This window comes from Anomaloglossus baeobatrachus, chromosome 5, assembly GCF_048569485.1.
Source record: "Anomaloglossus baeobatrachus isolate aAnoBae1 chromosome 5, aAnoBae1.hap1, whole genome shotgun sequence".
Taxonomy (NCBI): domain Eukaryota; kingdom Metazoa; phylum Chordata; class Amphibia; order Anura; family Aromobatidae; genus Anomaloglossus; species Anomaloglossus baeobatrachus.
Window position 1 is genome coordinate 353,908,831 of NC_134357.1, and position 288,358 is coordinate 354,197,188.

The 288,358-nt window shown below is 43.6% G+C and overlaps 1 protein-coding gene across 4 annotated transcripts; it reads left to right on the forward strand.

Moving 5' to 3' along the window:
• Nucleotides 1-45,359: 45,359 nt before the first annotated feature.
• Nucleotides 45,360-209,271, forward strand: TOX2 (TOX high mobility group box family member 2). 4 transcript variants are annotated; one of them, XM_075349919.1, is made up of 9 exons: nucleotides 45,360-45,636; nucleotides 91,147-91,212; nucleotides 145,270-145,515; nucleotides 186,545-186,784; nucleotides 188,311-188,538; nucleotides 203,669-203,749; nucleotides 204,121-204,516; nucleotides 205,822-205,952; nucleotides 208,301-209,271. In XM_075349919.1, the coding sequence occupies exons 1-9, from the start codon at nucleotides 45,538-45,540 to the stop codon at nucleotides 208,335-208,337; spliced, it is 1,524 nt and encodes a 507-aa protein (XP_075206034.1). In that variant the 5' UTR covers nucleotides 45,360-45,537; the 3' UTR covers nucleotides 208,338-209,271. The 4 variants fall into 4 exon arrangements, with proteins under 4 accessions (XP_075206034.1, XP_075206035.1, XP_075206037.1 ...); XM_075349922.1 differs by lacking the exon at nucleotides 45,360-45,636 and adding an exon at nucleotides 47,233-47,416; XM_075349920.1 differs by lacking the exon at nucleotides 91,147-91,212.
• The last annotated feature ends 79,087 nt before the right edge of the window (nucleotides 209,272-288,358 follow it).

Sequence of the window (288,358 nt, forward strand, 5' to 3'; positions counted from 1 at the left end):
GGCGATCGCCATTTTTTTTTTCCTTGTCATCCTTCCCTAAGCGCGCGCGTGTAGTGGGGCGGGCCAGCATATCAGCCAATCCCAGACACACACACAGCTAAGTGGACTTTTAGCCAGAGAAGCAACGGCATGTGTGATAGGATGTCCATGTCACATGTCCCTGCAATATAAAAACGGACATTTTCCTCCAGCACGCCATTATCTGCCTTCTGCGTCTTGGTGTAAGTTACCGCTGGCGTAGCTCCTGTCTCCGATACTGCTGTGTACGCTCTATACACAGCGCTATACAGAATAGGGATAGAAGTTTCTTTCAGCTCTTGTAAGGGCTAATACCGGCAGGGTCAGAGCCATAGGTGACAGTCAGGTCCGTGAAAACAGATTTTAACAGCTACACAAGATGACAGCGTCTGTGTAGCTAAGGTAAGGGATTTCCTCGCTGCATTTCCCCATTAGGAGGGATAGAAAGGGAGGCTTCCTTTCCTCTACCCAGACCCACAACCCTGCCACTGTACCCTCCTGCACTTTGCACACTCAAACTCATTGTTACTAAGCCATTATACTAGCAAACACTGAGGAAACTTAGTGGCATCCTAAAAGTGGCTGTTGGACTTCATTATTGTCCCACTAGTGCAAAGATATTTGCAGCACGTCTGCCTGCATTGCACTCTCAAAATCATTGTTACTAAGCCATTATACTAGCAAACACTGAGGAAACTTAGTGGCATCCTAAAAGTGGCTGTTGGACTTCATTATTGTCCCACTAGTGCAAAGATATTTGCAGCACGTCTGCCTGCATTGCACACTCAAACTCATTGTTACTAAGCCATTATACTAGTAAACACTGAGGAAACTTAGTGGCATCCTAAAAGTGTCTGTTGGACTTCATTATTGTCCCACTAGTGCAAAGATATTTGCAGCACGTCTGACTGCATTGCACACTCAAGCTCATTGTTACTAAGCCATTATACTAGCAAACACTGAGGAAACTTAGTGGCATCCTAAAAGTGGCTGTTGGACTTCATTATTGTCCCACTAGTGCAAAGATATTTGCAGCACGTCTGCCTGCATTGCACTCTCAAAATCATTGTTACTAAGCCATTATACTAGCAAACACTGAGGAAACTTAGTGGCATCCTAAAAGTGGCTGTTGGACTTCATTATTGTCCCACTAGTGCAAAGATATTTGCAGCACGTCTGCCTGCATTGCACACTCAAACTCATTGTTACTAAGCCATTATACTAGTAAACACTGAGGAAACTTAGTGGCATCCTAAAAGTGTCTGTTGGACTTCATTATTGTCCCACTAGTGCAAAGATATTTGCAGCACGTCTGACTGCATTGCACACTCAAGCTCATTGTTACTAAGCCATTATACTAGCAAACACTGAGGAAACTTAGTGGCATCCTAAAAGTGGCTGTTGGACTTCATTATTGTCCCACTAGTGCAAAGATATTTGCAGCACGTCTGCCTGCATTGCACTCTCAAAATCATTGTTACTAAGCCATTATACTAGCAAACACTGAGGAAACTTAGTGGCATCCTAAAAGTGGCTGTTGGACTTCATTATTGTCCCACTAGTGCAAAGATATTTGCAGCACGTCTGCCTGCATTGCACACTCAAACTCATTGTTACTAAGCCATTATACTAGTAAACACTGAGGAAACTTAGTGGCATCCTAAAAGTGTCTGTTGGACTTCATTATTGTCCCACTAGTGCAAAGATATTTGCAGCACGTCTGACTGCATTGCACACTCAAGCTCATTGTTACTAAGCCATTATACTAGCAAACACTGAGGAAACTTAGTGGCATCCTAAAAGTGGCTGTTGGACTTCATTATTGTCCCACTAGTGCAAAGATATTTGCAGCACGTCTGCCTGCATTGCACACTCAAACTCATTGTTACTAAGCCATTATACTAGTAAACACTGAGGAAACTTAGTGGCATCCTAAAAGTGGCTGTTGGACTTCATTATTGTCCCACTAGTGCAAAGATATTTGCAGCACATCTGCCTGCATTGCACACTCAAACTCATTGTTACTAAGCCATTATACTAGCAAACACTGAGGAAACTTAGTGGCATCCAAAAAGTGGCTGTTGGACTTCATTATTCTCCCACTAGTGTAAAGATATTTGCAGCATGTCTGCCTGCATTGCACACTCAAACTCATTGTTACTAAGCCATTATACTAGCAAACACTGAGTGAACTTAGTGGCATCCTAAAAGTGGCTGTTGGACTTCCATTAGTGTCCCACTAGTGCAAATCTATTTGCCGAACATCTGCATTGCACACTCAAACTCATTGTTACTAAGCCATTATACTAGCAAACACTGAGGAAACTTAGTGGCATCCTAAAAGTGGCTGTTGGACTTCATTATTGTCCCACTAGTGCAAAGATATTTGCAGCACGTCTGCCTGCATTGCACACTCAAGCTTATTGTTACTAAGCCATTATACTAGCAAACTATGCTGCCAGTTTAAGGGCCGTAGTTGCATTGTCAGGGATAATTATTGTAGTTTATTCTGCTGTTAATAAAGCTAGACGACCATTGAAATCTACACCACCTCTCAATTTTTACTACCAAATTTTAAGTGCACAATCTTGTCGCAATCAAAATGAGTGGCAAAATGACAGATGCTGGTGGAAAGGGGAAGAGGCATGTTGGAAAAGGAAAAAAAGGGTTTGTCCGTGGGGAAGGTGGCAAAGCTCCATTAACATCTGCTGAAGATAGACCATCTTCCAGCAAAAGTAAGATGTCTACTACTTACCGTGGACAATCCGATGTGCTCCCTTTTTTACGGACACGAACAACTGGAACAAAGGTAGATGATGGCCAAAAAAGGAAAATGCTTCAATGGATCTCAAGTGGTCCAACAAGTGCCCTTTCCGCCACCTCAACTACCGCATCCAAAAAACACCAGTCCTCTGAGTTGTCAGCCCAATCACACTTGCATTCTCCCAGATCTGAAGTCTCCATCCGCCCTGCACAGTATGGTGGAACTGAGATGGCTTAGTCTGCAGAGCTGTTCAGTCACACTATAGCCTGGGAATCAGAAGTCTGCTCCCAATCTACAGTGAGTACAGACCAGGAAATGGTCTGCAGTGATGCCCAGAACCTTTGTGACTCTGATTCAGGCCGTGAGGACCAAGTTTCTGAGCATAATGTTGACCCTTTTTCACAAACTGTAACACCTGTTGTTATAGACAATGAGGAACATACTGATGACGATGAGACGCAGATACCAGATTGGGATGACAACTTAAATTTTCGGTCAGGGCAAGAAGAGGCTCGGTCTGAGGGTGAGGGGAGTGCAAACACAACAATTGATGAGGAAGTTCTAGATCCCACCTACTGTCAACCCACAGTCAGGCACTCGAGGAGGTCAACAGAGGCGGTGGAGGAGGATGCAACCGACGACGAAGTTACCTTGCGCCTTCCTGGACAGAGACGGAGCACTGGTTGCACATCTACAACTGCATCCTCAGCCACCACTCTGCCTCTGAGCACTAGTTGGGGGGGCTCAGCAGGTCGCATGCCCTCTAAGCCTTGCCTAGCCTGGTCCTTTTTTGACATAGCAAAAGATCGGCCAAATTATGTGATCTGTAAAATTTGTCGTGATTCTGTTAGTAGAGGGCAAAACCTCAGCAGTTTGACAACTTCATCCATGAATCGTCACATGAATAAATATCATATGTCCCAGTGGGAAGCTCACCGTGCTGCAATGCGGCCTAGCAGAGCGAACCATCCACCGCCTGCCCCTTCCAGTGCATCCGCGCGCTCTTCATCTTCTAGGACTGTGGGGACAGCTGTCACACCTGGTTTTCACGCACAACTTCCACCACTGTAACCGCAACAGGTAGTTTGCTTGGTAGGTCATCAGTTGGTTTGGAAGGGGAAACAACATGTGTACAGCTCTCTCAGACATCAATAGCACCAATGGTGGATGAAGGCAACATCATGTCTACGCCTGCACTTTCCTCACAAAGCTGCATTTTTCCAGGGACACCCTACTCAACACCGTCTACACACAGCAGCCAGATCTCTGTCCCTCAGATGAGGACAAATAAAAGGCCATTTCCTGCGACCCATGACAAAGCTAAGAGGTTGACTTTATCCCTCTGTAAGCTCTTGGCTACCGAAATGCTGCCTTTCCGCCTGGTGGACACACAGGATTTTAGAGACCTTATGTCTGTCGATGTGCCCCAGTACCAGATGCCCAGTCGCCACTACTTCTCTAAGAAAGGTGTGCCTGCGCTACACCAGCATGTCGCACACAACATCACCGCTTCCTTGAGAAACTCTGTGTGTGAACGGGTGCATTTCACCACCGATACTTGGACCAGTAAGCATGGACAGGGACATTACATGTCGCTGACTGGGCACTGGGTAACTATGGTGATAGATGGTGAAGGGTCTGCTGCACAAGTCTTGCCGTCCCCAGGACTTGTGTGTCAATCCTCTGTCTGTCCAAGTTCCGCCACTGCTTCTGCCTCCTCCACCTCATCTGGGTCCTCCACCTCCGCCCCAAGCATGCCTGGCCAGGCCACCAGCGTTCTCACTGCGCAGAAGGAATCACGCACCCCTCATTACTATGCTGGCAGCAGAGCGCAATGGCATCAGGCGGTCTTTAGCTTGACATGTCTTGGAAATAGGAGTCACACAGCAGCTGAGTTGTGGGCAGCTCTGGAGACTGAGTTTAATAAATGGTTGTCTCCACTCAACCTGCAGCCTGGTAAGGCCGTGTGCGACAATGCTGCAAACCTGGGTGCGGCCCTTCACCTGGGCAAGGTGACACACGTGCCTTTTATGGCTCACGTGTTGAACCTTGTTGTCCAGCAATTTTTAACACACTATCCCGGCCTAGATGGCCTTCTGACCAGGGCACGAAAACTGTCTGCTCACTTCCACCGTTCAACCGCCGCAGCTGAGCGACTTGCATCGCTCCAGAAGTCTTTCGGCCTGCCGTTTCATCGCCTGAAATGCGATGTGGCGACACGCTGGAATTCAACTCTCCACATGTTACAGCGACTGCGGCAGCACTGCCGAGCCCTGGTGCAATACGTCATGACGTATAGCCTGGGCCAACGAGATGCAGAGGTGGGGCAGATCACCCTGATGGAGTGGTCTCAGATCAAGGACCTATGCACCCTTCTGCACAGTTTCGACATGGCGACGAATATGTTTAGCGCTGACAATGCCATTATCAGCATGACAATTACAGTCATTTACATGCAGGAGCACACGCTAAACACTATTCGGAGTCAGGGGGTGGGACAACAGGAAGGGGAGGAACTACAGGAGGATTCATATGTGCAAGACACAACAACATCACCAAGGTCCAGACGTTCATCATCACCAACGCGGCAGGCATGGGACCATGGGGGACAGGGATCAACAAGGGCACATGGTAGCAGGTGAAATGTTGAGGAAGGTGCAGGAGAACATGAAGAAATGGAGGACGAACTGTCCATGGACATGGAAGACTCAGCGGATGAGGGAGACCTTGGTCAAATTTCAGTTGAAAGAGGTTGGGGGGAGATGTCAGAGGAAGAAAGAACGGTTAGCACCTCTATGCCACAAACACAGCGTGGACTTGGTCCGCATGGCTGCGCAAGACACATGAGCGCCTTCTTGCTGCATTACCTCCAACATGACCCTCGTATTGTCAAAATTAGAAGTGATGATGACTACTGGCTTGCCACACTATTAGATCCCCGGTACAAGTCCAAATTTTGTGACATAATTCCAGCCATAGAAAGGGACGCACGTATGCAGGAGTATCAGCAGAAGCTGTTACTCGATCTTAGCTCGGCTTTTCCACCAAACAACCGTGCAGCTGCAGGGAGTGAATCTCCCAGTTGTAACTTGACAAACATGGGACGGTCTCGTCATCTTCAACAGTTTACCCGTACCAGTAGCACCGTATCTGGTGCTGGTAATAGCAATTTTATTGAATCTTTTCATAATTTTTTTAGACCGTCCTTTGCATGGCCACCAGAGACAACAAGTCTGACACATAGTCAACGGCTGGAGAGGATGATACAGGAGTATCTCCAAATGAACATCGATGCCATGACTTTGCAAATGGAGCCTTGCTCATTTTGGGCTTCAAATCTTGAAAAGTGGCCAGAGCTCTCTACTTACGCCTTGGAGATTTTGTCGTGTACAGCTGCCAGCGTTATCTCTGAACGTGTCTTCAGTGCTGCTGGGTGTGTGCTGACAGAAAAGCGCACGCGTCTGTCCAGTGACAATGTGGACAGACTAACGTTCATCAAAATGAACAAGTCATGGATCCACAAGGAATTTACTACCCCTGTGTCATCCTGGGGAGAGTAAATGCTTGTGGATTTGGAATGTGCTTGATGCAAATCAAAACATCCTGTTTGCAACTAGGGCACAAGTGCTGCCACTGATGGGGTGTCTGTGTGGCCCAATTTTTGGAAAAAAGGGAGACTCCGCTTGGAGTAACCCTTGCTTACATTGTTTTTAAAAATGATCCAAGATGAACAGATCTGGGATCAGGAAAGACTTTGCTACCTACCCCGGTGTCATCCTGGGGACGGTTAAGTATGGCGTATTTTTGAATGTGCTTGATGCAAATCTACCTGTGAAGTGTACATCTGGGGCACAAGTGCTGCCACTGAAGGGGTGAGTGCCTGTGTGGCCCAATTTTTGGAAAAAAGGGAGACTCCGCTTGGAGTAACCCTTGCTTACATTGTTTTTAAAAATGATCCAAGATGAACAGATCTGGGATCAAGAAACACTTTGCTATTTAACCCGGGGTCATCTTGGAAATGGTTAAGTATGGCGTATTTTTGATTGTGTTTGATGCAAATCTAGCTGTGAAGTGTACAACTGGGGCACAAGTGCTGCCACTGAAGGGGTGAGTGTCTGTGTGGCCCAATTTTTGGAAAAAAGGGACACTCCGCTTGGAGTAACCCTTGCTTACATTGTTTTTAAAAATGATCCAAGATGAACAGAGCTGGGATCAGGAAAGACTTTGCTACCTACCCCGGTGTCATCCTGGGGACGGTTAAGTATGGCGTATTTTTGAATGTGCTTGATGCAAATCTACCTGTGAAGTGTAAATCTGGGGCACAAGTGCTGCCACTGAAGGGGTGAGTGCCTGTGTGGCCCAATTTTTGTAAAAAAGGGAGACTCCGCTTGGAGTAACCCTTGCTTACATTGTTTTTAAAAATGATCCAAGATGAACAGATCTGGGATCAGGAAACACTTTGCTATTTAACCCGGGGTCATCTTGGAAATGGTTAAGTATGGCGTATTTTTGATTGTGTTTGATGCAAATCTAGCTGTGAAGTGTACAACTGGGGCACAAGTGCTGCCACTGAAGGGGTGAGTGTCTGTGTGGCCCAATTTTTGGAAAAAAAGGGACACTCCGCTTGGAGTAACCCTTGCTTACATTGTTTTTAAAAATGATCCAAGATGAACAGATCTGGGATCAGGAAAGACTTTGCTACCTACCCCGGGGTCATCCTGAAAACGGTTAAGTATGGCGAATTTTTTAATGTGCTTGATGCAAATCTACCTGTGAAGTGTACAACTGGGGCACAAGTGCTGCCACTGAAGGGGTGAGTGTGTGTGTGGCCCAATTTTTGGAAAAAAAGAGAGACTCCGCTTGGAGTAACCCTTGCTTACATTGTTTTTAAAAATAATCCAAGATGAACAGATCTGGGATCAGGAAAGACTTTGCTACCTACCCCGGGGTCATCCTGGAAACGGTTAAGTATGGCGTATTTTTGAATGTGCTTGATGCAAATCTAGCTGTGAAGTGTACAACTGGGGCACAAGTGCTGCCACTGAAGGGGTGAGTGTCTGTGTGGCCCAATTTTTGGAAAAAAGGGAGGCTCCGCTTGGAGTAACCCTTGCTTACATTGTTTTTAAATATGATCCAAGATGAACAGATCTGGGATCAGGAAAGACTTTGCTACCTACCCCGGGGTCATCCTGGAAACAGTTAAGTATGGCGTATTTTTGATTGTGCTTGATGCAAATCTAGTTGTGAAGTGTACAACTGGGGCACAAGTGCTGCCACTGAAGGGGTGAGTGCCTGTGTGTCCCAATTTTTGGAAAAAAGGGAGACTACGCTTGGAGTAACCATTGCTTGCTGTGTTTTTTAAAAGGAGCCAAGATGAACATGTCATGGTTCAGCAAAGACTTAGCTACCTACCCCGGTGTCCTCCTGGGGACGGTTAAGTATGGCATATTTTTGAATGTGCTTGATGCAAATATAGCTGTGAAGTGTACAACTGGGGCACAAGTGCTGCCACTGAAGGGGTGAGTGTCTGTGGGGCCCAATTTTTGGAAAAAAGGGAGACTCCGCTTGGAGTAACCCTTGCTTGCTGTGTTTTTTAAAAGGAGCCAAGATGAACAAGTCATGGTTCAGCAAAGACTTTGCTACCTACCCTGGTGCAATCCTGAGGACGGAAAAGGATGGCGTATTTTTGAATGTGCTTGATGCAAATCTAGCTGTGAAGTGTACAACTGGGGCACAAGTGCTGCCACTGAAGGGGTGAGTGTCTGTGTGGCCCAATTTTTGGAAAAAAGGGACACTCCGCTTGGAGTAACCCTTGCTTACATTGTTTTTAAAAATGATCCAAGATGAACAGATCTGGGATCAGGAAAGACTTTGCTACCTACCCCGGGGTCATCCTGGAAACAGTTAAGTATGGCGTATTTTTGATTGTGCTTGATGCAAATCTAGTTGTGAAGTGTACAACTGGGGCACAAGTGCTGCCACTGAAGGGGTGAGTGTCTGTGTGGCCCAATTTTTGGAAAAAAGGGATACTCCGCTTGGAGTAACCCTTGCTTGCTGTGTTTTTTAAAAGGAGCCAAGATGAACAAGTCATGGTTCAGCAAAGACTAAGGCGGGCTTTGCACACTACGACATCGCAGGCCGATGCTGCGATGCCGAGTGCGATAGTGCCCGCCCCCGTCGCAGCAGCGATATGTGGTGATAGCTGGCGTAGCGAAAGTTATCGCTACGCCAGCTTCACACACACACTCACCTGCCGTGCGACGTCCCTGTGGCCGGCGACCCGCCTCCTTGTTAAGGGGGCGGGTCGTGCGGCGTCACTGCGACGTCACACGGCAGGCGGCCAATCAGAGCGGAGGGGCGGAGATGAGCAGGATGTAAACATCCTGCCCACCTCCTTCCTTCCGCATATCCTACGGAAGCCGCAGTGAGGCCGGTAGGAGACGTTCCTCGCTCCTGCGACTTCACACACAGCGATGTGTGCGGCCGCAGGAGCGAGGAACAACATCGGACCATTGCGTCAGCGTAATTATGAATTATGCCGACGCTGTACCGATGATACGATTACGACGCTTTTGCGCTCGTTAATCGTATCATCCAGCCTTTACACACTGCGATGTCGCATGCGATGCCGGAAGTGCATCATTTTCAATTTGACCCCACCGACATCGCACCTGCGATGTCGCAGTGTGCAAAGTGCCCCTAAGGGCTACTTTGCACACACAGATAAATCTTTGGCAGATCTGTGGTTGCAGTGAAATTGTGGACATATTATTCCATTTGTACACAGCCACAAACCTGGCACTGATTGTCCACAATTTCACTGCAACCACAGATCTGCCACAGATTTATCTCTGTGTGCAAAGTACCCCTTAGCTACCTACCCCGGTGTCCTCCTGTGGACGGTTAAGTATGGCGTATTTTTGAATGTGCTTGTTGCAAATCTAGCTGTGAAGTGTACAACTGGGGCACAAGTGCTGCCACTGAAGGGGTGGGTGTGTGTGTGGCCCAATTTTTGGAAAAAAGGGAGAACTCCGCTTGGAGTCACCTTGTTGTGTTTTACATGATTTTAGAAGGGCGTGCCATGCCTATATCTGTGTCTCCTCCTCTTTTTTCTTGTCAAGCTCTTTTGTTTTCGCATGAGTATATGTCCTTGTCACTTTCCCATGTGTTTGTGTTGTGTTGTGAGTTGTTTGTCACCTTTTGGACACCTTTGAGGGTGTTTTCTAGGTGTTTTTATGTGATTGTGATTGCCTGACATTGTTTCCTATGTGGTTCGAGTTCGGTTCGTCGAATGTTCGCCAAACCGAACTCGAACGGGACCCCCGTTCGACGAACCGAACTCGAGCCGAACCACGGCCGGTTCGCTCATCTCTAATACACAGTCAGAAGTGACCAGGACCCCTGTACGACACAAGTGACATAGACCTGAGATTTCCCATGTGATGACTATGCAATTTACCTAACTTGACCCTCTGCCTAGTTTAGCAGCCAAAAGTTTAATTTATAAGGAACAGTGTAAGTCAATGAGTGCACTAGCTAGCCCTTCGATGGTGGAGCATAAAGGTTTAGAAACTGATTTTGTCTCTATCCCACCCTTTTACCCCTACCCAAGGAGTCACTTCAAACAGAGATTTGATTGAGAGAGGAGGTGAATAAAGTATCTTTTACTATGAGCACTTTGCTTGTGGAAACAAAGTTCTCTCCTCTTAGACTCTAGACCTAACTGACTGCTCTTGGTGCCAAATTCTAGGTCCGTGTACACGTACCCACTGAGATGTCTGTGTCAGGTCCTGAGCTCACGACTTACCAACCGTAACTTTGTTGCTTGAAGGGTTGCAGTAGTAGTATTAAGTTAGCTGGCTAAAGTAGGAAGTGGTGATGAGTCTGGCACTCGGAGCGCAGATTGTAGGTCAAGGCTTCCTTGTGGGTTACTCAGGGAATCTTCTAGGGAATTCAACTATGCATCCAACCATAGTTGTCTCCAAAAAGGCATTTTTTTTCTTAGGCAAATATCTCTGTAACTGGAACAGGCCTCTGTGGAGACATGGGGGTCAGTGGGTGCTCTCGTCCGCTGAAACAGCCGCCTTTAGAAAGACAGCATGGCCCAGGGCTCATCCCAACTGAACACCCAACCTCCTTAACCATGGGCAGAACACTACTCAGACAACACAGGGAGAGGGAATCACAATATTAAGACTTTATTGGATCCCCAAACAACTAACGGCACATAGCACAGAACCAGCAAAACACACAAATGTAACAGGCAACAGTTTCTCACTCTTCCGCTGGCTCACCAGGGATTTAGAGTGTCCTTGCCTCAGAGCTTCCAGGACTACTTACTCCCATCCAGCAGCACCCCGCTTTCGGCGGGCAACCACCGAGAATGGAATAACGCCAGATTTAGGAAGCTGGCTGAGGTCTGCAAAGTCTGTAGTCCAGTGACTGTATTGTCCCAAGCTGGATTCCTTCCTTAGGTAGTCCTTGATAGCTCAGTCAAATCCTTGCTGAGGTCCATGTAGAGTTATAATCCAGGTTCAGCTTGCCAATTGGATCCGCAGATCCTAGATTGGTAGCCAACAGAGACCCCTGGTGGACAGAAGCTGATTCTACCAAGGTAACCTTCACCATCTCACAAGGGGAGTGAAGGGGGAAATGTATGCAGACAGAGTATGAGGAGTAAGGGAGAATGTATGTGGACACAGTATGAGAACTGAGGGGGATGGGCATTGACACAGTATGAAGAGCAGGGGGGATGTATGAGGACAGAATGTGGGTAGTGAGGGAGGGAATGCATGCAGACACGTTATGAGGAGTGAGGGGGAATCTTATGTGGGCAAAGCTTAAGGACTGAAGGAGGGATGGGCATGAACACAGTATGGGAAGCAAAGGGGGGAAAAGTGCTGAGGTAGTGAGGAGACAGTGTAGGATCAGAAAAATGTGAGAAGGCACAGAATAGAGACTGGGTAGTGGAGGTTTAGAATGGAGAGGGGGTAGCATGCTGGAGCAATATGAAGTCATAGCAAGGAGGGGTAGTGTGATGAGGGGGCACAGTATAAGAATTTGGCAGTAAATGCTGACACTGTGTAGAGGGCAGTGTGAAGAAGGGGCCCAGTAAGGAAAGAAGAGGGCAGTGTGGAGAGCATGTACTATAAGACGGACAGTGTAGAAGTCATATTTTATTCAGGGAACACAGAGAGGGTCAATTATTTATTCAGGGGCACCGCATATGGCAGATATTTTTATTCAGGGACATAATAATAATTTTTCTATTTTTAAGGGTATCGTTCCGGGATGTGCTGCAGAAGACTGAAGAAGATGGAAGTCTGCAGAGACAAGCTGTAGACATGAAAAGTCATCACGTAAGGTACGTAAGGTACCTTTACTTTCAAAGCGTCATGTCAAGGCTCGTCTACAGTTTGATCATGATCACTTGGAGGACTCTGAGACAGACTGGTTCAAGGTTCTCTGGTCTGATGAGACCAAGATCGAGATCTTTGGTGCCAACCACACACGTGACGTTTGGAGACTGGATGGCACTGCATACGACCCCAAGAATACCATCCCTACAGTCAAGCATGGTGGTGGCAGCATCATGCTGTGGGGCTGTTTCTCAGCCAAGGGGCCTGGCCATCTGGTCCGCATCCAAGGGAAGATGGATAGCACGGCCTACCTGGAGATTTTGGCCAAGAACCTCTGCTCCTCCATCAAGGATCTTAAGATGGGTCGTCATTTCATCTTCCAACAAGACAACGACCCAAAGCACATAGCCAAGAAAACCAAGGCCTGGTTCAAGAGGGAAAAAATCAAGGTGTTGCAGTAGCCTAGTCAGCCTCCTGACCTTAACCCAATTGAAAACTTGTGGAAGGAGCTCAAGATTAAAGTCCACATGAGACACCCAAAGAACCTAGATAACTTGGAGAAGATCTGCATGGAGGAGTGGGCCAAGATAACTCCAGAGACCTGTGCCGGCCTGATCAGGTCTTATAAAAGACGATTATTAGCTGTAATTGCAAACAAGGGTTATTCCACAAAATATTAAACCTAGGGGTTGAATAATAATTGACCCACACTTTTATGTTGAAAATGTATTAAAATTTAACTGAGCAACATAACTTGTTGGTTTGTAAGATTTATGCATCTGTTAATAAATCCTGCTCTTGTTTGAAGTTTGCAGGCTCTAACTTATTTGCATCTTATCAAAATCAAACCTGCTAAATCTGCAGGGGGTTGAATACTACTTGTAAGCACTGTATATATATATATATATATATATATATAAATATATATATACACTAGAAGGTGGCCCGATTCTAACGTATCGGGTAGCCTAGAATGTGTATGTAGGTTAGCAGATTGAATAAAAAGGTAATGAATGGACTAGATGGGTTGGGTTTAATTTAGTATTCTTATAATTGTTTATTGGTTTTAAAATGACAAACAACAGAAGGAACAATTTTAATACAGGAGTCTAATGTTTAATGATGTCCATGGCTTGTAATGAAAGAAGGCCATGAACGGTGTAAAGTTAAGTAAAAATATGCTGATGCTGTGATGTGGCCCAATGCTGGTATGTGCCCCCATCGTGGTGCAGCCACCATCCTGACATGTGTCCCCATCTTGCAGGGTAAGGGCGCTTTCACACTTGCGTTCAGCGCTGCACAGCAGTCATACCGGCGGCTTTCCTCTTTTGAAAATGCCGGCCGCTCATTATTCATTCTTGTATTCCCTGCTTACCCCGCCCACTGGCGCCTATGATTGGTTGCAAAATACAAAAAGACAGTTTGCACTCTGATAATGCTAAAGTATGGAGACCATGAATGTGTGAACATAGACCTGCATTACTGCTAAGGAAAATCTGAGAAAAATTAGATATTTAGCATATAGAAATGGCCATTTGTATATCTGCCCAGTTGTCCCTTCATGGCATATCTCGTAACTGGGTCCCTAACGCTATGCTGAAGCCTCTCTCTGGGTTAAAAACCTCCTGTGTATGGGCAACTAGGAACCTGCTTTATAGGATAAAACTACCTGTGGCAACTAGGGGAAGGGTGCACGGTCAGAAGGTATGACCCTCTTCATATAGACTGGGCAGATATACAAATGGCCATTTATATATGCTAAATATCTCATTTTTCTAAGATTTTCCTTAGCAGTAATGCAGGTCCATGTTCACATATTCATGGTTTCCATACTTTAGCATTATCAGAGTGCAAACTGTCTTTTTGTATTTTATGTCATGTTCAGTCATGCACCTGTTCACACGTCAGGTTGAGGAGTGCAGTCAGTCTTTTTTGTCTATATGATTGGTTGCAGTCAGACCCTCCCCCACGCTGAGTAACAGCTGTCTCACTGCAACCAATCACAGCCGCTGGTGGGCGGGTCTATATCGTGCAGTAAAATAAATAAATAAATAATTTAAAAAAACGACGTGCAGTCCCCCCCCAATTTTGATATCAGCCAAGATAAAGCCTCACAGCTGAAGGCTGGTATTCTCAGCAAGGTGAGCCCCACGTTATGGGGAGCCCCCAGCCTAACAATATCAGCCAGCAGTCGCCCGGAATTGCCACATCCATTAGATGAGACAGTCCCGTGACTCTACCCGGCTCATCCCGAATTGCCCTGGTGTGGTAGCAATCGAGGTAATAAGGAGTTAATGGCAGAAGCCCATAGCTGCCACTAAGTCCTAGGTTAATCATGGCAGGCGTCTCCCCAAGATACCTTCCATGATTAACCTGTAAGTTAAAGAAAATAAACACATTCCCCCAAAAAATCCTTTATTTGGAATAAAAGACAAAAAAAACACTTTATTAAACCCCCAAATATCCCTCCAGCTCCAACGTAATTCACAGAGGTCCCACGACAGGAGTGGCAGTAGAACACGACCGCTCTCTATCAGCTCCATGCAGCAACTGAAGTGAGCCGTGCGATCAGCTGTGCCCTCATTCAGGTGACCTGCGGACACAGCTCTCGGGTGGAGGACTGCAGCTGTGGCCACGGGTCACCTGAGTGACGGCACAGCTGATCGCGCGGCTCACTGCGGTCACTCCGGGAATTTGCGGTTACCTCTCTCTCTCTCCTCCCGACTGCAAATCTCCTTTTCCCAGCGAGATATTAAAAAAAAAAAAAAAACGCAAAACGTTCTTTTACAGGAATCCGAACGCACTGTGACGGATGCCTCACAACGCAAGTGTGAAAGCAGCCTAATGTGTGCAGGGGGCGGAGTGTGGGGTGGGTGGAGCCGAGCGGGCCCATAGCACTGAGGATGTCAGTGCCGGGGACTGCATGGCTGGGGACAGGTGACTATCCAGGTGTGTGTGTGTGTTCAGTGTACACATGCGGAGTGCGGTTGGGCAGAGCCGAGCGGGGAAGTGTCGGGAGTCATCCTGTCGGCCCATAGTTCAGGCTGTTTAGTTAGGCTCCCTGCACACGTAGCCAAGGTAAATATCGGGTAACTAAGCAAAGCGCTTTGCTTGGTTACCCGATATTTACTTTGGTTACCTGCATACACCGCATAGCGCTGGCTCCTTGCATACATAGCCAGGGTAAATATCGGTTAACTCAGCAAAGCGCTTTGCTTAGTAACCCGATGTGTACCCTGGTTACGTGTGCAGGGAGCCTTAGCTGAGCCGTTGGTCGCAGGCTCTTTAGCACACGCGCTGTGGCAACGGTTGTCACTGTAATAATGTCATTTTGGAGCAAGACAGACAGACAGGCAGACAGACAGACAGGATAAGGCAATTATATATATATACATATATATATATATATAATCTTAATACTTATCTTTTGAGACAAGTCATGGCTATAGTGTATCCATTACTGTCTTATTCATAATTAGTATTTTGGCCTTTAAGGCAGTGTTCTGTTTCTTAAGGAGCAAATTAAAAGACCTCCGAAGGCACAAATTCTCATCTGAGGAAGATGTTGAGTAGTTCCAAAAATAGGAATCAAGAGTTAGATAAAAAAACCTTCAAAATGCTATGTGATTGGGGAAATTATGCTTATGGAAATCATTATGGTATGTATAGATGGAAAATAAAAATGGATTTTATTTAAATATCACGTTCTGTTCATTTCATAGTATTTGAAGAAAGAGGTTTTCAACCTGTCCTGGTCTGGTCCATTTCTTCTTTAAAAATATCCCCATACTTGAGTTCTTCAGTCAAGTGCTACATTTCTCCATTAAAATGCAGGGTATGCCAGAAACATTTGACAGATCAATATGCGTAGGTATGCATGATGCATACAGTAATACATTCAAATTCCTATACATTGGTTTGGGTTTGACACCACTGTATATAGTATACAATTTAAAAAGTACAACAGCACACTGTTTGCACCAAGATACAGTATAGTCAACCATAGAATGTATCAATTGTAACCTTTTACCAATATCAGTCGTACATGTACGATGCAAGTCGGGAGCACATGTCCGCGCTCCATTTCCACCAGATAACAGCTACATGTCAGGATCTGCTTCTAAGAGCCATGGGTTGAAACAAATTCTTGCCACTACAATTAATCTATGAAATGCTGCTGTCAATCTCTGACAGCGGGAATAACAGCACATGTGCGGCGCCCCTGCGGCTCCAGTCGCCACAGAGTATTGCACCTCATTTAAGGTGCGGTATTCGCCTCAGGTAAGGAGGGGGTTAATCACCGGTGTTCCACATTCACACGTTACATATAGCTTAGGAGCCTTCTCACTGGGGAGCTGGACTAGGGTGGTGGCCATCACAAAGCATGGGAATTTTCCGGTCACTAGGACAACCACCTGGGGGGGCGGGTTCCACTTGGGATAGAAGTAGAAGCAACTTCACACAATCTTCAGTCAGTCTACCTGGGACTTCAGTTGTGGCGACACGACACCATCACCTTTTTCCTTTTTCTTCTTTCACGGGGCCTGTGACTTGAAGCTGAATGCTCAGCACAGGTTCCTCACTACTGAAGGGGAACTCTTAGGACATTTTCCAAACACCGGTGGCTTCTTCCAACTTATCCGAGGTCAATGGGGCCCATCACAGAGGGTGACCGGTACTACCTGGGCGTGCGGCATAACAGTGAGTAAAACAACCTGGAACCGCAGCAGCCGACTCAGACTCTTGTTACCGGCGATGCTGCCTCATGCCCCGGCGCCAACAGCCCCAGCCACCACTACTACAGAACTCATCATCCTCCCCAGGGCTCACTCCACCTGTGGGGAGCAAAACCATCTTTGCTACTACCACCATCCGCCCCGGAGGACAGCGATAGCAGCGGCGGCTAATTCCCTGGCTGCATACCGCAGGTGGCGTCACAACAGCCTCCATCACCCCTTATCCACCCATCTCCCTCCGTGTACACCTCAAGGTCACGAGACCGGGCACGGCCACCCGTGACATCCCCTTACCCTTATGAGTATCTTCCCCTGACCCTCTGAGGCATTACACATGGAGATGGGGGTACATCATTCTATGTACAGTTAGGTCCAGAAATATTTGGACAGTGACACAAGTTTTGTTATTTTAGCTGTTTACAAAAACATGTTCAGAAATACAATTATATATATAATATGGGCTGAAAGTGCACACTCCCAGCTGCAATATGAGAGTTTTCACATCCAAATCGGAGAAAGAGTTTAGGAATCATAGCTCTGTAATGCATAGCCTCCTCTTTTTCAAGGGACCAAAAGTAATTGGACAAGGGACTCTAAGGGCTGCAATTAACTCTGAAGGCATCTCCCTCGTTAACCTCTAATCAATGAAGTAGTTAAAAGGTCTGGGGTTGATTACAGGTGTGTGGTTTTGCATTTGGAAGCTGTTGTTGTGACCAGACAACATGCGGTCTAAGGAACTCTCAATTGAGGTGAAGCAGAACATCCTGAGGCTGAAAAAAAAGAAAAAATCCATCATAGAAATAGCAGACATGCTTGGAGTAGCAAAATCAACAGTCGGGTACATTCTGAGAAAAAAGGAATTGACTGGTGAGCTTGGGAACTCAAAAAGGCCTGGGCGTCCACTTTCTTTGGTGAAGAAGAACCCGTTCACAACATCAACTGAAGTCCAGAACACTCTCAGTGAAGTAGGTGTATCTGTCTCTAAGTCAACAGTAAAGCGAAGACTCCATGAAAGTAAATACCAAGGGTTCACATCTAGATGCAAACCATTCATCAATTCCAAAAATAGACAGGCCAGAGTTAAATTTGCTGAAAAACACCTCATGAAGCCAGCTCAGTTCTGGAAAAGTATTCTATGGACAGATGAGACCAAGATCAACCTGTACCAGAATGTTTGGAAGAAAAAAGTTTGGAGAAGAAAGGGAAAGGCACACCACATCCTCTGTAAAACATGGTGGAGGCAACGTGATGGCATGGGCATGCATGGCTTTCAATGGCACTGGGTCACTTGTGTTTATTGATGACATAACAGCAGACAAAAGTAGCCGGATGAATTCTGAAGTGTACCGGGATATACTTTCAGCCCAGATTCAGCCAAATGCCGCAAAGTTGATCGGACGGCGCTTCATAGTACAGATGGACAATGACCCCAAGCATACAGCCAAAGCTACCCAGGAGTACAATGTTGTTCCTCGTTCCTGTGGCAGCACACATCGCAGTGTGTGAAGCCACAGGAGCGAGGAACATCTCCTTCCTGCGTCCTGCGGCTCACGCCGGCTATGCGGAAGGAAGGAGGTGGGCGGGATGTTTACGTCCCGCTCATCTCCGCCCCTCCGCTTCTATTGGCCGCCTGCTGTGTGACGTCACTGTGACGCCGCACGACCAGCCCCCTTAGGAAGGAGGCGAGTCGCCGGCCAGAGCGACGTCGCAGGGCAGGTAAGTCCATGTGAAGCTGCCGTAGCGATAATGTTTGCTATGGCAGCTATCACAAGAGATTGCAGCTGCAACGGGGGCGGGGACTATTGTGCTCGGCATCGCAAGCATCGGCTTGCGATGTCGTAGTGTGCAAAGTACCCCTTACAGACCTTGCTGCTGCTACCTAAAAAAAACTATTCTATCCTTTAATAATACTGCTCTTTGCGGCATTTAGTGTAGGGGAAGCTGCTGGAGTAGGGATAGTGCACTAGGGGCCTATAGACAGGGTTTCTAACCTTAAAGATTGTGCTGCTGCTGCTATGTAAAAACCTTATCTAATAATACCACTCTTATCTGAATTTAGTGTAGGGCAAGCTGCAGGAGGAGGGATACTGTATTAGAAGACAGTGAGCAAGGATTCTAGCCTTAGAGATTGCGCTGCTGCTACCTAAAAAAATCTATGCTATTGTGGCGCCCCTGAGGCTTCAGTCGCCACAGAGGTACTGCATCTCAGCCAGAGATGTGGTGCCCCATCCCTGGGTAAGGAAGATGTCATCCACCTGTATACACAAAATACAGACACTCTCAGTTATCAACACTGCATCAGACTAGGGTAATGTCGGCCGCTAGGAGGTGGAGTCTAGTTGGTGGGAGCAGCCTGTAGAAAGTTAGTCAGTCGAGAAGGAGCAGTGGAGGAGTGAAGACCTGTGATCTGGAGCTGGTGCAGCTCGGCACAAGCACAAGAGAGAAGGGGTCCTAGAGCCCACAGGAAGTGCGCCATACACCTGTGATCTCGTTCCACATACGACATATCGGAGTGGAGGGACTTGGCTACAGACGGGGATCTGATCCCTAGACTAGAGGAGAAGAACCAACGTGCTCATCTAGTAACACCGGAAGCTAAAAATACAGCTAGTACCGAAGCCAACTCCACTCACGAATCCTCTGGAAGGTGACCTTAGAGGGCCAGGGGGCATAGCTTCAAAGCACCCCGTGGGGTCCATGGACACCCGCTCAGGGCACTGTGTGCGTAAGCACGGGACAGGCAGACGAGAAGTTGGTTGGTTGGTTGGTTACCCGATATTTACCTTAGTTACCAAGCGCAGCATTCTTCCACGTGTAGCGACGCTCCAGCGATCCCTGCCAGGTCAGGTTACTGGTGGGATCGCTGGAGCGTCGCTTAGTGTGACATCTCACCAGCGACCTCCTAGCAACTTACCAGCGATCCCTATCAGGTTGTATCATTGTTGGGATCGCTGGTAAGTTGTTTAGTGTGACTGGGCCTTAAGTCTGCAATTAGAGTCGGGTGAGGTTCTGGAGTAAGGATATGTATTAGAGACAAGTAGGCACGGATTCTGCCTGTTCAGACTGTGTTGCTGCAACCTAAACCAAAAGACCAAATGACTCTGTTTATATGGTGAAGGAGGAGGACAAGAAAAATAATAAACTATGAGCTGTATACCCTTTTTTGGGTGGGAAGGCATGCATGAGAATTCGCAAACATTATCGCTACGGCAGCATCACACGCACATACCTGCTCTGCGACGTCTCTGTGACCAGCGAACCGCCTCCTTTCTAAGGGGGCGCTTCGTTCAGCGTCACAGCGACGTCACAGCAGCGTCACTGAACCGCCGCACAATAGAAAAGGAGGGGCAGAGATGAGCGGCCGGAACATTCCACCCACCACCTTCCTTCCTCCTTTTCCGGTGGACGCAAGTAAGTTTTACGCTCACCGAGGAGCGGCGAGCATCCGGAGGTGGACCCACTGGACTGTGCACTGGACTCCCCTGAGAAGGCGACCAGCAGCGAACCCCTATACAGGGACTGTGCGGTGCCTCCCCAGAAGGTCTAAATGCACGGCAGCCAGGAACCGGTAGTTGGAGTCTCTGTAAGGCCAGGTGTAGCAAGGTTGTGACGTCCGCAGCCGGCAGAACACGGGAATGGCACCGGAGATGTTCACAGCAGGTGGCGTCCACAGTAGGTACGGCACAGATAATGTCCACGGCAGGTAGGGCACGGTGACGTCCACTGTAGGTATGAGCAGTGACGTCCACAGCTGGAATGGTATGGATGGCACTACGGTGAGACAAGGGATTAGAACCAGGTATCAAATGCACAGATAACAGATAACAGCACAAAAGGGTCTGGACACTGGCAAAGCTCAAATGGAAGCGTTGCTCGGGCGTCTGCTACCGCGGGAGGTGAACCTAAATACCCATTAGGTAACAGGTGACCTCTGAGGTCACTTCCAGAAAATGGGGCATACCGCTTTAAGAAAGGGGGCGTGGCCTCCCGCGCAGCCTAGAGTCACTTACTGCAATTCTATGTGAGGATGGGAGACAGGAAGAGGCTGCAGCAGGCCTGGGAGCAGGACGTACAGCAGGACCCGGACCAGGGGCAGCGCCTGCAGAGCCATGGGACCGGTAAGAGGAAGGCCGTCGCTGCCTGGGGCTCGGACCGGGAGTGCATGTGGGAGCCATGCTGGGTCTGGGCAAATGTGAGGGAGCGCGTCCCCCACGGGGTCTGGTGGGACCAGGCGCTACAGTAAGGAGATGTTTGTCGTTCCAGCGCGTCACACATATCGATGTGTGCTGCCTCAGGAACGACAAACAACATCGTTACTGCAGCAGCAACGATAATTGGGAAGAGGGGGGCATGTCACCGATGAGCGATTTTGAACGTTTTTGCGATGATTCAAAATCGCTCATAGGTGTCACACACAACGACATCGCTAAAGCGGCCGGATGTGCGTCACAAATTCCGTGACCCCAACGAGATCGCTTTAGCGATCTCGTAGCGTGTAAAGCCACCTTTACACTGGGAAATTGCCGTGTTTGGGTGGTCTGTGGAACTTAGTACAGGTCGGTTGTTGACCCTATAAAAATTATGAGTGCGTGATAGATGCTAGCCCTCTAAAAATTTTGAGTGAGGGCCGGCTGCTAGCCCTATAAAAATTATACAGTAAATGATGACAAAGAGTATGAGGACGGGCTGACTGCTGGCCCTATAAAAATGATGAGTACAGGCCAACTGTTGGCCCTCTAAAAATTACGAGTGAGATCCGGTTGCTGACCCTCTAAAAATTATGAGTACAGACCAACAGCTGGCCCTATAAAACTTATTAGTGAAGGATGGCTGCTGGCGCTATAAAAATTATTAGTACAGGCCAGCTGCTGGCCCTCTAAAATTATGAGTGAGGGCCAGCTGCAGGCCGTGTAAAAATTATGAGTATGGACCAGCTGTTGGCCCTCTAAAAATTATGAGTGCGGGTAACATGCTGTCCCTCTAAAAATTATGAGTAAGGATCAGCTATTAGCCCTTTAATATTATGAGAACAGTCCGGCTGCTGTCCCTATAAAATTGTAAGAATGGACTGGCTGCTGACCCTATAAAAATTAAGAGACTGAGCCAGCTGCTGGCCATCTACAAAATTATGAGGGAGGACCGGCTGCTGTCCCTATAAAATTGTAAGAATGGGCTGGTTGCTGGCCCTATAAAAATTAAGAGACTGGGCCGGCTGCTGGCCCTATAAAAAGTATAAGTGAGGGTTGACTGCTGGACTTCTAAAAGTTATGAATATGGGCTGGCTGTTGACCCTTTAAAATTATTAGTACGGGACCTCTGTTGGCCCTCTAAAAGTTATGAGTGAGTCCAGCTGCTAGCCTTCTAAAAATATGATTACGGGCAGGCTGCTGATCCTCTAACATTTATCAGTGAGAGACAGCTGCTGGCCCTCTAAAGATTATGAGTGTAACGCCCCTGCAACCGGGTCGTTACAGGGTATTAAATATTACCCCCATTTTTACCGGGATGAGTGCAGGACAGAACTGCATGAGGAGTAAAGTCCACACACACACGCACATCACACTGGCAAGAAGGCGTTAATAGGTTTTGCAGCCTGTAGTTTGAGCCTCATGACTCATCCTGTCTCCTTAATGAGCAGGTGTGCAGGTCTCCATGACAACCCAAGGGGAGTGGGGCCCTGAATGAGTGAGTTCAGTGCAGAGCAGACAGAAGTTTTAGACAGAACGTCAGAGGCTGCGAGAGAGTGCAGACCTCCAGAGAACAGCTCCTGTCGAGGAGATGCCACGAGACCAGGGCTGATAGCATCTAGAGGAAGGGAATGGAGCTGAGGACTGGTGAGTCCCCAAGATGCTCCATGCCACAGGGACAGCACTAACGCAGCCTGTAGAAAGTTAGTCAGTCGAGAAGGAGCAGTGGAGGAGTGAAGACCTGTGATCTGGAGCTGGTGCAGCTCGGCACAAGCACAAGAGAGAAGGGGTCCTAGAGCCCACAGGAAGTGCGCCATACACCTGTGATCTCGTTCCACATACGACATATCGGAGTGGAGGGACTTGGCTACAGACGGGGATCTGATCCCTAGACTAGAGGAGAAGAACCAACGTGCTCATCTAGTAACACCGGAAGCTAAAAATACAGCTAGTACCGAAGCCAACTCCACTCACGAATCCTCTGGAAGGTGACCTTAGAGGGCCAGGGGGCATAGCTTCAAAGCACCCCGTGGGGTCCATGGACACCCGCTCAGGGCACTGTGTGCGTAAGCACGGGACAGGCAGACGAGAAGTTGGTTGGTTGGTTGGTTACCCGATATTTACCTTAGTTACCAAGCGCAGCATTCTTCCACGTGTAGCGACGCTCCAGCGATCCCTGCCAGGTCAGGTTACTGGTGGGATCGCTGGAGCGTCGCTTAGTGTGACATCTCACCAGCGACCTCCTAGCAACTTACCAGCGATCCCTATCAGGTTGTATCATTGTTGGGATCGCTGGTAAGTTGTTTAGTGTGACTGGGCCTTAAGTCTGCAATTAGAGTCGGGTGAGGTTCTGGAGTAAGGATATGTATTAGAGACAAGTAGGCACGGATTCTGCCTGTTCAGACTGTGTTGCTGCAACCTAAACCAAAAGACCAAATGACTCTGTTTATATGGTGAAGGAGGAGGACAAGAAAAATAATAAACTATGAGCTGTATACCCTTTTTTGGGTGGGAAGGCATGCATGAGAATTCGCAAACATTATCGCTACGGCAGCATCACACGCACATACCTGCTCTGCGACGTCTCTGTGACCAGCGAACCGCCTCCTTTCTAAGGGGGCGCTTCGTTCAGCGTCACAGCGACGTCACAGCAGCGTCACTGAACCGCCGCACAATAGAAAAGGAGGGGCAGAGATGAGCGGCCGGAACATTCCACCCACCACCTTCCTTCCTCCTTTTCCGGTGGACGCAAGTAAGTTTTACGCTCACCGAGGAGCGGCGAGCATCCGGAGGTGGACCCACTGGACTGTGCACCGGACTCCCCTGAGAAGGCGACCAGCAGCGAACCCCTATACAGGGACTGTGCGGTGCCTCCCCAGAAGGTCTAAATGCACGGCAGCCAGGAACCGGTAGTAGGAGTCTCTGTAAGGACAGGTGTAGCAAGGTTGTGACGTCCGCAGCCGGCAGAACACGGGAATGGCACCGGAGATGTTCACAGCAGGTGGCGTCCACAGTAGGTACGGCACAGATAATGTCCACGGCAGGTAGGGCACGGTGACGTCCACTGTAGGTATGAGCAGTGACGTCCACAGCTGGAATGGTATGGATGGCACTACGGTGAGACAAGGGATTAGAACCAGGTATCAAATGCACAGATAACAGATAACAGCACAAAAGGGTCTGGACACTGGCAAAGCTCAAATGGAAGCGTTGCTCGGGCGCCTGCTACCGCGGGAGGTGAACCTAAATACCCATTAGGTAACAGGTGACCTCTGAGGTCACTTCCAGAAAATGGGGCATACCGCTTTAAGAAAGGGGGCGTGGCCTCCCGCGCAGCCTAGAGTCACTTACTGCAATTCTATGTGAGGATGGGAGACAGGAAGAGGCTGCAGCAGGCCTGGGAGCAGGACGTACAGCAGGACCCGGACCAGGGGCAGCGCCTGCAGAGCCATGGGACCGGTAAGAGGAAGGCCGTCGCTGCCTGGGGCTCGGACCGGGAGTGCATGTGGGAGCCATGCTGGGTCTGGGCAAATGTGAGGGAGCGCGTCCCCCACGGGGTCTGGTGGGACCAGGCGCTACAGTAAGGAGATGTTTGTCGTTCCAGCGCGTCACACATATCGATGTGTGCTGCCTCAGGAACGACAAACAACATCGTTACTGCAGCAGCAACGATAATTGGGAAGAGGGGGGCATGTCACCGATGAGCGATTTTGAACGTTTTTGCGATGATTCAAAATCGCTCATAGGTGTCACACACAACGACATCGCTAAAGCGGCCGGATGTGCGTCACAAATTCCGTGACCCCAACGAGATCGCTTTAGCGATCTCGTAGCGTGTAAAGCCACCTTTACACTGGGAAATTGCCGTGTTTGGGTGGTCTGTGGAACTTAGTACAGGTCGGTTGTTGACCCTATAAAAATTATGAGTGCGTGATAGATGCTAGCCCTCTAAAAATTTTGAGTGAGGGCCGGCTGCTAGCCCTATAAAAATTATACAGTAAATGATGACAAAGAGTATGAGGACGGGCTGACTGCTGGCCCTATAAAAATGATGAGTACAGGCCAACTGTTGGCCCTCTAAAAATTACGAGTGAGATCCGGTTGCTGACCCTCTAAAAATTATGAGTACAGACCAACAGCTGGCCCTATAAAACTTATTAGTGAAGGATGGCTGCTGGCGCTATAAAAATTATTAGTACAGGCCAGCTGCTGGCCCTCTAAAATTATGAGTGAGGGCCAGCTGCAGGCCGTGTAAAAATTATGAGTATGGACCAGCTGTTGGCCCTCTAAAAATTATGAGTGCGGGTAACATGCTGTCCCTCTAAAAATTATGAGTAAGGATCAGCTATTAGCCCTTTAATATTATGAGAACAGTCCGGCTGCTGTCCCTATAAAATTGTAAGAATGGACTGGCTGCTGACCCTATAAAAATTAAGAGACTGAGCCAGCTGCTGGCCATCTACAAAATTATGAGGGAGGACCGGCTGCTGTCCCTATAAAATTGTAAGAATGGGCTGGTTGCTGGCCCTATAAAAATTAAGAGACTGGGCCGGCTGCTGGCCCTATAAAAAGTATAAGTGAGGGTTGACTGCTGGACTTCTAAAAGTTATGAATATGGGCTGGCTGTTGACCCTTTAAAATTATTAGTACGGGACCTCTGTTGGCCCTCTAAAAGTTATGAGTGAGTCCAGCTGCTAGCCTTCTAAAAATATGATTACGGGCAGGCTGCTGATCCTCTAACATTTATCAGTGAGAGACAGCTGCTGGCCCTCTAAAGATTATGAGTGTAACGCCCCTGCAACCGGGTCGTTACAGGGTATTAAATATTACCCCCATTTTTACCGGGATGAGTGCAGGACAGAACTGCATGAGGAGTAAAGTCCACACACACACGCACATCACACTGGCAAGAAGGCGTTAATAGGTTTTGCAGCCTGTAGTTTGAGCCTCATGACTCATCCTGTCTCCTTAATGAGCAGGTGTGCAGGTCTCCATGACAACCCAAGGGGAGTGGGGCCCTGAATGAGTGAGTTCAGTGCAGAGCAGACAGAAGTTTTAGACAGAACGTCAGAGGCTGCGAGAGAGTGCAGACCTCCAGAGAACAGCTCCTGTCGAGGAGATGCCACGAGACCAGGGCTGATAGCATCTAGAGGAAGGGAATGGAGCTGAGGACTGGTGAGTCCCCAAGATGCTCCATGCCACAGGGACAGCACTAACGCAGCCTGTAGAAAGTTAGTCAGTCGAGAAGGAGCAGTGGAGGAGTGAAGACCTGTGATCTGGAGCTGGTGCAGCTCGGCACAAGCACAAGAGAGAAGGGGTCCTAGAGCCCACAGGAAGTGCGCCATACACCTGTGATCTCGTTCCACATACGACATATCGGAGTGGAGGGACTTGGCTACAGACGGGGATCTGATCCCTAGACTAGAGGAGAAGAACCAACGTGCTCATCTAGTAACACCGGAAGCTAAAAATACAGCTAGTACCGAAGCCAACTCCACTCACGAATCCTCTGGAAGGTGACCTTAGAGGGCCAGGGGGCATAGCTTCAAAGCACCCCGTGGGGTCCATGGACACCCGCTCAGGGCACTGTGTGCGTAAGCACGGGACAGGCAGACGAGAAGTTGGTTGGTTGGTTGGTTACCCGATATTTACCTTAGTTACCAAGCGCAGCATTCTTCCACGTGTAGCGACGCTCCAGCGATCCCTGCCAGGTCAGGTTACTGGTGGGATCGCTGGAGCGTCGCTTAGTGTGACATCTCACCAGCGACCTCCTAGCAACTTACCAGCGATCCCTATCAGGTTGTATCATTGTTGGGATCGCTGGTAAGTTGTTTAGTGTGACTGGGCCTTAAGTCTGCAATTAGAGTCGGGTGAGGTTCTGGAGTAAGGATATGTATTAGAGACAAGTAGGCACGGATTCTGCCTGTTCAGACTGTGTTGCTGCAACCTAAACCAAAAGACCAAATGACTCTGTTTATATGGTGAAGGAGGAGGACAAGAAAAATAATAAACTATGAGCTGTATACCCTTTTTTGGGTGGGAAGGCATGCATGAGAATTCGCAAACATTATCGCTACGGCAGCATCACACGCACATACCTGCTCTGCGACGTCTCTGTGACCAGCGAACCGCCTCCTTTCTAAGGGGGCGCTTCGTTCAGCGTCACAGCGACGTCACAGCAGCGTCACTGAACCGCCGCACAATAGAAAAGGAGGGGCAGAGATGAGCGGCCGGAACATTCCACCCACCACCTTCCTTCCTCCTTTTCCGGTGGACGCAAGTAAGTTTTACGCTCACCGAGGAGCGGCGAGCATCCGGAGGTGGACCCACTGGACTGTGCACCGGACTCCCCTGAGAAGGCGACCAGCAGCGAACCCCTATACAGGGACTGTGCGGTGCCTCCCCAGAAGGTCTAAATGCACGGCAGCCAGGAACCGGTAGTAGGAGTCTCTGTAAGGACAGGTGTAGCAAGGTTGTGACGTCCGCAGCCGGCAGAACACGGGAATGGCACCGGAGATGTTCACAGCAGGTGGCGTCCACAGTAGGTACGGCACAGATAATGTCCACGGCAGGTAGGGCACGGTGACGTCCACTGTAGGTATGAGCAGTGACGTCCACAGCTGGAATGGTATGGATGGCACTACGGTGAGACAAGGGATTAGAACCAGGTATCAAATGCACAGATAACAGATAACAGCACAAAAGGGTCTGGACACTGGCAAAGCTCAAATGGAAGCGTTGCTCGGGCGCCTGCTACCGCGGGAGGTGAACCTAAATACCCATTAGGTAACAGGTGACCTCTGAGGTCACTTCCAGAAAATGGGGCATACCGCTTTAAGAAAGGGGGCGTGGCCTCCCGCGCAGCCTAGAGTCACTTACTGCAATTCTATGTGAGGATGGGAGACAGGAAGAGGCTGCAGCAGGCCTGGGAGCAGGACGTACAGCAGGACCCGGACCAGGGGCAGCGCCTGCAGAGCCATGGGACCGGTAAGAGGAAGGCCGTCGCTGCCTGGGGCTCGGACCGGGAGTGCATGTGGGAGCCATGCTGGGTCTGGGCAAATGTGAGGGAGCGCGTCCCCCACGGGGTCTGGTGGGACCAGGCGCTACAGTAAGGAGATGTTTGTCGTTCCAGCGCGTCACACATATCGATGTGTGCTGCCTCAGGAACGACAAACAACATCGTTACTGCAGCAGCAACGATAATTGGGAAGAGGGGGGCATGTCACCGATGAGCGATTTTGAACGTTTTTGCGATGATTCAAAATCGCTCATAGGTGTCACACACAACGACATCGCTAAAGCGGCCGGATGTGCGTCACAAATTCCGTGACCCCAACGAGATCGCTTTAGCGATCTCGTAGCGTGTAAAGCCACCTTTACACTGGGAAATTGCCGTGTTTGGGTGGTCTGTGGAACTTAGTACAGGTCGGTTGTTGACCCTATAAAAATTATGAGTGCGTGATAGATGCTAGCCCTCTAAAAATTTTGAGTGAGGGCCGGCTGCTAGCCCTATAAAAATTATACAGTAAATGATGACAAAGAGTATGAGGACGGGCTGACTGCTGGCCCTATAAAAATGATGAGTACAGGCCAACTGTTGGCCCTCTAAAAATTACGAGTGAGATCCGGTTGCTGACCCTCTAAAAATTATGAGTACAGACCAACAGCTGGCCCTATAAAACTTATTAGTGAAGGATGGCTGCTGGCGCTATAAAAATTATTAGTACAGGCCAGCTGCTGGCCCTCTAAAATTATGAGTGAGGGCCAGCTGCAGGCCGTGTAAAAATTATGAGTATGGACCAGCTGTTGGCCCTCTAAAAATTATGAGTGCGGGTAACATGCTGTCCCTCTAAAAATTATGAGTAAGGATCAGCTATTAGCCCTTTAATATTATGAGAACAGTCCGGCTGCTGTCCCTATAAAATTGTAAGAATGGACTGGCTGCTGACCCTATAAAAATTAAGAGACTGAGCCAGCTGCTGGCCATCTACAAAATTATGAGGGAGGACCGGCTGCTGTCCCTATAAAATTGTAAGAATGGGCTGGTTGCTGGCCCTATAAAAATTAAGAGACTGGGCCGGCTGCTGGCCCTATAAAAAGTATAAGTGAGGGTTGACTGCTGGACTTCTAAAAGTTATGAATATGGGCTGGCTGTTGACCCTTTAAAATTATTAGTACGGGACCTCTGTTGGCCCTCTAAAAGTTATGAGTGAGTCCAGCTGCTAGCCTTCTAAAAATATGATTACGGGCAGGCTGCTGATCCTCTAACATTTATCAGTGAGAGACAGCTGCTGGCCCTCTAAAGATTATGAGTGTAACGCCCCTGCAACCGGGTCGTTACAGGGTATTAAATATTACCCCCATTTTTACCGGGATGAGTGCAGGACAGAACTGCATGAGGAGTAAAGTCCACACACACACGCACATCACACTGGCAAGAAGGCGTTAATAGGTTTTGCAGCCTGTAGTTTGAGCCTCATGACTCATCCTGTCTCCTTAATGAGCAGGTGTGCAGGTCTCCATGACAACCCAAGGGGAGTGGGGCCCTGAATGAGTGAGTTCAGTGCAGAGCAGACAGAAGTTTTAGACAGAACGTCAGAGGCTGCGAGAGAGTGCAGACCTCCAGAGAACAGCTCCTGTCGAGGAGATGCCACGAGACCAGGGCTGATAGCATCTAGAGGAAGGGAATGGAGCTGAGGACTGGTGAGTCCCCAAGATGCTCCATGCCACAGGGACAGCACTAACGCAGCCTGTAGAAAGTTAGTCAGTCGAGAAGGAGCAGTGGAGGAGTGAAGACCTGTGATCTGGAGCTGGTGCAGCTCGGCACAAGCACAAGAGAGAAGGGGTCCTAGAGCCCACAGGAAGTGCGCCATACACCTGTGATCTCGTTCCACATACGACATATCGGAGTGGAGGGACTTGGCTACAGACGGGGATCTGATCCCTAGACTAGAGGAGAAGAACCAACGTGCTCATCTAGTAACACCGGAAGCTAAAAATACAGCTAGTACCGAAGCCAACTCCACTCACGAATCCTCTGGAAGGTGACCTTAGAGGGCCAGGGGGCATAGCTTCAAAGCACCCCGTGGGGTCCATGGACACCCGCTCAGGGCACTGTGTGCGTAAGCACGGGACAGGCAGACGAGAAGTTGGTTGGTTGGTTGGTTACCCGATATTTACCTTAGTTACCAAGCGCAGCATTCTTCCACGTGTAGCGACGCTCCAGCGATCCCTGCCAGGTCAGGTTACTGGTGGGATCGCTGGAGCGTCGCTTAGTGTGACATCTCACCAGCGACCTCCTAGCAACTTACCAGCGATCCCTATCAGGTTGTATCATTGTTGGGATCGCTGGTAAGTTGTTTAGTGTGACTGGGCCTTAAGTCTGCAATTAGAGTCGGGTGAGGTTCTGGAGTAAGGATATGTATTAGAGACAAGTAGGCACGGATTCTGCCTGTTCAGACTGTGTTGCTGCAACCTAAACCAAAAGACCAAATGACTCTGTTTATATGGTGAAGGAGGAGGACAAGAAAAATAATAAACTATGAGCTGTATACCCTTTTTTGGGTGGGAAGGCATGCATGAGAATTCGCAAACATTATCGCTACGGCAGCATCACACGCACATACCTGCTCTGCGACGTCTCTGTGACCAGCGAACCGCCTCCTTTCTAAGGGGGCGCTTCGTTCAGCGTCACAGCGACGTCACAGCAGCGTCACTGAACCGCCGCACAATAGAAAAGGAGGGGCAGAGATGAGCGGCCGGAACATTCCACCCACCACCTTCCTTCCTCCTTTTCCGGTGGACGCAAGTAAGTTTTACGCTCACCGAGGAGCGGCGAGCATCCGGAGGTGGACCCACTGGACTGTGCACCGGACTCCCCTGAGAAGGCGACCAGCAGCGAACCCCTATACAGGGACTGTGCGGTGCCTCCCCAGAAGGTCTAAATGCACGGCAGCCAGGAACCGGTAGTAGGAGTCTCTGTAAGGACAGGTGTAGCAAGGTTGTGACGTCCGCAGCCGGCAGAACACGGGAATGGCACCGGAGATGTTCACAGCAGGTGGCGTCCACAGTAGGTACGGCACAGATAATGTCCACGGCAGGTAGGGCACGGTGACGTCCACTGTAGGTATGAGCAGTGACGTCCACAGCTGGAATGGTATGGATGGCACTACGGTGAGACAAGGGATTAGAACCAGGTATCAAATGCACAGATAACAGATAACAGCACAAAAGGGTCTGGACACTGGCAAAGCTCAAATGGAAGCGTTGCTCGGGCGCCTGCTACCGCGGGAGGTGAACCTAAATACCCATTAGGTAACAGGTGACCTCTGAGGTCACTTCCAGAAAATGGGGCATACTGCTTTAAGAAAGGGGGCGTGGCCTCCCGCGCAGCCTAGAGTCACTTACTGCAATTCTATGTGAGGATGGGAGACAGGAAGAGGCTGCAGCAGGCCTGGGAGCAGGACGTACAGCAGGACCCGGACCAGGGGCAGCGCCTGCAGAGCCATGGGACCGGTAAGAGGAAGGCCGTCGCTGCCTGGGGCTCGGACCGGGAGTGCATGTGGAAGCCATGCTGGGTCTGGGCAAATGTGAGGGAGCGCGTCCCCCACGGGGTCTGGTGGGACCAGGCGCTACAGTAAGAAGATGTTTGTCGTTCCAGCGCGTCACACATATCGATGTGTGCTGCCTCAGGAACGACAAACAACATCGTTACTGCAGCAGCAACGATAATTGGGAAGAGGGGGGCATGTCACCGATGAGCGATTTTGAACGTTTTTGCGATGATTCAAAATCGCTCATAGGTGTCACACACAACGACATCGCTAAAGCGGCCGGATGTGCGTCACAAATTCCGTGACCCCAACGAGATCGCTTTAGCGATCTCGTAGCGTGTAAAGCCACCTTTACACTGGGAAATTGCCGTGTGTGGGTGGTCTGTGGAACTTAGTACAGGTCGGTTGTTGACCCTATAAAAATTATGAGTGCGTGATAGATGCTAGCCCTCTAAAAATTTTGAGTGAGGGCCGGCTGCTAGCCCTATAAAAATTATACAGTAAATGATGACAAAGAGTATGAGGACGGGCTGACTGCTGGCCCTATAAAAATGATGAGTACAGGCCAACTGTTGGCCCTCTAAAAATTACGAGTGAGATCCGGTTGCTGGCCCTCTAAAAATTATGAGTACAGACCAACAGCTGGCCCTATAAAACTTATTAGTGAAGGATGGCTGCTGGCGCTATAAAAATTATTAGTACAGGCCAGCTGCTGGCCCTCTAAAATTATGAGTGAGGGCCAGCTGCAGGCCGTGTAAAAATTATGAGTATGGACCAGCTGTTGGCCCTCTAAAAATTATGAGTGCGGGTAACATGCTGTCCCTCTAAAAATGATGAGTAAGGATCAGCTATTAGCCCTTTAATATTATGAGAACAGTCCGGCTGCTGTCCCTATAAAATTGTAAGAATGGACTGGCTGCTGACCCTATAAAAATTAAGAGACTGAGCCAGCTGCTGGCCATCTACAAAATTATGAGTGAGGACCGGCTGCTGTCCCTATAAAATTGTAAGAATGGGCTGGTTGCTGGCCCTATAAAAATTAAGAGACTGGGCCGGCTGCTGGCCCTATAAAAAGTATAAGTGAGGGTTGACTGCTGGACTTCTAAAAGTTATGAATATGGGCTGGCTGTTGACCCTTTAAAATTATTAGTACAGGACCTCTGTTGGCCCTCTAAAAGTTATGAGTGAGTCCAGCTGCTAGCCTTCTAAAAATATGATTACGGGCAGGCTGCTGATCCTCTAACATTTATCAGTGAGAGACAGCTGCTGGCCCTCTAAAGATTATGAGTGTAACGCCCCTGCAACCGGGTCGTTACAGGGTATTAAATATTACCCCCATTTTTACCGGGATGAGTGCAGGACAGAACTGCATGAGGAGTAAAGTCCACACACACACGCACATCACACTGGCAAGAAGGCGTTAATAGGTTTTGCAGCCTGTAGTTTGAGCCTCATGACTCATCCTGTCTCCTTAATGAGCAGGTGTGCAGGTCTCCATGACAACCCAAGGGGAGTGGGGCCCTGAATGAGTGAGTTCAGTGCAGAGCAGACAGAAGTTTTAGACAGAACGTCAGAGGCTGCGAGAGAGTGCAGACCTCCAGAGAACAGCTCCTGTCGAGGAGATGCCACGAGACCAGGGCTGATAGCATCTAGAGGAAGGGAATGGAGCTGAGGACTGGTGAGTCCCCAAGATGCTCCATGCCACAGGGACAGCACTAACGCACCGAAAGAGAGGGACCCCCAGATCATTCCACCAGACCCCTTGATACTACCTGCCTGGGACCGACCAGAGGCTACAGGCGGCGAAGACCAGCACCTGGGTGCGATGTGGAACAGACTGTAAATAAAGATAAACTGGAACTCATACTCCGCGACTGATGTGAGTAATGCTACCATCCCGTGCACCCGGTGTCCCTGAGGACTGTTGCCCTGGGTCTCATTAATCTCCCGGGGCTCCCCCGCTCCACCCGTGGGGAGCGATTCCATCTGGCTTCCTGTAACACCTGCCCTGGAGAGAGACTGCGCAGCGGCGGCTGAATACCTGGCCGCATACTACGGGTGGCGCTGCTAGCACCCCGTCCCCGTCCCATACCGTTTCCTGGGGGAGAGCTGCGGCAGAGGAGACCGAGACCTCACTGGCCGCTGCGATGATGGCAAGCTCCCCAGGAACTCCGTCACCCTCCTTCCATTCCCTAGTCACACCGGACTGACTGTCGGACTTTCCTTTTATTGAAACCCACCGGGGTCACGGAAGCTGGGTCGGGCCACTCACAGCCTGACCAAATACCACCGGCCCGGTGACCGGGCCGCCCCCCCTGCAGGCCCCGGCGTGGGCGTTTCATGAGTACGGCCTAACTGCTGGCCCTATAAAAATTATGAATATAGCTCGGCTGCTGGCTCTCTAAAAATTTTGAGTGAGGGCCGATTGCTAGCCTTCTAAAAATTCTGAGTATGAACCAGCTGCTGGCCCTATAAAAATTATGAGTGAGGACTGGCTGCTGTCCCTATAAAATTGTGAGAATGGGCCGACTGCTGGCCCTATAAAAATTATGAGATTGGGCTGCCTGCTGGCCCTATAAAAAGTATAAGTGAGGGTTGGTGGCTGAAATTCTAAACATTATGAGTATGGACTGGCTGTTGGCCCTTTAAAAATTATGAGAATGGGATATCTGCTGGCCCTCTAAAAGTATGAGTGAGGGCCGGCTGCTGGCCTTCTAAAAATTGAGTATGGGCCGGCTGCTGGCCCCATAAAAATTATGTGAATCAGCCAGCTTCTGCCCCTCTAAAAATTATGAGTGAGGGCTGACTGCTGGTCCTTTAAAAATGATGATTACAAGCTAACTGTTGGCCAGCTGCTGGCCATATAAAAGTTATGAGTGAAGTCCAGCTGCTTGCCTTGTAAAAATTATGAGTACAGGCTGGCTGCTGACCCTCTAAAAATTATTAAGGAGGGTTGGCTGCTAAGTTTTTAAAACTTATGTGTATAGGACAACTGCTGGTCCACTAAAAATTATAAGAAAGAGCTGGATACTGGCCCTCTAAAAATTATGAGTACGGGTTGGCTGCTGGCCATCCGAATATTATAAGTACTGGCTGGCTGCTGGCCCTACAAAGATTATGAGTGCGGGTATGCTGCTGACCATTGAAAAATTATGAATATGGGTAGGCTGGTGGCCCCCTAAGAATTATGAGGGAGGACCAAGCTGGCTCTTTAAAAATTATGAGTACAGGCCATCTTTTGGCCCTATAAAAAATTATGAGAACAGGCTGCCTGCTTGCCCTCTAAAAATTATGAGTACGGGTCGGCTGCTGGACATCCGAATATTATGAGTACTGGCTAGCTGCTGGCCCTACAAAGATTATGAGTGCGGGTACGCTGCTGGCCCTTGAAAAATTATGAATGTGGGCAGGCTGGTGGCTCTCCAAGAATTATGAGTGAGGGCCAAGCTGGCCCTTTAAAAATTATGAGAGAGGGCCAGCTGCTGGCCTAACAATTCTGAATATGGGCAAAAATTATCAATTCTGAAGTAAAATCTGTCTTCAGTGAAGACAGACTTTCCCATTACTGAGATCGGAGCTGGCAGTTGCTATTGATGAGATTCTATGGCGGCAGGAGGAGAGAGGAGCTAGAGACGGAGGAAGAAGCTAGAGGCAAAGCTCCACCCATTCCTCCCTCTTCTATCTACATAGAATCTTATCAGTAAGAACTGCCATTTTCTATCTCAGTAATGGGAAAGTCTGGCTTAACTGAATACAGATTTTACCTCAGAAATGAGAATTTTGATAATGAATCATCAATTCAGGAAAAGAAAGCAGCAAATTTTTCTGATAAAGAAGCAAATTAGTCTGCTAAGAAATATTACAAAGTTGCTTATTTTCATGACAGTAAAGGGTACTTTACACACAACGATATCGCTAACGATATATCGTCAGGGTCACCGTGTTTTGACGTACATCCAGCGCCGTTAGCGATATCGTTGTGTGTGACTAAAAGGAGCGACCATCAACGATCGCAAAAACGTCAAAAATCGTTGATCGTTGACACGTCACTCCTTTTCATAATATCGTTGGTGGTGCATGGCGCTGGTTGTTCATCATTTCTACGGCAGCACACATCGCTATGTGTGACACCGCAGGAATGACGATCATTTCCTTACCTGCGTCCACCGGCAATCAGGAAGGAGGTGGGTGGCATGTTCCGGCCGCTCAACTCCGCCCCTCCTCTGCTATTGGGCAGCCGCTTAAGTGACGCCGCTGTGACGCCGCACGAACCGCCCCCTTAATGGAGAGATTGTTCGGTGTCTCCAGAGACGTCGCTAAGCAGGTATGTGATGCTGCCGCAGCGATATTGTTCGCTACGGCAGCGATCACCCCCATGACGAAACAGCGACATGGGCGGGTGCTATCGCGCACAACATTGCTAGCTATCGCTAGCGATGTCGCAGCGTGTAAAGCACCCTTTACTTTTCAAGCAATGAAATAGCTGTGACTGTGGCCTGTGAGCCTCAAGTTTGCCTCAACTCACTGTAAAAATAAAATAAAGATGTATTCATACAAAGGGAAAAAGGCCCAATGCAACTCTTGTGAGAAGAAATGGACAAAGGACTTATGGTGTTCTTTACCTGCGATGGGTTGGAGAAGTTCATTCCACATGGTTCATGAATTTTCATTGGCAAAAGTTTCCAAAAAGCAAAAATACAGTTTGGAAACCATTGCTTCAAACTGTTTAAAGCCTCGGGATGCCTAATGCCCTGAGCCAGCACAGGAGGAGATTCTGCCCACCGTAACTTAAGTAAAATCGGAGTCGGATGCCTGAAGGTCCTTGTTGTGCCAGTTGTACTGGGAGTAGAGACATCTGGGACTCCGTGTTGATAACCAAAGAAGTCCCACTCCTTCTAAATGTAAATGTTTTCTGAGGTCTTACTCTACATGTGTTCCAGTGTCTGTTGGAGTTCTTCCTTATAATTATTTGCAGCCCTTGTACATAGTGTATATGCTTTACCAGTCTAAGACTCCCCATTTTGGGAAAAAATATTTTCTGAGGCCATCCTCTATGTCTATTCCAGGGTGTATTGCAATCCCTCCTTTCAATTTTTGACAGGCCTTGCGCTTAGTGACTAGACTTCACCAGTCTAGGAGTCCAACCCCCTACAAAAGGGAAAAAATTGTGAGAAATCTCACGCACACAATTATTTTTTCCCTCACTGAAATGGAAAAATGCTGCATTTTTTAAGCAGCATGTCAATGCTTTCAACATTTTTGCACCATTGAAAGCAATGTGAGTACAAAAACACAGCAAAAAAACATTATTTGTGAACATAGCCTTATATACAAGTCATTATATGTCACGCTCCCCGGGTCCTTGGCTTCCCTCCCCGGGTCCTCTGCTCCGCTCCCCGGGTCCTCAGCCCCGCTCCCCGGCTCACCTGCCACGCTCCCCGCTCTCCAGCCTCCGGTCCCCGTCCTTCCCAGGCCCCCTGGTCCCCGATCGCGGCGCCCGACGGCTTCCCAGGCCCTGGCCGGCTCCCCTGCGTCCTCTTCTCAGCCTCCTTCCCTGGCTTCTGGCACCCGGGCTGCGCGCATGCGCATTAGGGCGCGCGCGCGGTCACTGACCCTTTCTTAAAGGGCCAGCGTCCATTAACAGGTAATGAGGCTAATCAGGTACAGGGTATAAAGGGGTGTATTGTCCAAGGGGGCGGGGCCTGATCTTCGTGTTCCCTAAGCTAGGAGTCAGGTCTCCTGGTGTTTCAGTGCATGTACTCACCTATCTCTCTTTGTAGAGCCGTGCTTGCCTCGCCATCCAGTCTGCCGTATCCTGAACCCCGAACGCTGTCCTTCTGCCATCCTGACAGTCCGCACCATCTCGGATCCCTGCGGTGACCCGTCATCTTGCTCCCAAGGTTCCGGACCCCGCCTGACATCATCTCGGCTTCCGAACCTGAGCTGCGTCACCCGGACCACCACCCATAACTCCGTGGTCCCAGGGACTTCTCCGCTATTCCCGTGTGCAAGGACTGTTCTGCTGTTTCTAGTGTTCCAGCTGCCGGACTCTTTCCTACCATCTAGGAGTTCGGTCCAGTGGATCCACCTCCTGGGCCTGCCCGTACACCTGGCCGTGACATTATACAGAAACAAATGTTTCTTGCTTCCAGGCCTAGCATCACTCTTGCTGAAGAGGGCAACACTACTGTGGCTCCCGGACACTGAGTTGCCACAAATACCGATTGAACATTGACTATCACTGTCTATGTCAGCCTGCTTCTCACTCTGTAGAGATGCTTGTCTGTACAAAGCGATGAAGCAGAGCTGACATTGCTCTCCCTGTGGACTACGTCGGACTAAGGAGATTTTTATAATAAAGATGGAGTCTCTAAATGTTTTATGTTGTAAACCCTGATGTTACCATGAACACGGCCGAAAACAGCCGAAGACTGCCGAGTAATGAGCAGTGCAGTGAATACCGCCAGAATTTAATGATCGGACCCAGAAGCAGAAGCGGCCGGGAGACAGAGTCTGCAGGACGCAACTCAGGAACCAGTAAGTATAATTATAATGTTTTTTACTAATGTGCTTTATTTACAGCCCCTGGACCCAAACTGGACCCGAACTGTAACACGAGTTTACCATGGAAAACTCGTGTTTGCGACCGTGTGCACAAACATTATGTGTTCGTTATGGACTCTGAACTTTACAGTTTGGGCTCGCCCATCACTAAGTTGTAGCACATTCAGGCCTCTAGTCCTGGGAAGCACCAAAGGAGCCCCCACAACAATACAGATCTTTCATTATGTTTCCTTGTAGGTAGGGTGCACTTTTATTTAGAGGTTTCATTTTTCATCTAAAAACATAAAACTGGTATGCATTGCCAATGAGCACTCATTTGATTTAATCTGTGTTTTTAAAACTAAAGATTTTTTATTTATGTATGTAACTCTACGCAAAGTTCACTCGCCTATGTATGACATTCTTTATGCCATTCTCCTTGCCCTATATCAATAAAGCCCTTTTGTGATCAGGGTGTGGCAACTGGTCAGAGTGGAAATCATTGTTTCAGACATCTACAGCTCAGCCTGAAGTTGTTTTGATGTTGTATGTGGTTTCTTTGCCACGTTTCAAAATAACTTTTGGAGGATTCGCTCATCAATTTTCCTCTTTCCTCTATAAGTAGCAAACTTTTTGATAACATTTTGAGCCATTGAAACTGGGATGCCAAGGTCTTTGAGAATAATCATGTACCCTTTAGATTGCTTGGGCTGGGCGTTAATAGCATTTCTGATGTGCTAAGAGAGCTCTTTTGGCTTTGCAATTTTGAGTAAGGGACAGGAAATAAAACTGGCCATTTCAGCCTCAAAGCCACCTTTATAAGCTAATTAAACTCATGACAAGGTAGGAACACGTTAGTCTAATTTCTAATTAATCACAAGTGAGTCTGATTTTGTCCTTTGATTCAAACAAAGCAGAAGATACTATTAATCATGTCCAGGCCTTGTTTTTAATTTTGCATCTTTTTCTCTACAAGCTTTTATTTTATTATTTTTGTATATTGTGCTTTTTTTGTATTAAACTTGTGAGTTTATATAACTCCAAGCAGTTTGACTGAACATGTTCTTTCACAAGATATTTTACATGATGCAGTTAATATTCAGTCATGCCAATAATGTTGACCACAACTACTACAATACTGTATTACAGAAGTACCGTAAGTCATAGCATTGCCCTTAGAGAATCTTATACATTTTAAATTATTGGTGCATAAGGTACACAGTTTATAATTTTTAACAATTGTATGAATATACACGCACCATGTGCTATGAAAAATTGATGCTGTTATGCGCACTAACGTGCACATCTGAAAAATGACGTAACATAAGGTCTAACCATGGAGTTTTTGCCTTCCTCTGGATGAACATGTTAGGCTATGGCTTGAACTCGAAGGACATAATTCTACCTTCAGCCTTAAAAGCTATGAAACTATAACACTCAAAACTACTACACTTGACACTTCCAGTTCTGGTACAGACTAGAGGTCCCAGCTCTGTTGTCCCTAAAGGCCTCTGCACAGACAGGAACAACCCTAACTGGATGACTCAGATGACCACTTGGACCTTTGGTTCCTAAGTGGTCATTGAGGGTTCCATGTACAATACCTCCTTAAGAATCCGGGGGAGGGTGCAGACTGCAGAGTAAAAATAAGGTAAACCAAAAGTCATATTCTGCCATGAGAAACACTAGGCAAACAGGCTGTAGTTCCAATCAGGGTCCACTTCACAAATATCACCAGCGAGAAATGGAAGCCCAGGGAAACCCTAACTAGTTACACCAGTTAGACCTAATTATAACATTGGAAACACTTGTTGGCAGAAAGACAATGATCCCACAAAAAAAGTGTTCAGAACCATGACAGTGACTGAACCCGACTGTGGCTCAGCGGATAGGGGATCAAATCGGTGATATGACAAGTTTTTTCTCATGTGGCATAGGTGCTTTTGGGCCTCTCTGGCTCTAGGTCATAGTTATGACCGATATCTCTGTTCCCCTGGATAGCTTTGAAATAAGCAAACGAATGTGAGAAAGTGAAGGTGAATTCATAGTCATATGTCATTTGTGTGATACTATTTTTTTTTGTAAACCTGCCTAATACTTTTTGTATAGTATTTCATATATATATTTTAAAAAAATATGCATATACATTACCGATATAAATATATACAGCACCACAATATTCATGTATATACAGATATTAATCCTGCTCATTGGAACCTTTTGTCCCCTACGTTTTTACTGAACCAAACATAATATTGGCCCAGGCGTATATTTCCTTTGTTTCTTCTGTACATCTGTACCTGACCCCTGCATGAGTGAATTCAACTGAGCAATCACACATTAATATATGTGTAAGTGTGGGTGTATGTGTACATTTGTGTGAGTGTACATTTTCTCTCAAGGGCATGCAATATCAATATTGAAGACTTGAGTTTCTTTGGTTCTAGGTTTACTTCATCCTTTTCAGTATCTATGGCCATTGCTATCTAATTATTGGATGCCTTGCCCTTCTATACTAATTAAAGTAGACACAGAATAGAAAAGGATGCGACTGTGGGAGTGACCTGCACAAGAATGAATGACAAGCATAGACAGAGGAAAGTGGATTAACTAATCAGAGTGTATTTAAATGTCGGTGAGTGACTGAGTGACTAATGCTGCCATGATCTCCAATATGGCTGACATTTCTTGCAAAGTCCAGTTTACATTTAGAATTATAAAATTTGGAGCTTAGACATATAAAAAGGTGAAGCTTGCTATGATTAAAGTTACTCCATAGATAATTGTCGAGTGAATCATGATGTCTCTTTTGACTCCTCAATAAACATGCACACTCGGTTTGGTCGCGCATGCACATGTTTTCATTGGAGAGAATGGAATGGGCTTCTGCCAGATAATTCTGGTGGCAGCTTATCGTCTGAGAAAATAAAAGAATAAGTATTGAAATTCAAAATGTCCAATCATTTATTTCTGTCTGAACATGAATTGTCAGGGAAGAGTCAGACCCCCCATGTATTAGTTGCTCATTAATGGTTAAGTGGATTTACAAACAGTCATACAGTTGTCAAGGAGTACATGAATGTGATGGGTGACTTTGGGTTTGGGGTCTCTCCTTCTGGAGAACGCTGCTTCTCCATGCTTTAAATGGATGGCTAATTGGTTTTACTGGGCTTCTGCATAATGCATTACTGCAGGGAAAAAGATACATACCGTAATGACTAGATATGATTGTAAAATTTTATGAAATTCATAGATCCTGGCAAATTCAAACAAGTTGCAATTTGATTTGCGCAAATCATCAAAAAATCACTGCCACCATTTTACACACTGCAAAAGATTCCATCAGCCACAAAAGTGTTGCATGACCACATGATTTTCCCCACAATGCCCTGCGGCTATCACATCGCATAGCACACTGCAGCCATGAGGAGAGACTATAATAGCCTGAATAATAAACTAAGCAGGGAATGCAGCTGCCATTTTAGGGTGATTTAGGATAGTGAGAGGCGAGCACATCAGAACTCACATCTAAATAATAGAAACAGGAAGAGAAAAACCTAAGCCATTCTACAAATACTTCAGATTGTAATATCTAGTACAACTGCAGCACTGAAGAAGATGAGAGTAGTAGTCAGCAAATATTACAGACATTCCATTGATAGTTGGAAAGAGTAACAGGAGTAGTGCTAGCAGCATTGCCAGACACAGTGTTATTGATCAATAATATGGTATAGCTGACTTTTGTTCAACTGCATTTGAATCAATAATTCCATGTACTATTAAATCTTTAAAAAAATAAATCTTTATTTTTATATAGCCCTAACATATTCCACAGCGCTTTACATACTATTAAGCAGAAGCAAGGCAGTACAACACTTTTTAAAGAGAGAAAAACTAAAATCAGTGTTAGTAAGAGAGAGTGTATTTGCTTGTCACAAGTGACTTTACTAAGTTTTTGCATTTCTTCGGCAATGTGAATAATTGTCTTTTAAAAGTACTAGAGAAAATTTTTCAAATTGCAGATATTTAACTAGGACAGCTTGTGTCACAAAGTGTGCACTTTACAAACATTTTCTTTTTGAATACCTGTTTTACTAGTGAAATTATACATCCACACCTACTACACCAATACAGTGCACATTTGCAGGCCCTGGAGTTTTTGGACATGAATGTGCGTGCGGTGTGTGTGTGTGTGGGGGGGGTGTGTGTGCATGCGGTGTGTGTGTGTGTGTGTGGCGGGTGTAGGTGTGGGTGTGTGTGTGTGTGTGTGTGTGTGTGCGTGCGTGCGTGCGGGGTGTGTGTGTGTGTGTGTGTGAAGCATTCCCTTTTATATCATTTTTGGGAAGGCAAAATAATTTTAGTAAATTAATGAAAAAATGTAGATATTAAGCATGTATATATCTGTTTTCACAAACTTGTTTTCAGAATGTGGGAGCTAAAAGCAGTTTCAGAAGCATCACCACTGGCACCAGTCATCCGGTCAGAAATACTGCCAAAAGTAGGTCTTATTTGGCCTTTTTTTGCCTCCAAAAAGTGTAATAGTAAGGAGGACATGGAGAATTTTGTGGAATATATGGCACATCACTTGTCTCAGTCACAGCTGGATCATGTTATCTCTGTCAGTGACACTGTCAGTTTGACACAGAATGGTCTGCCTGTTCACAAATGACTAAGATGTAATAAAAACGGATCGTTTTTAATTTTAAAAGACATGAAAATTCTAACAGTGTGCTGTTATTAAATGGGCTGTTAGTTGCTACCAATTTACTATCTGTTACTATGGTGAAGTCACTTTGACATTACTAAGGCCTTGTGCACACGCTGCGTTTTTTTTGCTACATTTTTGCTGCATTTTTGGGTGCAGTTTGTTGTCCTAAACTGTATGTATGACTTTCCCCAGCAAAGTCTATGGGAATTCAGAAAGGCTGTGTGCACATTGCTTCTTGTTTGCCTGCAGTTTTGGTTGCAGAAAAAAGAAGCAGCATGTCATTTCTTTTCTCCATTTTGACCTGTGTTTTGCCATTGACAATGTTAAAAAAACGCAGGGGCAAAAACGTACCGAAAAACGCAGCAAAAATGCATACATTTTTTTGGATGTGTTTTTCGCTGGAGAAACAAAACTGCAGTGTGCGCACATAGCCTTAAGCCGTATGTGTGTTAAAGAACTTGAAAGGGGTTCAACACAGTTGTAGAAGACCTAAGAGTGTTAAGCCTGCTTTACACGGTACGATCTATTGTGTAATTTCACAATCGATCGTACCCGCCCCTGTAATTTGTGCATCACGGGCAATTAGTTGCCCATGGCACACAACGTCGTTAACCCCGTCACACGTACTTACCTGCTGTGCGACGTCGCTGTGGGCGGCAAACATTCTCTTTCTGAAGGGGGAGGGACGTTCGGTGTCACAGCGACGTCACACAGCAGGCCAATAGAAGTGGAGGGGCGGAGATGAGCGGGACGTAAACATCCCGCCCACCTCCTTCCATCCGCATAGCCGGCGGGTGCCGCGGGACGGAGGTAAGCTGCTGTTCATCGTGCCCGGGGTGTCACACGGAGCGGCGTCTGCTACCCCGGGAACGATGAGCAACCGGCGCCATTTTAATTAAACGAGATTATGAAACCGAGCGACGAATACATGACTCACGATTTGTGAGCGATACTGAGTCGCTTGAAGGTGTCACACAGCCCCAAGCTATGCCGGATGTGCGTCACAAAAGCCGTGACCCCGACGATCTATCGCACGATAGATCGTCTCGTGTAAAGCAGCGTTTACACAGGTCTATTCAGGACAATTGGGGCCTTTGCAGTAACGTGATTTATGGCAAAATAATTTATGAGGGACCTGGCCAATTCAACTATCAAAAGATTAATTCATATCTACCAGTGGCATACCAACCTACAATCAGGACATTTTCAGGAACTTATCAAATTCCTAGAAGTTGTTCAAAGTTCCAAGGGATTGTCCGAGGTTAGAATTTGGAACCTGCAACTTTTTGCAAAATTTCGGCATACCTTGACTAGTACATAATACCTTTTCATACGGGAAATTCTTTTAAGGGATTGTTACAGACAATTCCAGAAAGAGACAAATTGCTACAAAAAAATGCATAATTAATGTTATATTCGTAACATTACTTCTAATAATGGTAATTGCTGGAAATCTTTAATCTTTGCTGAATTGCCCAAGCGATTGCTTAATATGTAGACACAGCTAAAGCCATTGATAGATGGATGGATAGATAGATAGATAGATAGAGGGATAGATGGATATAGATAGATAATAGAGAGAGATAGATGGATAGATAGAGGGATAGATAGATAGATAGATAGAAGGATAGATAGAAGGATAGACAGATAGAAGGATAGAGAGATGGATATAGATAGATAGATAGATAGATAGATAGATAGATGGATATAGATAGAAACATAGATAGATAATAGAGAGAGATAGATAGATAGATAGATGGATACATAGATACTAGATAGATAGCTAGAAGGATAGATAGAAGGATAGAGAGATGGATAGATAGATAGATAGATACTAGATAGATAGATAAATAGATACTAGATAGATAGATAGATAGATAGATAGATAGATAGAAGGATAGATAGAAGGTTAGATAGATAGAAGGGTAGAGAGATGGATAGATAGATAGGCAATAGATAGAAGGGTAGAGAGATGGATAGATAGATAGGCAATAGATAGATAGAAGGATGGATAGATAGATAAATAGATAGAAGGATAGATAGATAGTTTCTGATTTGGGATGAGAGAGAGGGGGAAATGGTTTAGGTTGTCCTCTAAGCTATTCAGAACTGCAGGTGTTAATAGGGATAATTGTAATACACATTCCAGATAATGAACTGTAAGCTCTGTGACTAAGTATCATTAACCATTAATATGCCAATGTGCAAAGTGACGAATGTAACAGTGAAATAAAAGGATTGCAGATGTGCTGTTACAAAGGAGGTGGAAGGCTACGAAAGAGTTAATAAAAAGAAGAAGGAGGGAGAGTGAAAAGAGGGAAAGAGAGAGAGTGGGGAGAGAGGCCTGGGAAAGAACAAGAGAGAATAGAGAGAGGGGGTTGAAAATAGTGAGAGAGAGAAAGAGAGAGAGACCACAGAACGGATGTTTGAGAGAAGGAGAATAAATGATGCCCAACCCCCCCACCCCTTCCCTCTCCCTCCTCTCTCTCTCTCCCTCTCTGTCTTGTTGTTTCAAACAATAGACACAGCCTCCCTCCCTCTATCACACACACACATACACTCAGCAAGAGGCAGTGCAGCTCACACAGGAGCCTGAAGAAGAGAATTTAAAAAAAATAATCTATACACAAAACATCAAGCTGCTTTAATGCCCCTCCGGCCGACTTGTGATGGACGTTAGGTTCTACCCTCCTGCCCCCACCAGCGTGGGCACCTTATCTACAGACCCCACCTGCCTCAGCCCCCTGGACTTTTATCACTGCAACAAGGTACAGTGTTAGCACTCTGCTGCCACATCTGCTCATAGCAATTGCTCTGCTCTTATGCTTGCTCTTATTGCTTATTGAGTGGGAAAGGGTTAAGACCAGAGGTGGATGGTAACTTTGTGTCCTTAGTGGCCAGTGTGACAGTGGCGCCTGGGATGGATGCTGCCCCAGATCAGTAGAAAGAGTTTGCCAGTGAGAAGTTGGCTTACATCTGGTTCTGACTGGCCCACCACATTCTGGTCTGCTCCGTTCAGATACATCTGGGCATGGCACTGAAGGGCACGGGGCATTGCCAGGTTCTAGTTTGGTGCATGCTCTGAACTTGCAGGACAGTGGTACTTTGGGATGACAGCTACAAGGAAGCACAGGTTGTTATCAGGCAGGGATGCTTGTTTAACCCACTGATTGCAGAAATGTCCTCTGTGTGTAGACATTGTCACAAATACATGCGAAATCAGTCACATCACTCACATTTAAGACTTGCGGGGAATATCTGCCATATTTTATCTTGCTGTGGGGCGGTTGTAGGAACTATGTAGCATGAACATGGTCAATGCTTGGTCATCGGAGGGAACTGTAATAATGACCATGACATAAGAAGGCAAAAGTAGTTTTGATTATTAGTATAAATTCAGACAGGTCCAGAAAGTTAAGAATGAAAAAGGGTATGCGTAGATGTAATGCCCATTGTGAATATTAAAAAATATCAGTAACTGTGTCTCTCATGAATTAATATACATACACATACACAATACATATGTCATGAATGGATAGAGACATAGGTGGTCGTGGTGGTTACCATTTATTTATAAAGGAAGAAGTAGATGTGGTGGACATCAAAAATACATAGAGGTAGCAGTTGTCTTGAACATCTCGAATTCATAGAGGTAGAAGTAGATTTGGTGGACGTCCTGAATATGTAAGTTACAAGTAGATGTGGTGGACATCATGAATTAATAGAAGTAGATATGGTGAACATCCTCAATTAAAAAAGTAGAAGTAGATGTGGTAGAAATTAATTCTTTGACGTAGAAGTAGATGTGGTGGACATCACAAATTCATCAAGGTAAAAGTAGACATGGTGGACATCCTGATTTCATGACGTAGAAAAAGATGTGGTGGACATGAATTGATAGATGTAGAAGTAGATGTGTTGGCCACCAAGAATTCATAGAGATTTGTCACGTTAACCTTTCTGTGACTTCCAATGTGTCATTCCCTAAGCTTCGAACAGGTGACAAGTTCCTGAGACACCAGGCATGGTTGGTTGAAATCTTTCCTAAGGAACACAAACACCTTACAACTCCTTTCATTGACTGCTATTGGCTACAGTTTGTCCTTCCCACTTCCAAATCCCCCCAAAATCATTCCTAGCCTGTCCACCCTCCCCTCCCTTCTACGGCCATTAAAAATAAATGATTATAAGATCACGCCTTCATTTCCATGTGTATTGAAATGTGCTTGCTTTTAACCCCTGTAATACCAAGCATAAAATAATACTAAAAAAAAAAAGAAAAAATGAAAAGAAAATGAAATAAACCTGTCCTCCTGCATTGTATCTTCTTATACAGTTGAGGTGTGCTGACAGACAATTTGAGATGTCAGATATTATGGTGCGGCATCTAACAGGAAAATGTCCTCATTTATGTGGTAGTTGGGTTCATAGTAAACTTGCAGTGCATATAGGCAGACGTGCCAGAGGTGTTCTAAATAATAGAGGGTGTTTACTGTGCTGGATGTACTAGAACTTATCATGTTCCGGATTTTAGACAAATATCTTCGGGTGAGTATTGCTTTATTGTATTATATCTTTTAAGATTATTTTTTCTATTTTTTACAAAAGAGCTGTATTGTAGCACGTCATACTTGATGTAAGATATATTGGCATATATAGAGAGGAATGTTCAGCCTTTACTGTTTATGTATTGTTTGTATGTTTGCTTATGTATTATATTCATTGTATACTAGACTGAATTGACCATTCTTTTGTGCAACCTTATTCACTTCTGGAAAATCACCGAAACACATTGTATCAGAAAGACCTGTTCCATTGACAAGCTGAGCCTCCCTGTATATCGGAGGGGGTATATATTAGTATTTAGGGCTAAAGTCATCCAGTGTCCTTCATAGGCACAAAGCGGACTTAGAGAAACGGGGATCAACAAAGAAAAAAAAGCCGTCAGCATTTGTTGATCAGCCGCCTGATAGCGTCCAATAGACTGTAGTGACCAGTGAGGCTGTGGAAGGTGCAGGCACCACTGTCCACGCTGATCCTAAGAGTTATTCTCATGGTGACGGATCATCACAAGGCCTTTGTGTCAGAACAAAAGTTACAAGGACTGGAAATACCTCAGTTTCCACGGCTCTAAGCCCTATTTACAGTGCCAGCGCTGGGCATAAACACAGCTCACCCCTTTGTTACAAGAGAGGAAAGCAATTAATTGCTCTGTAAGGAAACAGTCCGCTGCTACAGGATAGAAGGCGCTTATTCGCTTTTTATATCTATTTTTGTATATTTTGCTCACTTATTTGTAATGGGTCATCTATTTTTCAGCATATATGTATATGTTTGTGTGCACGCATAAGCTCTTATACGCAGCTATGGACTATGCATATAGCTATGTATACGTATAGGAACATCTGATTGTAAATATACGGTAGGTATTCACATAGATCTATGTATGTCTATATGCCCATCATTTGCATATATTTACATATATAGATGTATATATGCATATGAATAATATATATATATATATATATACTTGGTTATATGTGTGCATGTATATATTCTTTTTGCTCATATGTACGCAAAAGACCATTGGACACACATGTGTATTTACATTGATAGATATAGATAGATACAGTAGATAGCTAGATAGATAGATAGAGGGATAGATAGATAGATAGAGGTATAGATAGATAGCTAGATAGAGGGATAGATAGAGGGATAGATAGATAGATAGATAGATGATAGATAGATTTCTCCAATACATACAATGCATCTGTAATGTATATCGTTGACACTTAGACATTTATCTCAGAATGAGCCACAATCTGGAACATATATCAATCTCCCTAGAGGAATGCTAAAATTGCCTCCTAAAATAACAGCAAATTATATGAGCACTATATTTAATAAAGTAATTGCGCCATTTTTCACCGATTTACCAACAGCTAAGGCCGTTTCCTGATTCTTTTGGTTCTGGTGGCATTGCAGCAGAAACATAACTGTTGGATACTTGTGATTAATGACCACTGTCTTGTAAAACTTTATGATGCCCATGGAATTGTTTCCTATGGGTGTATAATACAGTGCGTGATTGTTATATTCATGGTGTCATATGATATATCTTCCTTTCAGGAATGGGTATATACACGTTAGTATGTACGGTATCTACAGCTCTGTTTAACTTAGTACCACAGACATGGTGGTGACCAAGCTGAGGACACCAGTGGCCGGTCACACAGGTGATCAGTGCTTATTTACCAGTATGGACGTATTGTCACTGGTAACTTAGGCAAACATAGACACCTAAAGTAATGCGTTGTAATCAGTGTTCATATAGATCCACAATCTAACCATTGATATTGTTAACCTATGAAGCCAGGCCTTCACCAAGACCTCCCTGCCATCAGACTCCTTTCCCGGGCAAAGTGAGTGCCTTGATATGGTTTTTGTTGAGAACACAGAATATTATTGGAGATTGCAGATAGTCCGAGCATGACTACGACCATGACTTTCCTTTTCACACTAATGTTTCTTGCAGCTTGCCTTTTTTTACATGTTACATCCATGTTCTGGTAATAAATACTAAAGAGATGTGAGATGTTTCTGCAAGGGCTTTAGGATAGTAGCGGGTCACCAACTTACGCATGTTGGCAGCACAAGTGCATTAACAAAGAACTCTCTCCCTACGCTATTACATATGTAATCCATAATGTTGTTGTAACGGGTATGAATATATACTACTAAACCATTGTGCACATAACTATATACTAAATCATCTTGCAGAACATCCATTGACAATGTGTTATGGTAGAATCAATATTATCGTTGCAGTTCCGTGTGTGACCACTTGGTGCCAGTGTGGCCCCTGCTTCAGCTCCTCACTTTGGTAGGTCAGCGAGATAGCACATTGAGTGAAATTGGTTTGTCGTTCCTGGATTAAGAAGAAAAATTAAACCTTGTGTTCAATGTTCTGCTTTTTTGTGCTATTAGCAAGCAAATATCAAATATCTCGACCTGGGAGCTTTCGGGGAATTAAGGGGGTTTAGGATTTAGTATCCTCATCTACTCAGCAAGCTGTCTTTGCTATAATATGAGTTTAGTTAATTGGTTAATTTGGTGTTAATGAGAAAGTTTAATAAACGACTGTTGTTGGATAACTCTCTGTACCATGGATATTCTGTGACCCAGAAAACATCTGCTTGTAGGGTTTCAGGGGTATACAGATATTGTAAAGCAAATATGGCGCTCTGCCAGTTTACAGCTCCATAGCGGTTCATGTTGTGCACCTGTTGCCTATAGACAATGCTAGGAGCCATTTTATTACCCTTGCCATGAATCCAAAGAATGCAGCATGTCCATATATTAAACATCTTTGCCATGCTCAAGTGTGAAATATTGATAATTTATATAGAAATATATAATACCCTAATTTCAATGTAAGTTAAGGAGGAGGCCTATTAGCATTTTTAAAGCGGTCCTCTGAATTTAGGAAAATGCTTCCGTAAATTAATAAGCTGGGTAGTTTGTTAAATAAATAATGCTTTGGACGGAACATAGTGAGTCAAGTGTATTATGCCAACTACTGCTCACAATCAGGGGGTGGGTGTCCACTCCTGCAATAAGGCCCATCGGGAAATTCACCGGTTCTCCTGTGGGCCAGTCCGAGATTGATCATGAGTGAAAATTAATAAAACTTTATTGGTCCATCAAGGTGGCATTCAACAAAATTTGCTGTAAACCTCAATTCATTTCTGTCATTAAGACACAGGAAAGGAGAGAGTTGGAGAAATCAAGTAAATATAAGCATTGCCCACATTTACTCACTTTTGATGTAATTTTAGGGAAAATATGTTCTTTTTCATGAGGCAAAGTATGGGTATATAGGATGTGAATAGGTCACCTCTTAATGTTTCCTTAGGAATTAATAAAATCATATTGCTGTTTGTCACATGCAACTCAAATGTAATTTTCTATGGAATTTCATTTGGGAAAAAAGGCTGATAGTGTTACTGCTATGCTATGTAGTAAAGGTATGACTCACTTTAAAATAAAATAAAATTAAAAAATATATATATATACATATATATATATATACAGTATATATATATATATATATATATATATATATATATCTATATATATATATATAGATATATATATATATATATATATGAAAACAAATTGAACTTTGAAAATTTCGAAATGTCAAAGGGGGGCCCGAAGCCCAGAATAATTGCAGTAGAATAACATCAATGTTTTTTTGTAAATATTGGGAACTGCCATGGGTACAATGCATGAACCCATCATTGATAGTTTTTTCTCATCAAGTTTGGAGCTAAAAAGCAACCTCCTATATTTACTCCAAGGGGAAGTCATTAGCAATTGTGACAAAAAAAAGTCCAAAATGATTAACACATGGGGAAATGGCAATCTAGTACCCTCAAAATATGGTAAGGAGGATTACTTTGTAGTAACACCATTTCCAAGACCTAGCTCCATTTCCATCAGCAGTGAGTCTCATAGTTTTCGTGCTTTGATTGCTGTCCCAGTCTTTTCCCGTTACAGGTTTGCTACACGTAATTTAAGCAAGACACTACCATTTCACAAGACACTACTTTATAGATTTTAACTGGGGTACAATAAATCCAATAAAGAGCTAAGGATAGAACTTTTGGTAAATTTACATTTTAAGTTAGATTCCTAATGTACTATACGTATTTACAATAAAAAAAGCGGCTTGTGGCCTAGTTTAATAGCTTGAAAGCATTAGCATAGCACCAATGGGATTTTCCACCCATTGGGAACTGCCATGGCCACAATAAATGTCCCTATCACTGACAGTTTTTTGCCCTCACGTTTGGAGTTAATAAGCCACCTCCTTGGTAAAGTCAATGGTAAACTTATACTTTAAGGTAAATTTCCACTAAAGTCTATAAAACATTGACATATCATTTAAAAAACTGAAATCCAATCATTTAGTGTCATCTTGTGCTAAGTGATAGTGTATTGAATAGGTAATATCAGGCACATGGGCATTTTTGCATATTCTTTGCAATGGATTTTTGTAAATATTAGGAACCGCCATGGGTACAATGCATGCATCCATCATTGATAGTATTTTCCCATCAAGTTTGAAGCTAAAAAGCTACCTCCTATATTTATTCCAAAGTGAGGTCATACATGGCAAAATAATTTTTTGCTGGGTCATTTCCAGGTTACATTGTTGTGCTAGCTGCATTATATTGACATTTTCAATGTTTTATTATCTACTTCCACTAGACCATTGTGTTATTGTCATTGTTTATGTACCATCAGGGAAAATTATAATGCTGTATTTTCTGAATATTTAAAACAGTAACATTAGTACTTATGGGACTTATATCCATATAACAAAAAATTCTTTGGAGAAATAGGAAAAATGTGTGACTTAAATGGAAGTCCACTTTAAACAGCCTTTGGCATATCAACTTTTCATTTTACTTTAAACATATATTATTAGAAGAATATTTTTATACAGATTTTAGGTTGTCACTAAACTTAAATCATAAATTATAGTTTTCAACCTTGAAAAAATTAACATGGCCTTGTCTGGCTTTTATTGTTGACACATCACTGTGAGAAGATATCCAGAACAGCAAGCTGCCCCCTAGGCATGGACAATCAGTCTAGGTCTATTTTGCTAAATCTATTGTTCACAAGCATTAAATAAGGGATAGTTACTACATATTTAAGACAATCTCAACTGAAATCAACTTAAGAAATGTCAAAAATTTAAAAAGTCAGACATTAGTTAGTATAAAGACAAAAAAAACACCATGCAAACAAAGACCATGTTAAAGGGAATCTGTTAGGTCCATTAATGTTATTAACCTGTAGATATAGGATTCATCTGTAGGTTAATAGCATTACAAAGGTGCCAGGCTGCAATACTGAAACTTAATTTTACTCCTCCCGGGTGCTGCCAGTTTTCAGTCATGCAGGCATGCATGGAGCAGTTAGAGCACTGAGAGTGGCAGCTATAAGCACGCCTTGTTACAGCACAATAGATGCACTGCTGAGCCAGCTGTCAGTCAAAGTGCCAGGGTCTGCTTACTGCACGCACTCTCAGTGCTGTGATCGGTGACCAACATGACTGAAAGCTGATAGCTCCTGGGAGAAATAAAGATAATTTTCTACCTGGTGTATTGACATGTCAGTAGAGTACAGTTTGGATATTTTCAAAAAATGTCTGTGCAAAAATACAGTGCCTACAAGTAGTATTCAACCCCCTGCAGATTTAGCAGGTTTACACATTCGAAATTAACTTGGCATTGTGACATTTGGACTGTAGATCAGCCTGGAAGTGTGAAATGCACTGCAGCAAAAAAGAATGTTATTTCTTTTTTTATTTTTTTTTTTAAATTGTGAAAAGTTTATTCAGAGGGTCATTTATTATTCAACCCCTCAAACCACAAGAATTCTGTTTGGTTCCCCTAAAGTATTAAGAAGTATTTCAGGCACAAAGAACAATGAGCTTCACATGTTTGGATTAATTATCTCTTTTTCCAGCCTTTTCTGACTAATTAAGACCCTCCCCAAACTTGTGAACAGCACTCATACTTGGTCAACATGGGAAAGACAAAGGAGCATTCCAAGGCCATCAGAGACAAGATCGTGGAGGGTCATAAGGCTGCCAAGGTGTACAAAACCCTTTCCAAGGAGTTGGGCCTACCTGTCTCCACTGTTGGGAGCATCATCCGGAAGTGGAAGGCTTATGGAACTACTGTTAGCCTTCCATGGCCTGGACAGCCTTTGAAAGTTTCCACCCGTGCCGAGGCCAGGCTTGTCCGAAGAGTCAAGGCTAACCCAAGGACAACAGGGAAGGAGCTCCAGGAAGATCTCATGGCAGTGGGGACATTGGTTTCAGTCAATACCATAAGTAACGTACTCCACCGCAATGGTCTCCGTTCCAGACGAGCCCGTAAGGTACCTTTACTTTCAAAGCGTCATGTCAAGGCTCGTCTACAGTTTGCTCATGATCACTTGGAGGACTCTGAGACAGACTGGTTCAAGGTTCTCTGGTCTGATGAGACCAAGATCGAGATCTTTGGTGCCAACCACACACGTGACGTTTGGAGACTGGATGGCACTGCATACGACCCCAAGAATACCATCCCTACAGTCAAGCATGGTGGTGGCAGCATCATGCTGTGGGGCTGTTTCTCAGCCAAGGGGCCTGGCCATCTGGTCCGCATCCATGGGAAGATGGATAGCACGGCCTACCTGGAGATTTTGGCCAAGAACCTCCGCTCCTCCATCAAGGGTCTTAAGATGGGTCGTCATTTCATCTTCCAACAAGACAACGACCCAAAGCACACAGCCAAGAAAACCAAGGCCTGGTTCAAGAGGGAAAAAAATCAAGGTGTTGCAGTGGCCTAGTCAGTCTCCTGACCTTAACCCAATTGAAAACTTGTGGAAGGAGCTCAAGATTAAAGTCCACATGAGACACCCAAAGAACCTAGATAACATGGAGAAGATCTGCATGGAGGAGTGGGCCAAGATAACTCCAGAGACCTGTGCCGGTCTGATCAGGTCTTATAAAAGACGATTATTAGCTGTAATTGCAAACAAGGGTTATTCCACAAAATATTAAACCTAGTGGTTGAATAATAATTGACCCACACTTTTATGTTGAAAATGTATTAAAATTTAACTGAGCAACATAACTTGTTGGTTTGTAAGATTTATGCATCTGTTAATAAATCCTGCTCTTGTTTGAAGTTTGCAGGCTCTAACTTATTTGCATCTTATCAAACCTGCTAAATCTGCAGGGGGTTGAATACTACTTGTAGGCACTGTATATGCACCTTGTTATGTTTAGTGCAGGATATCAGGCTCAAGACACATGGATTTTTTCTTTGGTATTCTTTAATTTCTTGCATCATTCTGAGATATTCTCAAAGCTTCGCTGAGCAGAAAACAGTCTATAAACTTGGATAAAAATTATTCCCTTAATAGTTATGTTTCAAAATAGGATTGATATCTGTATTGGGCCTAAAAATATACTAATAGAGGTTGTCCACAATTGTTATATTGATGGCCTATCCTTAGGATAGGTATTCAGTGTCAAATCGGCCCAGGATCCGTCACCCAACATCCTATCAGCTGTTCTCGGTGCCGGTGGCGGCAGCAGGGAGCTGGAATTGCTCAGTTCCGGAGCTGCTCCATCTGCTTATAGCGGCCATTTCTGGGTACTGCATATCCACCTACTATTGATTTGAATGGGAGGTGGATGTTCAGTAACCAGCCACGGCTGCTATCAGTTGATGGGGCAGCTACGGAACTGAGCATTTCCGTCTGCCGGCTGCCGGTGCCGGCATTGAGAACAGGGTGCCAAGTGTTGTACCCTGGTAAATCAGACATTGATGACCTATCCTAAGGATAGGCCTTCAGTGTAAAAATAGTGGACAACTTCTTCAAATCTAACTTTGCTTTAGTGAAGGCTAAATTAAGAGTTGTGTTTATTCTTCAATTTTTTTTTCCATGGCAGTCAATGTTAATCAACGTACTAATAGACCAGGAATAATGCTGGAGAAATTGTATTATTATTTTGTGATACACTGTCAATATACAGTAAGTCCTCATTCAGACACCTGTTATTTAAAGTATCAATTTTTATTAGTGCTTTGGATCAGATTTTCATCAGTGTCAGATTTTACCATCAGTATTCAGTGATTTTCACCTATACAAAAAAAAATTGCAAGGCATCCCCTAACATGACAAAGCGGACAGCACACTAATTGCACATGGGTGACATCCATGGGTTTTTCTTATGGACCTATAGACTTGCATGGGTGATTTTGATCCATAACTGATCAAAAACATTTGTGCCTGCAAAAAACATGGACAGTTTCGTAGACTTTAATGCACTTGAGTGTTAAGCGGGCTTTAAACGCTGCGACATCACTAGCGATGTTGCAAGCGATAGCACCCGCCCACATCGGTTGTGCGTCACAGGCAAATCGTTGCCCGTGGCGCACAACATCGCTAACACCCGTCACACGTACTTACCTGCCTAGCGACGTCGCTGTGGCCGGCGAATCGCCTCCTTTCGAAAGGGGCGGTTCGTTCGGCGTTACAGCGGCGTCACTAAGCGGCCACCCAATAGAAGTGGAGGGGTGGAGATGAGCGGGCGAAACATCCTGCCCACCACCTTCCTTCCTCATTGCGGGTGGCTGCAGGTACGGTGATGTTCCTCGTTCCTGCAGTGTCACACATAGCGATGTGTGCTGCCGCAGGAATGACGAACAATCTGCGTCCTGCAACAGCAACGATAATCGGGATTAGAACGACATGTCAACGATCAACAATTAGGTGAGTATTTTTGATCGTTAACAGTCGTTCGTGCGTTTCACATGCAACGACGTCGCTAACGAGGCCGGATGTGCGTCACGAATTCCGTGACCCCAACGACATCTCGTTAGCGATGTCGTTGCCTGTAAAGCCCGCTTTACCCATACAATAACACAGAACACATACATGATTGACGGATGTCTGAATGAGGCCTACAGATGTGGAAATAATCAATGTTAAAATTGTATAAATCTTTTAAAAGAGGAGAAACTTTTAGTTCCCAATAAAGAATTTGTTGTCTTCATATAGGAAATGCCTGCAAGCAGAAAATAGTTGTGTAATATTTCACAGCAGGAGCAATGGTGAACTGGGTGTGTGACGCTGTGTCACCGCTTATTGGAGAGTGTCTGGCGCCCATATTGAGTCTGTAACATTTTTCATCCATGATAAAAATGTGATCTTCTTCTTCTTCCCTCCATTACAGGATTTACTCTGGGGAACTAAAAGTGATTGTATCTTCATCTGTTTACATGTTGCTTTCATGGGAAACTTAATTCAGTTTTCTGTTATCAGCTCAGTACAGAAATCAAATTTCAGCCAAGCTTTATGAAGCTTCTATTTTTTTCTATGCATAAAGAGGGTACAGGGGACTTGTAGACCCTCATTGGAGACAGACCCTCACTCCTCATGCTGGTATAGTGCCAGCTTCTGCAGTAGTCGCTCTACATTACATTCGTGCACTAGTTAGACAACCAGTGAGACTTTTCCAAGTTACTACAGAAATTTCATGCTGTGTTCAAGTAATAGAATAAAAGTCTGATTCAATAAACCACAATGGAGCTCCAGGATAGTTATATCAAATACAAAGGGAGGCAAGTTAACTTAGTAATTTCAGAATAGCCTAGAATGTAGTAACCTGTCATAGTGACAGATTTTTGATATGGTAGTGGTTACCTTTAGCTAATAAAATTGTGCTGTTTCAGGATGCTGTAATAAAGGCTGGATTTGTGGTTTATGTATGTATACGATACAATTTTGTGGGATTTTCTCTTGCAGTAATAAAGGCTGGATATGTAGTCTGTGTGTATACATAGGCTGCAATCTTATAGGATTTTCTCTCTTGGTAATAAAGGCTGGATTTGTGGTCTGTGTGTTGACATAGGCTGCAATCTTGTGGGATTTTCTCTCCCAGTAATCTGTGTTTATACATTTTCAGTAGCTAAGATATCAGCACAGCTTCTATCCTGTTTTTTTTTCTTTATGTACTTTCCTTCTGTCCTGTAGACTGCTCTTCGTGAGATACTTTTCCACAGAAATGTCATTCTGTGTTCAAGTAATAGAGAGTAGTAGAGAATGGGTTTCACAGCCGCGCCAAAAGACTACTGGATTCTTCTCAGATTAATGTTTGTTTTATTTCATAACAGGTCAAGTCTACGCGTTTCAGGAGAACACAGCTCCCTTCTTCAGGACAAACCAGCAAAGAATCATCAAATCTTATTTATTTTTTATATATATATTTTTTGTAATTATGGGCCCTAAAGGTTTTATATAATAATTTGTGGATATTGTGCCAGGTCTCGTATATTAATTATTGTTTTTAATTATATGCGTCAATTTATTCCCATTTTTAATATGTGTATGATTCGGGTAGCTTGGGTCGATTGTAGCTAGTAGGATATGTATTTTTCCTACTATGTATTTTATTGTTAATTTATTATTTTTTTATTTTTCCATGGATTCATGGATTTGTCATGGATTAATTTATTTTGCCCGTTATTATACATTATACACTATATATATATGTAATTCTTCACATATTTATGCATATATATATATATGCAGTTTTAGTATCACTCATATGTCATTGTGGAGGATAACTTTATTTCACTCTTTTCACTAGCATGGGGGTATTGAACCTGTTGTTTGAGATGCTCCCTTTCTCTAACAAGTGGAGGGATTTCTTTCCACTCCTCTATCCTGATTCTCACGGTTCTATTTTTCTCTAGTTAATTCTAGGTGTTTTTTTTCTTTAGTACATGTGCACTGCTTTTTCTTCCCACGCTCCTAAACTCCATTGACCCCGTCTTCACTTCTAAAGTTCTGATGGAGCACTAGCTCTGTATCTTCCCTTTGAGCATGCGTACTCCACATTTTTCCACGGTCCTGAACCCCATTCACCCGGTGAACTTATTTGACCTATTTGAATCTATGATCCTAAGACCCGTGAGCCATAGTTGGACTCATGTATGGTCTAAATTGTATTTATGCATGAAGTGTTGCAAATCCGGCCCGACCCTGTGTTTCACTTTCATTAGTATATCTCCTTTCACTGCACGTATCCATACCAACCCTTGTCCCAAGATTGTAAGGTTGATTATTCCCTCAGTGGCACACACACGTTGACACTAATGTCACGATTGCGTTTATATAATAACATAGATAATTATTCACATCACAACGGTCATTCTAAGATTTTGGAGACTTTTTTCTTCTTATGTCTGGGCGGTCACTATGGGACCGCTAGTAATAGACTTGCTTATATAGATATTTTATCCATTTTTGTCTCCAATCCTTCTTGGAAGGATTTAACTCCCTAAACAAGTGTTTGTATGGGTCTGATCTATATAATCACAGGTGGCACGTTCAGCTGCACGTCTTCCACACATGGTTCCTGGTTTATATGGTACTGAAAACTTTAAGCTATTTCAGTGTTCTGGGCAATACACTATACACTTCCCTGAGAGTATTATACATATATTCACATTTTATACACAATTAAATAAATCACTCAGAAACATTTTAATATAAACATAATTTTATTCGGTATTTTTAATAAAAAAAAAAAAAAAAAAAAAAAAAAAAAAAAAAAAAAAAAGAGATTTGATGATTTTTTGCTGGTTTGTCCTGAAGAAGGGAGCTGTGTTCTCCTGAAACGCGTAGACTTGACCTGTTATGAAATAAAACAAACATTAATCTGAGAAGAATCCAGTAGTCTTTTGGCGCGGCTGTGAAACCCATTCTCTACTACTCTCTGTTATCTGCCTCTTGGGGACCGCTGCCGGGACTTGGTGTTACATGCTGCTATAGGTGTTGTGACTGTCACAACCCGAATTGGTGAGTAGGATTATTCTTTGCTTCACCCTATATATATTGGGGTAAGACCCTATTGCGCTTTCTTTTTCCACAGTTTTCACTTATGTGTTCAAGTAATGGAATAAAGTCTGATTCAATAAACCACAATGGAGCTCCAGAATAGTTATATCAAATACAGAGGTAGGCAAGTTAACTTAGTGCCATTTCAGAATAGCCTAGTATGTAGTAGCCTGTCATAATGACAGGTTACTTATATGCTAGTGGTTGCCTTTAATTAGTAAAATTCTGGTAAGTTTCAAACTGCAGTATTAAAGGTTGGATTTTTGGTCTCTGTCTATGCATAGGCTGCAATCTTATGAGATTTTCTCTCCTGGTAATAAAGTCTGGATTTGTGGTCTGCATGCATGCAAAGGCTGAAAACTTATGGGATTTTCCTTTACAGTAATAAAGGCTAGATTTGTGGTCTGTGTGTATGCATAGGCTTTAATTTTGTGAGATTTTCTCTTCTAGTAATAAAGGCTGGATTTGTCATCTGTGTGTATACAAAATGTAAGGTTTTCAGTAGCTAAGATATCAGCACAGCTTCTATCCTGTTTTTATTTTTCTTCATGTACTTTCCTCCTTTTCTGTAGACTACTCTCCTTGAGATACTTTTCCTCCTGTTTATGTTGGGAAGATATGCATACAATGTTTCCCCTACCTGCTGCTATTTCTAACACTGAGAGAAGAGAGAATAAAAATTGAGAAAGCAATCAGAATGAGAAGCAGGAATATTGACAGATTTGAAAAATTTTGCAAAAGCAGTCAGCAAGATAAAGGACTTACAGGTTTCTGCAGCAGTAAAAGGGTTGATTTTTTTTTTTCCTGGAGACTTTTTAGGAGATTGCTTCATTTTGAATTTATGAAAAGTAATAAAACAATTAAAAAATATTCTGTCAGAATGTATAAGTAGCCTTTAGGTCTCTTCTTTTTCCTTGCATTTATTGCATATGAATGTGAGTTATTGTTATTTGAGTCATCCAGGTTAACCTGGAAAGAGGTCACTGTGTGCTTTTCAAGGTAATTTTGGAAGATACTGTACTCCAGAAGAAAATATTTCCACTTCTAACTACTGTACTTAATATTGCTTTTCTCTAGTTTAGAAATTGGCAATATACTTTTTTTTAACTGTTTTAACCCACTATTACTTTTCACTTTTGTAAGCTGCTTTCTTTCGGTTTAAGAGTAATATAAGTTTTTTTTACCATGATTGTGGCAGGATGTGTAAAATGTCATCTGTAGTGCATATGCATCAATGCAACGCAATAATTATATCATTTTATTACCATGCCATCGAAATATAATACATCTCTGTGGAGTGGATTTATTTTTGCTTAGTATGGTTACTAGTTATGACTTGAGCAAGCACTAAACTGTTCGAGTGCTCGTTACTCGAATTGAGCAAGCCTGACGCTTCGACAGGCTCAATCCATTACATGTGCTTTACCCCGGCTCTTCCCAATTACCCTGATGCGTTGGCAATCTGGGTAATATTTTGGGAGTTGAGGTCAGCTGTGAATCGTCAGCTGGCGTCAAGTCCAGGGGTTAGTAATGGAAAGGCATCTATCAGATACCCCCATTGCTAACCCAGTAAGAGTAAAGGGGAAAAAAACACACACACACAGGAAAAAATAGTTTATTTAAATAAAGACTCCCCCACACTATCCCTCATTCACCAATTTGTTATAAAAAATTTCCCCATGAAGTTCCGTCATAATCCACAATTCACAAATGCATGTCTGACGACTGTGAATAGCTGTAAAGTAGTAACTATAACTCCCATCAGAGCCACCGGCTGAACACTGTGCTCAGTGAGACCCGGCCACTCTGATGAGAGCTCCTATGAATAGTTGTAATTTACTGAAATTCACAGTTGCGTCGCTGTAACTGCATTTGCAGATTGTTTATTACGATGGAGATTTCGTGGGAACATTTTTGTCCACATTTATTCAAATAAACTATGTTTTCCTGTGTGTTTTTTTCACTTTACACTTAATGGGTTCATAATGGGGTGTCTGATAAATGCCTCTCCATCAATAACACCTGGACTTGATGCCAGCCAACACTACAGAGCTTACATCAACCCCATTAACCTATTACCCCGATTGCCACCAAACCAGGGCAATTGGGAAGAGCTGGGGTGAAGCGCCAGAATTGGCACAATTAATGTGATGTGCCAATTCTGGGGTGTCTGCGGGCTGGTATTTTTAAGCTGGAAATGGGGATATAGTTGGACCCCATGCCGTTATTTAATGAATTAATTTATTAGATTGTACCAGGCTAAACACTGACTCCTGTGCTTTATACCAGATGATTTCACCCCCAAAAAATATTACCTGCATTGCCACTGCACCAGGGTAATCGAGAAGAGCTGGGCCAAAGCTCCAGAATTAGTGCAACTAATGGATGCGCTATTTCTGGAGCAGCTGCGGGCTGCTATTTTTAGGCCGGGAACCATAACCATGAACCTTCCCAGCCTGATAATATCAGCTCACAGCTATCTGCTTGGCTGGTTATCAAACATAGGGGGGACCTTATGCCGGTTTTAAATTATTTATTTATGTATAAATAATTTTTAAAAAGGTCTGTGGTCCAATCTATTTTTGATAACCAGCCAAGGTAAAGCGGGCAGTTGCAGACTGCAGCTTGCAGCTGTCTGCTTACTTTGTCTGGTTAGCAAAAATATGGGGGTCTCCATGCCTGTTTTTTACTTATTTATTATGTTAAACTAGGCTAAACACCATTTAGTGGCACATGAAAGGCACTAAAGTGTGCAAGTGTATAATCCTGCCTATATGGCTGCTCTAATCTAAGTTCTGCCTCCTACATCAACTCTTCCTGAACTGCAGTGTGCGGAGAATTGCACCTCTAGGTCTCATATAAGATCCAATGGCGCTTATGTGGCTGGCCAATTACAGTAATGCCAGTAGCTGACATGGTTACGGATTGCCGTATTTGAAAGGCAATCCCCACATGTATAGTGGCTGAAAAACAGCCGCGAAATATGCACAGTAAGGACTCAAGCATGGCCCTCGCGCATCCATGATACTCGGCCGAGTAACTAGCAGTTCCAAGCATGGTCGTTCATCACTAATGAATACCTAATCCTTAAACATAGTTGATGCTTTGGACATTGTTTAGATACTTGGAGCTCTATGTATATCATAGGTAGACTGCACATTATAGGGTATGGGCCCTTTACTAGCTACCAGAGCTATTTAGTTCAAGTGACTAAATTATATTTCAGAAGTATTTATCCCTTACACTTATTTTCTACTATGGACCCTCAGGCCAAGACCTCCAAATTAGAGAATAAATGTATAGTCCACATGTAGTGTAGATTTCTTATTCAAGTACTCCAAAAGGTATATCTTGCAAATTTCCCCATTGCAAAATGTGTACCAAGGCCATTGCCCCATCATGTGCTATTTGAAAAATTCATGTTTTCTTATGTTTCATAGAGACCTTTGGGCTTTTTTGGCACTTGGGCCTAGTTATGACCACTACCTCTATACCCCTGGACAACAGCATAATGAGCAGATGGAATGTGACGAATAGAAGGCAATTTCATATTCACATGTCATTTTTGGAATATGTGATGCTAGCCCTGAATACCGACCCCAGTGCTTCCGCTGGGCCTGTAGAGGAAGTTGGCACAACCTGCTTCTACAGGTCATAAATTATTAGTAAGGGAAGTTAGAGAGACAGTCCAGGAAATGCAGGGACAGCTGATAAGAGGAGATATACATGACTGATAATTAGGACAGGGCCAGTAAGTGGGAAACCACAAAAAGAATACAAACAGTGATGGATGAAAAAGAACATCAGTCTTAAATTATTATCTGGGTCACAGTCCTGAGAATGATGAGAAGCATATATGTGTACACCACACACTACACGGGTTGGAGTTAAGAAACATGTTTTTGAAAAAAGGTAGTAGACTACATTTTTCTTACTAAATTGATTTTTACAAAAATCTAATTGAGGAAACCCCTGAGAAACAAAAAATAAGAAATGGAAGGAAGTAAGGAAAAAGAAAGAAAGAAAGAAAATATGGAAGGAAAAAAAAGAAAGAAAAAGATGAAAGAATGAAAGGAAAAAGAAAGAAAGAAAAAATAAATTTAACAAGAAAAAAGGAATGGAAAAAGAAAGAAGGAAGGAACGAAAGAAAGAGAGAAAGAAAAAGAAAATAAAAAGTTAGAAGGAAAGTCTTTATGAAAAAAATCCTTAAATACCTTTAATTATTAAATCAATTTGTTTTGTCTAGGGAGGTAATCACTAAAATACCTTACAATGGCTGCTGTCTCCTTAGACTGGCAGAAACCTGTCCTAGTATGCTAAGATTGGCATCTGTGAGCATGTGCAGTAGGAAGCGCTGCTGCTGTGGCCTGGAGAAAATCTAAACCATCTGCTGTCTAGCTACGCATTACGTCACTGCGGCAGAACTTCCTACTGCACAAGCTCACAGACCCGCATCTTAGCAAACTAGGGCAGGTTTCTGTCAGTCTAAAGCGGGCTTTACACGCTGCAACATCGCTAATGCAGAGTCGTTGGGGTCACGGAATTCGTGACGCACATCCGGCCGCATTAGCGATGCCGTTGCGTGTGACACCGATAAGCGATTTTGCATCGTTGCAAAAACGTGCAAAATCGCTAATCGGCGACATGGGGGTCCATTCTCAAATCTCGTTACTGCAGCAGTAACGAGGTTGTTCCTCGTCCCTGCGGCAGCACACATCGCTGCGTGTGATGCCGCAGGAACGAGGAAGCTCCCCTTACCTGCCTCCCGGCCGCTATGAGGAAGGAAGGAGGTGGGCGGGATGTTACGTCCCGCTCAGCTCCGCCCCTCCGCTGCTATTGGGCGGCGGTTCAGTGACGTCGCTGTGACGCCGCACGGACCGCCCCCTTAGAAAGGAGGCGGTTCGCCCATCACAGCGACGTCGCCGGACAGGTATGTATGTGTGACGGCTGTTGTGCGGCACGGGCAGCGATTTGCCCGTGTCGCGCAACAGATGGGGGCGGGTACCCACACTAGCGATATCGGGACCGATATCGCAGTGTGTAAAGTAGCCTTAAGGAGACAGCAGCCACTGTAATGTATTTTAGTGATTACCTCCCTAGGCAAAACAAATGTGGTTTGAGAATTAAAGGTATTTAAGGAATTTATTCCAAAAGACATTTTCTTTCTTTATTTTCCTTTTCTTTCTTTCTTTTTTTCTTTCTTTCTTATTTCTTTCTTTCTTGTTTTACTCTTTTTCCTTTCCTTTCTTTCTTTTTTCTTTCTTTCTTTTCCATTATTTCTTTCTTTCTTTCTTCTTTTCTTTTCCATTATTTCTTTCTTTCTTGTTTTTCTTTCTTTCTTACTTTCTTTCTTTCTTTCGATAGCCCCATTCAATGTTACCAAGGGTCTGTTCATAGCTGTGTCATTAAGAGAGTTACAGCACAGATCGCTATTGTGCCACACAATGACTTACCACAGGGTAGGTGCAGTGATCTTGATAGAAAGAATTACGCTGCATGCTTTGCTGTTTTTTATTTCAAATGTGCAGAACTACTGGTGGATATTGTGCTCATATGTCTTACTGATACAGACCAGTTTAGTTTGAAACTGGTAAAGCCTACTTCTCCAATTTCAGTCCAATAACCTTGTCTTAAACTAAAAGCCTGAAAAATCTTGAAAGGATCGGTTCCTAGGCACTTGATCACAAACCACCTTGTTATTAAGACTGGTTGCTAGGCAGTATATCCTAAAGGCCCAGTCACACACAACGACTTACCAGCGATCCCGAAAACGATGCAACCTGATAGGGATCGCAGGTAAGTCGCTGGGAGGTCGCTGGTGAGAGGTCACACAGTCAGATCTTACCAGCGATGCATGAACAATACACTTCGCAGTAGCGACCTGTATAACGATCTCAGCAGTCACTGGGACCCTGTCAGACAGTGTCAAACACAGCGATGTGTCCTTCCCAGCAGGACATCGCCTTTGAAGAAAATGGCCTGGACCATTCTGCAACGACCGGCGACCTCACAGCAGGGGCCTGATCGCTGGTAGATGTCACACATAACGAGATCACTAACGGGATCGCTACTGCGTCACAGAAACCGTGACTCAGCAGCGATCTCGCTAGCAATCTCGTTATGTGTGACAGTACCTTTAGAGACCAGGTTGTCAGACTAGACTGTAGTATTAGTCATAGTCATTATCTTTTAGTCTTTTTTTAACATTCTAAGAAAACGCTGTTTATCCCTCTCCTAACCTGTATGGAGACGTAAAGATTCACATATTTCCCTAAAAAGGTTCACATTGACCTTACTTTTAATTTACTCTATTACTTTTCTTGGGTGTCTAACAAGAACCAAAAGAACCTATACTCCATATAGGGGCCCATCGGTGGATGCACAGTGCACTAAGTATTTGTCCGTCCGTGTTCCCAAGCTGTGCTCCACTTCTCTTCTGTAAACTACATGACTAGCCATACACATACATAGAGGTAGTTTTGTGTGCAGATAGATGGGGGCATACTTGTCATTGACCCTCAGCTAGGCCACAGGTTGAGTAGCCCTGCCTTATGGCCTAGTATCATTAAGGTACTTTCTGTAATTAGTAGTACAATCCTTTGTAGGTTATGTGTAAGTTTGGGTTGTCTCACAATTATGTAACTGCCTATCGTAAAAGCCACCATTTGATTTAATGCAATTATATGTCCAGCACAAGTTACAGTCAACCATTCTGTTTATTTCCTTACTCATCTTGTACCTCAGGTCTTTATTACGTCAGTAGCTCCTGCATAATTTATAGACTGAATATTATGACAATATCTATACATGCCTGTGTGAAGACAATTGATTCGCCTACTGACTCTTTCCAGTTTTTGAAGCGCCTTTTCTGCCAGTTTAGTAAACAAGACTACGTCATGCCACCAGTAGGCCACCTTTTCTCCGCACATCGCCATGCTGCTCCCTGCCTCCACCTTTTATTGTACCGAGTTTCTAAAAATAATTGCCTGCATCTCCAACATGACTGGTGCTTCATATGTAAAATTTATGAGCTGCAGTGGAAGGAGAAAAAAAACACTTTTTTCATTGCATTATTCATGTCACTCTTATACGTTCAAGCATAGAGGTTGAAAAATAGGGCAAAGCAGACACCTTGATGCCTTAGTAAAGGTGTATTTGGTATATGGGGTTAAATGCAATCAGGATTTCACTTGTATCACAGTCAAAGAAACATAATTAGTGGAGAAGCAATTTAATTTTAGATTTCAGGACTTGTATCAATGTAATTTTGAGGATATTAAGAAGAGCTTCTTGGAGGCCAATGGAAGAGCTTTACTGATTGTACAGGAATGAAATGAGAACTCTTTGGCTTTAGATTGTTTTTTCCTAGTTTACATGGTACGATCAAATCACAATTTATTGCGAGGTATAAAACAGTTATAAAGGAAAGCCAAACCTTAGATAGACATTTTCTATGTAGGTGTAAAATATAAAGCCAAGTATCTGTATAATTTACATATAATATACTGCATAACGTCTCATCCGGTTTTGGTCCTTGCAGTGCAGAATAAAAAAAAACCCTGAAGAAGAATTTGGAAAGTTTGGGGCAGTTGTTAATTATATATATATATGTATATATATATATATATATATATATATATATATATATATATATATATATATAAATATATACACAATTTTATATATATATGTATATATATATATATATATACAGTATATATATATACATATATATGTTCACAAAGTACTATTATTGTATGAAACAAAGCGGTCTTTGCCTTTTTTTATACACACTGCACATTAACACATTAATATCCAATGCTTGTGATTTTTTTTTTACTATTTCCATGACGCAGAAGGAATATATTGGTAGATTAGTAGTAATATTAGTATTTTACTTTCCAGCGATGCGTATACAGTATATGATCTTCAAGACAAGACATATCTTGATTTTTCCAACTCTAGATAATAGCAAACAGGGTTTCATTACCATGACTTGCTTTATATGTTACATCTATCACATCATGGTATGTTCAGTAAAGACATATAAGAGTTTATAGCAAAGTGCTTGTCCATTTACAGTAGTATTCAGGGAATCTGTCAGCAGGTTTATGCTTTCTAATCAGAGGATAGTACAAATTAGGAACACAAAACCAAATTCCAGTGCTGTGAAACGTACCGGAATGCTTGCTATGGTTTTGATGATCTGCTGCAGCTCTTCTAGTCCTCTCAATGATGAGCATTGTTTAACTCCACCCACACCACTGATTGACAGTATTCTGCTTATATTGTTCATAGGCGGAAAGTAGTCAATCAATGGTAAGGGGATAACCAAAGCTCATGAATAGGAAGAAAGGTAAAAAGTATACCACCATGCATGATGAAACAGAGAGAAGTCCAATTGTTCTAGTAGTGATGCTGGTGCTCACGAGTGAAGATAAGTGTAGAAAAGATCATATCTAAGCCAGCACCAAATGTGATGTAAAAAAAAGTCCATCTTTATTGAAGAAAGTTTAAAAAAATATGTTCAAAACATCCTTAAAAACCCATAGCAATTCCATGAAATAAGTGTGGGGGGGGGGGGGGTTGGTATAGATAGACCTCACGTGTTTCGGATGAAGACGTCCTTATTCATTGGTGAGTGGAGGGTAAACGAGTAAAACCATATATACTAAAACTGAAGTTTCAGAAATTACATGTTTTACAGGGTGCCTCCCACGTAGGTGATTTTTTTAAACTTTCTTCAATAGAGATTACATTTTTTACATAACATTTGGTGCTGGATTAAAAGTGATCATTTCTACAGTCATGTAATCCTCCCTATTCATAACAGTAGCTCATCACAAAGAGGACTAGCAGAGATGTGTGATTTTTTTTTTAATATTACAGGAAGAGGCAAAGTAAGTGACACACCATGGGAATCAGAGTCTCTGTCCCTAATTTATGGGGTAGCGAAACCTGGTGACAGATTCTTTTCAGGTAACACATAGAGAGGAGTTTCATATATTGACGTAGTTTAAGGGGGCTTAAAAGTACTGATTCCACCAAGCCCTCTTACCTACAAGAAGGTTAAAGAACCTCATGGGCAAAAAGGAAATCAAATAGTAGTAAATAGCACATAGCGGATGGGGCTGCTACAAATTAGACATTGCTGGTCAGGAGTTCGTAGTTGTATTGATTGTCTCACAGGCTGTTAACAACTTTTTAATATGAAACATAGGTCACTGCACAAATTCCTAATATCACTGCACCATTTGCCTCATTTATCACGCGATTTATTAAGTTGTTCACAACATTCTTGATGAGGGGGCAAGTGGGGTCCAAAGTTCCTGATTCATTAAGAGCTTCATCTGAAAAGTGGCGTTCAACTCAGTGTGCCTCGCCACATATCTTACTCCAGTCAGGAACTGCAACTCGTCTTGAATTAAATAAGCAGGCGGTAGGGATAGCATGGCACTTCTGGTTGAGAGGTGAACAAGTAGGTTCCAAAGCCATATGTCGTATCAAGTAATACTTGGTACTTGAAGGCCCATGTATTACTTGATGCGTTAAATGAGCAGGCGACACCACACCCCATTGTGGCCCCGTCCCACCCCAGCTGTGCAACTTTTCCAGGTGTCTTATTCTGACATAAATGCTTTGCTCAATCAACCCATAATTCGAAGTATTAAACCATGGATTCCAACTTCCATAATTTTCAAGCCAAGAATCATCTTTTCACAGTCCCCATTCATATTCAAAAGTAAAGGTTGTTTTTTTTTAGTTAATATCCATCATAAAAAAATGGGTTGTTTTCCGGAATAGAGAAGAAGGAAGCTGGTGTCATGGTTTATACCAAGAATTAGTGTAGATACGTTATTTTATTCTTTGTACCTCCAAATTGTCCCAATCTGATGTAGACTCAGGACATGGTAAAGCTTACCTGTAGTGTCCTACCTTTGTAATCATTAATTTCCAATTTATGCATTCAATTTAAACAATGGTAACATACCATAATGTGTCTGTCTATGAACCAATAGATATCGTAATTCTGCGTCTCGAAGCTCAGCTCATAAGGACTCAATACCTAGAGATAGGTAAATCCACTGGTGCTACGCCATCGACAGATTATTACCCAGAAATGTGGGTCTAGAACAAGAATTCCCAATTCTTCTGTCATTTATTTAGTACGACAGTTTCCTTACCAGTGGTTTAGACCCTGTTTTATCATAGTGTCAACTCATGCAAAATGATGCACGACTTCCATTTTCAATCAATAGTAATTATTTTCTCAAAAGTAACCATAGATCAGAATTACTTAGCTTAGGTCACATTAGCAGATTTAATACAAATGTATAGGGACAGATCCATTGACAATAACAATTCTGAAAATACTTTTCATGCTGTTTTTCCCATTATATAAAAAAATGGATTATTGTGGATTATGTACATTTTCTATTTATGTTTGACCTGTTTTTACAAATTAAAGAGAATTGTAAATTGGATCATACGGATCAATTGATCTAAAGGTCCTTTGTTTGAAGAGACAAGGAAGGGAATCAAATACATCAAATACATGAATGTATGCATTGTGATCATGTCTGATTTTAATAAAAAATATATTAAAAAATCATAGGGATTAAATATATTATAGTTTCCTTTATAAGACTAGTGAAATAATGCATACGTCATATAATTGTAGGATTATAACAACTGAGCCTCAATATTTCCCTATGGAAACAAGGTTGTATGTCTGCCCTTGGTTCTGGTATGATATAGAAAATTAGGTAGTTATATGGATTTTTGCCATGTATAATGGCCCTTCAAAAACTAGGACATAAGAAAAGTTTGGGAGAAGGGTGGTGAGTGAAGGTGAGTGCCATCGCAGCAACAAAAAGCAGACAAACAGTCCACTTTGTACATATTGTAGGAAAGACTGAGGTTAACACATGGAGTTTTACTTTACTAATGGCAACTGAAGATAAGCAGTGACTAAATCTCTGAAGATGATGAGATTTTACATGTAAACCGCTAAAAGGAATTTAGAGAAAGAATGATGAAAAATGAATACTATATTACTTTTTACGTGTTTTTTAAGTGTTTTTATAATTTTTCTTTAATAAAAAAAACATCCATGCAAATTGTGAAATCAAATGGGTTGTATTGTATCTTGTTCTACAAATTGTATGAGAACTGATAGCTGCTTTCCATTGTCATAACTAGCATTTCATTCATGTGGAGTAAATACTTAGCCCTGCTCCAAAAATCCTGGTCCAGAGTGGTTTCTTAAAACCTTCATAGTACCGAAGGCACATGCCTGATCCAACACCTTCCAGCATCACCCTACAGTTGGGGTACACATGGACTGTACCATCATTCTATCCTATGGGTAGCCTACTTATTTTAAGCAGCTAAATCTTAGCATGACTTTTATCTCTACTTTTTGTGAAACAGCCAAATCGTTGAGAATGTTCTAATTAGAAAGCAATGTTTTATATTAAAGCAGTTGTCCTCTAATTTTGAAGTGGAGGCCTATCCTTAGGATAGGTCATCAATGTCTGATCAGCTGGGGTCCGACAACTCGCACCCCGATCAGCTGTTCTCAGTGTCAATGGCAGTTCCAGAGCTGCCCCCTTTTATGATAGCAGGCCTTATCAATTTAAACTGCTATTAGTTGACAGGGCAACTCCGGAACTGAACATTTCTGGGTGCCTGCTGCTGGCACCATGCTGATCGATGGGGGTGGTGGGTGTCGGACCCTGGCCGATCAGACATTGATGACCTATCATAGGATAGGTCATCAATGTCTGAGAAGCCAGGGTCCGACAAATGACATCCCCACCGATTAGCTGTGCATTGTGCACCAGGCAGCCGGAAATGCTCAGTTCTGGAGCTGCCCTATCAACTGATAGTGGCCGTGGCTGGTTCCTATACACTTGCTTCCAATTCAAATCAAGAGGAGGAGAGTGTACCGTACCCGGCCACAGCTACTATCAGAAGACAGGGCAGCTTCAGAACTGAGTATTTCTGGCTGCCTGCTGCTGGCATGACAACAGCTGATTGATGGGAGTGCCAGGTGCTACACCCTGGATAATAAGACATTGATAACCTCTCCTAAGTACAGGTCATCAATGTAAAAGTAGTGGACAATCCCTTTAAAGGGAATCTGTCATCCTTTTGCATTTTTATAGATATTAATCTGGGCAACAGATTCCCTTTAAATATTATCTAAGGTATGAGTTACCAAATATGATGACCTCTTACTTTTACGTATAACCCTGCCCAAAACACTTAGGAAAATGGTGCTTTTGAATTATCCCCGTCCAGGCAAAGTTTGGACACTACCCACATGCATTTATTTACTATAGATCCCATTGAAGTTTGCTGCTGGTATGAGAATTAATCTTTCTACACGTTATCTGCAATCCTTTATCTTAGAATGAATGAGATAGAGTATATAATTGTGAACATCGGACTCATGTATGTCTGTATGTGTTTTGCTTATTTATTGTTGCAGTGGTAATTTGTGTTATGTTCAGGTTTAAAAGTGGTTGCGGATTTAACTGTCACAGATGAAGTGATATGTATAAAACTACCACAAAGCCACACATCCTGCTACTGATCTCTGAAAGGTGTGTTCACACATACAGACATTTTGTAGATATTATACATATATATACAAGTATACTGGCTTGTATTGTTAACATAGTGTTTACATATATTCAAGTATACAAACTTGAATGATTTAGAGACTGCACATATGCAATGGATAGTATAAGTCTACAGACCCCTCCTAAAATGCCAGGGTTTTGTCATGTAAAAAAGTCACATTATTCAAAATGAATGATTTCAATATGTTTTCCAACTTTAATGTCACCCATAATTATGTACAAATCCACTGAGAAACAAACTAGAATCATTTTGAAGGGAGAAATAAAAATAACAAAATCAAAATAATGTGATTGTAGAAGTATGAACTCCTATTGTAATTGGAAGTTAGAACACAGCTGCCATCATTTAAGGTTATTCTCATGAACCCTTTATAAAGTTTAGATGAGGTGTTCTAGTAGTCTAGTAGTATTTTTCTGACATTTCTGACATTTTCTTCGTTACATTATACATCAAAAGCCATAAACAGCTTACAACACAGCAAGGGGATCTCATTGTAGAAAGATTACAAAAAGGTTTCCAAGGAGTTGTATATACCGATGAACACTATGAAACATCATGAAAAAGTGGCCTAAATTATGACGCAGCAGTGACATTACCTAGAAATAGACATCCCTCAAAAATTGATGAATAGACAAGAAGAAAATTAGTCCAGGAGGCTTCCAAATGCCCTACAGCAACATTAGAAGCTGCATACATTTCTCTCATGTATTGGTTGTGTACTGAATGTGACAACAATTGTATTCCTCCTATGTCTAGCCTGTGGAGCAGTGTGGCAAGATGGAAGCCTCTTCTTATAAAGAAAAGCATCTCAGCAACCCCATGTTTTGACAAAACCTATATCAAGTCTGCATTTTGTAAAACGCAAGATTTTATTACTAATTTTCATGCAATTCGTTTCTTAATTTCCAATGTTTTACTGCTTCATGATTTTATATAATTGTGAGGACTACTTTATTTAATGAGACACAATATAACATTGGGTGAAAATACATAGATGTCTTCTACCTCATGAGCATATGTTCTTATATGACAATGCATTAGTCTTTATTCTTATCAATGCTTTGTATCTTATCATCTACATACAGCATTCTCTGTACTCAATGTGTGAAGAGAAGTTAAAGGTGGCAGTCAGGATTGTTGATATACACATTCTAGAGATACAAAGATGATCGTAAGTCTGCAGGTGCAACCACAATGACCTCAGATCAATCTGCTCCATGGGTGCTATAGGCTTCTGTCCCAGCCTCATCTCTTTGTTTCTTGTCGATGATCTAGTATTTTGATTTAACAAGCATAAAGTTATATTGTGGGGTTTATTTTTTATAAGATTTTGTGTTATCTTCATGAGCCATTTGAGGGATAACATTATAGCAGGTTGCATATACATTCCAATTAATATGGCCATACACAACACACAAAGGTGTAACTTGATGCCCTCAGCCCCAATGCCAAATGTGAAACAAGGTCCCTAAAGTACAGTCACTTTTATAATACTGGTGTGTATTTATATGCTTTAAGGCCTTTGGGTCCATTCGTGCTCCAGGTCCTAGGTTCAACTACTATCTTACCGCCTCCATAGCTAGACTCCTGTCAAACAAATGTCTCAAAGACAGCCATTCAGTATTTGGTGAGGAAATTTTGGGTTCATCATAGGCACTTTTGGTGCCATAAGGGTTGAATTTACCTTGAAAGAATTATTCTAAAACAAAATGTTCTAAAGTCTTTTTTCCAGAACTCATTGTGACAGTCTAAGAACTTGACCCTGTTTACTTGTTATTGCACCATATAGTGCCAGATTAAATGGTTTTCTCACTCTGTAATATATTTACATTATGGTATGACAATGTAGTGTCCATAAAAATGGCATGTCTTATCTCTGAAGTGGCCAATAACGAACCTCTTTCACAATTACCAATTATCTTGTGACGGCAAATAACCGCCGTAGTCATGTAATGTCAACTACAACATAAGAACTGGAACAGCAGGAATCGACACATGCATTAACACTTTTAATTTTACAAATACTTAGAAATTTCACTACTAATTGGTTCATAAAACTTTGATAATTAGCACTTAAGTGAAACTCCATTAAAATCTCCATGCAGCTTCCCAATGTAATTATTCAGTGGAGAGTATTTACTATGCAGCTGCCCAAATACTGGTCCTGTGTAGATTTAGTAGTACTGCTTTTAGTATATAGAAATGCTAGTTAGTAGTATATAGTTGAAATCAGAATTTTACATACACTATGTAAAAAGACACACATGCATGTTTTTCTCACTAGCTGACATGAAATCAGAATAAACCTTTCCCATTTTGGGTCAATTAGGAACCAAAATTATTTATGTTTGCAAAATACCAGAATAATGAGAAAGAATGTTTTAAGGCATTTTTATTACTTTCTGCAAAGTCAAAAGTTTACATACATTGTAATTATGTAATCGCATTTGTTTTGTCTAAGGAGGTAGTACAGTAAAATGGCCATTGTCATGTTACACTGAAAGAAAGCTGTTCTAGAAGGTTAGCATGACTGGTGCTTGTGAGCATCGAGGGGTATTGACCCTATGAACAGTAGAAAGCACGTCGCCTTTAAGGCACAGTGGTCCCATGTTTCCTATGTACCTTGGACTGGCCGGTTCAGCCAGCGCCTCCTCTCTGAATTGAGAGCTTTTGGACTAACCAAGCTCAAAAATTGTAGGAAAGGGAGAAGAAAAGACAGAAAGCTTAGAGTGGGAACAGGAAAAGTTGGGCCTGTGTGTGTGCAGAGAGAGAGAGACACTGCCTTTGTGGAGTCTGAGAACCATGGTGTCGGAAGAGGTACGGTGCTGGCTGTGAGAGACTGTCTGTGAGAGTCCCCTGGTCACTCTTGGGTGAGTACCGAACCAAGGAGAAGCCAGCAAATCTGAACCGAGGAGAAGACGTTGTCCGGTGGGGTCCAGAGATTCCAGGTCTGTGTTAGAAAAAAGCTCCCTCCTGCCCTCCTGGAAGAAGTGTGCACCCACAAACATCACGGGACTGAACTCCTGAGAGTGGACTGATTCCCCTTCAGCGGTACCGTGACTCTCTACCATTTTGCACACTTAGTAGACTGTAGCATATGCCTCAGTAGCCAGAGCACAGCATCTGCATGACCCTGATAGTGAAGGCCAGGTAGATCGCAGTGCAGCGCAATTGCTAAGATACTTTGCCTGTCTGGTATGCTGCCTACTAGTGTTTGTAATAGTTGAGGTGATGCACTATTGGAACACTTCAGCTAGAATCTGAAGCTTGTTAAATGTTACTGTTACCACATTGCATACCTCTGTTTGATTGCATAACTGCTTATCCTGTGCTTGTAAATAAAGCTGCACCCCTGTTTTTACAATCTCGTCTTCTATACCGTAGTTGTACTCTGCACCGAGGTGGTCCTTCGGCCACAGCTTCAAGTATGTGCAGCATGAAGCACCGCTGCTGTGACCCAGAGAGAGTTTGACAGTGCATGGTATATGTTATCTCCAGGTCACAGCAGCGAAGCTTCCTTCTGCACATGCTCACTAGCACCAGTCCTATTAACATTCTAGCTTTCTGTTAGTGTAAAAAGGTAGCGACCATTTTAATGTTCTACACTGATTACCTCCCTAGACAAAACAAATGTGATTTGCTAATTAAAGATATTTAGGAATTTATTCATAATGACATTTTCCTTCTTTATTGTTTTCTATTCCCGGAGAACCCCTTTAATATACAGTTTCATCAAGCAGCTCAGTAATATGGCATAAAAACAGGCTTATTTCTAAGTAATTTGCAGCAAGTGCCATGAACCGTATTAATGTCTTTCTAATTGTCTCTCGCATTGACATTAGTGACAAAACCATCACAGCCTAAATTATAAAGTCACCCAGAATGGAGCAGTGGATGCTCACGTTAAGGATAATGAACTTTACATAGGTTGTTCGTTCACGGTTGTGAATGATGTTTTATTGCTTCTGTTTGTTCTCTGCCGGAAGTAAAGATTTATAGAGATAACTAATTATATTCTGGAGGAAACCAGAAGTATTTTTTTCCATGTGTCTTATCAGATGGTGTGGTGACAGGAGGAAATTCAAAGTACCTGACAAGCTAAGCGTTGTTAGTCTCGTTGTTATCGCTGGATCTCTGTTCTCCAGATTCAGTTAAATTGGTTTGATTTTTGAGAGCTTTCACTGACGGTAAAACCGTATTTGCTCATGTAAATCTCTTAGCGTCTTCTGAACAGTGGTATTGTTTTGTGGCGTGTTGTCCAGGTTCATGTTAAGGACCTACCGGTGAACTGCTATTAACACATTTCAGCTTTCAATCACTCATTGCACAGCCCTGTATTTGTAGAACACGTCGACTTGTAATCTGAAAAACTTTTTTACGCACATAAAGAATTTGACAACTATTTTGGAATAACTTCAATGCTGACAAGAGAGAATATGATGGCAACTTGCCTCTTTCTGATTTCTATCATTGTTCTCATAAATACCTTGCTTTGAATCACTAAAACTTGCCTTCAAAAGTAAATAGATGTAGAGACATCAATATATTTAATAGATTGGGTCGACACAAGGTCTGACAGATACCAGCAAGCGTTGTCATCACAATATTTCTTCAGGCTTCCAGAATGTAGATTGAGATGAAATTGTTAACTGAGCTTGTCATGTTTGGGGTCTTGAGTTTGATGGCCATGGAATTAGATGGTGACCACTTCTGGGAACTATGTAGATCATTGACTGTGGATAGATTCTCACTTTGGATTCCATGGTGGAGATTTTGGAAGTCAATTTTCTTAGAAGCTGTTTTGCCTGTATGTGTGCCAAATTTATCAAAGTATCACACAATATTTGATACATTTACTGTATATTTCAATTATGCCCTTCTTCAGAAATGGTTTTTATCAGTTTTAACACTACCCTCCTATTAAAATAATAATTTACACTTTTTAGTAACTTTTTTAAAAAGTTGCATATCCTAATCCTAGCATACACCCACTTACCAGGCTAACCACATCCACTTTTCAAAAGTGTCAAGAGTAGTGGAAAAATTGCACATTTTCTGGCCAAAAGAATAGCAAGATTGGCAACTTTTCTTGGCAAATTCTACATATAAGCTTCTAGGAGAAAATTCCTCCATATACAAAATTGGATAGCATGGCACATTTTTTTTATATTGGATTCCAATAGAAAATTACAGCAGAACCTCTAATTGCCTTCATATGAAATTGGAAGTCAGCAAAGATACTGCACTCGCAGGGGGTTGGACCCGATGGCCATTGAAATCCCTTCTAACTCTATGGTTCTTTGATTCTATAAACTTTCTGACAGTGAGGGCAATCACAGAGTGGAACAGGCTGTCGTGGGAGTTAGTGAGCTCTCCATCAATAAATCTTCAAGCGGAAACTGGATAAACATATAGCTGGGATGATTTAAGAAAGCCTGCATTCTCAGGGGGTTGGACCCAATGGCCCATGAGGTCCTTTCCAACTCTACCATTCTACGAATCTATGAAAAAGATAGAGGCCTAGTTCACCTCTACAGTCTCCATATTTTAGCTCTTAACTAATTGGAATTATAATGTAGCCATGTGCATGAGTCCTTAGGCATAGAATTGTGTTCTTGGGAATTTTAACCAAAGCCTTCAGTATTTTTTTTTATATGATCAAGTGTTTCTTGCTATTTATCAAATATATTGCATTTTTATTTCAAGGAATGATTGATTCTTTGTTGCCTTTTTCATTCTTTTTATTGTGTTTTGTTCAGTCTTGTATATTATGTTTGTGTAAAGTGAAATACATTTTCCTCCATATCTCTATGAGACAGTCGGTAAGGCTTCTCTTTCATCTTTCATGTCTAGTTTCTTTTCACATAGTCCTCTATAGTCTCAGTAAATCTGGAATCCATAAGCATAAAATAGAATTCTGGACCTTTGTGCACAATACCATTTATATCTGATCTTGGCTTATAACAAGACTCCTATTTAGCTCTCTTTCCAGTGAACTGTCTTCCAGTAACTTTATTCTAAAACATAAAAAAAAATGAAAAATTGAGTAGTATGAGAAATGAATTGTAAAGCTGAACTAAAATATCCATTATTCATTTTTTCTCATGTCACAATAGCGCCATGGCCGTTTGCCTTTGTGCCATAATGCTAACAATTGATTTAATTGGCTCTGTGCTAATAAATGGAGGAACATGCTAGCTGCTGCCGTACCATGTGTCTGACCTGTGCTAGAGTTTATCACTTGCACAACACTGTATTTCCACTTTTACTTCGAGTATCTCACTGTAATAAGAGATATTTACATCAAAACGACAATGTAGAAATTGTGAAATGTGGTTTTGGTCATGAGCACCAGAAAAAAGTAACAGGAATTGATATAGATCATTATTTATACAGAGGTTATTTTTATATGAGGTATCACTGTAACCTCATGGCCTAGTCTCTGGTTATTGCTCATCATCTGTATTGTATGCATGCACAGTTTGACTAATATTTCATCGCCTTGTTACTGTAGAACCTCATTTTTTTTTCTTCCCAACAAACGCATGACTTTCTGTCTGGGTAACCACCATTTATGTTCATAAATTTACAAGTGAAAAAGTCTTAGTTTTCTATTCCATACATTTTCCCTCTGAGCTATGCAGACTGTCTAGCCATTAGCGTTATCTGGAGGGTATGAGGGCTCGTGTGGCTTAGTAGCCTCATGGATTTTTGTCTGTGTGACTACCATTTCTACTGTATACATGTAGTCACTGAAAGGTTTGTCTTCCTTAGGAGACTGTTCCATGTTTGTTAGTCATTCCCACACAAAGGCAACATACATGATGGCACAAGGAATAGTACAACTTCGGGATTGCAAGAAAAGTACAGAAACAAGAAAAAAATTGCAATTTATGTGTTATCTATATGTAGATGTTATGTGCAGAGATAAGCGGTTCCGTTGAGATTTGGTTTGTCGGCAGCAAATAAGCCTAGCTCCACAGGCTCGACCTTGACCCAAACCCTGGATCAAGTCACTGATTGGCAGTTTGAGTCTCCGCCCACATACAGCCAGCCATAAGCAGATCACTTCCTGGGGAAGGTCGGCTTTTTGGAAGGAACTTTTTTTGTGTTGCACACTACATGTGATCACGCTGTTGTTACCCCCAGTGTGCACCGTTCAAACACTGTAAGTGGCTGTTCGCACAGGGTTCAGCACCAAGTGTACCTGAGCACAGCGTCGCTTGCATGAGTTTTGTTCGCACGTACAGCATCAGATACACAAACCCGAAGTTTGATTTTTAAATTTGATGATCGGTTCAAAAACCAAACCTCAGATTCGCTCATCTCCAGTTATGTTGCATGTGGAGATAGTCTTTAAATGGGTCAAGCCATTATTTATACATATTTCCAGACAGAAAAGCTTCTGGTCTCCACTTTCAAATTTGTAACAGGGTTCTCCAACTAGTATGTAACATGTGGGGTACTGAGCTCCTTATACTGGGAAGAGGGAACAATTTGCCTCCTTCAGCCTTCATGGCCTTTCACTCTGTATAGTTTCCCCAACTTTTCAACAAGTCCATCCAGAACTTTAGAACTTGATGGAGTAATTTTATTCCTAATAGAGTAAAGGGATTGGCCGGTCTAAAGTGATAAGTCTCCAGTCACTCTATGTGACTGCAGACTTATGAATCCTCTCAGTGCACACAGTGTGCGTTGCGTGGATTTGCCGGATTCTGAGCCAGGAACAGTAGTGACGTGACCACAGTTGTGTGATTTGCATGTTCCCAGTCAGAACCCAACTTTGGGCGCAGCCTTACACCATACAAATGTATTGAGCAAGGCCGCACCCACTAGATTGCCACGCAAACTAGTTGGATGTGCCAATTCCATACACTTGTATTCAGTGAGGCTGCACCCACGAGTGAGGATGCGTACCTACTAGTCGGATGCGCCCATTCCATACATTTGTATTGACTGAGGCCCCGCTCACTAGGTAGGTTCTGGCTTGGAACATGCATATTACACAGAAACTGGTGAAGCCTTGCAGCACACAGAATGTGGACTGGGAGGATTCATAAGTCTAGAGTCACGTAGAGAGACTTAAAAATTATCACTTAAGATCAGACAACCCCTTTAATTATCAGATTTACTAATCAAGACGTACCAGACATTGTGCCCATATATTTCATATGTACTATTTATTGTGCTTATACAAATTAATATTTTCCCCTCTAGATGTTCTTCTTAAGACTAAATAAAGTTAATTATTTTCATAACTAGTATCCTTTATGGCCCTTAACAGCTTTGTGGCTCTTCTTTGTACTTTTTCTATCTTCAGGGCATCCTTTCTGTGAACTGGTGCGTATTGCAGATAAGGTCATTCTAACACTCTGTAAAATGGTTATACTACGTCTCTGCCTTGTGAGCGCATGCCTGTTTTAATACAGTACGATATTGTTTTGGCTTTAAAAGATGCTGATTGACATTGTATTTCATTATTTAGTGCACCCAGATCCTTCTCGTTTAGTGACTCTCCTTGTTTTACTACCCTAGAAAATATTGTGCCCACAGAATTAGTCTCAGATACACAATTTAAAGCTGTCATTTTAATTTTTATTTCATAAATCAATAGTACACATGAAAATAATCAACTTTGTGATATATCTTATCAGAGAAATCTGCTTCTTTCTCTGCCAGAATTGATCAGTCATTATGAACAGTCTCAATTCTAAGGTAAAATCTGTATTCAGTGAAGACTTTCCAATTACTGAGATAGGAGATGGCGGTTATTACTGATGACATTTTATGTAGCTAGAAGGAGCAGGGGGTGGGGCTCTGTCTCTAGCTCCTTCCTCTGCTTATAGCTCCTCCCTCCTACCGTCATCATAGAATCTCATCAGGAACAACACATCTCCTATCTCAGTAATGGGAAAGTCTTCACTGAATACAGATTTTACCTCAGAATTGAGAATTTTGATAATGACTGATTAATTCTGGCAGAGAAAGAATAGATTTGTCTCATAAGATATATTACAAAGTTTCTCATTGTTATATTTATTTATTAAACAAAAACTACGGTTACGCTTTAAATTTTTCTAGATTGAGCCTCATCTGCCGATTGGATGCCGAAACACACTCCATTTGTCCAGGTCAGCTTGTACCTTATGAACAGCTTCCATAGACTGCATTATAGTATATAGCTTGGTATCGTCTACAAAAATAGAGGCAACACTATTAATCCAGCTTTGATATTATTTAACCCCTTCATGACCTTTACCATTTTCCCTGGGTTCGTTTTTTCCTTCCTTCCTTCCGAGAGCCATAACGTTTTTACTTCTCCATCAATATAGCCGTATTAGAGCTTGTTTTTGCGGGCTGAGTTTGACTTTTGAATTAAACCATTAATTTTACCGTACTGGAAAATGGGGGGAAAAAAACATGTGCAGTGAAATTGCAAAAAAAGTGCAATTCCACAATTGTTTTTTAAGCTTTTTATTTACTATGTTCATTATAAAACTGACCTGACATAATGATTCTCCAGGTCAGTACGATTAGATACCAAACATGTATAGTTTTCTTTTAATATAAGTGGTACAAAATAATCCAAAAGTTTCTAAAAACAAATTCACTTTTGGCACTATTTTGCGAGAACTGTAACGTTTTCATTTTTTGGGATCTGGGGCTAAGCGGTGGCTTATTTTGTGGAACCAAAGCTGATATTTTTACTTATCAATTTTCGGGTAGATGCAATCTTTTAATATTTTATCATTGCATCTTATTGCTGCAAAAAAATGTAATTCTTGAGTTGTAATTTTGTTTTCCCATTACGCTGTTTACCAATCAGATTAATTTATTTTATATTTTGATAGATCAGACATTTCTGAACTCCAAATATGTGTCTTTTTTCATTGTTTTATTTTCAACGCGGCAAAAGGGAGGTGATTAGAACTTGTATTTTTTATTTTTTTCATGTTTTTTTAAACATTTTTTTCACTTCTTATTATATTTACTAGTCCACTTAGGGAACTTGAAGCTTCGATCGTCTGATCGCTTGAGTTGTACAGAGCAGTGCATCAGCATGAGCACCGCTTTGTACAGCAGAAATCATGATCTATGAATGCTGGCTCACAGCTGGCATTCTCAGGATATTCATCATGACAGATGCAGAGGTCATCAGCTGACCCCTGGTTGTCATCATAACCCATCCACGCCCCGCTATCACGCCATGGGCGCACCAGTGGGAGCGGGCAATACATGTTAACTCCCACTGTCAGAGATTAACACCAATATTTAACAGCCGAGCACAGATCTTTGATCCTCCTGTGACTGTTTGAGGATCATGCCAGTTGACATGTCCAGGAAAAGATGCCGGCTCAGCGTGTGACCCCACATCAAAGGCAGGGCATGACCTTTGATATAAATATATGTCAAAGGTCAAAGGTTGGGAAAGGGGTTAATAAATGAATAGTCCCAACATTGCACCTTAACACCACTTATAACTGAAGACCACTCATTGTAGCAGTTATTCACCACAACTCTCTGGTTGCAATCTATGAGCCAGTTGTCGATCTAGAAAACCTAGAGCCCTTTTTGAAAATGGGTATCAAATTAACTTTGAGCCATTCATTCAGCACAGTACCAGTCACTAGAAAGTTTCTAAAAGATCTGTACAGGGGCACAGTGATATTTGAAATGACTTGTATAGGGGCACAGCAATCCCTGCACTGAATTCTTTAAGAACTCTAGGATGAAGTCCATCTGGACTCGGGGCCTTGTTCTTATTGATTTTATCTAACTTAGCTTGGACCACATCTGTGTTTAACCCCTTCACAACTTTTGATGTATATAGATTCCAAAGGTCTTGTCTCTACCTTTGATGCTGGCTCACACACTGAACCTGCATTTTTTCTTGCCTCTAACAGCTTTGGGTTGGTAATTAGTTAAATCCCACTGTTGATTTCTGACAGCAGGATTTAACACGCGCTGGCGGGGAGCACATCATGCCCCGCCAATGCCCCGTAACATGACCACAGGGCGCCGATGTGTTATTATAACAGGCAGGGGTCAGCCATCACTTAGCTCCCGATCCCAAACAGAAAAAAGTTATGGTTCTAGGAAAATGGCGCAAAAGGCGCCATTTTTATTTTTTAAACAAACTTCAGATTTTTTTTTTTCACCACTAAATTTAAAAGAAAACTATACATGTTTGGTATCTACATACTCATAATTTCCTGGGGAAGCATACTGCCAGGTCAGTTTTGCCATAAAGAGAACATGGTAAATTAAAAAAAACTATTATGGAATTGCACTTTTTTTGCAATATCATTGCACTTTTTTTTCCTGTTTTCCAGTACATAATATGGTAAAATTAATAGTTTCATTAAAAAAAAAAAACTTTTCCCGCAAAAAACAAGCCCTCATTTGACAATATTGACAAAAAGTCAAAAAGTTACAGCCCTTGGAAAAAGGGGAAGAAAAAAGTAAAACAAAAAACGGAACATTTTAAGGTGATGACGGGGTTAACTAACTGATGCTACATTAAGATCACTGGCATCGACTACATCAGCCGACATAAAGGGATTCACATTTTCTGTATATTGGAAAGCACAGCTTCCGTCTCCCCACTCCCTGCTTGTCAAGGGGCAGTGAACGCCTAAATATTAATAGTTCAGCCAACAGCTTGGATAAGCCAATGGTGCAAACTGCGCACTCTCCAGTGCAGCTAACAGGGGAACAGGGCCACTAGCTGTCCAGATATAATGATCCAGCCAATTTCAGTGCAGCACTTGCAATCTCTACAGCAAACAGCTTACAAGCATCTGTTCCTTGCTTAGGCAACTGGCCACCTTTCATATATTGCAGAGATGGCTGGTAACCTAGGTAACTGGTGTAAACTAGAATTAAAAGTCCCTACGATCTTGAGAATGCAGAGGTGAATTGCAAATTTGCTTTTTTTTACAAGTATTTACCAATTTTATTAGTTTATGATCACAAGAAAAGCCCTTTAGGATGCACCACATTGGGCCAAAATGTTGCTTCCAAATTGGTCTACCGTACACTATATAAGAGGTGGTGTATACTTAGGCTGCTTTCACACATCCGGTTTGAGCCGTGCGGCTCAATCCGGCTGTGAAACCTATGCAACGGATGCGGTGAAAACACAGCATCCTTTGCATAATTTTTTTTACATGCGGTCCGTCCGGTTTTTGCCGTTTGCGGCATGCTACTGAGCATGCGCAGTTGCAAAAACCGCATGCGGCGACCGGATGCGGTTTTTGCCGCATCGCGCCGCATCCGACATCCATAGGGATGCATTGGGAAAAGCGTCGCATCGGACGGATGTGGCGCGGTGCGTTTTTTTTTGCCGCACAAAAAAAACGTGCCAGGCAACGTTCTATCCGGCCCCTGCATCGGCTAAATCTGCCACATGCGGCAAAAAACGGACGGAATGCAAGCCCATGCAGCACAATGCGGCACTAATTAAAGTCTATGCAGGAAAAACGCAACCGGCAGCAAAAAAACGGTTGCATTTTTCCTGCAAAGTGCCGGATTGTGCAGCATAGCACAAACCAGAGGTGTGAAAGCAGCGTTAGGGAAGCATCGTGTGATTTATCACCCATGCATGAGTCATTGTGATAAATTTGGCGTATCAAAGCATTCTAAATATGACCCTCACTGTAAATTTGGCTTTTTAGTCTCCTGAAACCGTTGCCCACTATCACCACTGACTTTACTATGGATATCACCCTTGAGCTAACAATGTACATATAGCTACTTCATATGCTGTACCCTAGCGGACAAGCCAGACTGATCAATACTGAGTCCACCCTCCTTCCATTACTACGTTCCCCTCACGTGTCTGTAAATTGAAATTAGTTTTTGCCTGTACTATTTAATGAGGCTGAGCAATTACAGAGAACAGCTTCCAAACGAGAATGTTTGTGGAAAACAACATGTGCATAATTAGTCCTTAATGAGCCATTGTGTGTGTGGTATTTTTTTCCCTGTTAAACGTGCAATTAAATTTATAATGGTTTATAAGATGTAAAATAGCGTGAAAAGGGAGCAAGTGGATGGAGTCTGTACTTTTTAACCCATTCCACAATAGTTTTAAAAAAATTGTATTTTCTTCATTATGTTTTCACTGTTAGATTAAAAAATCAACACTTCAACGTGAGCTTGTTAGACGAATTACCGACTCTGATGTTACGCATCAAGAAAAAGAAATGACATTGCAAGGAAATTCCCAAAATCATTACATCTGTTTGAATTTGTATCTTCCTTTTACATTTGTACAAAGAATAAACTGCAGAACTGAAAAAAATACCGAAATCTCTGGTCCTAAACACAGATTGGCTAAAGATTACCTCCAGTCTCCAGGTCAGGATATCCTTAGGACAAAAAGGACAACTGTCAAGGGGCTTCTACCAGAGCACGCAGATCCAGCCAGCCCTAGAGATGAGGGGTTTGTTATACAAAATTCCAATATGCTAATTCTTGGTTTTCCAAAAGGGGGACAGAGGCTTCCCAATATACATTAGATTGAATTTGTGCCCTTTCAATGTCGGAAGAATTGGCATATAAGTGTTAGGTTAGCCACATATAGTGTTACTTGGGAGCCCATGAAATAATATACTTAGATCTCTCACTTTTTTAAATCGTAAAGGTAGTATATAACTCAGTCCAGGATTACTGTGGAGGTGGCTATAGCACACAGTGTGGCCACTCCTCCCCACCAACAATGGGATCTTCCCACACACATATGCCCTGATTCAATACTGCATTTTCACAGCTTTTTTTTTTTTTTAAGGGAAATACCTCTATTAGTGACTTTTAATTTGCGACACAATAATTTGCACCTTCTTTAATGTTTTCCTTCGCAGTTTAGGTAGTTTTATGATATTTTTACATCAGTGCTGCTTTTACAGATGTTTTGATAACTGATTTATGATATGTGATTTTTTTTTTAAAAACTCTCAAAATTTGGCACAAATATTCTCCAGGCCTTTCTCCCCCCTTCCCCTGGAGTGATTTTATGTATGCCATTTATTTGGCACAATTTTTGAGCCACTTTGTGAAATGTAGAGTCGCAATAAGAATCAAGGATAGGAAAAAAGTACATTTTTTATTGCACCCATAATTCATAACCCACATGCACCTTTTTGAAAAATTTTGGTGCAAAAATCAGCCATGAAAACCACAAGTCAAAAAAAGAAAAGTGACTTAAAAATTGAAAATGATGAATCAGGACAATAATTCTTTCAAACTGTAATACTTGTAATAATAAGTGATGGCCGAGCGTGCTCACCAATACTCGTTACTCGATCGAGCATCTGGTTTCTTCGAATTGAATATAATGGAAGTCCATGGAAATTAAAGCATTTTCAAATTCAGATGCTGGAGGTAACGAACTGTGCCGAACACGTTTATTCATCTCTTGTAATAAACTAAACAACAAATACAAATTAGCATTTATCCGGCAGTGAGGGAATTCCCTACACTGCCACACTGTAATACATTTTCCAAATACAGTGCAATGCAGGGCTGCCACCATTTGCTGTAAATATAAATACTGTACAGTATTTAGCCCCTGAATATACAGTATGTACCATGCGGTGCTCAAAAATACCACCATAAAATAAGTTTTGTTGGGTTTTTTTCATATACATTGCTTTGCTACAGGCTTAATGTAAACTTAGAACTTAGAAGTGATGAGCAAATCTCAAATGAGGAACATTTGGTCAAATTATACCAAGAATTTTGATTTGCATCAAACTTATTAAATGCAAATCAAATGTTCCTTACTATGCTCTGACATCTCTCCAAACCCCAAAGTATAATAAATGTTTGGTTTACAAAAAAAAAAAGTTATACTCACCTCTCCCCAGCACTCACATGTCCCTCCATGCAACTTCCTGCCCAGTCCTCCAGTTATCTTTTAGGTTCCTCTGGCGCTAACTAGGCCTCACAACATCAGGACCTCAAATTAGGCCTAATTACTGTAGATCACTGGTAACGTAGACCACAGTGAAGATGGAAAAGAATCAAAAGCACCTATAAGAGAACTGTATGATCAGGTGGGAAGCTTCAAGGAGGGGTAGGTGAGGTCCAGTAGTGGTGAGTATTATGTGTTTTGTTTTTTTACCCCTACCAGGCCCTTTTTAATTTAGAAAACTGGAGGACAACTTCAATTTTGCTTGATTTGCCTAAAAAAAATTGGAAAAATTTAGATTCTGGTAAACCAAATTTTTTCTAAACTTAAAAGAGAATTCGATCTACTTATCTTTAAAGCTTAGTTTATCATAGCAGCACTGATATGAAAAAAAACCACCTTACAAAATTGTCAAAATTTACATTTAACATATAATAGGCCTGAGGAAGGAGGTCCAAAAGCCTCCGGCAGCCAAAAAAGACACCAGTAACAGAAATGGCGCAAAGTAGGTGGGGTCCTCTTATTAATACAAGCATTGCAGATTTGTCCTGAAATAATTGAGAACATTATAAGGAAGAATCAAACAGCCATTTGTAAACCACATTTATAAAAATAGCCATAGTATATGGATTAGTCAACTGAGCCAGAACGTAACCCATATTTATGGACTTGGACACCAGTAGTGCTTGTTTGGGAATGTGTAATATTTCAGTTATAAATATACATAATATTTTTTTCACAAGGAACATGAAAAATCCAACAAGTCAATGTAGATAGGGGGTTTGCTTTGTGAATCTAAAGTACGTTTCAAATACATCGCAATTTTAATGAAAAGTTGACCATAACCAATTAATTACAAATGACAAATGTTTAGAAGTCTTGGATATATAAAAATATGGAAAATGGGGAAATAGATTATTGGATCAATTTAGTTCTCTAAAATTCCAGTACATGTAAATTCTGATTATTCTTGAATTCCACTTTAAAAAATCTTAAAGTATTGTACAATAACATAAAGAACAGTTTTCAACAATTATATTTGAATAATATGGACTCAAATGTGATATTTGCTAAGCAAGAAACACAGGAGGTAGGACAAGTTGTATCACGGAGCAGGGGTGGCCTGGGTGGGTGCTTTGCCTTGGCCTGACATGTGGATAAAGGGCTAAGGCTGTGATCTGGATCATTGCCCAATGTTAATGAAAGCTTAGCTGTGACTGAAAGATGGAGTCCTAAACAATCAGTTATTTGAAGGCTTAAAGAATATGATCTACAATAAAAAGGTGCCTCTTACATTGCAACAGATCACTTTAAAATTACAGAAACTCTCCAGCCATGTCATATTAGTGTCTAATGCAACCCTTCTGACACTTTGCTAAATATGGCCATCATGATACTTTGATAACAATGTCATGCTGCTTTGCTAATATCCACTACTTTGATAACCCCTTTTAAATGAAATTGTTTCCCTTGTAAAATAAAAATGACATATTCATCTCTTAGACCAGCGCCATTCCAGAGTTGTAGGAGCATGTTGTCCTGGGGCTCATGTGACATTGTTATGCCATGTGAGCCCCATGTACCCTGCAGACAATCAGTGGTTGCTATTAGCCTGCTGTGCTCTCAATTATACCAGTTGTATGAGGTTCATCCAAACCAAGTGAGTGGGCAGCAGCCTAATAGTGGCTGTGGGGCTCATGCGCCATACCAATGTCACATTTTCCCCAGGAGACCATCACTAAACAGTGCTGGTGTGAGAGGTGAGTAACTGTTATCATTATGTTACAAAGGTGACTAATTAATTAATTTTAAAAGGGATTGTCCATGTAGTAGACACGCACTTTAACTTTTCAACATAACAAGATAAGTGGGACCTCTCATTCATGAAGATAGACCAACCCAATGGACAATAGGCCTCCTACTCTTCTTGGTTTCCCACATGGAAGCTAATCCCTACTAAAAAGGTCAAATAGGCCAGAGTTGTTATCTGGAAATAAGCCATGAAATTCCATGAATATCCTACGTCTACCGTATAAACGCTGTCCTAGCTAATTTGTAAACTAGAAATACTAGACATTTTGTAGCAACAAGAGATTTATGCTCACTAAGCCATGTTCAGTAATACAAGCACCTGTTGCTTGGAGGGTGGTCTTATAATTGTCAGGATTATAAGCCTAGATATTAATGTCCCTCATCTAGAACTCCCGAAGACTATTAATGTTATTTTCAGCCTGTAATTCTTGTAACAAAATTGATTAAAGTCACAGCCTTGGCTTCTCCAGTTTGTGATTCAAGGAATCTGAAGAATTTCTTCTGAAGTTAAAGCTTGATACAAAGTATTCCCTTCTATAATAATTTGCTTCATCTGCCCATTTCACAAGGATGTTAATAATGGATTCTATTCAATACTGGCCAAGTGTAATATCTAACCTTGGATTGGACAAGAAACCATTTATCTACTCCCTATCTACCATGCTACATATGTCACTCCCAAAAATGTATTTCACTGATTTAAAATGAGCGATTGATCATTCTTATCCTTCGTATTATTTTAGTTTTTTATATGTTTACATTTGTGTTCTAGCTAATTGTATAGATTTATTATTTATTGTGTTAACTTTTAAAGCTAATACGTTGACCCGGGATAAATTGGAACAAATAGTTGCCAATAACAGAAAAATTCAAGGACTTGTTTAGCACTCTGTTATAAAAAAGATGATATCCTTAGTCATGTTAAAGAGACACTTTTAACCTAGAGATACACACTTCATTGTCTTTCGAGTCAAAAAGTTAAAGCAATTTATTGAAAGGACAGGGATTGATGAAGTGATGCCTTTACAGTAAATTCCAACCATTAAAGGGAATCTGTCAGCAGGTTTTTGTTATGTAATCTGAAGACAGCATGTCGTAGGGGTTAAAAAAAATTAATGATGCCTCTTTTATCAGGCTGGGTGCTGTTGTTTACTTAAACTAAAGGTTTTACCACCTAGCGATTATCATTGCTGGACTACTACAAAGTTACTTGCAAGGAAGTCCGGCACACCCCCTCCTGTGATTGACCTCACTGTCACTGTATAATCTCTATTTAGAGCCTGGTGTAGGAGGGACAGCTCTCTCAACTGCTTTGCTAGGTATACAATCTTTGATTGTGTCAGAACGGCTGCACCGAGTAATCTAAGTGATACATCATTGGAATCAGGCAGTAGTATAAAAAACACCAGCTCACCCACTTGGAGTTCCATAAGAATCTGACCGGTGCACGGACATCAGCAGGACCCACTGAAGTGTGAATATGATTCCAATGAATATATCATTGGAATCAGGGTCTCTGTCTCTACAACATGCTGCTCCCAGATGAGGTAGCAAAAACCTGGTGACAGATTCCCTTTAATGTACCAAGCTGAGATCATTTTGAAACGTTGAAGAAATCTAAACTTGTCAATAGAATCCCAAGGTGCTCCCTGTAGTGATGGACAGAAAACAGTGATCTCATACATACAGAACTGCAGTTATGGCCTTGTTCACATCACATTTATGGCATCTATTTAATTTATATCGAAGGAAAAACTCCTGACATGTACGTCCGAGAGAAGCCGGACGGGGCATTCTTCACTTAAAAGGCTCTCATGTTAACAAAGCATTTACAGCATGTTGCACAGTATTTCTTGGATACCATACTATTTTGTAGTATACCAATGAGCACTCTATGGCGATGATCTGAGTAATGGATCAATATCATTCACTGATTAATGTGTACACCTCGAGCTTTATCAGCTGCACAGGCTAAAAAATGAAGGAGAATGACGTGATATGAACCCTGCTAAAACCTCCAATCCTATCATCGTAGAAAACTGAGCTATAACATGACCACAAGCATGGGGCCTGACGCATTGGCAAATCCACTGCTCACATGATGGCAAAGTTAGACAACGATTTGAGAACTGAAACGGTGGCCATATTAGTTTTCACCCATCTTTCCTGCAAACATATGAATAAAGCGTTTACTATCTCAAGGAACAACCATCGAAAAATGTGACCTTATTTTTTATATTTTTGGGGTGTAATGTTTTTTACAAAGCAGCAAATACATTATGAAGGGCAAGCAATAGCCAAACTTCTAGGCCACGTCTCCTCTACACCTATGTTACTGAGAATACATAAATCTTAGCTTCTGACCTCTTTGTCCATGAACATGAGAAAAAGATTTTTAATTCATATTTTTGTCTTGTAGTTTGATGGGGAGAACATGTATATGAGTATGAATGAAAGTAACCAGGACTTCCTTTCAACAAATCAGGTAGGTTCCGCTCTGCTTCCCTTGTCACACTTGTGGTATAGTGGTTAAAGCTTATGGTAGATGTCAAGGTCCTCCTGGCTTCTTATGTTAACGGGAAAGATGGGTGAAGCTGATGAAAATCATCTTATTGCAGTTCTACACTGGCAATCAAAATTAGAGAACAACAGGCAATATCCTAAACGTTCAGGTCATTGTGTAGTCCTATGTGATTATATCCTAACATGAGTAAACTCGCTGTATTTTAAGCTTATTTCATAAATATAATTTTTTCAAAAGCAGTCTATAAAAATGTAAATAAGATAAATGAAAAAGAACAGTGATCAAAATTAGAGAACACTTTTAGATACATGCAAGTTATTGGTGTTAATCTGGTACCTGATGCTAATTTCCTTAAATTACTGTATCTGACAAACACTATTTAACTGGCAGCCTAAATTTCCAGTTACCACTGACTTTGCAAAAATGGCGTGCCGTTCCAAAGTGACTGAAACCCTCCAGCAGAAGTTTGTCCACATGAAGGCCAAAGGGGTGACCCTATCAGCCATAGCAAGAGAAGATGGTCATTCCAAGTCTGTGATTTTGAGAATATTGCGTCTTTACAACATCAAAAACTCTTTTAAGTTCCCTAAGAAGGCTGGTCGCCGTCGAAAGACAAATGCAAGCAAGGACAGGATAATGCGTAGAATCTCCATGGGTAATCATTTCAACACTGGAGCAAGAATTGCTCGCCAGTTCAGCACTCAACAGGGTAAGTATCAGTCTCATCATACAGTGTCACAACATTTAACAGCATTTGGACTGAAATCTCACTCTGCAGTGACCAAAACTCTCATTAGCAGAAAGAATCAAAAGGCTAGACTCACCTTTGGTGAGGAGCATGTTGTGTGGACAGAAGAGAAGTGGTCCACAGTTCATTTTCGTGATGAAAGCAAGTTTAATTTATTTGGGTCTGATGGGAAACATTATGTTCATCGACAAACTGGGGAAAGACTGAACCCAAAGTCTGTTAAGAAGTCAGTGAAAGACTGTGGAGGAAGGGTCATGGTTTGGGTAGTGTTTTCTGCAGCAGGAGTTGGACCTCTCATACAGCTACATGGCAGAGTAAATGCAAGTTTGCATAAGAACCTCCTTCAACAACATGTGGTTCCTTACTTGCATTCATCACTCAATCAGGCAACAATTTTCATGCAGTACAATGTCCCCTGTCACTCAGCAAAAGAGGTAAAGCAGTTCCTTAAAACAGAAAACATTGAAACAATGAAATGGCCAGCCCAGAGTCCTGATCTAAACCCAAAAGAAAACCCCTGGAAAATCCTTGGTGACAAAGTTATGTCCAAGAAACCCAGAACAGTCAAAGAACTGTGGAAGAGACTGGAAGAAGAGTGGCCCAGAATCCCACCAGAGCAATGTGAGAGACTAGTGATGTCTTGTGGCCGCAGATGTGCTGAAGTCATTCCAAGCAAAGTTCGATACACTTCCTACTAATTGGTTACCTTCACAAAATGTAGTTATAATCTTTCTCTGTGCTACAGTCATTGTTGTTCTCTAATTATGATCATCACATTTTGGGCAAAATAAAAGTTTTATGTTGATAAACTTTGGGTCTTTTGTAAACCACTGTTCTAGAGGTATGATGTACTCCTTACAAAAAAAAAAGCACCTTCAAATGTTGATCAGTGTAGATTGCATTATTTCTGAAAAGAGCAAGTGATCATACATTTCTCTCTAATTTTGATCTCCAGTGTATAGCCAAGGTAACATCTTTGACATTGTGTATGCAGAAGCCACTGGTCCAAATATAATTCTCCTAATGAGCAGACTTATATGGAGGACAAAACAAATAGTTATATCACTTCTATTTATGAAACTATGTGAAAAAATTGTCATACCCGGTTGTAATTTATGTTTCGAGACTCCAATTAGTATCCTGGGTTTTAATACAATCCATTCGATAAAGAGATTGTAAAGAATTAGAAAACATTGCAACTTAACTCCAAAAATAGTGCCACTCCGGGCGGTGTAGGTTATTGCAGTTCATTCCCATTCAATTATACCCCTTAAAGAGGACCTGTCAGCAGGTAAAAAGTGACCGGCTTTAGCTCTTATTTTATTCTTGGTGCTCCCATAAGAATGTTGTTTTTGTATTTTTAACATTGTGCCGTACGTTTTTATTTAGAGCTAAATTTTATAATCTTTACAATGATATGTGGCTCTGGTAGCATGTCTTTAGGCTTCTCTGTATTATTATCTAGTTACATCGTAAAAAGTAGCAATAAATAAAAAGGGCCATATCTCTAAATCCCTATGGCAGATGTGAAAACAAAAAAGCAACATACTAAGGAGAGCAGTGAGAATAAAATAAGAGCTAAAACTGGTCACTTTTTCCTTGTTGACAGGTCCCCTTTTTCGAGAGTTTTCCTCTGAAAAGATAGCTCTGCAAGTCACTCTACTGTATGTGTCTTAGGCCTGTTTCACACATCAGTGATTCTGGTACGTTTGTGCTTTTTTTATATACGTACCAGAATCACTGATATACGCAGACCCATTAAAATCAATGGGTCTGCGCACACATCAGTGATTTTTCACTGACCGTGTCTCTGTGCGGCGTATATGCACATCCGTGATTGCCGCATGGAGACATGTCCGTTTTTTTCTGGCATCACTGATGTCCCACAGACCACATTATGGTGTGATCCGTGTGTGATCCGTGAAACACGTACCAGAAAAAAACGTACATATAAAATAAAAAACATTTTCAACTCACCTTTCCAACGATGCTCTGTGCAGCCTCTGCTCTCTGCAGCTTCCTGGCCGACTCTTGCATATTCATGAATGCAGCCACAGCTGACCCGGAAGTAGCTGCAGAGAGCGGTGGATGGATGCTGCAGAGCTGAGCAGTTCAGCACCATGGAGAGCAGGAACGTGACAAGCAGGTTATCTTCATGTGCAATCACAGATCACTGATTGCACATGGACAATCACCATGTGCCGTGTATCACGGCACACGGAGGGACATAGGCGTTTTTTACACGTCAGTAAAGAACGTCTGTGTTTTTTACTGGCGTGTGAAACAGGCCTTATCCACATGTAGGCGGTCACGCGTTGAGTAGCGTCACAGTCGCTTACTTCAATGGTCAATGAAAGAAATGTATAAGAATCTAATCATCCCGTTATTACAAGTATGCAGATTATATACATGCGGCCATGTGACCAGTCCACCCACTCTCGCTCCGAATACAGGTGCATAATAGCACAAAGAAAAATAAAGGAGTGTATTCAGCTCACATAATTCAGGAGACCAACCAACCAGACTGTGCAAGGACAAAAAAGTTGGCAATGCTTTAATCCCAGGTTAGAAAAATCAGCAACAAAGTCCAGAAGTATGGTATAAAAAATACAAAATCTTTTATTGTGGCATAGTTAAAAAGTCCATCATGTGAAAATAATGTCCATAATAACGGCAAAGGAAGCGTTTAGGATGCTAGCGCTAGAGTAAGGACGCAAACATCCGAAACGCATCCTCTGCCGTTATTATGGGCATTATTTTTACATGATGGACTTTTTAACTATATCACAATAAAGGTTTTTGTATTTTTTATACCATACTTCTGGATTTTGTTGCTGGATTTTTCTAACCTGAGGTGCATAGTGGCAGTATGTGCATTGCGCACTGTCACAATTTTGAAGTCCGCAATCACATAGACTGAATGCAGACTATTCTCTTCAGTCTGGAAAATCCCTTTTAGTGATGAAGCCAATTTTCAGATTTGTATTTTCATTTTTTCCCTCCATTTCTTCCAAAAACCATGTTGTATTTTACCTTTTCATCAAAAATAGCCATACAAGGAATTGTTTCTTTATAAGATAAGTTGAAGTTCTGAATTACATCATTCACATTTCCACATAGTTTACTAGAAAAACATTTCTACATAGTTTACTAGAAAATAGGGAAAAAAATCTGAATGAGTTAAAAAAATGAAACTCTGCGTTGTTTTTTTTCCTTTTGATTTACTTCCACATTTAATAGAAATAATCTCCCCCCTCCCCCCGTAAAGGCCAGTCATTGACTGACAGTGGCTATAACACATCAGCCCTGTGTGGAGCAGGCTCAGCTCCTGAGCCTGCTCTATACACTCCAACCCACTGCATGGTAAATATATATATGACAAAAACCAAAGCCAAAGCAGGGGATACCACAGGGTATATAATCAGTGAAACCAAAGGGGAAAAACCCTGTTAAAAATTAACTTTTAATAGATTAGTTTAAAAGGCCCAAGACAAACAATACATACAGAGTATAAAATATAAAGCAGAACAAGGTACCACAATAGGTCAGGGGGGCAATGATAGTCACATATAGGATCTCACAGATATAGTATGTAATACACTCATGCTAGGTAGGTGAAGCAGGGAATAATCCCTTCCAGTCAATAAATACAAAAATTCAGGGCAGATGACCCTATTAAGCCCTAGAAATCCCTACCTAGCAATGGAGGGTGTGACACCATAAATGTTTTGGGCGCCCCCATTCACCGTCGGGATGCCCTAGGCCAACCCTAACAGTGACCCTGTCCAGAAATGACACACCAAAGGTAAAATACTTATCTGGTTATCCAACAGAAGCGTCCCTAAGCGTTTCTCCCTGGTATTCAATACGCCAGGGTTCATCGGGGGAGCAGAGATGATGACCAAGAGTCCCAAATCAGAGGACCCACGAAAAAAAGAGACAGCTGTGTGCCAAGAGGATCACCTACCTAGCATGAGTGTATTACATGCTATATCTGTGAGATTCTATATGTGACAATCATTGCCCCCCTGACCTATTGTGGTACCTTGTTCTGCTTTATATTTTATACTCTATATGTATTGTTTGTCTTGGGCCTTTTAACCTAATCTATTAAAAGTTAATTTTTAACAGGGTTTTTCCCCCTTTGGTTTCACTAAATATATATATGCTATGGAGCAGGAAGGGGATAATACAGCTCAGCTGCAGCCATGGACAAGTGTGGTGCTGGTTAGTAATGCTGTACAAACCCCTAATTTTGTGGATTATGTTAATGATTTTTGACGACTGGAGTAAAAATGAAAAAGTGCAGCCTGGATTTTCCAAAATAATGTGACAGTATAGCTTAATAAGTTGTGACATATAGATATGTTTTCACAGTCTAGGTAACCTAATCTGGGGCAGGTACATACAAGAGCCGCCATCTTGGTAAACAATTCATTGTATTTACAGTTAGAACCTATAGCTCTGAACGCCATCATTACTATCACTGTATTGATTATGTAATTTGTCGAATTTATTGCAGTATTAAAATGAGAGACATAAAATATGGTTAGTGTCACTTTAAACCTTCTACCCTCGTCTTAACACCAGCTCAATTGCAGGGACATGTCTTGTTTTTCCCATTCAGATAAGTCACGGAGACAGCTCCCCCTTTCTCAGTGTACATTATGGCAGCTTTTAGGGCTGTCTGTGCCTGAAGGAGAAACACAAATTATGTAATTTTACCTATTTAAATCAAATCATGGTGACTGCAACGTAGAGTGAGATTTTCCGTTCCAAGCAGACGCCGGCGGTAATGAAAGATGACATGCAGTCATTGAGCAGTGACCTATTGACCCCCTTACAGAGCAGAGTGGGGGGGACACAGGGGGATATAATTTGTGTGTGACTGGGATTGTATACGGAAGCCTGCTATTGTTTGGGCCGCACAAAGAGGGGCCTTTTCTGAAGAGTTAAAGGATGAATGGAGTGTGCAAATAATTGTGTCACTCTGGGCTCTCAGCCATTGGAGGATTCCTGATGACAAAGCTTTAATGGTTTCATACAGTGTTCCCACTAAGGACCAAAGGTGCGGCCATCGTTTTATAGAGTTAAATGCCTATTTACTCTTAACTAACTCCACTAGAACTACACAACTTCATTAGTAATGGCCACTTCTGTATTTCTGACATTAGCAAAAATATGCACAGAGCAATTTGCCCTACAAGTGGTTGCTGGAAAACACTTTTTGTGGCGTTTCCCTGTAGGCCCCTGCTCACCTCCTAGTCTGTATATTCTTTGTAGTGTTTTGTGTATTACTATAGACTTCTGTATTGTGTCTGTTACCCTACATTCTGCATCTTGTTGTGTTCCCTTGCCACCTTGTCCCGCACCCCTTCCTCCCCGATACGAGACAGGAATTTTGTTCTTGTCAGTTCCATACCCAAGTCCATATAAACCTAACATATAAAACCATGTAATAATGTAGAGTCTTATGCTTTTCCTCCATTACTAATTAGTTAGTGTACCTTTATCAGCACAATAAAGGCCGCTTTACACACAACGACATCGCTAACGAGATGTCGCTGGGGTCATGGAATTCGTGACACACATCCGGCCTTGTTAGTGACGTCATTGCGTGTAACACGTATGAGCGACCGCTTACAATCCAAAATACTCCCCACATCGTTGATCGTTGACACGTCGTTCATTTTCAAAATGTCGTTGATCTTCTGGGACGCAGGTTGTTCATCGTTCCTGAGGCAGCACACATCGCTACATGTGACACCCCGGGAACGACGAACAACAGCGTTCCTGCGTCCTCCAGCAACGAGGTGGGAGTGACCTTCATGCGGCTGCTCTTCGCCCCTCCGTTTCTATTGGTTGCCTGCTGTGTGACGTCGTTTTGACGCCGCACGAACCGCCCCCCTTAGAAAAGAGGTTGTTTGCTGCCCACAGCGACGTCATTAGGCAGGTAAGTTCGTGTGACACGCATTACCGATTTTGTCTGCCACGGGCAGCGATTTGCCCGTGACGCACAAACGACAGGGCGGGTGCGATTGCTAGCGACATCGCTAGCAATGTCGCAGCGTGTAAAGCGCCCTTTAGGCTATGTGAGCTCATTGGGTATTTGGTTTCTGCACCATTTCTGCATCTCTTGGCAGTAAAAACGCAGTGCAAAAATGCACATTTTTGCCTTGTTGTTAGCTCGTTTTTTTGCTTGCATTTTCATTGCTTTCAGTGGTGAAAAACACAGGTAAAAACACTGAAAGAATTGACATTCTGTACTAAATCTGCAAGGAGAAAATCCTGACTGTGCACTACACTTCAGGATTCTCATTGACTTTTCTGGCATCAGAATTTGCTTGCAGTTTTGTGATAAAACTGCACTAAAAACTCATAAAAAAGTGAATAAAATGCACACAGCTTTAGGGTATGCGCACTCGTTGAGTATTTGGTTGTATATATTTCTCCGCAATTTCTCTTGGCAGGAAAAATACAGCTCAAAAGTTTTGCAGTGCTTTTGATGCGTTTTTCGGCGTTTCGACACATTTTTGCAGTGTTATTTAATTGAATTCAATGGGTGGAAAAAACGCAGTAAAAAAGTTGAAAGAACTGAAATGCTGTACATCATCTTCTGCACCAAATCTGCAAGAAAAAATAAGCAACGTGTGTACAGCACTTCAGGATGCTCATTGACTTTGATGGCATAAGGATTTGCTTACAGTTTTGTGACAAAACTGCAGTCAAAAAAGCATAAAAAAGCACGATAAAAAGGCACTGTGTGCACAGCCATAATAATCAAGATTGACAATGCTCTCCTTACAAAACTCCCGGAGCCATGATACATTTGGGTTGCATTAATAAGTGTGCTCTTGAATGCCCTGAACTAAAGTTTTGTGATTGCTGTTACTGAGAATAAAAGCGCAAGCACCCCCAGGAATTGGGTTAGTGCCCAAATAACCATAAAGTCTCCTTCACACATCCGTGTCTCCGATACATGTGGTGTCCGTTTTTACACGTACCATAGACATGGACACATGTAAACCCACTAAAATCACTAGGCCTGTGTTTTAGCATGGACCGTGTGTCCGTGTGCTCCACACGGCGACATGTCCGTTTTCTGCCGGCATCACAGATGTTACACGGACCACTCATTGATGTGATCTGTGTGACATCAGAGTGACCCATACCGGAGGAAATACATGTCACTAAGAAATAAATGGATTTTTATACTTACCTATCTCTGGCGCTGATGTCACACTTGCTTCCGGGCCCGCCTATTATGCTCAAGAATATTCCCTGCACTGACTGCAGACCCGGAAGCAAGTGTGACAGCAGCACCGGAGACAGGTAAGTATACAAGTTCATGCTGTCCGTGTACAATCTGGAAGTCACATAAATAGCACAGGGACAGCACACGGAACACACATTCGTTTATTGACGTGTGTATGGGGCCTAAGAGCAGTCTGTGCCCCCTGGTTCTACACAAAGAAATATTGCTATAGTTATTAATATTTTTCCTTATCAAAAGTATCTTATAAAATCATTTCTAAGTCATTATAAGACTTTACCCCACATACATTTCTCATGCTATCTTGAATATTTACTTTGCTAATTGACCTGTTCTATTACCTGTTTTATTCTTACACCCACATTGTATACACCAAGACGGTCTAATATGTGATTTACAGAATTTCTAATTGAAAACCCATATAATAATAGCTTTAGGAAAAAAAAATTCTATTGTATATTTATCACTGTTTCACCTTACAGGGATTTTTCAGTCTTTGTGACTACAGACTGCTTAATCGTGACAGGGTGTGATGTGCACACTGTCACAATTTCCCTGTATTCCCTGTGCAGGTGGGCAGTCATGATATTGTATATATGAAATTTGCATACTTCTGCTCACATGTGACTACCTCTCCTCCATTTCTCAATGTGCTAGCGGAGATGAGTCAAATTGTATACATGTGTTTATGTGATTGCCAACCTGCACAGGAAATACAGGAGAATTTTGATATTGCTGAATCATGACAGTGTGCAATGTGCACGGTCGTCAGTTACATAGAGTAACCTCAGACCAGTGTTTTTTTCTAAGACTGGACAACCGTTGATAATACCAACATCAATAATATGACCAACCAAGAAGCTTGTACAAGACATGGACCCACCTTATAAGAGACCAGTATGTAAAAAGTCTTATTTCCCATATAAAGCAAGAAATGGTTTCTTAATGTGTGAAGAATCGAACTAATACATTTCATAGGTCAAAATTACTGCTGAATTGTTATTGAGATACCAAGACCTTGCCACATCTGCCGGCTACCCAATACATAGCAACAAAGATGAATTATGATGGACCTGTGCGTAAGGTTCCTTATGGGCGGTGCATGTTGTTAGTGCATTATTCACGCCATAGACCTCACATTATATTAATATGTAACCCCAGGTACTTCACAATAGTAAGAATATGTGGCTGATGGGAAGAGCAAATGATTATGTGAGTTACTTAGTAGCTATATGGCTACTATTGGGTTTCGAGAGGCATAATAAAATAAAGGGCCTCTCCAGTAAATAAATAAAATGTAACATTTTCTGCACAAAAAAAATAACTATTTGGCTTCTTGGGAGAACCAAGTGCAGGCGACTGAAGAGGTGAGTATTCAGTAGTTGGGTTTTTTTTGTTATTTTTTTGAGCATTTGCAACTTTTTTTTTATTTATGCTACAGAAGCCGGACAACAGCGTGCACCTCACATGTGTCTTACATTACTGTAGCTAATAAGAGCCACATGGAGGTACCAAATTACTATTAATATTAGTATAAATTACTAACCCTGTGCCTGACATTAGTAATTCGATGGAGGAGGTTATCATGTTACTTTTAAAATATGACAGCCAGTGAAAGCTAAAATAAGAGGAATCACACCACTTACATCAATTGCCGGGTACAGTGGCCCATTCCCACCATGACAGTGCCACTCTCCACCTACAGCTCCATCTTCTTGCATCTCATCTTCCATTGTCACAAAGGCAGACTATGACATTGGCTTCAAAAAGCCGCTACAAGGCCAACATTATGTTTTTGTTTGTTAATAATATACCCGAGTAAAATTAAATCTTAATCTATAGCTATACTCTATTTACTTGGAAACTCTTTTATCTGTATGATTACCTATTGATAAGGGCTAGAATATCTATCTATTTATATAATCTATCTATTCACCTATTTACCTATTTATCTCAGGGGTGGACACATCATGGTGCAGCCGCTGCAGCCAGTGCAGCTGCACAGGGGCCTAGAAGGTTAGGAGGTCCATTTCTACCTCCAAAGCAGGTGGAATTGTGGATTTTTATCTATCTATCTATCTATCTATCTATCTATCTATCTATCTATCTGTACATCTATCTATTATTTATCTATCTATCTATCTATATATATATATATATATACATAGATAAGAATATATATATATATATATATATACATCTATCTATTATCCATATCTATCTAACTAGCTATCATCTGTATATATAGTGTATATCCACATATGCTGTATCTATCTACATCTATCTATTATCCATAACTATCTACCATCTATATATATAGTGTATATCTTTATCCATCTATCTAAATCTATCTATTATCCATATCTAGCTATCTATGATATATATATATATATATATATATATATATATATATATAGTGTACTAGAAGGTGGCCCGATTCTACGCATCGGGTATTCTAGAATTTACGTATTGTGTAGTTCATGTATGATTTTTGTTATATATATATATATATAGAGAGAGATGTTGTTGTGTGTAGTTACCAAGTGTTTGTGTAGGCGCTGTACATGTTCTGGGTGTTGTCTGGGTGTGACGGGGGGTGAGAGCGGTGTTGTATGTGTGTTGCGTGTGTTGCGTTGTTTGTGGAGCGCTGTGTGTCTGTAGTGTTGTGTGTGTGTTGCGCGGTTTGTGTGTGTGTGGTGTGTTTTGGGGGGAGGTATGTTTTGAGCAATGTGTGTGTTGTGCGGTATGTGCGTATATTTGTGTGTGCCGCGGTGTTTGTGTGTGCAGCGTTGTCTGTGTGTGCAGCGTTGTCTGTATGTGTGGGTGTCTGTGTAGGGCAGTTGTTTGTGGTTCCCAGTGTGTGTGTGTGTGTGTGTGTGGTGTGTTGTGCAGTGCGCGCGCGCGCGCGTGTGTGTGTGTGTGTGTGTGTGTGTGTGTGTGTGTGTGTGCATCAGCCTCTCTTCTCTCAGCCTACCTCTCCCAGCCTCCCTCCTCCCAGCCTCTCTCAGCATCAGCCTCCCTCTCCCAGCCTCCCCAGCATCAGCGTCCGCCAGCATCAGCCTCTCTCCTTCCAGCCTCCTCCAGCATCAGCCTCCCTCTCCCAGCCTTCCCAGGATCAGCCTCTCTCCTCCCAGCCTCCGTCCTCCCAGCCTTCCCCAGCATCAGCTTTCCCCTCCCAGCCTCCCTCAGCATCAGCCTTCCCCAGCATCAGCCTCTCTCCTCCCAGCCTCAGCCTCTCTCCTTCCAGCCTCCCCCAGCATCAGCCTCTCTCCTTCCAGCTTCCCTCAGCATCAGCCTCCCCTTCCCAGCCTTCCCCAGGATCAGCCTCTCTCCTCCCAGCCTCCTTCCTCCCAGCCTCCCTCAGCATCAGCCTTCTGCTCCCAGTCTCCCCCAGCATCAGCCTCTCCATGCATCAGCCTCCACCAGCATCAGCCTCTCTCCTTCCAGCCTCCCCCAGCATCAGCCTCCCCTTCCCAGCCTTCCCCAGGTTCAGCCTCTCTCCTCCCAGCCTCCTTCCTCCCAGCCTCCCTCTCCCAGCCTCCCTCAGCATCAGCCTTCCGCTCCCAGTCTCCCCCAGCATCAGCCTCCCCAAGCATCAGCCTCCACCAGCATCAGCCTCTCTCCTTCCAGCCTCCCCCAGCATCAGCCTCTCTCCTTCCAGCCTCCCTCAGCATCAGCCTCCCGTTCCCAGTCTTCCCCAGGATCAGCCTCTCTCCTCCCAGCCTCCTTCCTCCCAGCCTCCCTCAGCATCAGCCTTCCCCTCCCAGTCTCCCCCAGCATCAGCCTCCCCAAGCATCAGCCTCCACCAGCATTAGCCTCTCTCCTTCCAGCCTCCCCCAGCATCAGCCTCCCCATGCATCAGCCTCTCTCCTTCCAGCCTCTCTCCTTCCAGCCTCCCCCAGCATCAGCCTCCCCTTCCCAGCCTTCCCCAGGATCAGCCTCTCTCCTCTCAGCCTCCTTCCTCCCAGCGTCCCTCTCCCAGCCTCCCTCAGCATCAGCCTTCCGCTCCCAGCCTCCCCAAGCATCAGCCTCCACCAGCATCAGCCTCCCTCGTCCCAGCCTCCCCCACCATCAGCCTCTCTCCTCCCAGCCTTCCCCATGATCAGCCTCTCTGCTCCCAGCCTCCTCCAGCACGCCGTGCTCCTCTGCCGACACTCACACACCCGATCGCATCCACTCACACACACCCGATCGCATCCACTCACACACACCCGATCGCATCCACTCACACACACCCGATCGCATCCACTCACACACACCCGATGGCATCCACTCACACACACCCGATGGCATCCACTCACACACACCCGATCGCATACACTCACACACACCCGATCGCATCCACTCACACACACAGACACTGACGATATCGCACATACGCGCTTATACTCACAACATCCGGGGATATCACATGCTTCTGGCCATGTGATCCTCCCGCAGGTCCTGGAAGATCACAACAGCACAGTATCGAGGCCGAGAAGCAAGCGATATCCCAGGATGTTGTGAGTATGTGGATGCGATGTGATGTGTGTGTGTGTGTGAGTGTGATCTGATTTGTGTGTGTGTATGTGTGTGCTGTTATGTGTGTGTGCTGTTATGTGTCTGTATTTTCCGGCGCTGCAGGACCTTGATGTGTGGATGTGATGTGTGTGTGAGGTGTGTGTGAGAGTGAGTGTGAGCCGCTGTACACTGTTAACTATGATACACATCGGGTAACTAAGGGACCTTAGTTACCCGATGTGTATAATGGTTACCAGCTTTCACGGCCTCCGTGAAGATCCCAGCATCGCAAGGTTATGTCTGGCGCTGCCGGGATCCTGACGGAGCCGGTGTAGAAGCAAGAGATATCCCAGCATGTTGTGATGTGTGGATGTGAGTGTGAGAGTGAGTGTAATCTGATGTGTGTGTGTGAGAGTGAGTGTGATCTGATGTGTGTGTGTACTCACCTGGGAATCGGGGCTCCGTGTCAGTTGGGCCAGAGCGAGCGTGGATTGCGTGAGGGGGGCGGGGCCTGCAGAGAGCCGGGGCGAGAGGCCAATCCGTGTGGGGGGGCGGGGCCATGGCGAGCCCAGCGGCCAATCAGCTTTGTGTCACCGTAAGGACACAATTTCGGAGCATGACAGACAGACAGACAGATAGACAGACAGATAGACAGACAGACAGACAGAATAAGGCAATTATATATATAGATATCTATATATATCTATCTACATCTATCGTTTATACTGTATATCTATATCTATCTCTATCTATCTACATCTATCGTTTATCCATATCTATGTATCTATTATCCATATCTATCTTTCTATCTATCTATATATATAGGAATCCAAAAATTGGAGCAGCACTTAACCATTTTGGTGCAAAGTCCTTCCAACCAATCTCACCCGATTCCAATATTCAGAATTAATTGAAGACAGCACTCAGTAAAGTCACTTGTGACTGAAACGTTGCTGTATCCTATAGGCCAATAAAAGGCGTTTTTTTCCATCTTATGCTGAGTGCTGCCTTCAATTACTTTTATATATATATATATATATATATATATATATATATATATATATATATTCCAACATCTATTATCCATCACATCTACATGTCGATCTGTCTATCCATCCATCTATCCATTCGTCCATCCCATAAATTAATTTAACAAGTGAAATAGAAAAGGCTATGAAAAAGAACTCACAATCTACAAACCGATCGCTCCCCCTACGCCCCCCACAACTTGCCCAAAGCGGAGCGCGAGACTAGCTTATAGACACAATGCTGCCGTGTTTACAACAGACAAATCTGCTTCCTTCCAACAATTCTCAAAGAGTTTGAATCTCAGGAAATGTCGCTTTCTCTTGATGAACAATAACGGAACATTTATTAGAAGACCAAAATACACTGTGGGTTTAACTGCAGAAATCTCAAGGAGTGGGGGTATGGGTACAAGTAAGTCAATTCCTGCTGCAAGCTTTACTTCTTGAGGAGTTAGGCTTTGACTAGAGACCTCGATACCATCCGTGAATCACAATTCTACAAATACATAAGGGAGGGGGACGTGAGTGTTAACTCTTTAAGTCTAGACTGGCTGGTTGGTTGGTTTTTTGGTGTGATAAGGATAAGGAGTAGCATTGACCATTATAAGAAACTCTTCACATTGGCCTTGTGTGTGGCCTTATTTGCTTAAAGCCATAATATCAGTGATAGCTACATCTAGTTATACACTCAGATAGTCTGCAGGCACCATCTAGTGGCCACCAACACAGAAGAATAGACCATGCAGAGGGGAATGAGAACAAATTGTCACATTTACCAGGATACGGTAACATGAAATATTATCTTTTGGGGCTTTCTGTCTAAAGAAAGGTCAGAGTACTTTGTCCTTAAAAAAATTTTTTTTAGCAAATAGTCAGTCTTTTCCAATATCTTCTTTGATTTGTTTTTATGAGCTAGTCTGATGGAGAAGCCTTATTATTGATAGTCTAAATCTTTCTTTTGGACATAAGCGCTGCAATATGTTAAGCTTGGCCAGACAAAAAGTGGACAGGGTCATCCCAACATATTTTATCTCCTGAAAGACTAATTCAGAGCCATACTACCAACACAGATCTTGCAAAATGAAATACAAGATACATTTGTAGAGCTCACATGTGATATCATTCAATACAATCAGGGATGTAGTTATTGGGGTGCAGAGGTAACAGGTGCACCTGGTCTGGGAGGACACAACACATAAGAATACCCCACTATTATTAATGAAACATGTTAGATTGGGGGTGGGAACATACCCATCACACTCCATTAGGCATGTGATTCGAGTGTACAGGTTTAAGACATTTTTGGTGTCCTACGGATGTCCTATAATATTGTGGCAGATTTGGATAAGCAATCATTTCTCAATAGTATTACAAATCCAAGTGTCAATAAACCATTGACCATCAGTGACTGTGAACGAAACAAAGAGTATAAATATATAACACTAAAATTTTAGTGGATGGTTATTGACATTCCAAAATTTGTCACTAGATTTTACAGTAGAAACTACATACATTACTAAAGCTGTCGCGTTGACTAGATGAAGCTGGTGTACTTACTTTGAAAATCAACAGGCACGTATACAAGAGCCACATAGGACGGGAAATGGTCAAAGTGCCAAGTTTTGTGAGCAGGGAGTCTTGCAAGTCTATCTTCTCAATGGCAGTAGAATTTATGTATTTTTAGTTGACTAAAAGCTTTAAAAGTTTATTGGTGAGTGCCATGCCTATTCTTTCACTTTCTCCATTTGTAGTACCTACGGTAGCTATTGAGCACTATCTATTGAATGGGGCTCATTATATCTGATGTGCATGTTGGAGGACACAGCGTCAACCCTGATATATATATATATAGATATATATATATATATATATATATATATATATGGACATTTGCTATTAAAAAGAGCATTTTATAGGTGCTGGAATCAATAAAAGGCTCATTATAATCTAAGTAATAACAGGGTTATATGGTTGTACAGCCATTCAAAACTAAAGCTGGGGTCACACTAAACGAAGGTTTCTAAGTAAGTTCACCTGCCTCATCAGGTCCAATACACCTATTTAATTGTGTATGCAGATTGTATTGTGATATCTGACGACAGATCTACTTTGACCTCTTTTTTACTGCCGCAGTGTAAATTCTAGGCACAATTCTGTTTGGTCTAGGGTTATCAAGAATGCAAGAGATTACCGTAGCCTTGTAGGATCATCTTGTTATATGACCGCCACTTATAAGAATTCCCCAGAGGAATCACAATATCTTTTTTTAACAAAGTTTCTATTCATCAGGGACATCTATGGAGTCCAGGCTGGCTTTCAGAGCCCAAACCTTTATATAAAATAGGCTGTATAATCTAAGGACTAATTACAATAATATTGAAAATTAAGTATGGACAACAAACATGGTGATGAGCCCATGGTAATTACCAGCAAAATAGTCAACAATACTCTTCAAAAGGACATCAGGATGCTCCGAGCTTCCCAAATTATTATCTATCCACACTCCAGAGCTCCATTCTTGGGATTTGGGGGTGCTCAGTGATCAGGAAGCAATGCATTCATGGTACAACCCCTTTACCCATTTAAATTTAAAAGTAGCAGCTGCCCCAGAAGTGGCACACTCATTAGATTATTCTTCTCGATTGCCCTGGTGTGATGGCAATTGGGATAATACTTTTGGGGTTCATGTCAGCTGTGATTTGGCAGCTGCCATCAAGCTCAATGGTTAGTAATGGAGAGGCGTCTTTCAGACACCCCCATTACTAATCCTGTAAGTGTAGAGTTAAAAATGCACACACACAGGAAAAAAATAGTATATTTGAATAAAGACTCCCCCACAGTCCCTCGTTCATCAATTTAGTAGTTAAAAAAAATATCCTGGAAGTTTTGAAATAATCCAGTGTATTATTATAGAGTTCAAAGCTTAGGACATATGACCTTCATAGACATAGGACATTAATGTTTAAACAGATTTATATAAATTACATCCATTTGCCATAACCTTGAAAAAATTGGTTATGCTGATAGGACAACACCTTTAATATCATTGATTCCCCATAAATAAGCCAGTCTTGCAATGAGCTCCTTTTAAGTACTGTTGTAAATTCCTAATTTGAGGGAAAATGTACTGTAAAATCTGTAAAGTGTCATCACCAGTTCATAGAAGCTATCTCAGAAAGACTTGGCACTAGCTACTCAGTCTAGGAAGTCCCAGAGGAACCACAGGCTTCACTCTTTAACAACTATTAGGAATCTGGACTTATAACGGGGCCCTCTCGATTGCGTCCACAGAGTAGCTGCTGGTGGGAGAAGCAAGTCTAAGGCAAGGATACTTAACGCTAATTCAGGTCAATATAAGGTGAGACAAAACCAGAGAGAAATAAAGAAGGCAAAATCACGATCTGAGGAATAGCTGAGGTATGATACCAGAAGGTCAGACCAAAGCTAAGTCAGATGGGCCAGGGTCAATTTCAAGATGGTTTACAGTCAGAAAAAGACCTAGTTAGAAAAAAGTCGGGTCAAGATCAGGATAAGCAGAACTGGGAAAGGTCATTAAAGCACAGAGATTATTCCAAGCACAATAACAAGCAAATCCCAGTATTATGATGGGTGTTCAAGTAGGCTATGCTACTTCTCCATTGGTCATAGCAGAGAGCTACTGTATTTTTAAGACTATAAAACGTACTTTTTCTTCAACACATTTGGAAGGAGTGTGGGTGTGCGTCTTATAGTCCAAATATACCTTACTCACCATGGGGACTAGGAGCAGTGGCTGTGGAGCAGGGTGTTATGAACCGGCGCCGCCATAGCCGCAAGCAGCCTGCTGCGGTTCCTGTTGCGCCCAGGCGCCGGCTGCCGTTCTTGGCCGTGCCTTGGGTCGTCCAGTTGGCTGCTCCTTCCACCACGTCTAAGTGTGGAGAGGCGGCTAGTGCGCATGCGTACGCCGATTTACCCCAGCCAGAGTCTAAGCCCGGTGGTTTGCCTAGTGAGCATGCTCAGCCTGATTGTGTTATGTCTGAGACTAAGTCCTCAGTTCAGGCTACTGAGCATGCTCCCACAATTAACCCTAACAGCCTCTTTGCACAGGTACTTGGACTTCGTGCTGTGTCTAAGTTCTGGGATGTGCCTACTGAGCATGCTCAAACTGATAGTCTGCTTTCTGAGCCTGTTGCTCAGGCTACTAAGCATGCTCAGGCACTTAGTGCATCAGAAGCTAGGTCCAGTAAGGACCTCACTGAGCATGTCCGTAAGGTGACAGGCCCTCATAGGGCAGAGGGTGTCAGGTGTCCTGATGACGAGACAACTCCGGACTGGTTCGCAGAGGCCCGCCCCTATGATCTGGCACCTCACCATTGGTCGTCAGACGATGACTGGTGAAGTGTTTGGGGCGTGGCTGCCATGAGGTCATCAATGACGTGGCGGTTCCGGATAGGACGCATGTGACGTCACTGATGACATGGCACTCTGCTATTGGACCTTGGTGATTCCACCCTGGGTTTGGGGCGGACCCAGGTTATAAAAGGGGCTGGAGACAACATGGAGGTGCGCAGTCTTCATTTAGAGTTCTTGGTGGCATAAGCCTTGTTGGAAGCGGTAGGTAGGGCTAGGTGAACGGTGCCTGTCACGCCAAGATTCGTGGCTCAGCACATGAGGGTCAGGAGCCGTGCTTCCTTGCTACCGTTCCTGTTGTGCTAAAGCAGTCCAGTGGTGTTAACTTGGCTGCGGCTGCTGCGTCACCTGTTCAGTTGTGCCTCCTACGCACACGGAGAGAATACCTGTTGCGTCACCTGTCCGAGAGTGCCCTCTACGCACATGGACAGTGTACCTGCTGCGCCACCTGTCCGGTTGTGCCCTCTATGCGCACGGACAGCGCACCCCAGAACCCCTGTGAAGTTAACAGGGTGTTCCTGGATTGGGTGTGTGAACTCAATTATCCTCCTCGGCTTCCCAGTCAAATGCTACTGGTGTGACTACCTGGTCTGACGTGTCCTTTACACACGTGGCCAGTCGAGTGGTGGCCAGAAACGCTAATCGGAGGACCACTCGGCCTGACGTGTCTTACACACGTGGCCGACAGGGCGCTGTCGCAGCGGTCTTCTCGGTCAACGCTAACTGGTTACCATCCGGCCTGACGTGTTGTTACACAAGTGGTCGGAGTAGCGTCCGCTCCACCGAAACGCTAACTGGGTTGTCGTCCGGTCTGACGTGTCCCTACACACGTGACCGGTTCCTTGAGTTATCTCAGAGCCATCCAGCTCTATAGTCTCCGCCTAACCCACAGGGTGCCAGCAGCTCCATTACCATCTGGAGCACGGTGGGCCCCAACTGGCAATTGGGATATATACCCCTGGTCCTAATCTGCCGGTTCCCTCGTAACACAGGGTAGCAAGGTCACTGCTTCAGGAAGTCGCAGGCGGCAGGAGTGGGGGGATCACTTGTGTCCACTATTAAAGAAAATGAATATGCACTGCTCCCTATGCTCATAATCCCACCCATCTCTTGAGGTCAATGACGGTAACTAACTGTGAATATGTTTTCTATCACTGATGCCGGCTCCAAGAGATGGGCAGGATTATAAGTGTGGGAAGCAGTGAATATTAATTTTGGATTAGCCGTCAGCTGAAGGCGTGTAACTGTGGGGGCATGGCAGTGATGTCAAGCGCTGCCCATCGCTTCCATGCCACAGTCACTGGCATCAGAAGAGGACGCCACGTGCCAGAGGAGTAGAGGGAAGGTGAATATAATTGTTTATTTTTTTTATGTGTTAAAAGAAGAGGTATAATGGGAGGCATATACACCAGCATGGGGAACATATATACCAGTAGGGAGATCATATATACCAGGATGGAGGACCTATACACCAGGATGAGCCCAGGATGAAGAACATGAATAACAGGATCGGGTACTTACGTACCAGGAAGGGAGACAAATATGCAAAGATGGGGGTCATATATACCAAATTGGTCCCAGGATGGGTATTATGTATACCAGGATCACAGACAGTTATACCAGGATGGGGAACATATACATCAAAATGGGGAACATTTACACCAGGATGGGGAACATTTACACCAGGATGGATCGCATATATAAAGTACCAGGATGGGGGACATATATACTGGGATGAGCCCAGGATGGGGAACATGCATATCAGTATGGGAGACAAATATACCAGGATTGGTGACATATATACCAGGATGTAGGTCATATATACCAGGATGTGGATCATATATACCAGGATGAGCAACATATGCACCAGGATGGGGGACATACATACTAGGATGGGCCCAGGATGGGTGACATATATAACAAGATGCCCCAGGATAAGGGAAATCTATATCAGGATGGGGAATATACTGTATATACCAGGATGGACCACATATATACCAGGATGGGGGACATGTATACCAGAATAGAGGACATATACACCAAGATGGGTCTCATATATACCAGGATGGGCCACAGGGGATATATATACCAGGAAGGGGAGGATATTAGTACAGAATTAGGGACATTACTCTCATAATAGTGTCAGCAGTAGATACCTCACCATAACATACCCCACATTTTTTGCGTGAAATTTTTTTCCTATTTTCCTTCTTTAAAACGTAGGTGTGTCTAATGGTCAGGTGCGTCTTATAATCTGAAAAAATACTGTAATTACTCTTCCTTTGCTGCTGAACAGCCACATACATTTGGTAGGTCTCACATTGTTGGAGCAGGTACAGGTTAGGATGTAACTATAGATTAGAGAGTTCAGCCGGACTTTAGATAAAGTCTCTAATCTATAGTTACATCCTAACCTGTACCTGCTCCGACAATCAAGTTCACGTTTGCTTATCTCCAGATGCAACGATTGCATGGGGTCCATGAAAAACTTTGGAAGTCTATTTTTTCGAACTGACACCCCAAAGTAAAAACCACTCTTAAAAAGGTTCTCCAGGAACAAAAGAAAATTAAAATAAAAGAAGGAAAATGCCAATATAAAAACATTCTTAATTATCTTTAATTAGCACTTCACATTAGTTTTACCTAGTGAAGTAATCACTATAGTAAATTAAAATGGCTACTCTCTTGTTACACTGGATGAAACATGTCCTAGAATGTTGGGATCGGGGCCTGTGAGCATGTGCAGTTCTCCGCTGCTGGATCTACAGATAGCTGAACGGCCTGTCAACAGTGAATGGTATAGGTTATCGCTAGGTCACAGCCGCGGAGCTTCATGATGCACAAGCTCAAATGTTTTATTTTAATGTACTATAGTGATTAGCGCATTAAAAAAAGAGATTTACTAATTGAAGGTATTTAAAAATGTATTCATAATAAGTTTCTTTCTTTTAATTTTCTTTCTTTTTTCAGAGAGCTCCTTTAAAGGGGTCGGCTCATGATGACAACAACTTATTGTGTAGTCAGCCCCAAATAATTTATTTATGAACCTTTGACAGTCTTAAGGGAAAATGAATGGCTGAGCATGTAACAATATATGTAAATACCAGACCTTTAATTGGGTTGTCCACTACTAGGACTACCCCTTCTGATTCCACAAGTTTCCCCCAGGTGAAATAATAAAACCTATACTCCTCTCCCATTCCGGCGCCCTTCCAGTGGTGTCTAGGCTCGCCATGTCGGGTCCCACGTGAGGATGTGATGTCATGTGAGATCTGCATCCAATCAGCACCGGCTTCCTTCTCCCTGCCTTCAGACCAATCGGGCAATCAAGAGGAAGCAAGCACAGCCGCATCACTCATTTCCTGTTGATTGCTCGTTTAGTCCAAAAGCAGGGAGAGAGAAGTTGGTGCTGATTGGATGCGAAGCTTGTGTGACATCACAACCCCACGTGAGCCCCGACATTGCAAGATCGGACATCAATGGAAGGGCACCTGTATGGGAGGGGAGTATAGACTTTATTATTTTAACTGGGGGAAACATGTTGAATCAGAATGGGCTGTCCTAGTTGAATAAGGCTTTGGGTGAGAACCGTTACTTGTCCGCTAAACCTCTGCTAATAGGATAGTGCATTTAACAAGGCTTTAGACCTACAGAGCAGAATGCATATAATGTTCTAATATGAAGCATTCACCATATCCACCACTCCCATATTCTGCATCTAATTCTCTAACCTAACAATAAAGCGTCTATGGAGCGCTACATGTCCGGCAGGGGTTAAACCTTAATGAGAATGTTCTTTAGAATCCATTTCCTCTGCTCGCCCATTGTTCCTTTAAATAACCCTGTAATGTTTTCCTGCATTACAAAGAAAATTAGCGAATTCTAATCAAAACCACCGCAAATAAATGATTGATTTTAAAGGCTGCTCTGCAGATTGTGTCGTTTTACAAACTCCAAGCCTCTTTCTGCAGATGAAATGTATTCTGCCTCTTCTTTAGAAAAAAAAAATCTTTTTTTTTCATAACGTCAGTTGCTGTATAATGCCATCGCTGAAATGATTTTACTTAATAAAAACCGTTGCCATAGAAATCCCATTTCTCTCTCTCTCTCTTTGCTGCATCTGTCTCTCCTTATTTTTATCAAATCGTTCCGCAGAAGTCTCTCTTTCTTTTTTTTTCATAAATGCAATAACCATTTCTCCGATAACACATCCCATAAAAATGATTGCAATTCTACTATACATATCTTGTTTTTCTTTCTTCCTTTTGCAAATGCAGCAATTTTCTTCTGCCTAGCGACACATCTGCAGCAATTTTATATATACATTCCCCAAATCTTGTGCTTTTATTAACATTTCTTTTTAGCTTAACTCTTTGATGGTCAGAAATTCAAGAGCCCACATCTCGTAGTATATTCATTTTACTTATAGCCAAAATAGCTTGGAAGGATAGAGGAAACCACAGCTTCTTCGGTACAAGAACACCAGGTTTACCGCTATCTTATGCAGATAGAATTAAATGGCTTGTAGAGGATTATCTTTTCTATTGATTTTTGACTGGTATTCTAGCTCAGTCCCATTGAAGTAAATAGGAGCCAGCTCCAATACCAAGTACAGCCTGTGGAAAGGAGTGGCGCAATTTTGGAAAAAAATACATTTCTAACCATGTACAGCTCCGTCTTACTACATCAAACCTGCAACTATTGTGCTGTTGACGCAGGGGCAGACATATCATTGGTGTAGCTTGTGCAGTCACACAGCAAGAGGTTAGGGAGCCCTTTTCTACCTCTAAAACAGGTGGAATTCTGGATTAGGGTTCGGTTCCACTTGTAATTTACATGAACGGGTGCAATCCGATAAAACATCGGATCGCTCTCACTCTAGTGCAAAACTATGGAGCAGTGTCCATCTGCGATTGATTACTCATGCCATAGCGGCATGTGGAATGAATCGCAGCACGCTCCATTTGGCAGCGATTCTCGGCTTACACACATCACCCATACAAGTTTATGGGAGCGCATGAAACATAGCACTGCACTCGCATGTCATTTGACTGCAGTACGTTGTACGCAGAGACAGGCAGAAGAGGAGATGGGGAGAAAATGCTCCTTCCCTCTTTTCCACAGCTTTGATACGATTGCAAGATCGCATCACAGTCGCATGACCCTCGGCTCACACTCGCAGCAGAGGGTCATTAGCATATCGCTTCCAATGCTCTCGCATCGGAAGCTATGTGCAAGTGGAACCATACCCTTATGATGAGCTCTTGGACTACAAAGGGCCCATACATTGTGAAGCCAAGTGCATGTTATTATAAGTGATCTACTGTAAACACCATTAAATCATGTTCACACCAATGTGTCCATATTGGTCACAGTTCTCATGACCTGAACTTAACAGTCTCATAGGTATATCTAAGGTTGTTGAGTTTGGGTCAGAAACCAGCACTTGGTTTGCAAGACCCAACCTGTGAGTGAAACCGGCATATGGTTAAGTGCTGAGATATGGAGTGTAGTTGACAAAATTTATTTGGGAAACACATTTCAGGCTTTGAGTTAAAGGACCTGTCTCGTGCTAAAAAAAAATGAATTTAAATACTTGTAAAAATCTCTGAGCGCCCCATTCTGCCGCTCTTTTTCATTTTGCGCTGCATCAATCCATTACAGAGATATTCATATTTGGGGATTTTTCTGGCGCGCTAGGTGAAATCTCTGCTTTGTCAACATTTGTTCAGAGTCTCCTCTGGAGTCTTACAATTTCACTCCTCCCTCTTGCCAATTATATCTCAGCTGATAATGTGGGGTAAAGGTAGGGGAACAAGATTTACCGATATATCATCGATATACCCAATGGATCCACAGGTGCACGAAAAGTGTCTGGTGTCCACACAACGTCATAATGTGATGAATGGTTCTGACACACCGATCTTCCATAAAACTGTAGCTTTATGCAAACATCCATAAAATTAATTATACATCTTGGAAATAATTACAGCTACTTGTATGTGTATTGCCAGTCTTTCTTAAACACACCGGGAGGTTCTTCCACAAATATGTAATTAATTAACTAATTGATTTAGCGTTATTCTGTTCACATGTGACAGGAGTCTAGTTTTTATATAGTGTGTACATTCATTGTATGTTTATGTGCCTATGAGTAAGGACATGTTCCGAAACGCGTAAGTAGGGGTCATGACGGCCTAAAGATCGGATGTTTTTAAAATTCAATTATCGACTTTTGAATAAAGCTAGTTTTATGGAAGATCGGTGTGCCGGTATCATTCATCACTGTACATCTCAGCTGAGCCTGAGATTGATGGACTGTTAGATCAAATGCTGAGCTGTGGTTGACAGCATCTGGGAAGGAGAAATTAAAATGCACACCTCAAGTGAAGACTCTTGATAAACACCCAGTTGGATTGCAAAGCAGAGATTTCACATAGTGCTCACCAGTAGAAACTAATATTAATATTAATATCTCTGCAATGGAGAAACTCAGCCCCAAATGGAAAAGAGCAACAGAATCAGGGGAGTTCAGGGATTTTAAGAAATTATTTGTTAAAGCTCAATTTTTTAGCAAGTGAAAGGTTTTCTTTAAATTCTACCTTAGTATAGTATGAACCTGAATGCAATTTGGAAATTGTTACCCAAATAAATGTTGTGAAGTACACCAATGGCTTTAGGAATATATCTATACACTGAAAATTTAATATTGAGGTACAAGATATAGCAGTCTCTACCTCACTATATTTTGGAGTCCTAGGCACTCTACTGTATGGTACCTCCATAAGCACTGCAATACTTCTCGCTAATATTGCACGTGATAAAATATGCTATTAAAACAAAACTGTGTACCTACACACAAAATGAGAGGTACGTTTGGCTGTAATATAGTCCAATAGGCTGTATTATCCTGTTCTACATGAACCTAATATAGTCCAATAGACTGTATCATCCTGTTCTACATGGTCCATTATTGTCCAATAGGCTGTATCATCCTGTTCAACATGGAACCAATATAGTCTAATAGGATGCATCATCTTGTTCTACATAGACCCAATATAGTCTAATAGGCTGCATCATCCTGTTCTACATGTATGCAATATAGTCTAATAGCATGTATTTATCCTGTTCTACATGGCCCCAATATAGTCCAATAGGCTCTATCAGTCTGGACTACATGGACCCAATATAGTCTAATAGGAGGCATCATCCTGCTCTACATGGACCCAATATAGTCTAATAGGCTGCATGATCCTGTTCTACATGGACCCAATATAGTCTAATAGGGTGCATCATCCGGTTCTACATGGACCCAATATAGTCCAATAGCCTGTATCATTCTGTTCTATATGGATCCAAGGTTATCCAATAGGCTGTATCAGTCTGTACTACATGGACCCAATATTATCCAATAGGTTGTATCAGTCTGTTTTACATAGACCCAATATTGTCCAATAAGCTGTATCAGCCTGTACTGCATGGACCCAATATTGTCCAATAAGCTGTATCAGTCTGTTTTACATGGACCCAATATTGTCCAATAAGCTGTATCAGCCTGTACTGCATGGACCCAATATTGTCCAATAAGCTGTATCAGTCTGTTTTACATGGACCCAATATTGTCCAATAAGCTGTATCAGCCTGTACAGCATGGACCCAATATAGTCCAATAGGCTGTATTAGTCTGTTTTACACGAACCCAATATAGTCCAATAGGCTGTAGCATCCTGTTCTACATGGAACCAATATAGTACAATAGGCTGTATCAGTCTGTTTTACATGGATGCAATATAGTCCAATAGGCTGTACCATCCTGTTCTCTATGAAACCAATATTGTCCAATAGGCTGTATCATTCTGTTCTACATAGACCCAATATAGTCCAATAATCTGCATCATCCTGTTCTACATGGACCCAATATTATCCAATTGGCTGTATCAGTTTGTTTTACATGGCCCCAATATTGTCCAACCGTCTGTATCAGTCTGTATTACATGGACCCATTATACGACTATGTGCATAAAATCTTAAAAAACATGGTTTTAATTGAAACCTCATCCCTATAAATGGATTCTACAGGTATTTGTACATCTTACTAGATTCACAAAGATTCATAAATTGCTACGAACTGCATTGGGTCATGCCAGCTTCATTCTGATTTTCACACGTGCCCCATCACCTAATTGCTCATCACATCAGAGTTCATTCTATAACTTAACATTTAATAATTCATGTCTTTCTCTCCTGCAAATGAAGACTGCTTGCAATAAAAGCAGGCAACGGGGAAGATTGTAAAGTGATCTGTCATTCCTGGAGCTATTTTATACCCCACTCCAGAGATATATGAAACAATACCTCTTGTCTGTGGCTGCAGGTGTCCTTCTCATCTGCCAAATACTTGGGACTCCATGATATATTGCTGGTAACTTTCAGGCATGACCTTGTGTTTTCTAGGCAGGGGATTTACTGATTGTTACTTGTATGTTTCTCACTCAGCAAAGAAAAAAATCATTATGAAAGGCTGCATTATATTGTATTAAAGAGAGAGCAGTGCTGATAAGGCTTAGGTTGACCTAAGGCGAGGTAGAGGTGAACCCATGCTTGCTTAATACATAGAGATTCCATAGTGTTCTTTTATTAAGACCTCTTCTATTATTAGTGGAAGACATTAGTGAATACTATGATGGCTTCATTAGTGGCCATGAGCAGTGGCTACTGTCTTTAAGGCAGCGTACATGGCAGCCTGTATTCTGCTGATGGATTTAAAGGTCATGGCAACAAGATTTTTAATCAAAACATTTCTTTGTATATAGGTTGATGATTAAAAGGGAGTCCTTTATATATCCAGACCTTTCTGTGTCTCACCAAAATAAGGACATGTGCACAATCACAATCACGCAAGGAAATATCGGAGGTTTACGTATCAAAGTCTATGGGGTACTTTGCACGCTGCGACATCGCTAGCCGATTGTAGCGATGCCGAGCATGATAGTTCTCTCCCCCGTCACAGATGCGATATCTTATAAACTGAAAAATAAGGAGCGCTGATAGTGTAATACCAACAGATCAGTGAGGTAGATCAGGAAAAATACACTCACCTGAAAAGGTTGTGAGATAGTCACAACCACTGATAGAGCATAGGATGAAGGCGTCTGCTGCAGCCCCACAAGGATGTGCATACAAATCAGAGTGAAGAGGGGGTTAATGCCGCGCATCAGCCAAAATGAAGATGTAGCATGTTGATGTTATAAACGTATTCTTTTATTCCATCGGTCTACGCGTTTCGAGGATACACCTCTTCTTCAGGACCAGTGCATCAACAAAGTATCACTTACTTTGTTGATGCACTGGTCCTGAAGAAGAGGTGTATCCTCGAAACACGTAGACCGATGGAATAAAAGAATACGTTTATAACATCAACATTCTACATCTTCATTTTGGCTGATGCGCGGCATTAACCCCCTCTTCACTCTGATTTGTATGCAGATGCGATATCTTGTGATAGCTGCCGTAGCGAACATTATCGCTACAGCAGCTTCACATGCACTTACCTGCACTGCGACGTCGCTCTGGCCAGCGACCCACCTCCTTCCTAAGGGGGCGGGTCGTACGGCGTCACAGCGACATCACACGGCAGGCGGCCAATAGAAGCAAGGAGGCGGAGATGAGCGGGACGTAAACATGCCGCTCACCTCCTTCCTTTCTCATTGCAGGTGGGACGCAGGTAAGGAGATGTTCCTCGCTCCTGCGGCTTCATACACAGCGATGTGTGCTGCCGCAGGAACGAGGAACAACATCGCACCTGTCGCTGCAGCGAAATTATGGAAATGACTGACACTACACAGATCACCGATTTTCGACGCTTTTGCGATCGTTTATCGGTGCTTCTAGGCTTTACACGTTGCAACGTCGTTACCGGCGCCAGATGTGCGTCGCTTTTGACCCTGACGATATAGCAGTAGCGATGTCGCAACGTACAAAGTACCCCTAAGCCCTATATTCCTCATAAGTCATAATATTTCAGTTTGGTTGAAAAAAAAAAAAAATCATATCAAACAGTCCATGAAAAATGGACAGTACATGATGGCATCAGTATTCTGTTCGATTTTTTTCAATGACCCATAGACTTGAATTAATTGGCCCGAGACTCAGATCAAACTCAGGCAAGTCTTGATTTGTGCGGACCACTTGGTCAGTGAAAACACACGGACGTGAACAGCGCCAGAGATTATACTAGGTATGAGTTATATCCATGAAAAACAGATGTTTGAATGAGCTCTAAGGCAAAGGGACCGGAAGAACTGCCAGAGACCCACCTCAGAGTAGTCTTCAGAGACTCCTGGACAGCTAATCAAAGTTTTCATCTGAAGCAATCCTATTTCAAAGGACATGGCTGTGATATTGCAGCCAATGTCTTAATCATGCTACCCGTGGTTCAGGCAGCATGAATTTATTGTCAGATCGTCTTTTGTGACTCGCAACAGAGTCCAGCAATAATCTCATATATGTGGCAAAGCCACATTAGGTTATACACAGCTCCAATGTCAACTGTCAAAAGAAACAGATGTATGTTCATATCTAACTTACAAGGGGTTGTCCGGCATTAGAATAAAGTGAGAATTTTCTTAGAGCCTCATTTCATTTCATTTTGGTTGAACATGGCCACCAGACCGGAGAACTGGGATCTTCTACTAAATGTTGTATCCTTGTCACCTCTACTGGTTAGTACACCAATTAGTTATTATGCTGCAGCACAGCACACACCTGACGTCCAGAGGGCTTTCTAACCAGAAAAGGCGTTGGGCAAGAAGTAGGAGGGTCAGTCTGTTCTGGCCGGAATACTGACGTAATCACTGGACCAAAGCCAACTGAATCTTTTTGCTCAACTCTCATTAAGAGGCATAATAAATCATCACATTTTCATCTATTCTAGCACCAAAAAAGCAAATTTACACCGGCTATGAGTAGGCATACTCTTGGACTACAACTTAAGCCAGGTCCTGGTGTAAATTCTGTTGGACGGCTGATGGTCCCATGCCTCCTCCTTCTTTTGTAACCTGTCGATTTCAGAGGGAAAAGGAAAAACAAGTTGCAAATTTTTGCTAAAAACTGTTGAGTGGCAAAAAGTTATTTTATTTCAACCTGAATACTAGCACAAGTTACTTAATAAACCTCCCCTAAAGGTATGTCCACCAGTAGTAACATCTTTGCTGCATCTTTCCCACCCATTTGTTTTTGTGCTTAAAAATCTCAACATTTTACATTAGGAACAAAAAGAATGAGATGTCTAAAATCTTGTGCACCTGCGGTTTATTTTCATCAAAATTCAGCATGTCAGTCCTTTCAGTATTTTTCGGCATTTTTTTACCCATTATTGATAGTACAATATTACAAAAAGATCTGGATAAGATGTCAGAATGGGCAGATACTTGGCAAATGAGATTTAATGTTGATAAATGTAAAGTAATGCACCTAGGACGGAGTAATCCTATAACTGTGTATACATTAAATGGAAGTAAACTCGGGACTACAGAACAGGAGAAGGACTTGGGTATTCATATTACAAATAAGCTGAGCAGCAGCACTCAATGTCAAGCAGCAGCTGCTAAAGCAAACAAGATGCTAGGGTGTATAAAAAGAGAGATTAGATCCCGGGATCCCAACGTATTGTTACCCCTCTATCAATCACTTGTAAGGCCACATCTAGAATATGGGACCCACTTTTGGGCTCCACATGTTAAAAAGGACATTCAGAAGTTAGAGTCAGTTCAAAGGCAGGTAACTAGACTACTACAAGGAATGGAGGGCGCACATATGATGAGAGCTTGAAAAAGTTACATTTGTTTAGCTTAGAAAAAAGAAGTCTCAGAGAAGATCTCATTTATATGTATAAATACATGTGTGGGCAATATAAAGGACTGGCACATGACTTATTTCTTCCAAAGACAGTACTAAGGACCAGGGGCATACACTGCGAATGAAAAAATCCCCGATTCCGGCAGCTAAATAGGAAAGGGTTCTTTACAGTTAGAGCAGTCAGACTGTGGAATGCCCTACCACAAGAGGTAGTAATGGCAGACACTATAACAGGTTTTTAAAAAGGGCTGGATGATTTCCTCAGTACACACAACATTGTTGGTTATACAGTGCCTACAAGTAGTATTCAACCCCCTGCAGATTTAGCAGGTTTGATAAGATGCAAATAAGTTAGAGCCTGCAAACTTCAAACAAGAGCAGGATTTATTAACAGATGCATAAATCTTACAAACCAACAAGTTATGTTGCTCAGTTAAATTTTAATAAATTTTCAACATAAAAGTGTGGGTCAATTATTATTCAACTCCTAGGTTTAATATTTTGTGGAATAACACTTGTTTGCAATTACAGCTAATAATCGTCTTTTATAGGACCTGATCAGGCCGGCACAGGTCTCTGGAGTTATCTTGGCCCACTCCTCCATGCAGATCTTCTCCAAGTTATCTAGGTTCTTTGGGTGTCTCATGTGGACTTTAATCTTAAGCTCCTTCCACAAGTTTTCAATTGGGTTAAGGTCAGGAGACTGACTAGGCCACTGCAACAGCTTGATTTTTTCCCTCTTGAACCAGGCCTTGGTTTTCTTGGCTGTGTGCTTTGGGTCGTTGTCTTGTTGGAAGATGAAATGACGACCCATTTTAAGATCCTTGATGGAGGAGCGGAGGTTCTTGGCCAAAATCTCTAGGTAGGCCGTGCTATCCATCTTCCCATGGATGCGGACCAGATGGCCAGGCCCCTTGGCTGAGAAACAGCCCCACAGCATGATGCTGCCACCACCATGCTTGACTGTAGGGATGGTATTCTTGGGGTCGTATGCAGTGCCATCCAGTCTCCAAACGTCACGTGTGTGGTTGGCACCAAAGATCTCGATCTTGGTCTCATCAGACCAGAGAACCTTGAACCAGTCTGTCTCAGAGTCCTCCAAGTGATCATGAGCAAACTGTAGACGAGCCTTGACATGACGCTTTGAAAGTAAAGGTACCTTACGGGCTCGTCTGGAACGGAGACCATTGCGGTGGAGTACGTTACTTATGGTATTGACTGAAACCAATGTCCCCACTGCCATGAGATCTTCCCGGAGCTCCTTCCTTGTTGTCCTTGGGTTAGCCTTGACTCTTCGGACAAGCCTGGCCTCGGCACGGGAGGAAACTTTCAAAGGCTGTCCAGGCCGTGGAAGGCTAACAGTAGTTCCATAAGCCTTCCACTTCCGGATGATGCTCCCAACAGTGGAGACAGGTAGGCCCAACTCCTTGGAAAGGGTTTTGTACCCCTTGCCAGCCTTGTGACCCTCCACGATCTTGTCTCTGATGGCCTTGGAATGCTCCTTTGTCTTTCCCATGTTGACCATGTATGAGTGCTGTTCACAAGTTTGGGGAGGGTCTTAATTAGTCAGAAAAGGCTGGAAAAAGAGATAATTAATCCAAACATGTGAAGCTCATTGTTCTTTGTGCCTGAAATACTTCTTAATACTTTAGGGGAACCAAACAGAATTCTGGTGGTTTGAGGGGTTGAATAATAAATGACTCTCTGAATAAACTTTTCTCAATTTAAAAAAAAAAAATAAAAAAGAAATAACATTCTTTTTTGCTGCAGTGCATTTCACACTTCCAGGCTGATCTACAGTCCAAATGTCACAATGCCAAGTTAATTCCGAATGTGTAAACCTGCTAAATCTGCAGGGGGTTGAATACTACTTGTAGGCACTGTAAGTGACTTAAGCCTGCTTTACACGTTGCAATTTCGCATACGATATCGTATGCGATTTGCAACGTCCCCATCATATGTGTGGCACGTTCAATTTGTTGACCGTGCTGCACAAACGACTAACCCCCGTCACACGTACTTACCTTCCATACGACCTCGATGTGGGCGGCGAACGTCTACTTCCTGGAGTGGGAGAAACGTTCGGCGTCACATCGACGTCACACGGCAGCCGGCCAATAGAAGCGGAGGGGCGGAGCTGAGCGGGACGTAAACATCCTGCCCACCTCCTTCCTTCCGCATTGTGGGCCGGGAGCCGCAGGACGTAGGTAAGATCTGTTCATCGTTCCCGGGGTGTCACACACTGCAATGTGTGCTACCCCGGGTACGATGAACAATCTTACATGCAATTCTAGAGAAAGGTACGATGTGCATGCGATGAATGTTTTAACGTTCAATCGCAATCGCACGTACCTGTCACACACTGCAATGTAACTTACGATGCCGGATGTGCGTCACTTACGACGTGACCCCGCCGACACATTGTAAGATACATTGCAGCGTGTAAAGCGGGCTTTAGGGACAAAATGTAGAATTGGTGGAGGGGGGTTGAACTAGATGGACCTAGGTCTTTTTTCAACCTAAGTAACTATGTAACTATGTAAAGTCAATGATCAATGAGAATTTAAAAAAAAAATGCATTTAAAATGTACACTATGTGTCAGTGATTTTCCTGCCAACAAACTACATTTTTCATAAATAAAACAACACAGCAAAAATGCTAAATGTGAACGTACTCTAAGGCCTTTTCTTAATAGAAATAGTACACTACGCTGGGCCATATGGCCGATCTTACAGGTTATCACTTCAGGTGAATGAAGGGGAACTGTGACACAGGCTATGCATAGGTTGTTTTAGAATAAATATGCATAGGCGTGACACTGATTTTAGAAAAAAAGGCAAACTCTGTCATTGTAATCTTGCTTGTCTGTATCTATATACTGTATATATATATATATATATATATATATATATATATATATATATATATATATACATTCTACAAACAGTGCACACATATATATATATATATATATATATATATATATACACATATAGGTGTGTGTAAATGTCTATGCTTCTCTTATGTATAAATATATATACCTCATTCCACATTGTGCCAAAATGCTCCATCCCACTCACAATAAAGTGGTATATATGAGGCAGTATATGAAATATTCAGCCGGAGTGATGCATTTTCTGAATACTAGATGTGCCCCTCGCAGGCCATTCCATTAGTGTATCCATTAGAACATGCTTCCAAGCTTGTCTGCTCTATTACATTCCAGCTCTCGGCTTAACCCCTTGCTGTACCAGGGAAGGGATTTACAAGCAGCAGGCACCTTCTTCTGTATTACTCAATTTATTTCATATGAAATGATGGACAACCTTCACAATATGGAATGTGCTAGAACTGGACAAATCAATACAGTATATTCTGTTCTGTAAATGTGACTATCTGCAATACAATCTAGCCAAATATTATAATTAATGATAAACTCTGCGCCTACGTAAATGGAGGGAGTGCTGTAGTCATACAAAAAAATACCATTGCTCTCTATGGCACTCAAAACCATTGGGCAAATTAAATGTAAGCATTTATTTTGTAGCACCGTGCTCTGTCCCAGGCCTTGGCATCTCTTACTTTAAGGCCACATGCACATGTTGAGCATTCGGTGAGTTTTTTACCTCAGTACTAGTAGCCAAAAACCAGGAGTGGAACAATCAGTGATAAAGTATAATAGAAACACGTCACCACTTCTGTATTTATCACCCACTCCTGGTTTTGTCTTACAAATACTGAGGTAAAAAACTCACCAAATACTCAAAGTGTGCACGTGGCCTAAATCCCATCTACTTTGATGGAAATGTAAGACTATGTGCACACAATGAGTATTTGGTGAGTTTTTACCTCATTATTTGTAAGTCAAAACCAGGAGTGGAACAATCAGAGAAAAAGTATAATAGAAACACGTCACCAGTTCGGTATTTTTTACCCACTCCTGGTTTTGTCTTACAAATACTGAGGGGAAAAACTCACAAAATACCAAACATTGCACGTGACTTAGGCTAGGTTCACATTTACGTTGTTTTAAATCCGTCAGGTCTGTCAGCAACGGATAAGTCGTTTTTTTAAATGTCAACTGACACAACGGATGTGTTTTTCACAGGATTCCTTTCTCAGTAGAGCATGACGGACTTCAGCCGGGCTGGAACAACGCAGAATGTAACATTTTTCGGGCCGTTAAAATTAACGCACCGCGCAGGAATCCGTCGCCATCCGTCAAGCTTGTAATGTATGTCTATGGTGCTGGATTCCGTCGTAAGATGGATTACGACGGAATCCAGCGCTGGATTCCATCGTAAGACGGATTACGAAGGAATCCAGCACCATAGACATACTTTACAAGCTTGATAAATGGCGACGGATTCCTGCGTGGTGCGTAAATTTTAACAGCCGAAAAACGTTACATTCTGCATTGTTCCCGCCCGGCGGTCAGTCCAAAAACGACTGACCGCGGAGCAGCGGATGCAACGCAAGGTAATCAGTCGCAATCCGTCACTAATACAAGTCTATGGGACACAACGGAATCCGCTAAACAGATTGCATTGTTTACCATAGCCACGGATTGTGACTGATACATTTTAACGGAAATGTGAACCTAGCCTTAATAGAAAGACATCACCACTTCTGTATTGTTTACACACTTCTGGTTTTGACTTAAAATACTAAGGTAAAAAACTCACCAAATACTCATGGTGTCCTTGTGGCCTAAATCCCATCCACTTTGCTGGAAATGTTAGGCCACACGCACACGTTGAGTATTTGATAGTCAAAACCAGGAGTGGAACAATCAGAGAAAGATTGTAATAGAAACACGGGCACCACTTCTGTATTTATCACCCACCCCTGGTTTAGACTTACAAATACTGAGGTAAAAAACTCATCAAATACTCAACATGTGCACATGGCCTAAGAACTTCTTAGGCATTTGGGCTCATAAGGTGTAATAAAAAATGTCCTCCTTATATGTATTTTGTTTTAAATCTGATTAATAAAGATTAGTGCCCAACCTGATTAATAAGGATTAGTGATGAGCGAGTACTAAAAAGCTCGGGTGCTCGAAGCTCGGGCCGAACCTCCCAAGATACTCGTGTACTCGGGCCGAGCAACGAGCCCAATGTTATCCTATGGGAGACCCGAGTATTTTTGTGAAATGACCCCCCGGCAGCATGGAGAAACCCTAAAAATGTCACAAAAGTCTCAGAAGAGTGCTCAAATGACATGGCAACAGCATGGGGAAGACCCCTTGAAGCATTTATCACTCAAAAGTCACAGCTGTGAACAATTTTGTCCGCGTTTCACGCCATTTTTACGGACTCACCAGAAAACCTTCCAAAATGACCCCAAAATGATTTTTCATGGCAGAAATGTTAAGGGCACATACGCAATAGTGAGATAGAGCTGGTGTATGTTACTTTTTGAGATTAATACATGAAAGATTTTACGTGAAAACATTGTGTGGCACTCCGATGTCCCTGAGAAGAGACGTACATGAAGGCCTCTTGAGTCTAATGTGCCCATTTTGAGGAAGTGAGTCTTTGTAGTATTTTCCTTTGCCAGGGCAGTCCAAAATTGTGAGGTTCACCAATGCCCCTGCATACAGACGTGCATGAGAGCCTGTAAACCTGAAGTGCCCATTGTAAGGAAGTGGGTCTATTTTAGTATAGCCCTTAGGCAGGGCAGCCAAAAATTGGGAGGCTCCACATTGTCCCTGGATAGAGACGTACATGATGGCCTGTAAACCTGAAGTGCCCATTGTAAGGAAGTGGGTCTATTTTAGTATAGCCCTTTGCCAGGGCAGCCAAAAATTGGGAGGCTCCACATTGTCCCTGGATAGAGACGTGCATGATGGCCTGTAAACCTGAAGTGCCCATTGTAAGGAAGTGGGTCTATTTTAGTATAGCCCTTTGCCAGGGCAGCCAAAAATTGGGAGGCTCCACGTTGTCCCTGGATAGAGACGTGCATGATGGCCTGTAAACCTGAAGTGCCCATTGTAAGGAAGTGGGTCTATTTTAGTATAGCCCTTAGGCAGGGCAGCCAAAAATTGGGAGGCTCCACATTGTCCCTGGATAGAGACGTGCATGATGGCCTGTAAACCTGAAGTGCCCATTGTAAGGAAGTGGGTCTATTTTAGTATAGCCCTTAGGCAGGGCAGCCAAAAATATGGAGGCTCCACATTGTCCCTGGATAGAGACGTGCATGATGGCCTGTAAACCTGAAGTGCCCATTGTAAGGAAGTGGGTCTATTTTAGTATAGCCCTTAGGCAGGGCAGCCAAAAATTGGGAGGCTCCACATTGTCCCTGGATAGAGACGTGCATGATGGCCTGTAAACCTGAAGTGCCCATTGTAAGGAAGTGGGTCTATTTTAGTATAGCCCTTTGCCAGGGCAGCCAAAAATTGGGAGGCTCCACATTGTCCCTGGATAGAGACGTGCATGATGGCCTGTAAACCTGAAGTGCCCATTGTAAGGAAGTGGGTCTATTTTAGTATAGCCCTTAGGCAGGGCAGCCAAAAATATGGAGGCTCCACATTGTCCCTGGATAGAGACGTGCATGATGGCCTGTAAACCTGAAGTGCCCATTGTAAGGAAGTGGGTCTATTTTAGTATAGCCCTTAGGCAGGGCAGCCAAAAATTGGGAGGCTCCACATTGTCCCTGGATAGAGACGTGCATGATGGCCTGTAAACCTGAAGTGCCCATTGTAAGGAAGTGGGTCTATTTTAGTATAGCCCTTAGGCAGGGCAGCCAAAAATATGGAGGCTCCACATTGTCCCTGGATAGAGACGTGCATGATGGCCTGTAAACCTGAAGTGCCCATTGTAAGGAAGTGGGTCTATTTTAGTATAGCCCTTAGGCAGGGCAGCCAAAAATTGGGAGGCTCCACATTGTCCCTGGATAGAGACGTGCATGATGGCCTGTAAACCTGAAGTGCCCATTGTAAGGAAGTGGGTCTATTTTAGTATAGCCCTTTGCCAGGGCAGCCAAAAATTGGGAGGCTCCACGTTGTCCCTGGATAGAGACGTGCATGATGGCCTGTAAACCTGAAGTGCCCATTGTAAGGAAGTGGGTCTATTTTAGTATAGCCCTTTGCCAGGGCAGCCAAAAATTGGGAGGCTCCACGTTGTCCCTGGATAGAGACGTGCATGATGGCCTGTAAACCTGAAGTGCCCATTGTAAGGAAGTGGGTCTATTTTAGTATAGCCCTTAGGCAGGGCAGCCAAAAATTGGGAGGCTCCACATTGTCCCTGGATAGAGACGTGCATGATGGCCTGTAAACCTGAAGTGCCCATTGTAAGGAAGTGGGTCTATTTTAGTATAGCCCTTAGGCAGGGCAGCCAAAAATTGGGAGGCTCCACGTTGTCCCTGGGTAGAGACGTGCATGAGGGCCTCAAAACATTAAGTGTCCATTGTCAGGAAGTGGGTGTATTATAGTATAGCCCTTAGGCAGGGCAGCCAAAAATTGGGAGGCTCCACGTTGTCCCTGGGTAGAGACGTGCATGAGGGCCTCAAAACATTGTTCCCATTGCAAAGGAGCGGGTCTCCTGTCGTTGTAATGTCCTTTCTGCAAAGAATGGGCGAAAAAATTTACCACTGGGGGTATACCTGAAACAAAGGCCTAAGTATTGCAATTTGTAACGGTCATCATCATGGTGGCGCATGAGGAGAAGGAGGAGCAGTCCAGCGATTATCCAAAGTCCAGAAGTGTGTACCCATGGGTGAGTGGAGGTACATGGCAAACTTTAAATTCCGCTCTCATTTGCTGGTGGTGTGGTGAAGTCTGGCCCAATCCAACCCTTGTTCATCTTGATCAGAGTCAGCCTGTCAGCATTTTCAGTTGACAGGCGGGTGCGTTTATCTGTAATGATTCCACCTGCGGCACTAAAAACACGCTCTGACAAAACGCTAGCAGCAGGGCAGGCCATGACTTCCAAGGCGTAGAGAGCCAATTCATGCCACGTGTCCAGCTTGGATACCCAATAATTGTAAGGCACAGAGGAATGTCGGAGTACAGTTGTTCGATCTGCAAGGTACTCCTTCAGCATCTGGGCAAACTTAGGATTTCTTGTGGCACTACCCCGCACCTCAGGGGCTGTGGTACGTGAGGGGCTGAGAAAACTGTCCCACATCTTAAAGACTGTTCCCCTACCTCTGGCGGATTGGACTTGTGCCTCTCTCGGCTGTACGCCTCGGTTGTCCACTGATTCCTGACCTATGCCGCTAGCGTTTTGTGAGGGGAATGCTTTGCCTACTTCCGTGACTATGGCCTTCCGGAACTGCTGCATTTTGGTTGACCTCTCCTCCACGGGAATAAGAGACAAAAAGTTCTCCTTGTAGCGTGGGTCTAACAGTGTTACCAACCAGTAATGATTGTCGGCCAAGATGTTCTTAACGCGAGGGTCACGAGACAGGCAGCTTACCATAAAGTCAGCCATGTGCGCCAGACTCTTAACAGCCAGGACTTCAGTAGCCTGACCAACAAGATGACTGAACATGCTGTCCTCCTCCTCCTCCTCCTCATCTACCCTGTCCTCTGGCCAGCCACGCTGAACCGAGGATATGACTGGTGTGCATGTCATATCCTCAATTTGGCCGGAGAGTTGCTCCATGTCTTCATCCTCCTCCTCGTCATAGTCCTCCACTGCACGTTGTGATGAGACGAGGCTGGGCTGTGCATTATCACCCACACCCACTACTGTTTCTTGCTGCAACTCATCGCGCTCCGCCTGCAATGCATCATGTTTGTTTTTCAGCAGAGACCGTTTTAGAAGGCAGAGTAGCGGTATGGTGACGCTAATAATGGCGTCATCACCACTCACCATCTTGGTGGAGTCCTCAAAGTTTTGGAGGATGGTACATAGGTCTGACATCCATCTCCACTCCTCAGGTGTTATGTGTGGAGTTTGACCCATTTCCCGACGGCTTAGGTGATGCAGGTACTCAACAACTGCCCTCTTCTGCTCACATATCCTGACCAACATGTGCAGAGTTGAATTCCAACGCGTGGGGACATCACACACCAGTCTGTGAGCCGGAAGATGCAAACGGCGCTGAAAGCCGGCAAGGCCGGCTGAAGCAGTAGGTGACTTTCGAAAATGTGCAGACAGGCGGCGAACTTTTACCAGCAGATCAGACAGCTCTGGGTATGACTTTAGAAACCGCTGAACCACGAGGTTGAGCACATGGGCCACGCATGGAACATGTGTCAGCTGGCCTCGCCTCAAAGCCGCCACCAGGTTCCGGCCATTGTCACACACGACCTTTCCTGGCTTTAGGTTCAGAGGTGTGAGCCAGTGATCTGCCTGCTGTTTCAGAGCTGTCCACAGCTCTTCTGCATTGTGGGGTTTGTCACCTATGCAGATTAGCTTCAGCACAGCCTGTTGCCGCTTTGCCGAGGCAGTGCTGCAGTGCTTCCAGCTTGTGACTGGTGTGGAGGGTACAGTGGATGAGGATGCGCAGGAGGAGGAGGAGGCTGAAGAGCATGACATTCCGGAGCTGTAGAGTGTGGGTGAAACACTGACTGAGGTAGGGCCTGCAAACCTTGGTGTGGGAAGGACGTGTTCCGTCCCTCGCTCAGACTGGGTCCCAGCTTCCACAATATTAACCCAGTGTGCCGTCAACGAGATGTAGCGGCCTTGCCCACAAGCACTTGTCCACGTGTCTGTGGTTAGGTGGACCTTGGGTGAAACAGCGTTGTTCAGGGCACGTGTGATGTTTTGTGACACGTGGTTATGCAACGCGGGGACGGCACACCGGGAGAAATAGTGGCGGCTGGGGACCGAGTAACGTGGGACAGCTGCCGCCATCAGGTCACGGAATGCTTCTGTCTCCACCAGCCTAAAAGGCAACATTTCCAGCGCAAGCAGTCGCGAAATGTTAGCATTTAGAACTGTGGCATGTGGGGTGTTGGCAGTGTATTTGCGCCTGCGTTCAAAGGTTTGCTGAATGGATAACTGAACGCTGCGCTGGGACAAGGACGTGCTTGATGATGGTGTTCTTTCTGCGTAGGCAACTGCAGGTGCAGGAGTGGAGGAGGCTTGTTCGCAGGCAGCATGGACAGGGGATTGGCTCGCATGCACAACCAGCGAAGACGTAGCAGTGACATCAGCAAGCACTGCTCCTCGACTCTGTTGTACTTCCCACAAAGTCGGGTGCTTGGCTGACATGTGCCTGATCATGCTGGTGGTGGTCAGGCTGCTAGTTTTGGTACCCCTGCTGATGCTGGCACGGCAGGTGTTGCAAATGGCCTTTTTTGAATCATCTGGATCCAACTTAAAAAACTGCCAGACTCGGGAAGACCTAACATTTGTACAGGCACCTTGTGTCGTCGTGTTGTTCCGGGGAACGGTTGCCTGACTTCTGCCTGGGGCCACCACCCTGCTTCTTACTGCCTGTTGTGATGCTACGCCTCCCTCCCCCTGTGCACTGCTGTCCTCGCTCTGCATATCCTCCTGCCAGGTTGGGTCAGTTACTGGATCATCCACCACGTCGTCTTCCTCTTCCGCACCCTGCTCCTCCTCCTGACTTGCTGACAATTGTGTCTCATCATCGTCCACCACTTGTTGAGACACGTTGCCAACTTCGTGAGAACGTGGCTGCTCAAATATTTGGCCATCTGTACAGACGATCTCCTCATGACCCACTTCAATATGAGCTGGCGAGAGGCCAGAATGTGTGAATGGAAACGTTAACAGCTCTTCCGAGTGTCCAAGTGTGGGATCATTAATGTCCGAGGAGGACGTGTACTCAGCCTGGTGGTAGGAAGGAGGATCAGGTTCAGAAATGTGCGGTGCAGTATCACGGCTACTGACACTTGACCGTGTGGAAGACAGAGTGTTTGTGGTGGTGCCAATCTGACTGGAAGCATTATCTGCTATCCAACTAACAACCTGTTGACACTGGTCTTGGTTCAAGAGCGGTGTACTGCTGCGGTCCCCAAGAATTTGGGACAGGACGTGCGAGCGACTAGATGTGGCCCTTTGTTGTGGCGAAATTAGAGCTTGCCCACGACCTCGGCCTCTGCCTGCACCACCATCACGTCTACTTCCTTGTTCCTTGCCAATGCCCTTGCGCATTTTGCAATGCTGTGCACTGCTGACGTGTATATTCACTACTTGTGCGTTATATCAAAGTTTGTGGAAATTGCACACAAGTGCACCTGTACGCTGCCACCAACAGGCACACACGTGCGGTTTTAAAAACCAAGCACGGACGCAATAAGAACCTAACAGGTTTTTTTGGGGAGCGACAATTACAGACAAGTCAGACACTATCTGGACTGTTTTACACTGTGTACACCAGCCCCAGATATGATGAAGGCTGGTATACGGTCACCACTACCCTGCCTGCCTGCCTGCCTGTATACTGGTACAATAGTCCTGACAAGGACTCTTTTGGTCACTAGCCTGTATTCAGACCTGGCTATACCCTGCCTGTATATAGCAACAATAGTCCTGAGAAGGACTCTGCTACTGTACTCCGACCTGGCTATACCCTGCCTGCCTGTATACAACTAGAATAGTCCTGAGAAGGACTTTTGGTCACACTGTTTGCAGCCCTGCAAATGAAAAAGCTATAAAGGGCCGCAAAGCTTTCCCTGAATCAGCGACACTCTCCCTGCACTGACAGTCTGGATAGCTGTGAGCAGAGCACAGCGCGCCGGCCGATATAAAGGCTCGGTCACGCTGTGCAGGCCGGCCAATCACTGCAATTCCACAACTAACAGGGCTGTGGCATTGCAGTGGTCTGCCAGCCAATCCCTGCATGAGGGCTGGCTCTCAAAAGAGCGCCAACATGCAGAAATGAAGACCACGAGTACAGCACGAGTATCGCGAGATTACTCGGTCCCCGCCGAGCAGCCCGAGTACAGCGATACTCGTGCGAGTACCGAGTAGTTACAAGCATGCTCGCTCATCACTAATAAGGATTAGTGTCAAACCTTTCTGTTCTTAGTCCAATGCCAATTTCCACTTCAAATGAAGATCTGGAGAATCTGAAACCAATGAATAGCTTGGACCAGTAGCTTGTAAAAAAAAAACTGTAAAAAGCATCTATGTCACCTTTGCAGTATTAATAAGATTTTTGTAAAAGATACAAGTGAAGAACGTTAGATCCAACATAAAAGGCAATATCCATGATTTCCATGTATAGTTTACCTCCCAGCTTGTTCCACAATCTAATTCTCATATTTGATACAAGGCCATACCGTTTGTCCAATATTTTGGTATGATATAGATGCACCTGCCCACCCAACCGCGCATCCTATTAACAGTACTGACAAGGATGTATGCCATTGATCTGGTGATTGCACAGCAGTGTCTGAATACCCGGATTGTTGTGTAACCAGATTACTAAGCTCTTCTCAGTGTAATTACGCTGATTGATTATTGTACGGTCTGATTTTACTTTTATTGGAGTGTCTTCTATATTTGAAGAGTTTTTCCATCATTTGTATGTAGAGAACAGGTGTGTAGCTGGGATTCACAAGTCAGCTACATTTGCATGTTCCTGTAATGTGGACTATAAGTTACTCATCCAGCTGTTCAAATAGAGGTAGAACAATGTCACAATGGAGATCAACATGAGTTTAGTGTTACATACATGTGAGCAAGCACGGAGAAACAGGCATCCTGCCAAGCAGTCATGTCATGGGTAGGTTTACATCTAGTGGAGGTATATGAATATTATGAATGTATTGGACTATGGCTTTAATAGCAATTCCATAACTTTATTTTCAGAATATTTACCTGAATTACCTTTTAGGCAGATGTCAGATGGATTTGATTAACCTGTAAACTACTGAAGGAGTTATAGGGCAGCAGTGAACGTGTTAGACATTACCCTAATAATTTTTGTTCATGTAAAGTATGGTGTGTCTCACTTTGCCTTAATCTCTAAATATCTTTGTAAGGAAACTTTGTTTCTACAAATTGCAGAGAATATGACATTTTGGCAACCTGCAGCAACCACTAGGGGGAGCTACCTCCACATGAATGTGTGCAGCTATTAAAGAAGCCCTTACGGTTCAGGTACTGACTTTTTCAGTTTTTAGAAAGCAGTGGAAGCAGTTTAGTATTGGGAAAGCAGTGGAAGCAGAACAGTGTTGGGAAAGCAGTGGAAGCAGTTCAGTGTCGGGAAAGCAGTGAAAGCAGAAAAGTGTTAGGAGAGCAATGGAAGCAGAACAGTGTTGGGAGAGCAGTAGAGCAGTTCAGTGTCGGGAAAGCAGTGAAAGCAGAACAGTGTTGGGAGAGTAGTGGAAGCAGTTCAATATTGGGAGAGCAGTGAAAGCAGAACAGTGTTGGGAGAGTAGTGGAAGCAGTTCAATATTGGGAGAGCAGTGAAAGCAGAACAGTGTTGGGAGAGCAGTGGAAGCAGTTGAATATTGGGAGAGCATTGGAAGCAGAACAGTGTTGGGAGAGCAGTGGAAGCAGTTCAATTATTGGGAAAGCAGTGGAAGCAGTTCAGTGTTGGGAGAACAATGAAAGCAGTTCAATGTTGGGAAAGCAGTGGAAGCAGTTCAGTGTCAGGAAAACATTGGAATCAGTTTAGTGTTGGGAGAACAATGAAAGCAGTTCAATTTTGGGAAAGCAGTGGAAGCAGTTCAGTGTTGGGAGAACAATGAAAGCAGTTCAATGTTGGGAAAGCAGTGGAAGCAGTTCAGTGTCAGGAAAACATTGGAAGCAGTTCAGTGTTGGGAGAACAATGAAAGCAGTTCAATGTTGGGAAAGCAGTGGAAGCAGTTCAGTGTTGGGAGAACAATGAAAGCAGTTCAATGTTGGGAAAGCAGTGGAAGCAGTTCAGTGTTGGGAGAACAATGAAAGCAGTTCAATGTTGGGAAAGCAGTGGAAGCAGTTCAGTCTCAGGAAAACATTGGAAGCAGTTTAGTGTTGGGAAAGCAGTGGAAGCAGTTCAGTGTTGGGAGAGCAGTGGAAGCAGTTCTGTGTCAGGAAAGCAGTGGAAGCATTTCACTGTCAAGAAAGCAATGGAAGCAGTTCTGTATTGAGAGTACAGTGGAAGCATTTCAGTGTTGGGAAAGCAGTGGAAGCAGTTCACTCTTGGGAACGCAGTGGAAGCAGTTCACTCTTGGGAAAGCAGTGGAAGCAGTTGACTCTTGGGAAAGCAGTGGAAGCAGTTCAGTATAAGGAAAGCATGCCACAAATAAACAGTACAATATAAGAAACTTTGTAATATATATTTTGAGAGAAATTTGTTTCTTTGGCCATTTGTGAGCCACTTCTTTCCCTACCGCATGCCTACAGAGCGTCTTATTTTCTCTGGAAAAAAAACAGCTTAAATACCTCTTACTCCACACAAGATGGGCTGCCAACACAGTGAGGCATCAGGCTATACCCACTATTCTGCCAATGTACCTTAGTCATTATTGAGATGGATCTGAAAATAGAGTGTGACAGTGGAAGTGGGGAGAAGTTTGTGGGACAGATCTTCTAACATAAATGCTGTAATGGGGTGACACATAACTTGTGCTATTAAAGAGCATCTGTAAGTAGTTTTGGTTTTTTTTACTAATCTAAGAGCACAATTATATAGGGCATGAGACCCATACTACAAGGATGTGTGACCTATTAGGATAGGTGCTGTAGTTTCAATATAGTCAGTGTTTTATCAGGAGGAGATTATCACTGGAGGACTAGGTCTCACATGCAGAGCAGTCAGGCTAATCTGTGTAACCCCGCCCCTCCACAGCTTGGTGACAAAGCCCAGTGTACACATGAAGCTGCCAGTCAAGAGTGTGGGCGGGGTTATACACAGCATAGATGCCTTAGCTCTGCTACATCTATTTAAGAAAAAACAAGGGTTTTGTTAGGGCCAGATGGACGGGTAGACCCTGGAGGTGGATCCACTGGGCCGAACTCCCGGATGAGGGAAAGGAGTCCGGTGGCCGGAGCACTTTAGGTAGCAGGACAGTCCGTGCACTGGGAGAAAATGGAGAAGTCCCTGGGACCACGAGGTCACTGATGGTGGTCCGGGTGGCGGAGCTCAGGTTCGGAAGCCGTGATGGTGTCAGGCGGGGTCCGGAACCGTTGGAGCGAGATGACGGGTCACCGCAGGGATCCGAGATGGTACGGACTGTCAGGATGGCAGATGGGCAGCGTTCGGGGTTCGAGGTACAGCAGGACCGGATGGCGATGCAGGATCGGCTCTAGAAGACAGAGAGGTAAGTATCTCACAAAACACAAGGAGACCTGACTCCTAGCTTGGGAAAACACGAAGAACAGGCCCCGCTCCCTTGGACATTAACCCCCTATATACCCTGTACCTGTGTGCATCATTTCCTGTTAATTGACACTGGCCCTTTAAGAAAGGGTCAGTGACCGCGCGCGCGCCATAATGCGCATGCGCGCGGCCCGGATGCCAGAAGCCAGGGCAGGAAGCTGAGAGGAGGACGCAGGGGAGCCGGCCAGGGACTGGGAAGCCGTCGGGCGCCGGGAGCGGAGACCAGGGGGCCTGGGAAGTACGGGCACCGGAGGCTGGAGAGCGGGGAGCGTGGCAGGTGAGCCGGGGAACGGAGCAGGGGACCCGGGGAGCAGAGCAGAGGACCCGGGGAGCGTGACAGTACCCCCCCCCCACGCCCCCCTCCCCGCAACCGGGACAGGAAGGCACGGATCAGAGGAGTGCCCACGTTCTCCCTGGGCTCCCAGGACCTATCCTCAGGACCATACCCTTCCCAGTCCACCAGGAAGAACTGTCGACCTCGTACGGTCTTCATGGCCACGATATCCCTTACCGCATAGATGTCGTCCTCAGCAATAGGAGGGGGAGCCGGACTGACGGCAGCGGAGAAGGGACCAAGGACAACCGGCTTGAGCAGAGACACGTGGAAGGAGTTGGGTATCCTCATCGTGGCCGGGAGCTGTAGTTTGTAGGAGACCTCATTGATCTTGCCGAGGACTTTAAACGGTCCGATGTAGCGAGGTCCCAGCTTGTAGGATGGTATCTTCAGTCGGATGTATTTGGAAGCAAGCCAGACGAGATCTCCCGGAGAGAAACACGGAGGATCCAGACGTCTCTTGTCCGCGTGTCTCTTCATCCGCAGGGATGCGCGTGCAAGGGAGGCCTTAACTGAGTCCCAAATGGTTGTAAAGTCACGGGCTACAGCATCAGCAGCAGGGACATCCGAGGAAGAGGATACAGGCAATGGGACGGTAGGCTGAAGTCCGTAAACGACATGGAAGGGAGAGCTGGAGGAGGACTCACTGACGTGGTGGTTATGGGAGAATTCAGCCCAAGGAAGAAGCGTGGACCAGTCGTCATGATGGGCGTTGACGTAGTGACGTAAGAAGGAGGTCAAGATCTGATTGACCCGTTCCACTTGGCCGTTCGACTGAGGATGGTAGTACGAAGAAAAGTCCAGAGTCACTCCCAGTTGTTTACAGAAAGCCCTCCAGAAGCGGGAGGTGAACTGAGTTCCTCTGTCGGACACTATGTGTGATGGAAAGCCATGCAAGCGGAAGATGTGATGTATATAGGCGTCCGCGAGTTCCTGGGCAGAGGGCAGTCCAGCCATAGGAACGAAATGGGCCATTTTAGAGAACCGATCCACCACGACCCATATGACTGTGTGTCCGGAGGACAATGGCAAGTCCGTAATAAAGTCCATCGCTATGTGTTGCCAGGGAACTGAGGGTATGGGCAGAGGCAGAAGACGGCCATATGGCAGGTGTTTGGGAGTCTTGTTCCTGGCACAGGAGGAGCAGGCAGAGACAAAAGAGGCGACGTCCGTGCGAAGGGATGGTCACCAGTAATGACGTACAATAGCACTCCATGTTTTCTTCTGACCTGCATGACCGGCTGTTTTCGAGGCATGGCCCCAGTGTAACACTTTTTGCCTGTCAGTCTCAGAGACATAGGTCTTCCCGGGCGGTATCTGGGCCAGGGTGACAGGAGCCACCGGAATAATCTTACTTGGACAGATGATGGGTTGAGATGTCTCTTCCTCCTGTTCCACGAGCACGAAAGACCTAGACAAGGCATCAGCGCGTACATTCTTGTTCGCGGGTCGGAAATGAAGCTGGAAGTCGAACCGGGCAAAGAACAAGGACCACCTGGCTTGCCGTGGGTTCAGTCGCTGAGCAGTCCGCAGGTATTCCAGGTTTTTGTGGTCCGTGTAAACAATGACAGGGTACACTGCTCCTTCCAGAAGATAGCGCCATTCCTCCAGAGCCAGTTTGACCGCCAATAGCTCTCGGTCACCGATGGTGTAATTGCGTTCAGGCACGGAGAAGCTCTTGGAGAAGAAACCGCACGTCACCATCTTCCCGGAGGAGGACTTCTGCATGAGCACTGCTCCGGCTCTCGAGGAGGAGGCATCCACCTCCAAGGTGAACTGGCGGTTTAACTCTGGACGGTGGAGTACAGGAGAGGAGGCAAAGGCTCACTTTAGAGAGCCAAACGCGGCGTCGGCCGCAGGTGACCAGTCCTTTGGATTAGCCCCCTTCTTGGTCAAGGCGGAGAGAGGAGCAGTCAGAGCCGAGAAGTGAGGAATGAACTGGCGGTAATAGTTGGCGAATCCCAGAAAGCGTTGGATTGCCTTCAGTCCAGAAGGAGGAGGCCAGTTGAGAATGGAGGAGACCTTCTTTGGATCCATCTGCAGTCCGGTATCGGTGATGAGGTACCCCAGGAAGGGGAGAGAAGACTGTTCGAAGACGCACTTCTCGTACTTGGCGTACAGACGATTCTCTCTCAGTCTTTGTAGAACCAGTTGCACGTTCTCTCGGTGGGTCTGGAGGTCCGGAGAAAAGACAAGGATGTCATCCAGATATACCACCACACAGACGTAGAGAAGGTCCCGAAACACATCGTTCACTAATTCTTGGAAGACTGCTGGTGCGTTACACAGGCCGAAGGGCATCACGCAGTATTCATAGTGCCCATCGCGAGTGTTGAACGCGGTCTTCCATTCATCCCCTGAGCGGATACGGACCAGGTTGTAGGCACCCCGAAGATCCAACTTGGTGAACACACGAGCTCCTCTGAGCCGATCAAACAATTCGGGGATGAGCGGCAGGGGGTACTTGTTTTTCACGGTGATTAGGTTCAATCCCCGGTAGTCTATACATGGGCGTAGGTCACCCTCTTTCTTCTTTACGAAGAAGAAGCCTGCTCCAGCAGGAGAGGAGGATCTCCGGATGAATCCCTTAGCCAGGCTCTCTGTGATGTACGTAGACATGGCCCTTGTTTCGGCTGGAGACAGTGGATATATCCGTCCTCGAGGTGGTGTAGTTCCCGGGAGCAGGTCAATGGCACAATCGTAAGGACGATGTGGCGGAAGTACTTCGGACTCCTTCTTATCAAAGACGTCCACGAAGGACCAATAGGCTGAGGGCAGTCCCGGTAGGGACTCGGGAACCGGAGGTCGCCGGATAGGTTGTATGGTCTTCAGACACCTCTCATGGCAAGAAGACCCCCATCGAGTGATATCGCCAGTGCCCCAGCTGACTGAAGGCTCGTGTGTCCGCAACCAGGGAAGGCCCAGCAGGATTTGATGTGACATATGTGGGAGGACGTAGAGAGCGATGTTCTCGGTGTGCAGAGCACCGATACGCAGTTCAAGCAGCTTGGTGATCCAGGAGATGGTGTCTGAGAGGGGTCTCCCATCCACAGAGGCAATCACAAGAGGTTTGGCGAGTGGAGTAACAGGCACCTGGTACTTGTCCATCGTGGCCTGCTGGATGAAATTGCCTGCTGCCCCAGAATCGAGGTACGCCTCAGCCGTAAACCGCGTCTCTCCCGTTGTCACTTGCACAGTCCATGTAACTGGGTCTGAGAGAGTCCCAGCACCTAGGGTGGCCTCTCCTACCAACCCTAGGCTTTGGAGTTTCCCGGCCTCTCTGGACAGGCGCGTAGCAGGTGTGTGCCCTCTCCGCAGTAAAAGCAGAGACCCTTGGCGAGCCGCTCTGCTCGACGTTGTTCAGACTGTCGCACACGGTCGATCTGCATGGGCTCATGGACGGAGACACCAGAGGCCGTTGACTGGAGTACGGCGGGCTTCTGTGGAGGAGAGGAATGCCGTACCGGACGTCTCTCACGGGATACCTCTTTGGACCGCTCCTGAAAGCGTATGTCCACTCGAGTCGCTAGGGTAATCAGGGCGTCCAGGGTGGACGGTATGTCACGTCCAGCCAGCTCATCTTTGATTCGACCCGATAGTCCTTCCCAGAAGGCGGCGGTTAGGGCCTCGTTATTCCACCCGAGTTCTGAAGCCAAGGTGCGGAAACGGATGGCGTATTGACCCACCGTCAGTGTTCCCTGACGTAACCGGAGAAGTGATGACGCAGACGCGGAGGCGCGTCCGGGTTCGTCAAAGGTGCTGCGAAAGGCCTGCAGGAAATCCTGGAGGTTCTTGGTCATAGGTTCCTCCTTCTCCCACAAGGGGTTCATCCACGCCAGTGCCTCGCCCTCTAGGTGAGACATGATGAAGGCGACCTTGGCTTGGTCGGAGGCAAACAGATGTGGCAGCTGCGTGAAATGGAGGGAGCATTGGTTTATAAACCCCCTGCAGGTCTTGGGATCTCCGGTGTACCGGGGTGGTGAGGCCAAACGCAGTCTGGAAGCATCCGAAGAGGCAGCCACGGGAGCGGGGGTCGTGGCTTGACTAGTGGAGGCCCGGGGCACTGCAGATGTGACCGAGGCTTGTAGCGTGTTCAAGCGGGCGTCCACGGAGGTCATAAAATTCAGCATGCGGGTCTGGACTTCACGCTGGCGTTGGAGTTCCTCATGCAAGGCCGCTAGTGCTTCGGCGGGATCCAGGGCCTGTTCTTACTGTGAGGGCCAGATGGACGGGTAGACCCTGGAGGTGGATCCACTGGGCCGAACTCCCGGATGAGGGAAATTAGTCCGGTGGCCGGAGCACTTTAGGTAGCAGGACAGTCCGTGCACTGGGAGAAAATGGAGAAGTCCCTGGGACCACGAGGTCACTGATGGTGGTCCGGGTGACGGAGCTCAGGTTCGGAAGCCGTGATGGTGTCAGGCGGGGTCCGGAACCGTTGGAGCGAGATGACGGGTCACCGCAGGGATCCGAGATGGTACGGACTGTCAGGATGGCAGATGGGCAGCGTTCGGGGTTCGAGGTACAGCAGGACCGGATGGCGATGCAGGATCGGCTCTAGAAGACAGAGAGGTAAGTATCTCACAAAACACAAGGAGACCTGACTCCTAGCTTGGGAAAACACGAAGAACAGGCCCCGCTCCCTTGGACATTAACCCCCTATATACCCTGTACCTGTGTGCATCATTTCCTGTTAATTGACACTGGCCCTTTAAGAAAGGGTCAGTGACCGCGCGCGCGCCCTAATGCGCATGCGCGCGGCCCGGATGCCAGAAGCCAGGGCAGGAAGCTGAGAGGAGGACGCAGGGGAGCCGGCCAGGGACTGGGAAGCCGTCGGGCGCCGGGAGCGGAGACCAGGGGGCCTGGGAAGTACGGGCACCGGAGGCTGGAGAGCGGGGAGCGTGGCAGGTGAGCCGGGGAACGGAGCAGGGGACCCGGGGAGCGGAGCAGAGGACTCGGGGAGCGTGACAGGTTTTATCAAAACTACACCAGGTAGTCCAGTAAGAGATACATCTCTGAAATCAGGCTTTCTTGCCACTTATTATGCTGCTTTCAAATTATATAGCAAAAACCTGCTGACCTATTCCCTTTAAAAACTGTTGGATTGGATGACTTTTTGACATATTTTGCCATCTTTTGGTAATAACAACATTGACCCCAAGTGTTTATCCCTATTGGGACCAGAAGTTAATAAGGTCTGTGGGGATTATTAATGGAAACATTCCAAAAGAGTTTATCTAATCAGGATGGATAGAAATTTGCTGTGAAATAAAGTCAATGGACACAGTTTAATGAGAATGAATATGAGTGAAAGCTCATGTGATATCAAATTAGTAGAATTAATGCTGATAAAGAAAAAAAGGGTCTGATTTTCAAGTAACAGTACCCCATTTGTCCATAGGTTCTGTCCCGTATTACAACTCAATTAATATACTAGTCAATACCCGCGTTCTCTTGAGAAAGAAACTGAGTCTTTTATCTCATCCTGTATAATCTTTTCAAGGCTGCGGCCACACAAGCGTATGGCATCTGATGCCAGTGTATTGGATGCGACTCTCGGCTCCTACTGTGCTGCGAGTGTGAGCCGAGTGTCATGCCACTGTGATCTGATCCTGCAATCAGATCACAGCTGCAGAGGAGAAGGGATATGCTGTAGAGGAGATGGAGGGATTAATCTTCCTATCTCCTCCATTGCCAGGTGATGTGTTTATTGCACTGCACTCCAGTGTCATGCAAGTACAGTTCGATGTTTCTCCTGTAGACTTGTATGGGTGCGAGTGAAAAAATTGCAGCATGCTGCGATTGTTTTCTCTGTCCGATTATGGCTGAGAAAAAATATCACGAATGGAAACAACCCCATAGACTAACATGGGTTACTCGCCGTGTATATTAGCCCTAAGGTTTGGAGGCATGTCCTGGCAGCGTATAGGCCTTGGTAAAGATATAGATATTGGGCTATATAACAGGCAATGCCCTGAATGGAGGGGACTAGCTATGACTTTAATATTCAGCAGTAATTGCAGAAATGTAAAAAGGATACATTTCATTTATACCTATTATTAATTGCACATAATATTACTTATACATAAAAAGAACCCACATTAATAGGAGATGAGCAGGTGTTATGGGCGGGTAAGGGAAGTGGTGGAGCATTTGGGGCTGCTGTCAGGATGACTGATTTCATACACTGTGGCAGAACTATGTGCAGACATCTCTTTCACTTTTTACACATTCAACTTAAAATCTAATTTCTCCCAAACATGGACTCTTTTTACACCTAATAATGCAAGAAAGGAGACGGATCCTAGGTTTTTTCCTGGAGGTAATTATCTCCGAGAATGAATGTGCAGCTGTCACAATAGGCACATTATTAAGATCCCCATTCTATAGTAGTGTTGAGTTACTCTGACAGCACCAACATGGAGCTGATAACGCCTAGTTTGCATTTCTATTATGGACGATGAATGTGCAGAATATTCCCATAATACCTTGCAGCATTACTATGGTATTTTCTAATTTGTTCAGTTTCTGAATACAATATATATATATATATATATATATATATATATATATATATATATATATATATATATATATATATATATATATATAATTCCTGCTGAAATTGCAATACCAAGAAGGAGAAGTCGTAGAATTATGGAAATCGATGGATGGTTAGACATGTTAAAGATATCGAAACTATGAAAAAATGGAGACAAAATTTTGTTTGAAGCTTTAGTCATGCTATGTAACATCAAATTCCACTTGCATTGCAGAACAGAATGAATTATTAGTAGAGAGGAAGGGACCCATGTAAGTTTGGTTTGACGAGTTCAACCGGACTTTAGTTAAAGTTCCATTTGGGACCCGAACTTGACCTGAACCATAATGGAAGTCACTAATTGAGCAATTCGGGTCTCCCCCCACATGCACCCAGCCATAAACAGATCACTTCCGGAGGAGAGCAGGCGGGGATTTTCCTTTTTTTCGGGGGGGGGTTGCACATTACATCTGATAACGCTGTTGTTACCCCCAGTGCGAGACAATCAAACACTGCAAGCAGCTCACACTGGGCTGAGCACTGAGCGTACCAGAGCACAGTGATGCTCACGTGAGTGGTGTTCATACATAAAGTACACGAATTCTGAACCGGAACGCTGGGATTTTTTTGTAAAGGCTGTGGTCAGTATGAACACTTAACACCAAACCCCGATTTCGCTCATGTCTAATTATTAGGGAAAACAGTGGTATGGCCATTTCTCAAAAATGTCCCAGGAGCCATTTTTCAGCACAACAATGCCAGGATTCATTTTGCTCAGGCTACTGTCAGCAGCCTGCACTAAACATGCTGAATAGAGATGTTTTGAAAAATTTGATTCATTTTTTTCATCCTTTACATATTATTAACATGTCTATCCATCCTGTGATTTCCAAAATTCCAAGACTTTTTCTTCTTAGTGTTGATCGGTGTGACCCCTACCACTGGAAGCTTTACCGATACTAAGAATGGGCTTTGAAATGCCCTGTCGTAGAGGTGCAGTGGTCACATATGCACGCCACCACTCCATTCATTTACTTTTGGTCTTCCAGGAAAAGTTGAGGGCTATCTCCATCAAAGATAGTATTCAGATAAGAGCATTATAGCCATATATAAGTGATAACGTTCAGTGTTATGCATACGATTACAATTTCTATTCTATATATTTTCAACATCTAGCATGCTAAACCTCAGTGGCTTTTGTGTCAAGAAGGACTTGTCCATCCCTGGTTTTGGATGCCCACCACAATACATTGTATCAACTATATTATACACCATGAAGCTAGGATTGCAAAGGTAGAGAGTAGGCGTATGTTTAGAGTAGAGAGTAGGTGTATGTTTAGAGTAGAGAGTAGGTGTATGTTTAGAGTAGAGAGTAGGTGTATGTTTACAGTAGAGAGTAGGTGTATGTTTAGAGTAGAGAGTAGGTGTATGTTTAGAGTAGAGAGTAGGTGTATGTTTACAGTAGAGAGTAGGTGTATGTTTAGAGTAGAGAGTAGGTGTATGTTTAGAGTAGAGAGTAGGTGTATGTTTAGAGTAGAGAGTAGGTGTATGTTTAGAGAGAAGGTGTATGTTTTTTCACGTGGCTTCTTTCAAGCATTAGTTTCCTACGCTGAGGAAAATTGACTGCCAATAAAACTGGCACAGATTGGCTTATAAATGATATATTAGATGGTGATACCCACAGGGGACCTATAATGTGAATCCATTCTCAACTCTACAATGTGAAATTTGTAAGGGTTATTTCAATTAAGATTAATAATTGGTTAGTTGACTTTAAAGGCAATTCACACAAATATTGGTGATATTTATGATGATCGGTTAGATATACAATCATTGTCTGATCAGTGAGGGTGTAATCAACTAAAGTACCTACATTTCACAAGAATGAAGGGGTTAATATAGTACATTAGTCATTTTTGCTCTGTCCCAACATTGTCTTTTACTGACAAGATGCTGTATATCTATTGTAACCCCATTAATTTAATTTTCAGTATCAGTTTAGATTCCAGCGATTAGATCGCCACGATCAGATATTGGTGGCATAGTTATTTCACATACTTTCACAGAAGTTTTTCCTAGTGTTGTGTAGTATTAATAGAATAATTATTCAATTTCAGAATTATAATGGTCAAAATGAAAGCAATGAAGACTATGAGATCCCTCCCATCACTCCACCAAATTTACCGGATCATTCTCTCATGCACTTGGTTGACCATGAACCTGGATATCATTCACTGTGTCACAGCCTCCCTCCAAACAGCTTGATTCCAGCCTACTCCTATCAAAACATGGACCTACCTGCAATCATGGTCTCCAGCATGCTCAGTCAAGATGGACATCTCCTTTCTTCTCAGCTGCCTACAGTAAGTCAACAACTCATCATAATCTTTATAGGGTCGAGAGTTCTGTTTGATGTTCTCTGCAGATGACAATTTCCTCCCAATATTACAAGATAATTGATGTTCTCCACATCATGATAATGTAGTTCTTACACTGTAAAATTTAGTATAATCTATATCATTTGAAATTTGAATGTGTCTCTAGTCTCAATACCTCAGATTTCTTGCTTAAGTAATGTGTTGTCAAGTGGACAAATGGAAGGAAACCCTCAAATTTTTGACTTTGTATAGGGTTGAAGATATGAAATCTATTTGCTCCACCTAATTAACTAGAGTTTGAGTAAAATAAATATGGGATTTGGTATAATTGCCTACAAACTGCCAATAAGATTTTTCAAAAGAGGTTTTTTTATTGTGTATGAACTTAATACTGGAGCAATATAAATTCTGCATGCATTAGCGGAGTGGCAGCACACAGGCTCAACGCCTGAATGACGATCATACATTGCTTTTTCTACTAAGCAGGATCTAATGAAATCATACATATGTTCTAATCCCACTCTAAGTATGTCATTAAGTAGTGGAGTCAACTACACATTGCCTATGTGCAGTAATTATACAACTGTATATATATGGGTTAACAATAATGAAGATCTAATTAGTAGGATGATTAAGAATAAAAGCAATATAGATGAATTGAAATGGCAATCATTCACTATTAGCCTCATGCACATGACCAAACTGATACCAATCAACACTGTAAATATGACCCAATCTAAATATGTAAGGTGCAATAAGGTATCATAGAGTAGTGGAATGTGGGTGAGGTGGCACTGGAACAGTTGCCCTATGAACCAAATTCTTACAAACAAAAAAAAAGAGAAAGTAGCAGTGGCCTCACTCTTAGTAATGAGCGAGCACTACCATGCTCAGGTGCTCAGTACTCGAAATGAGCAGTTGGATGCATACTCGTGTACTGACTATAACGGACGTTAATGGGGAAACCCGAGCATTTTTCCAGAAAATCTTTTGGAAAAATGCTTGAGTTCCCCATTGACTTTGATTACACTTGGCTCACGAGTCACGCCCATCCGAATGTCCAACTGCTTGTAACGAGTACCGAGCAAACGAGGATGGTAAAGCTCACTTATCACTATTTATTATCACACAAGTGATAGTAATACTATACAATGCACATGCCTCCAGACATCTAGCTGGTGCCCTAGATCTCCGAGTGAGTGCCATTTTGAACTGTATTAAAGTGAACATGATGCTGATACAGTAGTACTGTAGATCCAGTAGTAGAGCAGATAGCCATAGGCTCCCTGCCCCCAACACTCTTTATCATGCAGGCTACAGGCTGCTGTAAGCCTACATGAATGTTTTGGTGCAGGCGGAGCAATGATTTCAGTGTATTGTGGTGCATGTGCCAGCAAGCGCTATGTACAAGTGAGATAAAGACTTGGACACTCGGACACATCATTACTTTCTGAGGGTGCTCTCGAGGCATCATTACTTTTTAAGGGGGCATTAATACTTCCAAAGGGGGCCCCAGGGTGCATTATTTGCTTTAAGGGAGCATTATTTGTATTAAGGGGTCACTCAGAGAGCATTATTTGCTTTAAGGAGCCATTATTTACTACTGAGCTAGAGTACACAATATATTCCTTGGCTCGGGCACTTGCAACCCACACTGCACCACTCGTACCATATTCTCGTTTACAAAATGAGTCATCTTGCGGGCAGTTTAGGGGAGAAAAAAAATAACTATACACGAAACCATGTTACATGAAACCATGTACATAGATACAATGTTTGTTTCTTTTGACTTCTTTGGTGGTAAATTAACCTCTGTGTATGAATTGCATGATGAAAGAATAGGCCTCTGTGGAACTTATAGGCTGAAGATGGATTTTTCTTACTTTATATTTCAACTGTTGAGCCACTTTGCTGGTGTTAGGAATCATTCAAACAATTCTGAACATCTCAGCTTCTTGTGCCTTGTGATTGGGAGACGGCAGAGTTGGATATCGGGGTCCCTACAGACGCACTTGCTTTTCCATTTTTTAGTAGTTATTGCTTCTAAATCAAGTAAGACCTGCTTAGTGGCAGTTAGCCAAATTCTCCACCTTAGACTACTACTTCTTGATAGAAGAGTCCCCAAGCAATAAGCTAATCACAGTGTGCTATTGCAAGCCCACCTCGGGAGAAGATACATACATAGTTCCCAATTAAATCAATTGGTAAGACTTGCACAAGCCAGGTCCTCCAAATAAAGATATTTCCACCTTGTTAATTCCTTCCTTCCTAGATTTTCTTCAAGCCAGCCAACCTCCTTAAATATCATTCTAATTCCTTAGGTCATTGTATAGAGAGTCAAAGAGTAAACCTCAGATATTGGAAAATCCGTACAAGGATTTGATGCATTGGCCTTTCTTAAGGTCATCACATCATAAATATTTTAGTTTGACCTTCCTAGATTTTTATCTATCTTCTTTAAACCTTACTATTTATATAGCAATTCAATTGTGTACATTGTCCACCAGGCCTTAAGATTCTTCTAGATGAACCGAGAACATCTTCTCTGAGGGTTCTAAGTCAATTGAAAGACCCAAGATCTACTGCAAAGAGAGAAAATAAAGGGGGGGAAAATTAAAGAAGAGAATGTTTATTCTCCTAGCTGATTTTCACAAGCTACAGTGTCCTCAATCTGAGAGTGTAATTGTCTTTGATGCATATGTATGAGTGTTCTCTGCTGATTGGTGATTGAAAGAGAGAATGGACCTAATGTCTGATGGGGCATGTTTGGCAAATCAAGCTTTGCAGGACAGATCGCATGTTATGAATTTGCATGATTCTCCCTAGCCTCTTTGCATCACAAGTTTCCATTTAGAAAATGCCTGTTTATTATTTTTCCCATTGCTTTAATTGAATTCAAAGCCCGGGTAGAAGATGAGAATATAAAAGCGATGTCTGCAGTACAGCAACAACAACTGTAACCCTGTGCTAATGATATCACTAGTGAATCCAGAGCTGGAGCATACATTTACACAAAAAGTCATTTTTTAAACTGTTACCATCTGTAATAATAGTTTTTTTTATAATCCCATTTTATTAAAACATCAATGTATTTATAGTTTACCAAAAATGTTCATAGCATATCCAAAGAGCATGCTGAGAGCTGTACCTTGCATTGTGCCACTTTTATTTTTAATTCTATTGTAATCAAAACTGTGAGAAATGTATAAAAAATTGCTATTATGTGTCTCAAGAGATCAGTCAGTTTCCCATATACCTCCTTCTCATGAACATGTGCTTGGCTATTAGGCAACTAACTATAGAAGAAGGCCTCCCCCACTGCTCTGTGTAAAATTGGAGATTAGGCCTGACATGTTCCACCACCGAGTTAAGTCCAGTCTCAGCTGTTTACCAGCCAAAAATAAAAGGAATCAAGAAGAGGTTAAATCAGTGCACCCCTGTCCATATGCCTTATTAAGGAATATAGATCCTATAGAATAGATTTTACTGCTTTCAATACAAAAACACTCTAGAGCTGCAAGGGCAGGAAAGAAAGTGGATGTATGAGTACTGTAAATCTTTACTTTTATTGCTTCATTAAAATCAGAACGCCATCAGACAGGTTGAGTAAAACAATCCATGGGGAAAAGAAAAAGCAACGCGTTTCGGCTTAGGCCTTTATCATGGTTTAGGCCTTAATTATGGTTATAACCATGATTATGGCCTATGACTGAAACACATCAGTTTTTCTTTTCACCATGGATTGTATTATCAATCCTGTCTGTTGACTTTACAATTTTAATGAAGCAATAAAAGTGGAGTTTTACCATACTCATAAGCCCATTTTGGTCCTGTCCTTCCAGCGCTGGAGTTGTGCTTTTGTCTTAGGGAATTTGCCAACCTGGCCAGTTTTCTGAGGACTGATCTAGGTCAATGATGTGAGAGGACACTCTTTTTGTTTTTTGTCTACAGACTTCAAGGACTCAAGTCACCTTTATATATTATTAACTTCTGGTTTGCTGTTGCACTCCCCCATAAAGCAACTGTTTTCTGGGGGCTATAGGAGCCAGGTATGATTATCACCGAAGATACCATACTCCAACACAGTATATAAAAGCCACGCATCAATATCATTAACATTAGCTCATTCTTACCCATCGTAGATGTGAATCTCTCTATATCCTTTTTATGTTTGGGCACTTATTCCATCACGGCAACACCCTAAAATGTAATACCAAAGAAACACCAACCTGTCGAAAAAGAAATCACTCTTATTTTTTATAAGGACCTCATCTGGTTGCCGTGATTTTCTAATGTACCGGCTGAGTTGCCGCAATAACGGAATTTGTATGCTAATGACAATCATTTTCAGGGCCTGACATTACAGCCAATTCCCCTCCCATTACTACTGTATTTGACCCTATTTTCTGATTATGATCATTTACTCTCCCATTCTTGGGCAGAAATGGTATATGTGTAAATCAGCCTATAAAATACGGCCAGGGGAAAGTAATCAGGATGGGAGGGGGAATTAGGATTTATTAAACAGCTTCTTGGACTTGGAAATCATTTATTCTTTGAGCGGGCCTTGGAAAACGGTCCATTTTTCTGTTTTATTGCTTGGTTTTACAAATGTAGCTTGTGGCTGCTATAAATCAGAGTTAGCAGAGATGAGAACTGTTTCGTTTACCATCAAACCCCATCCAATAAAGATTAAAATGAATTCCCACATCCTCTCGGTTAATGTAAAGAAATGCACTTTTAAAGGGTTTTTCGGAGGCTGGTGCAATGTGCATTTGAAGTGTATTTTGAAATTATTCTTGTTTCTGCTCCCGACCATTTTTACCCTGGAGACAAATATTTGAACATGAATCAGTAAAGTGACATGAAAGAGAATAGTGAATTGCATTAGGCTCGATTCTGCGCATTTTAGAACCATATTAATGCTAGAGTCTTTACTGTAGGTAATGAGGGATTCTGTTTTATTTAGATGTGCTTTCACTGATGTAGACTTGAAAGTAAATGATCGGCCTCGGCGAAGGCAAAGTCACATGGTCTTCGGTGAATTGAGGTTAAAGAGGAGTCATTATGACAGTTAAAGCCTAACCATTCCTAAAATAAGTGAATTCTCCTAGGCTATAATAGACATTTATTTCTTCCTACATATGCTGCTTAAAGAGATATGTACCTTTATAGCCAGGACTTTGACCACAGTAGATCAGTAATATCAAACGTCACATTGAGTATGCTGTATAAATCCTCACACCAAAGGGAGGAAGGGACCGTAGAGGCCAATTGATGGGCATTAGGACAAGATTTAGACTGAAGGGTGCTTTACACGCTGCGACATCGCTAGCGATTGCTAGCGATGTCGCGATCGATAGCACCCGCCCCCGTCGTTCGTGTGACATTTGGTGATCGTTGCCAGAGCGAACAATATCGCTACGGCAGAGTCACATGCACATACCTGTTCAGCGACGTCGCTGTTGCTGCCGAACAATCCCTCCTTCAAGGGGTAGGTGCGTTCGGCGTCACAGCGACATCACAGCGGCGTCTCAAAACGGCCGCCCAATAGAAGAGGAGGGGAGGAGATGAGTGGCTGGAACATGCCGCCCACCTCCTTCCTTCCTCCTTTCCGATGGACGCAGGTAGGATGATGTTCATCGTTCCTGCGGTGTCACACACTGCAATGTGTGGTGCCGCAGTAACAACAAAGAACCTGCTGAATGAAACACCAACGACATTATGATTTGGAGCGATGTGTCAACGATCAACGATTTTTGCCGTTTTTGCGATCGTTGATCGTCACTCCTAGCTGTCACACGCTGCGATGTCGCTAACAAACACTGTGACCCCGACGATATATATAGATAGCGATGTCGCAGCGTATAAAGCACCCTTTAATGTCCTAGAAAAACCCAGACCATGGTATATTACTGCACAAATCATGACACCATGGCCCGAGAGTCCATAGTTGTTTTTTCTCTTGTTATACTGTTTACCAATCGGATTAATTTATTTTATATTTTGATAGATCAGACTTGCTAAACCAAATATGTGTATTTATTTTTATTTTTTTATTGTTTTATTTTTAATGGGGCAAAAGGAGGGTGATTTGAACTTCTGAGTTTTTTTATGTTTTTAAAAACTTTTCCCTCATCACTTTTTATTTAGTTATTAGTCCCCTTAGGGGGCTTGAAGCTGCGATCATCTGATCGCTTGTGCTATATGAGGGGCTGCTGATAAGTCTTTGGCTTTACTCATAAAGAAACGAGTTAGAATGATGAAGCTACATTTATTCCACATACTCTCCACTAATGTCAGCACACTTCTTACATCGGTATTCCAAGTTCTGTTAGTCTAGCAAAAAGAAGGATTTTGGTTGTGCCTCAAACCAGGCATCCGTAGCAGCCATGGCATCAGAAATGGTGTGAAATTTCCTACCCTTAAGGTGTTTCTTCAGGTTTGGAAACAGATGATGAACCATCCTGCACCATCACATATCCCCAGGATAGGACCTAGAGACCCCCAACGCACGTTTCGCTAGGGTGTTCTTGCATCATCAGGGAGGGAGATCTGCTACCCTGATGAAGCAAGAACACCCTAGCAAAACGTGCGTTGGGGTTCTCTAGGTCCTATACTGGGGGTATGTGATGGTGCAGGATTTATCCTGGATACAACATTGCACATAGCATTTTAGGTAATGTGGTTCTCGTCCTTTTGGTTTTTCATACCACTTGCACTTGGAGGGATTTGTATTAATAACCTTAATATTTGTTATAGTATTGGGTATACATTTATTTTGCTCATATGTCACATCCTTCCTCCTTCATGAGAGAAGAGAAAGGAACCTTTGTGCAATCAATATATACCCAATTGTCAGGTACATTTACTTGTCACTTATGTACCATCCCATCCCCATCTCATGCTTGTTTTTAAGACACGGTTATTTTATGTGTAGTCTATTTGTGATCTAAATATATTAATAAATATTGTTATTTTTGCACAAAATGCTCTTGTTCTTTTCTATGTGCGTAGAACACTGTTGTTATAAGCAACAAACACAAAATTTTGAAAACGTATATTAGACAAATAAGGCTTTCATGTGATGTAACATTCTTTACCATAGAAAAACAAAAAGATCACAAAGCCATAGCCTTATCAGCAGCTCCTTGTACAGAGCAGTGCATTAGCACAGCACTCTATAGCAGATATCCCATCTATGAATGTCAGTTCACAGCCGGCATTCACAGGAGAATGATAATGACAGACTCAGGGGTCATCAGCTGATGCCTGGCTCTCCTGACAACACATCAGCTCCCCACAATCACATCATGAGTGCACCAATGAGAGTGGATAATGACGAACCCTCCTGCTGACGCATATTATATCTTGCTGTCAGAGATTCACAGCAGGATTTAACATATAACAGCTGTGGGTGGATCTCCGATCCACCCATGGATGTTAGAGGCACATGAAGGCTGATTAGATCAGCTGTCATATACAGTGAAAAATGCAGGCTCGGCGTATGAGCCTACATCAAAGGCAGGGACACAACCTTTGATATTCCAGTACGTCAAAGGTCGTGAAAATTTTAGAGGGAACCTGTCATGTCCCTAAATGCTATCAAACTGCAGGTATGGGGATAATCTGCAGATAAATAGCATTCTAATACTGTGCAGCTGCAGAACTGAAAGCCCTGCTTTCGGGAAGAAGTTAACTTTATTCCTTCCAACAGCCTCTGGCTTTGAATCATAGAGGTGTGGCGCATGGTTTCAGTTATCGCTCGGTATATAGCGAGTACTGCTGTAACCGCACCCCAGAACTGACTGACAGCCGGCTTAACAGTGCATCAGTACAGAGCAAGCTTTCAGTAAGTGGGTGTGTGGAGACTGCACAGGTCATATCTGCAGGTAGATAGCATTTGGAGACATGATAGGTTCCCTTAAAGCATTCCCATGATAGCATTTTATTAACCAGGATTAAGTGTCTCAGGTTATAATTGATTTTAGAGGTACCCATGTATTGCTAAGTCCATCTAGAGCAGTGATTCCCAAACGCCAGTCCTCACGGCCCCAAACAGGTCATGTTTTCAGGATTTCCTTAGCATTGCACAGGTAATGGAAGCATTACCATGGCATCACCTGTGCAAAGCTAAGGAAATCCTGAAACCATGACCTGTTGGGGGTCGTGAGGACTGGCGTTTGGGAATCACTGATTTAGAGGAATGGACCAATGTATCTACTTGGTGGCAGACTACAAACAAAACTTGTGTAGCTTGATCCAACAGTCATGCTACTTTAAAACTGTCACCCACTGCTTGTTAGCTCATACACAATAGGTTAGCAAAACATTAATGGGCATCTAGAAATGATTATGGCTTTAGGATCAGACTATACAGTGTGCAAAGGAAATATAGACATGAAACAGGAGGAGATATGCAAAGTTATTTTTCTTTTAGATGAATTTATGCATAAAAAAGTTACAAAGGTATAAAAAGACTTTAAAGAATAGCCGTCATTTTAATTTTTATTTCATATATCAATAGTACATATGAAAATTAGCAACTTTGTAATATATCTTATCAGAAAAATCTGCTTTTCTCCGACATGACTGATTCATTTTGAAAATTCTCAATTCACAGGTAAAATCTGTTTTCAGTGAAGCCAGATTGTTACATCACAGAGATAGGAGATGGTAATTGCTGCCCATAAGATTCTATGTAGAAGGTTGTGGGAGGAGCTTGGCCTTCTCCTATCCCCTCACCACTTCATAGAATCTTATGAGCAGCAACTGCCATCTCTTATCGCAGCAATGTAACAATCGGGCTTCACTGAATACGGAGAAAGAAGCAGATTTCTCTGATAAGATATATTACAAAGCTTCTTAGTTTCATGTCTACTATTGCTTTATGAAACAAAAATAAAAGAACAATTACTTTTCAAGTGATCTCCCTCAAAAATCTATATTATTGGTGTCTAAATAAGAAGCAAATGGAAAAACTAGAAGTTGAACCTATATCTATTTCACATTTATAAGCAACCCTTTAAGATTTTAGCTTTCTTTAACTGAGCAGGGATGCTCCATAAGATGGATGCATCTAGTGGTTTGGTATCGATATAAAACGAAAGAGTAGCAATAGAAATAATTTACTGAGCAATATCATAATAATAGCTTTACCGAATGAATGTCTTCACAAAGTCACCAACCTCAAATCGTCAACCAGAAACCCTTATTGTAATGTAGATATAATTTCATTGTATTGTTGGTTTATTGTGACTTTCATCATGAACATATGGAGGAAATGGGTATCACGGCAAGGTCAAGGGTACAAGAATACCTTAGAAAATGTAGAATCATATTAAATCTTAAGTGATCTTAGCTAAAATCATTAGCACAAGCCCTAACATCCTTGTTTTCAGATAGGCACTTAGAATATATATACACTATATAGCTATATATATATATATATATATATGTATATATATATATATATATATATATATACACATATACACACGCTCTCACACACACACTCTCACACACATACACGTATATATATATATATATATATATATATATATATATAGTATAAATACACACAGAGAAAGGACAAGCGTTATTACAGATTAATATCGCTACACACTGGCCTTCATTAAAGAATAATAGTCTTCACATTGCTGCTGAGCTTCAACAAGATGGACATAGATATAGTAAAATACTGCCCCTTGTGGCCTAATTACAGCAAAGTCTTGAGAAGTGCTTGCTGGGCATTACCACAATTACTTTTCTGCAGAATACATATTGCTAGAAGTTTTCTCAACAAGAAATATTGCAGCGTAAAACTTATTTTATACATTTATGAAAAATGTAACAGAGGAAGTGATACCCATCGGTTGTTTTGTAAACAGTTTTGCGATTATCCGAATTTTAATGATTTTAGAATTTAATCTGTTCTTGTTTTATTTCTCGTCACAGACATTTTGATTGCCATTCCATTTTAATATAGAATTATGCTTTATTAGTCCCACAGCCGTTCTGCAATTTCTCAACACAAGACAAAAAGATCTTTGAATCTGTAGGAAAAGTATCTAGTAGAGTGAAATTACCATGAAACCTCTGGGAATGTTCAGAATTGATCAGGTTTTGTTTCTTAAAACTGTCGCACTGTGCAACAAAGAAAATCTTTCTAATCCCTTTGTACATATCCCCCCTCTTCTTTTAATTCGAGTGTCCATGCAGACCCCCCGGATCCGGAGACCCCCTCGAGCCACCGCAGCTCCGGATCCGAGTGGGGGGTCGGAACATATAAGCTCCTAATCTCATCAAGTAGTCATGTACATACCGTGTATATATACATACATATACTATATATATATATATATATATATATATGCACACACTATGTACTGGTGTCTAGTGCACATTTTTCTTGCTGGCACTATATAAATACTCGTAGAAGAGAAATGAGACCCTCATAATTAGACTTGTTTTACCACCCAGGACAAAAGGCCTAATGTTTGCTTGCTCCTCTATGCCTTTTTTATGACTTCTAGGCTAATGCCAAGGCATGTCTCGTGCAGGGTGTCCTTTTCACAATATCATCACTAACTTGTAAAAGGCATGGGACCAAACAGGTATACCTATTTCTTAAACTGTCCATCTCTATGGCATAGAGCCATAATTATAAGGCTCATAATAGACTCAGACTGGCCCACCAGAGAACAGGAGAATCCTCCGGAGGGCCCCTTTGCATTAGCGTGTCCATACCCCCTAATATAATGAGCAGTTGGCACAATACACTTGTTTCACCATGTAGAGATATGGAAGCATCTCATCATTCATTATACAAACTACCAAGTGTATTATTATATAGAAACATAGGTAAATTTGTGAATGTAATATTTGTAGGTAGTTCATCAGTGGCTCCCCAGAGTCAATGTTACCGTAATAGTGGGCCCATAAAATTGACCATATACTCTGTTTGCACATGCAATCTTTGGAAATATGGTTGCATGGCAGCTTAGTGCTAACAATGTTGGGGTCTTGGGTAGAGTTGAGCGAGTACCTAACTATTCGTACTCACTATACTCACAACGAGTACTGTCTAATACTCACGCATTCGTTCCGAATAGTGTGTGCAATGCAAGTCAATGGGGATAAACTTGCAATGCAACGAATAACCTGAATGCCGCGCTATTTGCTATAAGCACGAATAGTACATCATTCGGGTTACTCGTTAAATTGCGAGTTTTTCCCCATTTACTTGCATTGCACGCTCTTTTCGGAATGAATACGTGAGTATTAGACAGTACTCGTTAGGAGTTTCGCGAGTACGAATAGTTAGGTACTCGCTCAACTCTAGTCTTGGGTTAGAGCTACATCCTCATGGGGGTTAATATATTTTTCTTTTGTCCTCATGGGTTTCCTCCAGTATACTAAAAGCTATAGTGATAGGTCAATTTCTGTACAGCGCTGCAGATTATGTAGGCACTATATATATATATACATACCTTCAAGGAGCTTTGTTTCTAAGATGGAAAACCTCTCTAATACAGTGGCACCATATGGCAGCGCCACATGGAAATGACTCCGCAGCATTCCTGGCGCCTTTTCAATGGAGTTACCGAATACCTGTGATGGGCATGTGTTACCAATCAAGCACCACATTCTACAACAGAAAATGTTAACCCTTTCCAAATTACTCCTGGCCAATAGGGGATGACAAACGAGCAATAAATAGCTGATGGATGTAGTAACTGTACACGACGCAGCTTATTTTGTAATATTCTTGAAGGTGATAAATATACTCTTCCTGTTTATGTTAAATTATATATATATACCGTATACAGTATCAGCGATGAAAAAATACAGGACATAGAGAAGTGTTATCCTCCTGCCTCTAGTTTCAGGTTGTGTCAGCAATTTAACGGTCCACAAGTAAGCTCAGGATGCAAATCTTACCATATCTTTCACATCAACAAAAAAAGAAGTGTCACAATTGATATAGTGTATTTTACCATGGAAACAAACCTACAAGTATATATGGTACTTCCCATCCCCCACTATATAATTGTAACTGTAAAATATGAATCATAATAGACTGTAGAGACAAATGCAGAGAACGAAGTATAAGCTGATGTCATGCAATATAAGCGAGTGTATGTGTTAATATGATTATTAATTTTATTATTTCAATATTATAATTTATTATTATTGATATTTGTGTTTTATTACTTTTTTATTATTTATGCGCCCATTATAAATTACAGAGTGGTACGCAGAGGCATCTATGTTTCTCAGGGGCTAACAATATAGTTTTGCTATCTATAGCAATCTCAGGGTTTGTTTTTTTTTCAATTTATCATACTCATACATCACTGTCCCCATTGGGGCTCACAATCTAATTTCTCTATCAGTATGTCTTTGGAGTATGTATTTTTGTGGAAGAGGAGCACAATCAGGATTTCCATATAAATAAAGGGAACACACAAACTCCATGAAAATGTCCTCTATCGGATTTGTACTTAGAAGATTATCCAGCCAAGTACTGAAAGCTGTGCTTTCCAAATTAGAGGAGTTTTCCAATATTTTTTTTTTCCCCTCTAAAGACTTGCCAAGGTTAAAAATACACTACATTTTATTTTCAGAGGGTCATATTAAACTCTGGCCATTTCAGTCTGCAAGTTGTGGATGTGACTAGGTCAGTGTACAGCTCAGTGTACTTGTCCACAGAGCAGATGAGTGCAGGCTGCTGTTTACTAGTCTGGTCCATGAATCAGAGCAAAGTAGTGCACTCTGCCATTTTTCCCACGCACACTGTTGGTCTGTGTTGAAAATTGTCCATGTACATTGGCTGTAATGGTTGCATATGCAGTCCGTGGCTGGTCCATATATCTCACCATCCACTACATCTTGGAGCATGAGACTATATTCATTTTATAGACCATCATCTTGGCTATATCATACATAAATTTTATTTGCAACTATTTAGCATATTATTAATTATGTCATGTCACTGTATTGTTACTGTTTTGTTCCTGATGGTGGAAAAATGCTTTTCTTCCTGTATACCACAAATTACAACCTGTTCTGACATTACCTAATAGATTAGTGTGTTATTAGGTTGATTCCCAAGTGAAAGGTTAATAGTTTGAATCAAGGAATAACCATGAAGAACATTTCCCAAGCAGAGAGAAACAGTATCATCATCCAGCTCATCGATAGCAGTCTCTTGACCAAGAAAATTGCCAAACTGCATCATGTGAGGCCATGACAGCCGAAAGCATACAAAATAAAGTCCGTCCATCCATTCAAAAGGCAAGACATGGACTTCCAGGCAAAATATGGGAGTCAGCAAGTCGCCTCATCACAATGTCTATCAGTTCTGGCAAAACAAACACAGTAGAGGAGGTGGCTCATATGCCTCGTAATAGTGATATCACAGACGTCCATGAAAGCTCTGTGCAATGCATGTTACATAAGTCTGGAATGGTGGCCCAAAAAAGGGGAAGAAGCCTCAACTTCAATATCATCATAAGAAGTGTCATCTCGAGTTTGCAGAAAAAGTACGAAACATGGACAATAGAAGATTGGAAATGGGTAATTTGGAGCAATGAGATAAAAGTCAATAGACTAGGCTCTGATGAGTGCAAATAGGTCTGGAAAAAAACAAGTAAAAAGGGGCTAACGGATAGAGAAATTGAATGAACTGTCAAGTTCGGTGGAGGAAGCCTGATGATATGGGGTTATTTTACAGCCAAAGGTGTTGGATACTTGGCCAGAAACAAAGGAGGTTTCAATACTGAGCTATATGTAAGTTTCCTACAAGATGATTAGCTTCATACACTCGAGTACTTTGGGTATGAAAAGGACAACACAGTGTTCCAACAGGACAGAGACCTGAAGCATACATAGCAATTGGCAAAGAAATGGTTCAATGACAATGTAGTAGAGGTCCTGGATTGGCTCCCACAGTCCCCAGACCTCAACCCAATTTAACACTTGAAGCGGTATACATAACCAAGTGAGTTGACCAGAATGCATCAACTTTAGACCTGAGACTAGATTTCGGTCGAATAAATAAGGAATAACGTTTGGAACACCATTCTAAGTCTGAACTGGGTGCAAAAACCTAAAAAAACATCACTATGGGGAGATAAGGTATGCACACCAGTGACTATGTAAGGGGAATACATGGAATAGCAGAAACTGCTGTGTGAATACTGACTTGAAAAATCCAATAGCTATATGTAAGAGTGAAAATGTGAAAAATGGAATCTGCATTACTGCCATGACCATATGAATCAAGAGAAATTTAGCTACTGAATTGATCAATGCAATAGAGCCCCAACACTACGCCAAAGTTTTTTCGTTTGTGAACCCTCCCCAACCACACCTATTGCCAATCCATATCATACGCATAAATAGCCTGGGTCTCAGCTTCCCATACACGGTAAGTTTTTTAACTGCATGAGAGGACACACACAAGCTAGGGACCCCAACGTAGAGAAATACTTTGGCGTAGTGTTGGGGCTCTATTGCATTGATCAATTCAGTAGCTAAATTTCTCTTGATTCATATGGCCATGGCAGTAATGCAGGTTCCATTTTTCACATTTTCACTCTTACATATAGCTATTGGATTTTTCAAGTCAGTATTCAAACAGCAGTTTCTGCTATTCCATGTATTCCCCTTACATAGTCACTGGTGTGCATACCTTATCTCCCCATATAGATTTCGGTCGAGACATGCTGGAATATGATCGAGAGCATGCCCAGAAGGATTCAGGCAGTGTTGAAAGCCAAAAGGTAGATTTACAAAATAATACAATTTTAAATTTTGATTTTGAGAAGCAAAACCGTAACAATGCAGTGACATGACAAGAATCTGTATAATTAATCATATACAAAATAGTTGCAAGTCAAATTATGTATGAGATAGCTACGATGATTGTCTATAAAATGAAGGTAGTCTCATACTCAAGGCTGTAGTGGATGTTGAGATATGAAGCCTCAAGATCAAAAGTTCAGAAGATTGTTACCCTTGTGCTCGTCTGTGTAATATGCTTGTCTGAACAATCCCTTACTCATCCACCGTTCCTCCAGCTCTACCTCTCTGCCACTGCCCCTGGTCTTTGTTGACAGGCTGCAGTTTTGACATCACAACTTTCCCACACAATCATTGGACGGACTTGGTGTTCTAGTGTGACTTCCTCGGCATAGCCTGTCAACAAAGACTAAGGACAGCACAAAGAGGTAACGTTGAAGCTGCGGTCGTTACGTAAAACGTTGTGTGTAATTTTTTACTTCAGCAAGTCTATGGAATAAAAAATTAAATTCTTGGAAATCACTTTTAAGCCCCACAGGTTCCTAAATATTGTACAGATGATTTAAATCGATGATTAGAACGTTTTCTCTTTGGAAACCACGGCTCAGGATTCCTCGAGGACTAGATTGGGAATCATTGCCTTAGAAAAACAGCATGATTTCAGGACAGTTAAATAGCTTGCTACAGAGAACAGAGAATTTCTAACCATGATCACCCAGCGGCCTGTGAGAAATTCGGTGAACGACATGTGGAGAGTGCACTCATTTGGGCAGTAATGTTTATTTTTAATATTACCATGCAACACTTCTAGTAATGATTCACAGACAATAGACCTTGCATATGTTCAAGCTGCTCCACCTAATCAGTAATTCTGTGTGTAACACCACAGCATCTTAACAAAAACGTTTTCTTGGTAGATTTCTTTAGAAAGGGACAGGAAACGATAAACTATGGCAAAATATTCTACTGAATGAAGATCATTTCTTTTTCTGTGGACGTAAAGTCAAAAAGGTCTTGCAATGATTTAAGTCCAAATGCTGCCTGGAGGTTTAGCTAGGCTTTACTTCTCCAGGGAAATAGATTGGGTTTCCCCACCTAGCCCTATATGTAAGTACCAAGACATACCAAAGTTGCTTGCCTCCTTCCCCTCTGGAGTCCATTGTACGTTGTTCCCCACCACCTACCAGCACATATACAAAAAGGAAGGAAATTCAATAATTTTGAAATAAATATATTGCAAATGAAAAAGATATGCAGGACCCGGGTCTCGTGGCCCCATCAGTAGTATTAATTTTGCTCATCAAAAACTAAAAGTAAAAAAGCATACATTACACTGCTCTATAGGGTGTTTTACACGCTGCGACATCGCTAACGATATATCGTCGGGGTCACGGTGTTTGTGACGCACATCCGGCACCGTTAGCGCGGATGAAAACGATCGCAAAAAGGACAAAAATCGTTTGTTTTGGAGAGGTCGTTTAATAAAAAATCGTCAGGTAAGTAGCGATGTTGTTCCTCGTTCCTGCGGCATCACACATCGCTATGTGTGACACCGCAGGTGCGACGAACATCTCCTTACCTCCGTCCCACTGGCAATGAGGAAAGAGGTGGGCGGGATGTTCGGCCTGCTCATCTCCGCACATCTGCTTCTATTGGCCGGCCGCTTAGTGACGCCGCAGTGACGTTGCTATGACACCGAACGCACCTCCCCCTTGAAGGAGGGATTATTCAGCGGTCACAGTGACGTCACTGACAAGGTATGTGCGTGTGACGCTACCATAGCGGTAATGTTCGCTACGGCAGCGATCACCACATATCGTACGTATGACAGGGCGGGTGCTATCGCGCACGACATCGCTAGCTATAGCATGTAAAGTACCCTGAAGTTATGTTAGACGGGCTCACGTGGTCGTTCCTCTGAGCCCGCTGGTCCGGATTGACCTTAAGCAGCAGCCAAAAGGTACTTACGGAACACTGAGGTAAAATGCAAAAATAACAGTTAGGGTACATGCCCATGATCAGGACCCGCTGTGTCCTGGATGCAGCAGGTCCTGACCTGCGGGGCTGTGAATCTCCTCCGCAGGAGAATGCAGGAGACCACAGCAGCCAATGCCCACTATCAGGGTTCAAGGCGCTGTGGTCTCTCACTTTTGTTCTACCTATGAAGGACACTTGTGACTTTGTAGCAAAGAATTGACATGCTTGTGGTTTGGAAAGTCACACCGCAGGTTAGTTTTTGCTGCTGGTCGCACACACAGAGTGGGCATGGGATTCCTAGAAATCCCATCCACTGTGCTTGTACTGTACAACGCAACATTTGGACGCAGCTGAAACATGCTGCATCCAAAACGCTGCACACACTGATCGTGGACACGTACCCTTAAATAAAGTCCATGGATTAAGAGACCAATAATGGACAGCAATCAGAATTACAAAATATTGTTGACTAACATAACCCGAACAGCATGGGTAGATGGCAGTGTAACCGAAAACATGAGACAGATGGTGGAATAGCAGAAGACCTCAGACGAATAGCAGGAATACAGACAACTGCAAACAAGATTTCTGGAGGCCACTGACAGACAGGTAGCAGATATAATAATAGCAATAATAATATTTATTCACTTATATAGCGCCATTAATTCCATAGCACTTTACATATATCAGCAACACTGTCCCCATTGGGGCTCTCAATCTAAATTCCCTGTAAGTATGTCTTTGGCATACTGACGAGTCAAAACAGGTAACAGGATTACTGGAGATCACATGGAGACAGGCAGCAGAGTTCCTGACCACAGGAGAAGGCAAATTACTCTCAGGAGTAAACGGAAGTCTGACAACCCCAAAAGCCAGACCAAACCAAAGGCTGACACGAGAAAGAAGGTTCAAAGACCCAGGGCAGACTGCAGACAGGACTCTGGAGTTCAACAGAAGCCATGATGCAGCATAACAAACCAACTCCATCTCAGTCATTCAGAAGTCACTCAAACAGCGTTAGTCCCCATCGAAACCAGGGCCCATATGTGGGTCCAAGAAGCCATTAAAGAGGCAAAGACAGTTCATCATTTTGAAAAATGCCAGGCTACTTGCAAAGCCTCACAAGGTGCAGAGCCAAAACAAGGGATAGGAGCGTTACACTCTATATCAATTTGCCTGGCTGTAACATAACGGGATCCTTATGAATTTTGGTGTGCTGAATCCAAAAATCACATCTGTTTCCTCCAGTTACGTGTGTTTTTTTCCGCCAAATGCTCTTTACTAAGGAACTCTTACAGTAATTACACTATTATATATGATTTTAATTATATTATTTAGATATGCTGAATTCGCAAAAGGAAATACTGAATATGCAATCGGTATAACTAATAGGAACACTGCTTATTAAAGGGAATTTGTCAGCAGGTTATTGCTACCTCATCTGAGAGCAGCATAATGTTTGAAAATAGACCCTAATTCCAACAAAATATGACTTAGTTTACTGGAGGAAATAATTGTGGCACAAAGGTTTTTAGATTTAGCATGCAGCAGAGCTGAGAACGCTGCCCCAGCCCACACCAGGCTGTCTGTGTACACTGTCTATGGACAGTGAGCTTCTTATCATAGGAGGATGTGTGTCTGACTAGGGTTCAGGTGCTTCTGTAGCTGGTGTAGTCTGAACAATGATAAGGTTCTGGTGCTAAAACAATCATTGCAAATAAAGAACTGCATATACTATGATAAGAGATACATCTCTGTATTCTGTGTTTAAACTCCCACATGCTGTCCTGAGATTACATAGCAAAACATGGCTGACCTTTTCCCTTTAATAAGCAGTTAAGAACTGCCGTCAGAATTTTATAGCAATATATGATCAGTGTGAAAAACATCATTAGCATTCAGTTGTTCAAGAGGCTTACATGTTGCAGCCAATTTAACTCTGTTAAAAAGGTTTTTCTTCCCCCAAATATCAGGACCATGGAACATAGATAGCAAGGCAGATGGAACACAAACATGATGGCTGACAACTGCTGATGTTTATAGCATGACAACCCTGATCAGAGCATTTAAAAAGAGAATATTTCTTCCTAACAATTAAATTATTTCTTCCTAACAATTAAAATTTACACAACTATTGGTCTCTTGGTTAGACGATAGATTAATATTTGCATCAAACAAATATATTATGTGCTATTGCTTCTTCAGAATTTCTCATTACCCCTGATGTTCAACTTTAAAACCTTTAATCAAACATTTCTCATTTGTGAATAAAATTTACGCATCACATTTTTTTTTTACTTCATATCTGAAATCAGCACCTTTCATTTGGATAAAATCAGCAAAAATACTTAGGTCAGGAGAACTTTTTTTAAAATGTCTAACGGCCACGTTCCATAGTCCATAACCACCAGACCAGAGCCCTGCAAACCTTCTCCTACCTAATGATTACTAGGTAGAGTGTGACATCATGCACGTGTTTCACCAAAAATATAATGTCGCGCTGGTCCTACTAATCAGCAAAAGCCGTGTGCATGTTGGCAGGTTGTAGGAGGTTTGCAGGACTCTGGCCCAAGGACTGTGGACTACCAACATGACTGCTGGACCAGGGTCCTCAAATTTTTGGAGTCATCTGTATAAATATGTATTTTTTGTCATTTAAATTTTTAATTTTTGATGGACAAAGTTATTATAAATCAATTTAGGATGTTTGATAATGTAGCAAAGAACATTGTTTTTTTAAATATTAGCTTATGTCCACACAGAAACACATCTCGTTATTGGAGCTTTGCAGTTCAGTATCTCATAGCTTCTATGCAAATCTCTTGATTTTCTCATTAATTTTCTTATTGATGCTACGTTATTGATATCTCGATTTTATTTGTTGACCTGAACCATAGAGTCCCAATGATAACACTTCCTGCTCCATTACTTCAGTCTGATGTCATCTGCTAGAGCTTCATAACTTCCATTAATTTTTTATTTGGTTTGATTACTTGCCATATCCTAAATTCTAAGACAGAACTCCAGAGAATAGAATCGGGAAGTATTATCATGGGGACAAATATGCAAATAAACATCACACCGAGATATGATATATTTCCTTCACAATTCGAAAAGTGGACCTGTCTCTAAAAAAAACATGTCCATCTAATGTCAAGTTCATTACACACTACTCATGGTGCAGGCTGGGATGTCTCTAGACTCCTCCAACCTTGAAAAAAATCGGTGGGCTGTTGTTTTCTATGAGGGACTTTGGGTGGGATAGGACCTCTAGTCCTGGCCTCAATCGGTTAATTAACCAGTTCCGCTCGGTTCCGGTGCTGGCATCAGGGTCCGAGTACCCCCCTTTGTGCTACGGTTTCCAGGTTGGTTCCTTGTGTCAGTACCGGCGGGCTACAACCCTGTCCCGGTCCACCTTGGTTCTGCCGAGCCGTCTTCCCATCTCCTGCTGACAGAGACCACCGTATGCCTCCTAGCCAGTGGCACCAGGGCTCCTACCCTGGTACCGTTCAACTTGTACTCTCCTGCTGGAGCTACACTTAGCTCCAGCCCACACTCCTCTCCAAACTGAACTCCTCAGCTTTCTGACTCAGACTGCTTGTTTTCCCGCCCGGGCTGTCTGGACCCCTGGGTGGGCGTGTCCCAACCACCTGGTCATGCCCACTGGTGTGTCTATCTTTCCCTAAGGGGGGGTGACTAGGTTTCTGGTTGGCTGTATGTTTCCTAGTGAGGGAACGGTGTAGTGTGGGGGCCTAACTGTGACTACCTGGTTTTGCCAGGGCGTCACATGTGCGTTACGCCAGAATTGATAAATCGCGCCGTAACATACACTTAAGCAGATATACCCTACTGAGCATGGTTTGTGTTAGAATCTGTTACTACACACTGAAAGTACTGATGGAAATCAGGAGTTTTCTTACTCTACTGCTATTGAAGGCTGCAGTTTCTACTGGATATGTGCAAGTTTTTAGCAGCTGGAGCAGTAAGGGGAACAGTGGAAAGAACTTGTCAATCCAGCTGGGTGGGAGGAGATAGAGTTTGCAGCCTAAAAACACTTGGACTTGGTAATGTGTAGTTTATCTAAAGAACCATTGTAGAGGTATTTGTTAAGTAAGTATATCAGAGCTTTGTGATCCATCCCATAATGTATGCAGATTATATCTTTAGAACTCGTGAGAGATCCTTGTTAAATGGGGTTTCCACTCTTGGGGCTCAAGTCTGTAGTCACTCTATGTAACTTTTGACTTGGGAATGCTCACAGTTCATACAGTGTGCGTCATCAGGACTCTCATCCCAGTGCGCACTGTTAGGATTCTCCAGCGCCGGTAGAGGGAGGTTATGTGACCACAAAAATGCGATTTTCATCCTTCCGGCTACATTCCTACTATACATGTTTGGCCTCTCTCAATTCACTTGCATTGTAAGCTCTGGAGAATCTTGACATTGTGCACACATTGTTCACTGTGAGGACTAAAGCGGGCTTTACACACAGCGACATCGCTAGCGATGTCGCTGCTGAAAGCACCCGCCCCCGTCGGATGTGCGTCATGGGCAAATCGCTGCCCGTGGCGCACAACATCGCTTACACCCGTCACACATACTTACCTGCCTAGTGACGTTGCTGTGGCCGGCGAACCGCCTCCTTTCTAAGGGGGCAGTTCGTTCGACGTCAAAGCGGCGTCACTAAGCGGCCGCCCAATAGAAGCGGAGGGGTGAAGATGAGCGGGCTGAACATCCCGCCCACCTCCTTCCTTCTGTCCTCATTGCGGGCGGCCGCAGGGACGGCGATGTTCCTCGTTCCTGTGGTGTTACACATAGCGATGTGTGCTGCTGCAGGAACAACAAACAACCTGCGTCCTGCAACAGCAACGATAATCAGGATTAGAACGACCGATCAACGATCAACGATTAGGTGAGTAATTTTGATCGTTTAACGGTCATTCGTGCGTTTCACATGCAACGACGTCGCTAACGAGGCCGGATGTGCGTCACGAATTCCGTGAACCCAACGACATCTCGTTAGCGATGTCGTTGCGTTTAAAGCGGCCTTTAGAGTGACTACAGACTTTAACTCCATTAATGAACAACCCCTTTAAGCTCTGTTCATATCTGTGTTCTCTATTTTTGTTCTTTCAAATTTTCTGTATAAATAAATATAATTGCTGTTCAGGGGGCTACTTGTGTTGATGACAGGATGGCATGATCCATATATTGCTATTAAACCAGTCACAAAGTCATTTTTTCTGCAGGTGCTATTTAATCCTTAAATTATACCCCAATAAGCAGGTCACATTTTATCAACACCCAAGTATGTCATTACGCCGACCCCGGCTGTTAGGTCACTTATTGTCTGTATTGTCACATTATCCGACGTCCATGTTGTAAGGTCACTTTTTATGGAGCTGAACCTTTCATCTGGTTCTACATGTCATTTATGCATTGCACAATAACTTTTGCCAATAAATGGTTATTTACGGCCGCTGAGATCCAGCACATTTAACGTGTCAGTGCCTTTACATCCCACATAAGGGATGACCCTGATATCTATGAAACATCTCCTGACCATGAGGGCACTCTGTATCTCCACCATCCAGACACTTCACCCTGTTAAACATTGTGTTGCCATTAATTCAAGTGTAACTAACCCTGTAATATGCTCGTAAACTGGTAGAACCAACGAGAAGAAAAAAGGAAACTGAAAAATGACTTTTGAATTTTTGAAAAACACCTTGAAAATATATTTTAAAAAAAAGATCCTGAGATGTTTCTCCACATATCTAACTGCTCAGCCACAATTATTTATTTTCAAACAGTCTTTTGGGGGTAATGTTCCATTTTCTTATTTCACACTCCTTTTTCTCATAAATGAACCATCGCTTCCATAAATCATTATGAAAACAGAGACTAACGCTGAGCCTGAAAGGTTGAGAGATTTATGTAACACGTTTATGTTTCCAATTTTCTCATCCCGGAGCCGAGCCTGCTACAGCTAAGCTAATAAAGGCAACTATTAATATTTCTTGTTGCCCGGCAACCATAGGGGAGAGAGTAATGGCTTGAGCTTGGAAAATAGATGACCGATAAGAGAAAAAAAAAATTTCAATTCTTTTATCATCTCTAGGGAAAGAGGTTTCACACATACATGATGATGAATGAGGCGGAGGCCAAGAGGAGAGAAAATACATATATATTTATATTTCTTCCTTTCATACATTATGGTTTCATAGTTCATATAAAATGGGGGTTTTTTTAGATCAACATGAAAAACATAAAAAAAAAATAAAAAAAATCCCAAAAATACTTAACATATTTTTCATAACCCAAACAGTCTTCAGCATGGTAAGAGTTAATGGCAATTGAACCACCCGGGCTTGGAAATATCACATTTCTGCCATAAATTTTGCATTTTCCTGAGGAATCTTATTACAATATTTATTCAATATGTTTCATTATGGAGAAAATTTGCATTTGTTTGGATTTGCATGAAGGCCCCGAGTAGTAAGGACCATTTATAACTTGCTAGTGAACACACTGACAGGCTTCATATATACCGCACACCCTAAACATGAAAAATGTCCTACCCTCCGCTAATAACTCTTACATTCCCAGACGGCACATTTAATATTAAAAATTCCACTTTTGATTTCATTTTCGATTTTTTATTTTATTTTATTTTTTTAATACTAGAAACATTTCAGGGAGCAGGATTTCTTTTGTATTTTAGAATATTTTATTACTTTCATATATATGGTCTAATTGGAATCCTATGACAATACATCTCTTGAATATGTAAGTGACTTATTAATGCCACATTCACTGTGCCTTGTAAATGACGAGATTTATAAAGAAGGCAAATAATAAAAAACAAAGCAAAGAGGTGCAACTTAATTGTATAATTTAGCATAAAGCAATGAAGGCTTCATCGCCGTGCGAAACGCTGTCAGTTCTTCTAATATTCCTGAGAACTCATGAGCAAATAAAACGGCATATATTATTTATATGGGGATTAATAAAATGATTATCAGCTTTAAAATTCTGATTAAAAAAGGTAAATAGGAGATCATTAGATTAACTGGATTCAGATTTGACGGAATAAGATTAGGAAGGTTTTATCATGTTAATGTTTTTTCAATTATTTTGTAGATTGAGGAAGGAAATGTTCTACACTTCAATGACAAGAATGCCATAGGTTATATAAATAGCATATAATAGTATCACATCTTCTGAAATTTTAGCCTACATGGGACTAACACATCCCACAGACGAGAGTTGAGATCTTGGGGATGTGGTGGCCAACTCATCACCTAGATCTCTGTCATGTTCCTCAAACCATTTTTGGACTATGCTGCAGTTTGGCAGGGGCGTTATTCTTCGAAATTAAACCACTGGCAGTAAGAAATATGGTTGTCAAAAAGGGTTTGCTTTATAAGAAAAATGTATAGGGAGTACATGTCAAATTAAGATTCACATTAATGCAATGACCCAAGGTCTTCCAGCACAACCTAGCCTGGAGCATGACACTGCCTCTGTCTTCTTGTCATCTTCCCAGACCTCATAGTAGAACCTCTTCCCCAGGTAAGACCACACCCGGCAATCCACAGAATCCACATGATTCATCAGACCAAGCCTTCTTCCATTGCTCCTTGGTGTAGTCCTAATACTCATAAGAACATTTTTAGATGGTTCCAGTGGTAGACAAGGGACATGAGTCACTCTGTCCGGTCTGCAACTAGGCATTCCCATACACAGCAGCATTTGGCCATTAGCAATTTGTGGTACAGTGGCTCTTATGTGAATTCGGACTAGACAGGCTAACATTTTTTACCCCCAGAGATCAATGAGCCTTAGCTACTCATGACCCTGTCATGTATTCACCTGTCTTCCTTTCTTGGATCATTTTTGGTAGGTAATAACCACTTCAGACCAGGAACATCCACTAAGACCTACCATTTTGTAAATTCTCTGACCCAGTCATCTAGCAATCACAATTTGGTTATTATCAAAGTCAGTTAAATCCTTATGATTGTCTTTTTTTCTTATTTCAACACATCTATCATAATTCAATGTTCAGTAGCTGCATAACATTCAACCAAGAAAATCAATATTATTGTGGGTGTGTAAAAGTGTAATTGGTGGTATAACACTTTTAACACATCCATCTTTTAAGAGAGTCTGTCAGCAATTTTGACCCTTCAACACTGCTGAGAACACTAGATTGGATATGTGAAGTGATGGCTGAATTGGGCTCCTGGTTAGACACTAAAGCAGTTAGAATAGAGGGTATTAAGCGCTTACTGCCGAAAGCCTAGACCACTTCAGCCTAGTGGACTACTCTCGGTGCTTTTGCGGACGTGAAGCGAGTGGGCATAACACTTAATTTTTTTCATTTATTCTGCTAACAGTACAAATATGAACATCTACACCTCCCAAATAAAGTGCTGTCAGCGGTTTTGCAATCTAAACTGCTGACAGACTTTCTTTAACAGTTTCAATCGTTTTTATCTACTTCTAGTTTTGTCTAAAAAGGCTTAAAAAAAGTCTTTAAATAAGTCTAAATAAGGCCTTAGGCATCATATACACTGCAGAGCCATAGGCACAAATTGTGCTGCCATATATTTACAATAAATAGTACTGTAGTACACACATATTCTCCCCTTAAAGTAATACTTATGGGGAAAACACCTTCTTCAGCATTCAATTGTAACAGTTTATCAGTAAAGGCCACTTTACACGCTACGATATATCTGACGATATGTTGTCGGGGTCACGTTGTAAGTGACGCACATCCGGCACCGTTTAATATATATCGTAGCGTGTGACAGCTATGAGCGACGGTGAACGAGCAAAAATACTCACCTTATCGTTGCTCATTGACACGTCGCTCATTTTCTAAAAATTGAACGTCCTTCTGTGGTCCGGTTGTTCAGCGTTCCTGGGGAAGCACACATCGCTCCGTGTGACAACTCGGGAGCAATGAACACAGCTTACCTGCATCCCGCTGGCAATGCAGAAGGAAGGAGGTGGGCGGGATGTTATGTCCCGCTCATCTCCGCCACTCCACTACTATTGGCCGGCCGCTGTGTGACGTCGCTGTGACGCCGAACGTCCCTTCCCCTTCAGGAAGTAGATGTTTGCCGCCCACAGCGAGGTCATTCGGGAGGTAAGTACGTGTGACGGGGGTTTAAGACTGTGCGACACGGGCAACAAATTGCCCGTGCCACACAAACGATGGGGGCGGGTGCGATCGCAAATGCGATCGCACAACAAATTGCAACGTGTAAAGCAGCCTTAAGGCCCCTTTCACACATCAGCTTTTTTCCATCAGTCACAATCCGTCGAATTTTGAAAAAAACAGATCCGGCGACTGATGCCGCTAGATCCATTTTTTTCTCATCGACTTGTATTAGCGATGGATTGCGACGGATAGCCTCACGTTTCATCCGTCGTTCGACAGATCCATCAAAAAAATGTTGTCCGTCGAACGGAGATGACAGCCACAGTAACGTTTTTTGTGTACGTCAAAAAACAGACAGTGACGGATCCGTCGCTGTCCGTCGTTTGGTAGAATGGAAGCCTATGGGCTCGGGATCTGTCGTCATCCGTCAAATGATGGAATCCGGCGAAGGATTCCGTTTTTTTTAACTGAGCATGGTCCAATTTATTATTTAGCAACCAGCTAGTTGGATCCATCGAAAAATGGATCCGTCGCATCAGTTTAGCCACAATCTGCGACGGATCCGTCGATCCGTCGAGAAAACGGATTGTGACTAATGGCAAAAAACTGATGTGTGAAAGGGGCCTTAGGTCATGTTGATAATTTATCATAGCTATCATATAATAATTAATAATTATTTCCAATAAAATTAAGTAGAATATATTCTTTCCTTTTATATCATTGCTTAACTAAAAAAATAAAATTTAGCATGTGTCACGACAAGCCCACCATGGAAAGGTGGTATGGGAAAGACAAGGTTATGGGAATTTCTCTCATGAAAATAATCTCAGTTAAATTCTGGTTGATCATTCAAGAGATGACTAAAGGCCGCTTTACACGCCTCGATATCATGACCGATATCGCTAGCGTGGGTACCCGCCCCCATCGGTTATGCGACACGGGCAAATCTCTGCCCGTGTTGCACAACATCGCCCAGACCCGTCACACTACTTACCTTCCCTGCGACATTGCTGTGACCGGCGAACCGCCTCCTTTCAAAGGGGGTGGTTCGTTCAGCGTCACAGCGAAGTCACAGCAGCGTCACTGAACCGCCGCCCAATAGAAGCGGAGGGGCGGAGATGAGCGGGACGAACATCCCGCCCACCTCCTTCCTTCCGCATTGTGGCCAGGAGGCAGGTAAGGAGAGCTTCCTCGTTCCTGCGGTGTCACACGGAGCGATGTGTGCTGCCGCAGGAACGAGGAACAACTTCGTTACTGCTGCAGTTACGATATTTGAGAATGGACCCCCATGTCACCGATGAGCGATTTTGCACGTTTTTGCGACGATGCAAAATCGCTCATAGGTGTCACACGCAACGGCATCGCGCTACAGCGGCCGGATGTGCATCACAAAATCCGTGACCCCAACGAGATCACTATAGCGATCTCGTAGCGTGTAAAGCCCGCTTAAAAGTTCTTAGAAACAAGTAATGAAACTGACTATATTTGACCCAAACTTTCTGGATTCATATTACAAACCTGTAATCCCCTCTGCTACCTTCATGGTGCCGTTGAGATGAGAAACACGTGGTTTAAAAATGTCTAGAGAATGCCTCTAGTGATAGAGCATGCAACCTCCTTATATTCTCAGAATCAGACGGAGAGAGTGGGCCTATGATAGGCAATGAGTGTTGTGTCATCGTTTTATACAATATGAGCCCATATTACATTCATGTGCATCAGCCAAAGATTAAAACCCAAGTGTTAGCTTTTGGTATGTATATGTTGATGACTTGCAAGTTTTGGAGAAGTTTGGAGAAGCACTAGGAAAGTCTGTAGCCAGTTTTCTCTTGATGTTCATGGATGGCATATTGGTAGGGTGTACAATCACTATGATTGGTGGGGGTATGCTGTTTTACTGCTGCTCCTCATAAACAATTTCTGACATCCAACTGTGTAGAAATCTAAAACACATTCCAAGTCACTTACATGGGGCTGTTCCCCTGCTCCCTTCATAGTTGGTAGTCAAGAGCACCACTGTGCAGGGAATAAACTGAAGGACCAAGAGGTCAGATCTTCATAATTGGAATATCCTACAGATGAGCTATAACATTAGAAGATGGGAATAGCCCTTTAAGAAGTTACAAATGTTTATTCTCACTCTTATAAAAGTGTGTAAAATCTGTCCTGAGATAAAGTGACATAAACACCGATAAGCTGAGAATTCAGGTTGAATTATTGTTGTCTTGCAGCTGCTAAATAAACATGAAGGCTCATTATCTTGGTGTGGGAAATAAGCGTTTCAGGAGGAGCTTTTGGCAGGCATAATATAGAAGAAGCTGGTAAAAAGAATCTAAAACTTCTTTTCTAATGAGTCAGTTCATTAAGTAAAGCATTTGTGTGACGCCATTGGAGAGGTTGACTGTACAAAACAGTGTGTATATATTAATAGGGTAATTAAAATATCACTCTGCGTGTGTTTGAAAGGCTGCCAGATTTGCAGTGGTTACCGCGTCAGGCAATTAGGCTTGACTATTTCCCGGGGAGAATACAGATTGTTCTTGGCGAGACAAGAGTGACTTCAATGAAAATGGGCTTTTTCTCATACGTTAATAAGCCTACTGGTCAAATGGTGACAGCACAACTGATCAACCCTCAGTGCTGGGCTGGAAGTGCTTACCCAGCTACTTCTAAGTCATGATTCAATTGGAACGAAAGCAAACGTGAATGCCAGGAGGAGCAGAGAATGGACTGTGAAGCTGTGGTGGAGGGCACTGCCAGGGTTATCACCTTTTTCAGTAACTCCAGAAGCTCATTAGTTCATACCCACACTCCATTAACCTGTAATAATCACATTGAAAATGTTTATTAACCTATTAATTCATCCAATGTGCTATTCTACATCTGCAACTTCTTCACAAAGTTCTATGAACCTCTGGTGGCTGCATTCACTTGTCTACGAGACCTTTCTAGTACAGCTGATATTTATTGGAGATATGTCTTATACTTTGAGGCATTTTCTTCTCCCTTTTATAATAAATTATACCATTTTATAATATCACTTATACAATTTTATTATATAACTGTCCTTTTGGGAGTAAATATTTGTGACAACTGCATTGCGTAAACCTAGCCTAAAACCCAAGGGTGGACAAAGACAGTAGTGGGCCACCTTTCAGGAACTGTACAGGGGCCCCCTGTAAACCAATAGCTCATCATATAGCACTTACTATAGTTATTTATCTGTGATAGTCCATTAGAAATTGTGAGCTATGACATTTATCCTTATTTGAAAGCTAATTGATAGTAAGAAACTGCTTGTAAGATGACCCACTGGGTGTGTCTTTTCCTGTTTATACCTTTTTTAGTTTCCATTTATAATACATTGGGCTACATGTCACATATATAGAATTGCATAAAAAAAACTTAAATATGCAACTATTTTCTGGGTGTCAGAGTGATCTCATTTATGAGCAGCCTAATGTATGGACGATCCAGAAGCTTCTAGTCCATGTGAAAGTTGATGGTGACTTACCATGCATTACAGGAGAACCCATGAATCCCCGCAAAAAATATCCATCCTGGTGAGTGATAATAATTATCCAACAAGTCATTGGTAAGCAACTGGCAGATCTGCTGAAGTTATTGGCTGCTCGGAAAACTGGAAACTTCACTAGAGCATTCACTAGCTACACTTCATATATAGTATGATTTCTCAAGTCACCACTCACAAAGTATGATCCTCTATAGCTCCCCAGTCCCCTCACACTATGTTGTCCCCATAACCCTTATTCACAGTATAAAACCCCCATAGCATAGTCACTCATAGCCCCCTGCACACAGTATGATGGACCCCACGGCTTCCCACACACAGTATGATGGCACCCGCAGCTCCCCACAGACAGTATGATGCCCTCACAGTCCCTCAAACACTGTATGACTCTGTAACACAAAAGAATGATATTACCAAAGCCACCCACACAGTATGATAGCCCCCACAGTTTCCCCAAACACTAACTGTCAATATACAAAATAAAACTACCCCCTTGTCCCATTACCCCAGCAGGTGCAAGCCTAGTGATTCAATCACACCTGCTGCACTGAGAGTTAGACACAGAGGCAACAATTGTGGACAGCATCAAGTGTTCTAGGCATGGATATCTATCTTTTTCCATTATTAAAGAAAGACATATGTTAGAGCCTGGAAGCTGGATGGAGATTGATGTTCAACTTGTTTCTTCAGACTTCTCCAAAGGTATTTACTTTGGGTTCAGATCAGGAAACATATTGGCCACTGTATCACTTTCATTCTATTCTTCAGAAATGCAACTCGTATGTTTTAGATCACTGTCATGTTGGAAAAGTGCATGTCTACCAAGGGTATAAAGTGATAGCAGCATCTTATCTTTCAATATAGAGCAATACTTCTTTGAATTCATGATACCATCAATGAAATGTAGCTCCCTGACACTAGCAGCACTTGTGCAGCACCATATGATGACGTTGCCACTATCATGTTTCACTGTAGGCACAATGAATTTTTCTACATTATTTTTTCTAAATGCATGGTGCCTACAGTGAAACATAATGGTGGCAATTTCCTGATGTGGAACCGCATGAGTGCTGCTGGTGTCCAGGGATCTAAAGCTGGGTTTACACACTGCAACATCTCAAACGACATCGCTGTAACGTCACCGGTTTTGTGACGCAATAGCGATGTTGTTTGCGATGTTGCAGTGTGTGAAACCTATCAGCGACCCGGCCCCTGCTGTGAAGTTGTAATCGTTACAAATCGTTCAGGACCATTCCTAGGTCCTTTGTTTCCCGCTGTGCAGCATGAAGTTTCAGTGTGTGAAGACTTTGCAGAGACTTTGTTAGCAACTTCCCTTTCAAAAGGCTGCTTATCAACGTCCCCAACAACCAGCTAGGTCGCTCTGCAGGTCCGGATCGCTGTTGCGTTGTTGGCCAGGTTTGCCTGTTTGACAGCTCACCAGAGACTTAGCAGAGACTTAGGGAGGTCGCTGTTACGTCACAAAACCGGTGACGTTACAGCGATGTCCTTTGCGATGTTGCAGTGTGTAAACCCAGCTTAAGTTTCCTTGATAGTAACATGAATTCACACATCTACTGCTCTATATTGAAAGAGAAGATGTACTATCACAAAAGACCATTTTAGAATTTTTTTTTTTGGTATTCAGTGAGATATTGATTTAAATATTACTTTTCAAAGGGGACATACACATTTATGCTGAGCATTGTATATAGTTGTTCCCATATACAGAAATCCTAGCACACCTATTCTCTCCATTATCTCATTTTATGTGACTGCTATCACAAATCTTCTTTAATCCCATGTGGTATATTGGCTCACTCGGTTGCTTAACGAGGTAGACAGAGAAATGGTTTCCATTTAAAACTTCCCCTGATTTATTCAAATCCTCATAAACAGCACACAAAATACATAAACTAAACTTGAACGGCTTTTCCGACTTAAGGAGAAAAAGATAAAGTTCAACAGCTCATTCGTACAACTGCGGGGTCTGCCCGCTCATGAAAAAGGGTCTACCTTTCTCAATATGCACATAGCTCTGAAGATCTGCTCACCTCCATACACACCAAACACTGAGGGAATCCAGAGGCTTTCTTTTACCTGGTGGACCACACCCTAGGAAATATGTGAACAGCCATCCCACCCATTTCTTTGACTGCTCACAAAGACCTGGCCCTTGTTATGGTCGATTAAAGGGAGCTTTACACGCAACGACATTGCTAACGAAATGTCGTTGGAGGTCACGGAATTCCGGCCTCATTAGCGACGGCGTTGCGTTTGAAACGTACGAACAACTGCTAACGATCAAAATTACTCACCTAATCGTTGATCATTGACACGTCGTTCTAATCCCAAATATCGTTGCTGTTGCAGGACGCAGGTTGTTTGTCGTTCCTGAGGCAGCACAAATCGCTACGTGTGACACCCCAGGAACGAGGAACAACACCTTACCTGCGTCCTCCGGCAACGAGGTGGCCGTCACTTTCTTTTGGCTGCTTCTCCGTGCCTCCGCTTCTATTGGACGCCTGCCGTGTGACGTAGCTGTTATGCCACGAGAACTGCCCCCTTAGAAAGGAGGCGGTTCGATGGCCACAGCGACATCGCTAGGCAGGTAAGTATGTGTGATGGGTCCGAGCGATGTTGTGCGCCACGGGCAGCGATTTGCCTGTGTCGCACAACCGACGGGGGCGGGTGCTTTCACCAGCGACACCACTAGCGATGTCACTGCGTGTAAAGCAGCCTTAACTTTCTCAGCACATAGCATGCTAGATCCTGCATCCGGGTTTCACATTGCCGAAGCTATCAACTTTTGTGAAATATATATCCCCTTCAGGACTTTTCCAGTGACAATCTTATACCCAGTAATATGTTAGTGGACTTTTTATTTCTTTCTTTGTATCTTGCTAAGGTCTACATAAACAGTTGACTTGCTTCACGACCCATGTGCTGTCACAAATAGAGGAATATTTGTAATTTAGGTTGAGGTGCTTCTCAAAACAGGATGGGTTTTTAATTTATATTTCATTTTATTTTAGCCCCAATATTACAGCTCCTTTACTTTGACCATTCATTAAACAATTTTAGATCCCTGTAGAATCAGGTGAGGACTTGGCACCATTGCCACAGAACAGTACAATCACAAGACCAATGATGGCAGAATTTTCCCACTGCTCATTTTGATATTCTAAAGTAAAGAAAGGAAACAGAGTAAAAAGATTGGAATATATTGCATTTATATATATATACATATATATATATATATGTATATATATATATATATATATATATATATACACAGATGTGGCGGAGCTATTGTAGATTGAGTTGTCATAAGTGTCTCTTCATAGTACTGCAGGTTATGCTCAAAACTCACAGTAAAATGACAAATACAGCTGTGCTGCCCATACAGTGTCAATACATTTTCTCACTGAATTTCCACTTATTGATTCATTTTGCAAATAACACTGAAGAAGAATTGCAGTGACCGTACAGATCATATTACAGCATGTTAAGGCAAAGCTCACGAATCTCATTATTTTCTGTGTAAACAATCTAGATATGAGAAGACAGTGGCATTAACTGGCGGTGTGTGTGTGTGTGTGTGTGTGTGTGTGTGTGTGTGTGTGTGTGTGTTACAGTCCTCTATTATTTCATGCGCCTTATACAATACGTGTATAGGTACCTACCATTTCGGGTGAATTTTCAAATTGTGTACATGAAGAATAAAACTATTTCTGGCCATTTTATGATTTTACCCTGCAATTTTTAACAATTTTCTTTTCTGCTGGCTATATCTCTAATTTTTCAATTGTGACTGAGCTCCTGGATGGAAAGAAGCTGCTTTGATATCTCCCAGTCTCAGCACACAGAGAAGAGGACATCTTGCTCTTCTGTCTCTAAGTTCCGAAACAGCAGGAACACAGAGAATATTGTAGAGCAGAAATGAGCAGTGTGGATATGAATCCAGCACTGAGGTGAGAGAAAAGGGCGCTTTACACACTGCGACATCGCTAGCGATCCCACCCACCCCCGTTGTTTGTGCGTCATGGGCAAATCGCTCCCCGTGGCGGACAAAATCGGTAGTGCGCGTCACACGAACATACCTGCCTAATGACGTTGCTGTGGCCGGCGAACAACCTCTTTTCTAAGTGGATGGTTTGTGCGGCGTCACAGCAGGCAACCAATAGAAGCGGAGGAGCGGAGAGCAGCCACATGAAGGTCACTCCAACCTCGTTGCCGGAGAACGCAGGTAGGCTGTTGTTCGGCGTTCCCGGGGTGTCACACGTAGCGATGTGTGCTGCCTCAGGAACGACGAACAACCTGCATCTCAGAAGATCAACGACATTTTGAAAATGAACGACGTGTCAACGATCAACGATGTGGGGAGTATTTTGGATCATTAACGGTCGCTCGTACGTGTCACATGCAACGACGCTACTAACAAGGCCGGATGTGCCTCACGAATTTCATGACCCCAGCGGCATCTCGTTAGCGATGTCGTTGCGTGTAAAGCGGCCTAAAGACTTACTAGAAAGCTAGAATCTGTCAGCTGGTTTTTGCTACCTCATCTGAGAGCAACGATGTAGGAAAAGAGATACTGAATCCAATGATGTTTAACTTAGATTACTGGGTTCAGCTGTTCAGATGCAATCAGAAGTTTTAGATTTAGCCATAAACTAGAGCTGAGAGAGCTGTCCCACACACACCAGGCTCTCTATAGAGATTAGACCAACGAGAGGAAGGGAACGAGCAATTGGTCGCTGGCCAAAAGAGTCCATGGGCTCTGCCGGGAATCCCCAGCAAAGCCCATTGACTCTGTTAACCAATTTCTCTATAGAGATTGTATATTGACAGTGAGGTGTCAATCAGAGGAGGGGGCATGCTGGATTGCCGTGGTCGTGAAATTGTAGTCCAAGCAATAAGAAGTCTTGCTGCTTAAACAAACATAACAAATCAACAGATCAAATATTAACAATGCAGGCATCCCTGAATTCTCTGTGTTAACCCTTGCAGCCTGCTGTTTTCTGCTTACATAAGAAAAATCTGCTGACAGATTCCCTTTAACTTCTTTGTGTTACTCACTGTGATTAATGTCATCAAGGAGATCTGGACCACAGGTGTTTAAGATCCTCAAGGATTCTGTCCACTTGTCTCATGATGTTAGCAAACATGATGAAAATATACGAGAGTCATACAAGGTTTTTAGGAGTTTGGTGGTGCTCAGCAGCTCCTGATTGTGCATCGTCCATGAAACCCACTGTTATTACTACAATGAATCTGTACTTACTGTATACAGTGACTAAAGACTATACCGATCATACAATACAGCATCATTACTTATGCCATGTCCTGGGTCTGTACAGCTGCACCTCTAAACCGGGGCCATGGTGTGCTTTATCAGGCCCAGACAGCAGGCACCAGTCTTAACCCAGCTAATATAATCATTCTCCGTCCTGGAAATCATGCATCTCATGAATGGAGGAACAAGTCCCTGTTTGTCTCACAGTCTTGTCCTGCTGTTCCCCTGATATTCCCACTTCTAATAAGCTGATCAGAGCGAGCAAAGGCGCTTCTGTTATTTTAACGGATAAATTAGTTTGACTCTTAACTCAATAATTAAAACTGTTATGGCTTCAAGCCTGCAGAGATAATGTACCATTATTATGGTCGTTTGTTTCAATTAAATGCTTGCTGGTTTAACAATAGCAGCTGGGCACCTGTGTGTAAGCAGACATTACTCTGCACACAGAGACAGCTCCGGCTTATTCTCAAGAAATCTCTATTACTCCGGGAACGTGTGCTAAAAATGGCTATATATAAGCCACTCACAGCAAGGCAAATTAATGAGATTGGGATTTCACATTTCAATCAATCTTAGTCCATACAAGTATTTCAATTATATCTGTCATTCCTATCATTTAAATATTAAATAATATCGAAAAAATATTCTCATTACTAATTTACAGGAAATATGAAGATCATTGACCATACAGTTGACTTAGGTCTGGGATAACAAAAAATGAGGCCTTATCTAAAGGGGGCTTTACACGCAACGACATCGCTATCGAGATATCATTGGGGTCACAGAATTCGTGACGCACATCCAGCCTCGTTAGCGATGCCGTTGCGTGTGACACATACGAGTGACCGCTAACGATGCAAAATGCTTACCAAATCATTGATTGTTGACACGTCGTCCATTTCCCAAATATCGTTGCTGGTGCTGGACGCAGGTTGTTCATCGTTCCTGAGGCAGCACACATCGCTACGTGTGACACACCAGGAACGACGAACAACACCGTACCTGCGTCCTCCGGGAAGGAGGTGGGCGTGACTTTCATGCGGCTGCTCTCCACCCCTCCGCCTTTATTGAATGCCTGCTGTGTGACGTCGCTGTGATGCTGCTCGAATCGCCAGCTTAGAAAAGAGGCTGTTCGCTGGCCACAGCGACGTCGCTAGGCAGGTAAATATGTGTAACGGGTCCTAGCGATATTGTGCGCCACGGGCAGTGATTTGCCCATGATGCACAAACGACGGGGGTGGGTGCTTTCACGAGCGACATCACTAGCGATGTCACTGCGTGTAAAGCGCCCTTAAGACTTGGACTTCCAATCCCATCCATTGATTGGTTAAAGGGAAAATGTCAGCAGATTTGGGGCCTATAAGATGTGGCCACCACCAGTGGGCTCTTATATACAGCATTCTAGCATGCTGTGTATAAGAGTCCAGGCCGCTGTGTAGAACATAAAAAAACACTTTATAATACTCACCTAAACTGGTCACTGCGGTGAAGTTAGGTCATATGGGCATCTCCGTTCTCTGGGTGTGGCGCCTCCTCTTTCAGCCATCTTTGTTGTCCTTCTTCTGAAGCCGGGGAGCATGACGCATCCTACATCATCCACACACGCCGGCATTGAGGTCCTGCGCAGGCGCACTTTGATCTGCCCTGAGCAGGGCAGATCAAAGTATTGTAGTGCACCTTCGCGGGACCAGTGAGTATGTATGACGTAAGACGCATCATGCACGCCGGCTTCAGAAGAAGGACGACAAAGATGGCCGGAAGAGGAGGCACCGGAGAATGGAGACACCCATATGACCCAACTCCACCGCAGCGACCGTTTAGGTGAGTATTATAAAGTGATTTTTACATTCTACACAGCGGCCTGGGCTCTTATGTACAGCATGTTAGAATGCTATATATAAGAGCCTACTGGTGGTGGCCACAGCTTATAGTCATTAAATCTGGGGACAGGTCCCTTTAAGGCTATAGAAAATTAATTAATCATCAGTGGAATTGGTCACTGTTGGATGATGCTGGCATTGTAGCACCAGACGTTTTCATGTAAATTTAGGATGGCCATCTCACCACTGGCAGACATAGATGGAAAAGGGCCCATGTGCAAGAATAGTAAAATGGGCCCTTTGCAGTCCAATAGCTCACTATAATGCACAATTTTACCTGCTTTGTAGGTAGAATTGGGCCCCTTTACCCCTTGGGCCCCTGTGTGGCTGCAGAGGCTGCACCAATGATATGTACGCCCTTGCTCCTCACAGAAGAGGCCTCCATGTAGTGTAACTGAACCTAAAACCTAAATTGAACCAAGGCATCTGATAACTTTGTACTGCCATATACTACTACTTTTCTCTAACATGGACAATATTTTGAATGTTCATGTAGGTGAAAATATATTTAAAGGGAATCTGTCACAAGGTTTTAGCCACCTAATCTAAGAGCACCATAATGTAGGGGCAGATACTCTGATTCCGAAAATGTGTTACTTACTGGGCTGCTTGCTGTAATTTTGATAAAAATTACATTAATAGCAGCAGTAGATTATCACTAGAGGACAAGCAAATAGAGATGAGCAAACCCGTATAGTAAAGTCTGTACCGAACACTGACTTTACAAAGAAATCAGCATTCGTGTTTGGAGTTTGTAAGATTTATGTGCGCAAACCACTCAAACAAGCATTGCTGTGCTCGGGTACGCTCAGTGCTCAGCCCAGTGTGAGCCATGCAGTGTTAGATCGGCTCTCAGTGGGGGTAACAATAGCATTATCGGATGTAGTGTGTACAAACAGAAACATTTAAAACCCAGCTAACCCACCCCCAAAAGCGATCTGTTTATGGCTGGCTATATGTGGGCTGAACTGCCCAATCAGTGACTTCCAATGAGATTCAGGTCAAGTCCGTTTCCTGAACTGAAAATGATCTAAAGTCTGGCTGAACCCACCAAACTAGAAGTTCAACAGGTCCGCTCATCTCAACAGTAAACCTACTGCCAGCTTTCATCCATATTCATGATCTCTGTATAACCCCGTCCCTGCCACTGATTGACAGGTTTCTACCTATGAACAGTGCACACACTAAAAAATTTCAACCATTGGTGTGGGCGGGGCTAAGCATTAAGAGAACTGGTAGGTCTGCAGCAGATAAAACTGTGATTTTATCAAAACTACAGCAAGCAACCTAGAAAGTAACAAATCGCTAGAAAAATGATCTCTGCCCCTACATCATGCTGCTGTCAGATAGGGTAGCAAAAACCTGTTGACAGATTTCCGCTAAAGGGGGCTTTACATGCTGCGACATTGCTAGCGATGTTGCTAGCGTTCGCACCCGCCCCCGTCGTTTGTGAGTCATGGGCAAATCGCTGCCAGTGGTGTACAAAATTGCTAGTACCCGTCACACGTACTTACCTTCCTAACGACGTCGCTGTGGCCGGCGAATAACCTCTTTTCTAAGGGGGCGGTTCGTGCGGCGTCACATGGCAGGCGTCCAATATAAGCGGAGGGGCGGAGAGCAGCCGCATGAAAGTCACGCCCACCTTGTTGCCGGAGGACGCAGGTATGCTGTTGTTCGTCATTCCCGGGGTGTCACACGTAGCGATGTGTGCTGCCTCAGGAACGACGAACAACCTGCGTCCAAAATCAGCAACGACATTTTGGGAAATGGTCGACGTGTCAACAATCAACGATGTGGTGAGTATTTTCCATCGCTAGCGGTCGCTCGTATGTGTCACATGCAACGGCATCGCTAACGAGGCCGGATGTGCGTCACGTGACCCCAACGACATCTCGTTAGCGAGAGTGGCCTGAAGAATGGCATTTTAATGAAAAATACTCTGGCAAAAACTGTTCTTAATATATTTGTTGCACTTTTTGGTGTATTTTCTGAAAAATTCTATCAGTCAATAGCAAAATATTAAAAAATTACCAATTTCTTTCTGGGATCTCCTAATAATTAGAAACAAACTAACGGAATGTTGTTAAACAATAACTAAAATATTGTTTTGTTTTATTATCTTCTAGGCATTTCAAACTTATGACCTTTTTGTTACTATGTTACCCATAGTTTATGCTGCGGATTCATACTGTGTCTCCATTTTTATACACCTCTAGGGGTTGTGTCTAGGGGAGATTGTGGTGCTTCATGAAAGCGCCATAAACCAGTAAATGGACTCCATGTGCCGCCATACAGGGCTAATGTATATGGATGTATTACCAAACACAAGCTTTTGGATGGTGTCCAGATGTCTCTGATAAGTCTATAGTCAGAAGAAGACATGCTTGTATCTGTAGAATCAGTGGTAACATCTCCTACACCATGCTGTCACTTAATGACAGCCTAAGACCATCCCCGTTAATGACACTAATCAGCGGGATTGTGTATGATTCCCTCACTTCACATCACTTTGTGGCTCAATCATGCTGCTAATGAGTTGTTAATTGATAATTAAAGATGATTCCACAATGCATGCAGTATGTGAGCTGATAGAGATGGATTACGTCAGTAAGTGGCATTTAGCACAACTTTATATACATATGTAAACTTTTAGTAAATATCATTAAGAGAAATTAGGACAAGTCATGATAGTTGTACTGATAACCTGTCCAATATGCAATTCAAAGAAACTACAAAGACTAGCTAAAAAATATCCTTAATTATAAATATATAAAAGCAAAAAAACAGACAAAATACCAAATTAATAAGTTATCAAATCCATAAAGTTTATTGTAGAAGTAGCACAGCCACTGAATAAGGTAAAATAGCATCCAAATACTTTATCTCGTTCATATACTCCAATCCCAAACCACTGGACTAGAGAAACTCACTGAGGCAAATTGGGCCAGCTCATCAGGAGCCATAGAGACGGAGAGTTCATATGTGTCATACACCCATATATATATATATATATATATATATATATATATATATATATGTATCTTAGTAGGAACTATAGATTTTTTTCCAGTGTATTACACTGTGGACAAGTCATAGAAAAAACTGTATTCCCAATATTGGATTGTAAAACTATTCACCTGCACCCAATAGTGTCAAGCACCACTCCAGTATTTTTGTTATTTTTTTCAGTGCTGGAGTGGTGCTTTTAGGACAGAGTCACACTTGCGAGTGCTTTGCGTGTACCTCGCGCGAGTCTCTCAATGAATCCCCTTACAACGTTGCACTCTCTCCTGACAGGAGCAGGTCGGTTGCATGTATCTCTATACAGAGTGTGCGGCCGTGACGGGTGATGCAATGAGACACTCGCGCGAGTTACATGCAAGGCACTCGCAAGTGTGATACTGGTCTTAATCTATGCACACTGCTCCCGGTCTTAAACTCAGCTTGCATTTTCACTTTTGATTGGCTCCGCACTGATCCCACCAAGCCATCTTGTGACTGCAACTTCTAACTGGCTGGAAGTCAGTAGTTCACTAACAAGCTCTCAATGCAAGTCTATGAGAGCCAGTACGAGGCTCTCATAGACTTGCATTGAAGAGTGACCTGCCCGCTCTCTATGGAACACTGGAGTAGCCGACAGGTTGCAAACTGCTTGAAAACCATGGGCGCGGCAGCGATAGAGGGCAAAGGCATCGGAGGTTGAACATAAGACCTGGGGCAGGGACCTTAAATTAGAAGAACCACTACAGCAGTGGGAAAAATAATGGTTGTGGAGTGGTGCTTTAAAGACTGTTTGGTAAACCACATAGATTATATTTTGGACTCTGCATTACATATTGTAAGATCTCAATGATATCCTATGCAAATCATAACTGCACTGATGTCTATTTTATATCTATATTAGTCACTATGAAGCGGTAATGATCGTCCGTGTTTTGTATGACTGTCCACACTATAATATATATGCTATAAACACATCTCTAGAGTTATCCTAGTAAGATACATACAGTCTATATACATACATATATATATTTTATATATATATATATATATATATATATATATATATATAGATACGGTATATAAATGGGTGTAGGACAAATATTTGCCTGATCTTGGTTTAGTAGATGGGATTGATAGCAATGAAAATTCTTGCAATTGCACAGTGACAAAAGTGATGAGGGTGAGAATATTTGACCAGGTAAACAATTGCATTATATATATATATATATATATATATATATATATACCAAAAATGATATATTTTTCATAATAATATAATATAATATATATTATTATATTTTTTTATACTTTACTCATATTTACTTATTTCTAACTTTCAGATACAGGAGCTGGTCCACTCTGAAGGATCCTCTTATGATCCCAATCATCAAGTTTCCTTGATAAACCGTTCTGGAATGCTCCCCAGTCACATGAGTGCACTCAGCCAGTCGCAGCTTATCTCCCAAATGGGAATGAGGAGTGGAGTTACTCACGGATCACCTTCTCCACCTGGTAGTAAATCGGCTACACCCTCACCTTCGAGCTCCACCCAGGAGGAGGACACGGACTCCCACTATAAGGTAAGCAGCCTACATGAGAGATAATCCCCCAAGGAATACTATCGTAATGACAAGGCTATAACTTAGACTTAGACTTGCTACTGAAGTGAAAATAAATCACTAACTAGAGTAAATTAAAGCCTAAATCATTATTATAAATGCATTAAAATGATATATTAAAAAGGATAAATAGTACGGACACTAGAAAATAAAGGTACCTTCTCAAAAGGGAGACAAACGCATATAAGTAGAACAAATATTAAATCTTAATAGACAAATAAAGCCTTCCTTTCCAAAAAATAGTTGGATAAATCCAGTGCAATAAAATCTAAAAAGTTACATCATAGTCATAGATGATAAAATATAAGTATTCACTTTAGGGTTAGCATAATCCTATATTATATTAAACATTAAATAAAAAAATGCTGCAATAATAAATATGAACAGTACAGGGTGGGCCACAAGTATGGATACACCCTGGGTGGGCCATAAGTATGGATACACCCTGATAGAATGCATGGAAGGGGCAAAACTTTTGAAGCTGCGTGACGCCCATGCGTGCGTGCCGCCATTTTAAATTCAACCTTACTCTTTTATTACCAGGGTGTATCCATATGTATAGACCACCCTTTAGATTTAAAGTATATATATATATATATATATATATATATATATATATATATACATACACATAAATATATATATACAGTATGAGCTTAGCACTAGAAAGTTATAGGTTGGCGGGTAAGCCCAATATTAAAAATATTTAAAGTAGCATGTCGGTAATATATATATATATATATATATATATATATATATAAAAATAAAAATATATATATATACATATATACTATATATATATATATATATATATATATATATAAAAATATATATATACATACAGTATATATATATATATACCCATACACACAAGACAAATTGAACATGCTAATAATAGTAAATCTATACAGTGATAGATAAATGGTGGTGAAATTAGAGTTTAGAGGAAAAGGAAGGGAAGGGGTTCTCTCTGTATTTTCATGGAAGCGGTAGGAGTAAAGGAGGTCTCCATCGCCCCAACGTACGTTTTATATAAGGCTTCCTTAGGTGTCGTGCGTTGTTTATGTAGTAGCTTTTATTTTCTAGTGTCCTATTTATTCTTTTTAATATATAGATACTTTTATTACATTTATAATAAAGATTTTGGCTTTAATGTACTCTAATTAGTGATTTATTTTCACTTCAGTAGCAAGTATAAGGTAAGCAGTTCTACATACGGTATGATTTCTAGAAAAGTAAAAATAGGCAGAATTAAATTCAAGTGTTAACTATATTTTATACGTACAGTATATATAACCTCTATAATTAGTCCTTTGCAACTAATCAGCCATTAGTTCTGCACATTCAGAGTTATTTAGATGTTAGAAAATTGCCTTTTTGGCCAGTGCCCAATTGTACTTAGTCTTAGTAGAGATTATCATGTATTTAGGTCTCCACCCTCAACAGCCAACAAGCCACAATGGAACAACAATGTGTCTGATTTTCAGGTTGCTGGAGAGAAACGACCTTCTGCTGACCTGGGTAAAAAGCCAAAAAACCAGAAGAAAAAGAAGAAGAAGGATCCAAATGAGCCACAGAAGCCTGTGTCGGCCTATGCTTTATTTTTTAGGGACACACAAGCAGCAATCAAGGGGCAGAACCCCAATGCCACATTTGGAGATGTATCCAAAATTGTTGCTTCTATGTGGGACAGCCTGGGCGAAGAGCAAAAACAAGTGAGTGTCATTCATGAGTACATTCTTATGAGATTTAATCACTATGGGACAGGCCGACTTTTCATTTTTGTGCTTTCATTTTCCCCTCTTTATCTTCTATGAAGCATAACTTTTTTATTTTTCTGTCGAGATAGATATGAGGACTTTTTTGGGTGACTTGTTTTCCTTTTGAATGACACCATTCCTTTTACAATATTAAGTACTAAAAATGGAAGAAACATGATTTGTTAAGACAGTACGATTATGATGATACCAAACTTGTCCATTTTATTATTTTAGCAGAAAATAGAGATTCTAAAATTTATTTAGAAAAAAATATTTGTGTCACCATTTTCTGAGAACCATAGTTCTTTTTATTTATACATATCATTTTGGGGTACATGCGACAAATTGAAAAAATGGAAATTTGTGTTCAGCGTATTTTTAAAATTATTTTATATTTTGATAGACCTGACTTTTAAGGATGCTGAATATGTTTAATTATTATTTGATTTTTCTTATTTCTTTATTTTAGAATTAGGAAAAGGGGGGTGATTGACACTTTTAGATATTTTTTATATCATTTAATTTTTTTTTTTTATGTTTTTATTCCCCCAAAAGGAACATTAATTTGTGATCTTTTGATCGCTTAAACCAGTCGTCACCAACCTGTGGCACAGGAGCCACATGTGGCTTGCAGGCCATTGATTTGTGGCTCAAGGCTGTCTTCTAACTTAGCACATAAGTACCAAGTCTAGCAATCAGGAAAGAAGAGCAGGTCTCCACATGGCAACTTTTGTGAGTAGCCCCACATAGAAAAGCAGACCTGAATGGGAGTAATGTAGGAACTGTGATTATACCCGTAATGGGTGTCACTACTGTGTGGTGGGGGGTGGCGAGAGCTGAAGGCTGCTCACAACACTCCTTCAGACCTGAATGTGGCTCTTGAGGCCAATAAGGTTGGGGACCTCTGGCTTAAACTATATACTAAAATAGCACAATACTGCAGTATATAATATAAATCAGGATCTCCTTTGAATCTCAGCTTATAGCTGAGCTTCAGAGGCGTACCAAGATGGCAGCAACAGAGGCCTTCTGCAGACACCTGGCTACAAAACCCATCAGTTCCAGATGATAGTGGGGGGTTGTTGGTGCCAACAAGCAGGCAAATTTAAATTGTTAAATAGCAGAGGGCCCACCTGCTGTTACAGGCAGACATATGTATTACATCGTCATCTGCCCTTTATGGACCAGGCACAGCTCCGGAGCTGGCTCCATTATCGAGCACCCTAACCATGACTTACATGTTTTGTACCAAACTACAATTATATAAGGCTTCACAGCACTCTCTATATCAATGACATTTTTGTGAAGTTTTATTACTTTTTACATCAATAGTGATTATCCCATTTATACACAAAAGGCACAATACCAGGTGTCCAAAATCTTACAACAATTTGAAAAAGTTCTAGGAGTTGAAATATGCCTACTACATATAAATGCGAATAACTTCAAGATGGCGCTTCTACTGTAAGAAGTAATTACATTTCACAATAATTGTATCGATCTGGAGAGTGCGTTGAACTTCTCTGTACTATTGAATTTGCTGAATGTCTACTCAACAAGAACACCCTACTGCATCCAGAATGTACACCATTCTGATTGAACTAATATTGCCTTATGTATGTTTCCCTCACCCTTCATCTCCATTCAATGTGAAAGCAATGTTAGGAATATTGTGCAGATGTTTGGGCTTTGGGATGGCAGTTTGTTGCCAAAACTTCCTTCCATTACTTTTAATTAAAGAGGTTGTCCACTACTTTGACCCTGATGTCCTTTCCTTAGGATAGGGCATCAATGTCTGATCAGCCGGGGTCCAACATACCACACCCCCGCTAACCATTCTAATCAATAGGAGGTGGATGTGCAGTACCTGGCCGCGGCCGCTATCAGAAGATGGAGCAGTGCCAGAACTGGCCGCCTGCCGCCACAAGAGCCAAGAACAGCTGTTTAGCGGGGGTGCAGCGTGTCGGACCCTGGCCGATCAGACATTGATAGCCTATCCTAAGGATAGGCCATCAATGTCAAAGTAGTGGACAAATCCTTTAAGCTTCTTCAGTTCAGGTACTCAGGAAAAAATGGCTAAGACTAAGGGGTACTTTACATGCTGCAATATCGGGACCGATATCGCTAGCGAGCGTACCCACCCTTGTCGGTTGTGTGTCACAGGCAAATCACTGCCCGTGGAGCACAACATCGCTAACACCTGTCACACGTACTTACCTGCCTAACGACGTCGCTGTTGCCTGTGAACTGCCTCCTTTCTAAGGGGGTGGTTCGTGCGGCGTCACAGCGACGTCACACAGCAGCCGTCCAATAGCAGAGGAGGGGCAGAGATGAGCGGCTGGAACATGCTGCCCACCTCCTTCCTTCCTCATTGTCGGTGGACGGAGGTAAGGAGATGTTCGTCGCTCCTGCGGTGTCACACATAGCGAAGTGTGATGCCACAGGAACGAGGGACAACATGGCTACTCACCAGACAACGATATTTGGTGTTTGGATGACCTCTCCAACACCAATGACTTTTAGCACTTTTGCGATCGTTGAAGGTCGCTCGTACGTGTCACACACTGATGTCGCTAATGATGCCGGATGTGCGTCACAAACACCGTGACGCAGACGATAAATCGTTAGCGATGTCACAGCGTGTAAAATACCCCTTAGGCTAGGGTCACACCACCATATTTTCTCTCATCCACGAAAATCGGTCCAGTTCTGCTAACGACATTCTGATGAGACTCTAATCAGTTTGATCAGAGTGTGGTCAGAGTGTAATCTGATTTTCTCAGATGTGGAGGAGAGAGAAAAAAAATTTCCCATCTACTCCGTTCTGTCAGTTCATGAAAATAAGACCGCACTTTGAAGTCATCCAAGTTCGGTTCAATTTTTTCCACGGACCCATTGACTTTTACAGATGCAAATCATGCCTACTGTGATTTTTTTTTTTCCTTGGACACAGTTGGTCTAAGGAAAAAACAGACAAGCACAGCCCCATAGAATAACATTGGTCCAAGTGTAATCCGAAGTTTTCTCTTCCAGCACTAAGACCAAAAATATGGCTGTGTGACTCTAGTCTTAGAAGCAGAGCTTCCTTATGAGCTTGAGAAAATGTATACAAACTAACAAATGGATGGGTTATTTTTTATGAGGTATTTTTACTATTAATTTCTAGATTTAGTGTTGCTTTAATATATACAGTTACCTCAAAGCAAATAGTAAAAAATCAGCCCCTCTCTGTCCCACAACACTACTGTCTAGTGGAGAACATCACATAACACGATATTAACGCATTTAATAGCCTTTACTTGGCTGCTACTCGCGTTAAATAAATATCAACAGAATATGAAAAAGATTTTTTTTTTACTTCCAATTACTTCTTAAATAGGTCATATGGGAATCTGGAAGATTTCAGATAGCCACAAAAACTTATAGGAAATTTTAATAAAATTGGTCTACTTAGTAGATGACATCAAACCGATAAATAGAATGTAAAATCATATTACAGAAATAGTTAAAGGAAAGCTATCATAAAAAATGGCCTATTGTTAAATCAGGTTTTTGCATTAAATCTATTTTTAAAATATTTTTTACAATTTGTTTTTCATTTTTTCTAAACATATCCCAATCAGGTATTGAAACATTGCACTTTTCCCACTGGCCAGTAGGTTTTTTTTAGACACATAATTCCTGTTGTTTTAGGAAACAACACATGTATGTAGCCACAATGGCCAGGTCCCAATCATATCTTTTGTACCAAAGTGTTTATTGAGCTTGTGCACAGTTCATTTTGAACTAAAGAAGATCAGCGTCAGCTCTGGCATCTCCTATTGAGAGTATTGCCAGCGTCCCTGCAGTGCCCCGCTTGTCCCTCCTGGCAGGAACACCAATGCACTCATTGTGACGGGGTATGCGACAGAGCAGTGAGGGACGCCAGGCCAAGGAACAATCCAAAGGGCTTTATTGGAAGCACAAAGATAAAGCACCAAACATAAATATAAATCCTTAAAGTCTGCAAGGAGTCCACAACAAAACAAAAGATCCAGGGGCGCCTTCCAGTATTCCAACGCCAGGGAAAATATGGCAATGGTCCTTATATGAGTTCCTTGAGTCGAACAGGGTGAACAACAAAACACAATCCCACGTGGCCACTGATCTCCAGTCTGTAACAGTCCATACACAGGCTCTAGGATCCAGCCTCAGCTATAGATCCTAGTCCTTCTCCAGCCGAGATCCAACTAACTGACCTAACATGGGTCTCATTGTTCTTCTCTCCTGGGATCAGCCCCTAAGGTGGGCCCAACTCCGCCTGGACATTTGATGATATTTGATATATGAATGGACTTTAGATTCCTGGCTCTGTTCTGTTTACCAAGTTGTGGATTGGAGAAGTCCCATGCTGAGAAGAAAAAACAATCCCCCACCAGTAGTACATACAGGATAGTCAAGGAGAGACAGACTATTACATCATGAGCACAGGCGGGGGAGGGACACACTGTTACAACCCCTTCCCCCCTCAATTTGTGTACGGACTAGTGACCTCAACAGGTTGCTTGTCAAGTACACATAAACATGCTGGAAATTGTTCCTCGGTGCCATCTTGCAGGCAAGCATTTTCCAATGCTTCAATTAGTTGCTCCTTAGAGAGTCCTTTGTAGCCGACTCCTAATTCACGGGCCTTTGTTTGTAGGCTCACCACAGTCCAGTTCTTGTACTCTGAGGTTCTGATTCCAAATGTTAATGGGCCGTTGTCCTCCATTCTTTCTGCTCTGATCCCATTGCTGCCACCAGTTTGTCACGGGGTATGCGACAGGGCAGTGAGGGATGCCAGGTCAAGGAACAATCCAAAGGGCTTTATTGGAACCACAAAAATAAAGCACCAAACATAAATATAAATCCTTAAAGTCTGCAAGGAGTCCACAACAAAACAAAAGATCCAGGGGCGCCTCCCGGTATTCCAACGCCAGGGAAAATATGGCAATGGTCCTTATATGAGTTCCTTGAGTCCAACAGGGTGAACAACAAAACACAATCCCACGTGGCCACTGATCTCCAGTCTGTAACAGTCCATACACAGGCTCTAGGATCTAGCCTCAGCTATAGATCCTATCCTTCTCCAGCCGAGATCCAACTAACTGACCTAACATGGGTCTCATTGTTCTTCTCTCCTGGGATCAGCCCCTAAGGTGGGCCCAACTCCACCTGGACATTTGATGACATTTGATACATGAATGGACTTTAGACTCCCGGCTCTGTTCTGTTTACCAAGTTGTGGATTGGAGAAGTCCCATGCTGAGAAGAACAAACAATCCCTCACCAGTAGTACATACAGGACAGTCAAGGAGAGACAGACTATTACACCATAAGCACAGACGGGGGAGGGACACACTGTTACACTCATTCCCATGGCCGCACATGTGCTCCTTTTGCCCTGGTTCCCGCCTCAGCTTCCAGTCTCTAGGACCTGCATATTGTGCATGTCTCTTGGTAACATGTTTAGGATGTGTGCACGCTCCCCACTTCTTAAAGTGGCAATGTGCACACTCTGGGAGTGTCTGCGGCATATGGTTGGAAGGCACTGGCTTTTTAAGGCACCCTTCCTGGTAGGAAGGTGCCTGAGCAATTTTACTTCATAGCTAGTTTCTGTGCCTTCTAGATGCGGTGTCAGCTACCTGTTTCTGAACTTGTTCTGTGTTCTTCATCCTGTGTACCTGAATCCGTGCACTTGTGAGCCTGAGCCTGTACCTGTTCTGTGATCCTAAACCTGTCATCTGATCCTGATCCTGTGTTGCAAACCAGTGCCCATCCTACCTGTTACTCTTAATCCCGTACCTGCGTCCCTGTGCCCCAGGGTCAGCTGCTACAGCTGCTGCCCTGGATTGGTACCTGGTATCTACCAGCAGCGAAGTCCATCCTCACAATCAAAGGCTCTGGTGAAAACGTGGTAGGGGAAGCTCAGTCCATCTCGCACTGGGTGCAGGACCTTGAGATTGATAGATCCCTATGTTATCAGAAATATATTGAGGCATTACCTGTCATTGTAATCTTGCCCTATGGAGCCTTGCTGAAAACATTTCCTGTAAGGATAGGAAGTATAAGTCTAAAAAAAGCCCCAGTGACCAGTGTGGAAATTGCAAGTTTACTATTATAGGAGGTTTATTTTCAATACAGTTTGTGAAATGGAAAAAAAAGTTATTTTTTTATTTTATTTTTAAATGCATGTAACACAAAATGTCTGATGACTGCTTCCCTTTACAATAGAACATATACGTGATACTATAAGGTTTTTTTTTATACTTTGCTGTTTACTGATCCACTGCTTTGTAGCATCATGCATCATAGCTATAATTCCTACAGGAATCTTTGGACAAATGTGGTTACTGTTGGTAAGGACTGAGCATTTCATGCTTAAAAGGCTAACATAAGACAAAGAGCTCATAGGATTATTGCCGCACACTCCATAAGAGAACACGCGGTGAATAGCAACGCTTCCAACAATACCTCATGTCAGAGTACTGTAATGATAGATCTCAAAACTGGATTAAACACTTGTCTGAAGAAAATGCATTTAGAATTGGGTTTTATACTGTATGAGACACGGCAGGAGTAGCGTTCAGTTCAGTAACACAGAAAGAAGTAAAATGTACTTTATGGCGATGAGAACATGTGCAGGGACTTCTGATATTCTGTAGGACCATGTATTGACAGTGATAACGGAAGGAAAACATAGCTGCTTGTCCATAAATCTAGGTATCTTGGTTCTTCATATGTTCTGCAGTATTTTTAGGTGGCAAGGCTACGTTCCCATGATCAGTGTTACTCGCGGTTTTGACTCTGCGAGTCAAAAACACAGCGTTTTACAGTACATGCAAAGTGGATGGGATTAATAGAAATCTCATGTCCACTGTGCTTCTTATTTACGCTGCGTAAACTGACCTGCGGTACTTTTTTTTCCAAGCCGGAGCATGTCAATTTCTCTTGCGGGTACGCTGAGCTATCAGGGCGGAATTTCCCCATAGGTTTGCATTACATACAGAAAATCCGCAGGTAATACAATGGATATGTGTTTTTAGTACATTTACACAGTAGAAGCACACAAAATAAGTCTCTAAACAAAACATATCCGGTACCAATAAAATTGGTTGAAACACAAAGAGAAGAAACAAGAAGTTGCCCAAAGCAAAGAGGTCAACATTCCAATACACAAACACACAAATACAGACACAAAAATATATAAAGATACAGCTAGATAGGTAATATGCATAAACAGACGCTTGGTGTGAAGGTTATAATTATGCAGGATTTTATACCACTATAATCAGTTATAATAAACTTGTATTTTTTTGCTTGGGGCAACTTCCTGTTTGCTCTGTTGCTTGTGTTTCAACCAACTTTATTGAGACAAAAATGCATGCATCAAAAACACATCAAAGACAAATATTGGCATGAGGTTCCCGTGACGGGGTTGTAGGCATACGTCTTATGGCCATAACGCTAACAATAAAACCTCATATGTTTGTTTGTACAGGATACAGCCAGGCCCCTTTTTGTTCGGCCTTGCCATTAGAGTTTCTGTCCCTATGTAGCGTGCAGTGGGGGTACGGCTTGGCAGCCCGCCTGATCTAATAGTATGGGCGTCACCTAATAGGCTGCGGGTTTGTGACTGTGCGTCTGCTAGTGTGAACAGTGCTCTATGCAAGCCACTAGTGTGCAGTTTTACCATCCAGCCATTACCTCCTCCATTTTTGGAAGTGTGTGTGAATGGCTCTCCCTGCACCTGTGATGCCTCCACCTAGTGGGGGTTTAGCTGTATACTGCTGGAGTAGTAGTAGTCTTTTGGCCTGAGCAATATACAGCTGCAATTCCATCTTGCTGTAAGTAATGATATTTTCTTTTTGCTTTTTGATAAAAGACAAATACTGGAACAAGAATAAAAACCCGTGGAAGAAGAACCGCGCTGCTGCCGACAAATGTAGATCTAATACACCGGATAATGTAAAAGAGGTGGTTTAATTCTACGCGTTTTGAAGTGAAATCCCACCGATTCTGTGGATTTCTTGAAGACAAAGTAGGGTTTCATTTCGAAACGCGTAGAAATAAACAATTTCTGACAAATAATCCGGTGTACTGGATCTATATTTGTCAGCAGCTCGGTTCTTCTTCCACGGTTTTTATTCTTGTTCCAGTATTTCTCATTTGGCCTTAGGGCACGTGGATTCTGTGGCAGCTGCATTTCGCCTGTATTACTGTTTGTGTGTCACACAACCACACAAGGTGAGCAACCAGCCCTGTTGATCTCTCCTTTGTTTTTTCTGGGTAAGACCCTTTTTGCGCTTTTCTATCCACAGTTATTTATTTAAAAACGCATCAAAAACGCATGCAAGAATAAACACAATCAAAAACACAAGTAATCTAAGTTGGGGAATTTGTGCAGAAATTCTGCAGCTTCAATAATTCAACAACACTGATCGTGGGAACGTGAAAGGAGACTTCTACGAAGAAACATCTGCAACCCATGGCCTAGGAGGTACATGTGATTTTTTTTGGGCTACTTGCTTTTTTTGCAACTGTTGATTCTCCAGCTATTATCCAGCTAGTGCCACCATCAGAGACTAACTAGAATTTCTTTCCAGAATATCAGTTCAGTCTAATGTAAGTGCGGTATCACTTGGCCATATATTTTTTAGGTTATTTTCAGTTGTTTATTAGGAGCAACCTGTTGTGTTGAAAAGTGACTTGCAACCTTAAAGGGAATCTGTCACCAGGTTTTAGCCACTTCATCTGAGAGCAGCATAATGTAGGAGCAAAGATCCTAATTCTAGGGGTGTGTCACTTACTGGGCTTCTTAGTGTACTTTTGATAAAATTAATGTTTAATTAGCAGGAAATTATCATTATAGGACTACTTGGCCTGCTGCCAGGTAGTCCAGTGTATTCATGAGCTTTGTATAACTGCTAGATCTGCAGCAGAGAAAACATTGATTTTATCAAAATGACAGCAAACGGCTTAGTAAGTGGCACATCGCTGGAATCAGGGTCTCTATCTCTACATTATGCTGCTCCCAGATGGGGTAGCAACAACCTGGTGTCAGATTCCCTTTAAGAAGTTTGGCCCCTGTGCTTGAAATCTTACCTCCAGTTCCAACAAACCTCTAAGTTCTTGGGCAGCACGGTGGCTCAGAGGTTAGCACTGCAGTCTTGCAGCACTGGGGTCCTGGGTTCAAATCCCACCAATGACAACATCGGCAAGGAGTTTGTATGTTCTCCGTGGGTTCCTCCGGTTTCCTCCCACACTACAAAGACATACATATAGGGAATTTAGATTGTGAGCCCCAATAGGGACAGTGTTGCCAATGTATGTAAAGCGCTGTGGAATCAATAGCGTTATATATATATAAATTTGTAAATATTATTTTTAACGATATCTTTATATTAGCTAGTTATTTGCGATATACCTAATTAGGGGACTCTCTTGGGAATAATTAATAACTTTACCGTACCCTCTGGTGGATACCAGCAATAAAAGGCAGAAATCTCTGAATAGTAGGCACTGTTGACAAGTCTCCTTGGCTCCTATACCTGGTTAACACTAGAAGTCCCAGAGAGGAGTCATTTAACATTTCTACCTTTGGAACCCAGAGACGGGTCGAATGACCTGAAGGATTTTAGCTAACATCCTATAATCACCGTCTTTTGTTCTGTAATTAAGGCCATTACTGTCGCACCACAGGAGGTTGTTGTTTTCCATTGAGTTTAGCCATTTAGTTTCTAATTACTTCTATTCAGTTTGGACTAAAGGTCATTTGACCCTCTTTCGGGACTTCAGGGGGGAGCTTGAAATTTCTGGGACTTCTAGTGTTAAAGGGTGTGCTGCTTAGTGCTTGGCACAGTGAAGCCTTTAGTGGGAATAGAAGCCAATCAGACCAAGCAAGTAGCCCCATCTCCCAAAAGTCAACAATTATTGCTAGGGTTTAGTGAAATCTTTGGGGGTTTTTAGCTTTTTTTATCAGAAAATATTGTGTCTTCTAATAAAAATAATAAAAACATATTATTATGACCATTTTGTGGGTGAGGGGGGCACAATACTGTACATTGATACAGACTAGGAGTAAGCTTGAGCGTATACAATGTGCTCCTTTAGACTGCCAGGATTTTGGAGACTCGGGCTGTGGGTTCAGCATCAGAAGCTGATTGTAGAACAGCAGAGGAGGGATTTTCATGCTGTACCACAACCAGATGCCAATGCTGAAGAAACGGACCGTGACTCCAATATCTTGTCAAGCTGAATAAATAAGCACATTGTACACGGGGAGAACAATATACAGTATTACACCACCCAACGCTGGTGATGAGCGGCCAGCAACACCATCCTACCTACAGTCTAAAGTGAGCTTCTGATAATGGAACTGTAGCCATGTAGCCATTCATATATAAATACCAATCTAGCCAAAACAAGCCTCTATTACTAACTAAACAAACTGAACATGTTTCTGACTTTTTATACAACGACAAATATTTTATTCATTTATCCTTTTTAATTACTCCTGGAAAACCTCTTTATTGTAATTATAGATGTTTTTGTCTGATTTTTTCCCCCAATAACTGACGCTCTCCATATAGTTTTAAATAGATTTCTCCAAAATTGAAACCCAACCACACCAATCAAGAGCTCCTATGTCCCCTGCTTGAATAAAGTGGTGATTGGGCATGGTCTCTAATGCTGCATGTGAAGTCAGTGAAGCCGAGTTCAACACTCAGCTATTTCTGTCAGTCCCATAGACTTAAATTGGAGTGGCAGTGCACATTCAAATGTGGGATGTGGGACCCACATTCCTGTGATCATTTCATGATGATCCATACAATCAGACACTTATTAAAGGGAATCTGTCAGCAGGTTTTTGCTACCTCAACTGAGAGCAGCAAAGGTAGGCAAATAGACCCTAAATCCAACGATGTATCACTAAAGGCCCTGTCACACACACAGATAAATCTTTGGCAGATCTGTGGTTGCAGTGAAATCATGGACATATTGTTCCATTTGTACACAGCCACAAACCTGGCACAGATTGTCCACAATTTCACTGCAACCACAGATCTGCCACAGATCTGCCACAGATCTGCCACAGATCTGCCACAGATCTGCCACAGATCTGCCACAGATCTGCCACAGATCTGCCACAGATCTGCCACAGATCTGCCACAGATTTATCTGTGTGTGTGACAGGGCCTTTAGTTTAATGGGTTTTGCTGTTCTGACACAATCAGAGTTTTTAGATTTAGCCATGCAACAAATCTTAAAAAGCTAACCTCGCCCACACCAAGCTCTCTATGTACCATGTCTAAAGACATTGAGCTGCTTATCAGAGGAGGGGACAGATTTGGAGAGTGCCTGCGTGCCAGTTAATCACAGCAATGATAAAATCATTGGGGTGAAAAACGTTCAGTTTTAGTAAACAACAGAACATAGCTACCTCATGTTGTCCTCAGATTACATAGCAAAAATCTGCAGACAGATTCCTTTTAACACGCGTCACATTTATAGCTTGATTCAGGAGAAATCTACTTCAGTATAACATTAGTGGCAAGTAAAATTTATCAGGTTCACTTGAGCAGCTCATAAAGCAAAGCACATAATACAATGTACTCTATTTTCAGTGTATTTCATTCAGCATTCACCATCTATGACTAGTTCCATTAGCAGATAAAAATGTAACAGTTTTGGTATGTTTGATTTTAAATATATATAAATTCTAATATAAACTATCGTATATCATTAGATCATGGTTTATTAAGCAAGAATAGTAGGTTAATGAATTGGCTGTTTGCCCACCTTTTTAACAATATTTATGCCTATTATACTGCTCCTTAACCACACCTACTTGTTCCTCCAAAATGAACCCCCTTCTTACGTAATTCCCTCCCCCTCAATCAAGTTGGTCTCCCCTATACTCTTTAATCCCTCAGTCCGGCCTATACTATTTGAGAAAAGACACTGGCAAGCACAAGGATTTTTGCAAGCATCACTTAGATAAATGAAGCAGTAGCAGCAACAGCTGCAGCAATTTGGCAGAGTAAAATAACTTCTAATGCTTGACCATACATTTGTTCATCCTATGAATATATTGATCTGTATTTATATTCTTTGTACACGGATGGTAAGATTCATTCAGGTGTTATATTGTGCTCCCCTGTAACATTCATTCAGGTGCTATATTGTGCTCCCCTCTAACCTTCATTCAGGTGTTATATTGTGCTCCCCTGTAACATTCATTCAGGTGCTATATTGTCCTCCCCTCTAACCTTCATTCAGGTGTTATATTGTGCTCCCCTGTAACATTCGTTCAGGTGCTATATTGTGCTCCCCTGTAACATTCGTTCAGGTGCTATATTGTGCTTCCCTGTAACATTCGTTCAGGTGCTATATTGTGCTCCCCTGTAACATTCATTCAGGTGCTATATTGTGCTCCCCTGTAACCTTCATTCAGGTGCTATATTGTGCTCCCCTGTAACATTCATTCAGGTGCCATATTGTGCTCCCCTGTAACCTTCATTCAGGTGCTATATTGTGCTCCCCTGTAACATTCATTCAGGTGCCATATTGTGCTCCCCTGTAACATTCATTCAGGTGCCATATTGTGCTCCCCTGTAACCTTCATTCAGGTGCTATATTGTGCTCCCCTGTAACATTCATTCAGGTGCTATATTGTGCTCCCCTGTAACATTCATTCAGGTGCTATATTGTGCTCCCCTGTAACATTCGTTCAGGTGCTATATTGTGCTCCCCTGTAACATTCGTTCAGGTGCTATATTGTGCTCCCCTGTAACATTCATTCAGGTGCTATATTGTGCTCCCCTGTAACCTTCATTCAGGTGCTATATTGTGCTCCCCTGTAACATTCATTCAGGTGCCATATTGTGCTCCCCTGTAACCTTCATTCAGGTGCTATATTGTGCTCCCCTGTAACATTCATTCAGGTGCTATATTGTGCTCCCCTGTAACATTCATTCAGGTGCTATATTGTGCTCCCCTGTAACCTTCATTCAGGTGCTATATTGTGCTCCCCTGTAACATTCATTCAGGTGCTATATTGTGCTCCCCTGTAACATTCATTCAGGTGCTATATTGTGCTCCCCAGGAACATTCATTCAGGTGCTATATTGTGCTCCCCATGAACATTCATTCAGGTGCTATATTGTGCTCCCCAGGAACATTCATTCAGGTGCTATATTGTGCTCCCCTGTAACATTCATTCAGGTGCCATATTGTGCTCCCCTGTAACCTTCATTCAGGTGCTATATTGTGCTCCCCTGTAACATTCATTCAGGTGCTATATTGTGCTCCCCTGTAACATTAATTCAGGTGCTATATTGTGCTCCCCTGTAACCTTCATTCAGGTGCTATATTGTGCTCCCCTGTAACATTCATTCAGGTGCTATATTGTGCTCCCCTGTAACATTCATTCAGGTGCTATATTGTGCTCCCCAGGAACATTCATTCAGGTGCTATATTGTGCTCCCCAGGAACATTCATTCAGGTGCTATATTGTGCTCCCCTGTAACATTCATTCAGGTGCTATATTGTGCTCCCCAGGAACATTCATTCAGGTGCTATATTGTGCTCCCCAGGAACATTCATTCAGGTGCTATATTGTGCTCCCCAGGAACATTCATTCAGGTGCTATATTGTGCTCCCCTGTAATATTTATTGAGATGTTATATTGTCCTCCCCTGTAACATTCTTTCAGGTGTTACATTGTTATTCCCTGTAACATTCATTCAAGTGTTACTTTGTCTACTCCTGTAACCTTCATTCAGGTGCTATATTGTCCTCCCCTGTAACCTTCATTCAGGTGCTATATTGTGCTCCCCTGTAACCTTCATTCAGGTGTTACATTGTCCTACCCTGTAACATTCATTCAGGTGCTATATTGTGCTCCCCTGTAACCATCATTCAGGTGCTATATTGTCCTCCCCTGTAACCTTCATTCAGGTGCTATATTGTGCTCCCCTGTAACCATCATTCAGGTGCTATATTGTGCTCCCCTGTAACCTTCATTCAGGTGCTATATTGTGCTCCCCTGTAACCTTCATTCAGGTGCTATATTGGCCTCCCCTGTAACCTTCATTCAGGTGCTATATTGTGCTCCCCTGTAACCTTCATTCAGGTGCTATATTGGCCTCCCCTGTAACCTTCATTCAGGTGCTATATTGTGCTCCCCTGTAACCTTCATTCAGGTGCTATATTGGCCTCCCCTGTAACCTTCATTCAGGTGCTATATTGTGCTCCCCTGTAACCTTCATTCAGGTGCTATATTGGCCTCCCCTGTAACCTTCATTCAGGTGCTATATTGTGCTCCCCTGTAACCTTCATTCAGGTGCTATATTGGCCTCCCCTGTAACCTTCATTCAGGTGCTATATTGTGCTCCCCTGTAACCTTCATTGAGGTGTTCCATTGTCCTTCTCTGTAACTATCAGTGTGTTCCCCATTGCTTTCTAAAACTAGGGAGCTTTTCTCTTGCAAGAAAGTAGACTCCAAATGTTGCAAAATAGGTAAAATAACAAGCAGAGAAGATACTCAGCCTCCCCAAGTCCAAAGCCATATTTTCAGCTGCTCTGGTCTTGATTTTTTGGCTGCAATGGAGACATTACATTGACAGCACGCATCCTCATTGTAGCCAATCACTGAGTTCAGCAGCTATGCCAAGGTAGACAACACAAGCCGCCAAGTTCAGTGATTGGCGCTGGACTCAGGTAGACGGAATGAGTTGCTGAGCTAAGTAATTGGATCAATGTAACGTCTCCTCTGCAGCCCAAATACCAAGACCAAAGCATCAGTGACAAACGAGCACTGGACCTGCAGAGTGTGGGTGCCTGCAACGTCTTTTGTTTTACCTATTTTATGGCACTTGGGGTCCCATTTCCTGAAAGTGAAAAACTCCTTTAATGAAAGCAACTGGATAGACCGAGCACTCTGGAAACACAACCCATGTAATGCCAATAGTTATCAGATTAAAATGACCCCACCTAGAAACAAAGCAATAGTGCAGCTAAGACACATCTGCACCTCTTAATGGTTACTTGTGTTTTATCGCAGGCCTACAAGAGAAAGACCGAGGCAGCCAAGAAGGAATATTTGAAGGCCCTTGCAGCCTACAGAGCAAGTCTGGTTTCCAAGGTAACAGACCGAAATAATATTAATGTCCGTCCCCGGGGAATTCCCTCAATAACTTGCATTATTTAGAAGCAAACACTATGTTCCAGTTCAATATCACTGACTATACTTGGCGTATAAACATTGCTATAATTATATTACACACTTTTATTTGTACTGTTTTTAAGGTATGAGGTACATTCTGTTTGCATTATAACAAGAATGTTTTTAAATGTGGGATTTATATCACTAAATTATTTATTAAATTATTTATGTCAGTCAATACTTGCTTCCTATACACAATGTGTAGAATTATCCACATTGTTTCTTCCTATACAGTATATGTGGATATATTGAACAAGTATATGACTTTTCTATTACTTTTATTACTCTAGAGCTACACTGACCAAGGAGAGACGAAAAATTCCCAACCCAGTCAACCCTCCAAAATGATTCTCCCAAAGCAGTCCATGTATAATCTGCCTCCACAATCTTCATCACCATATCCAGGCCTGGCTTCATTTCTGTCCCCAGCAGACCTGCCAAGTTACCGCAGTCATCCTCACCCAAGTCTCTCCCGAAGCCTCAATGCCAAATCCATGTTGCCCAGCATCAGTGCCTCACCTCCACCACCTTTTCAGATAAGCCCTCCCCTCCACCAGCACTTACGCCACCCCTCCAGCTCTCTTCTTAATCAGTCCCTCAATATGCAGCAAGTACCACAGCCACCCATCCTTCCCCCATCCATTGGACTACAGTCACCTATGAGTTCATCTCCCACAGGTCAACAGGTAAGGAAGCTAATGCTGTCTGATTTTTTTAACTCATTAAGGTTTTCCATGGTCAGCTATGTTTTTGTCTTTTGTTTTCTGTAAATTATATTCCTACTTTCTGTATCTTAAAGGGGTAATCCCATCTCCAAGATCCTATCCCAATATGTAGTAGGTGTAATATTAATAAAATTAGCAAATACCTCCAGTTAGAAATGTAATATAGTTCCCCTCATTAGCTCTGTCTCTTACCTCATGTGCAGGGCATTGCAGTAGCTTAGGTATGCATGGTTATGACCACTCATATAGTGAAAGTTAGTTCCTATAACTATGGATTCCTAATTTACTGCAATGATCTGCACGAGGTGAGCAAAATAGCTTATCAGGGGAACTATACTACTTTTCTAATTGGAGGTATTTGCTTATATTCTTATTATTACACCTACTACATATTGGAATAGAATCTTGGAGATGGGAATACCCCTTTAGGCTATGTGCGCACTAGACCGTTTTACCCGCAGATTTACCCGCGGATTTGCCGTGGAAATTTCTTGAGAAAGATTAGAAATATTTCTGCAAACATTTCCCAGCAAAACCTATGTGTAAAAAAAATAGCTGTGCGCATGCTGCGGATTTTTCTCAAGAAAATTTCTTGAGAAAATTTTCTCGAGAAACTTTCTTGAGAAAATGAGCATGTCCATTATTACCTGCGGAATACCCCCGGAATTTCTATACTTGCATGTGTCAGGAACAACCTGCGGAAAATCCGCGGTGAAATCGTGGTAAAATCGCGGCTAATCCGCGGTAAAAACACATGCGTTTTTACCGCGGATTTGGTGCGTTTTTTTCCCGCAGGTGCGGGAATCTTCAACTCCTGGAATGTCTCTCAAGAAAGTTTCTTGAGAAAAAGGACATTTCTAGTGTGCACATAGCCTTAAGCTAATTTTTGTAAGGTTTTCTATGGCAATATTCTTCATCCAGTGGCTCTGAAGCCACAAGTTTCTCCAGGCTCTCTGATTGTGCATTTCAAGTGGTCATTACCAGTGCATTAGTGGCACCAGGGAGAGTAACATATCTATCACTGGGTCATATGTATTTCTCTTTTAAGTTAGTTTGACTCTATATATTTAGCTTTATAAAAAAAATTGTCTTCTTTCCAAAAAAAAAAGTCTGGAACACCAGAACTAGAACATCCATGTCTCTGTCTCACTTTAATCGACCTTAACCTGCTTCAGCAATTAGTCTGTTGTCGTCCCTACTTTTTTTGTCAATAGACCCTATATCTATCAACTCTAACTCTTGCATTTTTTTCACTATTATTCTAAGGACTTCTCACACCTCCCATCAGAATTTCCTAGCAACGTTGGCCCACGATCCCCAGCTTCCTCCAATCCCCCTGGAAGCACAGAGTGGGACAATGAGTTTCCCAGCAGAGAGTGTGGGATCAACCACTGCAGGTGAGTACTCCTAAGTACACAAAGACGGTCGATTTCCAATGCGCTCGAAAAATTCAGCCTTGATTTGTATTATAGGCAAGAAAATTAAATCTTTCTTTTCGTTCTCTCTTTTTGAATTTGAAACTGGAAATTTGCCTGATAAGGATGAAAAAAAAAGACAATGAGGCGCTATCTCAGCGTAGTAGGTAGTTAGTAAGATTCTTAAAGTGAGTGAAGGATTTTGCATTCACCTGGGAGAAGTGTATACAGGTTACTCACAAAGCCATTCCAAGAAAGTGGCTGAATGGAGTACAGCTTGTCCGATATGCTGCAGACTAATACTCCAGTGGGAATCCAAGAAGAGGAAATATTCAAGAAAAGTTCATTAGTGATAGCGCTCGCTGTCTACAATGGCGATTAAATTATCTGATAAGTGGGATTACTATCCCAGATATCAATAAAATGATTTATTCAAATTATTCAAATACAACGCGTTTTGGCTGACAACCAGCCTTCTTTTGGTATATAAGATCATATATACCAGAAGAAGGCTGATTCTCAGCTGAAACGTGTTGTATTTTAAAATCCCCTTTATCTCACCAATTTATGGCCATTGGAGACGAACTGCGGTATCCCCGATCACCTCTTTCTGAATTGATTTTTATCACAATGTTTTTAGAACTTTAACTTCATAACTTACAACACCAGTATTGATTTGTTATTGAACAATCTATAAAATCAGAGGCATAACCACAATTGTACTAAATTTAAAAAAAAAATTACATTCAATTAAAAAAAAAGTACACTACAGTTTTTTTTTAGGTGCATTATTTCACACACTATGATCTGCTTTTCTGTTACAATGAAACATGGTTGACTTAGAATAGCACAGACAACATTCAGATGACCCATGGATGATATCCAATGTTATTTGAGATGTTTTTACACATTTATTCATTTTAATTGGCGATTTTAAATAAAAAATTTAAACAAAACCAGAAATGTTGCCATTGTTTTGCCCATAGACAATAGACCATGATAGGTATGTTTTATATCCGTCATTGAACATGTTTGTAAATGAAATGTAGGCAGAGACTCTGAATCCAATAATGTTTAACATAGATTACTAGCTGCAGCCATTCTGACACAATCAATGCATTTAAATTTAGCTATGTAGTAGACCCTAGGGAACTGCCCCATCCACACCGACTCTCAATAAAGATTGCACATTGACAATGAGGTGTAAATCACATGAGGACATTTTCAGGACTGACATGCATGCAAGTGATTTTGAACTCCAGTAATGGTAATGACTAGGTGATAAAGCCTTTAGTTTAAGTAAACAGTAGCACACAGCCTGATAAGAGAGGCATGGTTGATCTTTGTTTTTAACCCTGACAGCATGCTGTCCTCAGATTACAAAGCAAAAACCTGCTGACAGATTGCCTTTAAGTTTGCTGGCCAAGCCCTGTATCTAAACACATTGGTATTGCAGAGTAGCTTCTTGGCACACCCAGCATCCAAGGATTCCTACATGGAGGTGATTTGGAGGTAGCATATTTTTAAAACAAAAGCATTAGAATCAACTCCCCGTTCCTAAGATTTCAAAGCTCTGATCTCAAGATTGCTGGGAATCCCAGTGGTCGGACCTCCATGTGATTAGCACGTTATTCTATATCTATTGGATAGGGGATAACTTGGTATTTTGGGAATAACCCTTTTATACAGTACTCAAAAAATATTTAATTACAAAGAACACCTGAAACCATGGTAGATAACAAGGCAAAAAAAGGTTTGACATTTTGTATGTTTTACTCCACATTGTGGAGAAAACTAAGGTAGAAAAATAAAAGCGCAATAGGGTCTTAACTGGCTACAATAGGGGTAGAGACAAGATTATTATCAACTCACCTAGGATAGTTGTGTGTGACACAACTACTATGCGTATCTGACAGATTGAGATAGCAACGATCAAAATAAACTGCAGTTCCTCTGCGCTGCGTTGATAAAAGAGAAGGACTCCATATGGATTACGTTGAGAATGGTTTACTTGTCTACATGTTTCAAAACAATCTAGCCCCTTCCTCAGGTAGACTATGATTTTGTCCTGAGGAAGGAGCTGGATGGCCTTGAAACACGTAGTCAAATAAACCATTCTCAACTTAACCCATTTGGAGTCCTTTTCTTTCATCGAGGCAACGCAGAGGAACCACAGTTTATCCTGATTGTCTCCTTACTCCACGTTGTAAAAGAGAAACACACTAAAGCTGAAAATAGTATTGAAAATATGTTTTTTTTAAGTAAACATGCTTGCATGGTGATAACTAAACTGTAAAACCAATATCTGAATCTCTCGTGTTTCCTTTAAGTACTCTGCCAGGAGACAAGTCTCTCTACCTCACCTAGAACCACAAGCAAACTTGTAAATGAAGGCTGAAGGAATGGACATTTCAGAGAGTCTACAGCACTGGACATCTAGAACAAGGATGGCACAGTCACCAAGAAGAGCAAACTTAAGTGGTTTGTTCTTAGCAAGCTTTAAAGAATTGGTTGGTTTGCAGACATAAACTTGGTGAAAGCAAGAAGCCAAGCTCCCATAACTTCTAAAGAACAAAAGAGACACCTCTTGTGACCACCATATTTGCTATGGAAAGCATGGGGATGAGTTCATCCGGGCATATAAAATATGTAAAGAGGTTTGTTAATATTGTATATTTGAAATGACCCCACCCCCCACCGAAACCAAACAATACTTCTTATAAGTGGGAAAACAACAAATACCTACATAAAATGTGCAAATATACAAAAAAAAACCATGGAAATGTGATAAAAAAAATTAAAGTATGAAAAATATAATTTGTTGAATAGTTGTAAGTAGATTTATCATGTGGTTTAGGACTGTGCTCAAGACATCTTTACAATTTTCTTTGTGTATAGAAATAAAGGAGTAGCTTACTTTATAGTAAAAGCATTTTATATTAATTGTAGCACATTTTTTTAGTTATACATAGGATGTGTAAAATACTGCCAAATTTTTGTTCTTTTTCTTTTTTTTTTTCATTTTTTAATTTTTACAGTATGAAAATAATTTCTATCTGTGCGAAGTCATGAATTTATTCTATTTTTTTCAGCCATAATTTCACCTTATTCTAAACTGTTGACAATAATTTTATTTATGAGAAGAAAAAGATACAAAGCGAATTTCTGATTTAATAATAAAACTGCTTTTTTATGTTTCGATCTGCGCTGAATTCATGTGCAGTCAGAATATTCATTTTGTTTCACAACTGCTTATTTGACTTTTCTTTTTAATAAAAACATTTGAAAAATGGGAATGAAATTGTGTTTGTTTCTGTTTCTTTAAGTAATATACACTGTGTGCAGAAATATTAGGCAAGTTGTATTTTAGAGGATTTTTTTATTATTGATCAACAACTATGTTATCAATCAACCCAAAAGACTCATAAATATTAATTAATATTTTTGGAAGTTGGAGTGGGTTTTTTTTTAGATTTGGCTATCTTAGGAGGATATCTGTTTTTGCAGGTAACTATTACTGTGCAGAATTATTAGGCATCTTAATAAAAAACAAATATATTCCCAACTCACTTGTTTATTTTCACCAGGTAAACCAATATAACTGCACAAAATTTAGAAATAAACATTTCTGACATGCAAAAACAAAAGCCCAAAAAATTAGTGACCAATATAACCACCTTTCTTTATGATGACCCTCAACAGCCATAGATTCTGTCAGTTGCTTAATCTGTTTACGATCAACATTGCGTGCAGCAGCCACCACAGCCTCCCAGACACTGTTCCGAGAAGTGTACTGCTTTACCTCCCTGTAGATCTTACATTTTATGAGGGACCACAGGTTCTCTATGGGGTTCAGATCAGGTGAAAAAGGGGACCATGTCATTATTTTTTTCATCTTTTAGAACTTTGCTGGCCAGCCACGCTGGGGAGTAGTTGGATGCATGTGATGGAGCATTGTCCTGCATGAACATCATGTTTTTCTTGAGCGATAATGACTTCTTCCTGTACCACTGCTTGAAAAAGTTGTCTTCCAGAAACTGGCAGTAGGTCTGGGAGTTGAGCTTCACTCCATCATAACCCGAAAAGGTCCCATAAATTCATCTTTGATAATACCAGCCCATACCAGTACCCCACCTCCACCTTGCTGGCGTCTGAGTTGGAGTGGAGCTCTCTGCCCTTTACTGATCCAGCCTCTGGCCAATCCATCTAGCCCATCAAGAGTCACTCTCATTTCATCAGTCCATAAAACCTTTAAAAAATAAGTCTTAAGATATTTCTTGGCCCAGTCTTGATGTTTTATCTTGTTTCTTGTTCAAAGGTGGTTGTTTTTCAGCCTTCCTTACCTTGGCTATGTCCCTGTGTATGGCACACCTTGTGCTTTTTGATACTCCAGTAACGTTGCAGCTCTGTAATATGGTCAAACTGGTGGCAAATGGCATCGTGGCAGCTTCACACTTGATTTTCCTCAATTCATGGGCAGTTATTTTGCTCCTTTTGTGCTCAACACGCTTCTTGCGACCCTGTTGGCTATTTGCCATGAAACGCTTGATTGTTTTTTGATTATGCTTCAAAAGTTTGGCAATTTCAAGACTTATGCATCCCTCTGCAAGACATCTCACAATTTTGGACTTTTCAGAGCCTGTCAAATCTCTCTTCTGAACCATTTTGCCAAAGAAAAGGAAGTTGCCTAATAATTAAGCACACCTTATATAGGGTGTTGAGGTCATTACACCACACTCCTCCTCATTACAGAGATGCACATCACCTGATTTACTTAATTGGTAGTTGTCTCTCAAGCCTATACAGCTTGGAGTAGGGCAACATGTATAAAAATTATAATGTGATTTAAATACTCATTTGCCTAATAATTCTGCACACAGTGTAATCTGTTTTGAGATCTTATGTTTATTGGTTGGACACTTTTTACAGAAAATCTTTGACTTTCCTTATAGTTTGATTTGTAGATGCAAAAGAGGATAGATTGTCTCAGTAAATTGCCAGAGGATCCTCCAGCGGGCTCAGTCTCTGATACAATAATGGGTTCCTAACCCCTTCACCATCAGGCAATTTTCCATTTTTTTAATTGCTGACTAGTCAGTTGAAGGGTGAGACTCTGTCATTTGTACCATCTTCTATCTTTGCTGGGAATGTACTAAAATGTACTATATGTTGTCGACTGTTGGTGATCCAATAAAGTCTTACTGGAGTGTGGTACGTTCACCCTGTGTTGTCTTCTATCCATGGGGAAGCAGAATTGATATTCAGTGAGATGAGCCCTTGTCCATTCAGTCTTTTCAAAGTCTGCCATGCAAGCAGACGAAAGCACACACTGACCCTCATGTCTCCACAACTGGTGGCAGTGGTGGGATACTACTCAGATCCAGGGGAACTTAAGGGGACTGGTGTTCACAGACACCATCCAAGGGCTCCACAATGAAGGAGGCATACAGGCTTTTCAGAAGGCCATAGGTGAGATATACACAGCAAGTTTTGAATGCCACCACGTCCAACACCACCAGCCTTGGGAAGGGGGTTGGAGTTGAAATACAGCAGCAACAAAAAACGGCAACTATAGGAGCTGTGCTAGCTTCGACAGATAGAATACCGAGCCACCATCATCCGATCAGGTTTCACTCAGGAATTGGTCAATTGGGATGACTAGAATGTTGTGGAGGATGCCAAAAACATTGTCAAAGTTGACCTAGAATAATTAATCTGCATGCTAGATCAAGGATGCAGTGGCAGTGTGGAATAAACAACCCTGTCCAAAGCAGCCCGAATCCAGGAGTTGTTGCTTACATTGGGGCCCGAAGCCTCAAATAGGAAAAGGAGCTGTGCTATGGAATTAATTTTGGGAGTTTCAGTTCCAATACCGCCAGCGCCAGCTCTTACCTTCACAATAGTCCACCCTCAAGGAAATCATCTACATGGATGTGCCAGTATTTACAATTTGCGATTGTCCTGAAGAAGGATTTGTTTTTACTCTGAAAGTCGTTGACAATAAATCACTATACAGGATCTGTTCTTCTTGTCTCCATTCCTACAACAGTGTGGTTTAACCCCTTCTGTCCAGTTGTTCTGCATTTACTTCCCAGTGGTGCTGCTGCAGCCATTTTATGTTTCTTCAGTAGTTGTGACTTTCACAACTTTATCAGGTCAGCACCTTTTCTGATTTTTACACTTTTTCCATCATATATAAGACCCTATTGTTGTACTATTTGTCTCCCCAGTTACTCTGCATTTAGAGAGTTGCTATTGATTTAGTAGGCCCCTTAGCCATCTCCAGCAGTAGTGGAAAAAGGTTCATCCTCACCCTCGCTGACTTTGCAACCCACTACCCAGAGGCCATTGCCCGGTCATCCATAAATTTGGAGAATGTGGCTCAAGCTCTGCTGGACATCTTTAGTCAAGTAGAGTTTCCACATGAAGTAATGATCAGGTGACCTAGTTTCAAAGAGAGATGATTCAGACCCTTTGGGAGAAACATGGATGTGCACCCCCCCAACTACCTTGAAGCTAACTATGTGAGTTCTTCAATGGAATGCGCAACCATCTCATTTGCCTGTATGTGGAACCCAAGGAGGAGAATGAAAGAAAAGCCTGCAACAGCTCCTATTTGCCTACCAGGAGGTGCCACCGGATTCTCCTGGGTTTTTTCCCCCCTCTAATTGTTGTACAGCCAAAATTTATGAGGACCTTTAGAGCTTGTTCAACAGGGTTGGGAGGGCACCTTCCCCACAGAGTCAGGTTCCCATTCTGGATTATGTCCAGAAGTTTAGAAAAACATGAGGTACCTCATGGCCATAGCCCACGGGAATTTAAAAGTAGCTCAGGAAAGGCAACAATGATGTTACAAACGTACTGCCCGATACCGAAAATTTTCCTGGTGACAGAACATTCTAGTACTAGTACTGGTACACAAAAAACATGATGCAAGCCAAGCGGATGCATTAATTCACCATTATAAGGAAATTTGGAAATACTGATTACAGTATGGCCCTGAATCGAGCAGGTGCTTGTGAACAGACCTACCATATCTACAGACTAAAAGCTTATGAGGAAAAGGAGAGCACTAATTTAGCAGTTTGTTGTCCTCTTTAGATGATCCAGATATCGACCAGATCCCAGACTTATTGGTTGACTCCAAAAGAGGAATGGGGATAACTGATGTCCTGTTGGGGAAGCGGCTTAGTCCATCACAGAAGCAGCAGTTAACAAACCTGATTGGAACATATAGACCCCTGTTCATGAGTCGGCCTGGTCGAACAACCCTTGGGCCGCGTCCTGTCAACTCTGGTGGAGCCACTCCACTCAGACAACCTGCCTACCCATATGACACCCCCAGTGTTGGTAATGATGAAGGCCGAGGGGGTTGACATGTTGAATATTGGGGTCATAGTTCCTTCCTATAATCCACAAGAGGACAAGAGTATTTGCATCTGTGTGGACTATAGGCGTCTCAATAAATTCACCATTACAGATGCCTACCCTATGCCTCGGGTGGATAAACTACTGGACAGTTTAGGGAAGTCTCAGTTCATATCTACCCTTAATTTGAGCAAACAATACTGGCAGATCCCACTTGGGAAAGAGGCTCAAGAAAAGTCCACATTCATCACCCTTTTTGGCCTGAATGAGTTCACCAGCATGCCATTTGGGATAAAGAACACCCTGGCTACCTTCCAAAAGATGGTGGACCAGCTACTAGAGGCATGTCAGGGATATACCCAGGCTTACCTGGAAGACATCGCTATCTTAAGTTACTCCTGGTAAGAGCATCTACATCACATGTCCCAGATGCTGCAAAGGATAGCCGAAGCTCAGCTCACCATTTGACCCGACAAGTACAAATGGAGATAGCTGAGGTACTATACCTGGGACATTGGGTTGGAAGTGGGTGCATTCATCCAGAACCCACAAAAGTAGAAGCCGTTACCCAGTGACCCCACCCAGTCAACCAAAAACAGGTCCACAGACTCTTAGGGACCACAAAATATTATTGAAAGTTTATTCACAATTACAGTACAGTAGCTAATCCTCTCACTGACCTTAACAGCAAAAGGTATGCCTACATCCTTATCTGGACCCCAGAATCCAAGTCAGCATTCCTCCAGATGAAAACACGGCACGTCCAGAGCCCAATCCTGACTGCCTCCAGTTCATTGTCCACACAGATGCATTGTATACAATACTTGGAGTCGTAATCAGCCAAGTGAGGACTAACGATCAGGAATACCTGATAGCCTATATCTCCCAGAAGTTGTTGGACTGGGAGAGGGCCTACACTACAATAGAAAAAGAATACCTGGCTATAGTCTGAGCCTTGAAAAAATTTCTGTTGTACCTCTACAGCAACGGGTTCACAGTCCTAACCAACCACAATCCCTTAAGTTAGCTAAATTGGATTGTCGGGGACAACGGACGTTTACTCAGATGGAGTCTGGCCTTACGGTCCTAAAATTTTTTGGACTCACAAAAAAAGGGCAAAGATCATGGAAATGCCGACAAGCTGTCCTGACACATGGAGAAGGATGATCGGAAGCCTATCACGACTGGCAGGCCCATCAAAAGCAACCCTTACCAGGATCCAGCAGTTTACAGGACTAATTAATCGGGAGAGAAATGAGATCACACAGCGTCAATCTGTCCCCTTGTACAGAGATGAGCTATTCTTAATTATGCCAGATGTAGTGTTGTTTTTTTCGGTAAATCGAGAAATATTAGCCATTGTTTCATGTCAAACCATTTAGTGCCTCTTTCTGTATGTTATTTGTGGAATGTCTGCTGATTTTGGAGTGCATCAGCATCCTGCAGTGTACTAGTCTACATTTGGAGGACAGTTAGGCTATGTGCGCACGTTGCGTACAGTCACTGCAGAAATTTCTGCAGCGATCTGAAGAGCACATGTGCTCTTTAAATCGCTGCAGAAATGTCCGTAGTGAAAAAAAAAAAAAGCCGATTCCATGCGCTCTGCCTGCAGCTCCTGCCATAGACAGAGCAGGAGCTGCCGGCAAAGCGCACGGAAGAAGTGACATGTCACTTCTTAGAACGCAGCGCTTCGGCAGAAGCCGAAGCGCTGCGCTCTAAAACGCCACGTGCGCACGGCCCCTGCACAATCTCCATAGACTGTGCAGGGGACGCAGGACGCATTCAGTTACGCTGCGCTAAAAAGCGCAGCGTAACTGCATGTATTTACGCAACGTGCGCACATAGCCTTATGCAGTTTAATAGAATCAACTAACAATGAGGGAACAGCCATGCTTGTCGCTCTCCTAATCCTGTAAGATACAATAGCCCTAAATGAGAACTGAGGGATATAAAAAGGGCCTTGCTCCTGTCACCAGTGTTATTCTACAGGACTACAGCCTAGAGTCCATGGAACCAGTTGGGAATGTATCATATGTTGTTGACTGTTGGTGACCCGATAAAGTCTTACCGGAGTGTGGTACCTTCGTCCTGTGTTGTCTTTGTAGTGTTCTGCCCATGGGGAAGGAATACAGGTATTCAGTGGGTTGAGCCCTGGTCCGCGCAATGCTTCTAAAGACATCAAGGCCAGCAGATGAGAGCACAAACTGACCCTCATGTCTCCACACCAAGAACAATTATTTAAGTGAAGACACAAAAGATATGCAGAAAACAAGACTGCAATACTACCGCCATACAGTGAATCTATAGTGGTAGAAACCAGTTCTAAACAACATGTTAAAGAGAGCCCAGTACAGCTAAACATACTGACTTACAGGTGATGTTTTTTCTCATAAAGTCATTCACCTTTACCATCTTTTTTACCTGGTTCAGAGCCATTCAACAGTTTGTCTGTAGCATTTCTAAGAAAGACATTTGACCTCTCACATTTCCAGCATTGTCTCCATTAAATTCCAACCTGTACACACTCTCCATCCTGCTGATAACCCAATTTTGAGCTGCTGCTGTATTTGTCCTTATTACTGTACCTGATGTGTATCATTATAACAGTGCTTCTCTTAATGCCTCGCAGAGTAATGCCCACCATTGTGCCCCTTTTATATGCCCATTTTATGCCCTATACATGGTAAAATTGCCTCTAGAAAATATTAAAGCCATCTATGAATGATCTAGAAAGTAATAGTATTCACAAGTAATAATTAGGGATGATCGAATACTTCGATTATTCAGCTTTGTGAATATTTTCCGAATACCTCGCCGCTATTCGACTATTCGATACGCAATGTAGTCTATGGGAAGCCCAAATAGTTCTAAATAGTTGTTATTCGGGTTTCCCATAGACTTACATTGCGCATTGAATATTCACGAATAATCGAATAGTGGCGAGGTATTCAGAAAATATTTGCGAAGCCGAATAATTGAAGTATTCGATCATCCCTAGTAATAATGCTTCCTATATGCCCCTATGACTGTAATAATACCCTGAGTGCCCCCTTTACATTTAATATCTTTCCTTTAGTTCCCTTAAAAATTAATAATGTCCTCTAATGCCCCAACAGTCCCCCCTATACAAAGTATGACAGCCCCCACAGCTCCTCTATATACAGCAAGATGTCCCTCACAGATCTTAAAGGGACAGTTTCTTCCAATTCTATTCAATATATTCTCAAATTCTTCATTTCCATTAAATCAGTGCAAAGATCACATCAATTGAGGAAAAAATGAGCATCCTGGTCAACTGTACGATGGTTTGTGGGCGATCCCCCTTTTTCAGCTTGGTGGACCGCCATCAGCACATTGTATAGGTGTCGCGGGCGGAGGAGTGGACGCTGCGCTCTCCCACTGCTCGGGTCCGGCTGCTGCTGCTGCTGCTCGGTGGTGGCTCGAGCGGTGGGCCAGATCCCGGGGACTCGAGCAGCGTTCCTCGCCCATGAGTGAAAGGGGGTGGTTTGGGTTTAGGGATATTGTCCGTGACGCCACCCACGGTTGTGGTGAGATTGGTGACACCACCGCTGCTCTGGACGAGGATCCCGGAAGCGATGGCAGGGAGCAGCCTGGATGTTAGTTCTCCCCTCCGTGGGTAGGGGGTTGGTTGTCCCGGGGCCCGGTGATGGGGTAGGGATGGATGGCAGGCGGGTTACGGGGCCTGGCGAGGTGCAGGGTCGCGGGGGCAGCGCTGTGCCGCACGGCACGGTGGTACTCACTCAGCCAATGATGTACACAAAGTCTCCGGTAAAACAAACGGCTGGATGGACGGGTCCCACAGACGGCTGCGGTGTTTCTCCTCCCGGCAGGTTGATGGTGACTGCCTTTCCCTGCACCTGTGTAGTGTAGACGGTTCCAATGGGTTCCCACTGGTAACCCACTCCCCAGCTTGAAGGTTGCTGAAGGAGCCCCTTTTGCCCGCAGGCTCTGGCCCTGGGAACTTTAGCCTTGGCGGTGACTGTGTTTCTCTCTAACGGTTGGACTGTTGCCTTCTGTCGGGACTTGGCTGCTGGGAAACCCAGGAGGTTCCCTTTGCTAACGGATTTGACAAATTGCACGGCGACTCCTAGCCTTGCCGGGGTCCGTAAGCCCCTGCCGGATGGTGCTGGCTTCTCTTTGCGTACCGGTCCGGTACCGCCGGGCCACCGCCCGTCCACGGTCCTTACGGCTAGCTCCAATAGGCCTCTCCTGCAGACGGTCACCACCGTCTGCCAACCTTGCTGTTCCGTCCGGGCCACACACCCGGACCACTTTCTGTCTGCTCCTTTACCACCTCACCCTCCTCTCACCTCCACTTCCAAACTCTATCTCCTCATTTTCCCGCCTCCAGGACTGTAAACTCCTCGGTGGGTGGGACCAACCGTCTGGCGCACCCCCTGGTGTGGACATCAGCCCCTGGAGGAAGGCAACAAGGGTTTTTGTTTCACTTAGGTGTGCCTGACCAGGAGTGTGGGGTGTGTTGGTGTAGTGCTTGTGATGTCCTGGCTTGCCCAGGGCGCCACATAGGTGTTGGGACTCTCATGTTTTCCTTCTTCTTGCAATATACAGCTTCTCAGCATGTTCTCAAAGATTTAAAATGAACTGGAATTGAAAGCTGATGAATGATTCATGTTGTTGATATAATGGTGAATATATTGTTAATGCATTTGATGTGATCTTTGCACTGATTTAGTAGAAATTAAGAATTTGAGAATAAATTGAATATAATGAAAAAAAAAGTGTTATGTGTATTTGTCTGTGCACTATATAGGATCCACATAGAGTATGATGCAAGCCTCGTTTGGCCAGATTTATGTATGGTGATAAAAGGCACAGTAATCAATATAGCACAGCACTGCTTGATGTACAATCTCCAATAGACATTCTTTATAGTGTGTGGGCTGGAGCAGCATCTATTAAAATGTACAACTTGCTAAATTGTGTATAAGGCGTTTAAGTGGCATAAATAAAACACATTACCGATGTAACACACCAAGCACATAGTTGATTCCACAATAAATGTACTTGTGTCTTTTATGTATTTTGGTACAAGACTGAAAACGTAAAATGCTTTGGGACTTTGTTATGGTCCTGCTGGGTACCCAGAATATTGTGGGTTATACAGTATATAATAGATAAGAAAGATGGAGAAAAGATGGACTTGATTGATATAGGTCTTTTTTCAACCTATGTAACTGTGCATATATATAGTCCCCTTTATACTATATACTAGACCACAGGCATCAATTACTACATCTATTACCTCTCTGTAATAAAAAAAGAAAATTATCCCTCTCCTCTATCTGTTACAAGGTGACTGCAGGATAGCAAAGGACAGGTAGCTCCTATACTGTCCCTCACGCTACAGCACCCTAGGCTATCCATGTCCTCAGAGTTACCCCTAATTACCCCTAATATTGCAGATTAGTGATGAGCCACCACCCAAGTGTTCGGGTTCAGTTCGGTTCGTCGAACGGCGGGTGTGTTCGGCGAACGTTCGACGAACATTCGTCGTACACTTTCGAACACCTTCGAACACCATCGAAAATAATGGCAGGCAAACACAAACACATACAAACACGAACGCACACACAGATATTATGCTTGGCCAGCGCGCTGCCTTTGAATAGTGTCTGACAGAGGAAGTTCCTCCCTTGTCGCTATGGTTACCCGATACACATCCTGTAGCGGCGAACTATTTGTATCGGGTAACCATCGCAACGAGGGAGGAACTTCCTCTGTCAGATGCTACTGAAAGGCAGCACACTGGCCAATCAGAGGCAAGCGGCAAGCTGGCAGCGAAAGTTCCGTGGCATCAGTCGCATGGTTACCCGATACACATCCTGTACCGGCGAACTGCAAGTCCCAGGAGACCGGCGATGGAACGGAAGGTAAGGTGAGCATAATATGTGTGTGTGTGCGTGTATGTTTGTGTATGTTTGTGTGTGTTTCTGTGTGTTTGTACGTGTTTGTACGTATTTGTGTGTGTTTGTGCATGTGGGGAAAGACACAATAGGGGACCAGGATGGGACATTTAACAAGTTGTGGAACGAATTGTCTGCATTGCAATGATTTCCTATGGGAAATCTTGCTTTGCTGAATGAGTAACTTGGTTAACAAGCACTCTCCCAGAACGGATTGTTCTCGTTAACCAAGGTTCCACTGTATTAACATTGAATGACAGTATTACTGTGAAAAGCCAGTTACGCTTTTGGTGGTCGAACCATTATCAAACATAACCTCGAACTGTCAAACTTGAAGCTAATTGTTCTGGTTTGTCAAAAGACTCGAACATCAGCTAAAACAGGTCGAATTTGAGATTGGCGAACAGTTTGATTCGAACACCGCTCATCTCTATTGGAGATGCCTGAGTCTCATGCCTGCCTACACTCCTGACCTAAGCTAATCTGTTCCCCCAGCCCAACACACCCCAAGGAAGGAAGGGGCAGGAATGTGATGAAAACACAGATTTAGACAAAGAGGGAAAACCCTAAACTCAGACACTGCAAAATTTCACTAACAAACAGTAAGAAACTAAAGATAAAAGCAAGAGAAGAAAGACAGCAACAAAAGGACAGCAAGGGTTATCTCCACAACTGCTCACCAAAATAATTCACAACAACCACTAGTAAGTCTGGATCAAACCACCTCTCCAAACCAGTATAGACAAGCTATAGCTGGCACTAATGGAAGTGTCCAACAAGCATATATAGGAGAGGAGTGAATATGACTGGCTCTCCCATAGCATGTGACTAAAGGAGATTAACAAGCAGATAAGCAGAGATTAACTCTTGCTAGCCTGCCTATGAACTATAAGTCTGTGGGTAGACGCCTTGTTCAATTTTGGTTTTCAAGTTCTCAGACAATTATTTTCTCCTCTTTCTGTTCTCCATGCTTAGTGTGGCACACACAGACACACAATGCAAAGATTGAGTGAACTTATCCCTATTTTATCTGGTTTCAGTTGTGATTTTCATATTGCCCACACCTCTTACTTGCCACCGGTGAGTATGAACAAAAATCACATGCTTGAAAAAAGTTGTTTACCCACAATTATGGAAAGGTGGCAACAATTTTGTCCTGACCATTTTGGGGAGTTTAGTTTGAAATTATGTCCAATTTGCCTTTTTTTCTCTGGGTTTTTTTGTGTGTTGTTCCACTACACATAAGGGAAATAAAATGTGTATGACAAAACACGTGTAATTGCAATAATTTTCTAAAAAAAACTACTTCATCATATATATATTTATTATTATAGCATCAATTATTCCATGGCGCTTTACAAGTGAAAAGGGTATACATAAAAACATGTACAATATTCATGAACAATACAAGGTACAGACTGGTACAGGAAGAGAGAGGACCATGCCCGTGAAGGCTCACAGTCTACAGGGGATGGGTGAAGGTACAGTGGGTGAGGGCAGAGCTGATTGTGCAGTGGTGTACTGGTCTGAGGGTTATTGTAGGTTGCAGGCTTGTCAGAAGACGTGGGTCTTCAGGTTCCTTTTGACGTTGTCCACAGAAGTTGAGAGTCTGATATGCTGGGGTAGAGCGTTCCATAGTATGGGGGAGGTGGAAGAGAAATCTTGTGTGCGATTGTGGAAAGAGGAGATAAGAGGGGAGTAGAGAAGGAGTTCTCGTGAGGATCTGAGGTTGCGTGCAGGTAAGTACCGGGAGACTAGGTCACAGATGTATAGCAGAGACAAGTTGTGGATGACTTTGTATGTCATGGTTAGTGTTTTGAAACAGAGTCTTTGGGCAATGGAAAGCCAGTGAGGGGATTGGCAGAATGGCACACATAGTACTGTACAAAAGCTTTCGGTTGTGCTTTAAAAAAATTAAGTATTAATAGGTTATTTTTATGAGTTGACACAATTTAAAGTGAATGAACAGAAGAGAAATCTGTATCAAATTAATATTTGGTGTCACAACGCTTTGTCTTCAAAAAAGCATAAATTCTTCTAGGTACACTTGAACACAGTTTTTGAAGGAACTCAGCAGGGAAGTTGTTCAAAACATCTTGGAGAACTAACCAAAGATCTTCTGTGGATGTATCACACAAATTCTTCAGTTTCTGCATGTAATCACAGACAGATGTGATGATGTGGAGATCAGGACTCTGTGGGGGCCATATCTTCACTTCCAGGACTCTGTTCTTCTATACGCTGAAGATAGTTCTTAACAATCTTGGCTATATATTTGAGGTTGGAGCCAATCAAATGCCTCCCATATGGGGATTATCCAATACTCTGGCAACCCCTTCTCAATCACTATATTCACCTGTATTAAATAAAAGTAGGCTATGCTCACCTCTGATGACAAAGCCATTGGCTGCTGATTGGTTGCAAGGCATTGTTAAGTGACACAATCCCTGGGAGACCAGTTGGTAACGTTTGTGGAACATGGTTAGTGTGACGCCCTGGCAAAACCAGGTAGTCACAGTTAGGCCCCCGCATACACCTTTACCCCATTAGGAAACACACAGCCAACCATTAAACCCTAGTCACCCCCCCTTAGGGACAGTTAGACACAACAGTGGGCTTAGCCAGGCGGTTGGTGCACACCCACCCAGGGGTTTAGACTGCCCGGGGCGGGAAAAGCAGTGGGCAGTTCAGTTCAGAGTTGAGTAGTGGAGGTCAGGCCTGTGTGTCACGCCTGATGTAAACTGACAGGTACCAGGGTAGAAGCCCTGGTGCCACTGGCTAGGAGGCAGACGGTGGTCTCCGTCAGCAGGAGACAGGAAGACGGCTCAGTGGAACCGAGGTAGACCGGGCCAGGGGTGGAGCCCGACGGTACCGACATGGGGAACCGACCCGGAAACCGTAGCACAACGGGGGGTACTCGGACCCTGAAGCCAGGAACCAGAACCTACTGGAACTGGTTAATTAACCGATTGAGGCCAGGACTAGAGGTCCTGTCCCACTCAAAGTCCCTCATAGAAGACAACAGCCCACCGATTAGGAATAAGAGGTCACCGCCAAGGCCCATAGATCCCATGGGCCAGCGTCTGCGGGCACGGCTCCATAGGCCACATCGAACCAGGAGCGGACTCCTACGTTATATACAAGGAAGTCTTTTCTACTTAAAAAGGTGCAGGAAAAGGATAGAGACCACCAGCCGGGTGGGGGATCCTGAACGCAACCAGCCACGGCACCGGCCACCACCACCTTGGTTTACCAGAGACTTGTGTGTTATCCTAACTGTGAGTACACCAGCACCCTCTGCGGTCGTCATTCCCCCCTGCACCGGAGACAACGGGTCCCTGGGCCACCATCCCTGCCCATGGAGGGGTTAACATCTTGCTGCACAACATCTCCCCCGGGTGCCCTGTAACAGCAGTAGTGGTGTCCAACCTCACCGCACGCCGTGGGTGGCGTCACGAACTCAATACGGCCCAGTCCATACATCTACGTCCCCCATTTTATTCGCCGTGTCCGCGAGACCCCCGGGTCCAGAGACCCTCGAGCCACCACCCCTGAAGGTCTGGATCCGAGCAGCGGCGGCTGCTGGCACGGGGGCGGCACATTAGTACAGCCTATTTTTATTTAATACAGGGAAATATAGTGATTCAGTAGGGATTGTCCACATGTGAAAATTGGAGCACAGGTGAGGAGAGATTAATCTCTCAATCTCCTCCATTGCTTGGCTCTGCATATATTGGAATGCACTCAGATGACATTTGAGTGCAGTCCGATGTTTCACACACACCCATAGACTTGTATGGGTGCACATGAGCTGAGACACGCACACGTTGCCAATTGCAGTATGCTGCGATTTTTTCCTCAGTCCGATCAGGGCTGAGGAAAAACTTGCAGATCTGACTTGCATCATTGAATAACATTGGGCCACATTCCTCCGTATTATATGCCAGCGAGCCCTAATACTTTTTCTATCCCTCGGCTCTATGTTGATGATGGGCCATTTCCGGCAATACCATAGACAAAAAAAGAGTCAGAGGCCGAGCATGCACAACTCTGCTACAATCACAACAAGGGTGCAGAGCTTTGTTCTCAGGAATCCAGAGTCCCAATTTCTTGATTGCTCAGGATTCCACTGATCAACCCCCATCAATCAGCAAGTCATTCTCTATTCAATGGATATGGGATAACTTGTGTCTTTGGTAATAACATTTTAATGCAGTAATGCAATTGGTTATAGTGTGAAATTTCCTATACATTGGGTACGGAAAGTATTCAGACCCCTTTAAATTTTTCACTCTTTGTTTCCTTGCAGCCATTTAGTAAATACAAAAAAGTTAAATTTGTTCCATTTTTTTCCCCATTAATGTACAGTCTGCACCCCATCTTGACAGAAAAAAACAGAAATGTAGAAATGTTTGCAAATTTATTAAACAAGAAAACCTGAAATATCACATAGTCATAAGTATTCAGCCCCTTTCCTTAGACATTCATATTTAAGTCACATGCTGTCCATTTCCTTGTGATCCTCTGTGAGATGGTTCTACTCCTTCATTGGAGTCTAGCTGTGTTTAATTAAACTGATAGGACTGATTTGGAAAGGCACACACCTGGCTATATAAGACCTCACAGCTCACAGTGTATGTCAGGCCAAATGAGAACATCTACTTGATGAAGATATTGTGTATATCGAAACGCGTTGTGGCTGATAGAAAACAATAAATTCTAAAAAAATTAATCCAATATTGTGGCCTCCTTAGCGCTCTATCAGACCGTGCTTCTATACTTTACTACTTAAAATTGTGGCAAGGCACAGATCTGGCCAAGCTTATGAAAGAATTTCTGCAATACTCAAGGTTCATAAGAGCACAGTGGCCTCCATAATCCTTAAATAGAAGAAGTTTGGAACCACCAGAACTCTTTCTAGACGTGGTCATCCAGCCAAACTGAGCAATCGTGGGAGGAAAGCCTTGGTAAGAGAGGTAAAGAAGAACCCCAAGATCACTGTTGGTGAGGTCCAGAGATGCAGTAGGGAGATGGGAGAAAGTTCCACCAAGTCAACTAATGCTGCAGCCCTCAACCAGTTGGGCCTTTATGGCAGAGTGGCTCGACGAAAGCCTCTCCTCAGTGCAAGACATATGAAAGTGTGATGCCCTGACCTATCAGGTCGTCACAGGGTATTGTTCAATCTGCCCTTCTGTACAATATCCACCTCCTCCTTGGTTACGGGTCCCTGACCTTTGGTGTTGCCAAGAACAAGCTAATCAAAATCCTAGAAACACTTTGCACCCCACCCACCAGACACACTAGTGGCTAACCTGAAGGGAATAGGGTTGTCCACTTGGGAGGTCAGGAGAGTCAGGAGACAGTGAGTTGAGAAGTGACTCTCGAGAGGAGAGGTCAAGAGCTGGGCTCCTTGAGACTACTAGGTGGCAGACGTTGATCTGGGCCTGGTAGGAGCTGGACCCTGGTCGCAGGGGATCGTGACAAGGGGCACGGACTGTCAAGGAGGACAGCCGGTGGCCTTGTGCCTTCACCGAGCAGGGGCCAGGGCACGACGGGGTACGTGGACCCTTGGTCAGGAAGAAGCTTCAGGCATCGTGACAATTTACCCGACGAGGATGGAGCCTTCAAGATCCGTTCTCCACCCGCTCCAAAATCGGGGTACTAGCGCAACGAGGGGGATAGGACTTTCCCACTACAAAGTCCAGAAAATCCCAAGCAAGAACCCTGAGAGCAAGGTCACCCAGTTAGCCACACTGGTGAGCGGGACCCGACTAGTTTTATGCTAAAGGGACCAGTTAGAAGAAAAGGTGCCAAGGAAAAGGTCACAGGCTAACAGGCAACACCAACGGGCACGGGATCCAGGCAAGCTCCCTCCAAGCAGCAGCGGTGTCAAGAACTTTGGTTTACCACAGTTGTCGGTGTCAGTGTTATTGGACTGAGTGAGTACACAAGTGACCCTTACCGTCCCAACGGCACCTCCCCATCACCATCACCAAGTCCCGGGGCATCCCCCCTACCCGTGGAGGAGTTAAACACCTGTCTGCCTACACCATCGCCACCGGGTACTCCCAATTGCAGTGGTGGTACTCCATCTTACTACGCACCACGGGTGGCGTCACAAACTTTCCACACCATCCCCTGTAAATATCCCCCCTTTTATTCCGAGTGGCCGCGCGACCCCAACCCTTGGGTCCGGAGACCCCTCGAGCCACCGCAGATCTGTATCTGAGCAGCCTGGCTGCTGATGCGGGGGCGTGATAATTCTTTTGGTATGTGTGGAGAAAACCAGGCACTGCTCATCACCTGCCCAATACAATCCCAACAGTGAAACATGGTGGAGGCAGCATCATGATATGGGGGCAGGGACAGGACGACTAGTTGCCATTCAAGAAAAGATGAATGCGTCCAAGTACAGAGATATCCTGTAAGAAAACCTCTTCTAGAGTGCTCTGGACCTCAGACTTGGCCTAAGGTTTACCTTCCAACAAGACAATGACCCTAAGCATACAGCTAAAATAACAAAGGAGTGGCTTCAGAGCAACTCTGTGACCATTCTTGACTGGCCCAGCCAAAGCCCTGACCTAAACTCAATTGAGCATCTCTGGAGAGACCTGAAAATGGCTTTCCACCAACGTTCACCATTCAACCTGACGGAACTGGGGAGGATCTGCAAGGAATAATGGCAGAGGATGCGCAAATCCAGGTGTAAAACTTGTTGCATCATTCCCAAGAAGACTCATGGCTGCATTAGCTCAAAAGGTTGCTTCTACTCAATACTGAGCAAAGGGTCTGAATACTTATTACCGTGTGATATTTCAGTGTTTTTTATTTAATAAATTTGCAAAACATTTCTGGGGTTTTCTATCAAGATGAGGTGCAGAGTGTACATTAATGAGAAAATAAATGAACTTTTTTGAATTTACCAAATGGCTGCAATGAAACAAAGAGTGAAAAATGTAAAGGGGTCTGAATACTTTCCATATCCACTGTACATCAGTGTTACCAATCTAATATTTTTTAGTTCATTTTTATTTCGGTAAACATCCAAAATTCACAAACAGCAAACATTTTTTATGGACTCATTGGAGAATTATAATAAATCATTAAGATTATAAGTACTATACATCTACAGCTTACAATTGTGAAATTGGGACATTAATAGCACTAGTATGAACTACAAAATGATGATAATTACAATTATATTAATATGTACCATCGGCTCCAGCTTAAAAACAAATCATGGATGCATCAAATTCTTTTTAATGGACACTGGCAACCATTATATACATTATTTTGTAACTATTTGGGCAAGATTGTGCCCACCCGTGGGAGGGGGACATGACAAAAAGAAAGCTAAGGATAAAATTGCCTATCCTAGATCGACCCCTGTTTCTTAGTTTTCCTCAGCTTGTTCCTTTGATATTGTAATTTTTTATTTCTTCATGAATTTTTAATTTTGTGATGGTACTTTAGAATAAATAGTTTATTATAGCTTCAGTACTTGTCAGATAATTATATATTGTAAATACTGATGAATTTCTATTGTAATTTGCTGTGTTTTTTTACTTCAGGAGTTTCTGTAGTTTGAGCTCGTCTACAAGATTTTATAACAAAATGTGTATCCTATTTCTTGTATAATACTCAAAGTAGGCGCTGCTCAGGAAAAGACTATAGGAATTTATAAAGGTGTGTAAATTGTATTATTCAGTGGAGCAGCACTTTGAGCAGTTTTCCATTATATTCGTATTGGTTTATATGTATGGAACCTTTACCTCTGACTATTCGCCATCTTCCCCTGTATATTATAGAATGGCAAAAGTGCCATGCATTACAACACAACATGGGCTATTCTGTCCAATAGAGTGCATCATCGTAGGAGAAGATCAGGTGGTGTCACCTGCTGGTTGAAATACAGTCCAAATCTAATCATGAGCTTTCTAGCAGCTAAAAAAGATTCACTATGAGCAACACACTGTAATAATCAATAAAGAACAGTTTGTATTTTCAATGACAAACAAAATGTTATTTTAAAATCAATCTAACCCTATGTATTTTGCAAAAATGTTGGAATTTTGCATTTATTTTATCCTAGTAGTTCATATTTAGTGGCATTTATATTTTAGGGAAAAATAATTAAAAACATTCTTGCAGTCCTTGTAATAAATGCTGTATAGCATGGAGAAGAGAAAGAAGAAAGAGCCATAATTATTGTGTAGAAACGTGAGTCAGTGGGGTGCTTTCGACTACTGGACTGGCTGTCTGTGATACTCCAACTGAAACCTTGCATCCTAGGTGGAAATCTTGTACAATGAATCAAGTGAAGCAGTTCTGTGATCCTCCAACTGGAACCATATATCCTAGGCTGAAGTCCAGTAGAATGAATGTATTTTAAAGCAGTTTTGTGATCCTCCAGCTGGAATAGTAGATCATAAGCTGAAGTTTTGTAGAATATCAACAAGGTGACAGAAGCAAGGCCCCTATTATACCCCTCAGTTCTCATTTCATGGTATTGTGTTTTACAGAATTTGTGGGACATGGCTTCTCTCTCATTGGTTGCTAGTTCAATCCGACTGCATGTCTTCCTCTGAATTATGTAGCCAAAGAGGCTGAGGCAATATACATTTAACAGACAGCGCACATTTAACAGACAATAGGGCGCTGATCAGTCTGACATTAGACAATGGCTAACTTATCTGAATCTACCAAACAAAGGAACCATGCTTGGTCTAATTAAGAACAGTTCACACCCACACAAGTAGCCAGATGCTGAGTTGTCACAATTATACCCTGAAGGGTAAGTGCATACAATCCAGATGAGGGAGTGTTCTCGATGCAGCGTGTTTTCTCATGCAGAGACACTAGTGTCCTGTGTGGGAGAATGTGCACACGATCAGGATTACTGACAGGAAATTTTTGCTGTGTTCTCCTGCAAAGAACACTAGCGTCTGCATGAACAAATTAACATGTTGCGGCTCAGAAAACCAAGCAGCATATCAGTTTATTGACCGTCTAAAAGAAGCACAGTGGGTATGGGATTTCTTTAAATCCCATCCACTGTGCTTGTACTGTACAACATAGCATTTTGGACTCATGCTGTGTCCAAAACATTGCTAATCCTGATCATGTGCACTTACCCTAATTATCCCGTGGCAGTGAAGATGAAATAATATGCTAAATGCAGGGACCGATCAATGGTAGCTGGAACAATGGGCAGTTTAAACTATGTGGGCCCCCCTGTCACCTGATATATCATGTAACAAAATTATAGGGTTAGTCATTTGATAGTTCATGTGATGAATGCAATATTGTTCTGGTTCTCATTTGAATATACAATAAGACAGAGACAACGATGTGCTTAGCTTGCCTCAACAACTTATTTTCCTTCATGTACAGCACTATATCAAATAATAGAGAATACTATGTAATAAGGGATGGTGCTATATTTAACAAGAAAGGACACAATTTGATAAATGCACATTGGTCACAGAAATAACTTGAATCTGACAAAAGTAATAATAAATAAAAAATCGATGAAAATGAACAAATGAAAGTCAGACATTGCTTTTCAACCATGCTTCCACAGAATTTAAAAAAAAATAAAACTCATGAAACAGGCGTGGACAGAAATGATATTACCCCTGAAAATAATGTGACAAAAGGGGCATGTTAAATCAAGGTGTGTCCACTAATTAGCATCACAGGTGTCTACAATCTTGTTATCAGTCAGTGGGCATGTATATAGGGCTACAGAAACTCACTGTGCTGTTTGGTGACATGGTGTGTACCACACTCAACATGGACCAGAGAAAGCAAAGGAAAGAGTTGTTTTAGGAGATTAATAAGAAAATTATAGACAAGCACGTAAAAGATAAAGGTTATAAGATCATCTCCAAGCAGCTTGGTGTTAACCCCTCCGTGGGCAGGGGCGATGGTCCCGGGGGGCCCGCGGGAAGGTGAGGGCCGGGGTGCAGGGCGCAGGGTCGCGGTGCAGTTGCGGTGCGGTGCCTGACGGCACTGGTGTACTCACTCTGACGCAAGATAACGAAGTCTTTGGTAAATCAAGCGGTAGAATGGACGGGGCCCACAGCCGGCTGAGGTGTTCTCTCTGAACGGGTTAGTGGCGGTTGTCGTTTCCCTTGCACCGATGTTATGTTGTGAATGACTTCTGTGCCTGGGCACTGGTAGTCCGCTCCCCGGCGTGTAAGTGTCATAGGAGCCCGTTTGCCCGCAGGCGCTGGCCCTTTGGCTCTCTTGCCTTTGGCGGTGGCACTTATCCGGGATGGTTTGGCTGTTGTCTTCAATCGGGACTTGGGTGGGAATAAACCCCTGAGGTCCAGACCGCAATTAGCAAATTTGACTATCAGGGCGGCTTCTAGCCTAGTCGGGGTCTGAGTACCCTGCCTCGTGCTTGCCTCCAATTGGCTCCCCGGTTTGGTACCGGCGGGTCACAGCTCGACCCCGGTCCTACAGTTCCACCGACCGTACACCAACTCCTGCAGATGGCCACCACCATCTGCCGACCTTGCTGGAGGTGCCTGGGCTCCGACCCAGACACCTAAACAGTCCGTGGCAGGCCTGATCCCAGGTCTGCCCTTCACCTTCCTTCCTCACTCCTCAGCTCCACTCACTCACTGACTGCTTGTTTTTCCCGCCTCCAGGCCTGTGAACTCCTTGGTGGGCAGAGTCAACTGCCTGGCTCCGCCCCACCTGGTGTGGACATCAGACCCTGGAGGGTGGAAACAAGGATTTCTGTGTGACTGTTGTCACCTATCCGGGGAAGGGTTGTATGTGGTGTTGTGTCTGTGACTACCTGGCTAGTCCAGGGCGTCACATTAATAATAGACATTGTCATTATACTTACAGGTCCCGTGAGGCGTCCTGCAGACTCTATCTCCCGCAGCTTCTCCTTCTGAGTCTGATCATCGCTGTGCCGCCCGGTAACAAAGGACCTTCCGTGACAGCATAGCATGTGACTAGTCATGTGTGAATGTTCTATTATCTCATTGGTTGATCATTGAGACTGGTCACATGGCTATAATGTCATGCTAGGTCCTGTCAGTGCATCTTGTCGGTACGCGGTGCTCACCCAAGCATCTCAGTATGCGATATACTCGTCGGGCGCTGTGTACCGGCGAAATGCTTGGGCACATGCTCAGCTCCCCATTCCTGCATGTCGGCGCTCTTTACAGAGTCAGCCCACATGGAGGGATTGGCTGCCGTAACAAGTATAAAGGCTGCTTTACACGTTACAATTAATCGTGTGATCGCATTTGCACAATGCTGTAACCCCCCGTCACACGCACTTAGCTCCCTAATGACCTCGCTGTGGGCGGCGAACATTCACTTCCTGAAGGGGGAGGGACGTTCGGCAACACCGCGACATCACACAGCGGCCGGCCAATAATAGTGGAGGGGCGGAGATGAGCGGGACGTAAACATCCCGCCCACCTCCTTCCTTCCGCATTGCCAGCAGCCGCAGGTAAGCTGCAGTTCATTGTTCCCGGGGTGTCACACGGAGCGATGTGTGCTGCCTCGGGAACAATGAACAACCGGACGTTTGATTTTTAGAAAATGAGCGACGTGTCAACGAGCAATGATAAGGTGAGTATTTTTGCTCGTTCACAATCGCACGTAGCTGTCACACGCTACGATATATCAAACGATGCCGGATGTTTGTCACTTACGACGTGACCGCGACAACATATTGTTAGATATATCGTAGCGTGTAAAGCCCGCTTTATGAAAGTCAATAGTAAACTCAACATTTTTCTGAGACACCCTCCCATTGTAGTGGTGAGACTAGTACTCTCGCTTGCCTTCTCCCTAGCCAGGGTGAGTTCAGGGCAACTGAGGGCCTAGGCAAGTTACGGTGATAGGGGAGGGCCGACGAGAGCACTAGTCCCACCACTACAATAGTACAAAACCAGGTAAGAGAAACAGACAGAAGGAAAAAGACACAAGGAGGAAAACACTCCAAGTTTCTTTAATGCAGCAACACCACCACTGCAATAGTCGCGACTTCTTAGCTTCTTTCAGTGACACCAATGTTGAAGCCAGAACAGTGTGTGCAGGTGGTGGGTTGGATGGCAGATAATGCCTCCAGCCTGTTTGCCAGCACCACCCTGTCTTCCACACAGTCCAGTTTCACTATCCAAGAATCTGTATAGGGATGTTAGGTTGCTGAGAGTACAGACTCAGGTGAGTTGCAAGAGGTGTCCGATCTCTCTATTGCCAGGGCCTTTCTTTTATACCATCCCCTTTGTCACCTTTGTGTTGCATCTGTACACTCTGGTGTGACAAATTGGCCCTGAAAGGATTTTTGATTGTACATGGCAGCAGCAACATACGGGAAGGCAATATTCCCTGACTAGATGTCTCAAATACACTATGCCATCTCCATAAGCTAACTTTACACTAATTGTAGACTAAAGGCCGCTTTACACGCTGCAATATCGTTACCGATATCCCTAGCGTGCATACCCGCCCCCATCGTTTATGCAACATGAGCAAATCGCTGCCCGTGGCGCACAAAATCGCGCGGACCCGTCACACTACTTACCTGCCTAGCGGCGTCGCTGTGACTGGCAAACCGCCTCCTTTCTAAGGGGGCGGTTTGTTTGTCATCACAGCGACGTCACTAAGCGGGCGACCAATAGAAGCGGAGGGGTGGAGATGAGCGGGACGTAACATCCCGCCCACCTCCTTCCTTCCACATTGCGGGCGGCCGCAGGTAAGGTGAGGTTCCTCGTTCCTGCGGTGTCACACATACCGATGTGTGCTGCCGCAGGAACGACGAACTACATCGTCCAAGCAGCAGCAACGATAATTGAGATTGGGGGGGATGTCACCGAAGAGTGATTTTGAACGTTTTTGCGACGATTCAAAATCACTCATAGGTGTCACAAACAACGACATCGCTAAAGTGGCCAGATGTGCGTCACAGAATCCATGACCCCTACGAGATCACTTTAGCGATGTCGTAACGTGTAAAGCGGCCTTAAGAGTGGTATTATTAGACAATATAATCTTTTAATTAGCCCTGAAAGGATTTTTATTTGTACTTGGAATCACGAAGTACTAGAAGGCAATAATCCCTGATTAAATGCCTCTAAAGGGCCCATTATGGTCCAGTCACACTAAACAACTTACCAGCGATCCCAACAACGATAGGGATCACTGGTAAGTTGCTAGGAGGTTGCTGGTGAGATGTCACACTGCGACGCTCCAGCGATCCCACCAGCAACCTGACCTGGCAGGGATCGCTGGAGCGTCGCTACACGAGTTGCTGGTGAGCTCACCAGCAACCAGTGACCAGCCCCCAGCGCCGCGTGGAAGATGCTGCGCTTGGTAACTAAGGTAAATATCGGGTAACCAACCCGATATTTACCTTGGTTACCAGCGCATGCAGCTACACGTACAGAGAGCAGGGAGCAGCGCACACTGAGCGCTGGCTCCCTGCTCTCCTAGTTACAGCACACATCGGGTTAATTACCCGATGTGTGCTGCAGCTAAATGTGCACAGAGCAGGGAGCAGCGCACACCGGGTGCAGCTGCACAGGGTACATATATAGGGTATAGAGTACAGGGTGCAACTGCACAGGGTACATATATAGGGTATAGAGTACAGGGTGCAGCTGCACAGAGCAGGGAGCAGCGCACAATGCTTAGCGCTGGCTCCCTGCTCTTCTAGCTACAGCACACATCGGGTTAATTAACCCGATGGATGTGTCCTGCAGCTACATGTGCACAGAGCAGGAGCCGGCACTGACAGTGAGAGCGGCGGAGGCTGGTAACACAGGTAAATATCGGGTAACCAAGGACAGGGCTTCTTGGTTACCCGATGTTTACTGTGGTCACCAGCCTCCGCAGAAGCCGGCTCCTGCTGCCTGCACATTTAGTTGTTGCTGTCTCGCTGTCACACACAGCGATCTGTGCTTCACAGCGGGACAGCAACAACTAAAAAATGGCCCAGGACATTCAGCAACAACCAACGACCTCACAGCAGGGGCCAGGTTGTTGCTGGATGTCACACACAGCAACATCGCTAGCAACGTCACAAAAGTTGTTCGTTAGCAGCGATGTTGCTAGCGATGTTGCTTAGTGTGACGGGGTCTTTACACGCTATGATATATCTAACGATATGTCGTCGGCGTCACGTCGTTAGTGACGCACATCCGGCATCGTTTGACATATCTTAGCGTGTGACAGCTACGTGCGACTGTGAACGAGCCAAAATACTCACCTTATTGTTGCTCGTTGACACGTCGTTCGTTTTCAAAAAAATCGAGCGTCCTTCTGCGCACCGGTTGTTCATCGTTCCCGAGGCAGCACACATCGCTCCATGTGACACCCCGGGAACGATGAACACAGCTTACCTGCGTCCCGCCGGCAATGCAGAAGAAAGGAGGTGGGCGGGATGTTATGTCCTGCTCATCTATGCCCCTCTGCTTCTATTGGCCTGCCGCTGTGTGACGTCGCTGTGACGCCGAATGTCACACAGGAAGGGGATGTTCGCCGCCCACAGCAAGGTCGTTCGGGATGTAAGTACTTGTGACAGGGACTGTATCGACCTACAAATCATCCACTAATATTAAAAATTCACTGGCTGTGTGGACAGTACAATAAAATATAACCTTTCTTATTAAATACTATTAAAAAATTTTGATAACAATTCCACACAATTTTGAAGACTATTTGAAACACACAGTTAAAAATAACCGGGTTCAGATACAAGAATACCAGGTAGACTGGTAGTTGTTATCTCAGTCAAAGCTGCTACAGTTAATTCTATAAAATATGTCCAGGCCTGAACAATAGTTATGCTTATGCAGACTCATATATGCTACTACAACACAATAAGGCCACAAGACTTCAAAGCCTGTCCCTTTAGTATAGAGAGAACCATAAACACCCCAAACTATAGGCTACTAGTTCACTATCGCCTATTAAATATATTTGTAGGCTAGTATTTATATTTAATAGGCGATAGTAAACTGGTAGCCTATAGTTTGGGGTGTTTATGGTTCTCCCTATACTAAAGGGACAGGGCCGAATGACAAGGATGACACCGGGGCTGCGGTTCAAAGTTCTTTTTACTCACAGTTCTTAAGATGCCCTGGAGGTGTCGCTCTGATGGGCCTCAGCCGTTCCTGGGCAAATCAGAAGCAATCACTGGTGTTTGTGGAGTGTGAGACCTCCCTTCCTTGCGCTTGGTTGTGGATCCAAGTGGCTTGAAGCGGCTTGGGGACCCCGGTGTCTCTGTTAAGTGTCAAATCCCGTACGCAGGAGGCTCGCTGTGAGACCTGGCTGCAATCCCGACTCCGAATCCTATGTGTCACTGTGCTCCAGGAAAATGGGTAGTGGGCGATGGGACTTGGAATCCCCTGCAGATTCTGGCAGACCACATAGAGCAGACCTGGGCAAGGGACGTTGCGCGGGCCGGATGCGGCCCGCCTACTGTCTGTGACCGGCCCGACCGTCTTAGCTCAGAGTTGGAGGCGTGGCCTGATCTACGATGTTATGCCTCAGCCCAGCTCTCACTGTCGGGAGTTATGTATCCCGCTGTGCAGTGATAAGCAGCTGCCACACCCCCACTCTGCCGGTTACGCCCCCTCTTGCTGCCAGTTATGCCCCTCTGGATGCTGGTCACGCTGGTGCTGTTGATGCTGGCCACGCCCCCTTTGCCTGCCCCTTCTACCCAGGATCCTCACATGTGACCGGCTCATCTGCACAGTGGCCACTTTAAAAACGGAGGTAATGTGAATCAGTAGCAGCAGGGAGAGTGCAGAGTGCCTGCAGGAGGGTGGAGCAGTGTGAGCGCAGAAGGACAGTGCAAAGTGAGTGCAGGAGGGCGGAGCAGAGGAGCAGCACTTGTGTCTTCTCAGGTCCCCCTGTGCCTGCAATAGAAGAAGCAGACACACAGGGGACTCAGAGAAGGCAGCCAGAGGAGCCCGCAGGCTCTGCTGCTGCAGTGTTACCAGCCTGTGCCCTCAGCACCCGTAGGGCCATTATGTATGCCCCACAGGCCACCAGGGCCAGTATGTATACTCCCCACTGGCCACCAGGGCCAGTATGTATGCTCTCCACTGGCCACCAGGGCCAGTATGTATGCTTCCACTGACCTCCATATTTCATTGAATCTTTGTATTGTTTAACTTACTGTTTGTTTACGGAGGGTTAGTGTATATACTATATACAGTATTGGGTAAAACTGAGTTTATTATATTAGTCTGGCCCTCTAAAACCATCCCAAATTCTCATGCGGCCCCATGGGAAAATTAATTGCCCACCCCTGACATAGAGTATAATCTGCCCTAGGGCTTCTGCACCCTGTCAGCACTGGCACTGTGGGAATGGTTAGGCTCGACCTCCAGCTACCATGTTCTCCTCTGTCTCACCATCTCCACTGGTTGCCTCTCGCCCTCTTCCAGTCTGCCCGGTTCTAGCTCAGTATGGTGTCATGGCCCCTGGTCCTGGAACTAATTCCACCAGTCTCCCGTCCCCAGGACCAGTCTGCTTTAGCTCTACTCAGGCTGTCTGCACTCTCCTGTGTCTCAGGCTGATCTCACTAGAAACTGTTTGTGTTTGCTCACTTCCTCTGGCAGCCCCTACCTTTGGGATGACTAATTGGTGTTTGCCCCAGCAACCAGGCATTCCCAGACTGTCTGGCTTCCTGTGTAACTGAGTGTTTATGCAATAGTTCAGGATTTGTGTAAGCTCTGAACACCAGTGGTTAACTCCTTCATCACCCAGGATAAAGCATTGGATCTTAAATCAGATACAATACCCTGTGGCGACCGACCCTCAGGGGCACCCACACACACACTCACCTGCCGTGCGACGTCCCTGTGGCCGGCGACCCGCCTCCTTGTTAAGGGGGCGGGTCGTGCGGCGTCACTGCGACGTCACACGGTAGGCGGCCAATCAGAGCGGAGGGGCGGAGATGAGCAGGATGTAAACATCCTGCCCACCTCCTTCCTTCCGCATATCCTACGGAAGCCGCAGTGAGGCCGGTAGGAGATGTTCCTCGCTCCTGCGACTTCACACACAGCGATGTGTGCTGCCGCAGGAGCGAGGAACAACATCGGACCATTGCGTCAGCGTAATTATGGATTACGCCGACGCTGTACCGATGATACGATTACGACGCTTTTGCGCTCGTTAATCGTATCATCCAGGCTTTACACACTGCGATGTCGCATGCGATGCCGGATGTGCGTCACTTTCAATTTGACCCCACCGACATCGCACCTGCGATGTCGCAGTGTGCAAAGTGCCCCTTAGGGCAACATCCAATCTCTCATTCACCATTCTCCATCCCTCACCTTGTTATAATTGACATCGCTCTAAGGAGCGCTGCCTGTATTATATCTTAAGCCCTGCACACACTGACATTATAGGAGCAGAGTAGTGATGAGCGGACTCGCAGACAACCTGGCTCAGCGGGTCCCTGTTATCTGGTTTTTAAAATCCGGATCTGGGCCGGATTCAGGTCCCTATATTTCCATGGGGACCAGAATCCAGCGATTAAAAATGTTGGTAGAAGGTATAGGGGGATAGGAGCAGGCACACTGCACTTACCGAGGCTCCGGGGTTGCTGTACGCTGCTTCCAGGCCGCTCATTCACTTCAGGAGCCACTCATTACTTTAATTGCATATGCACTGCTTTCCCTGCTTTCCTCGCTCACCGGCCATCATAGTGTCTGTGATTGGTTGCTGTCAGATGCGCCCTAGCCTGTGTGACAGCGTCTGACTGCAATGAATCACAGGTGCTGTCTACAGGTCTATATTGTACAGTAAAGATAAATAAAATATTTGGCATAGTTTTCCCCCATTTTATAATACCCAGCACAGATAAAGCATATCGCTACAGGCTGCAGTCCCCAGCCCTGTGCTTATCTTGACTGTGTCTTAAACTAAGAGAAACCGCATCCGGCTTTGTTTTTTTTTTTTTTAATTATGTAAATAAATATTTTTTTTAAAAAAAAGCGTACGGTCCCCCAAAATTTGGTACCAAGTGATCATAAATACCTGACAGCTGGGGGTTGCAAACCTCAGGCTGGGGAGACCCATGGTTATTGGGAGCCCCCCAGCCTAAAAATTGCAGACTGCAACCGCCTCAAAATTGTCGCATCCATTAGATGGGGACAATCTCGGTGCTTTACTTGGCTCTTCCCGATTGCCCTGGTGAGGTGGCAATTGGGGTAATATCAGGGGTTAATCACTGCACACAACTGTCACTAAGTCTAGAATTAGTGATGGGTAGAGGTCTATGAGACTTCCCATCACTAATCCTATAAGTAAAAATAAATAAACGCAAACACAGAAAAAAATCCTTTATTTGAAATAAAATACAGCACCCTCTTTCTTCTCTTTATTAACATCAAAACGAACCTTGAAGTTCTGCTGTAATCAACACAATGTCCCACGATGGTCTTGACTCTGCTACATCCGAGCCTGGAGAGACAGAAAACCTGTCCAATCTCTTGACATCAGTGCATCATGTTGCATCATGCTGCAGAGCGGTCGATACCGCTGCTTTATACCGCCATTCCAAGCTGACACTGGCTCCTGTCACTAGGTGTATTTCTTGTTTGACATGGTATTGGCTAAACTGCCTATATTGCTGTCTTTTTACTGACCTTGGTCTTTTATATAAGTGATAGATGCTGCTTTGATTTTCAGCACCAACACACGTTGCTGCTTGTGTATTTGCTCCAATATTTACATTTATGTGAGTTGTCTGATGAAGGCCATTACATGGCCGAAACGTCACATGTGCAACAGAAAAAAATGAATTTTTCATTCATAATAAACCCTGAAGAGTGCCTTGTTTAACTTGAATGTATATGGTTTGGAAACCGACAAGTGCACGACTGTTTCTAGTTTTGTGGCTGTGCCTTATCCTGCTACAAGTGTTAAAGGGCTGGCGGGGTGTGCGGCATGGCCCCACACTTTAACACTAACAGTGCCAGCTGGGAGGAGGAGGGTCCAAGGAAGCCTTGCACTCCCTGACCCTTGGCTGGCACTGTCACTGTTAAAGGGTTGGCAGGGTGCGGGACACGGCTCTGCACTTTAAGCAGACTGCTTCAGGTCTCCAGAGGTCATACCATGGGAACCCGGTGGTATATTCTCCGGTGAACTGAGTGACATAATTGCTGCCTGTCAGGACCCCCTTGTCAGTGTTTCCTGGAGCCTGGAGAAATCAGACATGGTTTTGGTCTCTCCAGGCTTGGATGTAGCAGAGCCAAGATCATCGTGGGACGTCGTGTGGATTACGGCGGAACTTCAAGAGTCTTTTTGGGGTTAATAAAGAGGGGAAAGAAGATGTTGTGTTTAATTTCAAATAAAGGATTTTTCTCTGCTTTTATTTCTTTTTACTTATAGGATTAGTGATGGTGGGTCTCTTACAAATCACTAATTTTGGTTTTGATGACAGCTGTGTGCTGTCACTTATTCCCTTATTATCCCGATTACCACTGCACCAGTGCAATCGGCAAGAGCCAGGAAAAATTGCAGGGATTGTCGCATCTAATGGATGTGACAATTTTGGGGCGGCTGCATGTCGCCCTGCGCTATTAGGGGGCACAGTCCCAGGGATCAGGGGCAGTCACTCGGTCCCGGGCTTAACAGGTCACTGGTGGCGGTGCCCGACCCCGTGCCCTGTGGTGGCTCCACAATAAAAGGGGGATAGGTTAAGTGGAAACGTTTGTGACGCCACCCACAGTAGTGTGACCAGGTGGAATTGCCACCGCTGCTGTGTTTCACTCCTGCTGGGTCCGGTGTTATGAGCAGCAGGTTGGTAAGCCCTCCGTGGGTAGGGCTGGCCCCAGTGGAGGATGAGAGTAGTAGTCAGTATAAATGTACCGCCACGTGCTTGGCTGCAGCCGAGCCGCTTGGATCCGGGCTCGTTGGTGGGTGGCTCGAGCGCCTCCGGACCCGGGGTCACTTCGCTCTGAAAGGGGGTGCTGGCGCTTTTGCTGGGGGTTAGGTAGGTGCACGGCCGGAGCGCGCGCTTGAGTTTGTGATGCCACCCATGGGTCATGGTGAAGTTGGACACCACCACTGCGATTACTGGGCACCGAGGGGAGATGGTGGTGCAGCAAGATGTTAACCCCTCCGCGGGTAGGGGTGATGGCCCCGGGACCCATTGGGGATAGCTGGGCGGTGCAGGGCGGTGCGCGTTCGGATGGCACTGTTGTACTCACGGTGATTGACACACACAAGTCTCTGGTAAACCAAGTTGATGGTGGTGGCAGCTGGCTGCGTCTGGTCCCCCACCAGGTTCGGTGGTCTTGGCCTTTCTCCTGCACCGTGTTGTGTATCTGAGGGCTACCTGCGCTTCAGCAACGGGAATCCGCTCCCCGGCTTTGTGGATGTTGGGAGAGCCCTTTTGCCCTCATACACTGGCCCGTGGGATCTCTCTGCCTGTGCGGTGGCTTTCTATCCCCCTCGGTGGCCTGTTGTCTTCAGTGGATTCTGGACCTCATTTCAGGGTCTGAGTACCCCCCTGTGTGCTCCGGTTTCCGAGTCGGTTCCCCGGGTCGGTACCAGCGGGCCACTACCCTGTCCCGGTCCACCATGGTTCCACCGAGCCGTCTTGCCGGCTCCTGCAAGCTAAGGCCACCGTTTGCCTCCTAGCCAAAGGTGCTCGGGCTCCAACCCCGGCAGCTGTCAGACTGCTACAGACCTGGGCACGGGCCTGCTTCCACTCTCCTTCACTCCTGTCAGCTAATCCGCTCGTGTTTCCTGCCTCAGGCCCTCTGAACTCCTCGATGGGCATGGCCAACTTACTGGCTCCGCCCCCTGGTGTGTCCATCAAGCACTGTGTGTGCACAAAAGTCACTGGGACAACACAGGGAAGTCGTTTAAAAGTCTCTTTACTCACTGGGAGTGTTGGTGGGCCCCGGCGGCTGGTCTTCACCAAAGTTGGCCTCAGGATCCCTCTCTCTTCGGGTTCCAACACCGGTATTCTTCCCTGCCGACTCTTTCCACTTTGTGTCCTAGGAATTTGGTCCCTGTGACCTCTGGTTCTTGGGGGACACTTTCCTGCACTGGTTTTAGTCCTGGCCTGCACACCTGTAGCAGGGAACCTCTCTGGGGTAGGCTTCCACACTTGTCTATCCAGGCTCACTCTCTTGCAGCTAGGTCTCAGGCTTCTCGTGGGGCAGACTAAGTTCTGTCCTTCTCTTCCCCTTTGCAGATTTACCAGGGGCTTGAAACTTCTCCCTGGTATAGGTTTCTGCACCTGGCACACACAATTCCGGGAGTCCTGTCTGATTTCCACCGGCAACCGTTCACTTTCCTCCTCACAGTCCACAGAGGTTGCCAGGAGAGCTCCTCACTGCTCGACCTCCAACCCTCAACTCCTCTTGTCTCTACTCTCCTCCCCCAAACTGACTCCTCCCGCCGGGCTTGGACAGGGGTGGCCAATTTGGTCTGGCCTTTGCATATCAGTGCTGGTCCCTTGGAGTTCAGGAAGACATTACACCTTTAGTGGGTGCAATGCCCTGTGGCGCCTGAGGTCGCAGGGGTGTCACAGCTGCAGACTGCTATTTTTAGGCTGGGGCTGCTCCCAATAACCATGTGTCTCCACAGCCTGAGAATACCAGCCTCCAGCTATCAGGCTTTATCATGGCTGGGTATCAAAACTGGGGGGGGGGCTGCATGCTGTTTTTTAAAATTATTTAAACAATTTTAAAAAGTCACATGCGGTTCCTCTTACTTTTATGCACAGACAAGATAAGCACATAGCTGGGGGCTGCAGGCTGTAGCCACGGGCTTTATCTGTGCTGGGTATCATTAATGGGGAGAATCTATGCCAAATCTTTTCTTTATTTTTAATGTACGATATAGACCTGCAGACCGGGTCTGTCATTGGTTGCAGACAGATGTCACACAGGCTGGGGGCGCGTCTGACTGCAACCAATCACAGAAGCTAGGATGGCTGGTGGATTGGGAAAGCAGGGAAAGCAGTACCTATGGATGAGCAATAATGAGTGGCCCAGGAAGTGAAGGAGAGGCCGCGGGAGCAGTGTACAGCCACCTTGGTGCCTCGGTAAGTATTTTCTTCATTTTTTCTTCATTTTATTTTTATTCCCCGAGTTGCCAGATCCTGATCAACACCGGGAATCTCGAGCCTGGGTCTGGCGCTGGTAAGTTTGAAAGTTTTTACAGTCCGGGTCCACCGATCGCTAGAGCTGAGTGCTCACATAGAGTTAGTGTATGTGGGTACCCGATTATTCTCCTTCCCTTTCAAAAGTGTTTGTGACGCACCCATGGAGTCGGGGGTTATTCGTCACCAGGCCACGGTGCTTTTCCTGGGACGCCGCGGTGGCCCTGCCCGGTTCCGTGACCCTGGGTGTCAATAAAATGGCTTGGGATGGGGACGATGGGGGTAGTTGCGCGTGACGCCACCTGTGGTGTGCGGCCAATATCAGCCGCTGCTGCGGGACTTCTCTGCTGAGGCGGATGACAACGCAGCTTGGATGGTTCAGCTCTCTACAGGTAGAACTGTAGCCCCAGGGAGGATGGCAGTGGTAGTAGTCACCTTATGGTGCAGGGGCGTAATGGTGAGGGTGTCAGCCGTGATGGGACGACACAGAAGGTGCAGTTCAAGGTCTTTACTCACTGGTCACACACTGCCATTGGAGTACCGGGCTACGCTGTGATGGCCTCATGTGATCTCCTTACGATGGTTTCCCTCCACCCCAGCTCCTGGGCAGTGGAACGGGTCATGGGGTTCCCTTCTTTCCCTAAGAACCAGGGTCTAGCTTCCGGCTCCAGCCCACGGGCCCCGAACTGTTTGTGTCTGTGATTGTTCCTAAGTACGTCCTCACTCGGACGCTGTTCGGTGCTAACTGCCTATTGTGTGAAGGATGGCTCCTCCCTTCCCCTTGTGGATTCCCCACCTCCCGGGTCCCTGAACTAGTGAGCATGAGGTCCCATACCTCGTGATGGCCACCCCAGCACCTACCCTAGCTCGGTCCCAGTGACAGAACCCCCAGTGTTATGTGTTGGTGAGTGTGGTTGTGATTGTTACCAGCGACGACCTCCTCCGTATCCAAGATGAATACTGCACCTTAAGTGAGGTGCAGTACCCTGTGGTGCCTGAAGCCGCAGGGGCGCCACATTTGCTCCCTACATACAGGATCGCCAGCAGTTGGCGGCCAATGCTGATACAAGAGGCAAATGAGGAGTGCTGTCAATCATATCAAGGGGAGTGGTAAAGGTTATTATTTAAATGGAATGGTGCACTGAATACATGGCCACGCCAAGATATTAGCTAATAAAATAATTTTTACATAAAACAACATAACTAAAATCTGTTACAAGTATGAAGATTATATAGTGCCTATATGAATGTATAAATGGTTTAATTTAAATATTGAGCATTTAAGTTGAGGAAGCTATGGTTGCCTATGTTATTGATAGCATGCCACCCTCTTTTATTACACAGGTCTACAAAAAATATTTTTTGTAATCATCGCAGGTGATTTTGTACTTTTCTGGATCAACCTTTTGTCCTGATTTCAAAAATGTATATAGTTTTTCTGTACCCCATATAGTTTCTATGGAGCAGCATCATTATTATAAGGTATAGGAAATATACTGGCGACATTAAGAAAGCAGTAATGAACAAATCAGAAAAAAATGCTTCACCACAAAAGTGTTTATTGAACCAAAATAATTTCACATGCAAAATAGAAACCAAATTATGAGCAAAAATAAAAAGTGCTGACATTAGACTGTCGTTGATACGATTTTTCAGTGTTGTCCCTATATAACATCCAACAGTGATCTGCCATCATTGAATCATTCCAAAAACCCTGGTAGCGGTGTTCCATTACTGTAATGTCCTGGTGAAACCGCTCACCTCGTTCATCGCTTACATCCCCAAGATTTTTAGGGAATAAATCTAAACGTGAATGTAAGAAGTGCATGTTCAGAGACATGCGACATCCAAAACACTGGTATACATTTAGCGGTTCCTCAGCACCTTCAACATATTCTGGAGGTTTATTTTTTCCTAAGAAGTTTTCATAGATCCACTTGAACTTTTTCCAAGATCTCAATTCCATAATCATGTAGTCTTCCTTCAAGTTCTCTCATAAGCTCTCTGATCTGAGAACCAACTGTGACGCCCTGGACTAGCCAGGTAGTCACATATAGCGCCCCGCACAACACCTGTCCCCTAATAAGTTGTCAGCAGCAAACCATTAAAACGCTAGTCACCCCTCTCAGGACTTGATGTTCACACCAGGGGGCGGAGCCAGGTGGTTGGCCACGCCCACCGAGAAGTTCAGAGAGCCTGAGCCGGGAAAACGTCAGTTGTAGTTGGGAGAGAGTTCTAGTAGTAGTCAGTGAGTGGAAGCAGGCCTGTGCCCAGGTCTGCAGCAGTTTGACAGGTGCCAGGGTTAGAGCCAGGGCAGCTTTGGATAGGAGGCAAGCGGTGGCCTCAGTCTGCAGGAGTTGGGAAGACAGCTCGGTGGAACCGTGGTGGACCGAGACAGGTTAGTGGCCTGCCGGTACCGACCCGGGGAACCGACTCGGAAACCGGAGCACAAAGGGGGGTACTCAGACCCTGAAACGAGGTCCAAAAGCCACTGGACCGAGTTAATTAACTGATTGCGGTCTGGACTATAGGTCCTTTCCCAACCAAAGTCCCGACTGAAGACAACAGCCCAACGAGGGGGATAGAAAGCCACCGCACAGGCAGAGAGATCCCATGGGCCAGCGTCTGCGGGCAAAAGGGCTCTCCCGACATCCACAAAGCCGGAGAGCGGACTCCCGTTGCTGAAGCGCAGGCAGTCCACAGATACACAACGTGGTGCAGGAAAAAGGCAGAGACCACCAACCGGGTGGGGGACCCGACTCAGCTGGCTGCGTGCACCGACCACCATCAACTTGTTTTACCAGAGATTTGTGTGTGTTACTAATCGGGAGTACAGCAGTGCCCTCCGTCCGTGCACCTCCCTGCACCGCCCAACCACACAACACCCGACGGGTCCCAGGGCCATCATCCCTGCCCACGGAGGGGTTAACATCTTTCTACATAAACATCTCCCCCGGGTGCCCCATAACTGCAGCGGTGGTGTCTACCTTCACCATATCCCATGGGTGGCATCACGAATTTAACCACGGCTCCGGCCGTACACCTACGTCCCCTAAACCGCCAGCCCCCTTTCAGATCAAAGTGACCACAGGGCCCCCCGGGTCCGGGGACGCTCGAGCCACCTACCAGTGAGCCCGGATCCGAGCGGCTCGGCTGCAGCCGAGCACGGGGCGGTACACATCGACTCTTCCGGCGTCACGAACAGGATACTTACCCATTCACTTAACAAGTGAAGTGCGCCTTGAAGTGAAGTCAGCGGTGATCCGTTGCGAAATTTTCGGAATCTGACATCTTGTAGCCATCTTTTGGCGCGAAGATTCCCGCCAGAGTCTTCTTCCCCGCAGAAAGGGTGCGAAAGCTGAAGCCCCGCCCCCTGGGAACAAGGCCGTGCAGCGAGGCCGGAAGTCGCAAAACGAAACTTACCGGCCGTAGAGAGGAAAGCCGCGAAAAGACCAAGGGGGGGCGGGTGAAGATTATGCGACATGTGACCGAGCAGATAAAGGGCAGGGATTCCAGGACCCTGCCACCCTTTTGGTTCCTGGATCCCGAGAGCGCGACATGGCTGACCCGTCTGGTAAGCCTGAAGTCCCGGAGCCCGCGCCTGGAACAGCAGCGTTGGTGCAAGCCCGGACAACGCTGATGTGCTGCCGTTTGCAGGCCCAGGTGCGCTTCTTAATGGAGCGGTGGGTGGCCAAGATGGAGGAAATAGCTGCGGCCGTGCGAATACGTGAAGTGGCGACAATCTTGGAGGAGCGGGTAAGTGACCCACGCCCCTATGTCCCCGAGGGACCGGCCGACGCGGCTGAGGGACCCGGTCTGCCCCTGCCCTCTATGTTGCCTCCCTCGCTGCCCGTACTGGTTGCCGCTGCTCCCCCACTCAGTCCACTGCCCCCGACACCGGCAGCGGAGCCCGTCCTATCCGCCCTTGAGTACCCACCTGTGGAAGCCGCCCGCGGACGGCCGATCATCCAACCAGCGCCAATCCCGCTCCCGTGGAAGAGTCGCCCCCTGAGAGCACCCGGACTAGGAGTGAGCCCGCCGGTCCCGGAGGAAGCTGTGTCCCAGCTACTCAAGGCCTCAGCAGTCCGCCCGGCCGAGATGGAGGTGGATGCCGACTGGAAGTGGGCCCAGCAGGCGAAGCTGGCTGCTCCCAAAACCCAGGCCTCGGCTGAGGCGTCGCGGGGTTGCCGCTGCAAGGCAGCTAAGCAGGCCACGACACAGCAGGGTTCCCCAGTGCAGAAGGTGCCGGTCGTAGCCAGCACAGTGGAGCTCCGGCTGGGCCCGACCCCCGCGCAGAGTGACTCGGAGCAGGCAGATGCTCCATACTGGGAGCAGCAGCAGAACCAGCTGGGCCGGGAGATTGCGGCTCGAAAAAGGAACATGGTAGAGGTGCTGGCCCGGACCATCCAAGAGAAGGAGAACCTCCACAGCACCACCTAGCGGGTGCGGGGCCCGACCTTTGAAGGCCAGGTTCGGCAGTTTGATCCCCGCCATGGATGGGGGTTCATCTTTGAGCCGGGCCTGGAAGCGGAAATATTTGTGTCCTGGAGGGACATGTACCCGCATCTTCCCGTAGGTCATCCCGACCGGGACCTGAAGCCAGGAGAGCTGATGAGCTACACCTGGCATTGCGGGGAGAGGGGATGGTTCGCCCTCGACGTGAAGAGGAGGGTAAGCCGCAGTGCCCGGAGGCACACTCAGTCCCCTCCCCCGCCATACAGTCCTGAGGAGGATGAAGAGAAGTGTTAAAAGGTAGCGTTTCCCGGCTACCATACTGCCCGTCCCCATTGGGACTTTGTTTTGGCCCCCGTTATAGCCCGTTTTAAATTAACATGGCCGAGAACTTGCAGGCCACCCAATAACTTTTGGGCTTGTAAATAATCCCCGGACCAACTTTCCAGGTCCTACAGTCTCCGGAGAGGCTTGTTGGAAGAAGGGCCTGCGGCAGAGGAGGCCGAGGTCCCGTCACTAGAGTTGAGCGCGGTTCGAGGTTCGAGGTTCTCCAGTTCTAGGCTCGAGTGATTTTGGGGGCTGTTCGAGATCGAACTAGAACTTGAGCTTTTTGCAAAAGCTCGATAGTTCTAGATACGTTCGAGAACGGTTCTAGCAGCAAAAAGCAGGGCTTTTTACAGCTACAGTGTGCAGGAGCCATCGCTGGCAGCCTGCCAGAAGCTGGTAACCAAGATAAACATCGGGTATCCAACCAAAGCGCTTTGGTTAGTAACCCGATGTTTATCCTAGTTACGTGCAGGAAGCCCACACTTCCCCGCTCAGCTCACTCCGCCCCCTCCTGCCCGCAGCATGTACACACACACACAAACACACACACACACACACACACATGGTCCCGCTCGGCTTACCTGCGGTCGGCCCGGGGGCAGCAGTCCTTGGCACTGGAAACTGTGGCTGCCGGCCCTTTAAGGCTCACTGTGTTCTCCTGCATTGAGCATCATCTGTGGGCGGAGCTACCGCCCGGCGTCCTGCTCGGTCGCACAGATGAAGGAGTCACAGTGCCAGCCAGCGACCCCCAGCAAATCGCTTCCCTCCGGCGCTGTGTGGGCCCCATCTGCACCGTGACCTGATCAGTATGTGGGACATCACTCCCTCCCCGCCCCTCCCTGTCCCCCCGTGCGTGTGTGGGCCCCGCAGAGCCGTGTGTGTGGCCCCCGGAGCCGCGTGTGTGGGCCCCGCAGAGCCGTGTGTGTGACCCCCGGAGCCGCGTGTGTGGGCCCCGCAGAGCAAGGTGTGTGTTTGTATGTATGCATGCAGCAGAGCAGTATGCGTGTCTATATGTATGTATATATGCAGCAGAGCAGTATGCGTGTCTGTATGTATGTATATATGCAGCAGAGCAGTATGCGTGTCTGTATGTATGTATATATGCAGCAGAGCAGTATGCGTGTCTATATGTATGTATATATGCAGCAGAGCAGTATGCGTGTCTGTATGTATGTATATATGCAGCAGAGCAGTATGCGTGTCTATATGTATGTATATATGCAGCAGAGCAGTATGCGTGTCTATATGTATGTATATATGCAGCAGAGCAGTATGCGTGTCTGTATGTATGTATATATGCAGCAGAGCAGTATGCGTGTCTATATGTATGTATATATGCAGCAGAGCAGTATGCGTGTCTATATGTATGTATATATGCAGCAGAGCAGTATGCGTGTCTGTATGTATGTATATATGCAGCAGAGCAGTATGCGTGTCTATATGTATGTATATATGCAGCAGAGCAGTATGCGTGTCTATATGTATGTATATATGCAGCAGAGCAGTATGCGTGTCTATATGTATGTATATATGCAGCAGAGCAGTATGCGTGTCTATATGTATGTATATATGCAGCAGAGCAGTACGCGTGTCTGTATGTATGTATATATGCAGCAGAGCAGTATGCGTGTCTGTATGTATGTATATATGTAGCAGAGTAGTATGCGTGTCTGTATGTATGAATGTATGTATGCAGCAGAGCAGTATGCGTGTCTGTATGTATGTATATATGCAGCAGAGCAGTATGCGTGTCTGTATGTATGTATATATGCAGCAGAGCAGTATGCGTGTCTGTATGTATGTATATATGTAGCAGAGTAGTATGCGTGTCTGTATGTATGCATGTATGTATGCAGCAGAGCAGTATGCGTGTCTGTATGTATGTATATATGCAGCAGAGCAGTATGCGTGTCTGTATGTATGTATGTATATATGCAGCAGAGCAGTATGCGTGTCTGTATGTATGTATGTATGTATATATGTAGCAGAGTAGTATGCGTGTCTGTATGTATGTATATATATATGCAGCAGAGCAATATGCGTGTCTGTCTGTATGTATGCATGTATGTATGCAGCAGAGCAGTATACGTGTCTGTATGTATGTATATATGTAGCAGAGTAGTATGCGTGTCTGTATGTATATATATATATGCAGCAGAGCAATATGCGTGTCTGTCTGTATGTATGCATGTATGTATACAGCAGAGCAGTATACGTGTATGTATGTATATATGCAGCAGAGCAGTATGCATGTCTGTATGTATGTATGTATATATGCAGCAGAGCAGTATGCATGTATGCATGTATGTATGCAGCAGAGCAGTATACGTGTCTGTTTGTATGTATGTATATATGCAGCAGAGCAGTATGCGTGTCTGTATGTATGTATGTATGTATGTATATATGCAGCAGAGCAGTATGCGTGTATGTATGTATATATGCAGCTGAGCAGTATGCGTGTCTGTATGTATGTATGTATATATGTAGCAGAGTAGTATGCGTGTCTGTATGTATATATATATGCAGCAGAGCAATATGTGTGTCTGTCTGTATGTATGTATGTATGCAGCAGAGCAGTATACGTGTCTGTATGTATGTATATATGTAGCAGAGTAGTATGTGTGTCTGTATGTATATATATATGCAGCAGAGCAATATGCGTGTCTGTCTGTATGTATGCATGTATGTATGCAGCAGAGCAGTATGCGTGTCTGTATGTATGCATGTATGTATGCAGCAGAGCAGTATGCGTGTCTGTATGTATGCATGTATGTATGCAGCAGAGCAGTATACGTGTCTGTATGTATGTATGTATATATGCAGCAGAGCAGTATGCGTGTCTGTATGTATGTATGTATATATGCAGCAGAGCAGTATGTGTGTCTGTCTGTATGTATGCATGTATGTATGCAGCAGAGCAGTATGCGTGTCTGTATGTATGCATGTATGTATGCAGCAGAGCAGTATGCATGTCTGTATGTATGCATGTATGTATGCAGCAGAGCAGTATGCGTGTCTGTATGTATGCATGCAGAGCAGTATGCGTGTCTGTCTGTATGGTTGTATGTATGCAGAAGAGCAGTATGCGTGTCTGTCTGTATGTATGTATGCATGTATGTATGCAGCAGAGCAGTATGCGTGTCTGTCTGTATGTATGTATGCAGCAGAGCAGTGTGTGTGTGTGTGTCTGTATGTATGTATGCAGCAGAGCAGTATGTGTGTGTCTGTCTATATGTATGTATGTAGCAGAGCAGTGTGTGTGTGTCTGTCTATATGTATGTATGCATGCAGAGCAGTATGTGTGTGTCTGTATGTATGTATGTATGTATGCAGCATAGCAGTGTGTGTCTCTGTATGTATGCATGTATGATGTGTATCTATGTATGTCAGTGTATATGACTGTATAGATTTGTCTGTTTATATGTATTTTTGTGAGTTTGTCTTTAAATATGTATATGTACGTGTATGTATCTGTGTATGTGTGTGTGTCTGCGTGTTTATGGGGCCCACTGGGACTCTTCCGCCCGGGGCCCACAAAAACCTGGAGCCGGCCCTGCCTGCGGTGATGAAGTCCCGCCATCCCGACCTCAGCGCTGTCACTGTCCTCCATGGCCGCCGCTTGTCACATCACCTTCTCTCGCTTCCGACCCGAGACTGACTAGCGGTGACGTCACGGGCCTCTCGCGATTCTTGGCTGTGAAAGCGGCGGTCATTGAACTCAGTGACAGGGGCTGTCAGTGTGCTGGAGATCAGCGCAGGTAATGTACCTCGCTGACAGCAGCACTTGTCATGCCCTGCAGTGACCTGGGCTGACCCATTGATGTTAGCTCAGGTCACTGCACTGCTCTCCCAGCCAATGGGGAACATCCTGCTCTTCATTGACTGGGACAGTGTGGATCGTCATGGCAACCCCTTGGATTACACCAGACCTGGATTTATTTTTCATTCTAATAAATTGGTTAAAGAGGGAATGTTTTGGGGAGTGTTTTTTCAAATAAAAATGTGTTTGTCGTCTATTTTTTTTTATTACTGACTGGGTTGGTGATGTCGGGTATCTGATAGACGCCTGACCTCACCAACCCCAGGGCTTAATGCCAGGTGACATTACACATCTGGTATTAACCCCATATATTACCCCGTTTGCCACCGCACCAGGGCGCGGGATGAGCTGGGGCGAAGCACCAGGATTGGCGCATCTAATGGATGCGCCACTTCTGGGGCGGCTGCGGCCTGCTATTTTTAGGCTGGGGAGAGTCCAATAACCATGGACCTCCCTAGTCTGAGAATATCAGACCCCAGCTGTCTGCTTTACCTTGGCTGGTATTCCAATTTTGGGGGACCCCTACGTGTTTTTTGTTTTAATTATTTATTTAATTTAAAATAACAGCGTGGGGTGCCCTCAGTTTTGGACTACCAGCCAAGGTGAGGTTGCCAGCTGTGGCCTGCAGGATGCAGCCGTCTGCTTTACCCTAGCTGGCTACAAAACTAGGGGGAACCCTACGTCATTTTTTTTTTCATTTTTTTGGCTAACTACAAAGCTAAGCACACCTTAGTGCCACATGAAAGGCACCAAAGGGTGCTCCACTTTTTCTCCACTTTTTCTCCACTTCTTCTCCACTTCTTCACTTCTCCACTTTTTCTCCACTTTTTCTCCATTTTTTTCTCCACTTTTTCTCCACTTTTTCTCCACTTTTTCTCCACTTTTTCTTCACTTTTTCTCCACTTTTTCTCCACTTTTTCTCCACCTTTTTCTCCACTTTTTCTCCGTTCTTTTTCTATGGTCGGTCTACCCATTAGCTCTGCCATGCATACTGTAGCTCTACACCTACTGCACATGTTACTTTATGATTGACATCTCTTTCGTACCAGAGCTGTCTAAGCCTACTCTGACCCCATATTTGTCATTACTATATTGTCCTTGTACTGTATTATGACATTTGTATCATGTGTTTCATTTCTTGCTGTGTTGCAATTTTTTTGCTGCATCCCAATTGTACCTCTACATTGTTCGAGTTTATGCTATTGTTCTCTCACTCTTATGTGATACTGATTATTGTCATTTTTCATGATTACATGCAGATAAGTCCAATCTGACGAAGGCTCAGGCCGAAACGTCATTTGTAACTTGTTTTGGACAAAAACATATATGCTTATGAAAAAATTTTTTTTAATACGGACCAATAAAGAGTGATTTTGCATTACTATCCGTTGTGACTTACTGACTTAGTCTGGGAGATTTAGAGTGCCGAGGCTACTCACTAATTTTATCTATTATTACCTCTGAGCACCTATATACTAGTGAGCAGAGCTTCCTCTACAGTAGTTCTCCTGATTAGGCATGCCCTTACCTCATGAGCAGGGCATTGCAGCTTTGGTAGCAACCATTACGACATGGACTCTGCTGCTGTGGACCCGGGGAGAGTGAGTGCAGATTCATTGCACCCACACTCCTCACATGAAGGGTCCGCACTCCTAGAAAATGGGGGATACGTTCCCTGAGTGTCTCCCCCCCCATATTCTAGACGGTCCAGAGTCGTCGTGGGACCCCTTTATTTTTTTTCTTACAATAAATTGGTGAAATAGGAAATGTTTTGGGGACTTTTTTCAAATAAATTTCTTTTGTCGATTTTTTTTTTTTGTTAGTACTGACAGTTTATGATGTTGGGTATCTAATAGACGCCATGACATCACAAACTGCTGGGCTTGATCTCAGGTGACTTTACAGCTAGTATCAACCCGATTTATTACCCCGTTTGCCACTGCACCAGGGCACAGGATGAGCTGGGGTGAAGCGCCAGGATTTGCGCATCTAGTGGATGCGCCACGTCTGGGGTGCCTGCGGCCTGCTATTTTTAGGCTGTGAAGGCCCAATAACTATGGACCTTCCCACCCTGAGAATACCAGACCACAGCTGTCCGCTTTACCTTGGCTGGTGATCCAATTTGGGGGGGACCCTACTTTTATTGTGTAATTATTAATATTTATAAAATAATTATAAAAAAGAGCCTGAGGGGACCTCCACATTGGATCCCCAACCACGGTAAAGCTGCCAGCTGTGGTTTTCAGGCTACAGCCGTCTGCTTTACCCTAGCTGGCTATCAAAAATGGGGGGACCCAACGTCATTTTTTTTTTAACTATTTTTTAAATAGAAAAAATTAATGGGCTTCCCTGTATTTTGATTGCCAACCAAGGTAACGGCAGGCAGACTGGGGTGGCAACCCATAGCTGTCTGCTTTATCTGTGCTGAGAATCAAAAATACCGCAGACCGCTACGTCATTTTTTTAAAGATTTATTTTTACAGCACTGTGATGTCCAGCAATCAAAATACAGGGAAGCCCATTTTGTTTTTAGTTATTTAAATAAATAATTAAAAAAAATATATATGGCCTCCCGCTGCATTTTTTGTATTGCTAGGTAAGGGTAATCCAAGCAGCTACTGGCTGCTAACCCCCACTGCTTGGTGTTACCTTCACTGGCAATGGAAAATCCAGGGAAGCATTTTTTATTTTTTTTGCCAAAAAACTACAAAAAAAGGACGTGAGCTTCGCCATATTTTTGTATGCTAGCCAGGTATAGCAGGCAGGTGCTGGAAGAGTTGGATACAGCGCCAGAAGATGGCGCTTCTATGAAAATGCCATTTTCTGAGGCGGCTGCAGACTGCAATTCGCAGCAGTGGGGCCCAGAAAGCTCAGGCCAACCTGTGCTGCGGATTCCAATCCCCAGCTGCCTAGTTGTACCTGGCTGGACACAAAAATGGGGCGAAGCCTACGTCATTTGTTTTCTAATTATTTCATGAAATTCATGAAATAATAAAAAAAGGGCTTCCCTTTATTTTTGGTTCCCAGCCGGGTACGAATAGGCAACTGGGGGTTGGGGGCAGCCGTACCTGCCTGCTGTACCTGGCTAGCATACAAAAATATGGCGAAGCCCACATAATTTTTTCAGGGGGCAAAAAACTTCTGCATACAGTCCTGGATGGAGTATGCTGAGCCTTGTAGTTCTGCAGCTGCTGTCTGTCTGTATGAAGAAGAGCAGACAGCAGCTGCAGAACTACAAGGCTCAGCATACTCCATCCAGGACTGTATGCAGAATTTTTTTGCCCACCAAAAAAATGACGTGGGCTTCGCCATATTTTTGTATGCTAGCCAGGTACAGCAGGCAGCCACGGGCTGCCTCCAACCCCCAGTTGCCTATTTGTACCCAGCTGGGAACCAAAAATATAGGGAAGCCCATTTTTTTTAATTATTTCACTTATTTCATGAAATAATTAAAAAACAAATGACGTGGGCTTCGCCCCATTTTTGTGTCCAGCCGGGTACAACTAGGCAGCTGGGGATTGGAATCCGCAGCACAGGTTAGCCCGAGGTTTCTGGGCGCCTCTGCTGCGAATTTCAGTCCGCAGCCGTCCCAGGAAATGGCGCTCTCATAGAAGCGCCATCATCTGGCGCTGTATCCAACTCTTCCAACAGCCCTGGAGCCGGGTGGCTTGTTGGGTAATCATGAGTTAATACTGGCTTTGTTTTACTAGCCAGTATTAAGCCAGAGATTCTTAATGTCAGGCACGTTTGACCCGGCCATTAAGAATCTCCAATAAAGGGTTAAAAAAAACACCACACAGAGAAAAAATACTTTAATAGAAATAAATACACAGACACATTAGAGACTCCATCTTTATTACCCCCTGTCAGCCCTCCACGATCCTGCTCTTCTGTCTTCTTTCTTTCTAGTGTAGTAGTAGTGACGATTGTAGTGAGGATGAGTTTACCCAGCTCATCACTTGGGGCTGGGGAACCTCATCCTCACTACAATCCTCACTAGTGTAGTAGTAGTGACGATTGTAGTGAGGATGAGTTTACCCAGCTCATCACTTGGGGCTGGGGAACCTCCATCCTCACTACAATCCTCACTAGTGTAGTAGTAGTGACGATTGTAGTGAGGATGAGTTTACCCAGCTCATCACTTGGGGCTGGGGAACCTCCATCCTCACTACAATCCTCACTAGTGTAGTAGTAGTGACGATTGTAGTGAGGATGAGTTTACCCAGCTCATCACTTGGGGCTGAGGAACCTCATCCTCACTACAATCCTCACTAGTGTAGTAGTAGTGACGATTGTAGTGAGGATGAGTTTACCAAGCTCATCACTTGGGGCTGAGGAACCTCCATCCTCACTACAATCCTCACTAGTGTAGTAGTAGTGACGATTGTAGTGAGGATGAGTTTACCCAGCTCATCATTCGGGGCTGAGGAACCTCCATCCTCACTACAATCCTCACTAGTGTAGTAGTAGTGACGATTGTAGTGAGGATGAGTTTACCCAGCTCATCATTCGGGGCTGAGGAACCTCCATCCTCACTACAATCCTCACTAGTGTAGTAGTAGTGACGATTGTAGTGAGGATGAGTTTACCCAGCTCATCACTTGGGGCTGAGGAACCTCCATCCTCACTACAATCCTCACTACAATCGTGAAGCAGCGTGCAGCCTTCACTCCGTGAGTGATCAGTGCTGCTAGCGGTAACGCTGATAGACGCGTTACCATAGCAACGGTGCTCTCGGAGCCGCGGTTAGCGGTGACGTCACCGCTAACTGCGTTGCTATGGCAACCTCCGTTAATGACCGGCTGTGTCAGCCGGTCCCTAACGGAATGGGGAGTCGACCGTGTGCTAGAGCATGTCGCCGGTACACGGCGATACACATATGTGCACCGTGTACCGGAGAGATGCACTCGCAGGTCCTACATGACGCGTCATAGTCATGTGACCAGTCTGTAGCCAATGAGATAATAGCCACGTGACTGGTCACATGGCTATTTTGACGTCACGATAGGTCCTGCTTCACTGCTGCAGTGCCGGTCACCGGGAGCATTCAGCGATCATCGGATGGAATAGCGGCAGGAGACAGAGTGCAGAAGGGATCGCGGGGACCGGTAAGTGTTATGGCAATGTTTATTAACTGTTTGTGTACATTTATAATGCATTTTTATGTGTTTGTGATTGCCTCCCATTATAGCCTATAGGTTCGAGTTTGGTTCGTCGAACGTTCGACGAACCGAACTCGAACGGGACCCCCGTTCGGCGAACCGAACTCGAGCCGAACCGCGACCGGTTCGCTCATCTCTACCCGTCACCATGCAGACCGGTGACAATCCTCCGGGCCAGGGGTCCCCTGGACGTGGGGCCTCTGAGAGACTGCCAAGTAAGGAACTTATTACCCGGCCCGTATGGGAAATACCTGGACCTGAACCCGTTTCCTGGACTGGGGAAAAGGGGTGCTGACCTAGTTCTTAAAGGCAGCATCAGGGCTAGGTTTGCTTAGGTGGGCAAATGAAAGGACCTGGTCCCATCCCGTTCCCGGTTATTAAAAATGTTTGTTTTGCAACATTTAAGTATAATGCCTCCTGTCAAGGGATGAAACAAAAGCTTTCGTAATTGTAAATATGTTGGTATACTTGTATACATGTTCTCTTTTATCTTTTGCAGTTCAGAAAAAATAAACGGTGGTGGTGGGACAGCCTGCGTACGGTCTGTAGTTAACCAAGGGGGAGTGTGACGCCCTGGACTAGCCAGGTAGTCACAGATAGCGCCCCGCACAACACCTGTCCCCTAATAAGGTGTCAGCAGCCAACCATTAAAACCCTAGTCACCCCTCTCAGGGCTTGATGTTCACACCAGGGGGCGGAGCCAGGTGGTTGGCCCACCGAGGAGTTCAGAGAGCCTGAGGCAGGAAAAACATCAGTTGTAGTTGGGAGAGAGTTCTAGTAGTAGTCAGTGAGTGGAAGCAGGCCTGTGCCCAGGTCTGCAGCAGTCTAACAGGTGCCAGGGTTGGAGCCCGGGCACCTTTGACTAGGAGGCAAGCGGTGGCCTCAGTCTGCAGGAGCCGGGAAGACGGCTCGGTGGAACCGTGCTGCACTGGGACAGGGTAGTGGCCCGCCGGTACCGACCCGGGAAACCGGCTTGAAAACCGGAGCACACAGGGGGGTACTCAGACCCTGAAACGAGGTCCAGAAGCCACTGGACCAAGTTAATTAACTGACTGCGGTCTGGACTATAGGTCCTTTCCCAACCAAAGTCCCGACTGAAGAAAACAGCCCAACGAGGGGGATAGAAAGCCACCACACAGGCAGAGAGATCCCACGGGCCAGTGTCTGCGGGCAAAAGGGCTCTCCCAACATCCACAAAGCCGGGGAGCGGACTCCCGTCGCTGAAGCGCAGGCAGTCCACAGATACACAATGCGGTACAGGAAAAAGGCAGAGACCACCAACCGGGTGGGGGACCCGACTCAGCCGGCTGCGGGCACCGATCACCATCAACTTGTTTTACCAGAGACTTGTGTGTGTTACTAATCATGAGTACAGCAGTTCCCTCCGGCCACGCACCTCCCTTCACCGCCCAACCACACAACACTAAACGGGTCCCGGGGCCATCATCCCTGCCCACGGAGGGGTTAACATCTTGCTGCTTAAACATCTCCCCTGGGTGCCCCGTAACTGCAGCGGTGGTGTCTACCTTCACCACATCCCATGGATGGCGTCACGAACTTAACCACGGCTCCGGCCGTCCACCTACATCCCCTTAACCGCCAGCCCCCTTTCAGATCAAAGTGACCACAGGCACCCCCGGGTCCGGGGACACTCAAGCCACCTACCAGCGAGCCCGGATCCGAGCGGCTCGGCTGCAGCCGAGCGTGGGGCGGTACACAACAAATGCTCCTTCCTTCAGTTTTGCTGGTGAAATGCTGGAGAATGTCTGTGAAATGCACTGGAACCCTTGTGAATTTGTCTTTGCCATGGCTTTCACAAAGTTTTTAATCAATCCCAACTTTATATGTAGTGGAGGAAGAAAGATTTTTGTTGGAGCAACTAAAGGATTATGCTGAACATTGTCTTTACCTGGAGCATGGATGTTTCTCTGTACCCAATAACAAAGAACATAATGCTCTACTGTATTTCTACTGTCCCATAAACACAAGAAGCAACAATATTTTGTGAAACCTCCTTGAATTTCCATTAGCAGTCCAGTCACTTTCAAATTTCCACAGATATTTCATTTATGATGCTCATATTGTATAGAATCCAAAACAACTGACAGATTTTCATAAATTCCTTTAGATGACATGAGTGAGCAATAGGGATTGATGGTTTCATATTTCCATTGTGAAGCAACACTGCTTTCAAACTTCTCTGGGATGAGTCAATAGGCAATCGCCAATCTGCAACAAAATACTCTTGTTCAGTTCTTCAAAAAGGCCATTCACATTGTTACAGCACACCATTGGTCCATTAACTATGAAAAATTGTGTGTTAAAGTGTTACTTTTGTTTCGGTAACAACACACTTTGACATTATCATGAAGAAGATTCTTCTGTCTCAACCTAGATGCAAGAAGTTTAGCTTTATCTTTTGACAATGAAAGGTCTCTGATGAGATCATTTAATTCATGTTGAGTAAATCATTCTGACTGCTCGGCTGCTCTATCAGGTACATACTCATCATAATTCAATGAGGATGTTGAGAGTGAAGTAACCAAATGGGAAAAAGAGATCCAAGAAATTAAGCTTACAAAAACAGGAATTGTCCAGTTGAGATGGTGATGGCGATCTTCATCAGATGCAAACAGACATGCATACAGTGAAGGAAATAATTATTTGATCCCTTGCTAATTTTGTAAGTTTAGACATGAACAGTCTATAATTTTAAGTGGAGGTTAATTTTAACAGTGAGAGATAGAATATTGAAATTATAATCCAGAAAATCACATTATATAAACTATATAATTTTATTTACATTTTGCAGAGAGTAATAAGTATTTGATCTCCTACCAACCATTAAGAGTTCAGGCTTCTAAAGACCACTTAGATGCTCATAATCAACTCGTTACCTGCATTAAAGACAGCTGTCTTAAATCATCACCTGTATAAAAGACTCCTGTCCACAGACTCAATTAATCAGTCAGACTCTAAACTCCACAACATGGGCAAAACCAAATAGCTTTTTAAGGATGTCAGGGACAAGATCATAGACCTGCACAAGGCTGGAATGGGCTACAAAACCATAAGTAAGACACTGGGTGAGAAGGAGACAACTGTTGGTGCAATAGTAAAAAAAATTGAAGAAATGTAAAATGACTGTCAATCAACATTGATCAGGGGCACCATGCAAAATCTCACGTTGTGGGGTAGCCAGGATCATGAAAAAGGTGAGAGATCAGCCTAAAACTACATGGGGGAACATGTTAATGATCTCAAGGCAGCTGGGACCACTCACCAAGAAAACCATTGGTAACACATTACTCCGTAACGGTTTAAAATCCTGCAGTGCCTGCAACGTCCCTCTGCTTCAGATGGCACATGTTCAGGCCCATATAACGTTTGGCAATGAACACCTGGATGATTCTAAGAACACCATCCCCACTGTCAAGCATAGAGATAGAAACATTATGTTTTGGAAAAGTGTTTCTCTGCTAAGGGCACAGGACTACTTCACTGCATCAATAAGACAATGAATGGAGCCATGCACCGTACACTCCTGAGTGACAACCTGCTTCCCTCCTCCAAGATATTAAAAATGGGTCATGGCTGGGTCTTCCAGCACGACAAAGACCCAAAACATACAGCCAAGGCAATAAAGGAGTGGCTTAAAAAGAAGCACATTAAGGTAATGGAGTCTCTAGACCTTAATCCCATAGAAAAGTTATGGAAGGAGCTGAAGCTCCGAGTTGCCAAGCGACAGCCTCAAAATCTTAATGATTTTGAGATGATCTGCAAACAGCAGAGGACCAAAATTCCTCCTGACGTGCGCAAACCTCATCATCAACTACAAAAAAAGTGTGACTGCTGTGCTTGCCAACAAGGCTTTTGCCAGCGAGTATTAAGTCTTGTATGCCAGAGAGATCAAATACTTATTTCTCTCTGCAAAATGCAAATAAATGGATATAATTTATACAATGTGATTTTCTGAATTTTATTTTGGATATTCTATATCTCACTGTTAAAACTAACCTACCGTTAAAATTATAGACTGTTCATGTCTTTGTCAGTGGCAAACTTACAAAATCAGCAAAGGATCAAAAAATTATTTCTTTCGCTGTGTACCTACTCACACATCCCACATAGATATACTCCAACCAAATGGACTAAAACTGAAAAAAAACATGGGCAGGGTCAGTGGTCAAATTCCATAAAAACTTAAAATGACACAAAAAAAGAGTCGCATATAGATACAATAAAATAAAACACATATGAGTAGTTAAAATGCTTGATTTGCAAGTTAATATTCGGAATATATTTATAAACCTATGACTAAATCTATAAATCTGTAAGCATACATTTATGACTAAATCTTAAATCCCCCTCTAGGAGATACTCTAATTTTAGAAGTATAGTAAGAAAAAAAGGTAGAAAATGTATTTTTACTCACGTGTTAAAAGATGAAGTAGCATTGTTTCATTTACTGAAAAGTACTAGTTTCTGTGTAGGGCAATGAGTAATCGAGACTTTTACAAATGGATGGAAGGTATATAACAGATACACAGATACATATTTCTCTATAAGTCTGTGGCATTCAAAAAAGGTCGTAACTTTCTCTTCTATAATAATGGTCCATCATAGGTCAGTGAAGTTTATGGACGTAGTTTCAAATGGTTTGACCAAATCAGACAAATTGAAATGTGCTTATTGAAAGAAAAGATGGACTTTCCAATGTGTATATTGTCTTTTTTATTTATATAAGGAATGTAGTTAGGGTCCCTTATCTGCATCTTTTAAGGTTGTTTCCATTGAGGATGGAGTTTCCATAGCTTAGGAATATCTTTAAAGACGACCTGTTGCCAGGTCAAGCCTGGCAAGTCTTTGCTCATGTTTTATTCCTGTTGCTGCATTAGGGTGCTCTATTCCTTTTTTTTGTCTGCTAGATTTTTGTTTCTGTTTCCTTACAATTGGGTGTGGCTTACATGATTCTCTGGAGGCGTGTATTTAGGCTACTCTGCATTACTATCCTGTGAGCAATGCCCTCTTGGTAAGGTTCATAAACAGAAACACTACTAAATAAAAACACCCATATCTCCAGAAATGTATGGTATTTTTAACAATAAAAACATAAAAAAATGGAACACTCAGAGGAACAGTAGTAATAAAATAAGAGCAAAAACGGTGCACTTGTGATCTCATGATAGGTCCTCTTAACCTCTATACGACATTTGATGTAGTGGGTACGTCATAGCTCATGTCGCTTTAATCACTGCTGGCTGCGCACCAGTCCCGCACATAACAGCTGATTGCTCCGCTCCATCTTTCTTCATTGCTGTGTGTGATGACATGCGAGGGTGGCCCAGTGCCGCTACTGGTACCAGGTCTCCCTGACTTATGGGCCCCATAGCGGCCGCGTGGTCTGCTGTTACAGTGCAGCTTCTCTCTCACTGAGAGGAATCAGCTGCTTCTCTGCAAGATGAGCATTGGGCCCCTAACCCTGCCGGGCCCGATCATGATCTCTGCGGCCGCGGCCGTTACACTCCTGCTTATTGGATGTAGCAGATCAGGTGATGTGTGTTTGCGTAATGAGGGAAGGTGAGGCCTAAGGATATCATCACCCTTTATCAAGGTGGGCAGAATTATTAGGCAGATTGTTTTCCTCAGGCAAAATGAGACAAAAGAAAGATTTAACTGACTTTGAATAGTCAAAAATGATTAAAAGTCTTACAGAGGGATGCAGCATTCTTGTAATTGCTGAGATATTGAGATGTGATCACAGAACCATCAGACGTTTTGTTGGAAATAGTTCAGAGTCGTAAAAACATGTTGAGAAAAAAGTCAACATTAACTGCTGAAGACTTTAGAAAAATCAAATGTGAATAGACCATGATTCCATTATCCTACAGAACTGAAATTTCCCTGGAATACCCAAAGTTACAAAGTGTTCAGTGCTAAGAGATTTGGTCAAGGTAAGGAAGGATGACACAACCACTGAACAAGACACGTAAGGGGAAACGTCAAGACTGGGCCAAGAAATATATGGAGACAGTGTTTTCAAAGGTTTTATGGACTAATGAGTTGATAGTGAGTCTTCATGAACCAGCTGGAGGGGCTCATGGCTGAATCAGTAATAGGCATAGACCTCCACTTCGACTTAGACACCAGCAAGGTGGAGGTGGGGTGCTGCTATGGGTTGGTATTGTTAAAGATGAGCTAGTTGAACCTTTTACGATTGAAGATGGACTCAAAATAAACTCCCAAACCTACTTCCAGTTTTTAGAAGACACTTGTGTCAAACATTGGTACAGGAAGAAGTCAGCATCCTTCAAAAAAAGCATAATATTCTGCAGGACCATGCTCCATAGCATGTATTGAAGTTAGCACTGCTTGGCTGCCAGTAAATACCTTAGACATGAAAGAGTAATGATATATGACCCCTTCCTCACCTGATCTAAATCCTATTGAGAACTTGGGGACCATTCTTAATTGACAAACTAAGGCTATAGGCACACGGTGCGTTTTTTTGGCACTTCTTTTTACAAATCTGCACCAAAATCTGCATTGTGAATCCCGCAAAGTCTATCTGATTTCTCAAGTGTTGTGCTCAAGTTGCTTTTTTTTCCTTACAGATTTGGTGCATATTTTGCTGCTGAAAAAATCTACAGCATGTCAATTGTTGGTGTTTTTTTCCTGCATTTTGTAGCCCTTAAACCCACTGACTTAATTGGAAAAAACGCATGGCATATAAACGCATCGAAAAATGCACTAAAACGCATGCATGTTTAGGTGCATTTTTCTGCCAGAAGTTTCAGATTTCATGCACAAAATTTCTGCACCAAATCTGCAATGTGTGCACATAGCCTTATAGTGAAGGAAAACAGTAACCTCTCTCTCTAGAAGTCTTTGGTTGGTGCTGCCCAAAAAGTTGATCGTCAACAGATTAAGAAACTGACAAACTCCATGAATGGAAAACTTATGACTGTCATTGAAAAGAAAGGTGGCTATATTAGTGAATGATATTTTTTAAAAATGTCAGAAATATATTTTTGTACCTTTTGAGTTATTTGGTTATTATTCTTACTATAACAGATGAAAATAAATAACTAAAAATGGCAAAATTTACGTTTTAGTTGCATAACAATTATGCACACTAATAGTTCAATAATTCTGCACACATAGATATTACTAAGAAAGACAATACCTCACTTATACATTCTTAAATATTCAGGTTTATTAGCCTTTTAAAGTAATAGATAGCACTGTAGCTGTTCAATTATAAAATTAATCTTTGAAAAGTACAAATTGCCTAATAATTGTGAACATGGTGTATAATGCCACTGTTGCCAATTTTTTATAGTTCCACCCCCTTCAGTCTTAAGGGGGCTTTTCCCGCTACGATATCGTTAATGTTTTATCGTCGGGGTCACGTCGTTAGTGACGCACATCCGGCGACATTAACGGTATCGCAGCGTGTAACACTTACCAGTGACCTTAAATGTCCTCCACTTTGAAAATCGTTCATCATGGAGAGGTCGTCCTAAAACCAAAAATTGTTAATGGTTGTTCATAGATGTTGTTCCTCGTTCCTGCGGCAGCATACATCGCTGTGTGTGACACCGCAGGAGCGAGGAACCTCACCTTACCTGCGTCCCGCCCGCAATGAAGAAGGAAGGAGGTGGGCGGGATGTTCGTCCCGCTCATCTCCGCCCCTCCGCTTTGATTGACCGGCCGCCTAGTGACGTCGCGGTGACATCGCCGTGATGCCAAACGCACCTCCCCCTTTAGGGATGGATTGTTCGGCAGTCACAGCGACGCCGCCAACCAGGTAAGTGCATGTGACACTGCCGTAGCAATAATGTTCGCTGCAGCAGCGATCACACGATATCGCATGCACGACAGGGGCGGGTGCTTTTGCGAACGATATCGCTAGCAATTGCTAGAAATATCGTAGCTTTTAAAGCCCGCTTTAGAGTAGAAGTCGGCACTGATTCGTTATTTTGACTGAAGACATTTAGCTGCACAGTATTCACAAATCCACTTTACTCTCACATGGCTAAGTAGATCTCTTTTAAGAAGATCCCAATCATTCGATAATCGTTTCTGTAGCATAATATAAATGCAATAATTCAATTGTGTTGAAAATACACAACTATAGCCCATTCAACATACTGTAGGCTAAAAATCGTAGATGCAGGAATTAAAAGAAATCTGGCACTTAGAAAAACACTATTTCATTGCAGATATAAAGTTAATCTGCAGATGAACTGCAGCATCTGAGGATGTCAGTTCAAGACTGGACCAAGGAAATGCAGTGGATGTTCTCTATATAAATTTTTGAAAGGCGTTTGATACAGTGCCACACAAAAGGTTGTTACTTTAAAAGAGTGTAATGGGAATAGGGCAAAATATGTGTAACTGGGTTAAGAACTGGCTCAGTGATAAAAAACAAGGAGGAGGTTATTATCATAACACACTCGGACTGGGTTACAGTCAACAGTGGGTACCATAGGGGTCAGTATTGGTCCCTCTTCATTTTAACATAGTTATTAATGACCTTGTTCAGGGCATACAGAGTAGAATTTCAATATATCCAGATTATACTAAACTCTGCAAGGTAATCAAATTTTATTGAAGGATTTATGTAAACTGGAGGCTTGGCCTGAGAAATGACAATTGAAGTTTAATGTGGATAAATGTAAGGTCATACACTTGGGTAGAGGAAATAAAATGCATAATTACGTACTTAATTGTAAAACACTGGGTAAAACTGTCACTGAAAAAGACTTGGGTGTATGGGTGGATAGCGAACTCAACTTTACTGACTAATGTCAGGCAGCTTCTGCCAAGGCTAATAAAATAATGGGATGCAATAAATGTGGCATAGATGCTATTGAGAAGAATGTAGTTTTACCCCTACACAAGTCACTAGTATGACCACACTGTGTTCAGCTTTGGTCTTTCGTGTATAAGAAGGGCATAGCCAAACTAGACCGTGTTCAGAGAAAAGCAACCAAGGCTACTAAAGAAATGGGGGGAATGAAATACCAAGATAAGTTATTAAACTTGAGGTTATTCAGTTTTGAAAAATGAAAACTTAGGGGAGATTTATTACAAAGTACAAATATATGAGGTGTAAAAAGATCATTAGAAAGGTCTCTGCTTTTCTAATGATCTTTTTACACCTAGGCCTGTGATGGGGACAAAGCGGCATCCACTACGTCTAAAGGAAAAAAGGATTAATTATAATCACAGATGCAGATTATTTACTGTAAAAGCAGTGAGACTATGAACTCTCTGCCACATGATGTTGTAATGGTCGATTCATTACGTATACACTCCCTGACAGACGTTCTGTTGCTTATCCATGTTATGTAAATAAAAGCTTATAACCTGACTTTAAATTCATCCATTGGTTTCATAAATTACTCTTTTGAAAGCTGAAACCCTCCCAAATTTGGTTTAGGTTATGAAAATAAAGTTGCTGCCAAGCTGAAATATTGATCATTTAATGAACACAGAAAGGTCAGATTTTGGCAAGACAAATGTTTTGTTGCCCACAGAAAGTAATGTGAAATTCAAACAAGTAATTAACTTCTAATACAAAGATACAGAACTTAGTGAATGAAGTTGTGGTTCTATTAGAGCCATAGTTAATATTTTGTGTGACTTCCATGAGCTTGAAGGACTGCATCCATGCGGTTCAACAAGGATTCATACAATTTATTGTTGAAATCATCAGGAATAGCAAAGAATGCAGTCTTACATGCCTCCCAGGCTTCATCTCGATTGTTTGGTTTTGTCTTCCAAGCTTCCTCTTTCATCCTACCCCAAACATGCTCCATGATGTTCATGTGTGGTGACTGGGCTGGCCAGTCCTTGAGCACCTTGATCTTCTTTGCCAGGAGGAACTTTGTTGTAGAGATGGATGTATGAGATGGAGCACCATCCTGCTGCAGAATTTGACCCCTTTTATGATTGAGAATGTAAGAGGTAGCTAATAATTATTGATATTTTAGGCTATTGATATTTATTGCCTTTCACCTTGCAAATGTTTCGCACACCCCCATACTAAATGTAACCCCAGACCATGATCTTTCTACCACCAAACTTAACTGTTTTCTGGATCCATACAAGCTCCATTAGGTCTCCTGCAGTATTTGAGGCAGCTGTGGTGTATTTCAACTGAAGATTTATCAGAGATATCCACCTTCTGCCACTTTTCCAGCATCCATCTGTTTAGCAGGCTGTGGGACTTGGCAAATGCCACAGGTTTTTTTAATTGCCTTTTGTTTAGTGCTGGCTTCGGGGCACTGATTCGACCATGGAGGCCATTTTGAGACAGAATCCTACAAACTGTTCTAGTTGACACAGGGACTTGAGGTGACCAGGCCTGTTGGAGCTCTGCTGCAGTGGAAGAGGGGCAGGCTTTGGTTTTTCTAACCAACAAACGTTCCTCCTAAGCAGTTGTCTTTGAGGGTCTGCCAGGCTTGGGCTTGTCAAAAACATCTCCAGTCTCTTCAAATCTTTTTTTAATTCTTTGTACTTGACGCTGAGACACATGGAGCTCATGGAAGTCACACAAAATATTAAATATAGCTCTAATAGCACCACAACTTCATTCACTAATGTTATGTATTTTTGTATTAGAAGTTAATTATTTGTTTGAATTTCACATTACTTTCTGTGGGCGACAAAACATTTGTCTTGCCAAAATCTGACCTTTCTGTGTTCATTAAATGATCAATATTTCAGCTTTGCTGAAACTTTATTTTCATAACCTAAACCAAATTTGGGAGTGTTTCAGCTTTCAAAAGACTAATTTATGAAACCAATGGATGAATTTAAAGTCAGGTTATAAGCTTTTATTTACATAATATGGATAAGCGACAGAACGTCTGTCAGGGACTGTAATGCCTGGATGCCTTTCTTGAAAAATATATTACTGGTTATGTGTAAAGATTAGCGGACCAGTAGAAGTTTGCTTTCGCAGGGTTTGGCCGGACATTAGTTAATAGTTCAGTTCAGGATACTAACTTAACTTGAACTTTGCCCTGCAACGCGCACCCCAAAAAATTCGATGGACACTCAAACTTCTGTGCTGCAAAATGATTGTTATATGGTTGTAGAAAAGGCTAGGGGGCTGCAGAAGAAAGCAAAATGGGGACAATTGTTTTACAAACATGGATGTGGAATAAATGTATAAAAAGGAATGACATGGGCTCCTGCCTATTTTTGATAACCAGCACAAGTAAAGCAGTAGCTGCAGGCCGTAACCCTCAGCTTTCAGCTTTACCTTGGCTGGTTATCAAAAATAGAGGAGATCCCAAGCCGTTTTTTAAAATAATGTAAGTTAATAATAAAAAAATGGTTTAGACACCACCTTATTTTTGATAACCAGCAGGCCCGGAATGATAATCTTACACAGTGGGCATTTGACCTCTGGGTTGCAGTATAATAGTGCCACCTGCTCGTTCGGCTGCCAGCCCCTTTAAGACTGCCTCGCATAGCCCTGTGCATGCTGCTGCGCCCTTGTCTGTGTGTGCATCTCACGGTGGCCTGTGTCAAAGTGCAAGCAAAGGGCTCTTTGTTAGAATTTTAAAGGGCCAGCGGCCCACTTTGCTGAATTTTTCCCCTAATATGGAGCTTTCTGTCTGCCGCATGGGGTTTTTGCCTTCCTGTGGATCAACATGTAAAGGCCCCGTTACACATAGTGATGTCGTTAGCGAGATTGCTGAAATGTCACAGGTTTCGTGACGCAACAGCGACCTCGCTAGCGATCTCGCTACGTGTGACACATAGCAGTGACCGGCCCCCCGCTGCGATATCGCCGATTGTACCTGAATATCCTGGCTCATTTTTGATCGTTGGTGTCCCACTGGGCAGCATGCATCGCTGTGTTTGACGCCATAACAACAATGAGCGACCTCGTTGGCACGCCTGGGTGGAAACACTACGCCTCTATCGAGGTCTGAGTCGTCAGAATAGCTGCTGTGTGACAGGGTCCCAACGACCGCTGAGGTCGTTATACAGATCGCCGTATCATTGCTGCGTCATTACTTAGATCTGCCTCTTTGCCAGCTCACTAGTGACCATGTAGCGACGAACCAGCAATCCTGACCAGGTCGTATTGTTGTCGGGATCGCTGGAGACAGATGAGTATAGAAAATCCTTTTATTTCAAAGACACATGTTTTCTCTGGTATTTGTCACACTGATGTCACACAGATCACATCAGTGTGTGTTCTGTGTGACACCCATGCTGCAGCAGAAAAACAGACATGTCGACATGTGGAGCACACGGACATGCATGTGCTCCAGATGGATATACATCCGTGAGAAAACAGGGACGTGTGCGCAAACCCATTGATTTTAATGGGTCTATGTGTGCCCGTGTCTCCGGGACATGTGAAAACAGATGTCACACGTGCTTTACACGCTGCGACATCGCTAACGATATATCATCGGGGTCACGTCGTTAGTGACGCACATCCGGCGCCGTTAGCGACATCGCAGCGTGTGACACCATGGAGCAACGATCAACGATCGCAAAAGCGTCAAAATCGTCGCTCTTTTTCAAAATATCGTTGGTGATACATGCCTCTGGTTGTTCGTCATTCCTGCGGCATCACACATCGCTATGTGTGACGCCGCAGGAGCGACAAACATCTGCCTACCTGCGCCCACCGGAAATGAGGAACGAAGGAGGTGAGCGGTATGCTCCGGCCGCTCATCTCCACCCCTCCTCTGCTATTGGGCGGCCGCTTAGTGATGCCGCATTGACGTCGCTATGACGCCGAACACACCTCCCCCTTGAAGGAGGGATTGTTCGGCGGTCACAGCGACGTTGCTGAAAAGGTATGTGTGTGTGACGCTGCTGTAGCGATGTTATTCACTATGGCAGCGATCACCACGTATCGCAGGAACGCCGGGGGCGGCTGCTATCGCTCGCAACATCGCTAGCAAACGCTAGCGATGTCAAAGCTTGTAAAGCACCCTTTAGGCTGAGTTCAGATGTCCGGTAATCATTCGTTAGAATGGATCCTGCAGAGATCCATTGGCAAAATTGTTTCTGCCGGATTTTGTTTTTTAACATTGGTATCTATGGAGGACGGATCCGTTAACGGATTTGTATTTATCTTCCATTTGTAATGGATCCTTTAAGAATAAAATAGATCTGTTACAAATGCAAGTAAAATGGATGGCTAAATGGCAATCCGTTAACAGATTCATTACGTATAGACTCCAGTGTTAAAAAATTCCTCCAGACATCAGTTATTTAACAACAGATAAAAAAGTTGTGTTTGAAGAACTTTTTTGCCAACGGATCTCTGCGAGATCTGTTCTAATAGATGATTACTAGACATGTGTATTTAGATTAGAAAGGGGAAGGGCATTGTCCATATGATGGAGAGGGGAGATAGCATGTAAAAAAACAGGTAGAGAAAGCAGGGAAGAAAGAATAAATAAGTACAGGATAGAAGCTGTGCTGATAATACAGTCCAGCCTGTATTACTGGGAGAGGCACTCGCCCAAAAAGAAAATGCCTGTTTGCCAGCTCACTAGCGACCATGTAGCAACGTACCAGAGATCCTGACCAGGTCGTATTGTTGTCGGGATCGCTGTAACATCGCAACGTGTAACGGGACCCTTAGACTATGGATTGAACTCGATGAACTTAAATCTACCTTCAACCTTAAAAACTATTAAACTATAAATAGCATTACAATGCTGCCCAGCCACCTTACTGAAAGTGCAGCTACAGGGAGAATTACAGTAACTTATTTCCTCCTGGGAGCTGCTGGCTTTCAGTCATTGATTGACAGCTCGCTTTATAAAGATGTGTGTGCTGCAGTGGTGGCTGTCAATCAAATCATGTTTATATCCGGTGCACAAGGTATAGTGACCAATGATTGATACATGTCTTTGTGACTGAAAGCCTGTGGTAAATACCCCTTCAAAGATGGTGTTCTTGGGATTGCAGTGGGTACTTTCATCATCTCATTATCTAAAGACACCTCTAGAGCAATAATAATAATCGTTAGAAGGTCAGAGGAGGTTTTTAAAGTTTTGCTCTTCTGTTGCTCTTCCTATAACAGGAAATGTGTGGGTTTTCTTTACAAGAACAATTAATGGGGTTTGAGTTTAAGCTCTCTTTCTGCTACAAAGTAGGAAACCACACTGACACAATCAGACATTTGCACGCATTTTATTAGCTGAATTAACCCTTTTTAGTCCTATGGTCTTAGGTCCTAGGAAAAACTATGACTTTGTTAATTAAAATATTGGAGTCTTTAGGGATTTATTTAGATAAATCCCAATAGTTAATAATAATGAGAAATGCAATATAATACTTTTCTAGCCAGATCCATTTTTATTTGGTTCATTTAAGGCTGAGTAATAAGTGTATTGGACAGTAAATCATTGCTGACCTAATAGCGAATTACATTTTGCTGTTGTTGTTGTGGTTCAAGTTCCCATTTTGCAATGTGAAGCTGCAAACAACAGAAATTCACCCATTCTTGGGCCAATCTGATCCGTGCATATTGTGACACTCAATGTTAGTATCAATTAGCAGGAAGTCAACACCTATGAACAGACACATGGCAGAATACATACTGTAAGTCAAGTGTTACTGACAAAATTTCCAATTTTACTGTCAATTTTTATTGCGTGGTCAGTACAAGTTTAAAAAGTAATTACAGAATACTAAAATTACTTAAAACGAGGGATAGGAAGAAAAAAAGAAGGCAAGAGGTGTAAATGAATGCTTGTATATAGGTAAATAACATATGTTCTGATGATAGTGATGGAACCTATGCTTTAAATTATAGTGTTTACTTCTAATTTCTTGAATATTATTTATGGTATATGATATAAAATAAATTCAAATGTTATCTAATAATATGGCATATACAACTCAAGATGAAAGAATGGGAAATGGGCTTGGAAATACTAATTACCTATAAGCCAAGAATCAGTGCTCAATGCCAATCTGTCATGTTCGTCTCCCTGTTTTTAGACCAGTGACAGCCTTTGGACTGGAGCCTCTTATCTGACTCTCAACATTTAAATGTTTCGTTTCTCTTACTCCTGAAATGGTGAAATGTCAATTTTTCTCTTGCAGCTTTTCCAAGCAGTTCCTACCTGAGTAATTCAGCTGCCCCTACTTTGTAGTCAGGTTTAAATAGTGGTGTATCCCAGCAATCTCTGCTGAAGATACAAAGTCTTTTGGTCTCTGGCCACCTTGGAGGAAGGTTCGGCTGAGAAAGTTTCCTGCTCTCAGGCTTTATCCTTTTTGTTGCTTTCTCCCCCTGTTTCTAACCTTACCTTGTGTCTGGTTAGTGCAGCGGTGGGATCTAGTGTACCTCACCTGCCCTCCACTAGTCAGGGCACCTACAAGGTCTTCTCAGGGTCTCAGGTTCCTGTTCGGCGACAGTTATGGAGACTGTATAGAGACTGGCTAGGAGAGTAAGGACAGCTACAGTTGATGATTGGAGGTGTCCCACCGTCCACTCTCACTACAGTAGTTACAGAGTTCCCTGCTGTTGTTGTGTCTCTGGTGTCCCCTTTGTTAGTTGTGTTTTGTTGCGTGTCATATGCACTCCCGCCATGCTTGTCTTACCTGGCAAGCCTGACACAATCAGCAGCTGTAAAAGCAAATACATTTTTGGATGCCAATTTTTTTAAAAAAAGACATTTCTGAAATTTTACTTGTTTCTAAACATTTTTGGATGCCAATAAAAAAGAAAGCTGAAATTTTCTATTGTTTCTAAAAAAAAAAAAAGTTTGACATAATTCTGAATATGGGTTGTAATTTTTAGTTCAGGCCCTGGAGACGTTTAAAAAGCGGATGACTACATTAATAAAAAGGGTTTCTAAGATGTAATATTATTAATTTGTACCAATATATCAAAAATCACTATAAAGAATCACCATTACAGAAAAACCCTTCAATTCCACCTTCTGCTTTGTAGAGAAACAGGATAAATTGTGGCATTTTGCTGTATGTACAATAGTCATGGGCTACTGAAGAATAATTATATATGAATTGTACAGCGTTTTTAAAAAACGATTTAAATATTTTTCTCCACTTCTGAGAAACATAAGATCATTTCCGATATGAGTTTCACACGAGGTTTCATAAGTGAAGGTTTTGAGGTTATTATAAATAGGTTAGTCTCTAAGTGACTTAGCAAACAGTGAACATATTACCATCGGTTATGCAAGGAACTCAGTTCAAAGAGATTAAGGAATCTGCACAAAGTATGAACAAATATGGACGACCTGAGATGTTTAAAGGCTATGTATACTTTCGTTAGGCATTTTCACAATTTTTAATTTGTTTCCTAAATGCAAAGTTCAGCAACATTTTAGAGTCTTCATTAAAAAAAACATTCTACCATTTTGGTGCTGAAGATCCCTGTAAAGGGGGCTGTACACGCAACGATATCTCTAACGATATGTCGTCAGGGTCACGGAATTCGTGACGCACATCCGGCCTCGTTAGTGACGTTGTTGCATGTGACACCTATGAGCGACCATTAACAATCAAAAATACTCACCCAATCATTGATCGATGACACGTCGTTCATTTTCAAATAATCATTGCTGGTGCTGGACGCAGGTTGTTCGTCGTTCCTGAGGCAGCACACTTCGCTACGTGTGACACCCCAGGAACGACAAACAACAGCGTTCCTGCGTCCTCCAGCAACGAGGTGGGCGTGTCGTTAATGCGGCTGGTCTCCGCCCCTCTGCTTCTATTGGTGGGCCGCTGTGTGACGTCGCTGTGACAGCGCACGAACCTCCCCCTTAAAAAAGAGGCAGTTCGCCGGCCACAGCGACGTCACTAGGCAGGTAAGTACGTGTTATATGTCCTAGCGATATTGTGCACCATGGGCAGCGATTTGCCCGTGACGCACAAATGACAGGGGCGGGTCATGCGATGTCGCTGCGTGTAAAGCAGCCTTAAGTCCTTTATCTAGCTATCTAGCTGAGTGCTTTTAAAAAAATGTGACAAATCCAGTAGGGCACCAGGTTTTCCTGACTCTCCATTCTGATTCTCACAGTCTTTGGCCTCTTTCACACGTCTGTGCAAAAGACACACGTTTTGCATGATCTGTGTAGATGCTTATGTATGTGCGTGTGTCCATATGTGTGTTCAGCATGTGCTGTCAGTGTGCTATCTGTGAATGCACACTAACAACATGAACTTGTATACTCAACTGTCCCCGGGGCTGCTGTCTCCAGCGCTACTGCTTCCGGGTTCGTGGTACAGTGAATATGCATTAACATAATGAGTGGGAAGCCAGTGGCAGCAGCGCCAAAAACAGCAGCCCTGGAGACAGGTGGGCATAGAAAGAAATTTTATTTCAAAGACACGTGTTTTCTCCGGTACGTCCCACACTGATGTCACACTGATCATATCAGTGTGTGGTCTGTGTGACATCAGTGCTGCCAGAGAAAAATGGATATGTCGCTGTGCGGAGCACACAGACACACGTGCGCTACACATGGACACACGGTTTGTGTGAAAACACGGACGTGTTAGTAAAGCCATTGATTTTACTGGGTCTACGTGTTTTCGCATCTCCAGTACATGTGACATCTGACACATAAAGCAGATCCAGATATGTGAAGGAGTCTTTAGAGAGAGGAAGGGCATTGGGTACACAGATATCCACAGGGTGGAGAGGGGAGAAAGCATCGCAAGAAGGGAAGAAAAGAAAGCAGGTAGCGAACACAGGGAAGAGAGAATAAATAAGTACAGGATAGAAGCTGTGCTGATAATACAGCACCCTAGATACATGTCTAGCCTGTATTACTGGGAGAGACACTCGCCCAAGAAAAAAAAGTCTGAAATTTGGATAAGACTGCAAATTAATAAAGGAATTTATTCTTAGTGCACTTTATTAACTAAAGATAACCACTAACAAATGTAAAAATATTTTTTTTAACTTATCAATGGTGTCCATAGCCACTCAGTAAAATGAAGATTATTTTTTTATTTAAAATGTAGCTGTGTTAACCATCTGAACCAGTCGTTATATGTTATGTAAAATGTGATACCAAGAATTGTCACCAGGTTTTTGCTCCCCTATCTGAGAGCAGCATAATGTACTGTAGAGACAGAGACCATATTTCCAGCGATGTGTCACTAACTAAGCTGTTTGCTGTCAATGTTTTCTCTGCTGCAGATCTAGCAGTCATACAAAGCTCATGAATATGCTGGACTACCTGGTAGCAGGCCAAGTAGTCCTTTAATGATAATCTGCTGCTGATTAAAGAGTGATTTAGTCAAAACTTCACTAAGCAGCCCAGTAAGTGACACATTGCTGGAATCAGGATCTCTCCCCTACATTATGCTGCTCTCAGATTTGGTGGCAAAAACCTGGTGACAGATTCCCTTTAAATGACACATTTTAAATTTTACAAATTAAGCAAACCCGTTTCTGTTACATCTGACAAACTCAATTTTATGAAATCTGTTACTTTTCTGAAATCAATGCATTCTGCGGCATTGGGGGTTGTACATATGGATCTCTGTGATCAGTGACAATACAACACTTATATGTTACACTCCAGGTATACACATTAACCCCTACAGTTCACAAATATGCTAAGGTTAATTGCCATGTGTATCTGTCACTTGGAAAATATAATGCATCCCTTGTAGTATTCCGGACCGACATGAAGGCACTCTGTATACTGCACTGCAGAATGTCTTATAGGAAAACATAGGATTGAAGAAATAATGGTGGAGGGTTTACAGAGTGGCTCGCTCTGCAGACAATGGAGCCAAGGAACTAGGGCGTAACATATGGTAACTGCAACACTATACAGTTAACCTGTTAAATGCCAAAGGCAGATAGGCTATAGTAAGCTCCTCAAGAGATTTAGTCCATATTTTGGTCACAAAACTCCGATTTCTGTCCTACTCAATATTATCTTCATTGTTATATGGATTTGAATTGCTCCCAGATAACAGTTCAAATCAGAGTTGGGGAGGGAACAGAAATGTAATTATGTTGCTCTCATTTTCCATTTTTACTGATGGAAAGAAGGATTTCTGAGTCTGCAGAAACAATTCAATATACTCTGAAAAAAATGACAAAAAATAAATTAAACAGTAGATGAGAAAAATACTCAGAACATTAAAGGCGCAGTATATGTGTAGCACTAGCTCCCCCTGCAGGTCGTACGTATAACAACACGTCAATCAGCATTAGTTGAAACGCTGCGACTGGATTGTTAAATTAGCATCTAGCTACCTTAGAAAATATATCTGTGCTTCAGAACGTAAACATATCAAAATAATTATCTTACAGAAACAACAACTGGATTACTCGTTCGTTCGGAAAATACCTCGCTGGTATCTAAATGAGATTGATTCCAAGAAAATAATAGTAATTTCCAAAGGATTTACGATAAGGGAAGATATTAAAATATTTAAAGCATCGGTTCTACTGCCATATTGCCAGTTTATTCAATTTATCGTTGTAATAGGTAGCGTCCAACATTTCTACCATAGGAAAAGTCCAACAGGGAGACCAGACCTGATCTGCTGGATAAGCCCCCAACCCCAGTGGGTGGCAATGCGACGGATCACCCCACTCAATATTTATTATTGGGATCTCTCACTATGAGACGGTAACCTCATAGTATATGGAAAAACATATCCAGAATCGCTATAGTGCAGGCGTTTGTATATGTTGGTATACAATTTTTCCTGAATATGAAAGTGTATCCTGTGATATATTTCTTTTGTATCCATTATTTTCCAATAGATGCCTATGGAGGAGGCATGCTACTAGGCTCTGAACAATTAAAGGGCTTGTCCGTTGTAAATTTAGAAGTCTGCTCTCACACGGGCGTTTGTACCTGCGGATATATCCGCAGGTACGGTCGCAGGTCTCCCTCAGCTGCTCGCCGGAATCCGCAGGTATTTTTAGCTGCGGGATTTCAGCGAAATAGCTGCAGAAAACCTGCGGACATTCATGCGGATTACCTGTGGAAGTCCCGGCTTCTATCTCCATAGTGGAGGGTCGGGATTTCCGCAGTTAATTCTGCAGAAATAATTGACATACAGTTATGTGCGGCTGCGGGACATCCGCAGCATATTCCGCAAGCTGCACGTACCGCAGCATGGACACAGCACTCCCCATGTCCCATAGGATAACATGGGGAGTGTTTGTACTTGCTGAAACCTGTGGATTTATCTGGAAAATCCAGAAAATCCGCATCTCCCGTGGGCACATAGCCTTAGTTGTACTTTGCACGCTGCGACATCGCAGGCCGATGCTGCGATGCCGAGCGCGATAGTACCCGCCCCCGTCGCAGCAGCGATATCATTGTGATAGCTGCCGTAGCGAACATTATCGCTACGGCAGCTTCACATGGACTCACCTGTCCTGCGACCGTCGCTCTGGCCGGCGACCCGTCTCCTTGTTAAGGGGGCAGGTCGTGTGGCGTCATAGCGACGTCACACGCCAGGCGGCCAATCGGAGCGGAGGGGTGGAGATGAGTGGGATGTAAACATCCCGCCCATCTCCTTCCTTCCGCATATTCTACGGAGGCCGCAGTGACGCTGGTAGGAGATGTCCCTCGCTCCTGCGGCTTCACACACAGCGATGTGTGCTGCCGCAGGAGCGAGGAACAACATCGGACTGTCACGTCAGTGTAATTATGGATTACGCCGACGCTACACCGATGATACAATTCCGACGCTTTTGCGCTCGTTAATCGTATCATCGAGCCTTTACACACTACGATGTCGCATGCGATGCCGGAAGTGCGTCACTTTTAATTTGACCCCACCGACATCGCAGCTGCGATGTCGTAGTGTGCAAAGTACCCCTTAGTGTCCCTCTAGGTGACTGCTGACTTGTGACTCAGCAAACACACTCTGCGCTGAGGATTTGCCGGTTTCAGAGCCAAGAACGGTGGTCACGTCTTTTTCCAGCAACTGGAACTTTTGCACTATGTTCTAAGGGTGGTGGTAAATATTTCCAATGCACTGGAATTGTTTCTTAGGGCGGCGTCACACGGGACGATATATCCTGCAATTTACCTGTAAATTTAGGCCTCATTGAAATGAATGGGTATAATCTGCACCATGCAGTTTATAAAAAAAAAAAGCAAAATTCATTTTTTAAATGGATTCTGCACCATTAAGTCAAGTTAAGATTAAGTTAAAATTCATCCACTTTATTAATGCTATCAAATGCTGCAGATTTTACGAGACGAAAATCCATGCGTAAAAGCAGCACCAAATACGAAACATCTGAACCAACTACAGATATCATAATGACCAATAAATCATAATGCTATTTGGTGTAAAAAAAAAAAAAAAGAAAAGTTGATTAGTTCCATTACATGTTCTCTACGACACTATGTAATGATGTATGTACACATTATTTACAGAGTAAACCAGAGGTGTACATGGGGAGGACTTCCTGACGTTGACCTTAAGGCGGACTTTACACACTGCGACATCACTAGCAATTGCTAGCGATGTCGAGCGCGATAGCACCCACCCCCGTCGCACATGCGATATGTGGTGATTGCTGCCGTAGCGAACATTATCGCTACGGCAACTTCACACGCACATACCTGGTCGGCGACGTTGCTGTGACCGCCGAACAATATCTCCTTCAAGTGGGAGGTGCGTTCGGCGTCACAGCGACGTCACTAAGTGGCCGGCCAATAGAAGCGGAGGGGCGGAGATGAGCGGGACATAACATCCCGCCCACCTTATTCCTTCCACATTGCTGGTGGAGGCAGGTAAGGAGATGTTTGTCGTTCCTGCGGGGCCACACACAGCAATGTGTGGTGCTGCAGGAACGACAAACAACATCGTACCAGCAGCAGCAGCGATATTATGAAAAGGAGCGACGTGTCACCGATCAACGATTGTTGACGTTTTTGCGATCGGTGACCGTCGCTCCTAGGGTTTACACTCTGCGATGTCGGTAACGGTGCCAGATGTGCGTCGCTAACGACGTGACCCCTGACGATATATCGCTACCGATGTCACAACGTGTAAAGCCCGCCTAAGGGTTCACTCACATCTGCGTATATATAAAAATCGCCCAGATTCTCAGCCAGAAAAGATGCCGAGTGTTAGGCTGGAGTTACACTTGTGTGACTCGCTTGAGGATCACATGGTAATCCTTAGACAGGCCGGTGGCTCTCTTGACAGGAGCGGGTCAGCTGCATAGAAATACGTACACAGTGAGATGCGATCCTCACACGAATCAAACATACTTAGGCAAGTGTCATGCGTTTTTTCCTCAAGTAGCATACGTATGTCAAGTGAGTGCTAAGCAAGTGTGTGTTTTTTCCTAACCTAGCATCCGTATGTCAAGTGAGTGCTAAGCAAGTGTGCGTTTTTTCCTAACCTAGCATCCGTGTGTCAAGTGAGCGCTAGGCAAGTGTGCGTTTTTTCCTCACCTAGCATCTGTATGTGAAGTGAGTGTGATGCCCTGGCCTATCAGGTCGTCACAGGGTATTGTGCAATCTGCCCTTCTGTTCAATATCCACCTCATCCTTGGTTACGGGTCCCTAACCATTGGTGTTGCCAAACCCAGCTAATCAAAATCCTAGGAACACTCTGCACCACACCCACCAGACACACCAGTGGAGGCGCTTGAGTGGAAAAGGGTCACCCACTTGGGGGGTTGGTTAAGGGGAGGTCAGGAGTGTCAGCAGGAGGCCAGTGGAGCATTGGAGGTGAAGGAGAGAAGAGGTCAGGAGCTGGACTCCTTGGAAGTACTAGGTAGCAGACGTTGGTCTGGGCCTGGTAGGAGCTGGACTTCCGGTCACAGGGGATCGTGACAAGGGGCCCGGCATTGTTGTGGAGGACAGCCGGCGGCCTTGTACCATCACTGGGCACGGACCACGGCACGAAAGAGTACGTGGACCCTAGGTCAGAGAATAACTTCAGGCAACCTGACAATTCCTACGACGAGAACGGCGCCTTCAAGATCCACTCTCCACCCGCTCCAAAATTGTGGTACTAGCGCAACGAGAGGGATAGGACTTTCCACAAATACGGTCCAAGAAATCCCAAGCGTGAACCCTGAGAGTAAGCTCCCTCAGTTAGCCATACTGGGGAGCGAGACCCGACTAGTTTCAAGCTAAAGGGACAAACTAGAAGGAAACAAGGTGCCAAGGAAAAGGTCACAGATCAACAGGCAACACCAGCAGAAACTGGACCCAAACGTGCTCCCCCTCAGCGGCAGCGGTGTCAAGAACTTTGGTTTACTAAGTTGTCAGTGTTGGCGTTATTGGACTGAGTATGCAAGTGACCCTTACCTCCCCAACGGCACCTCCCTGTCACCATCACCGAGTCCCGGGGCATTACCCCTACCCGTGGAGGGGTTAAACACCTGGCTGCCCACTCCATCGTCACCGGGTACACCTAGCTGCAGCGGTGGTACTCTACCTTACCACACACCATGGGTGGTGTCACAAACTCTCAATCACACCATCCCCTGTAAATACCCCCCGGGTCCGGACGCCCCTCGAGCCACCGCAGATCTGTATCCAAGCAGCCCGACAAGCTGCTGACACGGGGGAGGCACATGAGTGCTCGGCAAGTTTGTGGGTTTTTTCCTCACGTAGCATCCGTGTGTCAAGTGAGTGCTAGGCAAGTGTGCGTTTTTTTTTCTCAACTAGAAAAAAAATGCACACTCACATAACACTCACATAACATATGGATGCTAGGTGAGGAAAAAAAAACATACTCACCTAGCACTCACTTCACATACGGATGCTAGGTGAGGAAAAAACCCACACTCACATAACACTCACATGACATACAAATGGTAGGTGAGGGGAAAAAGAGCACATTCACATAGCACTCGCATGGCATACGGATGCTAGGAGAGGAAAATAATGCACATTCACCTAGCACTCACATGACATACGGACCCTACGTGAGGAAACAACGCACACTCACAACTCGAATGACATTCAGATGCTAGGTGAGGAAAAAACACACACTCACCCACCACTCGCATGACATACAGATGCTAGGTGAGGAAAAAGACCATAACCCTTGCCTGACACTCGTCAACTTTTCTTGCTGAGAATCTGGGCAATTTATATACGCTGTGAGAGCACCCTTAAGGAAAGGCTACGACACCATCCATAGGCTCCCATGTTAAAAGAAAAAGGTATATTGCGCAATATATATATATATTCTTGTATATCTCTGTAATGAATAGTGTTGTGGACTACACGATTCTGTGCAGCAAAAAAGAGGAATACTAAATTATTCTTGCCTGACCAAGACCAAAAAGACTCTCTTTTAGGCCTCTTTCACACATCCTTGTCTCCGGTATGTGTTTGGTCTTTTCCTCACATACCGGAGACACGGGCACACGTAGACCCATTAAAATCAATGGGTCTGCGCTCATGTGCGTGTTCTGCCAAGGACCGTGTGTACATGTGGAGCATACGTGTGTCCGTGTGCTCCACACGTCAACATGTCCGTTTTTCTCCGGCATCACGGCTGTCACACGGAATGCAAACGGACCACACAGAGGTGTTCCGTGTGACACGTGCCGGAGAAAACACACGTGTCTGAGAAAAAAAACTTTACTCACCTTCTCCAGCCCTCCTGTCTCTGCTGTTGCTGTCACTTGCTTCCGACTGCCGCTCATTATGCTCATTGCATATTCACTTCACTGCGGCCGGAAGCAACAGCGGGGAGTCAGCAGGACTGGAGACCGAAGATCAGCACCACGGACAGCAACGCCAGGGACAGGTGAGTAGAAAGTTCCCGTTCTCCGTGTGTTATCACGGATAACACACGGAGAACACACGTGTGCCATAAACACGGCTCACGCAGGGCAATACGCACCTTTGACACGTCCGTGAAAAACGTGTGTGATTTTCACAAACGTGTGAAAGAGGCCTTATATTCAGTCTAGAAAGTGAGGACGTATGGATACTTTCCTGCATCCAGTCGATACGCAGTATATAAGAACCATAATAGGATGATATCGATCATCTCATCCAGCATTATATGTATTGTATCAGTCTTCCCCACAAGATTGGTTACAATTGTATTCACATATGTTGGTTTTGTGTCATTTTCCGTTGTTATTATTATCATACAATCACCGCCAGTTATTGTTACTGTTTTGTACATCTCTAGCGCTTCTGGCTTTAATTTAGGATCACATTAAATATAAAACATGAAATGTTAATACACCCGCCATCAAATATTGTATTATAATATACTAGAATATTATGGTACATTTATTTAGCAAAGGATTTGCATTTTTTTTTCACTGAAAGGAAAAGAATATAAACAAACTTGTCCAAAATGGTATTTTCCTTCAGCACGTAACAGTTGCTTTTACAATTTGACATGACATGTTACTATGACAACGCCACACACAAAAGAGATGAGGATGGGGGAAGGGATGTGCATAGTATAGGACACAGATATCATGTTTATAGGGAGGCACAACAAGGTGATTATTAGGGTAATTATATGCACCGTTCTTTGCCTTCGGTGCAATTTGTGCTGTTATTACAGCCAGTCAAAATGTATTTTGTCTTCAGCATGTCGTGCAGGCCACATCGCATTAAATCAATAACTAGTGATATAAAGGCGGCTGAGATCAAACTACATTTTACTCTAATTTGTCAGAAGCTCTGTGGAAGTTAAGGGCTGGGTCCACACATTGTTTCATGCCTCCAAACTTTGAAACAGACGAAAGAGGGACACTTAGGCGGGCTTTGCACACTATGACATCGCAGGTGCGATGTCGGTGGGGTCATGTCGAAAGTGACGCACATCCGGCGTCGCTCTCGACATCGTAGTGTGTAAATCCTAGATGATACGATTAACGAGCGCAAAAACGTCGTAATCGAATCATCGGTGTAGCATCAGCGAATTCCATAATTACACTGACGTGACGGTCCGATGTTGTTCCTCGTTCCTGCGGCAGCACACATCGCTGTGTGTGAAGTCGCTGGAGCGAGGAACATCTCCTACCTGCGTCACCGCGGCTCCCGTCGGCAATGCGGAAGGAAGGAGGTGGGAGGGATGTTTACATCCCGCTCATCTCCGCCCCTCCGCTCCAATTGGCCGCCTGCCGTGTGGCGTCGCAGTGACGCCGCACGACCCGCCCCCTTAATAAGGAGGCGGTTCGCCGGCCAGAGCGACGTCGCACGGCAGGTGAGTGCATGTGAAGCTGCCATAGCGATAATATTCGCTACGGCAGCTATCACAATGATATTGCAGCTGCGACGGGGGCGGGGACTATCGCGCTCGGCATCGCAGCATCGGCTTGCGATGTCGCAGTGTGCAAAGTACCTCTTACTGTAGCGCCCAATGCTATGACAATCTCTATTTTATGTTAAACCACTTACCTATCCTCACCCAGTCCTTTACATGCGAGCACACAGAAATATTTCACCTAGGATGGCCTATTAGTGTTCGCAAACATCTTTCATGGCCCCTGTAGTACCCAACATACATTATGATTCCCCACACATAGTATAACCTATTACCGACAGATGACGTACAGTGACGTACAGTTAAGGCAGATGGTGGCTGTGATATTCAATCATCATCTGCCTCTAAGGGCGGCATTGCACGTTGCAACATCGCACGTGCGATGTCGGTGGGGTCAAATCGAAAGTGACGCACATCCAGCGTCACTTTCAATATTGTAGTGTGTAAAGCCTAGATGATACGATTAACGAGCGCAAAAGCGTCGTTATCGTATCATCGGTGCAGGCTCCGACTTTTTCATAATTTCGCTGTCGCGACAGGTACGATGTTGTTCCTCGTTCCTGCGGCAGCACACATCGCTGTGTGTGAAGCCGCAGGAGCGAGGAACATCACCTTACCTGCCTCCCGGCTGCAATGAGAAGGAAGGAGGTGGGCGGGATGTTTACATTCTGCTCATCTCCGCCCCTCCGCTCCTATTGGTCGCCTGCCGTGTAACGTCGCTATGACGCCGCATGACCTGCCCCCTTAGGAAGGAGGCAGGTCGCCGGCCAGAGCGACGGTCGCAGGGCAGGTGAGTGCAGGTGAAGCTGGCGTAGCGATAATGTTCGCTACGCCAGCTATCACAAGATATCGTACCTGCGACGGGGGCGGGGACTATCGCGTGCGACATCGCAGCATCGGCTTGCGATGTCGCAACGTGCAAAGCCCGCCTAACTGTTAAGCTTTTGAATGCCACTGTCAATGTTTGACACCAACAATTACAGTGTGCTGGCATCGAGCCATGTCATTCCATCCAAGCCACCATGACACGAACTTGGTGAGCAGATGGGTTGCTATAATGGTCGAGGGCCTGCTAAAGACCCTCATGTCTATCATGATGGTGCTCCTGTGAACGCCAGCTTCTGGCTTGTGTTCATAGGCTACCATTATTTTTGCTTTATACAGCAATACAGGTTTAAGACTCCCCAGTGAAAAGTGGAAAAAAATGTTTTTAAAAATACAAAACTTCACTTCACTTTTCTCCCATTAAAAATAAAGGAATAACAATAAAAATAATACACATATGTGGTATTGTTACTTCTGTAAAAGCCAGATTTATGAAAATATAAAATTAATTAACCTGATAGGTAAACGCCGTAATGAGGTTATTCTTACCAAATATTGAACATTATAAATAAAAAAAACTATTGTGGAGTTTAGCTTTTTTTGCTATTTCGCTACACTTGGAATTATTTTTCCCACTTTCCAGTACATTGTATGACAAAATTAATTATGTCATTCAACAATACAACTTCTCCCACAAAGCACAAACCCTCATATGGCTATGTTAACAGAAAAATAAAAAATGTTATGGCTCTTGGAAGAAGAAGGGGAGGAAAAAATAAAAATGGAAAATAGCCATTTCAGGAAGGGGATAATGTCCCCAGAGTATATTCTCCCTTACACACAGTATGATACCGCTACAGGTCCATCCCCATAACCCACAGTAAGATGTCCCCACAGTACATAACCCCAGACACAATGTGAGGTCCTCATAGCACATTACCCGCACACAATATAATGCTCCTGTAATGCTCGAGGGGAGAGTAAGGGGTTAGTGGATCCACCAAAGCACCGATCACTGACTAGAAGGAGCGTACCTGAAAGGCTACCAAGTCTTCGCTAAAGCTAGAAGTGGTGGAGATAGGCATACACGCTGATAGGTAGCCAACTTGGGCAGCCCCAAAAGATCACGATACCTCAGCAGTAGGCAACACATGAATGGATACAACAGTCTCATAGGAGCTGCAGCTGGTATCCTAGGTTCGGTCAACATGGATAAACATAGGAGCAGCAGCCAGACTGGATAGTTGCAGCATCAGCGTACACTATCGTAGGAGAGGTCAGTGTGGATAATTGCAGCAGCGACTGGTATTGTAGGTGCGGCAGGTCTGGATGGTTTGCGGCAACAGTTGGTATGGATAATTGCGGCAGCGGACTTGTCATGCACGGGAACATAAATACAAATCAGATATACAACACACAGCAAAGTAACAGTAGTGGCAGCACAAATGGACCTGAGAACTAGCAATCTATAGACCACGTTGCCCAGACACTTCCCTTAAGGGGAGGGTGTGTTAAATATCTGATGCTTCTCAGCGATAAGCAGAGAGGTACTTCCAGGTTAGGGTGTACTTGCCCTTTAAGAAAAGGGATGTGTCCATGTGTGCGCCAAGAGGCAGGTGTGGCGTGTACAGGTTTCGGGATACAGCAGCAGGGACTGAGGATGGAGTAGTGCAGCCAGGAAGGTGAGAGCACTGGCATCCCTGCCGGGAGAGAGGGGCAGGACAGTGCTGGGACGCTGGTAAGTGCATTACAGTACCCCCTTATGCTCCCCTTTTTCCAGGAATCTCTTAAGAAGAAGAGGGGCTCCTATGACCTCTCCTGAGGACCTAACCGCTTCCAGTGCACCAACAAAAAAGTTTTACCTCTAACCCTTACAGTAAGGCTATGACCACATGCGGCAGTTTTGTGTTCTCCACAAAATTGCACCCTGTGATCATATAAACACAGCCTGTGGCCAAAAATGCATCAAAAAAACGCATGCGTTTTTGGTGTGTTTTTCAACCATGCGTTCTTATGCATTTTTTAACACCAATGGGTGAATAATGCAAAAACAATTGACATGCTGCAGTTTTGTTGTCACCACAAAACTGCAGCCAAAAAAAAGCAACATGCACACAGTAAATCTGAAATCTCATAGACTTTGCTAGCTAAGGAAAAGTGTGACGCCCTGGCCTATCAGGTCGTCACAAGGGTGCCGTGCAATCTGCCCTTCTGCATGGTACCTGCTCCTCCTTGGTTACGGGTCCTGACCCTTTGGTGTTGCTAAGAACAGATATACACAAATCCTGAGGAACACTCTGCACCACACCCACCAGACACCCATTGGGCAACCTGAGGAGAATAGGGCCACCCAGATGGGGAGATGGAAGAAGGAGGGCCAGAAGTGTCAGGAGTGAGAGAGAGAGTAGTGGAGAAGTGCCAGTGAGCAGTGACAGGAAAAGTCACGCTGCGGAGCTAAGCTTCTGTAACCGTCCCAGGTGCCAGATGTTGGTCTGGCCTGGAAGGAGCTGGAACCCCAGTCGCAGGGGGCAGACCGGCAGCCTTGTGCTACAACCAGGCATGACGGGGTACGCGGACCCTAGGCTGGGAAGTAGCTTCATGCAGCCCAGTAATTCACCCGACGGGAACGGAATCTTCACGAACCGCTCCCCACCCGCTCCAAAATCGGGGTACTAGCGCAACGGAGAGATAGCACTTCCCAAAAACGTCCAGAAAATCCCAAGCGTGAACCCTGAGAGCAAGCTCACCCTGCTAGCCATGCAGGTGAGCGGGACCCGAGTAGTTCTAGGCAAAAGGGATCCACCAAGTGTAAACACGGTGCCACGGGACAAGGCTTCAGACCAACCAGCAACGCCAAAAGGGCACGGACCGAACGTGTTCAGACTAAGGCTGCAGGGCGTTCAAGACTTGGTTTACCTGGTGTCAGTGTCAGCATCTCTGGACTGTGTGAGTACGTTGTGACCCTTTGCTCACAATGGGTCCCCAGCCTGCCAGCACCGAACCTTGGGACACCTTCGCCTGCTCACAGAGGGGTTAACATCTACAGCTAACATTCCATCGCTCCTGGGCGCTCCCCTCTCTCCTAAACGCAGCAGCGGTGGTATTCCAATTTTTTCCACGACCCGTGGGTGGCGTCACAAACATTATCCAATCCACCCTTTCTATCCCCTTTTATTTTCAAGAGGCCGCGCGACCCCGCCCCACACACAGTATTATGCCTCCACATCCTCGCACGCACAGTATAATGCTCCCATAGCCCCACACAGTTTGATAACCCTACAGTCCCAACCCCACACAGAGTCTGATGGCCCCTACAGATATCCCTACACAGTATGCTTCTCCCAGAAAAAGAATTGTACTTGTATGTCACATCAAAGCTTGCTGCTCCTCTACAGTCCCTGACAGAAGTTATGTCGCTTATCAATGTTATGTAAATAAAAGCTTATAATCTGACTTTAAATTCATCCATTGGTTTCATAAATTACTCTCTTGAAAGCTGAAACCCTCTCAAATTTGGTTTAGGTTAGGAAAATAAACTTGCTGCAAAGCTGAAATATTGATCATTTAGTGAACACAGAAAGGTCAAATTTTGGCAAGGACAAAAGTTTTGTCGCCTTGTCATATAATGCACCCAATCCTAGTTTACTTCCTCACCTGTGCTCACTAAATGATCGGTTAATTAGTGGGTGTGTATAAAAAGAAACCCAGCACCCCAGACCTTCACTTAAACTGCAACTTGACCTCTGACAACATGCCAAAAATCCACCCTGCGACCAAAGCCTTGATAATCAAGAGGCTGAAGAACAAATCCACTGCAGAGGTGTCTGGCACCTTTAATGTGTCTCAGCATCAAGTACAAAAAATTAAAAAAAGATTTGAAGAGACTGGAGATGTTTTTGACAAGCCTAGGTCCGGCAGACCCCGCAAGACAACTGCTCAGGAGGAAAGTTTGATGGTTAGAAAATCTAAAGCCAGACCCTTTTCCACTGCAGCAGAGCTCCAAAAGGCCTGGTCACCTCAAGTCCTTATGTCAACTAGAACAGTTTGTAGGATTCTGTCTCGAAATGGCATCCATGGTCAAATCAGTGCCTAGAAGCCAACACTAAACAAAAGGCAATTAAAAAACCGTGTGGCATTTGCCAAGTCCCACAGCCTGCTAAACAGATGGATGCTGGAAAAGTGGCAGAAGGTGGATTTCTCTGATGAATCTTTAGTTGAATTACACCACAGCCACCGCAAATACTGCAGGAGACCTACTGGAGCCCAAATGGATCCAGAAAGCAGTAAAGTTTGGTGGTGGAAAGATCATGGTCTGGGGTTACATTCAATATGAGAGGGTGTGTGAACATTTGCAAGGTGGAAGGCAATATCAATAGCCTAAAATATCAAGAAGTATTAGCTACCTCTTACATTCCCAATCATAAAAGGGGACAAATTCTGCAGCAGGATGGTGCTCCATCTCATACATCCATCGCTACAAAGTTCCTCCTGGCAAAGAAGATCAAGGTGCTCAAGGACTGGCCAGCCCAGTCAAAAGACATGAACATCATTGAGCATGTTTGGGGTAAGATGAATGAGGAAGCTTGGAAGACAAAACCAAAGAATGTAGATGAACTCTGGGAGGCATGTAAGACTGCATTTTTTTCTATTCCTGATGACTTCATCAATACATTGTATGAATCATTATTGAACCGCATGGATGCAGTCCTTCAAGTTCATGGAAGTCGCACAAAATATTAACTATGGCTCTAATAGCACCACAACTTCATTCACCAATGTTATGCAACATATCTTTGTATTAGAAGTTAATTATTTGTTTGAATTTCACATTGCTTTCTGTGGCCGACAAAACTTTTGTCTTGCCAAAATCTGACCTTTCTGTGTTCAATAAATGATCAATATTTCAGCTTTGCAGCAATTATACTTTCATAACGTAAACCAAATTTGGGAGGATTTCAGCTTTCAAAAGGGTAATTTATGAAACCAATGGATGATTTTAAAGTCAGGTTATAAGCCTTTATTTACATAACATGGATAAGCGACAGAACGTCTGTCAGGGACTGTATTACTAGTCTCTGCTGCAAGTCTAGGTCGTGCCTGTAAACCTTCCACAACTCTCAGGTCATGTAACCTGATTTATTTGGACTTTGCAAAGGTATTTGATACTGTGCCACATAATAGTCTTGTAATGAAGCTCCAAAAGCATAGACTGCTAAAATCTATAAGCATATGGGTAAGGAATTGGTTGAAAGATAGGAAACAGAGTAGTCATAAATGGTATATTCTCTAAATGGGCTATAGTCAGCAGTGGGGTACCGCAGGGATCTGTGCTAGGACTATTTCTTTTTAATCTCTTGTGGATATGATTGAGAACAATGTGTCAGTCTTTGCTGATGACACCATACTATGTAGGATATTAACCCCTTCACCCCCGGCCACTAAAACACCCTAATGACCGGGCCATTTTTTGCAATTCTGACCAGTGTCACTTTGACAGGTTATAACTCTGGAACGCTTCAACGGATCCTGGCGATTCTGACATTGTTTTTTCGTGACATATTGTACTTCATGTCAGTGGTAAATTTAGGCCGATATGTTTTGCGTTTATTTGTGAAAATTTAGGAAATTTGGCGAAAATTTTGAAAATTTCGCAAATTTCAAACTTTGAAAATTTATGCCCATAAATCTGAGAGATATGTCACACAAAATAGTTACTAAATAACATTTCCCACTTGTCTACTTTACATCAGCGCAATTTTCGAAACAAATTTTTTTTCCGTTAGGAAGTTAGAAGGGGTCAAAGGTCATCAGCAAATTCTCATTTTTCCAACAAAATTTACAAAATAATTTTTTTAGGGACCACATTATATTTGAGGTGACTTTGAGAGGCCTAGGTGACAGAAAATACCCAAAAGTGACCCCATTCTAAAAACTACACCCCTCACACTGCTCAAAACCACATCCAATAAGTTTATTAACCCTTTAGGTGCTTCACAGGAACCAAAGCAATGTGGAAGGAAAAAATGAAAATTTTACTTTTTAACACAAAAATGTTACTTTAGCCATAAAATTTTCATTTTTACAAGGGAGAAAAGAGAAAGTACACAATACAATTTATTGTGCATGTTCTCCTGAGT

What these genes read in the sequence shown, in the direction of transcription:
- TOX2 (XM_075349919.1), top strand. Translation starts at nt 45,538, where the DNA reads ATGGACGTTAGGTTCTACCCTCCTGCCCCCACCAGCGTGGGCACCTTA. An exon ending in ACTTTTATCACTGCAACAAG is followed by an intron (nt 45,637 to 91,146) that starts GTACAGTGTTAG and finishes TTTGTCTTGTAG; the next exon opens with TTTGATGGGGAGAACATGTA. An exon ending in ACTTCCTTTCAACAAATCAG is followed by an intron (nt 91,213 to 145,269) that starts GTAGGTTCCGCT and finishes ATTCAATTTCAG; the next exon opens with AATTATAATGGTCAAAATGA.